This window comes from Rhamphochromis longiceps, linkage group LG7 (assembly GCF_057381845.1).
Source record: "Rhamphochromis longiceps isolate RC_006_pf linkage group LG7, R_longiceps_female_GT1.1, whole genome shotgun sequence".
Lineage (NCBI taxonomy): Eukaryota > Metazoa > Chordata > Actinopteri > Cichliformes > Cichlidae > Rhamphochromis > Rhamphochromis longiceps.
Window position 1 is genome coordinate 22,654,181 of NC_140563.1, and position 288,358 is coordinate 22,942,538.

The window sequence follows — 288,358 nt, forward strand, 5'->3', positions numbered from 1 at the left end:
TGTGTAAATGTGCAGAGAAAGACAAGTTTCTCTACATTCTGAAAAGAAAGTGTGGATATCAGCACCTCCAGCCTGACTCTGACCAAACAAACTGGTTTAACCTTTTGACCCCATCTGGACACACCCAAGTGTGGTCATCCAGGGTGTGAAATTTCCAACAAAGCATGTGCCTTTGTGGACTTCAACCACTGAAGAGATAAAGGTAAGTGCATTTCTGATAAGGTGATTTACAGGTCAAAAGGGTTGCTTGGTAACTGGAGGTCTGCAAGACAATTTTATTGTATACAAAGTGCTGACTTTGGCCTGCTCCCTATCTGAATATGAATATGAATATATATATATATATATATATATATATATATATTTTACTTCTCATGTGTTTTCCCTTACATGTTACCACACACATGCACACAGGAGCTAATAATTTCCCACTGGGACGTGAGTCTCCGTGCAGAGTGGCTGCCGTAAGGCTGTCGTAAGACGAGGGTTAAAAACACAAAGTATGATGAAATGACTTTCCTGAGGGATGAAATCAATTAGCAGGTCTCCCCACCCCGTCCCCTCCCACATGTGCACACACCATGGTGCAAAGGTGAGCAATCACTGACATTGTTGCTGTGTCAACGCAGCGGTAAGCCTACTGCTGATCTCCCACCACCTCCTCCCCTTGCAGCATGTTGTGTATGTTATTCACCATCTGCTTCAGTCTTGCGCCCACCCTTGAGTGGAGTTCATTATACTTTAATATCACTAACTTGGGTTATTTCATACATTTAACCGCACCAAAAATAGTTCAAGCCAGAACTTAATTTTAACTCAGTCTAAAAATCTGAAAAGAGTATGAAATCAATTTATCAGAAATTCAAACAACCCAGACAGACACACAGAGCTTTTATGGGAACAAGAACTCTGTACTGCTTGTGACGGCCTTTCATCTAAATATGATCTGCTATTAAATTTATTCTTTTAGCCCTAAAAACATGTGAAAGTCTTTCACACGATGTGCTCAGACCGTCCTTGCGTGTATGTTCTTTACAGACATCAAAACATGCTTGTTATTCAGAGTGCAAGGCTGTGGAATGAATTTTGTTAAGAGAGTACATTTTCTGGATGCTTTGCTTTTGTTCTCAGAGGCTGGCCTGATAACGTCGTCTGTAAGCTGGAAAACAAATTTTCACATCTATGGGGTTTTCTCTTTTTTTTTGGTGTTTGCATACAGGGTGGTGAAGGTGGGGGAGGTACATCTGTCCCTCTAATTTCCTTTAGCCTGCCTGTCTGATTTTACAGTCAGACATGACTTGACTGGCTTAACACTGAATAACCAACCAAGGATTCTATGTCCTGCTCAAGGGCACTACAAGAAGACAGACAGTGATGAGGGCCAAATGAAGCTCATCACTTCACCATTCCGGGAATATAGTAGCTTCTCCTTCGTTGATCCCTTCCTTCCTTCCCATTTTCTTCTTTAACCCACTCCCCTCTCTTTGTATCTCTGTCTCCATCTTTCTCCTCCTCATCTGCTCCCAGTACCATTAGCTCAGTGGCCTAGGCGACCCCGTCTCCAGGCAACCGGCAGGAGTGGCGAGGCGCTGAAAGGATTGCAGGTGATTGCAGCAGTGGTGGAAGCAGAAGCAACAGCAGAGGCAGTGGGCTTTCAGTCAAACACACACACACACACACACACACACACACACACACACACACACACACACACACACACAAACATTCGGTTGCCCCCTCTTACTCGCCTGCCAGAGAAGTGTATCTCCTGGGTCACAATTAGCTGATGATGCAACCTACCAGCAGCTATTGTGTCTGACACCACCTCATACAGACAGAGTGCATGAAATACAAAACGCAACAAGTCTGTTTGTCCTGCCCATTACATGGATTACGCGATCCAGGCTGTCTGTGTAATAAGATGAGGTGTTTGGTTCATCTATACTCTCTCTTTGAGACACATGTTCCCTTTTAAACTTGCTGTTTGTGATTCAAATTATTTCACAACCCTTTTGTTCAATATTGAAATTGAATGCGCCAGGGAGAATACTCTGTCTCACTCACCGATCAATAAAATCAACTAAAAGGTCCTTTCTGGGCCCTTCAACTGGCTCCAGAGAGAGCAACATAAGGAGTGGTTCACCACCAATTTAAGTGCATCGATGAAAACAGTAATAGAAGAAATGCTTACTGTTATTATCTTTCTCCCTATTATTTTCTCCCTAAGATCCACCTCCTTAAGTAAGTGTGAAGTATTGCATAGTCAGACATGAAGCTATGTGGTAAACAGTGATCCATGGCAGTATATAGCCCGTTTATGTGGATTAGTGCGTCTGAACAACACCCAGACGATACAGACAGATGGTTCAAGCTGGAGCTGAATTTAGATGTCGTGTTTAAATTTAACCACTAGGGGACATTGCCTTCTTCAACCGTCTTCTGGTACGTGACATAGCACACATAGACATCATGGTTACTAATTGATGACTGCAAGAAACGGCTACAAGATGTGCTGCAGACCCCTGTCACGTTTTTTAAGAGTCACGTGAATGCATCAGTTATTCATGTTATTCACATTCAAGGGTTCGCCGTTTAAAACCGACAACAGCATATTTATAACGTGACTTCTTGTTTTGTTTTTTTATTAGCTTCCAGCCTTCTCTGAAACATTAATCTGTAACTCAAAATAGTCTCTTTCCTGGAATGGCATGTATATTTGGTGCTTACTTCCGCAACTAGATGACCATATCTGGACATCCAGTATGGTCATTAGTCATCTCTTTGAGACACAAGGCTATGTGGACACAAAGAAATGATGTAGGTCTGCTGCCCTCATGTGGTGAAGCTGGTAACATCACGGCAAAAGGGTTTTCTTGTTGATGTTGTTGTTGTTGTTTTTTCTATGACTTGCTGTTGATTTAACTCAAAAGAGAACCCAGTTTTAGGCCAATGTTAGGCCTGAGTCTAAAATTAGATTAAGGTATCTGCAGAGTTTTAATTTGTTTGGACCTGCATACAAAAGGGAACAGCTGTTTGTGCAAGGCAAATAAACAGAAAGGCATGCACATTTCACAACTTTTAAGGAACTAGACTCTGGCTTAATTTTTAACAGGAAATGAATGGGGCGAGAGAGAGAGAGAGAGAGAGAGAGGGAGAGAGAGAGAGAGGTAATGAAATGCAACAAAATTCCCTGCTGGATACAAAACAAGGAAGTTCATTTTTTCGGTCAAATATTCAGTCCCCGTAGCACAAAATGACATTTACAATACTTTACTGCAATGTTTTAGGGTTATTTATTTATTTTAAATTTTTATTATTATTATTATCATGATTTTTCCAACTTGCAAAACCAACTAATCCACTGGTGTTTGAGAAGGTGATGGTTACAGTAGTGACAGTAGTGCTCAGCATGATTTTTAGGCACTAAGACTGCATTAGTCTCTCTTATGTGTTCGCCAGTTTTCAATGCTGTCAAAGGGAAAACAGAACAAATTACCCTTTAATCCAATCTAGTCTGGTTTTTGTGAGATCCTGCACTGACCCAGCTGATGGAAAGGCCTCTGATTGACCAGGATCACTAGAAGTGTTGTCTTATTAAAAAGGTGAGCTCTTGTCCATAAAGCCTCACATTTAAGTATGTGATGTCTGTGAAGGTTCTCAGTCATCCAGGTCATGGTAAACTAAGGAGCTTGGAGAGAAAAGTGACTGTAGTTCTTTAAGTTTCTTGAAGATATTTCACTTCTCATCCGAAAAGCTCCTTCAGATCTAAGGGCAAATGGTAGAGCGTGTCAGATTTTTAAGACCTATTGGGAGCATTCCTAAGAGGGTCGTGGACCCACTATTGATCATCTGCCTAATCACATGAGCCAAGGTGTGAAAACCAGTGTGGATCTCCATCAGCCAAGGTTTCAAGTGAGCCCATTGTGAGACCTTGCCCCACCCTATCATGTAACTTACTGATCCTTGAGGTGATTGCTGTTGTTATATTATGCAGTATAAATTACACTGAACTGAATTATTTTGATGTTTATCCTACAGCTAACTCAATCAATACAATTTTTTTTTCAGTAAAGGCCTTTAGAGATATATTAAAGTCATTGTTTTTTTTTACATTTACAGTATTCCAGGCTTTCCCAGTATCCTTTTATATCATGAAAATATGATTTTTTTTTATATCAGAAAAACTAGTTGCGTGGGAAAATATGTGCTTTTATAATAATAACCAACATTTGGGATTAGGTCACGCCTGACTGTTATTGAATGCCACAACTGGGGCAACCTTACTGGGATCGTGCCATTGAAATGGTCGTGGCAGGGCAGGCAACCAGGCATGTTGCCTGCCCTGCAACATGTAGAGTCGCTTGAGTGACAGAGCTTCTCCTCCACAGATTCAGCAGCAACTCCAGGCAGCAGTGATTGAAGAGTGGGAGCCACCCCACTGGATGACATCCGGAAGTTAAGCCTGTCCATGGGGCATATTAGTGCAATGATCAATGCAGATGAGGGGCACACTAATTAATGATTGTGTGTGTGTGTGTGTGTGTGTGTGTGTGTGTGTGTGTGTGTGTGTGTGTGTGTGTGTGTGTGTGTGTGTGTGTGTTTTACTGTAACCTGCAACATACAGTGCATATGTTAATTGGGATTTTTTTTTTTTTTTGGCTCTTTTTCCTTATAAAAAGATAATGATAGTCTCTCCTTGTCTTCTGCCAGAATGCCTGTATTTACTGCCTGTCTGTCATGTGTTGTGCTGCTCAGGAAGACTTTTTGACTCAGCTGTGCTGCCTTAAGATTCCTACATTTGAGCCCTGGATCTGACACACAAACACACATGCAGATGTAAAAGGAAGCTACAAGCCAATATTTTCATGTAAATTAACTTATTTGTTTGTAGAATTTATATGACAATTTTTACACATTTTTGCATATCCTTTTAAATTCGGACATATGCTACGGGGAAAATGGATACTAGATCAGCTAAAAAAGACAATTATGATAAGCTTAATATGCTTTCTGCTCTACAGCCAGCTTGAAGATGCCATCTGAACTCCACCAGAGGGAGACAGAGCAACGCTGAAAATGTCCCAGATGGTCCGGTAGGCATCAACAAGTCTTCTGAAGAAACTGACTGGATAATTTCTCATAACTCGAATGGAAATATGAGCAGCATAGTGGAGAGAATTCACACTTATAGTGAAATTGTTTCAGAAATATTGACCTTTTCACTTCAGGCAGATTTCTTTCTAAGGAGAAAACCTTTTTTGTCTTTTTTGACAGAGAAAGACAAATTTATAGGTTTTGACCACATTTAACAGCCTCAGTGAAGGGAACACATTTCATGAGTCATCGGGTGATGATCATGATTTGCAGAAAGGTTAAAAAAAACAAAACAAAAAAGTTAACTATGACTTATATAACACAGACAGCAAAGAAAGCACAATTAACTGTGATGATTGTATGACTTTTTTCATTAAACTGACTGTAAACTTTGCATTTACATGTTTTCACTAATACTGCCAGAACATCCACATTTTCAGCAGCTGAACGCTGGAAAGACTGAAATTAACAGAACAGTGACTTTACTTTTTTCTGTGTTGTTGGAGTCTAAAAGTGAAGCTCCAAATTTGGTTTTCCAGGTGATGTTTTTAACATTTAGGAAGTCCACACAGGATGGGTGAGGCTCTGCCAGGCCTGCGGGCTGTTCCACAAGTTACAAACCCTCGTATGGAGCAGAGCCATGCATTATTCAGCCCACATTTACATAAGACACAATAGTGAGAACGGTGCCAAAAAAAGTGTATGGCTGAACTGTGTGTTTGTGTGTGTTTATCTGGCGTATCAAGAGTGTTTCTGAACATTCCCGTGAATCTCTTTGCCACCTGAGGTTTTTGCTGTTCTGCCAACAATTGTTGACGCAATCTAGACGAGGGCACAGACCCCAAGGCTCATCCTCGAATCCATGAAAGCTTTGGTTACCCATTACAAGAAGAGAGAGCAAAGAAGGGAGCGGGCAGATAAAGGCTGATAGTTTCTGTGCACATTTATCTTTCTGTCTGAAAGCTCTGTTTACTGAGGACTTAAAGCCAAACCAGGTTCTCTGGCATTTTTGAAAAAACACAGGTTAGAGTGGCCATGACTTACTTCAGAATTCCTTCACGGTGACAAATGATGTAATATGATGCTCAAACAATCACAAAGTAATACTGTTATGTTCCTGTGATGGCATGCCTTTGTGTTGAGTCAGAAAGAAATCAGATAAGCGCTCAAGTGTTGATATTAGCGTTGCTATTTTGAACACATTAACCGAGTTTAGCAGTTTCACCAGAGTGAATGAGCAAGTTGAAGATTTAAAACAAAACTACAAAATAGTCCCAGAAGCACCAGAATAAGTGTCAGAGAAAGCTGGACAGGAAACAGATTCTCCACAAAACAATGCTCACTGTGAGACAAGGTGATCACTGGGCAAGCTATCTTTCAGGAGGGCCCTAGCAGCTTCAATATACCCTAAATATGTTTCCTCCTCCAGTCAAGGGTACTTTGCATCTGTTGTTACAACAATTTGAACTCTTGCGCTACCTTCAGGCAATTAGATACGGATAATTTTTAACCTCCATGGTGGAGGTTATGTTTTTCTGTTAGCATTTGCTGGCGTGCCTTCTGTCATTGCGTCTGTAAACACAACAGCACAAAAGGTTTTGAATGAATTTTGGTCCAACTTTGCAGGGGTTCAGAATGGGGTCATGTTAACAATCCATTCAAATTTGCCTCAGATCCACCAAGGTCTTCGAGGTCAACTTAATGATTTAGTAGTTGAAAATGAACAAAAAGCCTTAAAACTGAGCTGAGAAACTAGTATTCTTACAATTGTTAACATATAGAAAGTATCACATAAAGATTTAAAATATCATGTCACATTTGACTTCTGACCTCTCCTTCAAGGTCAATAGATAAGTCAAAGTGATAATAATGCTATATAGAGCTATTCAAAACTATGTTTCTTACTGCCATTGTTTGTATTGACTGCATATAGAGAATTACATACAGGTGTTCTAAATATCATTTTATTATGACTTTGTTATGTTCATTACAGTAAGAATGGTTAAAACTGTTTAAATACATTCAAACAGTTACAATACAAATATTTAAATACATGTACAATGTTCCTGACTATTTTTTATTTTGGAAAACATAAACCTTTGATCAAAAACGTTTTCCACTTAGCTTTCATGTAAACTTTTAAACAAAGTTTACCAAACAGTGAAATGAATGCTACACGTGTGTTATGTCCACATAAATCCACATGAAAAATAATTATAGTCAAAATTATGTCAGGTATATAAAAATGGGTTTCAACAGGGAAAACAACAACTGCTTGCACTTTTTTTACTGCACTAACATTTCTTAAATTATTTTTAAAAAGCTCAAAGAAAACAAAATGAATACAGAGAAAACACTGTGATATTTCCTTAAAGGTAAGTGAGCTGCCATGTCGGAGGTTTGTGCTCTCGGAGTGCTTCTTGATCATTTGTTATTCTAACTTTCCAAATGATCAAGAAGACATTCTTGACCCTCAAAAAATGTCCTGTTTTCCCCAAAAAATCTTGGGTTAAACTTAAAGTGACGACTCAGACCTCACAGATGAAACCTGAAATAAAGCCTCAAATACCAAAAGGTACAAAACTGTCAAATTCAATTAATTTTTGCATCTGTTTGGTTGTTCTTTCAACCTGGAGACTGGATCTGTTATTATTTATTTTGCATTATTAAAAGCACTGAAGTTGACATTAAACTAAGGCTTTTCAGGCAATTACCAAGATACATTCTTCTGGGGAAACAGCTACACTTCTACACTGAAAAATCATTTACTGGCCTCAGTGAATTGCAACTACTCATGTTTAGATTTCTGTTGTTCAGCCTTGTGATAAAAACAGCCAGCAGCCGTCTGTAGGTGGCACAGCTGTCAAAATCCTGCAGCTGTTGCCTTCCTTACCTGCAGATGGCACACATCAAGAGTCTTACATCTCTAATGTAAAACTGCTGCTGCAGTTTCTCTTCTGGATTGGAACAGCGAGTCCTTCATTGAAAGTCAGCAGAGTGGCGTTTACTTAGTGTGGTTCTTTGTTGTGTGTGTGTGTGTTTCGCTACTTTCACATCGATCTGTTTCTTGAGGCAGGTTTTATTGCTTGAGAATTTTGAAAACTATTCTTTACCCCACTGGCCTGCTATTTTCAGAGACAACTTTTTGACATGACAGATGCATCAAGAAAATAATTTCTAAAAAAGAGACTGTTTCTTTAAGTGAGGTGGATGATTTTAGAGGTTCAAAAATTAAATATGAGTCATTTTATTCAAGCATACTTCCCATTTAAAATCTCCACAGATGGTCACTCATTTCAGTCTTTGAATTTCATGTGTATAAAAATATACTTTTCTATGTGAGGTATCGTCACAATTGTCAAAATTTGGTCCACAACCGTTCCGCTTCTTTGACACACATCTGCATTTTTGTTGCCTCGCTGGCAGCTCTGTGTACACACAGATCCACAGTGTTCCCATCCTGCATCCAGATCCGGGTGTCTTGTTTCTCTGTGTTTGCTTTCTTTGTTTTCTCTTGTGTCTTTCAGTGCTTCACACACTACTGGCAATAATGGATGTCCTGGTGACTGCTGTTTTTGTGCAGTATAAATAAAAGAAGGGGAGCAACAGGCACAGGCTGATAAACACCTCAGCTGGCTGCTGTCTGCTTTGTAAAAAAAACCCAAAAAAACAACAACCCCACACTATTCTCTAGTCAAACTGCATAAGATGAGACCACTTTTTTCACATAGTAGATATTTTCCTCCAGATGATAGCATAGAGTTTGAATGGGCCAAAAACCAGTAGGAATTAAACTGCATTCTCTAGAATGCGTTGGAGTGGAGAAGCAACAAATTACAGTGAGTGAACACAAGATGACAAGGACAAGCACAGTAAAATAAAAATGTCAGCACAATGACAAAATGCTGCAATAAAATGCATGAAAGAAAAGTCAAAATAATTGAGTCTCCCTAATCCAGGAAATGGAGTCATCAGGGAAGTGAGTGTGGCAGTCGGTGAGCAGATGTATCTTTTTATGTGTGTGTCACTGTGTATTAGACATTGCATGCACTCATGTTAAAGAAGGATGCAGGAAGAGAAAGAAAGAGGAGGATTATGCAGGATCCAGGGCCTCCTTCTAGGTGGTTTATCAGTAAGGATATGCACAGATTCAACAGCAGTGTGCAAAATCATTGTACCGTGTAATCTGCATATTGACAGATGTTAAGCTGCAGTAATACACATTTTATATTTATAACTGAAAAACAAAATATTTCAAAGACCCAACAAAGAACTGGCATCTGATTCTATTTAGTGATGACAGTTAAGCACTGACTGGGTTTCCATGAAAAACATTGCACTGGGATAATTATGTTGCTTTGTGTCTGCAATATGTGTAAAACAGAGTAATCACTTACTAACAGGTTCAGCAACAACTGTCAAGTGATGATAGGCGACTGTTGTTTTTGCAGCTCGATGTACTACGCCACCCAAGAGGGAAAAAAAAGTTCATTATAACAACAACAGTTGCCTCAAGGCGCTTTATATTGTTAGGTAAAGATGCTACAATAATAAAGAACCCCCCCCCCAGCAAGCACTTGGTGACAGTGGGAAGGAAAAACTCCCTTTTAACACAAACAAACATCCAGCACAACAAGGCTTAAGGACGGGTCATCCATCTGTCATGACTGGTTGGGGGCCGGTACCATGTTGCTGCAGTCATGCTAAATGGAGTTACCATGCTTATCATGCTTGTTTGATTGCATGTAAGTAGCTTTGCATGATTGAAAAATTCAAAACGAATGATTATTTATATGCTTCTGTGTGCTCACCCAGAAACTCCACCCATGTGTACAATGAAGAATATCCACTCTTAATGACATCATAAGACCTTAAGGAGAGAAAAAACTGTATGAAACCAGGGTTTAGGGCATTTTGAGTACATATTCGAGTACATATGCAGACCTCAAAAGCCATTTAAGGTCTACTTTTAAGCGTTTTGGGGCCATGTATATTGCTTCTAATGCATTTTTGTAAATTCAATCATTCATTTTAATAAGTGAAAGCTGACAGCTAGTAACACACAAACATTATTCGTATATTTTTAAAAAAAGAAAGCCTTAAAGACAAAAAACTCTCAAATATTGAATTTTAGTGGGGCTGTGCCTTTTTTTAATGTTCTGGTATGCAAATCTGCAGTATGTGTATACTGTAAGTTCAGGGTTAGGTGGGCCAGCACCTCAACACATACATATAGTGCTGCAGAGCTGTTAGCGTCAATTTCCTGACGTGTGAGCCTGTGATATCATGACTTGGCTGGAAAAGTCTCTCATTGTTTTTTTCATATGCGAGCACTTTATCTTTCCACACAAATACACTCCAAATGGTAGAAAAATCCCCTGGGATTTCAGTGGCCGAGGCTGTGCGTGCCGACCTCTACCTGCCCTTCAGCTCACTCTGCCTTGTCAGGAGTTTCTGTTGTTGATTTGGCGGTGCCTCCACAAAGCAAGTGCTGGCAACTGAAACCAGACAGGGGAGAGGGTACCAAACACATGTACTCGAAAATCCCCAGATGTGAAAAATGTGCAAAATTAAACCAGCAGATTATTTGGCCATGCTTCCCTGCTGGAAACAAGTGTTGAAATTGGAAAATTGTTATAACTCGACAACAAAATCAAAATCAAAATGGAGTTTAACATGCTCTAGTGTTTGGAAATCAATGGAAAACATTTGTGTTTTTAGAATAGGCTCCAGGGAGTGGTAAATGAAGACCACTGTGACAAATATCAACAAAGGCTTTGTGTTCTTCACACTGCATTGTACCCTTTAGGAAATGACTGTTTTTGGTGAGAAGATTTCTCCTGACTGTGAACTTAACAACAGCTCACACGGAACGCTTTGTTTTGTTTTCTCCCAAATGTGGACTTCAAAATAACAGGTCTTCATGGAAGGTGTGTCAGAATGTTGTCATAAGCATGCCATCACATGTCTCATGGATGTGGAGTCACTTCGGAAAATGAAATTCCAGTGAGCTCAGAGTTCCTGATGAGTGACTCAGAACAACAGCGTCTGACAGCTGATGGAGGCTCGTATTTATCTTAATGAGCCACCGAGGAAAACCAACGATAACATGTTTGCTGCAAGTAAACATTACAGTCTCAAACTACAAGTCTAGACAGTCATCTTATTATGGGTGTAAGTGTATGAAACATATTTTGAATCTTTATATAGTACTTTCTCTATGTACAGTACACACCACACTTGAAAGAATCATAGTTTGTAAGTTATTCTAAATTTTATTTGCCAATTTTCAACCAATAAATCATTAAGTTAACCTTGAAATGCTCAGTGGATATAAGGCAAATTTACAAAAATTTAACATGACCCCACTCTACACCCCTACAAAGTTTGTTTAGAATCAATGTAAAACCTTTTCAAGCTTACAGACAGAAAGAGAAGAGAAGATAATAATAAATAAAAACTAAACCCATTTTGGGGGAGTTTAATTGGACATTTCTTTGGTAAATGGATGGTTCTTGGCAGCATTTTATACTTTATACAAGCGCTTTATACAGCATGTCTCATTCACTCTTTCATACAAGCTCTTGTTTTCTCTCTTCCCCCCCCTGGGAAAAAAAATCTAACATCTATCATGCAGGTGGCACAGTGATTAGTACTGTCACCTTGAAGAAAGAAGGTTCCAAGTTTGAATCCACTGGTTATTTTTGCGTGGAGTTTGTACTCCGATTATTCGGGCTTCCTCCTGCAGTCCATAGACATACATGTTAGGTTAACGGGTGTTTTGAAGTTGGTGGTAGGTGTGAATGTGAGCATAAATGATTGCGTAGGTCTCAGTGTTAGACTGGCAACCTTTACAGGATGTACTCTCTTGCCCTCTGAGAGCTGGAATAGAATGCAGCAACCCTGTGACCCCTGAACTGGAAGAAAAATGGATGGATGTATCTATCATGTTGTGTGTTCAGTCATTACATAGCTTCCCACTTACATTGTCAACTTCACATGCAAAAAAATTTAAGACATCTATTTTTAAGAAACTATTTTCTAAATTGTAGAACAATAACAAAGCACTAAAAACAATGAAACTGTATGGTAAGCTCAAAGAAACGTAAGCAAAGTTAAATATGTAAATGTAGATATAATAAGTCCCCCTCCCATGTTTCATGATAATACTAAACTTTATTTTTAAACCAAAATTACAACGGCGTTTCACCTTATGAAACTAATTTGCAAAAATAGCAGCATTAAGGCTTAACTACAATGAAACAGCCCTACTTAAAGACCCTGTAAAAAAGAAGTGGGCAACAAGTGTCTGACTTGGCTGGGAATCAAGCTGTGTGCAGCATTTATAAAATCAAATCAGACCTTTCCTAGTTAAATCACCTAAGTGGCAAATATTCAAAAGAGCCCACAATCAGCACATTTTTCATGCCCTCTGCCCATTACCTTCAGAAACAGCACTGGCAGAGCACCATTCTTGCTTTGCTGTTTTTTCACTGTGGGAGCCCGCTAGTGTGGTGCCTTTAAGTACTGGCTAAAATTTTGTAATCATGAAAACACTAGTAACACTGGTAACGGGTAACAGAAATGACCACAAATCTCTTCACCTTAATGACTTCTTGGGGTTTGTTATATCGTAATAGCGTTCACTGAGGTCAGTGTACCAACTGAAAATAATAGTTACATGAAGAAATTCTGTGGAATTCTGTGTTTACATTATATCCTAATTCTATGTGCTTTGTCAATATTCCTCCTACACGTACACTAGCAGAGTGTCAGGAGAAATCTGGGTTTCTGTATCGTCATAGAACCACCAAACCCATCATAGCTGGCCTCATATTTTTAAGGTTTGGGTGCAAACAGGAATACAGCAGTAAATCAGAATGAGATTGATTTGATTTCCAGTATCACCTTAATCATTCTCTCGCCTATTAAAAGCATTTCTGTGTGCATACAGAGATTAAGGACAGTAATGAAGTATTTGTACTTCGTTACTTCCCACCTCTGCCTAGTGGTGGCTCAGGTTCACAGTATCAGTTTCTCAATGGCAAGATCTCCACTCAGTTAAAAAAAACAACCCAAAACATCTGCACACTAGGGATGTTCCTGGTAATTAATTTCTTAGTCGACTAAACAAGGGGGGGAAAAGAAGACTAACCAGCTAGTCTAAAACTAAGAAACACTCAAATATTAAGTTAAATTTGATAATCGTTTAATGAAAAATGTCAAAAACTGATAAGAAAATAGTTTCAAACCATTTATGACATTCTTCAATAATGAATCATGCCACTTGACTGCAGCACCTTGCATTGTGTATTGTCAAGGTTACACGTCCAGACAGTGTAGAAGAAAAACACTTAAACTGAAGTTACATATGACACGAAAACATGTAACTATAACAGATGTTCACGTATTACTAAAACACGATTAATACGTTAACATCTGGAAAACAAATAAATTGCGACCCTAAGCTGTGGCGTGAATGACAACGGAACAATATTGGCTTTCGGTGAAGTAAGAAGCAACAACTTTTAGTCCATTATTCGCAGCATTCAATCGTTTGCCAGAGAAGCATTCTGAAACATTCGGATCCTTTTCAAAGTCACTGTATCCAGACTCCAGCATGTCTCAGAGAGAAGATCCAAAAAGACAAGCTTACCTCAGCTCTCTTCCCTGGGGTGAACAAGTAACGCTTGGAAGAAATGCAGAATGAAAATCTCATGAACAGAGAGAAGATTATGTTCCTCATGGAAGAAAATGAGAGAAAGAGCGCTGAATTAAAAAAACTGTCCGACCAACTTCAAGAAAAGGAAGGTATTATTGGCGAGAAACAATGAGATCTCCAAGACATAGACAAAAAGCTCCAGGAGCTCCAAGGAAAGCTTGATGAAGAAATCCTCCAAGAGAAGAAACAACAGAACATAAAACAGAGAGAGATGCAGTGTGAACTCCAAAACATGGAGAGAAAATACAGTGGGGTGCAGGTAAGCCTTGATAAAACCCTGCACAAAAATCAAGAGTTGCTTCAAGAGAAAACGCAACATAACATAAAACAGAAAGAAATGGACCGCAAGCTTGAAGACACGGAAGAGAAATACTCTAAATAACGCTTGATGAAACAAAATAAAGAGTTTCTTCAAGATAAAGAGCAATAGAATATAACACAGAAAGAAGAAAAACTTCCTCTTCTCCAGGACTTTGAGAGGAAAAATAAAAAAATACAAGAATTTTATAATAACATGAAGTACAAAGCAACTGAACTGGAAGAAGAAAAGGACAAACTGGAAAAACAATGCTCAGAGATGCAGAGTAAGATCATTGAAATGCTGAGAAAAAACAGACAACTTGAGGAACTTTCTAACAACTTGAAGTCCCAAAACACTGAAATACAGGCTCAAAAGCAACAAGAAGAAAAATCGCATGAAAACCTGCAGTGTATGTTTCAAGAAATCCAAAGAAGTCAGCAGTTAGAAGAAATGCACAACAGAGAAATACAGAAATGCACAAGGCAAAGCTAATACAAGAGGCAACATCTAAAGAACTAAAAGAAAAGCTTGATGAAAAAGAAGCAAAATTTGCAGAAGTGGAGAAAAGATGCAAGAAACTTGACACACAAAATGCAGAAACAATCGATGAGTTGAAAATCCTCATCCTAGAGAAAAAAAGTGCCGGATCAGTGCCTGAAAAAGAAGCAAAAACGCTTCCTCTTTTTCCAGAGGAGGGAGACTGCTGCTCCTCACCTGATATAGCCTCCTTTTTCTCCACCTCTGTTCCATCTTAATTTTCACCCCTTCTCCCCCCCCCCCTTGCTTCCCTCTTTCCCTTTTTCTCCTAAAACCTCTCCCCTCACCTTTTCATCCTTTTTCTTTTTCACCCTCACCCTCATGTTTCTCCCTGTTGAAAGGCAGTTTTTCCTCCCCACTGTCGCCTAGTGCTTTTTCCTCTTCTATCTTTCCTTTACTCTCTTCTTCACAAGCCCACCCCCATCCCCCCTCCATTTTCTCTGCCATCTCCCTACCACAGGGTAGGGGGATGGGGGGGACAATAAACACAATTGGCTACATTTTACTTGTGTCTACGGAAGAGGATTAGGGCCACTGGAAAAAAAAAAGTGGGCACGTCTTTTTTTTTCTTCTTTTCTTGAATTCTGAGAAAAAAGTCAGAATTCTGACTTTTTCATCAAAATTTTTTTTTTTCAGAATTCTGAGATTAAAGTCAGAATTCGGGGTGCGACCGTGGCTCAGGAGTTTGGGAAGCGTATCTGTAACCGGAAGGTTGCCGGTTCGATCCCTGGGCTCTCTGTCCTGGTCGTTGTGTCCTTGGGCAAGACACTTTACCCTACCGCCTACTGGTGTTGGCCAGAGGGGCCGATGGCGCGATATGGCAGCCTCGCTTCTGTCAGTCTGCCCCAGGGCAGCTGTGGCTACAACCGTAGCTTGCCTCCACCAGTGTGTGAATGCGCGAATGAATGAATAGTGGCATTGTAAAGCGCTTTGGGTGCCTTGAAAAGCGCTATATAAATCCAATCCATTATTATTAATTCTGACTTTTTTCTCAGAATTCTGAAAAAAAAAGAAATTTTGATGAAAAAGTCAGAATTGCATAGGCATGCTGGGTGGTAGGTGGAGAGCGGTTGATCTGATATCCTCGTGTTGGTGTTGTTCCCAGATCATCATACTAAATGTTGTTCCAGGATCAACATTGCAAGTGACCAATCAGAATGATGGTCTGGGAACAACACCAACACGAGGATATCAGATCATCCGGTGGAGAGCAGACCCAAAATGCAGGAACCCTCAGACAAAAGTAAACTCAAAGTGCAGCTTTATTAGGTAGAAACAGCAAGGCTAACAAAAACATTAGCTGAGCACACAACATGGAGGAGTACGGCAATGACATGATGAAGACAACAGGGAAACTGAGGACTTTAATGCACACATGAGGTAATTAGGAAGATGCAACACGGCTGGGCAAAACAAGACACAGGTGAACTAAGTCAGACAAAGCTGAACATAACACAAGCAGGACAAGAGACTATCAAAATAAAACAGGAAACTACCACTGAGAGTGCGACATACAGACATAACAAACACAAAGGGAGACAATAAACAGAGACATGACTGGGGAAACAGACAAAGAATACAAAGAAAACAAACACTCAAAACCACTATGAGAAAACTAGAAGACTTCAAACATATTGTGCTCATATTGTGTTGGGCTAGCTATATGCTGAAGTACTGCTACCACGACCTGCAGTCGTTCCGATGTTGTGCATAATAAATAAATAAATAAAAACACCGGCCCACTTTAACCCCTGACTATTCCACACCATTTTGGCTCTTTTATCTATTTTTATGTGACATTCCCTGGTGACTAATAGGTGAACAGGACTTCCTTTCCTGTGTTGCTGTTCAGACTCAGATCAGTTTGATGTTTAATGGCCTGCATTGACGAAATAATAACTTCCCTCAAATGACTTAAAGCAAAAGTAATGTTAAGGTTCAAAGATTGAGGAAGGAGAGTACAAACAACCAGGTCCAGAAGATCTTGGTCAAACAATTGATTTTAATGATTACACGCGTGGGAAGATCACCACAGACAGCAATTGATCTTCGACTTAATCAAAGCATACACAGATTTTTATAGCATCAGGGTTTGAATTAATGACGCCCCTTCATACGTCACAGACAGAATATATACATACGTCAAATCAAAACCACAATGACTTTTAACACGGTTTAAAAGAACGTTGTCTTCTATCTCGTCTGGAACACGAGCCCCACATCCTGCCAGACACTGTTCCTCTTTCCAGAGACAAACATGACCAACTTCACACCTATAAATGAGTCTAACTAATGTATGTGTGTGTGTATGTGTTGACCTTACATGCTCTCTCATCTCACCCGTTGCACTTCTGACCTTTTACCAGACCAGAGGCTCATCCTTATGTGTAATAACCTAACTGAAACTATATGTACTATGTTGAATAAATGTTTTAATCAAGAACCTCTACTAAAAGCTTAATAAAAGAATATAAAAGTATAACAGACAATTTGAATAACCTAGTAATTCAAATAGCCTCGTCTAGCCTGCTCCTCAGAATAACTTAGACTCTGCTTTCACTTCTGCAAACTCTCTGCAACTTCCCGTCAACTCCTGCAACTTAGTCTTTCTGAAAGACACACACTGTTTAAACCTCTGAATGCAATATCAATGCTGCAGATTATATTATTAATGCAATGGTAATGATGATGATTATTTAACAATAGCAGTAAAATAATTTCCCTGCTCCACAGTAACAAGTCCATTTTCAAAATGTAAGGAGTAAAAGTACACAGTTGTCTCAAGTACTACTGAAGTAAAGTACAGAGACCTGAACATTCTACTTAAAGCACAGCACTTGAATATATGGCTGTAGAAGGGCAACAAATCAGGCTTTTTTTCTTTATAAATGTTTCCTGTGGAAAATGTATATTTTATACAGATTTATGGGACCATTTAGTAAAAGACACAAAGATGTCATTGCAAAGATGACTGATGGTTTCTGACTGGACTAGAACTGGTGAAACTGTGAAAATAATAATCGCTTAAAAGTCACAATTTTGAGCTCAGGCTGATTGCTTCTCATACAAGCTTGCAGCACATAAACAGAGCCACAGCCAGGACTATAGACATTAAGTCCAGATTGCTTTGGCAGAGTCTCAACACTCAAAGAAATGGACAAGAATAAACTGGAAAATTCCTTTCACTGTAATGCTTTTTTTTTTTTTTTCAATTAAATTTAGCCTAAAATCTGTTTAAACACTGGGTGATATGTTTTGTGACTGTAAATCTAAATGTGTGTCTATGTGAATACACAGACTGAAGTTAACAGGTTTAGAGGTAATGTTTGAGCCTCTGGTCATAATAAATGAAAGGAATAAGCTATCAAATGACAGTTCAGGGTTTAAAGCTTTTCTATCTCTGAATTAATTGGAGCTATGAGTGTAAAAGGAGGCAAGACGGACTGCTGAGTCTGGAAAGCAAGCAAAGATATGATTAAGCTTTGAGCTGCCATTTAAATTTAAATTTGTATAATAGGGAATAAAGTAATTGGTTAGAAAGTAACAACCATGAGATAAGAGATAACGAGAAATAACTTGTGTCAGCATAATGTGAAGGTGAGAAAGATTAACAGGGAGTAAGACTTAAAAAATGTGTTAGAGGAGTCTTTATTGAGGTGACAAAAGAGTACAAGGGCAAATTAGTTATAAGAAAAAAGAAGGCAAGAAGCGAGGCGGGGAAACAGAAAAACAAAAAAACAACAACCCTGCAATCTTCACTATATATACACAAACTCAATACATATACATATAAGCCTGGATGCTATATAATACTTCAGCTTCTGTCCGTTTTATATTCAGTTATATTGCCTATATTGGTAATGTTCAAAACACCAATGCATAAAAAAAATCGTTAAACCTGCTTTCCAGAAATTTTGGAGTTAATCTTCATCTGTTTAAAGCCCTGTTCTGTAACTGCCTGATCATGTTGATGCTCGGATGTACGGGCTTCCGATGAGTCCCTGAAGGCAGCGCTGGCCCTAGCAGTGATTATTGAGCTCCCGGGAGACTTCATGGAGAGGGAATGAGATGAAATAGGACTTGAAGCCGGATCATGGCGGCGCCTCTCGGGCGGGACACCTTACCTGAACACTGGTCTTACGGTGTCTGCGGAGACGGCAGGGTCTTCTTCATCAAGTGAGTGGGATAACAAACGCTTTATCGCGCCGTCTCTCCCGGTTTAACGGGAGTTGGCGGGGTCTGCCCGGTGTTTTCTTCCCGGCGGTGTAACAGGTGTTTTTCCCTCCTCTCTCTGTCTGTGCTGCAGCGATGAGACACGGACCACTACCTGGCTCCATCCCCGCTCCGGTCAACCTGTAAACTCTGGACACATGATACGCTCAGGTAGCTAGCTAAGCTAGGTCTCCAGGGCAGTTTCACCTGTGCTTATTTCGCATATTTGCTTATTTAACGGTGTTTGTCGCTGCTAACTTCACTATACGGTCCGGGCCCGACAAAGTTTCAAGTGTTACGAACAAGTCTGTTGTCTGGTTTTATTTTAGACCTGCCTTGCGGATGGGAGGAAGGTTTTACGGACGAAGGGGCCAGTTACTTCATAAAGTAAGTTCCTTACAGACATATACTGCTGCCGTCTCCGTTACTGCTACCTGTGCGTTACTTGAAGTTGCCGTGCAGCTTAATATGGCTCCTGGCTCGAACTCCCTGCTACTAGCAGGAATAATGACCGCTGGGACAGTGCGGATTTAAATGGGGTGTGCCTGGGGCTAACCTGCTGAACCTCTAATGACCTCACTGCTTTCATTTGTGCTGTGCGTGAGAAGCGGCTATCAGGTGTTTGTCATGTTCTCGCGTTCTGCCTTTTGGTACAGACCCACACTCACGTGTGTTTGCGAGCTTTTACGAGAGTTAATTTGTTATACAGTGATAAGAGATGATCTCTGGTTAACTTCCTCATATCCCAGAAGTAGTTTGAATTTTTTTTTTTGCATATTTTAGCTCCTGGATAACCTACAGAGTTTATTGTGTACTACAGGGCAGCAGATAGTTGTTTAGGCTGATAACCATGTAATAAAGAAATCCTGATGGACATGTGACCTCTTTCAAGATTACCAGTAAGCAGACTTGCAGCTTCTTAATACTAACCCTCTATGATCAGGTTCTACTAACCATTGTATAGAACTGTATGGTTTGGTTGTTGGGCTCACAATATACTATAGATGTGTTATAGAAGGTTTTCCACCATATATCTTTAACTTGAGATTTAAATGTAAAGGCATTTAAAATTGGCAGGTTAATGACTCTGGTAATTAGGTCAGTGTTTAATTGACTTGTTAAAGCTATGGGCCAGTGATGGGCTCTGCCCAAGATAATTACTGTTGTTGTTTGAATGCATTGTTTTGTAAATGCATTCATATCATATTAAAGTTGTATTATAAGTTTAACATAGTCAAATAAAAAGACTCCTACAAACAGCTGTAGGAAAGAAACACAACTCTCATTGCGTACATAACAATTAAACCCTTCTGGCAGACTGACTCTTATGTAACACAAGCTGAAGACACACATGCATACCTACACCCATGACATAATCTGTATTATCAAGAATTTTACAGTGTAAATATTATATTATGGTTTGCAGGTAATCTTAGTAACCTGATTACTGACATTTGATCCTTAATCAGCGGTCTTTTAATAAGCTTTTCCGACCCTACAAATTAATTGTAGGGTCGGAAAAGCTTATTAAAACTCAGATTATGTGAGAGTCAGGCCCCCTGCTGAGACACAGTCTGTAGTCTTCTCTCGGTATCAGCTGTTCACTGCAGTGTGAGGTATGGTTTCTTTTCTTTTTTGGGGGGGGGGGGGATAACAGTGCATGGGGTTTTTTGGGCGTCAGTGACGGACTTATAAGATTAGGAGTAATGACAAACCTTTTTGTTTTTGTCTTTAGTGTCTCAGATGGATTATTCTATATATATATATATATATATATATATATATATATATATATATATATATATATATATATATATATATATATATATATATGTATATGTATGTATATATATATGTATATGTATGTATATATATATATATATATATATATATATATATATATATATATATATATATATATATATATATATATATATATATATTCAAAATTCCCAGGAATACTGATCTACTTGGTTACACTTTTGAGTTTTTGCTGAAACTGCTTGAATGAGATTAAAGTTTATTGTCATATGCTGATAAAATGCACAGTAATACTGAAAGGTGTTTCTAAATTGATAAACACCGTAAATATCAGCATGATCTTAATCAATAAATGTGTGAATTATGGTGGGAGTGTGGATATAAACTCAGTGCATTAGCTGCTAAACATTATTTCTTTACTGTCCTGCGTAATTGTATCCTTATAGAAAAGTGCCAAAAATTGACTGCAGTGAAAACAACAATGAAACTGTTTTACAAAACCTCACAAAAGATGCTCACTGGTTTTTTGTTTTGTTTTTTTAGTTGATATCTGATAAGTGAAAAAGATGAATGTCTTGGGGCTGTGTTGTGTTCTGCCTCGTTATCCCTGATGCAGGAGCTTATCTCTGCATCTTCAGTGATGTATGAAATGAAAGCAAAATTCTCACTAGAAAAAAAAAATGCTCTTTGACCCTCCTTTGTCCTCTCAGTGAGGTAAAACTTTAAGATGCAGTTATTTGGCGACTTTAAACTTTAAAAAGATCTTTTTATGAAAAAAGAGTCATAAAAAGAGTTTGGAAATTCAGACCATATCTTTGTTGTAAAGAGTCCAGATCGGTTGAGCAGAATAGTTTTGTGTGTTTGGCAGTGTAATCCAGCAGACAGAGAAGGAAAAACACTTGTTTAGTGCCTGAACAGAAAAGTTTGGGACTTTGGTGGTATTGACTCGGAATTTCACTCTGGGTTTCATTCAAAACGTGAGACTTCAGATTGCAAATGTGAAGACACGCTGAGACCTACAAGGACTGGACAAATCGTCATGTAAAGGCTTTTTTTTCCTACCAACTTTGAGAGGATTGAAAGTCAGGAGGGAATTCAATAAACAGCTGGAACTAGCTGGAATTTTAGCAGTAGACAGAGTTATTGTATGCACTGAGTTTGAGATTGCGTTATTTGAAGATAGTTAGAGAGGCAAGACAAAGATGGTTTGGACATGTGCAGAGGAGAGAGTGCAAATATTGGATATATGATGTGAAATATGGAGCTGTCATGCAGGAGGAAAAGAGGAAGACCACAGAGAAGATTCATGGATGGAGCAAAGGAGGACATGTAGAGGGTTGGTGCAAAAGCAAAACAATAAAAATGTTTTATTTATCCATCCAGCCATCCCTTTTCCTTCACTTATTCAATTCAGGGTCATGCGGGGTGGGAGCCTATCCCAGCTGCCATAAAGAGAGCAGGGGTAACCCTAAAGAGGTCTCCAGTCTGTTGAATGGCTAACCACCATTTATTACTGATTGTTTATATCTTTGGAAACCTAGTTTAGCATTCATGTTTTTTTCCTCTGTGTAGGTATTTACATAAGCTTCTGTAGGAAGGAAGGTTAACACCTGTTAGAGCGCTCATGGGCCACTCAGTTGTTCAGTAATCAGTGTTTTTAAGGTCCTGAAATGTCCTTAAAACGCCCTGTGGAATACACCAGGCACAGACACACGCACACACAGGTAGGTACAGCCAACTTCCACATTTATTCAAGTGTTGTTGTTTTGACAGCTGACTCAGTCACACAGTCTGACAGCTCACGAGCCCAGCTGATCTCTCCCCTGGCCGCTCCTCCTCGTCTCACTATAAACACAGCGGAGGGAGACCATCATCAGTCCATAAACAACATCAGCTGTTCTTACCGGCCTCGCAGCGCCGCCCTGATGAGCCTTCCGCTCCACTCCTCCCCTGCAGCTGCGCCCGGGGCCACGCCTCCGCCACACACCCCCACCGCCCGTTCGAGGCCGGGGAGCCGTCCGGCCGAGCCAACTCCCCCCCCCCCCGCGAGCGAGAGAGGAAATCGGCCACTGCCATCTGCGCCCCCGGCCTATGGATCACCTTGAACTTAAAGGGCTGCAACGCCAGATACCACCGGGTGATCCGGGCGTTGGCATCCTTCATGCGGTGGAGCCACTGCAGCGGGGCGTGGTCCGAACAGAGGGTGAATGAGCGTCCCAGGAGGTAATAGCGCAGGGAGCCGACCGCCCACCGGATGGCCAGGCACTCCTTCTCCACGGTGCTGTACCGGCGCTCGCGCTCTGCTAGCTTCCGGCTGATGTATAGGACAGGGCGGTCGGCCCCCCTTACCTGCTGGGACAAAACGGCTCCCAGCCCTCTGTCCGAGGCGTCAGTCTGCAGAACAAAAGGGAGGGAAAAGTTAGGAGTGTGAAGCAGCGGCTCCCCACAGAGAGCCTTTTTCACCTGCACAAACGCCGCCTGGCACGGCCCCGTCCACTGGACCAGATCCGGGGCACCCTTTCGAGTGAGATCGGTCAGGGGGCTGGTTAGCTGCGCAAACCCCGGCACAAAGCGACGATAGTAACCCGCCAACCCCAAGAACCGTCTCACCTCCTTTTTCGTCCTGGGGCGCGGGCAGGATGCGATAGCCGCCGTCTTCTCCACCTGTGGACGCACCTGCCCGCCCCCCAGGTGGTACCCCAGATACTGCACCTCCCTCCGTCCAACCGCGCACTTCTTCGGATTGGCCGTGAGCCCTGCCCCCCTCAGGGACTCCAGGACCGCGGCCACCCGCAGCACATGCTCCGCCCAGGTGTCGCTGTGGATGATCACGTCATCCAGGTAGGCGGCAGCATACACTGCGTGCGGACGCAGTACCCGGTCCATGAGACGCTGGAAAGTGGCCGGGGCCCCGAACAGGCCAAACGGAAGTGTCACGAACTGGTACAAACCGTACGGAGTGGAGAAGGCCGTTTTCTCCCTGGCCTCGGCAGACAAGGGAATCTGCCAATAGCCCTTGGTTAAGTCCAGTGTCGTGAAAAAGCGGGCCGTGCCTAACCGGTCCAGGAGCTCGTCGACCCGAGGCATGGGGTAGGCATCAAAGCGTGACACTTCGTTCACCCTGCGATAGTCGACACAGAACCGTATAGACCCATCCTTCTTCGCCACCAGAACGATGGGGCTACACCAGGCGCTTTGCGACTCTTCTATTACTCCCATCCTCAGCATTTCCGCCAATTCCCTCTGCACGATTTTTCGCTTGTGCTCCGGGAGCCTGTAGGGCCGTGAACGCACCGTCACGCCAGGCTGCGTCACGAAATGGTGCTCGATGAGGGACGTCCGGCCGGGCAGGGGGGAGAACACGTCCGCAAAACGCTGTTGCAACGCGACAACATCCGCTCTCTGGGCCTGTGTGAGATGGTCATCACAAGGGAGGGAGGCGGGAATGATAGAATTTGGCACCTCAGGCCCCAACTCATCTCTCTCCTTCACCAAGCTCACCAGAGAAGCGGTTTCAACCTCTCGCCACAGTTTGAGGAGATTGAGGTGATAAATCTGCGTGGCTCCTCCCCTGTCCGACCGAGCGACCTCATAGTCCACGTCCCCGACTCGCCGTGTGACCACAAAGGGTCCTTGCCACTTGGCGAGCAACTTCGAGCTGGAAGTAGGGAGTAACACAAGCACTTTATCTCCCGGTGAAAATTGCCTGAGCCTAGCCCCTCTGTCATACAGGCGTTGCTGACGCTGCTGAGCCTGGAGCAAATTCTCCCGTGACAACCTCCCCAAAGTGTGGAGTTTTGCTCTCAGGTCCAACACGTACTGAATCTCATTTTTGGCGGGGCTCGGACCGTCCTCCCAGCTTTCTTTAATCAGGTCGAGCACCCCACGTGGCCTCCTGCCGAACAGCAGTTCAAAGGGAGAAAATCCCGTGGAGGCCTGGGGCACCTCCCGCACTGCGAATAACAGAGGGTCTAGCCAGTGATCCCAATTGCGTTCATCCTCATTAATGAACTTCCGAATCATGGACTTTAAAGTCTTATTCAGCCGCTCCACCAGCCCGTCAGTCTGAGGGTGGTAGACGCTGGTCCGAATAGATTTAATGCCCAGTAATTCGTACAGTTCCCGCAGTGTACGAGACATAAACGACGTGCCCTGGTCAGTCAGTATCTCTTTCGGGATTCCGACTCGGGAGATGACCTGAAACAGTGCCTGCGCCACACTCTTTGCAGAGATGGTGCGCAGCGGAACTGCTTCCGGGTACCGCGTTGCGTAATCCACCAGGACTAACACAAAGCGGTAGCCGCGTGCACTCCGGTGAAACAGCCCGATGAGGTCCATGCCGATGCGCTCAAACGGGACCTCAATGAGGGGGAGAGGGCGCAGCGGCGCCTTCGGTATGGCCGGCTGGTTAACAAGTTGGCAGTCCGGGCAGGACGCGCACCAGCGGCGCACATCCGCTCGGATGCCCGGCCAATAAAATCGGGCCGTTATTCGCTCCAGAGTTTTCTCATAGCCCATATGCCCTGCCATGGGGTTATAGTGGGCCGCCTGGAAAAGCGTTTCCCGGCGGCCCTGCGGCACCAACAACTGGGTGTGTGTTTCCTCTGTCTGAGTGTCACGACTCACTCGATATAATCGGTCGTTTAATAAGACGAAACGCGGGTAGGTCTGCGCGGCCTCAGGGCGCACCACGTGACCATCAATAGCCATCACTTGGTCAAAGGCTGAGCGTAGGGTGCCGTCACGAGACTGCTCCAGTGGGAAATCACCCATGGGGGACACTTCCGGGGCCGGCGGGACGTCCCGTGAGGGACCCGCCGGCTCCTCCCCCCCGGAGTCAGTGTCGGACGACCCCGCGTCACCGCTGAACGCCGCGCACACGCTACACCCCGCTTCCGGTCGTGATCGCACCCCCGCGTACTGTCCCAGTAGCTGATGAAACCCCGGCCAATTGGTACCCAGAATCAGGGGGTGCGACAGGCGCGGGCTAACCGCCGCCGTTACTCTATGCGTTTTGCCCTTATACTTTAATAACAGCGGCACTATGGGATACCTGTGAACGTCACCATGCACACACCTCACCTCCACCCATTCTGCCTCCAGCAATGCCCCGGGGCGAACCAAGCTTTGGTGTACGAGGGTCTGCGTGCAGCCCGTGTCCACCAACGCCTGGCGTATACCCCCTCGAGTCCTTACCGGAATACTGTATGTCCCTCCTGGACCGGGGGAGGGTGCTGGGGCGCCAGCAACACGAAACACCTGCCCCACTTCCATAAGCGGACAATCCCTCCTCAGGTGCCCCGGCTGCCCGCACTTCCAACACTCCGGCCCCGGCGTCTGTGCTGCTCTCCGTGGCTCGGGGGCGGCTCCACTTGGCTCGGCTGCCCTGGACGGCACCAACGCCGCGAAAGGGTTAGTGGGGCTCAGCGCCGGCAGCCGCTCTGCCTGCCCTGGTGCCGGCACACGGCGCCTCGGGGCCGGCACCGGGGCCTGTTTGTTCGGCCTCCGTCCGGCGTCCCCGGGTTCCCCTGCTCCAGCGGCAAGGTGGTCCTCCGCCAGCGTCACCGCTACCTCCAAGCTTGCGGGCCGGTGGCACCGGACCCATCTCGCCGTCTCCGCTGGCAATCCCTCTGTGAACTGCTCCAGCACCACCTTGTCCACCAGCTTCGTCTCCCCCTCCGATGTTCCCGGTTGCAGCCAGCGTACCGCCGCGTCGCGCAGCTGCCGGGCCCAGGCGAATGGTCGGTCCGTTGTAGCCAGCCGACAGGCCCGGAACCGCCGGCGGTGGTCTTCGGCGGTGAGCCCTAGCCTGTCCACCACCGCCCGGCTCACGTCCGCGAAGCTGCTCCTCGACGCCGGAGGCAGACTCAGGGCCGCTGTTTGTGCCTCCCCGGACAGCAGGGGGAGCAGCCGCGGAGCCCACTCCTCCCGCGGCCATTGGCAAGCCTCCGCCGTGGCACGGAAGGTCTCCAAAAAAACCTGTGGGTCGTCCCCGTCCCCCATCCGGGGCACCGCCACCGACAGTGGCGAGGGCTTCGGCGTGGCAGCGGCCCCGACCAGCCGCTCCAGAACTTGCGTCTGCCGGTCCGTCTGCTCCCGCAGCGCGGCCAGGTGGGCACGCTGGTCGGCCGCCTGATCCCGGCTCATCGTCGCCATCTCCGCCAGCATCTGCGCCAAGAATTGCAGAGGCTGGGCGGGCGGCGCGGCCTGTGGGTCGGACATTTCCCCACCGGCACTTTCCTGGGTTTCGGCACCACTTGTGGAATACACCAGGCACAGACACACGCACACACAGGTAGGTACAGCCAACTTCCACATTTATTCAAGTGTTGTTGTTTTGACAGCTGACTCAGTCACACAGTCTGACAGCTCACGAGCCCAGCTGATCTCTCCCCTGGCCGCTCCTCCTCGTCTCACTATAAACACAGCGGAGGGAGACCATCATCAGTCCATAAACAACATCAGCTGTTCTTACCGGCCTCGCAGCGCCGCCCTGATGAGCCTTCCGCTCCACTCCTCCCCTGCAGCTGCGCCCGGGGCCACGCCTCCGCCACACGCCCTCAGGCAGATTTAGTGCTTTACATTTTCTCTGTGCTGAGAGAATTAAGTGGCATTGCAGATAACGGAGAGAAACGATTGGTTATGTTGCACTTTATGGTTTTCTTTGTGTGGAAGCTCTTTTTTTTTTTTCTTTTTTTTTTTTGGCTTATGTTTAAATACTGTCTGCTTCATTGCAGATCACTATTTGTGGGGTAATTAAAAATCTTGTAAGCCGTGACTGGGGATATACATTTTGGTTGGGATTGTCTAAAAATAATCCTGAATGGGGATATTGAAAATACATAAAATCTGCAGTTACTGTCTTTTTAAAAATATCTAGTCTAGTGTATGTTTTTTTTTTTTTTTAAATAAAACCTTTTATTTTTGCAACACTTTGATTTAGCTTGGCATAGCGCTCAATCTGTGATGTAATTGGCCATCAAGCTGTTGGCAGGCAGTTTCTTTGTTTGAGATGCATATGGCTTCAAAGTATGTGGTGCAACCACCACCACCACCACAGCCTTGATGCTTTGCGTCGTCTTGATTGTGATGCACCCTCGCATTGCGCCACATATTCTTGAGGAGCCATTTCTGTCTCAACAGTTCGTTTCATACTAGACGTCCTTGTAGCAAAGCTCTCTGCGAGCCTGATGAAGATGCCACGTATAACTCACACTTGGGACGTGGGACTCATGTGGTCGCATGCTCTCCTGTGCACATATACATGTTCACACTCGCATCTCTGAACTCTCTGAAATGAATGTGGGGAGTGGCTTCACTGGTCCGTCATCACAAAACAAAACACAAAAAATAGGAGGGTGTCTCTGGGCTTAGTGCGACTGTGCGTTTGTAGAAATGCTAGTTCATTTTTCTGTTGTAGTGGGGATTTGACCTGTTTGATGGTTAAAGAGTGCATGATCTTTAGTGTCATTATACAGAGCACAATGCAATTGGGCTTGGATCAGAGATGATAAAAAAAAAAAAAAAAAAACAATCCCCAAACTAAACAGCAACCTAAAAGACAAAAATAGACTTAGCCAGTGTAAAGTGTCAAAGCTTGCAATATCTTAAGGAGTACACATCCCTCTGACGTTTGATTCATTCAGACTGATGGCAACCTGTTGGCAGTCTATCTGTATTTATCTATTAAACAGCAATTATTTGCAAACCTTTGACAAGTCGAACTCCAGCTATTTAGTTTCTGGACAGGTTCCAGAACGTTCTCCAGTCCAGCTTGGAATTGGATATAAATATATAAATTGTAGTACATACAGTCCTATGAAAAAGTATTTGTTACATTGTTTCAGTTAAAACAAATTTTCTTTAGATAAAGATAACTCATAAAAATGAAAGAAAATACAATTTTAAACATACCTGGAAAAATATGCAAATACAAATGTGGATTAAAAAAACAACAACCAGATTTTAACTCTTGAAAACAAGAAGCCTCCTGCTTTGCTGAAAACTATGTGAACATGTATCTGTAATGTATTTTTTTAAACTCATTATACCTCGATTGGGATTCAAAGTAGATACGATGCTTTCAGCTCTTTAGGTTAACCGCAGTAGAAATAGTAATTTATAGCATTACATGCACATCATTCTTCAGTGACGCTCAAGCATTCAAGTGAAATAACAATAAGCACATTCCTGAGTCTTTGGGGGGGTCAAGCTTCAGGTATTTCAGGTATTCTTAAGATGATAGAGATACGTCTGGAACAGGAACAAACATTTTAGTTTGTCCTTGTTTTAATTGGCTTATGGCTGATATTTTTTTGAACAGAAAAAAACCCATGGTGAATTAATAACACTCTTGACATCTAATATCCTTTCCACGTCAAAGCCATACTATTTATCTAGAGGCCGAATTTATGTAACAGCCCCCCAGGACTCCATTGTTGGAGCCTCATCTATCTGGAAAAATGCTTTTCATGTTTTTATTACTCGCAAAAAGGACGATGCAGCTCCCTCTGTGTATCTGTGCGGATTTTGTTTGGCCACTCCGTGACACTGCTAACAGCGTGTTTTTTAGAAAAACAGCTCAATTTTATTCCTTTCCCCATTACAGCACCTATTATTGATGTCCTGTTTTAAGGTGGACTGGATGTAACGACCAGTTGATTGTATCACATGTAATCTCAAGTCTGCTTGCAGATTTGTGGAGGTGAGGAAACGGGCAGGGTTTGAACATCTTTTTCCAGCTCTGTTCCTGCATTATTTAGATATTTCTGACAGTTTTAACCAAATGCAGTGCTATGAATTCTCTCTTTGGAGAGACTGCGTGAAAGTGTACTCTGTAACCTCTTATAAACCAGTTCTTTTTCATTCATTGTTGTCTATGTGCATAACCTGTGTCTAGCTTGGTGACTGGAGTCACAGTGTGAGCATAGTCACAGGTGAAAATGTTTAATTTTTTTGTCACAGCGACACAAGAACGTGATTGTCTTCAACATATCTGTGCGGCTCCCAGAACTGTTGATGAGCTCACTGTAGACAACAATCAAGAGCCAGATCGTTTGTCTGCCCCTGGCTGTTTGCTTGGTTACTTCATTTCCGTCTGTCCCCAAACTCGGATACAGTTGTTCTTTGCCTGGACTTGCTTTAATAATCCTCTCTTATACTCTCCCCTGGACAAGGGGGATGTAAGTATGACTTGGGTTTGTTTGACGAGTTCCTCTGCTGCAGACAAGACCCTCTCACGTAACCTCTCTTCAGAAGTTGTCCCGAGGCTGTTTGTTTAAGCATGTTTGAAATAGTTCCCTGGTTGTACCCGTTTTGTGATTTTTTTTTTTTTTTTTCGCCCTCGTAGCTATGTGCATGCACACAGACATGATGTCTGATTCTGTCTTCCCCCGAAGGGCCTACAAACAGATTTTCTTCCCCCTTATTCTGCAGCTACATCCAGCAGGGGGCTCCTGGTACAGGGAGGTGGGGAGCATTGCCAGTCTGGCCCAAGAAGGGATAAAATTCTTGCAGGAAAGGCTGCATGACTATAGCTTCACTGGAGGGGATTGAAAGAAGGCAGGGGGCAGTGAGGAAAACTGAAACCAATGCCATACACACACAGTGAAACAAAGAAGTAAGTGAGCAGATCTGAGAGATGTCAGATTCCTGTTGGGTAGATCAGCTAGCCCAGTCCTGCAGGCTTCAGTCTTGTCTTTTGCCATTATCCTGGATATTACTTTATCTGGAAGTAGCTTTTTTCCAACTTGTTAATGTTTTATGTGTTTTTTTTTTCTCTATCAAACAAAAATACCAAATGTTTTAGGATTCTTAGATGTAAAGTTTGCAGTCATGGTTTTAAAAAAAAAAGTTTTACCCATCAGTGCTTCATAATAAATCATGTGGTCCTTAGGAGCTCCTTAAATGACTTGAATATAACTTCAGACAGAACAAAACACAACAGGTTTTACCATTTCTTTATTTATCTAGGAAGTACAAAGCTAAAATGCTGAAACAGTATGCGAAGAAACTAAGTATACCCCATGATACCGTAGCTTGTAGACCCATCTTCAGAAGCAATAATTTGAATGATTCTGTATAACTTTTAGTCTCGCACATCATTTTGGAGGAACTGTGGCCCACTCTACAGAGTTGCTTCAGTTCATTCAGGTTTGCAAAATCAGATTCTGGGGTAAATTTTCTTGGAAATCCACCTTGGGAAGACTGGCAGCTGTGTTAAATGTTTCCTTGTTTGTGAATAATCTGACCATAGATTGATATTGTTTGGAAGTGGGCTTATAACACTTCTTACATTGATAGGAACCAACAATTCCTTCTCTAAGATCAATGATTACCTCCTGGATACCTGATTGTTTCCTGATTGCTGCCAACACCTCTGCTTTTATAGGGGTAGGTACACTTTGTCAGTTATCGAGTACATTTGTATTAGCAGCACCTGGCTCCCACTTTCTCTCTTAATTCTCATGGAAGCAGTAAATGTGGACTTAGTTTTTCACATACTGCTTCTGCATCTTTGCTCAGTTTCGAAATGATGACCTGGTATAATATGTCATCTTGTTGTTGTTCATCTGAGATTGTATTTACTTAATTTCTAGACCTGCTAAGGACCAGACGATTTATTATCGTTATTTAGATATAACGATATTTTGATATGTAAAATCTGTAAAATCTGCTACAAATATAAACACTCGAGCTTTGCCTGAACGACCGTGACACTGACACTGAAAAACTAAGGATGCAGGTTGTGATGAGATGATGATCTTCAAAATTGTGTTTGGTTTAGGGCTGCCATGATTTGTCGACTAGTCACGATTACGTCGACTATCAAAATCGTCGACGACTGATTTAATAGTCGACGCGTCGTTTGAAGCTTTGTAAGATCACAAAAGACGCAGGAATGAGTAGTAGGATTTAAGAGTGTAATAACGGACTGAAACAGAAGATGGCAGCACTGCATATACAAGGATTCCAGCTGCCGTTAAACCCCGAAGAAGAAGAAGAAGAAGAAGCAGCTGTGTCCCAGAATTCATAGCGCGGCCCAGCTTAGTTTCCAACAATGGAGGCAGCTAGTTAGTTTTAATATTACTCTTATTATTCTTTCTGGGTCACAAAATAAACGTTTAACATATTTTCAGCCGAGAATGTAGCTGTGTAAACCTCAAATATCAGCTCAGTTTATCAGGACACCACATATTTTCAAAAGCGCTCCGACATTTTCGGAGACGTCTGTCACCCACTAGCTCGATAGCTAGCCGGGGGCTAGGTCACTAGCGCGGTGAGAACACCGGACTCCCGGCAAATTGTTTTCAAACCCACCGCCGTCTTTCGCTACTCAGGTTAAATATATATGAGTCACTTAGATAAATTAAAAATGTTGTTGTTTGGCTTTTTTTTTTTTTTTTTTAGTATTTTATTTGTTCCTGAGTAAATCGGTTTGTCTGAGATTAAAGTTATAGTTTTTACACAGCTGAATAAACGTCAAGCAGACAGCTGATTATCAGAAGTGTGAGATGCTGGAGAATATACTCCGTTGTCCTGTTATATTTTAGATAGCAAGGAGTTTATTAAACTTCACCGAAACAATCTGCAAATTTCATTAAAATTGAATAAACTATCATCTTGTCTTTATTTTTAGTTAGCACCTTAAAAGCTTAAAGCTGTAAGCTAATGATAGTTATATAAGAGCAGATGCTGCTGGTGCAATAAGCTAGTTTTACGTCCAGTGGATGATGATGATCTGATTAGTCGACTAATCGCATAAATAATCGGTGACTAATCGACTATCAAAATAATCGTTTGTGGCAGCCCTAGTTTGGTTCCTCTGTCATTTGAATTCGGCGTGATTGGCGGGGTAAGCACAATGATAGTATCACGAAGCCGTGACAAAGAGGCTTCTCTCAAAGCAGCTTACAATAATGTCGGGAGTATGGATGGCCTTTCAAGACTTAAACACTTTAAGGCTCCGAGTTACATTGGCTGTAGATAGCATCGGCACTGCTGCTGAGTAGTTTTTGTCCTGTAATGTTGACTTTGTTAAACCTTCAAACGGTTTGCTGAACAGGTATGCTTTTTTTTTTTTTGTCAGCAGTGTGTGGGTTCCAGTTTTTATCAGTGTCACACATTCAGACCTTCAACCCACCCAGCATGACTGTAGTCTTGATGGAAAAAGGGAAAAAGAGCATTTCCATTAAGAGAATACAGTGCTCCTACTCTCTCTCTGCATTGTAAAATAGCCTTGAATTATTATCAAGCAAACAATGAACAGGACGCAATGACAAGATTAGTAATGAGTCACAGCAAAAAAGGTATTTTTGCCTGGAAAGATGGTGTATTATGGATGTAAGCTGGGTGATGTATTAACAAGTGTTTTTCATTTCTCAGACCCTGGGTTTCTGATGAGTGCTTGCACCCTAGGTGAACACGAAGCTGAATGGACCTAAATATAGGTGTTATGTACAGAGAAGGCTTTGCTGTATTAAATCTGAATCCGCATGAAAGACCGTTTTGATGTGACTTGAAACGGGTAGTAATACACAGGAAAAGCATGTTTTTCCTCATTTTGATGGAAAATCTTTTTCGAGTTTTTAATAAAACTGAAGAACATAGGGCTGGTTTGTGCTCGCCATCTAGAGCCCTTTGTTCTTAAGTGAAAAAGAGGCTTTGTTTTCCTGTGGAGCCCTGGCTAAACCAAAGAATCAACAGTTCTCTGGCAGACAAATAAAGCCTGGAAGAGAAAGCTTTGACAACAGCAGATTTTGTTTTTAATTTTATTGTTTTCATTGGTTGAGAGTGCTGAGCGATTTCTGCTTTTCTTCCTAGAACAGCAGGAAAGTTAAAGATTATTTCATGCAAATGTCAGCCCAAGGACAACATTTATATCTAATGTGGTCTTCACTGGCTTTTTTTTCTGTTCTTAATAGCATTCCCTATAGATATTTACTTCTAACACCTGCTTCTCTACAAAGGACTATTTCTTAACATGTGCCAGGATTATATTGGTTTTCTGACATGCCTTTGCCTCTCAGACTGTCATCTAACACACCTAATATAGACTTAATGTAAATTAGTAACTTCCCAAGGTGTCGAAAGGTAAATAATTCTCTCACCTGCTCTGGGCTTTAACTTATTTGATTCTAAATAGCTAAAAGCTGTAGAGGTCACAGTGTTTTTTCTTTGGTATTTGACTAGAACAATGCCAGTTTTATGTATATGACAGTTTTAAGCAGCACCTAGTTCATTTTGACCATGCTCTTTTTTTATGCATTAAAAAATCCCAAATCTCCCTGTGCAAGAATGTTGGCTCTGGAGTGGAGCAAATATTTGATGTTTGCTCGCCTCATAAGGTGGGAGAGATTTTTATAGGATGAGGATGTTTGTAGTGAATGACTTTGGAAACAAGATGAGTGCATTTTCATCAGAATTTAGAAGCCTTCCCATGAGATGGCATCTGCTCAGGCTGCTCCTATTACCTTTTCCTTTTCTTTCACGGTTTCCCCCAGGCTTTTCACATACACGGTATGTGAAAAGCAGTAGCTTAGTAGATGTTTCAGTAGCTGATTTTGGTCAGTGTCTTACCTATTCTCTGTTTCTCTTACCTTCAGTTGCTCACCACTCTTTGTTATCAATGTGAGAATTGTGAAGAGTTATTTCAGTCCTGAAAGCCTTGCCAAGGGATCTAATACACTGCTTTTTGTCATGACTATAGTATAAAAAAGTAAATGTTCTGATAAGCAAGTCTTCACAGAAGTCCACCTAATGAAAATACTTTTCTGGTATTGTTGTACGAATTCTATATAAATTGGATGAGTCAAGCATCCAGTCATCACTTATTCAGTATTGCTAATATTGCACCAGGTTTTGACAATTAGGCCTCATTTCATTTTGGACATTTTTAGCTAATGCGCCCAAAAAAAACGATGAGCCATTCCCTTAAATTCTTCCTTCAACCAAGGTTTTAGGGACTGTGGGTGGAAAAATGCACCCGTCTAAATAATGTTTCTCAAATGATTCCAATTTAGTTATTTGAAGTAATTTGGTAATGAAAGCTTAAGTTAAAATAAAGACGTTTCTGATCAAAAAAAGTAAGATCAAAAAATGAGATTTAAAACTTTGAACTGCAGATGGAGGTATCAATGAAAAGACACAAGATGAGTCAGTGTTTATATCTGACTCACTTTATTCATCCTGAAAACCCACAGAGATTCAGACAGCATCTCCACTGGCTAATGATTTGAAAAAAAGCTCTCTGTGTGTTTGTGTGCTTAATCACATTCTTTCACTGGTTCGTAATACTGGAGAAACTCTTAACTCTGACCAACTTGAAAGACTTCTTTGATCCTTTTAGACTCATTTTATACTTATTGCAACCTGCACTTTGATAAAAGTGTTTATGTCTTTGCACTCACAAAGCACTGTTTTCAAATGTCGGTGTTACAGGATGTTAAGTGTACATGACCTGCAAAGATGAGATTGACATATTACTTTGTGCAACACTGAATAAAGACAATAGCACATCAAAATTTAACAGATATTTGTGACCTTTAATTTGCATGGTACACTTGTTTCTCTGCAGTTTCTTCTGGAATTACATTTTCACATTATGAATAAATTCCTTTGTATCAAACCATACCTAAAACTTATTTTAAATACCTTTGTAAAAGGTTGTTATCTTATGTGTATGGATGAACATATATGAAAACTGATTTATTTCCTTTGTATCTAATGAGCTTTAAATCATGAGAATAGTACAGCATCTACAGAAAAGAGACATGTATGTGCTGCTTTATATAGATTATAGAGATTAGAGGGATAACTGCCCAGCTCACTGTTTTTTACCCACTGGTTTTTAGTGTGGATTAAACAAGTGAAACCCAATATGTAAATTACTGGGCTTTAAATGTGGCAGTGATAGGCCCTCATCAAACTCACAGCATTTCAGGTTTTTGCTCTTAACTATAATTTATGCGTTTCCTCAACTCATTGTTGTGTCAAACAGACTCCACAATCCACATACTGGCACTTTCTTCAAGGAGTAGTTTTCCTGACAGTGCACCTTCAGTATTCTTAAGGGACTCTTCTCTTCTTTTCCTCTTCTTTTGTCTTTCTCTTTGGGAAAGACCTTAGTCTTTAGGGTCGTGTGTGTGTGTGTGTGTGTGTGTGTGTGTGTGTGTGTGTGTGTGTGTGTGTGTGTGTGTGTGTGTGTGTGTGTGTGTGTGTGTTTAACACCATCTTTGGAGTTGGTCTGAAAATGGATCTCTTGAATATTTAACCTTGCCCTGAGGCTGTGGTATTAATCCACAGACTCTTACAGAGAATCTGAGTACAGCACTGATCTGGCAGGCTGATATGTGCTTTATTGTGACATTTAATGGGAATATGATGGATAAGATGTAAAAACAAAGCAGGATGACAATTTGCACATAAAATTTCTGTGCAGCTTTTTGTGTGCTTTTCAATTCATACATATGCTGACAAACAGAGAAAGGGGTCTGGTATTGGATAAATAGCCACAGGCACCCAAAAAAGTTATTAAAATGATTAAGAGGCTTACAGCCGTAAAATGATTATGTGCATGTGAACAATTTTAAAATGACTGCTCCAAATGGTCCTCCATTTTAAAAGGGATTGCGATCCAAAACATGACTACACATTATAATACTTTTGGTAATTGCAGATCTTTTCTGAACTCTTAATGACAAAGTGTCCTGTTGTGATCATTTACAAAGTCCAGAATGTTCTGAACACACTTGACTTTTGACTGGTGCCTTTTTCATTTGTCTTAATCAGTGTGTAGGGGTACAAAGTTCAAAATGAGTTTGTTTTTTTTTCTATTATGAAAAGGAAATACAAAAAAAGAACCATTTAAACATTCATAAACTCACATACCATCTATTGAAATGTCAGCCACATCTGATTTCCTGCATGTTGAAAGATGAGAGTGCAGTTATGTCTGTCATGTCCCACTGTACTCAACAGCTATTTTTCATATCAGAGAACATTAACCTCTTGCTGCTTCCCCTTTTGCACAGTCAATCTAAATTTTTATTTGAGCTTGGAAAATAAACTTTAACACTGTTAACAGTAGGGATGGGACTCCAGAACCGGTTCTTGTAGAAAACTGGTGTCTGGTAGTCTAGTTTGTTTGAATTGTTAGTCTGCCTGCGCATCGATCCAGCTTCTTGCGTTTGCGCTGCAGTCAGCTAATTTCAGTTGACGTGTCAGAGGAGGGAAATGGCGACGGAGTCTGTGGCATGGATATGGACGTTTATTTTTATTGCATAAAAGGATGAGATAAATGGTAAAGTGCAAATTGCATCCAGAAAACAAACGACTGCATTATTCTGGTAACACAGCTTCGGTTCTTTGCAAGCATCTGTACAGGCAGCATGCTAACGCTAAGCTAGCCAAGAACCCTTTTTCCTTTACATTACTTCATTTCGAGTAATGAAGTAATGTACTGCATTACTTTTAAGAAAGGTGTTCTGTGTAATATCTGTAATAATGATGTTTTAAAGTAACAACTCCAACAGTGATCACAACAAAGAGGGGAAATACCACAACAAACATGCCATCATGATCTTGGTTCGAGGGGTGGCTCAGTCTATGAAATCAACCATTCAATACCAATACCCTTAAACATACTATGCTTTGTCTAAATGAGACTGTAATTTATAGAATGAACAACAAGTTATGCTAAAGTCAGTATTTTAGCAGTCAGTATAAAACTATAAATTGAGGTCATATGCTAGTTTGTGTATTGATAATTTTCTATACACAATCTTTTTGCTGTTATACTTTGCAGACTCTAAGAAGAATGCAGCATCAGGGCATAATTTTTCATGTCTGGAGGCTACACCCATCTTCTATACAAAGTATATGGTTTGCTTTGTATCAGGTTGCGTTATTTTAAAAAGCAACTTAAAAAGACAGGGTCTTTGATTTGGTTACTTTCCTTTGGCTGTGTAGTACATCAGCCTTGGCTTTTTCTGTTACAGAGCTGCTTTGCCAATAGTAGACTTCATGAAATAAATCCTTTGATTTTACACTACCTGAATTTTAAGATGTGCTAATTATTGTTTACATCAGTGAAGTGTTCTTGGGTCTGTGGCCTTGAATGATTGTTGGAACCTCTCCTAATCCCAGGATCTTCATAAATTGAAGTCACCTTGGCTTTGCGTAACATTGATTTTTCCCTTCTTTTCCCTTGTATTTTTTTCTGCATCCTTTGATTTTTTTTTTTACCCCCCCATTAAATTTTTCTGTTTTGCCTGCTCCTGAAAATAGCAGGTGTGGAACACTAGCAAGCCACACTATGACGAACGATAGATAACGCAGTCATGGCAGTGAACAACAAGTCAACATGATCTCTCTTAGGCAGGTGATTCTAGGTGAGGAAACCAAAAAGCAACAATAATTTTTATGTCTTGACTGTATTTGCTTCTCTTACACATGCGAGTAACTTCCCTTATTTACTCGCATGTGTATTGATTTGCACGGCAGTGATCCAAGTAAAAGGCATTGTTGCTGTATTTGATAGAAATATTTTATTTATTTTTTTGTCATAATTTAATAAACAATAATGTCCATTATCTTTGAGTAAATAAACCCAGTTAACTAGGAAAGGTATTTTTTGTTACAACACTAAAAAGGATGTTGTTGGGGTGTTTGTAGGAGGGAGGATGAGTTTGAAGGACAGACATGTATTTTAAGAAGTTGTGGAAGAGAGGGGAATTGACTGCACAAAGAGTATTTTGTGGTTGTTTAACAGCTGTTTGATGAATTGCTACAAATATGTAGCAATATATATAAATACATTGTGAGCTAAAATTTTGGCACTCAATGGCATAGCAAAGCAGATCTATTGTCCATAAAAAGAAACGGCAAAAGATCCTCAGCTTTTAGAGTCTGAAAGTGGCCAATAAAGGACAAGAAAGATGTGTTGTTGTTTTTAAAAAAAAGGCAGAATTCTAATACCTTGTACTCAACACAGACTAGAAAGAGTCTGTTTTTATTTTCTCTAAAGGTCTACAGAAGATTGTGCTATAATAAACTTCAGACATGGGAAAAAAATGCATGAAATGTAGAGCCTACAAATGGAAACATGGAGCCAAATCTTATTGCAACTGTTGAATTTCTCCGCATGAGAAGCCCACACATCGCTGCAGCGTAGGACTGACTTGTCTCACTCTTTTCTACATGACTGTTGTCTATGAAGAAAAAGCAAAGCTCGGGACTGGAAAGTGTGGGGCGCCCATCTGTGTTCCTCACTGAGCAAACGAGGACAGACACAAAGGAGGGATTGAAGGCCTCAGATGGAAACAGTGAGAGAGAGTAACAACAAGATGCTTGATACAATGTTGTGGCCCTTAAAGTCTGGCTAGCTGTGGGAGACAGTAACACTTCTGTCAGAATAAGGAGGAGGGCAAAGTTGCCTGGGGCAGGCCACCAAAACATTTGTAATGTAGCCTGGAGAGAGAGAAATCATCTGACGCGTACTAGGGTGGTCAGAAATGGGGAGTGGACAGAGAGAGGACTGGTGACACTGGACAGGACAATAGGAGTAAGATGCTTACAGCTGGCATGGTGGGAAGCAAATCAGGAACCCGTAGGAGATACCAGTAAGAGTTGAACCACCTAGTCATTAAACAAAGAAGTGTTTTGCTGTCGAAGGATGGGTGCCTGCTGCAGTCGTGACCCCACACGGGAGATCGGTCAAGAGCTGGTTCCTATCAAACGTCACGCCGTCTGGCCAAGGGCAGCCAAGGTAGTCACTAACCTCGATGACCATGAATTCTCCACGTGGGATCTCACGTGTCACACAAGGTAAGCCTTCGTACATTATTGTTTCTCAACACACCAGAGTGAGGCACTGACCTCTGCAGAGGTGCTGTTACTGGGGTCCCATATTAAAGTTCTTTCTTGTGCCAGTTTTTTTTTTTTTTTTTTTGCTATTCCTCAGGAACATGAAGTGCATTATAGCTCATTAACGTCTTTGTTTCTGGAAAACAACAGTTCCCTTCGGTACAGTATATTGCCCTGCTGGCACATAATGAAACACGTTGAGTGTGGTGGTGGTTGTCAGTTTTATGGGATTGTAATGTTATACAAGAGGCATAAAAGAAGGCACAGACGCACTGAACAAGTTGTGGGTGTGTCTACTGGCAAGCTTTAATGTGGCTTCAAACTGACAAACAGCTGAAGATGCACACAATGCTGCATGAGTGTAGTCATAACGCAAAAGTTGTTGCTGTGTCTGGCGTGACAGTGTTTTACTGTATGCACACAAACAGACAGATCGTCAGCTGAATGTTAACATAAGATTAATTCAGCTTAAGGTGTGTGAGAGCTTTAGTGGGATACTCAGCACTTTCCTTACTCTCAGTCAGCTGGTAGATCATAAAGAGGCCTTGGCACAAGGACAAGGCTGAGGAAACAAGGATGACATGGGAGGGTGATTTGTCCTAGAGATCATTGACTGTATCTTTATTAATCTCCCATTGTCTTTCACATACCTAAATCAAGACAGAACCTGTCACCAGTTTGGCAAAAAACCAAGGAGGGTGTTGGCTAAATCTGCTTTTCAATGGGAAAGAAATGCCTTCAGTTAAAAATGGAGTTGTGCTTTACAGCGTAGCAGCTAGAAAAGAAGATATGAAAAGTAGAATTTAAACATGCTACGATGTATTCACTAGTCAAAATACAGATTTCTGGATTCAAGTCAAGTCAGCAGTAAATTGAGTAAATAATGTCCAGTGTAAACACTGGAGTGCCTATAGACACGCAAAAGAAAAATGAATGAATAAAATGAAACTGGGGTTTTAATTTAAAACTTTGAGGTTAGTGGAGAAGACATCACCCTATCTTTAAAGCTGGAATAAAATTCAACATTATAAGGTTCATCAAGTTATAGTTTAAGCCATCTGTGAAGTTTTCAAGCTGTTTTTTACATTTTAAATCCAGCTTGCAATACCATGAAACACAGAAACAAACATCTTGTGTAGAAGAGGGAGAAAGTTGCCTCATTTTATCCTGGAGGCATTCAGAAGATGAACCTACCCACAGAAACCCAGAGCATAACCAACAAGAAGTGCACAAGACCAAATACTTGTATATGAAGGATTCATATAAGCTCTAGAAATGCTGTAAACCTTCCACCCTAACCATATGGTAATGGGGGCAACTCTTAAAATTGCCAAAAACAGATACATAAATACACGTGTAGACATTTGAGAAAGTGGCCATAGTGATCACTTGATTTATGTTTGTTGTCTTAGTTGCTAGATTCAGGTCCTAATCAGTATAGCATGATGATAATTTATGGTCCAGTTTCAAGTAAACAGACAAAGCAGTGTATGGTTTAGAGGGTTATTACACTGCGACTGACAAATGTCCACAATGGAACCAGTGTATGACATTGTCCATATTTTATAGAAAAAATATAGAAATATTTAGGGAAAACTCTTTATAGAACTACAAAAGTGCTTTACATCAGCTATCTGCCAGGCGCTGTTCTTTAATTCTCTGATTTCGTAGTTAAAATGTACAAATATGAAATATCCGTGCATATATGGAAATCAGCAGCACTCAGTGTATTATCAGTCAGCCACAGCTGACAGCACAGAACATGAGTGTTTCGTGTTTGACATTGGAAACACTTTGTTCTCTGTGTGTTTCTCCCTGCACTGGTAGTGGGAGTAGCTCTCTGGAGGCATCTAATGCTTTTAGCTTTAATGTCTGTTATGGGTGGAGAGCTGTTGCTTTTGTATCTGGAGATGTAGTCAATTATTCAGGAGGAGGATTTAGTTACTAAATGCTCTCTTAAGGTGACACATTTAATTATCACTAAAAACAACTAATAATGGGAAGGACTTGCTTTACTATTTCTCCCATTCTCCACACCTTTAAAAAAGGTCTCTGACTCACTCGCTGTATTAATATTGATCCAATCATGAGAGTAATGGCAAGCGGCTGCCACCAAGTTTCCCTGAAGAGTTTAGCCTGGTTAGATGTCAGATTTGTTTGTGTACCCACTCCAAGGACTGAACAAAGTCCCTTCTGTAGTTTGTTTCAAGGATGGTGGTGGTGAGATCCTTTGGTAGATAAAGACTGAAGAGATTAAAGAGTAATAAAAAGATGACTCAACAGTTTAAAAAAAAGAAAAGAAAAGACGGTTCAGAGTTTGTGGAATAATGGATGTGTTTCAGACTTACTTAAAAATTAGTAGAGTACATATATATTTTTATCCCGCTTTAAAAGGTTATCAATTTATCTTTTAGATATTTGTACCAGCTCTGTCTCGCTGTGGCTTTTTCAGTTATGATAGAAAGAAAAGTGCTGATGGTTTTGTTATTGCTAATGCTTGATGCTGAAATATCTTAACAGCTGTCAGATGAATTGCCTTGAAATTTTATACAGGCATCAGATGTCTGAATGACATTCCCATTAGCCCCAATGTTTTCTTTTTTCTGCTTTTTTCTACAAATGCTAGCAAGCTAAAATACATCAATATGAAACCATTTTATATCTATATTTTTATGCCTCTGAGCCAGCAACAGCTGTATATAGAGGAAATATATTAGGTTGTCCTTCCATTTCTCATTAACATGATATCCAGGTTGCACACTGTAAATTTTATTTTTGAGTGTATATACACGTTTAACTTTCAACATTTTAATAGTAATCAGTAATAAATGCATAGGAAATATCAGAAAACTTTACATTAGCTGACTCGCAATCAACCATATAAGCCTGATAACTCTAGAACTGTATACCTCTTCTTTGTTAACTCTCCACGAAATCCAGTTCCCAAAGGCACCCCTGAAAATGTATTGAATTTATTCCTCCTATGTCAAAAAAATCTAAGTTCCTGTTTAGTAGTCACTCATCATTAATAACTTGAGTTAGAGTAAACGTTATGATGTAACAAACTATGACAATTGGAAACCAACTTAATTAATATTAAAACAAGTTTCAAGACACAGTCTTCAGATCCCCGTATTCATCCATTATTAGCTTCCTTGTGAAAGGGTAGCAGTCTCATGAATGCAGGCTTTTGCTTCTTTTGGTATACCAAAAATCTGTGCTCTGTCTTTGTGGGTCTTTAGTAGTGTAGTAGGGATGAGAATGCTGCATGACATTGAGCTTCCATCTGAGATTTGTGCTTTTTGTGCACTCCTGCCACCATGATGAGGTAGAAATATGCTGGTTGACCCCTGCAGAGAATTTGTTTTTCCAGCTCTGGCTGCTCTTAACACAGCCACATTGTCTTTGTTTTTCAAAATCTCAATCCTTGTCCATGGGGCTGCATTGGGCTCTTGTTTCTGTCCAAACAACTGGCTATTCATATTATAAAGTTATATTTTGTAAGACTCAGCAACTTCGAAGTCCTTTTTTTAAAGAAGCTGAAATCTCAATTTTCTTACTCTGGTATGTTAACCAGCCTCTAGCACTTAGTTCTAATATTTCTATATATATATTTATATTTCTATATATATGATTGCTTTTGATTGCAGACTCTTTATGCAAACTTTTGGACAATAAAAAGTCCTCATGGCTTGTGTGTCACAATCAGTAGAGGTGCTCTTACTATGGGCCACTTTATTCTCAGGCAGTATTTCTGCTCTGCATCTACTTTGACCCTGTACCTGAAAATATTTTGCAACTTTATAGATGAACTTTATGGTTTGAAAACCTCTATAATTAGCAACATTGAAGTATCTGTCTGCTTCTCTATGCTCTAAACTATTGACCTTCACAGTATGACTCTGTGACATTTCCAAACAATGGGAAGGCAATGGCAGAAAGTTTAGCAAGTTGACAATTTACCCATTTCTTTTCTTTTTCTTTTTTAAGGCTTAGTTTAGCCTTTGTTCATGCATAACTTTCCACACTCTGTCTTACAAAATTGCATTTTGAATGCCTCATTTAAACCACCACCATATATTACACAGGTTCATTATAGCGAACACTGAGTGGTGGTTAAAAGAGAACACCTTATGCTAGCTGTATTTTAATGAACAGAGAATAAAACAATTGTTTTAGATACCTTTGATTTGCCAACATATGGTTATACATTTTTTTATATAATATATAAAAAGTCCCCATCTAACCCCTGTGGGTGGTCTTTATCCTTCAAGCTTGGGTAGTCTACCAGAGGCCTGGGAGCTTGAGGGTTCTGTGCAGAACGACTGCGCTCATTTGGACAAAGATCTTGGATGTTGATCCTGTGATCTACTGGAACCACTGTTCTAGCTTGGGGGTCACTGAGTGCTCCGAACACCACTGGGACAACTGTTGCCTTCATCCTCCACATCTTCTCCTCTCTCAGGCTTTGGTACTTCTCTTGCTTCCTGATGTTGATATCACTCGGTGTAGCTACATCTATCACTGCGCTGTCTTCCTCTGCTTGTCCATCACTACTATCTCCAGTTTTTCTTTATCTGAAAGTCGCACAGGATCTTAGCTCAACCACCCACCCATTTTGACCTCGGGACTTCTAGGGCATACTCGGCACACATGTTCCTGTATATTATGCCGGCCACTTGGTTATGGCGTTTTTGCACCTGGCTGTCATGTGCTGAATTGTCTCAGGAGCATCTTTCTGCAGCCTGCACCTGGGGTCTTGCCTCGAGTGTAGACTCCTGCCTCTATGAATCTTGTACTTACGGCTTGTTCCTGCCATGATTAGTGCTGACTTTCAGTCCAGCTTTGTCTGGTCAGTGGTAGGATTTCTGGATGTCAGTCACTTCTTCTGTCTGCTGGTGGTACATACCACACATGGGCCTGGGTCCATGATGGTTCCTTCTTAATTCAGGTGATGTCCAAGCCAGTATGGCTTAAGCTATCTCTCTCTTGCTCATATCTAAGGTAGGCTTGGTTAACATGGGGAGGTCTATCTTAGAGACTCTTACTAGATACAGATACAGACAAGTTTAGAAGTTCCAAAGTTGTGTAGTAAACTGAACTTCAAGGGATGACCTTGAATATCCCTTTGTGTCACCATTGTTAGTAATTTTTAAAAACATTTTTTTTTATAATTATTAGTCCTTTATTTCTCCGGGTTAAAAAAAAAAAAAAAAATCATTGAGATTAAAAATCTCATTTCCAAGAGAGACCTGGCATCATGGCAGCAAAAGTCATGCCAGGTCTCTGTGATTGTCAGACAGTGAGCTTTTCTTCTACTCTTGGCACTAACTGGCTTTTACTTACAAGACTCTTTGAAGGCTAACTGAACTGAGTCATGTTTGGGTGAGGAGACTCAGTGAGGGACTGGTCATTACCATTTCAGTCAGAAGTCAAAGTGATTGAGTCCAGATCAAAAATTAGGATAAAAGACAATAAAGTACATGCAATATGATATCTTCTGTGTTCGGAGGCAAAGTTAATAGGCTGCAATTTATATCAATTTGAAATGCGCCTATCTTAAGCAGATCCAATGCACTGTAGGGCATGATTTCCAGTTAGCACTGCAGAGTCAATATGCATTGTGAGAACTAATGAATCTTTATTTTTTATTTGTCTCTATTGCCCTACAGAAAAAAATATTCAGCATGCAATCACTGAGAAGCAGCTGGAGGGATCCTAATTTAGAAAGCTTGATTTAAATGTCTATTTCTTGTTGTTGTTGTTGTTGTTGTTGTTGTGTTTTTTTTTTTTTTTTTTTTTTTTCAGAAATAAAAGCAAGCATTACATAAAATTTATAAATTGATTTGTATGTCAGTAAATGTAAAGTATTTGAGCCGCATGCAAAGCATGACTTGGTATTTGGAGACTTTATTACTTTCTTCAGTGGAGAAACCCTTTTTGGGAAGTACGGCAGTAAGATGTTTCTTGTAGTTTGCAGGAGAGTGTGAGGGAGGGATTTTGGCCGACTCATCTTTACAGAATTTTGTCCCTGAGGTCCTTTGACAGCTCTTTGGTCTTGCCCACGGTGGTGGAGAGGTTGGAATGGAAGAAATGGACTTTGTGGACAGGTGCGCTTTATACACATTTCAAGTTGAAATTAGGAGTCTCTGTGATTGATTGGTTTGTTGGTTGTGTCAAATTCCAATCTGTGGGAGCAGGGATTCTGGCGGGGTTGTAGGGGACAAGATTTTTATTTCATTAACGACATGCAAATCAATTCATAACTTTTATATAATATGTTTTTTGTTTTTTTTGTTTTTCCTGGATTTTTGGTTGTTGTTCTGTCTCTCTCCATTAAAATGAGACTACCATAAAAAATAAAGACTGTTCATTTCTTTGTGAGCAAACATATACATTCAGCAGTGGATCTAATATAATTATTTCCCCACAGAAGTTCAATGGAGTAAGATTAATTTCTGTTTATGTAATATCACTAGAATTACAAGCTAAATTGCCTTGCCAGTATGACTGTAATCATTATGCAAGTCAAATGTTGGCAAAACAAAGTTTAGAAATATGTTCTGTGATGTAGTAGGTAGTGATAGTTATTTTTTCTCCAAGATGAACTAATACTAGAGATGACAGAGGAGGGAAATAGGGGAAATTAAATTATTTAGGAAGCACAGGATGATGTGCTATAAGAGGTGATTGAAGATTCGTCCCTTGTTGTCACCTAAGGCATATAAATCTCTAGTTTCATTAGCTTCACTGTCACATTACAGCAAGCATAGTAAAGCTAGCAGAGGTGGGACATAACGAAGTACAGCTACTTTGTTATTGTACATATCTGTACAATAACAAAGTAGCTGTACTGGATCTTTTTTTTTTTTTTTTTTTTTTTTTTTTAACACAGGTATCTGTACTTCTACTTCAGTAAAGAATGTCTGTACTCCCCCCCCCCCCCCCCCTCTGAAAACAATTAAAACTGATAATAAAGCTTGAATTTGATTGATTGAACCAGGATCAGATGGATAAGCTCCATAACCCCCACTACTAGGGATGGGTATCGTTTAGGTTTTATCCGATACCGGTGCCAAACCGGTACTTTTGAAACGGTGCCTGTGCTTAAACGGTGCTCAAACCGGTGCTCAAACCGGTGCTTAAAGAATAGGGAACACAAGATTGGTCCAAAAACCTCTCATGTTCAGCTGTTTTTTTTGTAAAAAGATAACAATGTTAGCCTTTTCTGCAGCTTTGGAGCATATATGGTATCATTCTTGGCTGGAAGCAGTGCTTAAACAATGGAAAAAAACACAAACTTTGTCCAAAAACCTCTCATGTTGAACTGTTTTCCACTTTTTCTTTGGTCATTTTAGCCTTTTTGGCCAGGGTGAAGGGAGTATCTGCCATCAAACAAGAAGACAGCCGCATGTAGCTATGATGATGTCTGCTAGTTCACCTTACATGCATTTAATGTAATAACGTGGTTAGCCTACTCAACGTAAATTACACACGAACAACATTAAGCTACTGACCCAGAGAAGAACGGCTGCTGCTGCCATCATCATCTGTCATCATTTCTGCTACACTGGCAGGGCTAGGGGCCAGGACTCTAATCTTCGGGTTTTTGGGGGATGTTGCTAACTCCAGGTCCGATAGCAGACAACCCACCCGCAGTAGATGTGCACGGTGTGAGGTCTCACAGCAAGCTATCAAATACGGCGCATTTCTCGGCTTGTGCGCTGCTTTTCGGTCTGGTTACTACCGTTTATGATACCGGTACCCATCCCTACCCACTACCCTAAACTGGATAGGCGATTAAGAAAATGGATGGCTTTTTTTCATAAACTTGGTGCCCAGTTTTAACATAATGTGATCGAAACAGTACCACATTCTTTATGTGTGTTCAAAGGTGGTATGATCAGGTTTTTTTATGTCATCCATTGCATGCTAAATGTTATTATCAGCACCATACAATCTTTGAAATTTTCATATGAGGATCATTTTAGTGTTGTTATACTGAACTGATGGTGGATGTAGTCTGATGATAGTGATCTTATGATTAGCATTATATGCTGCCCAGTTAGTGGTCAGCACACAGATTATTTTCAGAGGAGAGAAAGAGGATCAAGACCTTTTTAAAGTTTTTGTACTGTGTTACTCAAGTGTATGTTTTGAAAAGCCTAAAAGAAAAGTGTTTTTTGGAATTGCAAGAAGGAATTGTACCAGCTTCTCTGTATAGCTGCAAAAACTGCTTGACATGGATATCTTTGAAGACTGAGAATGAGCTTATGTGCTTTGATCTACAAGGAGGGCAGTCATGCTGCTTCTTTCCTTTGTGTATTAAATTCTCACTGAATAAAGAGAAGGGTGTGGGGTTTTTTTTGTGTTTGAATCATGTACTTTATGTTGAAGTGGATAAGTATGACGCACATGAGACTGCTGTTGTGCCGGAGGCTTGCTGATGTCCATATTTAATAACCTTTACCTTTTCACACACATTCTGTTTTTACATTTGCAAGAACATTAATACAAGCATTCTGTAAATGTTATTACTAATATGATGCTTTCTGTATTGTCTTTCTCCGCATTACTGTATCAGAATCCCATTATTGTCAACATAATGTTACAATTTGTTTGTCATGCATGACATGCATATTTCTAGGCTTTTATATTGTGAGAATTTTAGAAGGTTTTAGTTCTGGCATTCAGAAATAACCCAGTAACACTGGATTATTAGGCTAATGGAATCAGACAAGCTTTAAAAATAGCTAAATAGTTCCTGCAGTAGACAGAAATGTGGAAGAGTCAAAAAGAAGCCAGTATTTGAAATTGGAGCCTCCCCTACAGCTGTCCCCTCGTTTTCTGTGCTTATCCCTTAAACCCATTTTACATCGTGGGCTAGATACAGCCCAGTTTGATCTGAAGACCAGTGAAACTCCATGCATAAAATGACAAGAAGTCATGATGGTTTATTGTTTATTAATATAAGCAGACTATCCTGTAACTATAATATATATATATATTTTTAAATTGACACTATTAGTAAGTCCAGAGTTAGTCTCTCATGAAAACACAGTTAAAGGTTCTAAATCTATACATTTCTTCACATTTTCTTAAGCTGTCCAGTGGGCTGGATTTGAGTCTTCACAGGGCAGATTCTGGCTGCTGGGCCTTACATTTGAGACTCCTCCCCCAAACTAAAGATCCATCATGTTTTTTTGAGGGTTTTTTTTTCCCCAAATGTCCCACACAAACATTGAGCTGTCATGCAAGGCTTTAAGAAGCGTGCAAAACAAAATTTGATTTTTTCTTTCTTTGTTGCCTCCCACATACTGCCAGTAGTAGTTGTACTTAACTTAACAGGTCATTATACAATTTATTTATTACATTTTGTTGACTTTGTTTTTCCTTTCCTGTCCAAATTCAACACTAGTTGAATATACTAGTTCACTAGTATAATCCACGTTATTTTAGATTTTTTTTTTCTCGATTTATTAAACTATGTTGATGAATTTCGACACATCGACACTACATGAATTTAGACTAAACCAGAGCACCATTTAACTTTGAATCTCTTCCTGGTTTAACACCAAGTAGGGCTGGGCTATGTCATACCATTCACAGTAATACCAGTGTAATTTTGGGCAACGATAGGAAAATGAAATATTGCGATAGAATATGGGTAAAACGCGCATGAGCAGTGCCTATGTTTACTAGGGGTGCAATGATACACAAAATTCACGGTTCGGTTCGATACTTTGGTGTCACGGTTCGATATTTTTTCGATACAAAAAAAATGTTCATGCCTTTTTAATTTGTCATTTATTAAAATTATAAATATATATTTTAACTCAAAAGTACAGTTTTTAAATTTAATGTTGCTGAAACAAAAGTAATTTAAAAAATAAATATATCTCAGGGCTCTCAAAATTTCAAAATCCCTGGTAGCCCTTCGGGCAGGGACTCTTCAGTTTTTGGTAGCCCAAAGTAAATGTAAGTAGCCCGAATAAAAAAGAGAGCAATTTTTTGATTGATGTTTTGTTTCCTGTTTTGTTTCCTTTACAATATTATACATTAAAGTATAATATTGTAAAGGAAACAAAACATTAATCAAAAAATTGTTGAAAAACAAATTACAACATTGTATAAAAATTACAATCATCAACTCAAATACTTGGTTCTAATTGAACAGAAATTTCTATGAACTTGTAAGAACTGTGTAGGACATGAATCCGTCTGTGTCAGATCCTGAATTTGAAATTTCCGCTGAAGTCACAGGTAAGAGGCAAGTGGAACCAAGATCTAGGCCATTTGCTTTTTGAAGTTTGCAAAGACTGCTAAATTTTGCCAATGGTGGTTCACTCTTTGCAACATAGTACGCTGTTCTAAACAGATTTTTCAGGTTTATTTTTCGTATGTTATTTGCAATTGGTGTTTGTTCTGGGAAAGATATTGCAGACTGAGCAATAATGCATTTCTTGCATTTCTCATGGGTTCTAATGGGGGCCTTTCTTAAAATGACTGGTCCCAGTAACAAAGGCGCTTGTCGACTCAGAAATCGAGAGAAAACCAACAACACACCCGGCAGAACATTATGTTATTTACACGGGTGCACATAAGTGGTCCGCATGTGCGCATTCGCTGTCAAAATAAAAGACGCGCACCAGATAAGAAGTTGCAACGCGCGTTTGCGTCCATATAAAAAGCACTGTTTTTGTCCGCTAGAGTGGGATTTTCACGGCACATTCCACACCACATCTCTGTGCGTTCATCATTTGTTTGAAGCCAGCTCACCTCCTGCAACCACTTTTCCGAGAATACGTGCTTCTTTTGTGGTTCGGACTCCTTCTGACATTTCTTTGGAGGTAGAGGAACACCAAAGTAATTGCTTAAAGGAGCTTCTTCGACATCTTTAAGAGTTTTAAACAAATGTCTGTCCTCCTCCAGAAAATCTTATGTATGCAAACACGCGTTGCAACTTCATATCTTGTGCGCGTTTTTGTTTTTGACAGCGAATGCGCACATGCGGACCACTTATGTGCACCCGTGTAAATAACATGTTCTGCCGGGTGTTCTGCTAGCGGAGTTGACCTGTATAGTAAGCTGTTGCCGGCTACGAGTCAGTTACGGAACCTTCAAGTAACTACCAGAGGTTTCCTTACTACGGTTCGGGGCCGCGGATCTGGCGCGGTAACACCTGTATCTGATTGAGGAATCGCTCATCTTTGGAAAAGAGTTTATTACAGAGAAATGGCTCTTTCCAAAACAAAAGCTATACTATACGCTTCTTCTGGGCTATATTCTCAGCAGCATATTGTAGCGGGTCAGGGCTGTTCGGGGTTCTGTTTGTACAGTTATGTTTTGTTTATGTTGCCATAGTGACGGGTGACGCCCTCTCGCTGCGACGGTGTGTCCTTCCGGGGTCAGAGGGCGCCCTGTGTGTTGTTGTTGTTGTGCGGTTGCCGCGCTGAGCAGTTAATAATAATAATAATAATGGATTGGATTTATATAGCGCTTTTCTAGGCACCCAAAGCGCTTTACAATACCACTATTCATTCACTCTCACATTCATACACTGGTGGAGGCAAGCTACAGTTGTAGCCACAGCTGACCTGGGGCAGACTGACAGAAGCCAGGCTGCCATATCGCGCCATCGGCCCCTCTGGCCAACACCAGTAGGCAAGTAGGGTAAAGTGTCTTGCCCAAGGACACAACGACCAGGACAGAGAGCCCAGGGATCGAACCGGCGACCTTCCGGTTACAGATACGCTTCCCAACACTGCCGCTAGCTAACCCTGAGCCACGGGTTGACCGTGGCTCAGGGTTAGCTAGCGGCAGTGTTCTTCTGCAGATGTCAATAAACGGCTGTGCTCCCTGGCTAGCTCACGGGAAGCAAGACCAAACGACACCTCCGTCTCCTCGTTGTCTGAGCTCGCCACATTGGTGTCAGAAGTGGGATGATGGTGGCACCCCATGTTCTGACCCGAGTGACTTTTCCCCCGCCGGTCGTGACCGGCCGGTGCGCCAAAAGAAGGCACCTGGACATTTGCAAAGTGAAAGCAAAAAACAAGCGCAAATTCAAACGCGATTTGAATATGTCACATATTGACAGTGGCTCACCGATGCCAATGACATAATTACCCAGCTACATTTCCGAAAGAATGCAAAAGCATTGACATATATTTTTCCTTCCTATGATAGCCCGACGGGCAGGGCAGAGATAGATTTTGGTAACCCGACTGGAAAAATCGCTAGCCCCGGGACGTCGGGCTAGCGATTTTGCAAGCCCTGTGTTACAGGCATGGCCCTTTAAGGATGAAGCCTGATGGGAAATGTATTCGGGATGTGTGTAGCGGGACTGCCTGGTGTGTGTGTGAAGAGAGAGAGCGGAGAAGGGGAAAAAGTAACGGTTAGCTACAGAAGAGACGAAAAGAAAATAAATAAAAGGAATATAATAACTCCCTCGACAGCCAGAGTTGTGTCGGCGATGCTCGCTGTGAGTAAACTGTTTCAGCCCACTGTATGCGGTGTTCGTGCCTTAGAGAAGAAATAAAGTTCGGTGAAGCAGTTTCCTACGCCTCCTTCGATCTTTTTGCTAGCGGAGTTGACCTGTATAGTAAGCTGTTGCCGGCTACGAGTCAGTTACGGAACCTTCAAGTAACTGCCAGAGGTTTCCTTACTACGGTCGGGGCCGCGGATCTGGCGCGGTAACACCTGTATCTGATTGAGGAATCGCTCATCTTTGGAAAAGAGAGTTTATTACAGAGAAATGGCTCTTTCCAAAATAAAAGCTATACTATACGCTTCTTCTGGGCTATATTCTCAGCAGCATATTGTAGCACTGTTCGGGGTTCTGTTTGTACAGTTATGTTTTGTTTATGTTTCCATAGTGACGGGTGACGCCCTCTCGCTGCGACGGTGTGTCCTTCCGGGGTCAGAGGGCGCCCTGTGTGTTGTTGTTGTTGTTGTGCGGTTGCGCGCTGAGCAGTTAGCTAGCGGCAGTGTTCTTCTGCAGATGTCAATAAACGGCTGTGCTCCCTGGCTAGCTCATGGGAAGCAAGACCAAACGACACATCCGTCTCCTCGTTGTCTGAGCTCGCCACATTAGCGTCAGAAGTGGGATGATGGTGGCACCCCATGTTCTGACCCGAGTAACTTTTCCCCCGCCGGTCATGATCGGCCGGTGCGCCAAAAGAAGGCACCTGGACATTTGCAGGACTTTGTGTGGGGCAATGGGGTCGTCGGGGACGACTGACCCCTTAGGTGGGGGCTATGTAGCGGGTCAGGGCTGTTCGGGGTTCTGTTTGTACAGTTATGTTTTGTTTATGTTGCCATAGTGACGGGTGACGCCCTCTCGCTGCGACGGTGTGTCCTTCCGGGGTCAGAGGGCGCTCTGTGTGTTGTTGTTGTTGCTGTGCGGTTGCCGCGCTGAGCAGTTAGCTAGCGGCAGTGTTCTTCTGCAGATGTCAATAAACGGCTGTGCTCCCTGGCTAGCTCACGGAAGCAAGACCAAACGATACCTCCGTCTCCTCATTGTCTGAGCTCGCCACAATATTAAACATATCAGGTCCCCATAAGGAGAATCATGTGCTAACGGCTGTCTAAATGACTCGGGTAAAGTTTGTAGCATGCATGCTTGTTGTTTTTGTCTGCTTCCACTTGTCTTTGCACTAGGATGATGTCGGCGTAAATGTGCAGTCATATTCGTTGTGTTCCCACTAGTGCTGTCAGCGTTAATCTCGTTGAAATGACGTTAACGCCACAACACGGCAAATCTCCGTTAACGAGCTACCCCTACGTGGGGCTAGACGGCCAACACGTTAACGAGCTAACTGCGCTAACACACTAGTTCCCACCCATGTAATTGAGCATTGCGTGGCACATCCAACATACTGTTTTACTTTAGTCCATGACGCGCTTACCTTCAGGGTCATACGTCACATGAAAACCAAAATAATTCCAAACGCCAGATCTGAATGAGGGTGGGGGAGATTCAATTTGCCATGTTGCAAGGAGAGCTTAACTTCTGTCTCGCTAGCTTGCCCTGCGCTCTTCCTTCTGACGATGCTGTCTGTGTTGAACGCTCAGTGGATCTGCGCTCGACAGTGCAGCCTAGGCGGAGTAGTCGAACGCAGATTCACTGAGCGCTCAACACAGACAGCATCATCAGAAAGAAAGTTGATAAAATAAATTACAAATTTTGTATTGTTCGATACATATGCGTACCGAACCGAAAGCACTGTATCGAACGGTTCAATATCGATACGAGTATCGTTGCACCCCTAATGTTTACATATGCACATGGCGGCGACGCAGAATAAGAAGGACGAAAGCGGTTCGTTGAATGTAACGGATGAACCAGAACTGGTTTGTAAAAATGGTTCAACTTCAGTGGTGTGGCACTGGTTTAGCTTTCGTCCGTCAGATACACAACAAAGCACTACTTATGGTAGAGCATGCTAGCGGGCCGTCGTTATTACCGTGTTGTTTGGAAAATACGGCACACTTAAAATCAATCCTTTTGATTTTTCTGAAAATCGACGGTGCCCCTTATAATCCCGTGTGCTTTATGTATGAGTTCTGGTTGTGTTTACTGACCTCAAAACGATGTTATGTGGTACACGGCACTCGAAAATCTGTCAAATGTTTCAGTATGACTTTGCTAAGCTACGAAGCCGCACCGCTTGATGGATTGTCGCAGCATTACGGCTATCGTAGGCAGGCGCCTCGCGGAGTGATACGTACTGTGCTTCAACATAGGGCTGGGCGATATGACCCAAAATTCATATCTCGATATTTTTTAGCTGGATGGCGATATAAGATATATATCTCGATTTTTTTTTTTTTTTTAAAGCCATAAGTTAAGAACAAAAAGAGAGTTCTTAGTCACACTGTGTCCCAGATGTCACACGGGCACTTTTATTTACATACAGCGTAGATGTACATGAAGAAATTACTCAAAAATAAATTATCAGCATTTATTAAATAATCATGGTCCATAAATAAAAGAAAATGTTGTTTTTGTGCATAACAAAAAGCTCACAATTGTGCAGTCAAAATGTAAACTAATAGACGCTGAGCATAATAACAAAGAGACAGATTTCACAGCTGCACCACGTCTCTGAACAGGTGCCATTTGTGGTCCTTATACACACACAGTACGTATCACTCCGCGAGGCTCCTCCCCGGTAGCCATAATCCTCCGACATCAAGCCGTGCAGCTCCGTAGCTTAGCAAAGTCATATTAAAAATTTTTTGACAGATTGCTGAGCGCTGTGTACCACATAACATCGGTTCGTGGTCAGTAAGCACAACCAGAATTCATACATAAGGCGCACTGTCGAGTTTTGAGAAAATGAAAGGATTTTAGGCCGTGCAGCCCCTCCGGGCTGCATGTCGTTAGCGCGGTTAGCTCGTTAGCGCGGTTAGCTCGCTAACACGTTGACACCGTCCAGCCCCACGCACGGGGCCATCCGCGGTAATTCGCTAACGGAGATTTTCCGCTTTCATCTTGTCATTGCCTTGTCATTGTCAGGTGAAGCTATGGGGGAGGCGGAGTTGTGTTCAGTGAAGGAGAGGCGAGGCAGAGTAACGTTGCGTAGAGACAAAAGTGGACGAAAGAGAGGCAAACCTGCGGCTCCACAAGTATAATTATAACGTAACATAGACTATATCGATATAAACGATATTGTCACATCTTATATCTCGTATGAAAATATATCGATATTTTTAAAAAACTCGATATATCGCCCAGCCCTACTTCAACATAATATTACCGTATTGTGTGTGTATAACCTCTTTTTAAGTTTTGTGGATATTATACATGGTTATGCTGAGGATATGTCGGCCAATTTCCACTGGAAATGCCTTTTGGTTAAACTGTCAGCAAGGAATTTGCACTGTTACAAATTTTATATAACTTTAATGCACTTGAAAACAGCTGCTTGTTTAAGTGAAAATACATTGATGGGGTTTTTTGCACTAATAAAATTGTGGAGTTGTAAAGTATTTTGTCTAGTGTCAATTACATCGTTATCGCAAATTTTCAGATGTATATCGTGATAAATATTTTTGGTCATATCGCCCTGCTGTAACACCAAGTCTACCGATAAAGGCAAATCAATCACAAAGACATTTCAGATGATAAATCAAAAAAGAGGTAAATAAAGAGTGATCCTATGTGACTAGTGTGACATTGTATTAAATTGCTAAATATGTGACCACATGAGTTTCTGTTAATAGTACCGGCCAATGGACTGTGGTCTGCTGCAACTTTCTTCTTTTCAAACCAAGCATTTTAAGATTGACTCTTTAGAACAGCCAATAACAGTTGGTGTGTGTATGTCTGTCTGTCTGTCTGTCTCATACAATTGTTACTGGCAAATATTCCAACTACTTGTTAATATTCTTCCACTGTAGGTAAAGCCAAGAGATGTGCTTTATACTGTGTAAACCTCTTGTTGTTCAGCACCAAAGCATGCTGTACTAATCAGGTACACAGAGATCATTATGTCCAGTATATTCAAACATTTTGAAGAAATGTCTTTGCTTAGTCCTTGCTTATTTTAACTCTGGATCAGAACCGCAATTTCTTCTAATTGTAGTGTCAGATTACAGCTTGTGAGATCAAGAGATGCGAGGCTTCAAGGCATGATGAAAGTAAGGAATTTGGGGGAGGTGTATTAATAGTATGACTGTGTCTTCTGAGTGTGTATGTGACTAAAGATTGAAGAATCTGGATCAAAAGATCCCTTGGGGTATTGATACACTCACAGACACAGCAAAGTTATTGCATCATTCGAGCTCACAAAGCTTCTCCCAAGACAGTTGAGCACATCATTCAGGTATATATGAACCAGATAACAGTATACCCACTTGCAATTTATCCAGTTTTTATCGTTCCTAACAAGTCGATCCAACCCTTGCATACACAACTGGGCATTAATAATCTTCTGTTTGTATGGAGAGAGTTTTTGCAATCTGCCTGTATTTCATCCAGACACGTGGAGCTGAGTCCCCATGAGTACTGGCCAGCGGTATGATTGATCTAGTCCCCCTGAGAAAGGTAATAGTCCCACCGGGCAGTATCTGAACACAGGTGAGGTGGAAAAAATGTAGAAGCGAAGAGAGATTGTGTCGTATTTCAGAATGAGAGCAAGCATTTGCGTGGGAGAAAGTGCCGGAAAAAGGCCAAAATTAAACTTGCATTTGTTAACATTTTAAGACGGCAGTGGGAGTAATGGTTTAAATTTTGCAGGAGCTGCTGGTGAGGGGACAGTAGTGCAGGGATTATGAGTGCATATCTTGTTAGATGGACTATTTACTACAATTTTCTTTTTATATTTGCTATTTCATGGGAATAGATTAGATTTTTCTATTTTTTTTTTCTGTGTGTGTGTGTGTGTGTGTGTGTGTGTGTGTGTGTGTGTGTGTGTGTAAAAATAAAGCATCATTTCTGAGGTGGAAATGTGCAGCGGTGTTGCATTTTAAAGTTAGAAAACTGAATCAAGGGTATTGACCACCAACTAAGTTTATTATGTTTGTACTCCTGGGCAGTTTGCACTTAGAAAAAGATGAAAAGTGTGTAGCTGAGTGTTGTTTTTAAGAATTTTTCAGGAATATGGGCTCAGCTGTGACCTTGACAAGAGGCATAAGAAGGCGGAGGTGTTTTGGGAGATTGTGTGTGTGTGTGTGTGTGTGTGTGCATGTGCGCGCGTGTGTGTATATGTGTTTTAAAGTAATAGAGGGGTTTTGGCTGTGAAAGCCAGATAAGCCAAACCACAGGCACAATCACGCTCCTGCCATCTCACCCACTGACATAATGATTCAACACAGCTGTCAAATGTCTGCCAGACAGCATCCTCTGTATGTGTGCTGTATGTGCATGCACTGCATTTCCTATAGACTTCTCTATTTGTCTATTTTTGTGAGGCATCGGTGTGTATTTATCCACACACGCGTATATGCACAAATGTGTACCGTAATGTCTTTTTTTTTTTTTTTTAAGTTTATCGTACATCTGTGCCGAAGATGTGCACCACCTTTCATGGTTGTCTGCGTTCGTGTGTGGGAGGATAGACTAACAAAACCAGTCCACCTGCACCTTCAAACAAGAGGAAAAAACAGAGACGGAGGAGGACAGAGAAAAGGAAGGATCAGGGTCCCCTGTGTTTCCCTAGCTTGATTAGATTCTGCCAGAATTAAATTTTATGCTAAAAACAAACAGCAGGAGACAGCCTGGCCCACCCCCTCTGTTGTTTTCACTCTTCACAGTCCCTCCCTGCCCAGATCTTTTCTTCCCTCCCTCCCTCACTTCCGCCACTTTACCTCCTTCCAAAGCTTTGTTGCTTCTTCCTATCTGCATTCTCACTTCAGCAAAGAGACATGACATAACCAGCAAATTACTCCACAGATTACGTTGCTCCTTCAGGCTGTGTGAATAAATTTAAGGCTAAATGATGTCAGAGGTCACCATGCAGCAAATACTGTGTAACCTGTCACATTACTTGGTAAAATGTGCCAGATTTAGAGCAGTTTCCAGGCGTTAACACTGTTACTGAAGTTAAATGTCATCATATGAATTGCTTAGACATTGACCAGCATGAGTTTCAGTATCTACAAAAGCTGAATAGGTTTGTTTTTATTGATTTAAATTAATAAAATTATTCTTGGACATATTAAATCATGCATTTTGATAGCACACTAAAGTTGCTTTGTTTGTGATAAATTTTTATAACACAGGTGACTGAAAAACTTGTGGGTTTTTCCCTGTAATTGGAAACTATTTCCTGCAACGTGAATCCCAAAAGTTTGTAAAACAACTCATTATGCTGATGGATTGCTACAAAGGATAGTGACGCAACATGATAGTAAGATTCTTAAGGCAGGGTGTGAGATTCCATAAATGAATGACTATGGATGTGAAAACATGAATTTCATTACATAACAAACAGATTTCAGGTGTTATTATCTGTTTATTATTAAGAGTTCATGTCATGCTTTTGCACCAGTTAACAACTTATGTCATCAAATTATCAGGGCTTGAACAAATATTCACAAGGGTATCCTGTTGCTACGGTGTTTAGCTTTTAAAATCCACTACCTCACTTTGCAAACTCTCTTTTCATATCAGATTACATGTCTGGACTTTGACCTGCAGTGAATGAAACTGCCTTTTTGCCAGCTACGCGCCTGTGCCACCAGCTTTTCCCCCCGGTGCAGCCGAGTTGTCCTTGCACGAGGGTCATGGCAGTGCTCTGCTTAGTAGGGCACTGGAGTAGTCCACCTCTCCGGGGAGACAGCACATCCCTGTTTAGCTCCACAGGGGTGACCTCTCACCCTCAGGCTTCATTTTCTGATTGGGTTGTTTGAGTCAGGTTGCGAGCTGCTGTGAATAACCTGCTGTGGACTAAAACAGACCTCTGTGTCCACTTTTAACTCGTATATTTGTCTGGCTTCTCCTCCAGTTTGTACTCTCTGTATAATCTCACACCTTTTTTGGTGCCTCAGTAGATTTTTTTTATTTATTTTTTTTTATTTTAGATGGGATACATATAAATGCAACATTAATATCATGGCATTATAACAAGTAGTTTGTGGATCTATATATCAATATATTAAAATGTGTAAAAATAACCATAGTTTTTTTAAATAGTGCCTGCTTTCTGATAGAATATGTTCATTGTCAGCAGTACCAGAAGAAACACAGAAGTTGTACACATTTTTGTTGCCTCCTACCAAGTAGGAGAAAGTACTGTTTAAAAATTTGACCTCTGACCTAACCTTCAAAATCAATAAATTCATCTGAAGGTCAAAGTGATATTAATGCTATATAAGGCTGTTTAAAGCTATGTTTCTTACTGCCATTGCATGTATTTACAACATATAGGAATATAGGAAATCATATTTGGGGATTCTAAATATCACATTACAGTTTGCATCCAAAGATCATGCCACATTTGCCTTCTGACCTCACTTTTACATTTCACATCTGCCATTCTTTCAACCAAAGAAACACGAAAGTTGGCCCCAGAAGGTGTTTTATCTTTACAGGATTTGTTGTTAGGAGAACGAGCTGTATATTATATAAGCTCAAGCTATTCATGTCCAGTTATCTAAAAGAAGAAGAAGAAGGAAGAAGGTGTACTTTATTGATCCCCATGGGGAAATTCCTCTCTGCATTTAACCCATTCACTCAGTGAAGCAGTGGGCAGCCATTGGGCACCCGGGGAGCAGTGGTTAGGGACGGTACCTTGCTCAGGGGTAACTCAGGGTAGCTGTTCGGGGGAATCGAACCCCCGACCTTCCGATCATGGGGCCACCACTCTACCTACTGAGCTATCCCTACCCCAAAAATCAGTACATATTATCCCTTACCTACTCTTACATAATGTTTGTATAATCAAATGAAACAGCTGTCATGCTACCCTTATGTGGTTTTTATCGCACTACAAACCTTTTAAAGTATGTTTAAAAAGAAAAGCAGAGAAAATGAATATATGCAAAATACAATATTATTTCCTTAAAAGTAAATCCTGCACATAGAGTCAGCTGCCTTGTCAGAAGTGCTTCTTTTGGCCTGAGTTTTCAAATCCAGTGTACAGTACTTTATTGTAAGTATGCACATTGAAATTGACCATAATCACAATTCCCTGGCAAAGGCAGGGCGATAGGTGAAAGGTGTTTACATTTCACATTCAGGCTTTCACATATTTATTTATTTATTTATTTATTTTTTTTGCTTGTTTGTATGTGTACAGTGTCACGATCTCTCATTCTTCCCTCCCTTTAACATTTCCTCTCGTCCTTTCTTTCACACAGATTCTTTGGTTTCCTTTCTGTTCCTCGGCAGTGTGTATCCTGCCAGATGAACATGAGGCGGGAAAAGGAATGCAGCTCCGCTCTGTTTACCTCTTCCTCGTTCTCTCGCTCTCTCACTCATTATAGATTCACACACTCTCACTACGACATCTCCTCCTCTCTCTCTCTCTCTCTCTCTCTCCCTGTCTCTCTCTCTCTCCTTTTCTCTGTGAGTATGCTCAGTCATTCAGCTCTGTGCACTGCTGTTGTTTCGTGAGGCTGGAGAGCCGGTGGGAAGCCTGTGATTGGGGAAATAAGCACTTGTGTCTACGCCAGCTGCCTCCGAGACAAACTAGATACCGAGAAGGGACGCTGGTGCTGCGGATTTTAAGCCGCTCATATCAAGAAGAAATGGATTTGTGGCACGTGTGAACTTTGGAGAGGCATGTGTAAACGACATGAACTGCTCCCATTTGGCATCAGCGTCTGCTGGAAGAAGAGATGTCTTTGAAATCTGCTGCTTACCTTAACTGTCTCATGTCGATCTGCGCCCGAGAGGTCGAAAACTCTGGCGGTACGTTACTAATCATTGAGATGTAAGGTGGTGACACATGGTTTATCGCATGATTTAACAGGATACAACTCAGAAAGGTTAACCTCACAGACATCTGTTATACCTGATTACACCTGAGACGAGAGGGAAAATGACTGGCTAGAGGCAGGATTAAAGGAGTAACCTGTGATGTCAGACTCCACCTGGGGCAGTCGTTGTACATTCTGCTGAGTAGTTACAGCTTTGTCAAGGGAGGTTGGGGGCAGCAGGCGCAGACTTCATTTCCAGGTGTGTAAACCACACAGACCTGACTCACCTGACATCATCACATCCCTGTCTGGGGTCCCTTCTTTTACTGATTTTCTTCACCTCATCTTCTCAGTATTCTCAGCTATCAGACCTGCCAGCACCTCTCCTTCTCTCCCCATGGAGCCACTAAAATGACAAGAGAACTGACACTAATTAATGTGACTCCCAGCAGCCTAAGTCTGATTCCACAGCACTAAAGTAGAAGGGGGAAAGAAAAAGCTTTGTGAACACTTGTGAACTGTCATCACGTGGAACAAGAGAAGCACCATGTGGAATCAGTCGGGATACTGCAATCACATACCTCATCCTGGATATCCTTTTTACCATGCACCATGCAGGTATGGTATCACCACCCTAATGTGTATGTTGGGTTGGCTTTTGCTATCTTTTGCTCTAAAATGGCAGTTTTATTGATTTGAACTTACATCTTAAGTTTTCATTGTTTCTCATGTTTGGTGACCCCCAGGGTTCAGTGCTAGGCCCACTGTTTTAATACAGGGACTGGCTTTGGTCCAGTATGTTTAATGGTTTTGTGGTTTAATCCATCCTTGTGCAATGTTGATTAAGTCAAGCTGTAAGTGGGTTTATGATTTTGTAAAGCAGTTTGTAGCCAAACTGGTTTGTCTGGAATGTTGTTTTAAAAGAACAAAGAAACTGGTTCTGCCTGTGTGGACTAATAGAGGTTTGTTAGGCTTGTTGGTCAGTGTGACAGAAGCTGGAGTAGTATTTTCAAGCACTGAGCTATTCAAGGTTCCCAAGATCACTCTTAAAGTAAGGTTAATATTAGAAGCACTGGTGTATTTAAACAATCAGTTTTGTGTGCCTCAAATTCACACAATGGTTATGTAAGATTGTGCTGTGTCTCTTTCCACGCTTCCTGGAGCAGGAATGAGTTCATTACATTTATCACCAGGTTTCAGACGTGACCGACTCTCAAATGAACACCATCAGTCCCAATTCCCCGAGGGCAGAACAGATCCCCTACACCTCTTTTTCTGTCAGATACTGTAATACTGTCTAACATCTGAAGGCTGCTGGAGCTCAACTACCAAAATACTGATTCTCCATGAGTCTGTAAGAATCTCTGTGATTGAACAGGATGAGAACATATTTTAAATATTAAATAAAATGATTAACATTGAATGTATGACATGTTCTTAGTTCTAGGTTAGTGTGTATCTGAGCAAGTGTACATGCACTATAAAAAGTTTGTGCTTGTGTAATTCTTACATCTTTATCTCTATTTATAATATACACATAGTGGATGTAAAATTGCCAGTGTTGGTTCACAAGCAGCAGGCAAGGTCTGCGTTGGGGATTTAGCTGATGAGTGACTCATACCTCAGACCACTGGGCAGGTCAATGACCTGTCAGATCATCCAGCTCATGGCAAAGAGAGAAAGAGAAAGGGAGAGAGTACACGGGAATTCAGGAAATAGCCATGAGCTCCAAAAACAAACTAACCATCGCTATTCACTCCCACTCTGGTCTCTTATGGTAAAGTACTCTGAGTCACTCTCTGAGTATTGCACCTGTAGCCTAATCACCTCATGTATTCAAGTTAAATTTGACATTTTTCTGCATAAATGCATTCCAGCATGCCTATAATGCCATACAAACAAGCTGGATAGCTGCAGGAAATAAACTATTTACAGTTTTATTTCTCCCTCTTTTACACTGATTACAAATCTATGTCCGCCATCTTGGGTCATGTTTTCTATCTTCCCATTTACATTTAAGTTCTTCCTTTAGATTTCTAGTCCTCTGAGGGTTTATTTTGTACAGCTGAAAATGCCTGAAAACTGACCACTGAGTAAAATGATGAAATTCCTCTCAAAAGGAGATAAAAGGAGAAAATGCTTTTAAATTTAAAGTTAAGTTGTAAAGGGGGATTTTTTACAGGTTAGGAGGAAGAGCACTGAATACAGGCTTGTTCTCCACAGAGGAAAAAGTGATACGGAGTGAATCATGCGTTTTCACTCCCGTAAAATTACACAGCACAAACACGTATTTTTATGAGCTCCTCTACAATTGTCAAATGTTTGCTTTAGCAATTCAGAGTGCTTAAATGACATCTGCTAAACATAAGATAATACTAATGTATGAGTGAAATAGAAGAATTTATAATAATATTTTTAAAGATGCTTCAGTGAAAGTTTACTGTGCCCTTGCTTACACTGCTCTAGTTAATGATTCTCTCACCTGCCAACAGGCGGGCCATTGACTCTGTCAGACTACACCCCTTTCTGTTGCCTGATCCGGTGTGTTTACATTCAAATGACAAGGTGTTCATTTGGTGTTTGAAGAAGTCCTTAACTACACTCTGTTGTTTGGTCCGCTAATCCAGCATAAGCTAGCAACTTCAGTCAGCCATGGAGGCTTGAGGTGAGCGTGAAAGCTTATGACGACCTGTCTGTGTTTGCCTCAGAGTATTGATGTGTGTTTGTGCATTTCTCTGTGTGTGTGTGTGTGTGTGTGTGTGTGTGTGTGTGTGTGTGTGTGTGTGTGTGTGTGTGTGTGTTTTCTGCGGGTATATCATCTATGGGGGTAAAGTTCGATGCGTTAACCAGTTGGCATTTAAGTAACATCACATTTTGCAGCATTTACAGAAAGGGTTCTTTGGATGGAAGCAAAAACCAACAGAGAAGCAAAAACCAACAGAGAAGCAAAAAACAGTAGAGAAACAGTGCTGACGTGACAAAGGTCATGACACAGATTGTCGGTCACAAGTCTGTATGTGCTGAATTACCCAGACACAAGACTATATGCAGCCGTGGCCACTTAACCTGCATAGGAGGATTTTGTGTATACTTGTGTGCACGGGTCTATGTCTACAGCTCTGTAAGTCTCACAACGGCTCAGGGATATAAATGGATTTGGGCTGGTAGCCCAGCAGGGGGTGAATGGAGCAGATCGTCTGAAAGCCTTTTCCTCAGTGCTACACACACACGTAGACAAAGTGCTCTACCACACTTGCACTTACACGTGTATATACATACAGAGTCATTTCATAAAACAACTTCCAACAGCCCATAATTGACTTTGGTTTCATTCGAGAGTGACCCTCTAACCTCTCTCAAGTATTTAGAGAGCAAAGTCTGTGCGATTGTCTTTTAATCTCGAAACGTGGAATGAATATTGCGTATCATAAATGAATCTCAGCAAAAAGGCAATCTATTAAGGTGGTGCTAACCCCATCACCTTTAGTTTAGCTCATAAAAACATTGGCATGAAAGGATTCCTCGCTGGTAAAGGAATAAAAGCTTTACCAGCTTTTAGTGTTAAACTTTATCTGAAGTCAAAGCAGCAATAACTGTAGGGAGAGTTTGATGGGTAAAAGAAGGATCACATATAGCAGATATAACCACTGATAATATCACAGAGACTTGCTGGTTTCCTTACTGCTGTCTTAGGAGGAGTGGCCTGCTCTTGCAAGAAACCCAAGAGCATACAAATAAATAAACAAAAATAATATCCATCCATCATTATTTCCATTTATGTGTTTCATTTCAGCGCTAATGCATTCTGTAGTCTCTGTGTTTATTTCATAACCTAGGGGACTTTGGGTGACACAGATGACACTTTATAGACACTTTCTAGACTAATTGAAATATTGAATGAAAGTCCCTGATGATGCAGTGCTGCTAATATATGTAATAGTTTGGATTTCTGCCTCTTCACACTCACAGAAGATATAGAACTGCTCTATTCAACAGACGATTGTAGCGACACAGTATGACAAATAAAGTTGTCCTTTCTTAACTGGGCAAGAAAGGTGGCTCAATTGTCACTCAAACTTTTGAGCACATAAAAGACATTTCAGATGAGATGAACCTGAAAGCAGATTAAATGTGTACAAAAGTTGATTTATCATCCAGGCACACACACAAAGAGACACACACACTTTTCTATAGTACAGTATAGTACCATACTGACTGAGCCCCCCCACCCCCATCTGAGGATTCTCCAGGAGAATGTGTCATCCGTGTCTCTAGCTGTCCTCTCCTCCTGAGTCCTGACATACTGCTGTGGCTGGATGTTTGACGCGAATGACACTTTGACAAAATGAATTTCCCACAAGCCTCTCTCAGGGAGGATGCCCTTATGTCACAAAGTGTCGGGCTGTCACAACAGCAGACTGGGGTGGGACTGCACCAAAGAGGGAGAGAGAACTGTCATTGCTGTGGTTTCTTTGACACTGTGGTTTGATGATGATGATGTAGTAAAGGATCATGTGTTAACTGTTGATGCCAGCAATTTCTCACAACAAAGGCCAAAAACCACAGGAAAGTAATAATCCTGATTTCAAATGTACATAGGAAAACAAAAGTGACAGTCTGTCACCACCAGAATTCACCAAGATCTTACATGCCCTGCAGACAAGACGAAGATATCACTGTTTTGTTTTTTTTGTTTTTTCTTTTGTATTGAAAAGAGCAAATAAGTTCTGTTTGTCTTTTATTTGACTCTCATCACAGGAACATCAGGATTATTTGAATCCACTCTGTTTGTTGTTTACAGATGCAGGGAGAACATGCATGGCATGGCTTCCTCCTATGTGCTTTGGGTTAATTGGTGATTTGAATTTGACTGTAGGTGTGAGTGTTAGCACGAATTATTGTTTGACTGTTGGCCCGTTCACAGACTGGCAGCCTGTCTAGAGTGACCCCTGCCTTTTTCCCCATGACAGCTAGCACAGTGTCTAGCCATCCAGCCAGTAAAAAAGAAGCAATATCACTTTTTTATTTTAATTTTTCTTCACTGCATATCACATTCTTGTTGGTAGGTAAAAAGCGTGCTTCTCCTATTAACATATTAGCAATAGCCATGTTGGTTTAACCCTTAACACACAGGCTTAATGCAAAACTCAGAAGTAAAAAGACATCACCATCACTTTTATCATGATAGTAATGTTTCTGAGCTAATTGACCAAATTAACTCCGTTTACTTGCAGTATATTCTAGAATTCAACTAGAATTCAACTTTATTGTCATTGCACATGCACAGGTACAGGGCAACGAAATGCAGTATTCTGCTTTAGTCTGGATCAAAATTGTGCATAATATTAAAACTGGCAGGGTAATTTCACATTCTTAGATTGAAACCTGTGTCCAAATGTCAAGCTGCTTATAATTCCTAATTTCTTCTTGTTTCAGCCTGCTTAATTCATGACAGGCGGGAGTAAATGAGGGGACAAAAATAGACAATCTAAGTCTTATTATGTAGCAGGGACACAGAGAGTCCACTCAAGGTTTGATGGCTGAACCTGTTTGAGAAAGCGGCGGATGGTGGGCTTTTGTACACTGCATTCATTCAGGTGTAGCTTGTGCTGTGAAAGGATCAGGTGTGAAGAGTATAGACAGTAGAGTTACAGTGAGATGGGTTTTGTGCAGCATCCTTTAAAATTTCTCCTAACATCTTAGTGGATATGGGTTTATTAGAGTCAGATGGTAACATACAGAGGGATGGACTCCAGCCTAAAGCACCTCTCAAAGGCCACTGACTTCAAAGGCTTCTTCTTTGTTGATTTTTCACTGGAGAAGAGCAAAGATGTTGACCACTTGATAGCGAAGAATGGGTTTAGCCCTGGCCTCCGAAGGTAGGAGACAATAGGAATCACTTGTATGACTGAGCAACCTACGACCATCAGGGGTTCTTTTGTAAAGATGCATGGTAAATTAATCACACAGTTGCAAAGGGAATACTGGTAAGATAATATTGCCTATGGAAAAACTGGCAAATATTTATTAGTGGCACAAAGACGTATAAGAAGTAGACAGTTATAATAAATTATGAGATGCCTAATATGCCTAATGTGGGCTTTGAATGTAATAAAAAGGCAGGTGCATTTCGCTTCAGACATTTTTGAATTATTTGATCCATTTAGCTGCTGCAGCTATTCTGTTGGATGTAATAGAAGTACAATAAAACATAAATATTTCATGAAGGAAAACTAACATCTTTGACAAATGCCATCTAAACTTTATTGCTCTGACTTTTTGTCTTTACAGTGTGGACACAATAACAGCGCTGCTGTTGCTGTTGACTTCATGTCTGAGCATAATCTGAAACTTTTAGTAAAGCCATTAAATTGATGCGGAACATGCATTGAGTTAATGTTCTCCACTATTAGAATACTGTTCGTGGATTCACATTTTTCTGTTTGTTGTTCTCAAGTGCAGAAGGCTAAGAATTAGTTGCACAGGACAGAGTGTATAATCTCTTTAGGTTTCAAACAGCAGTTTGAGGCCACACTTCCATTCCAGAGCTGATATGTAGGTTTTCACTACTAGCCTGCTCTCCATTCTCCATCTGTGTGTCACTGAAACCCTTTGAGCATGCCAGTCTCTCAGGTCTCACATGACACCCCAGCTGGCTCAGTCCATGTGAGCAGCGTGGCTGTAATCCCACCTAATCTGAGACAGCTTTGTGTGTAATGAAAGAATCCACTGTAAATCCATGACGAGGTTGATTTGTGTGGGAAACATGCTAAAAGGTTACAGTTTATGTTTCATTTCGGACAGATTTAAAAGCAAATTGTTTACTCAGATATGATTAATCTTTATATTTCTATATGATTTTAGCATCATGTTTGTGGTTGTATGGTAAGATCATTGGGCTCTCCATGAACTATGCTGGTTGTGGATATACCACAGTTTTCACTTTTCTATTATATCCACCACTATAAGAGTTGGCTTTGAAGGAACAGATTATTATCAATCTAATGTATCTGTATCAAGCAGAGAGTTAGAGTCATGAGTGCATTTCATTAACCCAAAAACACCCAGTGAGGTGCATATGTCTTGCAAAATAATTACTTTCAGTGGCACTTTGTGTGACAGTTTGAAGCCAAATATAGTGTGGCATAAACGGCAGTGCAAGGCACTGAGTACAGTCTGTGGTGGAAGAAAACAGTTAAATAGGACAAATGGGAGAACCACAACACATTTCCTTTTCACGTTTTTTACTTCCCACATTGGCAAATCCAAACAAGAAGAAACTCTGTCTCACTACAGTCTCAGTGGACTCAGCAAGGGAAGCGTAGGCTGGAGCAGAAGTGGAGTGATTCTGCTTAGTGGCAGTGGGTAGACTAGCTTTCTCTCTCCACCTAGTGATGAGACATAAAGTGCCATTGTATACCTGCGTTTTGCCAAGAGGCCCATGCTCTCAGTATGTCATCAGCAGTTGCTCTTAAAATTAGATTCGGGCTATAGTGTATGCAGTAAATTAATATGGCCACATGTGAAACTTGAGATTCAAAACCAGGGTCGGCATTATTTTTAGGGCCTGAATTTCTCTGCTGTGCTGTGAAAGTTTTTTTTTTTTTTTTTTTTTTTTTTTTTTTTTAAGCTCACAGTTGTTCCATTAATATAGCTGTAATATAGCTGCAGAGCAGTGTACCTCTTGTGGAGGAAGATGTGTACTTAATGTGTTTTTAGATCTGGTCTTGTGTGAATAATCTGATTTGGATTGTAGAATGTAATCTACTGATTACAGTGTTAGTGGGTCTTGTTTTTTTTGTTTTTTTTTAAAGACCATTTTTAACTTCTTTCGTTTTCATTGACTCAAGATAACTGAACAATATTTTAAAAATTCAGGCCCGTTGTTCAATAACATGTTGGCGATAATTTATTCTTTTGGGGTGCATGCTAAAAAATAGCTGAAGTAGCAGAAATTTAGCTGGATTCTCTGCTAAGACAGGGCTTGATTTAGCCTTTGCCTGCTAATGCATCATTGTCATTGCTAACCTAAGCACCACCTGCAGGCTCTGATAGTGTTGAGTGGCTTGGGATTATTATCATTATACAGAGTTAACTTTGTGCTGCTGAAAGTGGCTAGGCCAGAGCTGCTGCCCCACATGTTAACTCTATACTCTAAGACTGTGTCGACATGTATTCGTTCTTGCTCAGAGATGCGGTTCTACCACTTTAAATAGCCTGGATTAACACAATATAGTACCTAAATTAAACGTGGGAGACCATGGCTTTTATTTAGTCCTGTTAAATGTCAGAGGGTCCTGTGATGTCAGATCTGGGAGCAATTTGGTATTACTGTGTGGCATTTCGAGGCATTATTCCAAGTGAATTAATCAAATGCACCTCAGTCGGCCTCAAGCCTACAACATTTGTGTGGGTGTGGTTTTGTCTGTCTCTGTGTGAGTGTGCAGTTTCTCTTTTATACCTTTTATGCCCCTCTACCACATTGTGTATCTTAAACTGTGAAATCTATGCATCTCTCCCCTTAATGATTTATAGGTTACCCGGGGAAACATGAACACTTTCAAAACCTCCCTCTTTCTTAAATAGATGTGAACGAGAAGCTCGCTGTGTGTCTCCTGCTGTAAAATCTTAGAACTGGTCAGAAGCGTTATTTGTTCAATATGTTGCGGACATCACTTGCAGGGGTTAAAGTGGGATTTGACAGGTGGGTGTTGCATTGCGGTGGGGGGGGGGGATGGCTTGCCTCAGAATAACACCAAAATTGATTTGTTCTGTGAGCTCCTATGGACTTGTTTTCTCTGCGGCTGGGCAAAGTAACCAGCTTGACCTATGCTGCTACCATGGCTCATTGTGGATTTGGTCAGCAGCAGTCTGCAGTATGTTAGCAGATGTTACATGGATTGTCACGCTGTCATAGTTGCTTTCCAACCTCTACCTTTAGTAGTCTTGCAAGCTTAAATGAATCTCATCATTTAAGTTATTGGTAAATGAACTGGTTCTTATGCTTTTCTGTTCTGAATGTGCATTCAAAGTGCTTTATACAACATACCCCATTCATACATTCATAGAAGCACTTTTTTTCTGCATCTAAGTGCTTTCTAGCATTTGATGAATTCATCAGGAGCAACTCCGGATTCAGTATATTACCTAAGGATACTTTGGCATGCAGACTTGAACTACCAACCTTCCCAATTGGTTAGATGACCTGGTCTATCACTGAGCCACAGTCACCTCCACCTCCTTTTGTCAAAGATTTTACAAACCAGAGAGCTTCTACTGCACTGCAGGTACAGATCGACTGTTGCTTTCAAAAAAAATAAAATCTATAATTAATGATTTTATTTATGGAAATGTCATTTGCAGAGCAGGCCTTACTCATCATCATCTCTCATCTTTGTCATTTTTCTTCCATCTTTCATCTCCAAAAGTCATCTCACATTAACGTCAATAATGTACTTTCTTAGAAGAGTGAGTAGTTAACATGGTAAATAACCATGGGATGACATTAAATATATGGAGTAAGAGTGAGTGAAAAGTAGAGCTGGGCGATATGAGATTTTTTTCATATCACGATATGTTTTTTTCATTTCAGGCGATAACGATATCTATCACGATATAAGCCAAATAACTATATTTGTAAGATTTAAATGTGCCGTTGCTCACAAGTAAAATGTGAAATAAAAAAATAAAGGCAAATATTGCAAACTACACAAAAGGCAGCCGCTAAAGCGTTTAAGTTTCAAAATAGAACAAACGAAACAGACTAAATTGTCAATTCCACTTAGAAACAAAATATTAATTGTAAAAATAAATCTTAGTTTGTGTTACAGAAGAACAGACAAAACTGACTAACTTTTGTCAATATCAAATAAACTGAGAACTAAAAGGAAATACTCAATCTCTCCTTGTTGTATAGCTTAGCTTTTCAAACAGCTTTAACAGTTACTTTAGTCTGACAAAAGCCGAATGACGAATTAGCGCTTCCAGTCAGAGACTGAGGCTACGTCCACACGTACACGGGTATTTTTGAAAACGGAGATTTTCCGTTTTCGTTTTAAAAAATAATCCCGTCCACACATAAAGGCAGAAATGAAGGAAAACGCTGTTATGAACATGCCAAAGCAGCAGGTGGCGCTAGATTCCTAACCGTACCGAAATGTTGGCCAATCAGAAGTCTAGAAGCCTCGGTGGGAAAAAGTAAACAAAGCTGGGGCATAGAAGCAGAACAGAGTCGTATGTGTGGACGGACAGTAACTGTGTGTATGTAAGCATTTAAACACTGCAGAGAGTAGAATTAACAGTAACAGTATTGTAGAAATTCATTTCACCGAAACAATAACGTGGCGCACAGTGTGACGCATGCACCAGTTTATTGTATTTCCAGACTTGCTTTCGGCACAATTTACAGTGCACGCTACTCTGTTTTTTGTCAGACTTGAAATAGCCGAAATACCTTCACACTACGGAACTTCTATGGCTCTTCCGTTCGACAATCTCTCCGGCATTGGAACCATCGTCTGTTTTCTCTTCGGTCACGCTCGGTTGATTTTTCTAGTCGGCACACTCATTTCCTCCATTACCCGCTGGCTGCTTCCCAAACAAACACACGTGCGGCTTGGCACTTGTGCTGTACGTAACAAGTCACGCGACGTGACGCTGCGGCTGTGATTGGTTCGGCTCTGCGCTACTTAGTTTGGATTGGCTAAACTTTTATTTTTTTTATTTTTTTTTATTTTAAGAGGACAAGAGCGGCGAGGTCTATCGCGATAGCTTAATTTCTCTATCGAGTAAAAGTTATATCGCGATACATATCGTTATCGTTCTATCGCCCAGCTCTAGTGAAAAGGTACGCCAGGCTACCGCATGCCAAATGTGAACTCATTTAATGTTGTTATGTATAATGTGCCTATGAGATTTATTTACTTGCAGCAGGATCGTTCCAGCATGCTTTAACCCTGGCTGTTTGGTGCAGCCACTTGGTACTTGACTCTACTAGATGAGGGTTGTTAAATGTACTAGATACTAAGCCTCTGCAGCTGAGGCCAGCTCATGGGGCAAGGGGTGGAATTTAATGTTGCACTCGATTAATATCGTAATGTTTACCTGATTTCGTTAATTGTGTGCCGCAGATGTGAAGGGAAAGCTGCACACACACAGTGGATTTTATTTCCCAGACCCTGAATGAAGACAATGATGAGAGGGAAAGAGGGTGATGAATGATTTAGTCGACTGTGATCCATAATTCTTGGACATAAGTGGAAGCGTCAGCTGTCATAACATTTGCCTGGTTCTTTATTCCTTTTTTGACATTTTTATGCTTTTTCTGTGCAATTTTATTTGTGAAAGGGGCTGATGGAAAGACAAGGGTAATAAGATAGATCAGCTAACCGGTTTGTTATAAGTGAAAGCTGGCAGTTACCCAAATAGTGTTTTAGTGCCATGCTTTACATCAGACACAATTTTGGAAAAACCTAAACTTAACTTGTTTATTTTTGTTGTTGTTTTTCTTAATCTCAAAAAAATGCATGAAATTATTATTTTGGAAAGCTGTATTTAATAAAATCACAATGTAGCAGTGCAACACGTAAGTTATATGTTTTATAACTGAGATTACCAGAGTAATCTCAGTTGAAAAATAAAGGATGTTTGCCATATCTCAGTGCTCAAGAACACCAACAGTTAGCTGCATTTTGCATGAGTCTTTACAGCGGTGTATTTCAATGGAAAATCCCCATTTTCTGTCTTCTCTCAGTGCAGCTGCAACTCCTTCTTGAAAATTACAGATATTTTATTTAGTTTTGGGCTAGTTAATTATTTAAACACTTGGCTGTTTTCTTTTGTTCTTACTTGGCCGTTTTGATTAAATTGAAACTTTCGCACACACTCACATTTTCACACACATCCAAAATCCCTTCGCCTCCTGTAGACAGACCCGTCAGGACCCTGTGAAGTGTTTTGAATGTGAATGCAGTGCAGAAATTCTGTCCATTAGCATGCCAGGCTGTCAGTCTCCACGTCGACTATCTTGCTGTCCGGCTAAAAGCTGCTCTCCACTTTCAGAATTGGTGTTTTCTTGCAGTAAACACAAATCTCCTCTTTTTTCAAAATCCCACTGCTATATAGCAGTATTTATGCAATGCATCACAGTGGGGCCTTATTTGAAGCTAACGATGGCCTCATCTCAATGTTGCCATAGCAACAAAATGTCCTGAAGCAGTCACTTAAGGGCTGGGGAGGGGTGGGGCTGGCCCTTCCTTGTGGGATTACCAGCAGCAAAAGAGTTGGACGCCACTCTGTCTGCTGTCTGTGATTGGTTGTGATGGACATCTCTATTAAAGCACAATTCACTCCCCACCATCACTACACCCTTCCAAATACAGCCACAATCAAGATAGAATGGCTCATCAGGGCTGAAGAATCTCAATCCTGCTACTTGATGGAGCTGCAATTAAGTGTCAGGGCCACTTTTATAACCTCTGTGGCCCTCTGGGGAGGCAGATGGTTGTGAAGTGAAGCAAAATGAAATTTGTACTATTCATGTCTTGTAAAAGCTGGATGTTAAAAAGTATATCAATCAATCAGAGCTGTGAGGGAGACTTAATAGACTTGATTGTGTATGACATGATTGGCACTAATTAAAAAAAAAATGGCTGAAGAGCAGAAATAAAATTGTGTTTTTAAAATACAGTTGACCAGATTGATGACGGAGAACGTAAAAGGGCATGAGGTACGTCATGGTTGTGAAGTTGTGCATAGCTTTTCCTGCCAAGGCAACCAGGTACTCTATAAATAAACCTGTGCATGTGCTTTTGAGGGGCAAGGGGGTTGATTTCCACTGAATCAATGAAAATATGATCAAGTGAAAGTGAAGAGCCTTTCCTGGCTGACCCAGTGTAAGAGGTGGTGCTAAAACAGAGAGACAGACAGGCAAGCATTCACACTCAAATTTACACAAATTTAGAAATACCAGATAACCTAATGAGCATGTGTTTGGGTCAGAGCACCCGCAGGCACAGCAAGAACGTACAAATTCCACAGAAAGGCCAAGCAAATTTAAACCCTGAACCTTCTTGTTGTTTGGAATATATACTATCCACCGCACCACCATAGCACCAAAATAATAACTTCATTATAAATTGAAATATCAAAACATGAATACATGCACACAATGCCTTAGTGTGTACAAACAAAACCCCCCAAACTGTGTTGGAATAGCTTTACAATGAAGATGCAGTTAGCCAGTGATTCCAGGCTTTCTTTGAGCTGCTGTCATGTTAACCACAAAGTTGATCTTGCCCTTAATATTAAAACATGTAAAGTGTCCAAATCTGTTAGTTGTAAGTGCCCAGTTCTAAAAGTATTCCTTAGACACTTCTTAACAAATATTAATATTTAGTTTACATTTGTGTCTCTGTGGCAGTTTTCATTTTTCTTCTTTATGCTATTATAAATATTATATTCTCCATGTAAAATTGTTGATTTATTCAGTGTGTAATTTTAGTTTGTAAAAGTTAATGACACTAGCTTTTTGTGATGATCATCGGTGTGATGTTGTTCAGTTATTCATGCCGTCTTCTCTACAGTTGTTGTTGTTGTTGTTGTCATTGGCATATTTGTATTCACCGGCTGAACCAGTCCTGCTGTGTTTAGTCACAGCCCTCATATTTGTTTGAACAGGGGAAGTCTCCCATGTCCACATGATGTCAGGACAGACAGGATAAGAGATGGTGGAATCAGATACTACAAACAAAACCAAAGCAAATGTTACCCATCACTCTGCTGTTACATTGTCAAGGAGACTGACAATGTAACATCACAAACTCACCCTGGAGTGTAGGACTAGTACTGGTCCATCATTAGAAGTTATAAAATCATTTGTTTTGAGATAATCTATCACCTTTTATGAATTTGCTTTTATATTAGGATTAACATGAACATTATTTTGGACAAAGAATTTTACCTATAACTTGTTCAAATGAAAACTTGTTCATCTTACACACAAGTTTGAGCTTAATTAAATTTTTGGATGCATTAAACTCTTCAACAAACCACTGAATCCCAAACCCACTGCAGCAGAGCCGATGTGTAGGAGTCCAAACAAAAGTAGAATTTGCCAACTGGGCTTAATAAAGTATTGCATTATATTATTAACCTTGTGTACTGCAGGCAGTTTTTTCTGGTGCTTTGAGGGTTGGAATAACTGCTTGCGTTATGGATTCGGCACCAGTGACACATTTTCCTTCCACTTTACCTCTTGATTTTGACCTTCGCCCACGTAGCACAGCTACAGCTGAAGAGCACCTAGTAGATGGGCCTTGTTTCCATGCTGATTATGTTCACTTGGCACTTGATGTGTGTCCTACGTTTGTTTCCTCTTACTGTGTGAGAACGAGAATTATAAAGTAAGTTGTGGCTTTATTGTCTATAAAACACAAAACGAGCTTAGAGAATGCTTTACTCATGCAGCAGTCCATGTTTATTATATAATCCATGTAAGTCTTTTTGGGGGGGGTTTGCAACATATTTTTGCCCCCTAAATAGCCTCCTAAAATCCTCCCTTTCTCAAGCAGCTTTTCAATTAGCTTACAGTGAATCTTATTTGCTGTGATGGCACAAACTGGGGTATTGAGGCAAATTCTTAGTCGGTGCAGGCGCTTTTACAATGAGCATGAGCATTGTTCACTTTTCCACTAGCTCTTAGCAGTGACAGGGCTCAATTCCAGTGCCATTCCTGTTTATGCTAATGCATAATATTTTCATTATCTCTACAATAAGACATTTAATAGGCACTCTGCTCCTCAGCTTGGTGAAAAGTGGCTATAATTAGTGAGTCAGGAGCAGAGGCAGGGGGCCAAAACGTCATAGCTGATTTGAAAGTGGACAAGTGTCAAACAAGAAGTGATCTGTTTTGTGCAGTGCTGTCAGGAAATGTTCCTGCAGATGACCCAGATAATAACAGTGGCTTCATTCTCAAAGTATAATGAATGTTGAATTGATATACATGTACTAACAGCAGATGTCGTGACAGGATGCCCGCTGCACTTTTCTAGTCATTGTAGATGTCAACATGCTGTCATTTATCCCCCTGAAGTTTTTCATCCACATTTTTGAATATGAAATGAGTGCGTTTTAATGTAATACCTGAGAACGAGAGGCCTTGCAGTGGCCTTAGTCCTTTTCACTGGCAGCTGAAATATCTGGACCAGCGTGTTGATGCCATTCCTGGATATCCTGAATACAGTCAGCTCCAGAAATGATCAAATATCTGTTTTTGATGTTTCTTACTATGAACACCAGCTGCATGTCATGTGTTTTTCTACTAGAATAAAAAAACAACAACTTACGTTTTAAGTAGGAATGTTCCTGGCGACTCATTTATCAGTCGACTAAATGAAGAGAAAATTAGCCTAACTGACTGTCTTGATGCATGTTCAGGTTCTGCTCATCTGGACGTACCGTTTTCAGTGGGAGAAACATTTCGTCACTCACCCATGTTACTTCTTCAGTCTCAGCTGAAGAAGTTGGCTCGATGGATGTGGACATCTCCACTGGTGGCGTTCTTTTGGCTCTTTGGCTTACTTCTAATGTACAGTGCATACAGTTTCATAACATTATAGCTTCATTAATAGCTCAGTCCATAGAAAGATCAAGAATTTCTGCTCATCCCACAATCCTCACTGAACAAATGTCATATTTATTCCCAGTCCAGATAAAATAAGCTAAGAAACTGTTAAAATTCCACATACCTACATCTTCACTACTATAAGAAGGATTAATTGGCTCTTAAGTAGACAGTGTCTGCTTAATCATCAGAGGTTTAGAATTCTCCCAACAATTTCTCTTCCTTATTCTTTTAGTGTCATCTCTCCTCTTATGTTTCTGGTATCTCAGCTGGCTTCTATGTCTGTGTGATAAACCCATATAATTTATGGATGTGCTAAGTGTTAGGATTAGCTGATAACTTAAAATTAGCACTCTCTACACTTGTCCAAATGTGGTCCTGGGAAAAACAAACATGCATGGTGGCTTTGACGCTTCAAAACAAGAAAATGAGACTTCATAAACCAGTGGATGACGTCGCAGTAGCTTTGCCAGTCTTTGATATACTGGGCCAGCACTGCGAGATTGTGTGCAGTCACGGTAGTTCTCTAGCTGCATGTTACAAAGCTAACAATGACTGTACTAACTAGGTGATGATAGGCAGAATCCAATGGGGAGTGCTAAAAACACCCAATTACCCAATTTTAATACGTGAAAAGTCAGATTATTCAGTAAAGTTGTCAGTCAACAAAATTTCTGCAGCAACAGATTTCATGGCAGTCCATCCATGTTGGTGTTTCTGACATTTCTTTGCAAACTGTAAATGTCAATATGCTGGTTTTGCTGCAGGAAAATGTCTGCACTAAATGTCAATCCATGCAGCAGCTGTTGAGATATTTTAGTCTGGACTAAAGCGGTGGATCAGCTGACAAGATTTAAGCAACAATGAATTTCACTACAACGTCAACAGATTTCTGGAACAAAACACCCGAGCACTCCAGTGAATACACAAAATAACAACCAGTGAAACAGCTTTGACTGCACTGATATTTTACATCGTAGGCATATATTTCTGCAGTAGCCATCTGCAGCCATGTGGGAAGAATTCAACTGAATTATTACTTTTCATTGAAAGTAATGAAGGCTACTTGCGCTAACCTTGTTCGCTGCAGATTGATAGGTTTTTAAAAATAAATGCAGATCATTTTCGAGGCTGCTAGAGGGAAAATGGAAATATTTTCTGCATGTATTTATCAAAGCATTCAAGCTATCATTAAGTGTTATTTCTCTGCTAAGACTCTGCTAATGTTTTTAACTTCTCTAAAATATTCAACAGAGTGAGTTTAAATTTAATAAAAATATTTTGGAGGCACTTAAAACAAATGCCAATTTAATTTAGGCACCAAAATAATGTTCACATAGCAGCACTACAAACACACCTGTCTCGCATCTAATGGCTCCAGGAGTCATTTTGTCAGCCTACGTTGTGTTAGAGTTGCATGTGTGGAGTAGCTGAAAGTTTTGCTGAGGTTCTTTTTCAGCAGCATTGTGAAATATTTACCTTGTGGGTAGAAAATGATGCATTGGTGAAGTGTTTATGTTGTGAGACAAGTGGTACAGGTACAGCTGTGAGAGTGGTTCAGTGGAGCCTGAGTGTTTTTCTGCCACTTTGACTGTGGCGATTGTCAAGTTTAGAGATTTTAGGGAGGGATAATATTTTCTGACAGTGTTATTGGTAGTGAAGATGTTTGCTTCTGTGTTATAGATGTTCAATTTTAGGTCTGAGGTTTTATGGGATATTTTATTTTGTGAATAAACATTATGTTGAACTAACCAACATAATTGTTTATGACAAATTTCTTTTGAAGCTTAATAAGTTAAAAAACAAAACAAAATAACAGGTCTAATTCCATTAATTATTACTTCAAATGTGATGTTTTGCTTGTTAGTTGTGTAAATACAGTCATGTTTTCTGACCATTTTACAAGCATTTTCCCCCCCAACAACTTTGGGAGAACTACTATGTTCCAAAGTACCGCCGATGGCGGAATCAAGTAACAGTCAGACACTTTCAGAGCTTAAGCGTAAGATGACGATTTTGCTCATTTGTTTAGGCTTTTAGCTTTATGAAAGAGAAGTGAAATCATAAATCAAAATGTTTACTTCACACTTGGTCCGGACATACCCTTGAATCCACATTGCATGCTATATAAGTAAAATTAACAAAAATATTGTGGAATAGGGTTGCAGCTGTCAATTATTCAATTGATTAATCAATTAATTAAATAAAAAAAGATACTTCTGTTTTTTTTAATAATAAATATTCTAAATGGAAAAACAGAGGTCTGTTTAAATGAACTGCTTGTTTGTTTTTAAAAAAAATTGAAATGTTTTTTGTAGTTTAACTGTGTTCAGTATCTAAAAAGAAAAACTTATGTTATTTACATGCCATATTAAATCACATTCTTTTAGAAAAGGAAAACATGCAAAATTAAAAAAATAATCACAAAAACAGTAATATCAAATACATTAAGGTATACAACCTAAACTAATGCATAACATGAACTACTGTTTACTCTGTCTTCTTGGAAGGCTTGCTTACATTAGTAGGAGGCAAAAATAGACTTTTGGTAGTGTTGGGTAAGTTACTTTAAATTAGTAACTTAGTTACATTACTAGTTACTTTTGATAGAAGTAACTAGTAATGTAACTAACTCAGTTACTTCAAGTTACTCGTTACTTTCAGAGTAACTAGTTACTAGGGAAAGTAACTTTGGTTTTACTCAGAATTCTCTTGTTAATGTGTTGCTTCCGTAACTGGATACCCAGCAAGATTGCCAGTCTTCTAGCTTGCTTACTTGCCACAAGTGCACTGTGCCACCTACCAATAGAAAGGAAAAAATAATGTGCACATTTCCACAAGAGAAATCCCACGCCTGATTCTATCCTAGCCTGCTTTTTACATCCAACACAAAAACTGCAGTCGTGGTGCTTTCGATTGTACTCACAACTCGGAAATTCTGCCTTCTGAATAGGAAGATGTAGGTAACACCAGACTGCAGATGAGCTGCATACAGGGCTGGACTGGGACAAAAAAATCGTCCCGGGGAATATGACTAGAGACTGGCCCACCATTATAGGAAAAATCATAAAGCCTTTGAATGAAAATAAACACTGTTGTGACAGTGATGTACACTGTTCTGATGGTATATATGTATCAATCTATCAATTGTTTGTTGCAAGACTCAGATAATTATTTTTTTAAAAGTGAGACATTTTAAATGAGAATAAGAAAGTATTTCTTTGTGCCCCCTTTTCCCTGTTAATGCCCTACATGGACCCCTGGCAACACTTTGCTAGACCCGTCCCTGCACAGTTACCAGCTGTCAGCTACTTAGAAAAGGATCCTGTTGTTATTTGTCTCTCAGAAACAGTTCATAACTTCCCTTCAACTCATTCATGTCACCTAAAAGGTAAACCTGTTTCTCCATCACAGCTCTGATGATTCAGTAAGGACATGTCCTGGTTTCATCTTCATGTTTCCCTCTCATCACATAACCAAACCTTTATGACCAGCAGGTTTACAGCTGTGGCTCCAGCAAACTTCAGCTGATACTAGAAATTAATATTAAATAAATTCTAACAACAGCTGATCAAGCTTAAAAGTGCTGCTGTTGTTTAGCGCGACATCCGCTGGTTTCCTCTTTCTGGCACAAAGTGGGCGATAAATAAACAAGAGAGAAAAGCCGATCAGCTTCTTAACTCATAACTTCTTACCTGAAGTTCAGTTCACCTGACACTCTCGGACCAGCGGCTGCTTCGGGTCTCTCCTCCTGCCTCCCTTTTCCTTCATCCACCTGCTGGCTTCCACCACTTGCTAATGTTATTGAATCTGTGGAAGCTCTGCGATAGCCACCACACGAAGTAACGAATAACGAGCCTATCTAAATCCCAGTAACGAGTAACGCGTTCCCGGTTTTGGCATAATAACTAGTTACCGTGCTCGTTACCACAATAATAACGTAGTTACTGTAACGCGTTACTTAATAACGCGTTAGTCCCAACACTGGTAGTAATGAGGGGGATTTGGTGTCGGTTTATGTGTGTTTTTGTGCATGTATGTGTATTATATTTTATATTAACTGAATATGCAAAATAATGTTACAAAAACCTTTAAATAACTATGGTCTTGTACACCCCATGCCCCTCTTTAGACTCAGTCCTGCTTGCTGTGGGTACTACTCTGATAAAAAGTTGGCCTTATGTAAAACTAAGTTAACAGTTCATCTGCATACATATGATTTAATCTAAATTGTATATCTTTACTGTTGTAAAGATATATATACTATTGTTACTCTTTACTGTTGTACTTTTGCTGTGTAAATAAACAGCTGTGAATGGAAGCAGCTATAAAGTTTGGCTTTCTTTACGTTACAGATTGCTGAACAGGTGGTTTGATGAAGGACTCCTGCTAACTTTTTCTATGGCTTTTATGGCAATTATAATAACAAGTGCTGCTGTTTTGGACACTAGAAAAATGTTTCTCTACCTGAGCTCGCCGTCTTAGTAACATCTCCGTGTGTTTACTCTTCACTGTTTGTGTATAGACAGACTCCGGACCCATATTAAAATACTACAGTTGTGGATTAAACTAAGCATTGAAGCAAAAACATTTGCATCAAGGATTTTTTTTAAATAATCGAGTTGTTCAAGTTACTTCATGAATCATTGAAGCTCTACTGCCAAATACCGAATACCTCTAAAGACATGAGCCAACTACCCTCCAGCTTAAAGCTTGCTTATTAAAGACTGGATTTAAAATTGTCAAGTTCCAACAACAGCACTGTTTAGGCTCAACAACAGATTTCATGTGGCTGTAAAACCAATTCAGATACTTTCTGTGTAGCTGTTTTGTAGTCAGGACTGTAAACGAAGTGCTGGGCATATTTACATTTGGGTCTCGGCAGCAGGTTGTTCATGCCAGTAATGTCAGTGATGCTCGCGTCTTCCTCACTTATTTTTTGGCACCATGTTGTCTTCAGTCTGCCAGCACTGCTGAGCAACTGTGTTGGCTCTGCCAGTTTCACCTTATCCCTCTGTGGTGCTGGAGAAGTTCTTTATTTTACTGGGTCACACTGAAACCAAAGACAGGAAAGCTGCCTGGCAACATAAAAAAGCTATGATATAATAAACAAAATGATGCTTTGTGCATCAGCTGAGGGAGTCTTGAGGTTATACACCAGGCTCTGCATATTTGTCCTGTCTGAAACTAAACAATGAGTGTGACAAAGATGGCTAGATGGATGAGACAAGAGGCAGGAAGTTAAAGCGTTAATGAGATAAAGGATTAGCTAGATTATGAAAGGTGCATCTCTAAATAATAATCTCCGAATTTAAAGACTGAATAATGTAACAAATTATTCATTCAAAAATGAAAGAAAATCAGCATGGTACATCATAACCCCTGATATAGCAGCAATTTCATATAACTCAAAAGCTCACCAATGTAAATTATGCGTCCAACACATTTAAAAGATTAGCATTACAACTACTGAAACACTTCTTGCTCGTCAGCCACATAGTCTGTCATGTGAAATAAGAGATGTGTAATAACCCCCATTAGAGTGATTTTCATGCCAGTGTGCACTCTGGTAACATTCAGCTCAGACTTGTGGATCAAGGATACGTCTGTGTTCACCAAACACACCGACGTAGACTTTAAAGTACCTTCATTTAATCAAACAAGAAGGCAATTCTGAATGCTTTTCAGCCTGCGTGGGAGTGAGAAATGGAGCAAAGGGGAAAGCGGGAGAGAGATGGACTGTGAGGAAATCAAATGAAAGAGGGTGTTTGTGATGTGTGCTGGATGTGTGGGTGGGTAGGTGGTAGTGGATGGCTGTGAAACCTGAACAAGAGAGGGTGGCAGCAGCATGAAGCTGAACCAAATGTGTCACTGCGTCATGCTCACCCGGCCAAGGAAGGAATTTACTGGTAGCACAGTGGCCTGCTAGGAATTCACCAGGGTGAGCCTGTGTGTGTGTGTGTGTGCATGCGCATGTGAGCAGTGATTTTGTGTGTTTGTAGTGGATTGTGTTCCAGCTCTTTACCCCTTGACCATTTATAAGACCATGCTGGCACTCCCACCTCCTTCTGTCATGCAGGAAGAGTGTGCAGCACATGCAGCATTCGCTCACATTCACATACTTGGATGGAACAAAATTAATGAAGCCAAACCTCGTCCACAGGTAAATAAGTAAAATCAAGGTTTAAAAAAAAAAAAAAAAGCAGTGTTAGATTTAGCATTTGCTGCTTTTCATAATATTTTTGCTGCTGTGGAAATTTCTTCTTTTCATAGTTTTATTTTTGCTGTGCCAGTGGGAGAACAAGGTGGAAGTGTGGTCTAATGTTACAGCAGCAGCGCAGAGCTGCTGGCAGAGCTGCTTGTTTCTACTGCCAGTCATCAGCAGAGCAGCACAAGGTGTCTCGTGGATGTTACTTGAACTGCTTCAACCAGAAGCTCTGATGATATAAGTTTATATCTCAGACTGTGGATCATTTGCTGATGAAGAGGGTAGTGGGCTCGTCACTTATGTCACAGTATGTTTGAAACAATGTTGCGTTCAAGTGAAAACTATTGAAGTCATTCCAGTCATTTCAAAATATTACTTTCTATAGCTTAATTTTTTTTTCATCGTTTATGATAGGTACAGTAGTTATCACATTACTTTCCCATAAAATTTGTATTTAAAACAGCTGTAACTCATAGTATTAGTTTGGATGAAATGTTTCAGTGTGGTATAGTACTACATAAAAACGTTAACTCATTAGCCAATTTGTGCTGATTAAGTCAAGCTGATGGAGATCGAGAGCTTTCGGTCATTAAGGTCAGTCTAGAGGATTTAACATTTGCATTTTCCTGTCAGTGAGACTGTGGAAGAATTATTAATAGCTGCCTTCTTCTCTGGATCACAAAGGGTCTCACCTGATTTGGTTTCTGTAGCATGAAGCATTGTCAGCTTTGTCTGTCTACTGATCACCCTCACTGCTCTGAGTTTATGTAATTCCTCTGCCACCTGTATTCTCTTGGCCCTGTCTGCGCTTGCAGACATCGCTCGGCACAGACAGGCTGACAGGGGCCTGGGAATTGTTCGTGTAAGATGGGATTGCATGTAAAAAGCACCCCCAGTATGGGATTGTCACCCTGCTGGACAACGCTGTCTCCCCTGGCTGTCTTTCTTTTCGTTTGTTCATTTATTTCATTTGAATTAAACTTAAAGTTCAAGAATATCCCCTGTAGAAGGACACGATTTTACATTTGGGAATAGCATGAAATATTTCTGTTAATAATCTATTGACCAAAATGTTTTTTGTAGGGGGGGGGTCTCTACTGGAGCAGATTTCGTTTCAAAGCAGGCAAATATTTGCCGGAATCTTGCAGCAATCTCGCTTTTTATCTGCATTTGTAACGGCAACCAACAGACAGAAATGGTGGTCGCTGGATGCCCTCCAAAACACCTATTTAGTCAAGGCAGCATTGCTTTTGGGGCTCACAGACTGTACATTGCCCAACTTATGTGCACAATATTGATAAGGTCTAGAATGAATTTGATAAAAGAAAACGTATATGGGGTCTTAAATTTGATACATGACTTCAATTATTCTTTGACGGCCAAAATTGTGATTTATTCCCTTCTTTGATTTAAACAAACCAGTCAATAAATGCCAGTTTGCTTGTTTTTGAAAAATATTCCCATGTGACTGAGACTGGAAGGACATCGTTATCACAGACCTCTTTGGACTTGGATGTTTTGTGACCTACTTTTTTGCACTGGCCAAACCAGGACCCATTTTGCAGCTGTGGTATTATGCAACTCAATTACGTTATGTTTAATTAAAGATCAGGCGGTGCACGAATGTGGCGTTCAGTTTTTGGCAAAAGTGTGTTCATGCACGTTCCAATGTGTAAATGCATTTTTAAATATGTGAAATGAGTGTTGTTGGCTAATTTGTGTCCTCGATATGTTCAAAACCTTTTTTGTGTGCGTTTGTATATAATATTACTTGTAGCTATCGGCAGATCATACTTACAAAAATTACAGTAATCGCAATCAGCCAAGAAAATTGGTGAATTCTTATAACACACACACACACACACACACACACACACACACACACACACACACACACACACACACACACACACACAAATAGGTGTGCGTGTTTAACATACACATTGTGCACTGAATGGGGAATGACCTTGCTGTGTTTCCCCATATTGCACTGGCAACACTCCGACTAGCTCTCTCTTGCGGCACTTCAAACACATTTCATCTGGTAATCCCTTTAAATAGATATGACCTTTGACTGAGAGAACACCTACTCGTGTACTCATCATTTTCAGAACACTCAGTCTGCTACATGTCTGTTAAAACACAGGCACGGTGTACAGCGGCAAATGATATGTAAAAAATTGCTGCTGTTCATGAGACATAATAGTCAACAGTCAATGCCAACAGCTTTGCTTTTTCAAACATCAATCAAGTCAAATGGAGGCGTGGCTTATTGATGATACTGACAAATTTGATTACAGTTTCGTCAACAAAAAGAAATGCTGAAGCGCGTTAGGGTTTGAACTTTAGCACAGCTCTTGAGACTCTTGAAGCTTTTTTCACATGGTTGCATCTTTCATAAGCAATAGTTATGTTTTACAGACTGGTTTTGAATTAATAATGTGTCTTTTGACTGGTAATTGTGGCCAGATTCAAAATAGTCACACACCTAAGAGCTGAGAACTGAGAGCATGACTCCCCCAGCTCAGGGGAGATGCTCGCAGATAAGAATTCTCTACGCACCATCCCCATTACCAGTATCACTGGAATCAATAACCAGCTGTGTCTACACACACATGCTTGCACACACTTCACTGTCCTCAGAAGAATATACTGACGTAAACAACAAATAATTATTGTGCCCATTAAATGTGCACGTACAGAGAACTCAAATAACAAAAGAGAAATATTAGAGGCACCACAGAAATCGGATAGTTTAATGATAATAAAATATCACTCCAGGTAATGTTGCTTTGGTCTGTCACCACTTAAAACCTTGTATTGTTCAATTAGTAATCATTTATCAATATTCAGTAACTAATATAATTTTTCAGCCAGTCTTGGCCTAATGTCCAAATAAGAGGAGTAAATGTCAAGAAAAAAATGATTTGACTACAAAGACATCGACACAGTTTCACAGTTTAGCTCAGAGAGTATCACTTAGATACGTTTGGCAGGAAGACACAGAGGAATGAGTCAATATAAACTTTGATTTAACTTAAAGCTGTGAGAAAATATAATTTGTGATTATTACACCTGATTTGTGGAATGTTTTTCCTCTAACTATAAAATCTATAAAAGCTCAAATAGCTGTTTGTGTCTGTTACATTTATAAAGAATCCTTCTTACTTCAGCAGTAGTAATGTGAGTTTTTTATGATACATTCTCCATAAACTACTAAAATAATAATTTGTCGTATGTTTTTATAATTAACTGCTTAATTTCAGGACTACTTGTTATCCGTGCTGGAGAAAGAGCAGCGGAAAAGTGGTTGGAAATCCTGTGACACCCAAGTCATATGATATAGCAGGTGCGAAGTGTGCAGTCTCTCACTGAGGGGCATCATGTTTGGCATGTGTAATGGTGTGTTTGCATGAGAACTGTATTGTGCAAGTGCTGTAATGGACAGTCGAGTGTTTATGTAACCCTGGAGGTTTACCACCCGTCCTTCATAAATGCCATGTGGTCAGCGACTGGGGCAGAAAAGTCAAACACAGAGGCACTGAGTGTGTCAGCTGACAGCAGCTCAATGGGCAAGAATGTCTCATAAAAAAAAAGGTTGTTTAATTCCCTAAAGCCTCACTTGGCTTGAACTGAGAAGCAAAATGTGCTTGAGCTGCAGTGGAGCTGCTCTGATAAATGAAAATCAATAAAGGCATAAATAGATAAATAAATCACAAAATTAAGGAAAAGAAAAGTGGTCTTTGAATTTGTGCCTTTTCTCTGATGACAAAGAAAAGAGCCATTTTCTCTGAACAGCTTCTTTGGGTTTCTGTGTTTGGTCAAAAATTACATTGCACAGACCCATTAGTGGGTTTTTTTTTTTTTATGTTGCTTTAGATGTGTCAGCCTCATGTCACAAAACCCCAAATTAATGTCTGACAGTGATGACTGTAGTGTAGGGAGATATTTCAGCAGTTATTGGACACTTTGTCTCAATTATGACTGTAATACGATGAGCTGCTTTTTAAAGGCATAACTCTAGCTCTGTTTTGTCAACAGAAATTATGGTCTGACTTTAAAATGTGCATCTCAGAAGGTACAAAAGAGTAATGAAGTTAATGGTTTGACTGAGACATATAATCCCTCCAATGCTCAAAAGTTTCCCCAAACAAAAACTGTCTCAAAATGTACAGTATTTCTTTTTTTTTTTTTTGTACATCTAAGTCTAATGGTGAGAGAAAGACCTTGTATTTATAGAGTATATGTCATCCTGTTGCAGATAGTCTGAGGAAGTCATTTAACACTATCATAGTTAAATGTATCAAATCTGACATCTTGCAGGTGAATGGCACACCTTATATGGAAAGTTACAGGGACACTGTGAGCATTAATCGAGCTATTTTCATCTGTGGGTGTTGAGCTTTTTTAAGAGGTAGCTCTTTAATGATATGGTTGTTACATAAGACACTCATGGCTGGAGAGCTGCTATAGCAGGAGAAGGTGAGATTGTGCGCCCTTAGTTTGTTAATGTAGATAAAAGTTTATGGGACAACAGAAAATGTCTGTGTGCTTTTATCAGTTGAATATTATTAGTAAAGTATGCTTTTATTGGATGCCCAGTTTTAAAGGAAAATAATGGGAGACCTAACAAAAATGAAGAACTCGGTGAAAATCTTAGTAGTGACTCGAGATGGCACGATACCACTTTTTTTATGTCCGATACCGATATCATAAATTTGGATATCTGCCGATACCAATATGAATCCGATATAGTGTTTTTTAATCAATAAAACTGTTTTTTTAATATCTTGCTGCATTTTGTATAAGTTCATATTCAAGTTTAAATAAACAACAACACTAAAGCTATTCTGTTATACCTGTATGTAAAAAATACACTGCACCCAAAATATTTCATAGTTCAGCAACACTGATCAATCTAATAAACTTAAACCTGCACCATCCTTCCTATTCTGGTATTTTAAAGAGTACTTAGCAGAAATATTAAGCAACCTAACTAATAGGGTTGCAAACTCCCAGCAAAAAAAAAAAAAAGGGAACCACCCCCCACCCTCCACCTCATGATGCTTAATCGACGTAATCAACTTTAATTTGATGCAGTGTGGAAAAAAAAATGCACAGAAATAAATTATTTTTCAAGAATAATTAAATAGATTCAACATCTTTCTTCAACAGAATTGCAGACTGCACAGATGGTATCTTCCCAAAGGAAAAAGTAGTATAGCTTACTAGGGTATATTAGACTTAACAGTTACTATACTATATACATAGATAATCTTGTTTTTGAAAAATTGTATGTGACTGTATTTAGACAAAAGAGCAGAGTGAGGGGGTTGTTATCACTTAATGCCAGTGCTGGCTGTTTAGCTTTGTTAGCAGTATGCATCCATATTAGGTATGATGGATAGATGGTGTTAAACTGAGCTATGCATAACTTTTAAACAGCGAATTATATAAATAGTAACCCTAGCTCCCCCTGTTGAGAATAAGGAAACTGGTTCTAGAGACCCAAAATGTTATTCCTATCTGTTTTGTATTACTTCTGCCAGAAATAAAGTTCTGGCAGTAATAAAGAGATCTTGCTTATATAAGGAACTGAAGTTTGAAGCACCTCCCTGCTAGCTTTATTTTTTGAGTTCTGGAGGCTATTGCTTAGCATTGGTGAGTCACAGATGCTAGCTAACAGAGATGGGCAGTAACGCGTTACTGTAATCTGATTACTTTTTTCAAGTAACGAGTAAAGTAAGGGATTGCTATTGCAAAAACGGTAATTAGATTACCGCTACTTTCTCGTAGGAACGCTGCGTTACTGCGTTACTAAAACCGTGATTTTTTTAAAATTAATTAATTAATTAATTAATTAATTATTTTCTGCGAGAATGTCTCATGACAGTGACATAGGCGAGTGCGATGTTCGTGACAACAGCTGTGTGCAGATCAACAATGGATCATATATCGAGTACGGGAGAGAGTATGAGCGTGCAGCGTTTAAAGCGTGGAAGTACTGACCTTACTTTGAGTTTGATTCCATAAAAAGTGACAAAAACATTAGCGTCCATTGTGCGTGGGAAGAAAACTTCTTTTTACAGCGAAAAAAACCCTAAACAAGCACCGAGTGCGCAACGACGTAATGGGAAATTCACAGAGAAACTCGCGGATTCTTCAACTGACCGCTGCGGCACACCTGCACCAGGGCAAACCTCCGCCTGCTTTACAGGTGAAAATAGAGCAACAGGACCACTAGTCTTTGATTTTATTTATTATCTGCTGTATTTTACTTGCATCTATTTGAAAGACTGAGTGTAAACACAAAAAATATTTTATTTTATGTGCTGGAATGTGCAGAAAATAGGTTTCAGAATCAGAATCAGAATCAGAATACTTTATTGATCCCTGGGGGAAATTATTTTTTGTTACAGTGCTCCATTTTAAACCAACATTAAGACAAGACAGACAATACACTAACTAAGAATAGTACAATATATACATATATATACATACATACATACATAAGTCACTTATAAATAAATATTTGGAAAAGAAACATGTGTAGTTGTAGCAGCAAACAGTGTGTTAAGTGGATGCGTTGTACAGGGAGATGGCCACAGGCAGGAATGATTTCCTGTGTCGTTCAGTGGTGCTTTTCGGTAATCTCAGTCTCTCACTGAACGAGCTCCTGTGACTGACCAACATGTCATGGAGTGGGTGGGAGGTGTTATCCAACATTGTCTTTATCTTGGACAGCATCCGCCTCTCCGACACCACCTTGAGGGAGTCCAGCTCCATCCCCACAACATTGCTGGCCTTACGGATCAGTTTATTAAGTCTGTTGGCATCTGCGACCCTCAGCCTGCTCCCCCAGCATGCAACTATGGAACGCCAGGACTGCCATAATGAATTAATTAAATACACCATTAAATAATTAATTAAATGTGGCAATAATTAATTAAAATTGGAATTAATTAATTAAATAAATAGTTATGACACATGTAATTAATTAATTATTGACACATTTAATTAATTATTTATGTATTTCACATTTTAATTAATTATTGACACATTTAATTAATTAATTATTGACACATTTAATTAATTATTTATGTATTTCACATTTTAATTAATTATTGACACATTTCATTAATTATTGACACATTTAATTAATTATTTAATGATATATTTATTTATTTCATTTTGGCAGTCCTGACGCCTGGCTCTCGTCATGAAATAATTTTATCTGTCAGCCTCACCCATCAAACTCAGGGGGCGGGGTTAACGCTGATCGAGTCAAAACCATTGCTTTGGCCTGGTGGCCATTGTTTCTAGCACACAACAACCGGCATGTGGAAGCTAACAGAACTGAGCTTTGAAAAACCCTGTTTGTGTGTTACCAAATACCGTTTTAATATTTTTTTAGCCGAGAATGTAGTGGTTTAATCTTCATGTGTCTGGTCGGTTTGTCAAGATACAGCCTCTTTGCAAAAGTGTTTCGATGATTTCGGAGATGTCTGCCCAGTCTCACGGCAAAGCGTGGGATAGACCCGCTCGCCTCGCAAGCAATCCCACCGACAAAGCGCAGGCCCCGGTACACAGCTGTAGTAACCCCCGCTGACTTCTTTTACTGAGGTTATATTTATCGATGTTTTATTTCCTGATGTTCTTATGTGTCCTACGTGTTTCAGTCGCCAATTCTGAATTATAACTAACATTAAAAACATGTTTAAGGAGGAGAGAGAGCAAATAAATCTGTTTAACATCTGATCTTTGGGTTTTTGTTCAGTAATCAGTGTGACCTGTGTATAAACACATAAAAGAGATAACGTTGGTGTTTCCGTCATGTAGTAACTGCTGGCTTTAACTGTACAAAGGTTGTTCGACACTATGAAACACATACAGACTTCATGATGTTCGGCTAATATTTTTATTGTGAATATTAATCATGCTGACCTCGCTCTGTACACCACGCAGCGAGGTCAGCATATCCACGATATCCTCAGCTCCATGAGTTAACACAAAGTTTCCCAGCTGACTATCTAACTGCCAACTATTCCAGAGACGTGAAAATATACAGCATAAAGAAAAGTGTAAGAGACTCAGCAGCAGATTAGAATAACAGTTATACATTTAATAAATCACCAAATGAATCCAAGAAACGAGCAAACCTGTTCCGACAATTTGAATTTGTATTCCCTCAGCTGCAGACTCGCTGCTGTTTAAATGTTTGAAAAGGAAGATTAGATATAAAAAACGTCAAACATAGACTCAGTCTGCCTTCACATTTGATATGAGGCCAGCACGTATAGTGGCCTCAGCAGGCTATTACTGAAATACACGTGCTATATCATAAACTATGATATAAACAGGGAGGTCCTATTAACATGTTTAGTTTTAAAGGACACCTTCCTGCCTTTAGTCTCATTCATGAGCAGTATTAGTTTTCTTCTAACATCCAGAAGTCTGCACAATGTGTTTCATAGTTTGTAACAAGCCTTTGACAGGTAAACATAACATGACCGAAAAAGCAAAAAAAAAGAAAAAAAAAAGAGAGAGAGTGTTGACATAAGAAGAGAAAATTCTCTCAATTATGGAGACAGACAAATGGTTCATTTATGTTTGATGTGTGTTTATTCCTCCCTAAATATCGTCGGTGAAGTTCGCCATGCATGTCAGATTTTCCTGCGCATTTTTATACCTCTGCCAACAGAGAGAGAAAAAAAATCACATTCTAACAGACAGCTGGTGCTTAGAATACAGTTGAATAACTATTAAAAAACAGATGATATTTAGATGATAGTTCAGTCTAACACATGTGCCAGTGAACCATTAAACGTCTGTGAAACTATGCAGTTATGAAACGTAACTTTAACCTCAGCCAAACCGATTTGCTCAGTTGTAAATAAAACAGCGAAGTAAACGTGACCCGACAGACAGAACCTGGGTGAATGAAGTCCAGCGTTTAACCACTGAGAGCTAAAACTCAGCTGAGGTTTGAAAGCTGTGTGCTGGTGATTGGACATCAGCCGCTGATAAAGCTGTTCGCCTATAAAGTGCTCTGTAAGGAAACGAGCTCCAGCAGCTCTGCGCTCGGGGAAAACACTATATTTACTTATCTTGTGCAGAAAAATGCGCTGACATTGCGTTATATCGAGCACCGGCTGCCCAGTTAAACTGTGACTATCACCAGGTAACTAGGCGTGTTTCTTGAATTAGCAGCAGGTGTTAAACAGCTGACAGATGAGGAGGAGGATGCATGCAGGTAAACTGAGGGTCTGCTGAGCTGATCGCTGGTTTCGTGAGAAAAATGTCAGCTCGTTCTTTATGTTACAGAAGCACAGAGACACAAGACCAGGCGGAAAGAGACGATCGTTCGGTGAAAATGAGAATCTGCGAATGCAACATGTGGAACACGGAGAGTGGAATATGTAAACAAACCGGTTAACGTAACCCCCTCGGTGCGCTCTGCATGCTAACTGTTAGCAGAGCTAGTGAAATCTCTGAAAACATCTGAGCACTTTTGCAAACATGTTCTATGTTGACAACCTGACCAGACATACGTCGCGACATTCGCGGCTAAAACACTGTTAAAAGTGTAGCTGGTGACAGAAAAACGGGGTATTTTAAAACTACACCACCACCATTGCTGCTTGTGATTTGATCTGCATTCTGGGATAACTGGCTGCCCCAAGTCTACACAAGCAATCGATTTTCTAGGATCGACCTGTTTTGACTTACTTTGCACGGCAACCAATCAAATGTTAGAGAAGCTGCATGGGCAGCGTTAACCCCGCCCCCTGAGTTTGATGGGTGAGGCTGACAGATAAAATTATTTCATGACGAGAGCCAGGCGCCAGGACTGCCAAAATGAAATAAATAAATATATCATTAAATAATTAATTAAATGTGTCAATAATTAATTAAATGTGTCAATAATTAATTAAAATGTGAAATACATAAATAATTAATTAAATGTGTCAATAATTAATTAATTACATGTGTCAATAATTAATTAAAATGTGAAATACATAAATAATTAATTAAATGTGTCAATAATTAATTAATTACATGTGTCATAACTATTTATTTAATTAATTAATTCCAATTTTAATTAATTATTGCCACATTTAATTAATTATTTAATGGTGTATTTAATTAATTCATTATGGCAGTCCTGGCGTTCCATATGCAACAGCATGCAGGTTTAAATGTTAAACTAATTTCTTCAAGTCAGACAATGGTGCATATAATTTAATTTTTGCTTGATGCATAAAATTAAAAGATTAAAACTGATAAAACAAGTTTAAAAAAAAAAGAGACTTTTTCATTTGATTACATTTTGTATGATGGATTATGCAGAAAAAGTAGAATTGGGCTGAAAGATCTATCGCTTTATTACCTATTCAGGTTGTAAATCGTGTTTTTAAAAAGTAACTAAGTAATTAATTACTTTTGAAAATAAGTAATCAGTAAAGTAACAGGAGTACTTTTTTGGGGTAGTAATCAGTAATTAGTTACTGATTACTTTTTTCAAGTAACTTGACCAACACTGCTAGCTAATGATGGCTAATGTAGTAAATAAAACTGTAAAGTTAGCTGTCACTTAGGATTAGGATTTAACAAAATTGACCATTTACTACTAGATACTTATCTATAGCAAACAACTATAACACTAAGTATGAAGCATTATTTTTAATCTGTGAGGGTCACTAAACATTAAAAAAATAGACTTATAGGCCTCAGTTCGCATTAATTTCTCACGGATTTCCTGTTGACCATTGCTCCCACCGACACCCATACGAGAAGCTTCTCCTGAAGGGAAAACTGAAGCAGCTGCACGGACAAAAGAAACTACACCTCTTAGGGGCTGCCTCAGAAATCTCATCTGTAGCTCCCATTAGATCTCCAATAGATCTAATCATCTTTTCTGAAGTGAGTGCTATGCGTTTTTAGTGACAGAAGCAACAGAATACTACAAATACCTTTCACCTGCAGATATCACCCAGGCATAAAAATTAGCTTTGTACTTGTCAATAAATCTGCTGCACTTGGTGTCCTGTAAGCTTCGATTGTTGATGCTCAAAAGGCATATTTCTGAATTGTAGCCTTTATGTTTAAAAACTCAGGTCTCTGCCAGGTCTCTCTTGGAAATTAGATTTTTAATCTCAATGACATTTTTTTACCTGGAAAAATAAAGAACTAATAATAAACGGCTGTGTTAAGATTTCAAATTTTTAACGTCAAATTGGTGTCTGTAAGGCAACCACAACTCTATGATATTATCTATTTTGCATTTCATGTCATTTTTTGTGATATTTTGTTATTTAGGTCTACTAAAGCTCCCCATGACAGACATTGCAATGAGTGAAAGAGGAAAGGAAATACACAAAATACACTTAGCAGCAAAAGAACCCAGAGATGTCAGGTGCATTGCGAAAATGTCTTTCATTTTCAGTGTGAAAGGACATTATTAAAAGCTTGCTATATAAAGCTGTTAGCACTGGATTCAACATTTTTCGTTTACAGCTCAGGTCCTCATTGCCTACGTTTTTCTGAAGTGACACTATCACACCTATTATATCTTGTACTATTTTGAACCTCGCTGCTGAATGAAATCACCGCCGCTGATAAACAGCCTCCAGGACACTTACACGCTGTTCTTCTTCATATTCTGTGAATAGTCCGATATGGCTTTATCAGTTTCCCCTGGAGAAGTGCTCCGAATCAGCTCGACCAAATCAGCTCCGAAGTAAACAAGCCTTTGTTTGTATGTGTGCAATCAATATATAATCAAATTTACTTATCCATCCACTGAAAGGATTTGAGGTGACTGTGACCTCAGCATTCAAAAATACCTCTTGACCATTTAATGGTGAGCTAAAACGAGAGTGTTAATAGATTTAGCACGCTGCATTTAATTTCATAAGATTGCTTTGAATTCTGCATGTACCTATTAGGTTTTGCACTTTTGTGTTAATGACATATAGTCCTACACCTCTCATCACTGCAAATAAAATCATTTTGTAAATCATGCATTTATAGTTTGCCAAATGTAAATTGCTGAAATACACTGCTTTTACATAATGCTTTAAACCATTAATGATGTTAATGGTATATTTATCCCGTTAGCCCCGTTAAGCTTGCAGCCATTATACTACAGATTTTTGTGAAATCCCTTTACACGATTTGTCACAGCTCATGCATTTTCATACCTTTTCAGAAATTACCACCATGACCAAATCATGTTGACAGTTTTGTTTCATTATGATTTCTGAAAACAAAAAAAAAACGGATCTACTTCCTGCAGCCTGCAAAACATTGTCACTTGTCTCCCTCGGTAAACTCGGATGACACTCTGTTGTCGAATTTGTTGCCTAGAGAGAGTTTCAGGCATAACTTTCACACTCACAGGCCTGTCAGAACAGTCTGTTTCTCTATTCTCACCACAGCTGATTGATTAGCATTCCTTGCTGATCAGACAATTATTAATTCAGAGCTTCTCCCTGCAACACAGTAGACAAAAAAAGGGATCCTAGTTATAGTAAAACTATGGTCATAGTTCCCTGTCTCTGTTATCTAGAGCACTGTCCCATCTTTTTGTCCCGTTGATGCATTTGTGTGGCACGATGACTAACCCCATCTTTGGATTAGGAGTAAAAGGTCTTTATGTTTTTAGCACATTAGTATGGATTTACTCTGTAGGTATTTTTTGTGGCCATGTGCATGTGTAAATGTTAGCAGGTCCTCTGTAGGCCACTGTAGAATGTAATTAATTGTGTTGAGGTGCTGTTCTCATTGCACTACATGCTATTGTTTTACACACACAAGGCCAAATTCCACGGCACTATAGCAGACACAAAACTTAATCTTGCCAGTTATGACTAGGTAGTGTGTTTAATTCATTTGATTAGTGAAAGTATTTTTCAAACAGTACCTGTGCGTGGTGAAAAATGACTGCATAAGACACAGAGGAATGAGTCAAGCATAAGCTGTTACCTTACTTTTGGGAAACTTGGATCATTCTGCTAGTCTGAGTTTGAATAACTTTTCCTATTTTTTTTAATGTCTTTTCAATTTTTCATTTCTGCAGAAAAACAACAACAACGACATCATGGCCACATTTTTAATCAGTGTGAGTGAGAGCTGGCTTTAAAAAAACTAAATCAAAAAAAAAAAAAACAACACCTTGGATGTGTTTCTTTTTTTAGCAATAGTAGATGCAGTGGTGGAAGTAATTCACATGACATAAAGGGAAACTGTAACAGCAGTCAATAGCCAAGGTGAGCTGAAGAGAAGCTGCTGCATTCAGATGTGAGAACTTTCTTTGTGTTAGTCTTGTAAGTGTTGTTCTGTGAGTCGATAATGACATTGTAGGTCCCTGTTACGGAGCATGCTGCTGCCGTGTCATCTACTCCCGTAGGATTTGATCTTCCGCTATATCAAGCAGGATTCTTTACAGCATGAGTTACTGGAGCTGCTGTGGAATGGAAAACTGTGCCATGACCCACTGATTGTATTTGGAGAAGACTTTTGTACTTTACCCTGTCAGCTCCTTCATTGTTGTTTGATTTTGAAAATTGGACTTTTGATTACAACACTGCAACTTTTAACTTCTCTCACTGAGCTGTTCCTTTTTTTCTTGTTTTATTTTTAATAAATGTCATTTTATTAGCAGCATGGTGGTTAGCACTTTTGCCTCACAGCAAGAAGGTCCTGAGTTCAACTCCACCATCTGTGTAGGGTTTGCATGTTCTCCCTAGGTACTCCGACTTCCTCCCACAGTCTAAAGACATGCAGTTAGTGGAGTTATGTTAATTGGTAAATCGAAATTGCCCATAGGTGTAAATGTGAGTGTGGTTGTCTATCTCTCTGTGTTAGCCCTGTGACAGACTGGTGACCTGTACAGGGTGTACCCCGACTTTCGCCCTATGGTAGCTGGAATAGGCTCAAGCCCCTGTTCCTGTGATTTATTTTCTGTCAGCTTACAAATTGATTAGTCATTGTGGGTCTGAATATATGTAGAGTAAGGCTTTCTGTCAGTGTTTTCTCAATGCAAAAAAACATTCTGAAAAAGTGCCATCACACACATGTACGCACACAAACTCGCACAGGCTTTGATCGTCATGCCATCCTGTGTTGTTTACATAGTCGAATGCTTTTACCCTCTAGCTGAGGGTTAGAAAGACTGAGTCTATAACTGATGGAGGCCCATGCCTGCCTGTACTGTTTGACATTTGTGCTGAGCCCAACACTTTACTCCACACAGGCTGTACAGGATGGTTGGGTGGGGTGAGTGGGTGTGGATGGGTCCTGCATTCACCCGTCACATTCTACACTGAGCTGGGAAAGTCAGAGACGAACGCCTGTCAGGGTGGAGATGTTGGACAGAGCTGTTAAGTGTACTCCTCCGAGGAATTTTCGGCTTGTGTGGAAATTGTAAACAAAGTAGGGTGAAAATCCAGGATAATGCACTAACACTGTTTGTATTGCAGCCAAAGTTGCTAATTTTGTCTCCTCTCTCGTTTTCTCTCTTGTCCTTCTGTCACTTCAGTCACAACCAGAGGACCACCACATTTCGACATCCTGTGACTGGACAGATTTCCCCAGAGAACATGGATTTTATCCTGCAGTGAGTAACTAATGCGTGTGTGCGCGCGCACACACACACACACACACACACACACACACACACACACACACACACACACACACACACACACACACACACACACACACACACACACGTAAAATAAATAAGTAATAATGGTTTAACTTATACTTCACGCTACATTTACTTGACCATTTACTTAGGTCCATAAACATTTGGAGAGAGACTTTTTTTCTTCTTCTAATTTTGGTTGTGTACATCACCATAATGAATTGTAAATGAAACAACTCGGATGCCGTCGAAGTGCAGACTTTTAGTTTTAATTCAGTGAGCTGAACAAAAAGATTGCCTAAAAATGTGAGGAACTAAAGCATTTTTTTACACAATCCCTTCATTTCAGGCGCTCAAAGGTAATTGGACAAATTAAGTATCTGAAAATAAACTGTTAATTTCTAATACTTGGTTGTAAACCCTTTGCTGGCAATGACAGCCTGAAGTCTTGCCCTCAACAGCTTTCAGTTGCTGTCTGTTTGTGGGCGTTTCTGTCCAAAGTTAAGGCTTCGACAAGTGAAATTCATGCTCAATTGGGTTAAAATCAGGTGACTGACTTGGCCATTCAAGAGTATTCCACTTCTTTGCTTTAGTAAACTCCCGGGTTCCTTTGGCTATATGTTTTGGGTCATTGCCCAGCTGTATTATGAAACGCCACGCAATCAGTTTGACTGCATTTAGCTGAATTTGAGCAGACAGTATGTCTCCGTACACCTCAGAATTCTTTCAGCTGCTTTCGTCCACTTGTTGTGGAGGGGTTTCTCTTCACCATGGAAATAATTCTGTGATCATCCACCACTGTGGTCTTTGGTGGACGTGGACGAGTTCATCAGTGCTTTCTTTCTTTCTTTCTTTCTTTCTCTGGATGTACCAAACTGTAACTTTAGTTTCTTCCTGACAGTGACTTTGGAAGCATCTTGGAAACCTGAATTGTATAAAAGTTGAGTTGGATATGCTTTCTTCTGAAGTGGGTAGATGACAAGCTCTTAGAAATCTACTGCTATGAACTTCTTTTATACAAAGGAATGAAAGTGTTAGTGGACTTGCCAAGGACAAGCAATTTTACTGAAGTGTTCCCACTATCTGTACAATAGCAAGAATGAGTAAAATATTTCTCTCTTCCTGTGTGAAATATTCTTTTAGCTCCAACTGTTTTCCTTGCTGAAAGTTAGATGAGCCTTTGAATATTAACTCAACCAGCACAAAAACTGTAGGCAGGGAGAGATGGATAACCCCGGTGAACCCAAAGATTAAAAAAAAATTGACTTGACAGATGCTGATCTGGAGCGAGTTGTATTGATCTTATTGATCTCTTTACTAAAAGTCAATAAGCATATTTCTTAAAATACTAAATATAAATTTGTATACAAACTCAACGGTGTTTCTATTTGAAGTTTCCTGGATTCTACAGTTCAACCCACGTGCGTGATATAAAAGGGAAAATACAGTTTGTATTTTTTATTCAGAATATCTTTCACAGTTCTGATACCACAGGTAGCAATTTTACATGTTTTTATATTGAAGTTTCAAATTTAATACACAGATATCACAGTATACATGATCAATTATCTGCTTTTAGGAAATTAATGTATGTCACTGGTGAACTGTCAGGGGCTGTTGATTACCATCAGTTCTCTAGATATCTAAACAGTGCTATTTGTAACCATGTTTCATAACATCATGAGCATTTCCCACAAATGGCAGAGAAAAAGGTCAGCAAGTACAAGTAATATAGTCCCCAGCATTCCCGCAACCATCAAAACGTAAGAGAAGACACTTATTTTGTAAAATCGATGATAAAACTGATTTAAAATGATATACTGCATAGATAAAGCTAGACTATTATGCACAAAATAGAAATAAGATTTGGTGGAACTTGGAATTTGAAATGCCAAATATGTGCAAATATGTGTGCAATGAGGAGGGAGAGCCCAGTTTGATAGTCTTGTTCGCTGGGCTTTTTTTATCCTCTCGAGCCTGTTGCACTGCTCTGGCTGCCCTGTTGAACGTTATGCTTTTGGGTCAGTGCTGAGCGAGATGGATCATGTCATGTACAAACCTGAGATGAGCACAGCTACGATAGCAGTACCCTGATTTTAATTTCAGGTTAAATATCCAAATATTAGATTATTACATACCTGAATGCTTTCAGACTTTAAAAGCTCTGATTTGTGTGGGTCTCCCTGAAATAAAGAAGTTGCAGTGCCTACTCAAAACTGTTAAGGAGACATTTTGCATTGCACTCTAATGGCTTTTGTTTGGGGGAAGGACTCCCTGCCAATGAATGAACCTGACACCAGACTTTCACCACAGAGCAGGGAAACTCTATGGTCTCTGTTACAAGAGACTAGATTTTCTTTTCCACAGCACAATTTGTACTGTATAGCTCAACAGGATAAGTGAACTTAGGACCACATCGTGGATTTATCTGTAAATAATCTGTAAATAAATATCGCTGGAATTTAATTATATTCTGCAGCCTATAGATAGTTTGTATTTATTTTTTTAAAGATTTAATTATTTTTGCAGTAAAATAAACATTTTCAAGCCCCAAAACATTAATAACAATATAACGCCACATCATTGATCCATCATACGAATCAAGGTGTTATTTGTGCATTTTAGGTGCTCTATAAGTGAAACGCCATAAACCTCCGTCGAGGGTATGGACACAGACAGTAACAGTATGTAAGGATGTGTCCCAAAAGTGTGTTTAAGAGCGTGAAAATGGTTTATAGGAGTGTGGGGCGGGTTTTTATAGCTTAAAATATATAAACACAGTTTTTCAAATTTTTGCTATGTAACTTTGCACTGTCCACTTTCTGCTGTAATAAAACAAATTTCCCACGTGTGGGACTAATAAAAGTTATCGTATCTTATCTTAACATAATAAAATAAACATATGGTTTCTACTTAGCGGATTTTCACCTCTCGGGAATATGTCTGAAGGTTTTCGGTCATCCAAGTCATCGTAGTCTAACGAGCTTGGAAAGAAAAGCATCTGGACTTCTTTAAGTTGCCTGAAAACGTTTCACCTCTCATCCGAGAAGCTTCTTCAGTTCTAGTTCTGAACTGAAGAAGCTTCTCGGATGAGAGGTGAAAGTCCAGATGCTTTTCTTTCCAAGCTCCTTAGACCACCTCTAAGGAACATATAACCCCCGTGATAATCAAGGAAATACAGTGTATGTGTTTTTGTTTTTTTTCCCTTCCCTCTGTGAAAAATAATTCCATATCTTGATTGTGGCACTTTTCTATAAACCAGTTTGGTTTGGGTGGGATATAAATCAAAATGTAGCCACAATGTCTGACAGTTTCCTGTGTTTTCGGTTATTTATTTTATCATTGTTTTATTGAATGGTGTGGCCGGTTCTGTGTCTTCCTATCTTTCCTCTGTCCACCTGCGCACACCCTCAGGAGATAAAGTTAAAGTTGAACATCAGCTTACAGAGCACATCGGGTGAAATTGAAAAAAAGCCCCATCAATACTAATAGATTTTATGTCGGTTGAACTTTGATTTTCATAGGACTAGGAGGATAGGTGGGGTCAGAACAAGAGGGAATGACTCATGTCCAAAGGTCTTCATACCAATCTCAGCAGACATTGTCAGACTATTGGCTTTATTACTTGGTCACACCACCCATCCATTTGTTTATTTACTTACTTAACCTTTTAAAACTAACCCCTTTCTGAAAAGTCAACCCGTTTCTGATGGGTTTTATATGAAGCCCCTAAAGAGGCAGCCACACAGGAAGTGACTAGCACTGAAATGGCAAATAGAGAATGCAGAAAGTTACTGACATTTAACAATTTCAAGTGATGATGGGAGAAAATAATCACTGTGAAGTGTGTGTGTGTGTGTGTGAGTTTAACTTTTCTCAGCTTCTAGGCAAGTAGTTAAAGAAACTACCAATGAGAGTGAAGGATATTGTTGATTTACATATGACGGGGTGGTAACCACATTATTAGCAACATTCTAATAATCAGTCCTTTTTAATCCATCGTGTAAGTCAGGGATTTTAAAGTTAGCTTTGTTGTGACCATTGAGTAACTTAAATGAAACAAATTCCAGAAAGTTAAAGGATTGAGTACATTTATATAGTTTATCCTACATATATTCATTCCCTCGGCGTACGGAATCTAATTAATATAACAGTGTTAAAAATATTGATGCGTTTTCTGATAGTGAGTGTAATGGAGACCAGGGGTTCCATTACCTTGTTGGCACTGTTAGTGATTAATTGATGGATTGGGAATTTAAAATAGTATAATAAAGAAAAACACATTAGTTCTTATGAATTCTTTATTAGGTTTATTTGACATATGATTAAAATGACAGCTTGTAAAGGTGAAGAGACAGGGGGACTGGCCATCCTACCTGTGTCAGAGAAGAGCCAAAGTTAGAGCTGCTTGTGAAATGAGAACTTATAAAGGTACTCACCTGTCCTGGTTGCTTCTTGCAGGATGTGGAGCAAAAGAGTGAAAGCGGCTCGATCACCTGCTTAAGAGCTCCTGGAGCAGACCAGTGTGCCAGGTTAAGGAGTATGGTTAAAGAGGGTTTTAATTTAGATAGAAATGAGTGAAGCTTATGTTATTGGTTTTTTTTATAGTACGTGTTGGAAATATGTATATGTTTGTGATGTGCTTTAATGTTATTGTATGTTTGTTTGTGTGGAGGGCTATGTTTTCATGTTGATTAGTTAACCCCCATACTTGGGCTATTCCAGATGCTCACCTGAAAAGGTAGAGTATAAAAGGAAGCCATTGTGTTTAGTTGGAGTGAGTGTTTTTGTGCTGTTAACATGTGCCTTCTTTAATAAAGTGCCAATCCATGGATGTATTCTACTCCAGTCTCGCGTCATATTATTGGACAGAACCTATGACCGCCGGCCAAAACTGACAGCGAGTAACATCTCAGTCAAAACTTTAAAATTCACATACACTGTATCCTCACAGCAGTGTCATTTACTGCGGTGCAGTTTTGCTTCCTGGTATTTAAGCGATATCTGTAATCCTTTAATTAGTATCTCTGGGTATGTGGTGAATGCATTTGTGTGGCTCACCTATCTTGCTGTAGTGTTTTGTATATGTAATTTGCTCTCGGGCACTATGGATATTAATGCAGCTTAGACTGAATATGCATGTTTTTGCTGATTAGTATGTGTGGGCATGTACACACATCATGACAACTTATGAGTTATGGGTATTGTTGTTGGTGAACATCAAAGCTGAAATCTGGTTCGTCAACAAAATCTCTGTAATTATGAAGTGCCTTTAAATACCAGATGGCATATCCAAGACAAAATGGCTCTTAAGAATAAAGCTGGAAGAGAATTTTGTGTGATTTTAAGTTAAAAACTCACAGCACAAGAGGGGGGATCATGAACCTCAGGCTTTCTTTGGGTGGGGGGTGTAAGGGACCTGAGATCAGTGCTTTGTATACTTTGGGCTTTTTTATCAAAAGCTGAATTCTTTACACAGTCTGGAACTTCAGCTGACAGACAGTAATATTTCTAACGCGACTAAATTAAACCCCGCTACAAATCTCTTCACAAAACATCCATCATCATTTAGACAAGTGCAGTCAGTGTTTTTCAAATTTCATACACTGGTTAACAGATTACCACCACTATTTGGCATTTTTTTTTGTGAATTCTTTTTGCATAGGCGGATTTATTATTATTTTTTTGTAACATTAATATGTCAATAATACTAAAATAGTGTTCATTCTAAAACCAAGATGTTAAGTTGAATTAGTTAAACATCGTCTCATGAAATACTTTATCTTTTTCTGCACACAAAAACTCTATTAAGGTACCTTCGCTACTGTTTGATTGGATTAATAGAAAAATCTACCTCATGTGCTTGGTTATTGGTTGCATTTTCGTTGAATCTTTTATTAGGTTTAATTCTTCCTAAATGCATCAGAGCCAAATCCAGTCACTGATTTGGTGAAGAACAATTAATAGAGATTTTGTGGCAGCTAATCTAATGAGAGAACACATTAAAATGTAATCAAGTTTCAGGGCACAAGCACAATTTCTATCAGCCTGTTTTCTTTCCATTTTTTCCCTTTCTGCCATCATCTCATTGGTTTCAATTTCCTGTTTCCTCTATTTCTGTGTCCCACCCAATCAATGTTTCTGTTATTTCACTTTCCGTTGTTGCCCATACATCCTGTCGTAGCTTTTTGCTGAGAACTCTAGCTTCCCACCTGTTGGAGAGTCTGATTTACCTGGCTGCTAGAGAAGCAATATTAGTATGAGCAGTACTTCCTTTTTGCACTGAAAGTGAAGTGAAGATTGCTTTTTGTTTTGCATGGGCAAGAAGTGCTTTTCTGCCCGCCTGACTTGTCTGGCATGGACCACACTGCAAAGCACACTATAGCTCCATTCACCGGTCCTTCCACTTGCCACTGTGGCTCCCTTCGCCATGTGATTTTCTTTCTCTTTGCACCACTTGCCCCATCTGTCTTGCTCACTTGTCTTTTCCTGTCCCTCCCATGCTACCCAACCCATTCCTATGCATCATCTCTCTCTCCTCTTCTCTTTCCTCCATACGTCCCAAATGATGAAGGACCTGGTTCCATATTTCCTCACCATGTTCTGGTGGATCTGTCTTATTAGCAGCTGTGTAGGCGTGAAGCAGGTCTGCACAAACCACTATGATAATGTGTCAGTCCAACCCACACACATTTTACCAATATGTGTGTGTATATGTGTCACTATGAAAACAGTAATTTTTCTTTAAGGTTTTAAAGAGGGAGGCAGTAGAAATTAAATCGGTTTAGCTGCTAAACAGGAAATGCTTCATAGTTCGGTGTAATGAGTGTATTAAAACAACGAAGGAGGTCATTTGCTGTGCTTATTTAGGGCACAGCTGAGCAGCATCGATTGCCATCTTCATAATGGCTGTAAAGAAGAACCTTGAGGGTAATGTATTGAAGCATTCAAAGACCAATTAAACCTTAGTTGACTGAAGTCTTGTGCTTGTTTGTCTGCAGCAGTGCTCTGTGAAGTCAATTGTTTGTGTTGATAGTGTTGCAAAGGAGTATCCGATCCAATAGTACTTTTTAGTCAATTAGAATCTGTAGCATTAGTGTCTTTTGGCACCCCTAATTAGCTTCGTACTTGACAGTTAGGGCTTTTTAAAGGTTCATTTTTGAACACACTTCATACGTATATTGATATAATTAAGATAATTACTGATGTATTGAGTTTAATATTAAGACATCTGTAGTTTTTTATGATCCAAACCACAGCTTTGCACTGAAAGACATTTATGAATGCAAAAAAAACAAAAAAAAAAACAAAAAAACATACATAAATGAAAAGTATCCAAGATATCAGTAGTGACTGAATACTGGCCAATCTGCTATTAAGCATGTTCAGTATCACAAACACGGTCATTTCTTAACTCTCATATGAAATTATAATTTGAGCCATTTCCCTTTGTGCCTTTCAGAATATTTGCAGTGCTGTTGTAGGACACACACACACACACACACACACACACACACACACACACACACACACACACACACACACACACACACACACACTAATATTTTTATTTTTTACCATTAATAAGTTAGGCACTCAGATGGAGCAGAGGTAACCTTTAGGTTACAGCCACCATGTCGCTGCCTCAAGCTAGCACACTGCCTGTGGAATACACTGGAGCTCATATTACTGTGTATATCTGTCATCATCAGCTGCAGCTCCACCCGCACCAGCCAGGCTTCTTTTTTTGGTTTGATGTCAACATGATCTGTGATGGCGGCATCAGCTCAGAGACCATCAAAGCAGAGTCAAAGCTCAACCTGAGAGTGATATTAGCAGCAGGGTGTGGTGCGTGCGTGTGTGTGTGTACAGAGGCTGGCGTCAGCGGGCCTGCTCACTAGGGGTTATCGTGGATTAAAGGGCTAAAGTGTCAGGACTTTACAGGTTCTAGGAGTACCTTATCAGCTCTTATTTTGGCAGCAGGAGAGACAAAATAACTTCCCATGGCTGCTGCTGTCGAGGTCTCAGTATCTGAAGTGTGTCTAAGTCTATTTGCACCACATCTATCTGTCTGTCTTCTTGTCACTGGGTGTAAGGTCTTGGAATGCACTGAAATTTCTATCTCGGAAGCTAGTAGAACATTCAAGCTGTTTGCAGATAGACTGAAGAACTGTCAGTTTCAGTTTTCCTAACTTTGTTTTGTATTATTCTGGGATGCATGGTTAATCCCAAGACTTGCACAGCTTGTTGCATGGAATAAAATAAATCTCCTAACTCCTGTTTGTCATGCACAAGCATCAGTTGTAAGACCAGTTTTGGTCCCAAAAAATATTTTCTCACGAATTTTTATATTTCTTAATATATGCACGGTAGTGTTGTTGTTTTCTTCTGCGTAAATGTTATGAAATTTTGAACGCTCTTGATTTGTTAAAATGTGGGGAACCAAACATTTAAATGTAATTATCAAGCAGATTCTGAAAAAACAAGCTTGTTTTTACTAAAATAGAGCATGTACGCCAGATGAAAAAATGTCCCTCTACAAATGGAGATAAAAAAGAACTCCTGCTGTCTCTTGGCATGTCTTTCTCATTGTCACACTTGCTTTTCTAAAACCTTTCTCCATGCCATGTAATTTCCCTCTGTCCCTCTCAGTGAATGTTTCCTGTTCTCGCTCTACTTAGACACATATTTTTGTGTCTTTGACCCATCCTCTGTGTATTGATCTTGGATTTGGTGATTAAAGTGAAGCTATGCCAGTAATGTGATGAGTGCTCACATGGTGCTTCGCTGAGGGCACAGCAACGTTTTGGTTGAGTGTTGCCATAGCAGCTTTGTGGAGCTGAAGCGGAAGGGAGCAGGGAGGCGGGCGGGCGGGGGCATTGTAGATGAAATGTGTTGTTGGGCAAATCTCAGACCTGCATCAGTATTCAAAACATAATTGGTACATTTAAGCTTGATTAATTAAGCTGATTGCTTTTGTGAAAACCTTATAGACGATTCAAGGTTTCCTAAAATGACACAATAAATTGACGTTCTTTCAGAAAAAAGATGCTCTTTTAATTAGTTTTTGAAATTGTGATGAGAATATTAATTTCATCTTTGAGCATAGTGAATGCTTTGTGTGACCACTTGGTGCTTCTAAGGCTCAAAATGTTCAAAACCTACTGGTTTAGAGATGCAGAGTTTCAAAATAGCCTTCATATTATCTGACATGCTGTCAGTTCCTCTGATTATTATATATCATAAGAATGAGCCCTGTTATTTTATGGATTTTTTGTAACAGTGCCTCTTCCTATACCTTGCTTTCGTCACCTTATTAGACATCTTCACACAAACCACAAATCGTCTTGCTGACTACAGTTAAGATCCAGCACATTTTTTTTCTTTTGGTTCCCAAGTGCCACTTTAGCTCACTTTCAACCATGTTAGCACCAGGAAGCTTCTCCCCGACAGATGACTGAGGCCAGCTGAAGCTATGGTGCAAGACAGCTTTCACGATACTGTGTTCAGAAGGTTTTTTCCCCTTTTCTCTACATGGTAGGTTGCACTGGTGTTTAATTGCAGTTTGCTCCACACAGGAAAACGGTTCATTTCTTCCATCCCAGATTTTGTTTTTCTCTTTGCTGTCAGTCAGGGGCTTTGGATTTGTCATGCTCTCATAATTTCCAGAGTTTGGCAACTGTGGAAATGCACTTAGGTTCTCTTTAGCAGAACTTTTTAAGGACTTTTTAGGGTACATAATTATTAGTTGCCTGACAACACAGTGTTAGGGAGCCACTTATCGAGCTCAAGATAGTATCCTTCTATTCACAGTTATGATGTTTAACTAAATGAAGCATTTTGTGACTCCACCTCCATATTTTATCCCTATTTTAGGGTGAAAAATATATATTACCTAGTGTGAAGTGTTAGCTTTTCCATGAGTAAGTACAGCAAACTTTGAACCTCAAACAGATTTTCCATTTCAAGCCAGTATTTAATAATATGAGAAAAAAAGGAGTGTCTAGTGTAAGGCAATTTAGTGCCATGAACATCAAAAAAGAACATCACATCGGACAATTTGTTAAGACTGAAGTGCCAAGGAAACAAAATTCAAAGTAAAAAATGAATGTGCAGTGGAGACACGGGCTGTCCTTTCCAGCATCGTCAGAAGAAAGCTTTTTGTCCTTACTGTTTATCCAGATGTGGGTTTTTTTTATTTTTTTTATTTTATAGGGATAGTTTGGTCTAACAATGTGGACATACAAAAAACAAACCAGAGAAAGACAGTGACTGAGTTTAATTGGGTAATTGATTGGGTATTTCTGACTGCCTTGGTCTTCAGGATGCAAACTGAAGCATGAATGTATGATTGTGTTTAAATGTCAGCCGTCTCTGTGTGGGATGCCATTGCTTTTCATTTTCCCCATATTTCATTTCCTGTTCTTTGCATCTTATGTGTGAATGTGGGAGTTTGCAGTATCTTGCAGTAAAAATGACTTTTTTTCCTGTTTTCTCATGAGTGGTACAATTAAATTATAAAAAGTCATATGGTCAAATGTCAGTCTTCATGACAATTACCGTTCCTGTGTGATTAAATCTCCATTGTGACCTCTCTATCGGGCTCTCAACAAGTGGAGGGAAGGCGCTTCTCTCGGCAGACAAATGTTCTCCAACACATATTTTAGTTTCAATGTCAACTCATGGCCTGTATTGCACAGTGAGATTAGTATGTGCTATTTCTAAGGTTGTGATTCATGTGCTGTCATGCTTTGACCATACAGTTTGCTCTTTAATACTAACTTTTAATAGGTACATCTGTTCAACTGCTCGTTAATGCGGATATCTATTTGGGCAATTACATGGCAGCAGCTCACTTCATTTTGGTATGTTGACAATGTAATGGCAACCTGCTGATGTTCAACCTAGCTTCAGAAGTGGGGGAACGAAGGTACCCCTGATGCCAGAGGTGAGAGAACAATGGCCAGGCTGCTTCAATCTGCTAAGAAGACAACCAAGCTATGCAGAAGACGACAACCTGTCAGCTAAGAACATGAAACTGATGCTAAAGTTTCCATGGACGCACCAAAATTGGACAATTAAAGATTGGAGAATTGTTGTGTATCTGAGTCTCGATTTCTGTTGCGGCATTCACATGGTAAGGTGAGAAACTGGTGTAAACTACATGAAAGCATGGATCCATCCTACCTTTTATCAACTGTTCAGGCTGCTCCTTGTGATGTGATTGTTTCGGGGATATTTCCTTGGCACACTTTGGGGCCAGTTGTGTACCAGCTGAGTATTGGTGAACCATCACAGCCTACTTCAAAATTGTTGGTGACCATGTCCATCCCTTTAAGACCACATTATCTTCTGATGGCTGCTTCCATTATTATAATGGGCCATGTCACAAAGCTCAAATCATCTTAAACTGGTTGAGGAATAAGTTTATTATACTGGCCTGCACAGTCACCAGATCTTAAGCCAATAGAGCACATGTGGAATGTGGTGAAACTGGCAACAGGGTGATGCTATCATGTTAATATAGATCTCTGGGGATGCATTTCCAGCATCATGTTGACTCTATGCCATAAGGAATTAAGGGAGTTCTGAAGGCAACATGGGATCCCACCATCTACTAGCAAAGTTCAGAAAGTAACCAGTGAGTCTGCCTTTTCTTCTTTTTCTTCTGTAGAATAATTTGTTCACATCAGAGAGAAATCGTCCTTTCTCTGTTGAAGTCTCCTTTAAGTCGTCGTTAGTGATAGCTAGTCCCTTATTTCCATGTTTGTTTTTTATTATTTTAATTACGAGCTGTGATTATGAGGTTTATCCTTTGTTTCTAAACCTTCAGCTTTTGAAGTCACTTCAAAGAATCGTCTTGTGTAGATGAGTTGATTTCTCTGAAGGTATCACCCCATTAGGTTGCATCCCTTCACCACATCATTTTGGTTGTCAAACTTATTTGTCAGAAATTCTCTTGAGATTTAGTCTTCCATTACAATCAATTTGTAGAATTACAGGACATGGGATTTGTCAAATTTGAAACCGAATGTGCTGTTTCCTTTGTCTCCAGTATGGTTCCAGTTTGAGAATATGGTATGCAAGCAAAAGAGAACCCATTTGCACTTTTTATTATGACCCCTTCAAACCCCTTGTGATGAGCAAACTAACTTCAAGTGTGAAATCACTGCCGTGCCTTTTACATTTTAAAAAGGCAACAAGTAATTTGAGATCAGGTAACAGGAATATGAAGCAAAAGCAATGCTGTATATTTGATTTGCAGTTTTTCTTCCTGCACTCATCAGTCATGAATCAGAGCTCGAATACTTCAGTGATGCTTTCTTCACAAATCACATTTTCTCCATGTTGTGCAGTCTAAACAACTTGATCCTCTAGTTGTACTCTTGACCTGATGCACTACCTTCTAAAACTGATGCTTGGTCTCGGGTCATTGCCCGAGATTCGGCACTTATCGCTAGAGATGATCCTCAACATTAAAGTTAAGTAAATTTGATGCCGAGGTTGACTGTTATTCTCTGCAGCAGTTGGAGGTCCATGGAGACAGGTCATAGTCATCATCTTACATCTTTGCAGACACACTAAGCAGATTTTGATGTATCAGAAGACTGTTTTAGCACTAGTCTGTGAAAGCAGATAACAGTAGTAAGCTAAGGCACTTATTGTTTCTCATAGCCACCTCTAATAGCCACATTACAGTAAAATTGTAATGATTATAGTATGCAACTTTCATTACAGAGAAATATATAGTGTTGAAGTGCTTTAGCTTAACTTCATAAAAATGCAGTAAAAATAGTCGCCTAAAACTAAGATTTGGGTATTTGATTTACCACGTTATCACGATACCAAACCTTCTGCTCCTCCAGTAAATAAAATTATGAATGAATCTAAGTGATTGTTGATATGCTAATAACATCATTGTTGTGATGTGATTTTATGTCCTTGATAATCATGCAGTGAACATATACTTTTGTGACAACTGAAGACTTATTTCAATAATCAAGTGGGGATGTTTAGTAATCTAACATAACCTTGAAGTCTTTACCCTGTGGTACAAGTGTTGTGCCAGAAAGAACACAAAGAAACATGTATTATTCTACATGAACAGAAATGTCCAGTGACAGATATTAATCTCGTGTCATAGAATAAAGTCACATTTAATAAGTCAGATACCAAAGGAAAATATTCATTTTCTTTCAATTCAGTTTCATTCATATAGTGCCAAATCACACCAACAGGTGCCTCAAGGCGCTTCATATTGTAAGGTAGAGACTCAACAATAATAAAGAGAGAACTCAAACAATCAAGCCACCACGTATGAGCAAGGATTTGGCAATAGTGGGAAAGAAAAACTCCCTTTTAACAGGAAGAAACCTGCAGGGGAACCAGGCTCAGGGAGGAGCAGCCATATGATGCGACAGGCTGGGGTGATGGAAGGAAAACAGGACAAAAGACACACTGTGGAAGAGCAACTGAGATTAATATCTAATAATTAAACACAGAGTGATGTGTAAGCACATAGTAAGTGAAAAGGGTGAGTGAACACAAAACACTCATGGGAAGCAGCCTAAAAATATAAAATCATTACCAAAAATTAATAGTTCATGGTAAAACTGCTCCATGAACTACATTGATACTATACAATATCAGTATTGTACTGCACAGCACACTACGGCAGTGTGCCTTTTCATCTTGTTTACTCAAACTTTTTCCTCTTCTCTCTTTTTTTCTTAATAATTTCAGCTAGATTATTTTGGTTGCCTGAACCAATCAGTTAAACAGAAATGATCATACAATAGAATACAGTAAAATAGAATAGAATGTATTGCACTGCACCTCTACGAGCTGTGTTACATGTATAATAGGACGGAAAAGCCAGAGAGATTGTACTTCTGAGTTTCAGGTGCTCATTTCTGATCTTTGTGGGGTTTTTTTTCTATCTTCAGAGTAGTTAGCTATCGTGTTACTGTCTGTTGAGATGCCATGCTCCACGTTACTTCCTTCTTGAACCGTTGCGTTTGACAGATAATTAATAAGTCATAATAACAGCTTGAATAAAAGCTACATGGTATTCAGTAGGCTGGAAAACCTATATCTTTCTTTATGACATCATTGTGGAAGCTGGTAATAATAATCTTAAATTACATGGTAGTCAATGTAAAAGATCTTTGTGTTTTTTTTTTCTATCTTCAGAGTAGTACAGGTCACAGATGCTAAAATCTGTTCTTTATGACACAGAAAGGAAGTAAATTTGTGCTCTAATTAGTCTGGTCTTTTATTTCATCTTACCATCTGGCTTTGCGTGTTTTCCAATCCTCTGCTGAGCTTCCTTCTGTTTCAGAAAAACAGAATTAAATCTGACAAAATTTGACAATATCACTCTGAAGTATTATGTGTGATTTCAAAATACACACAGACACACACACACACACACGTTGTGAGCCTGCAAGTATAAATAAACAAGAAAACTCTTGTTTAGATGCAAATATGATGGTTTAATTTTACTGCACAAAAACGAGTTCGTGCTTTTATCACGGGAGCTTTTCAATTCTGCCCTGTATTAGCTTTTAATTAAAGAACAGTGACTTCCCCAGATGTTTTATAACTTCAGTTGCTTACAATTACTCCACTGAATACTTTTTGTTTCTCACTTGAATTCAGATGAAAATGCAACTCATTTTTATTTTAGGGTTCCTGACCTTTAAAAAGTTTCCATGAAATTCTCTTGACAGGGGAATAAAAACAGATTCTGCGAACCCACTGACACAACATTCAAAGCCATTATGCATATGTGGGAAAGAAATTTAGTGATGTTCAGAAACTGTTGGCTGTGTTGGTGCGTTACAGCTCAGCCTGTAACGTGGAGAGCAGAGCTGGGAGCAAGATCAGTGTTTTTATTGGGGGGAAAAAAAGAAAAGTGAAATACAGAGAAGATGAGCACAACAGATAAAATATACTTTAGATAAACAACAAAAATAACGTAGTATCAAAACCAATATTTGTTTCATTCTGGAAATATTTTCAAATCAGACATAATCAAAGCATTTTTCCTTTAATAAGTCTTTTACCAAGAGGGACGCATCCAAGACACGAAAATGTGCTCAGAGGAATAAAACTATGGATTTATTTGAGAAAGATGGAGTCGGAAAGAAATGTAACACTTAGTAATTTTCTTGGATGAAAGAATGTATTATATTACCATTGTTCTCTCTTTTGAAACTAATCAGACAGATACAGACACTTACTGTGCCTGGTGTTATTCCACTGAATATAAAAAATACAGCACAGAAAGTCTCATCTGTCTCGCCACAAAAAGACAGCAGCAATAGCGATTGTGCCATCATGCAAATAGATATTCGGTGAAGACCACATGCAGGGAGGCTCATTTTGTTTCCTCAGTTGTTTGTGTGTACTTTGGTTTTAAAAGTATACACACACAAATGTTGGTAGCCTACAAGGTTACATGTGGAATATGTAAAATCGTAGACAAACAGCTGCGACCGAGGACAGCAGAAGGTCTGTAGGCAGGAAAAAGTGTCTGTAGCCGATCATTTAGAGGATAAATCTTTAAGAGGACTGCAGTGACTCTTGAGTGACTGTAAAAGTGATTTTAGGATGTGTATTGAGCGCCATTTGGCTTCCCCAAAAATGTGAGGGAAGAGAGGGAATCTTTCTACAGGCAGGCACATAATTAGCACTGTGGGACAATCACTGGTCTTCATAAATCACTTTAAAATCAGGAACATCTAAATATCAGAAGCAGTCACAACTCCAATTTGCTGGACATTTAGCCTGATAACATATTTGAGGCTCATATAAACAAATGTGGACGATAGGCACTCACAACATTTGTAATTCATCAGTGCCTCAGGCTTCTAACAGGAACACAGTGAAGGTGATATGTCTAAAACTGCCAAAACGTTCTTAGATTCAGTCATTTTAATGCGTCCAAGGTTGCTTTAAAAATAGTTCAAGTACAAGTGTAAAGTACAAGTGAAATGAGATGGCCAAAAAACACACAAACAAACAAACAAATAAATAAATAAAATGTATACATCAGGCTGCTTATCTAAAAAACAAATAAGAACACGACTCCAGTAATTCCTGCTCTGGCTCTTCCTGAAGGTTCAGAAAAAAGTAGCACGAAAAAAGACTGCAGACAAAGAGACGTTTTAAAATGCTATTATTGCAGGTTATTACATCTGTTTGCGATGGAGTCGGGTGGATATCACTGTGAGCTGTGTGAATAAATCAATCTACAACTCTTAAAAGCAGAAGCTTGTGAAATAAGGTTTGAAAACCTGAACTCATAGCGGTTTCTGAACCATTTTTGCAGAGTTTTTCAAAGTCTGTAGATTGCCATGTTTTGTTTTGTTTTCCTGTTCTTCAAGGTAGAGTGTGCTTCCTGAAACCAAAGTGCTGTAATGTGAAAAAGACTTTACCAAACCCTGAGTACTTTGTTGTGTGTACTTTGAGTCTCATTCACAGCTGCCAAAGGATTATCCAGTTCTTGGCTGTCCGTTAGCTATCGTGTTACTGTCTGTTGAGATGCCATGCTCCACGTTACTTCCTTCTTGAACCGTTGCGTTTGACAGATAATTAATAAGTCATAATAACAGCTTGAATAAAAGCTACATGGTATTCAGTAGGCTGGAAAACCTATATCTTTCTTTATGACATCATTATGGAAGCTGGTAATAATCTTAAATTACATGGTAGTCAATGTAAAAGAAACATGCTTTTTAAATGTGTGTTTATGAAAAAAAGAACTGAAAAAAAATATAAAATACTCAAGATGTATTAATAATTCAAATTCCAGCAGAAATAGATCTTGAAATGGTGACAGCATGTCAGAGAGGCTGTTCAGGTGGACATTTAACAGTGGTTAGAGCGAATTTTCTTTCACTAACTTCCCTCGCATATTTTATAAATAGAAAAAGCTTAATGTCATTAAATTAATATTGTGTCATCCACAAATATCTGAAAATGTCAAAACAGTTTCAAAAACATAAAAGATTCTGAACTGAAAAATTGTTCTTGGATATAAAACATCAGAACAATGAAAAAAAGTTTGCTATTTTTGTTTGATGGTGACGTAATAGTCCTCAGTCTCAAATTTGGGACTGCTGTGTCTGACATCCTTTTGGAATAAGGCGTAATGGTGCTAATTTACATTCAGTAAACAGTTACACAACCCAGTGCTTTGTGCACACTCTTCTGTTCTGTCTGCATTGCTAGTTTGGTAACCGCTTTCTCTTCTGAAAAGGTCATGTAAGGAAATAGGTCTTGGCTGACCTGAAGGTACAAAAGGAAAATGGATCTTGTGTGAACACGCACACACTGTGGAAGGAGTTTTATTCATTTCCCTCCAAGGTGTGTACGGTGAGAATAATGAAAAATTTAGGACAGTCTGTCTTCAGGTCATTGAGCTGCCTTCGTCAGATGTTTGGTGTTTTCTTTACACACATGCATGCTCTCAATCTGTCACTGGCCTGTATGACAACCTGAAACAGTCCCCAAGCACACTTTTCCAGTTCACAGAATCCACCCTTGCCTCCTTATCGCGTTATGTGTTTTACATATTTGCATACTTGAGTCTTTCCGAAGCAGCTCTGATAGACTCCAAATCACACACTGGGAAAATCGGAACGTCAAGAATAGCAGGATGCCTTAAGGCGTAAGACATCAGATTTAATTATTTTCCTCAACAAAAACCCTGCAGGTGCTCTTGAAACACAAAGTGAACCTAATTTAGAGTCCCATATAAACACATTAATAACAATTATGTATTATATGCTCCATATTTTTTATCCAGATCTTCTCTCTGCTCTTTGCAAATAGAATGTTTGAACCACAAGTGTGGGGTGCTTCCACTAATGATATCCCTCAAAATCTAAGAGTCGAAAAAACAACTGGAAAACAGGCACTTTGGGCAGTCTCAATCCTGAGTTTAGGTGAACGAAACTCCAGCAGCACTTTTAGTATACATACAATGTTTATTTGCTCCCTAACAGTCTGCCTTATATGCCAGCCCATAATAGAAAAATGTGAGACAATGTACAGATGTCAGTGCTGCAGTAACAACTTGGGAAATGTGTAACGGCTAAATCAGAGGTGTGGTTACACTTCACTACTTCTTCGAGTCCTCCCGGTTATGTATAGTGACGTTTTCTGTATGTGTGTGCGTGCAGGCCGCAGGGTACTCGAATGATGTCAAAACCTGCGGGTGAGCAGCTCTCCAGTACCACCGTCAGCGAAGCCTCTACTGCCATCACCTCTTCCACTGTGGACACGTCAGCCTCCAAGGTTAGTCTGTGGTTTCAGTCTTTACCTGTATATATGTGTGTTTGTGTGTTAGTTCCACATTTGTCGCTTTCAAACAATGTCCTTTCTTGATTCGTTGTGGACTGGTTTTATGCTATAAAAGGGTGACCATCCAGGCTTTTTGGTCTTTGAGTTTTGTCTCCTACATTTTTGTGCGGTAGTTAGAATATTTTCAAGCAGCAACAGAGGGGATTGCCTTGTGAAATTTTTAGCAATTATGAGGCTTCATGTCTTTGTCCTGTTTTGTGAGAGTTAAAGCATATGAATCAAGTAGTAGTAGGGGTTGCATTGGCAGTACTGGAGTCTTCAGTTAGTTAAGGTTGCCGGTTCGAGCCCCGGCTTGGACAGTCTCGGTCGTTGTGTCCTTGGGCAAGACGCTTCACCCGTTGCCTACTGGTGGTGGTCAGAGGGCCCGGTGGCGCCAGTGTCCGGCAGCCTCGCCTCTGTCAGTGCGCCCCAGGGTGGCTGTGGCTACAATGTAGCTTGCCATCACCAGTGTGTGAATGTGTGTGTGACTGAATGTGTAAAGCGCTTTGGGGTCCTTAGGGACGAGTAAAGCGCTTTACAAATACAGGCCATTTACCATTTTAACATCCACAATCAGTTTTGTGTTAAATGCACTGCACTGAAAAGCCAAGTAGTACGTGAGCCATCAATAAAGGTCTGTTAGCTCTGTAATAAACCTACGATGTTCTCTGCAGCTTGTTAATGAAGAAAATCACTCCATTAATTCACCAGTGCAAAGGCTTAAAATGATCATTAAACAAGAAAAGAAAACGATGCTAATATCTGAATATACCAACAAACACAGGTACAACCACTGAACACAGTGAGGCATGACAAACAGACAGAGATGTCTTTTTAGTCTGTGGTACAGGAGAAATCCATTCTTTAGAATCAGTCAAGAGATGAGCGCTGGTTATCCATGGCTAGCCCCGAGAATGATCACAGCAGCCTGGGCTAGTGGGGGGAAAACATTATTTGTGGCCAGTGACTGACCTGATTAGCAGCAATTTTCAGCTGATTCACAGCAAAACGGAATGATGGATGAGGATGAGAAAATGGAAATTAAAAGCTTTTTGCAGCTGATCTAACTCTATTATGGCCATGCAGGGATTTAGACCTGAGGTGTAGTTTGAAATGGAGGTAGAGGTTGTAGGTTTGCACCATGATTAAGTGCAAAGTTGTCTGCTGGTTAGCAAGATTAGGTATGTTTCTATGTAACATAGAAGTTGAATGCTAGAATTACACTTAATAAAACTGGATGCAAGGTGCAAAGATGCAAATGTGTTTTGTTCTTCTGTAAATGTGCATATTTAAACATTGAAGTCTATGGAGATGTAATATCAGCCTTCACAACCTTATTTTTATGCTAAAAATTGACTGTGTAGATTCAGACATTTGATTTAGTGAACTCAGTATTACAGCAGGCTTCATTGTGATTAGGATTACTCCTTTTGTAAGTTATTTATGGTATATAGTTGATTCCACATTCCTTCCAGTATATTGTATTACCACTATACTACATCAATGAAAAATAGATTTGGTCTGTTTTCATATCCCCCCTCTTCCCCCTTTTTCTTCTATTGGAGCTTATTTGTTTTTTTTGTTTTGTTTTTTGTTTTGTTTTTTTTTGGCAACATTTAAACTCCAGGTCTTCAGGTTTAATTTCTAGAATGCACACTAGTATTATTGCACAGTGATCGTATCTATGAAACAAAACTGAATTATGTTTGTAGTGGAGAAAGCACTTTTCTTTTGACTGTTTAACCTTGTTTTTGGTCGTCCTTGGCTCGGGCAATTTGCTTGCAAAATTACAAAATACTTGAAGCAAATCAGCACAGACAGTGCTAATGAATTCCAATTTGATCTTCCAAATGCAGATCTCATGCAGGATACATCCCTTGTCATCTGGTTTAGTACACCATAAAGATGTCCATGCCACTTTTTTCAGTATAAATCTTACACTTGGTTTATACTCACACATGTATGCAGCTCCACGGTGGCGTGAAATCTCATCCTGCCCTATCAACAGGTGCCTCGGGACCAAGATTGAACATGTGTCATCGTGTACGGTACAGAGATGACAGGATATCCATCACAAAGCCCCATCACCATTCCCACACCCAGTGTTTTTCTGGTCTGCAGCTCTCCCAGGTGCTCTGGCTCATCACCCCTGCCACTAAGCAGCCGGGAAATGGCACAGGAGCCTTATTCTTAAAAGAAAAACTCTTAACAAAATAATCTTTTTCTCAGAGGAAGAATGAGTCATTCCTACCCCCCTTGCTTTGCGCACAATCTTAAAATGAATCCGTATTTTGAGTAAGTCACATCTCTTCCGCCTCTGACAAAACATCAGAGAAGCAGTGAGACGTCCCACTTTCCCCATGAGCTGTGTCTCGCCGTTCTCCTGTAAGCACTTGTGTTTACTGGCTGCATATTTAGTGATATTGTGTTCACAACTAACTTCTTTGGGATTTATCAAAGTCCGTGTCATTTAGACATTTCTGTTGGCTCCCAGTATCCTCTTATGAATTGTTTTGCCTTTATATGCCTCATTAATTCGCTGCCTCACTTTTGAAAGTAACTCTGCTCTTCAGGTGCTTCTTTGAGCATTAAAACCAACACATAATAGAACAGAGAACGCTGCAGAGTAAAGAGCTGTTCTGTTACGGACTAAACACATATTTGAGTTCCTGCATTAAGGGGGAAACAACAAGAAAAAAGGAAAAAGTCAAAGTAATTGGTGGCATGACTGTAGTGTTAGCAACACTGATTGTCCTGATTGTAAAATAGATGTAAATTACTTTAGGTAATCTTTAGGTCTTTAGGTTTGACAGGAGAGTTTGGCAGTCACAGATCTGCTTCGACCAAAATGGCTGACTAATGTAGGATAGTTTAGAGGGCTATCACCTGGGAGACATTGTTCAAATTCCATGTGAAGCTAAAAGTCAAGATGATTTATTTTTAGATGAATAGGCGTATGACAGCACTCATTGTGTGGAAGGGTCTTAGAACAGAGAGCTGCATTTTCCAGATTGAAGCTTAGTGCAATTTTAAGAGTATATTTTTAATTTGGGTATAAAGAAAATTCTTGAAATTAGAAAAAATCATTTTATATCTTACTGTGATGGAAGTGCAGCTAACAGACCTGATGATTACATTGAGATGCAGGAAACGCATTATGTCCTCTGAAGCTGAACTATATAGCGTTTGTCAAGCTAATATGTGACTCAAAGGTAAAATTTGTATTTTCATTATGTTTTAATTGCTGCCTAATTTATAAACACAGAGAGATTGGCAACAGATTGCAGGCAGTTTAAGTCAGTCTGTGCCGATGGCTCACAACTTCTCTGCAACGTGTCTCTTTTCAGTAGGGAACTCAACTCAGCTGCTGAAGTGCGTGCGTGCGTGCGTGTGTGTCAAAGGTGTCTCAGTAGCAAGAATCAAAACAAAATTGGACTTCATTTTGGTTCTTGCTTAAGTAATTTATGCAGCTACACTGCAGCCATGGTTAGAAGTATGAGCAGTCATTTTGGAGGCTCTTGAAATGATTGTGCACTATGAGTGTGAAGATGGTGCCTCATCCTCCTCAGAGGACTTGGAGGCTGACATGGAGAAGGCCTCAGACCAGCTCTGACTCATCTGAAGGTGAGAGTGGAGAGGAGATGGTTGAAGCAGTGACAGGATGAACTTCTCCATCTCCATATTTTGGTCTCCCACAAACGGAGCCACCAGCTATGCACTGCTGCTGATGGATGAAATCCTCCAGCAAATTGTGGCCATGACAGACATGCATGGGAAACACTCGGTGGCTTATGTGGACACAGAGGAACTGCAGGCTTATATAGAGATGCTTATTTTGGACAGTGTTTACAGGTCATAAAATTAATTAATTTTTTAAAGGTCATCTAAGGGTTAAGTTAGCTCGGCTTGACTCTTGTTTGTTATTCTTTACCACTGATTTGATTCATCGTACTGGTATTGCTCAGGCATCTTTCTAAAGGGAGAAGGAATCACAACCCATGTTTAATTACCTTACCCTCCCAGATATTTCTCATCTGGCTAGGGAATGGAGCCGGTAGTCCTCGGGTCTCAGAGGGACGTCTCTTGGCATTTTGGTTGTCTGATTGTGTACCATTAAAATAGCAAATAGCTGGTTTGACTCTCAGTCACACACCTACAAGACAGAGTGCTACTGTGCAGCAGGGACCACAGTCTGTTCCACAAAATTACATTCGGCCTAAAAATAGACCACTGCATCGTACACACACACACACACACACACACACACACACACACACACACACACACACACACACACACACACACACACACGTGTAACAGAGAAAGAAATATCTCTGAAATACACACATAGTATATTTACAGATATGGGACTAGTGTGAGAGGACTGCGTCATCCTCTGTCAACCAATCCTCTCACTAATTACTGAGTGCATTTGTTTTTGTTTTCCAGCTACTGATGCCTCCCAGTGCTGCTACCAGTCCATTCACACGCTTATGCAGCCGTCATGCCAAATCTTTTATTATGCCAGCAGGGGAGGTGACAGGGTGTACATGTCTTACTTTATGTGTATGTGTATATGTGGTGCCGGGGGAACAGGCCTTCTTCTGAGGATTTGAGAGTAGAGGATGGTCTAATGAGATTTCTTGAATATTTGCACAGTGCACAAGTATGTTATCCAGCAGGCCGGCACAAACAAGAATGTAAGAAAGGTTTGTTTAGCCAAAGAAACTCCAGCACCCAGTATTACTGTATTACTTATTATACTTATTATAGGTCAGGGGGCTGAAATGGCACTGAATACTAACAAAATGTTAAATATGTCTAAGAACTGGCCTGTCAGGTAGGGCTGGGCCATATTATACCGTTCACGGTAATACGATAGGAAAATGAAATATCGCGATAGAATGGGAGTAAAACGCGCATGCGCAGTGCCTTTGTTTTCATACGCACATGGCTGATTGTTGAGTGAAACAGATGAAACAGAATTGGTTTGTAAAAATGGTGCAACTTCAGTGATGTGGAACTGGTTTGGTGTTTGTCCGTCAGATACACAACAAAGCACATTTTTTTGCAGAACATGCAAGCGGCCGTTGTTATTGTCGTATTTGTCGGACTAAGATGCTCTTAAATCTGGGAGTAATCTGGGTCCTAAACTCCGTATTCTTCAGGTCAAACAACACTGCAGCATCACTGAGAGTTAAAAACTGTCTAAATTCTTTCATCTTTAATAAAACCATCAGCATTGCTGCTTTACCAGGTGTAACTATAAAGTTTAACTTCCAGGCATCCATGAAAACAAAAGTTATTACATTTAACGGAGTTAGAAGTTAGCAGGAAGCTAGCGGAAGTTAGCTCGCTAGTTTCGCTAGTTACCTAAGCATGATATAAGATAAGATAAGATAAGATAACCTTTATTAGTCCCACACGTGGGAAATTTGTTTTGTCACAGCAGGAAGTGGACAGTGCAAAAGTTATGAGGCAAAAATTAGAATACAATAAGAATAAATACAGTACACAGCTGTACAGAATAGAATAAAATAAAATAAAATACTATATACAGTAGAATAAAATAAAATAAATATACAATAAGATAAAAATAGAATACAAATACAAATACTATATACAACTGAGTAAAAATACAACGATGACAGAAAGGATTATTGCACTTAGTATTATTGCATATGTATGGATGTGTGTGCTTGATCAGTTAAAGTCTTTATTATGGAGTCTGACAGCAGTGGGGAGGAAAGACCTGCGAAATCTCTCCGTCCCACACCGTGGGTGCCGCAGTCTCCCACTGAAGGAGCTGCTCAGTGCTGTCACAGTCTGCTGCATGGGGTGGGAGATGTTGTCCATCAGGGATGACAGCTTAGCCGCCGTTCTCCTGTCACTCACCACCTCCACTGGGTCCAGAGGGCATCCTAGAACAGAGCTGGCATGTTCTGACTGAGAGATTTCTGAAAAAATTCAAACGTACAGCTCTGCTATCACGTCCAACATAAATGAAGACGGGAAACTAAACAGCAGTGACGTTTGTAGGGTTACTGAAGTTGGGCTAGCTGGTATATAATGATGTGCTACGTGATCGCTAGCGACACAGCTATGTTACCATAACATAAACTGAAGCTGGAGGATGAACGCTAACTTTTTTCCACTCAATAAAAGTTAACGTGAGGGTTCCCGATGGTTAGGGACAAATGCAATCGCATGGCAGGATCCTGTAAATGGACCAAACTTCAGTCAGGAGAACAACTGAGATAATCCATCCACAATACAAGGTTAGTCATTAATATACTGCAACAACATGGGAATAGAGCAGCTGCCAGAGAATTCAACATTAATGAATCAATGGTACAGAAGTGGAGGAAGCAAGAAGAATGAGTTTAATAAAGTTTGATTTATCTGACTGCTTTGTTTCGCTTAATGTGCCTTATAATCCCGTGCACCTTATGGTCCGAAAAATACGTACTGCACACTGCAGTTTAATGTTGCAAAGCACCTCTTTTTAACTTCAGTGGATATTATACATGGTTATGCTCAGGATATGTCAGCCCATTTCTACTGGAAATGCCTTTTGGTTAAACTTTCAGCAAGGAATTAGCATTTGCACTGTTACATTTTTATAAAGCTTTAATGTACATAAAAACCAGCTTCTTGTTTAAGTGAAAATAAATGGAAGGTTGTCTTTTTGCGCTAGTAATGTTGTGGAGTTGTATTTTGTCTCGCATCAATTATATTGTCGGTTATATCGTTATCGCAAATTTTCAAATATATATCGTGATAAATATTTTTGGTAATATCGCCCTGCTCTACTGTCAGAGTATTCCTTACATTAAAATTTACCTGCTTTCAAGGCATTTTTCTTGCCGTTATCTGACATAATGATCTTCTGTCTTCTGTCAAAGTCCTTTCCTGTTTTAACAGTGTTCCCCTCACTTTTAAATACTGCACTACCTTCCAGCACCCCAAATCATCATGGGGTGTATCTGGGATGATCAGGAAGAGGAGTACAGAAGTCTGGTGAGGAACTTTGTCGCATGGAGTCACACAAACCACCTGCAACTCAACACCTCAAAGACTAAGGAACTGGTTGTGGACTTCGGGAGGTCCAGAGAAGGTCCACTGCCGGTTCAGATAGAGGGGGAGGAGGTGGAGGTGGTCAACAAGTACAAGTACCTCGGGCTGTGGGTGGACAATAAACTGGACTGGTCATGCAACACAGAGCACCTGTATAAAAAAGCCCAAAGCCGACTGTACTTCCTCAGGAGGCTGAGGTCTTTTAACATCTGCAGGAAGCTCCTGAGGATGTTTTACCAGTCAGTGGTTGCTGGAGTACTTTTCTATGCTGTGGTGTGCTGGGGGAGCAGCACAGCAAAGAGGGACTCATCCAGGCTGGAGAAACTGATCAGGAAGGCTAGCTCTGTGGTCGGCATGAAGCTGGACACTCTGGTGACAGTGGCAGAGAAAAGGACATTAAAGAAACTGATGGACATTATGAACAATGCTGGGCATCCTCTGCACACGGCCATAAACAATCAGAAGAGTCTGTTCAGTGACAGGTTGCTTCTCCCCAAGACAAGAACTAACAGACTTAAAAACTCCTTTGTCCCACACGCCATCAAACTGTTTAACTCCTCTCTGGAGGGGAGAGGGAGGGGAAACAGGAGGACAAAGGAGGGGGGAACAACTAAGCTGTAGTGCCTCTTCACCTCACTGTACAATACCTTGTGCAATACTTTTTGTAAATAGTCAACAGTGCAATAGACTCAATACTTGAAATGTGCAATTCACTTGTATTTTTATTTTTTATTCCTATTTATTCTATTTATCCCCTTTGTATATTTTATTTATATTTGTCTCTGTATTTATATGTGTGTGTGTGTGTGTGTGTGTGTGTGTGTGTGTGTGTATATATATATATATATAACAATTCTGTAACTGTAACTTCGGTCGTTGCTGTGCTTTTTTTGGAAGTCGAATTTCCCAGAGGAACCCACCCGAGGGATTAATAGAGTTCTATCTTATCTTATCTCTCTTATCTTAAATCTGCAGAATTTAATGTGCTAGTGTCCTGTAATTACTACCTGCACTGCAGCAGCTGAGCCAAAGTTAAAATGTCTTAAGTCAGCACCTCTATTATTATATATCCAAAATATTATTTCAGTTTATTTCATGTATGCTTGATGTTTTCCAGTTAGTAAAACTTTACTAAATATATGTAAATAAAAAAAACAAAAATCAAGAAAAAAACAAAATCACACAGTGGAAACATGGAGGTCACCTGGGTCCAAAAGTTTTGCCCATGGCCACCTAAATCTTATTAATCTGCCCCTGGTTTCACCCAGTGGAAGCTGGTATAAAATCTCCTTGGCTCTGAATGAGAATGACAGTTAATAGTAATATATTTACATAAATTAATTAAAAAGAATTTATGCAATAACCTTAGTTTAAAAAAACTTTAATATTGCACCTTCCAGTATTATAACCCAAAATGCAATATTACAGCTGCATAAGTTAGTTATGATATTCAAGGTCATCTTAACCTCCTAGGACCTGGCGTCCACATATGTGAACATCACATTTTGGGTTATTTAGTCCAAAATACTCAATTTTGCTCTACAAGGGCCTGATATCCACTTACGAGGACATTATGCTGCTACTGTTCTATCAAAATGTTAAATGAATATCCTCATATGTGGTTCTGATTTGTCTTAGAAACAAAAATAAGGAAAAAAAAAAATCTGGTAATTCTTTGTTTTTACATTCATCGGGTCCCAATCAGCCCAAATATCAAAGAGAAATTAAAAATGCATGCCATGGAAGAGTTCAGGTCTTAGGAGGTTAAAGTAAATGAGGATACAGAGGTTTTACCTTGTTTTAAGGAACTTTAATTTACTCTGGTCATTTTGAAAAAGAATCTTTGGATTTTCTTCCTAAGCCTTACAAAGATAATGCACATCAACACAGTCTTTTAATACTCCCAGTGTTCTTGCAGTCATTCCCTCACTTTTTTTGATGGTAGTCAGTCAGATTCAAAGGTCAGACTTTCCTGTGTCTGGCAGTTGAAATATTGACCTGCAGGTTACAAGCCCACATGCCTAACCTTCTGCCTGCCAGTCTAAAGAGGCTTTGTCAATGTCAGACAAATGTCATAGCAAGAGTGACTGTCACAGAGATCTGGTGGAAAAATTGTCTGTGCTCATATAATGGCTGTAATTATATCACAACTAGGGCAGAAAAAGAAGGGTAGCCGAAAAGAGAAAATCATAGTGTGGGTGAAAGTTTGTTCAGTGATATAAGTAAGATTGAATGGTCTGATGAGACACAGACAGCCTATTTCCAAATATAACCTACTGTAACACAGTAAACTGTCCTGCTTTTTCTTGCTGCCTTTTTGACCACAGTTGTGTTAAGGAGAAGAAATATGCCAAGGTGCCTTTAGTGCAGTCATATAGGTAATTAACCAAGCTAATTTAGCACAGTAGATGAATGGTACCGATGAGCTGCAGCAGCTAAGATACAGCCACTTAAAATGGCCACCTCATCAGCAACAGGGCCATGATGGATCCCTGGTTGAATCCTGACCGACTGCCGAATGATGGGTGATCGTATTGGTATCCCCCGTCTAGGACGCCTGGATGATGCAAGCATGAGTAGTAACGCCCCTAAGCGGCATTTAGGAAAACCAGTAGTAATGGTAAAGCAGCGTGGAGATGCATTCATTTACAGGCTTGCTACACTATATATATATGAGTTTGCATCAAATAAGGCACCGGTTGTGCACACCAAAAAAGCCAGACAGAAATTGATGCTTGCATTCTTGCTGACTTCAAAGCATAAAAACATGATTTCATTGCACTGCTAATGTTCTTATATAAAATGCAAAATTTAAATTTAAATGCGCCCTAATTGGGGATGTGGCACTTTGTTGTGAATATTTCTGATGATTAATAAGGTCAGTGAAATGCTGCTGTAGGAGTGAACTCCATAGCTCAGGCACTGTGCTTAAAACTATTGGTAATTCTCGCCATTTACGTTTTCCCAATAAATTAATGGCTAATGATCACATTCAAGCTTGCTTACTCAAGTTGTCTGCCGCTAAACTTAGTCTGTGTCCAAAGAGCAGCTTTGAAACGCCTTCATAAAACCAGAGAGCACTTAAAAAAAAAAAACAAGCTAGGTGAAAGTCTGGGCGCTATTATGTAAAATCTAGAGAAATTATGGATCGCGCAAGACTTTTGCACAATATAAGATTTTAACGTAATCTAAAGAATAAATCAAAATATTAAGTTGCAATTTAAAAGAAAAATTGAAGGACATGCTAATGATTAAACAGAGGTCTGAAGAAAAACGACCCAGCAAGCAATAGGCTAAATGAAAAATTAAGTTCTATCAGTCTCAAAAATAACTTCCACATCTGGTTTGGGATCTACGAGGAAGCTTGTGTGCAAAAAAATGATTTCTTTATTTCTTTACGAAAGCTGTCAAAAGAATTTGAAGTTCAATTCATTTTTTTCATAGCGCCAAATCAAAACGGTGCCTTCAATGAGTTTTATATTATAAGGCAAAGACCCTACAATAATACAGAGAAAATCATCTATAGCTAACTATACAAGTCAAAGTTTTTTTGAAGAAAGCACCATCTCATGGTGACACTGTGCATTTGGGTGAAAGGGGCGTGTTTATAGTGAAAAGTAGATACGTCCCAAGGGAAAGAGGGGGGACACTTAGCGGCTGACATTCAACTGAGGGCTGGCTATCAGTGGCTACCAGATCTCTGACTGAAAGCAGCAATTTTGAGTCCTTTGATGGGAGACTGATGGCGGTCCATAACCATTGTGTCTCTAGGTTTGAGGTCAGCATGCACTATTCCCAGAGAGCTTAGGTGGAACAGTGCGTTTGCTAGTTGATGTAAAATTGGCCTCATTTCTCTTATGTAGAGAAGCTGGTTATTTTCCGATCCTTAATGTAGTCAGACAGGCTCTAATCAAGCTGTTCAGAATTTAAGTAGATACGCTTCCCTGTTGTTTATTCCATCATATAATCGAGTCAAAAAATACTTTTGTCTTATTAATGAGAAATAATACATATTCCAAAGAGAAAAAAACACAGGTCTTTCACAATGAACGGCTCATTGGTTTCCATTTCAGAAATTGGAGTGTTTTAAGGTTTAACTGCATACAACATCTGCCAAAAAAAAATGCCAACTAAACCCTTTTATGTACGTGTCATATTGAAATAAATTATTTAAGTACAGTCAAAGATCAAAGTAAAAAAAAAAAGTTTGCTCTGTCATCTTGGAGGCTTTCTGAGATTAATAGGAAGCAAGTTTTTCTGCTGCTGAAAACAGATGTTGTTATGTTGCAAACATTGATTAATATTAATAATAATTCAGTATCCAGAATAACAACCCTCAGGTCAGTGGCTCAGAGTTTAATGGCCAGTGAACATTTTTATTGGCTTATGAAAAAAGCTTTTATTCTTATATTTTTAAATGTTAATTTAATTAACACAATATTGTATTTTTTTTCACATTTACTCTGAAAAAATATTACAAAAGCCTTGACATTAATGTGGTCATGGCCCCCTTCAGACTCACCCCTGTTTGCTGCAGTTATCGCTTCCTGTAAAATAGGCTGTCAGCCTTCAGCAAGTGGTTTTACACAGAGAAAAATCTGCAGTAAGGCTCCAGAAGTTGTATTAAAATATACAGATGAACTGTTAACTTAACGCATGTCACATAAAATCTCTCTATATTCTTTCTGTCTTTTACAGGGCTCCCGGTCCAGTGGCAAGGTGCACAGCTTTGGGAAGAGAGAGCAGTCCATCAAGAGGAATCCCAACGTCCCTGTGGTGGTCCGCGGATGGCTGTACAAACAGGTTGGGACACTCGAACGGAAACACCAATTGTAACTTGCATACAGTCACATCAAGACTAATGTTGATAAAGTTTGAACTGGGTTTGCTTGATTTGCTTTTTTTACGCCTGAATAGGACAACTTTGTGATAGTTTAAGATTTAAAAATGAAAATAAATGTGAAAAGTGTACATAATAGTGTAAAAATGTGTTTAGCACATTAGATAATACTTTTGTTCACTTATTTGGCAATTATTATTTTAAAGTAACCAAATACGTTTTATATAAAATGTCTTTCTTTTTTCTTTGAAATCTAAATTCAGCTATAGATATATAGCTTTTAACTTCTATGTCTATAAATATATGAAACATATAGCTTTAAACAGCCTGCAGACATTTAATGAAATACTGTCATGCTGAAAAAAGTTGCAATTAGCCTGATAATAGTAGTTATGGAGCAAATAATTGTCGTATACTTTTAAAGTATTTATGAGACTACTGGTACTGTGCTTTCTTTTAGTCAGCAATCCCTTAATCCAGCATGATTCTCTAACATTTCCTTCAGTAACCCAGTTTGATATTTTTCTTGATTTATTTCCTTTGCTTTGGCAATACTGAACACCTGCTGTTAATCACAGACAGCCTGTTACTAGAGACTACTTGTTTATTTGAAGTTATACTTAAAATATCTGTTGTTGGCATCATCCCACTGGGAGATTCTTGGCCTCCGTACAAGACAAACAGTGAGTGATGTTACTATGAAGCAATATTTTAATGACCACACAAAGAGGCATGCCCACACAGTCACACAGACAGTAGCACACTCGCAACTGTGCACACGATCTATTTACTGCAATTACATTATATTTTAATTAGAAAGAAACCCTTTAAAATGCTCTGGGGTGCATGAATGCACACAATTTGAATCCTATTTTGGTGCACATAAATATAAGCACATTGCTATAAATAATTATACACACTGATGCACAGATGTCCACTATCATGGCCAGACTGACATAATGCAGTTTATGCCTTTCATCCACTCACATGCTTGTATTATATGGTCGTAGCATCATACATCTTCAGCCACTGCTGTATCTGCTCAGCTCTTCAAATTGACCTATTTTCAGCCAAAGGACATAAAAGACAAAATGGGCAGTAAAGCACTCATGGCAGACTCAGTGAGCCAGCGAATGAGGACAAATGATCACTCCCTTCCCCCTCTGTCTTTTCTCTTTTCCTTTGCATGTACCCACCTTACTACTGTCCCTCACTTCCCCTTTCTGCATCCTTATTTCTCAGGCTCTTCCTTCCTTTCTCATTACCTCCTCTCTCTTCTTATTTAAGAGCTCTCTAGTCTTGCTTGTTATCTTCTCCAGTTAGTGGTACTTCTCGTCTTATTATTTATGCATTCTTCACTTAAACTCTTTACCTCTCTTTCTTTTTCAGGACAGCTCTGGGATGCGTCTTTGGAAGAGGAAATGGTTTGTCTTGGCTGATTTCTGTCTGTTTTACTACAAAGGTAAGTCTTTGTGGAATGTTAAGTGAAAGTAGTGTGGGATCTGAATGCCCTGTTGTGCCAATAATATTTGATTTGCCAAGAGAGCTCTATAAACTACAGGTTCGTCTTGCTAGTCAATTTCTTTTTGTTTTATATTTGTTTTTTTAATTATTATTCACATTAATATTAGGGGTGCAACGATACACAAAATTCACGGTTCGGTTCGGTTCGATACTTTGGTGTCACGGTTCGATATTTTTTCGATACAAAAAAATGTTCATGCATTTTTAATTTGTCATTTATTAAAATTATAAATATATATTTTAACTCAAAAGTACAGTTTTTAAATTTAACCCTAACCCTTGTGCGTGTTTTTTATTTTGACAGCGAATGCGCACCTGCGGACCACTTATGTGCAGCCCTGGTTATATAGTTCGTCATATTGCAGCCACAGAAATTCTTTTGTCCATGAAACCATAAAGCTGCACTTTCTTTTTGCCTTATAGTCTGATTTGTCATAACTTCTCCGTTTTGTGGTAAGCTTTTCTTTGGCTGTCACTTCTTCACCCTGACCTGTCTTATTTGGCTCAGCAGAACTGAAATGTTTTTACACACTCACTCACATAAGCTCAGCGATTCTCTGCGCGATCAACCTCTCACATGTTTAAGCTTGCTGCGGGAGATTTCACTTGTCATGTTTGCATAGTAAGCTAACAATTAATAAGACGATGTCAGAGGAATTGGTGCACAAATTATCATCACTCACAGATCAGTGCTGTCGCTCTCTATACACAGTTCGCACGATTGCAAAGTGAAAGCAAAAAAACAAGCGCAAATTCAAACGCGACTTCAATATGTCACATTGACAGTGGCTCACCGATGCCAATGACATAATTACCCAGCTACATTTCTGAAAGAATGCAAAAGCATTGACATATATTTTTCCTACAATAGCCCGACGGGCAGGGAAGAGATAGATTTTGGTAGCCCGACTGAAAAAAATCGCTAGCTCCGGGACGTCGGGCTAGCGATATTGCAAGCCCTGTATCTGATTGAGGAATCACTCATCTTTGGAAAAGAGAGTTTATTACAGAGAAATGTCTCTTTCCAAAATAAAAGCTATACTATCCGCTTCTTCTGGGCTATATTCTCAGCAGCATAAGGAGAATCATGTGCTAACAGCTGTCTAAATGACTCGGCTAAAGTTAGTAGCATGCTTGCTTTTTTTTGTCTGCTTCCACTTGTCTTTGCACTAGGATGATGTCGGCGTAAATGTGCAGTCATATTCGTTGTGTTCCCACTAGTGCTTTCAGGTTAATCTCGTTGAAATGACCTTAACGCCACAACACGGCAAATCTCCGTTAACGAGCTACCGCCGATCGCTCCGTGCATGGGGCTAGACGGCCAACACGTTAACGAGCTAACTGCGCTAGCACACTAGTTCACACCAATGTAATTGAGCATTGCATGGCACATCCAACATACTGTTTTACTTTAGTCCATGACTTGCTTACCTTCAGGGTCATACGTCACATGAAAACCAAAATAATTCCAAACGCCAGATCTGAATGAGGGTGGGGGAGGTGCCCTGCGCTCTTCCTTCTGACTATGCTGTCTGTGTTGAGCGCTCAGTGGATCTGCGCTCGACAGTGCAGCCTAGGCGGAGTAGTCGAACACAGATTCACTGAGCGCTCAACACAGACAGCATCGTCAGAAGGAAAATTGATAAAATAAATTACAAATGTTGTATTGTTCGATACATATGCGTACCGAACCGAAAGCACTGTATCGAACGGTTCAATATCGATACGAATATCGTTGCACCCCTAATTAATATGTGTTTTGCATAATAATGCCAGAACTGACATTTATGAAGAATGGAGAAGAGCAAGCCCAAAAATTCCATCCTATCCCAACCCGATGTACTTTGACACTGGGACACAGCCAGCCCAAGCAGGGTGTAAGAAGAAGCAGTTTAAATGAAAAGTTATAATCTGTTAATCCTCAAAAGTTCCTTTTAAGACAAAATAATTGAAACATCATTAAAGGAAATCACACATCATAACTGGCATGCCTCTGCAGCCTTCATGAAGTAGCTTATCTTTGATTCAGTAGCTCGCAGTGTCTCATCCAAACTTTGTAGAACTTGATGCAGACGAGAAAATGGCCATTGCATTAGGCTGTATTATACTCTGCATGTTTCTCTATGGTATTGTTTGAAAAATTAAATGCATAAAATGATACACTTCCGGTGAGGAGAGTTTATTATGAGAGGATGGAAAGATCCACAATCAATGCAAAAGGTTAAAGGACAAAGATCAAAGTAGACTATGACAGTTTTCGGTAAACTGCAGCTGTCAAAGCAGCCAGAAATTCACTTTAGGTGAGCAGTAATCTCTATATCTGTTATGTGGTTCCAACCATTGAACATGTACACACTGCTTACACCGATGCTCTACATCACACACACCATCACAATTGGTCTACCATTCCCTGCTTGTCGCTATCTATCTCTCCACACCATTTTTATCTCCATGGTTATAGCCAAACATTTGGGACACGCTCCTCTGCCTGCTCACCTCGACAGGAGGGTGAAATCAATTCTGTTGTTTTTGTTTTTTCCCTTTTTTCTGTCTTCTCACTCAGTTCAAAGGTTTCTCCTCCCAACATGAGCACACTTGATCTCTCTCTTCAACACGACTTATCTCCTCCCTTTCCTACCCAAACAGTCAAATACGGCTTTGCTATCTTTGTTTTTTATTAGGACTTTTCTTGTTTTGATGATAAATGTCAGAGCTTTTACAGTAAGTTTTTTTTAATACCAACATTATATTTGCATGAAAATACTGACTCCTTAAAACAACATTACGCAATTAAATGCATATATAAAAATGAATTAGCAGTTGCTGAAAATGATTCTCACATCTTTTCTTTGTCATTTTCTTTCTGGGTTTTGATCCGATGGTTATGGGAAAACAAGAATTTGAAAATGCCAAACTGAGTTCTAGAAATTCAGATTATAATTAGAATAAAATAAAATATTAAAACTTCTCAGTATTTTTAACCCTTACCCATCTATGGAAGCCGACTTTACTTTAATAGACTTGTTGCTGCTTACATGAAAAGAAAAGAAAATAGTGGTATTTGTGGGAACAACCTATGAACAACTCTTACTAGACTGAAATGCACAATTTTATTCAGACCCATCTGAGAGTGCAGAAAATCCAGAATCAGTAAGTCTTACGTTTGCACCTGCATGGCCTTTGTCCTTCTTTAATATTGGAGTAAGCTGATGGCACTTGGGATGAAAGACTGGCTGCAGCAAACTGAATCTAGTGATTGCACATCAGTCTCTGGAGGGCTTTGCTGTCACTAAAAATGTGCTCTCCAATAAAGTTCTCAGATTAGAGATGATTATTTAGTTGGTATTGTGCTTTTGCGTTTCCAGCAGTTTTATTGTGTGAGCTGCGTTTGCATTTTGTAAGTAGTCCTTCATGGGAGCAATCTACACACGCATGGTGCTGAGAGCTTCGAAATTTATGCACACTCACACACAAGATAATATTTGTACGCGCTGTTTTCACAAATGACTGTGACTGTGTGCAGGGATCATTGATGAACGAGGCCCCTTTGTTTCTTCCTCTTTTTTCCCCTCATATGTCTTCTGTGGTCTGTTTTCAGTCAAGTCAGTTTTATTTTTAAAGCCCAATATCGCAACTCAAATTTGACTCAAGGGGCTGTACACTGTATGTCATACCCCGCAAAGTGTGTGAGACAGACGTGGCAGAGCAGATAAAAAAGACCCCACTATCTTGCCCACCATTTAGGGAATGTCCCCTTCAAAGGTCCTTGAATTATTTTTAACCAATTACTCCTTTAGCTACAGCGCCGTCTTATCACCTCTCAGCCAAACCGCCCACATACGCAGGTGCTGCATGCACACGCACACATTTTCATGCTATTGCTAAATTTTACGATGTGGTAATCGTCGCACATGGAGACACTGTCCTTACCATACACATTCTAGCATGCTATTACAATATTCAGTGGAAAACAAATATGTGATGAATTTTTGTTTATAAAACACTGCGAAGTGTTTTTGGAGACTTTTTTTTTCTTTGAAGGGTAAAAGTTGAAGACCGTATTGCATCAGTGATGGTTCTTACAAAGGACAGATCTGTGTGTGTGTGTGCATGTGCATGTGCTGACTGTGATCTCAACGTGTAAACTGGACGGGGCAGAGGCTGAGGACAGGCGGCCGGCTGCCAGCTGGAGCAGAGGAGCTTTAACTCTGTGACACTGGCATGCCAGAGTGGTCATTTACTGTTTGGCATACACTGTGGTATGAGTGATGTCATACGAGTTCGTGTTTGTCAGTGTTGTGATACTGGTGGCTGGCAGTGAGGAAATTAGTGGGCTGATGAGTGATATTTATTCTGTCGCTCCTTCCTGTCCTCTATATCTCTTGCCTGTCTTTTTTCCCCCTCCACCTTACCCCGCTGACCTCCCCTCTCTCGTTCTTCTCTCTCTCTTTCTCGCTCTATCTCCAGACAGCAGAGAGGAGTCAGTCCTGGGCAGTATTCCTCTGCCCAGCTATGTCATTTCACCAGTGGGACTTGAGGATCACATCAACCGCAAGTATGCCTTTAAGGTACGCCTCTTTTTGTTATACAGAGTTTTTATCCGATTTTGATTGATGTTTATCTTTTTTCTGTCTTATAGTTGCACTTTTTCTTGGTTCTTGGTTAAAAACAAAACTTGGAATGATTCCCTCTGGGTGTTTCTCATATACTGATGTCCTGTTAGCCAATTAAACCACCAGAACCATCTGAACATTAAAATTTAAGGTGTGTCGGGAAGATAAATTTATTAGACTGTAATATTTTTTCAGCTCTGCCGTGACAGTGTTAAACATGGCCACAAATTGAAAGAGGCATCATGTATAAGGTATTCCAGCTTTAGAAGACATAGATAATGGGTTTTATTCCCACAGGAGCCACTTGAGATAAAACAACCCCTGCTATTTAAAGCACTTTCCAAGAAGTGGTCTATATCATCACCGAGAGCAGTTTGAAATAACAACACAAAAACTGCTTTACTGCAGAAGGCCTGTGTAACACCTGCTGTATGAAAACATACAACATAACTTTATAAACATATTTATTCATATGTTTGTGATCTATGTGTGCAGACACTGTTTTTTTTGTCTGATTGTAAACTTCATAGCAGTAACACGTCTTTGGGTTGAAAACAGAAAGTCAGAGTTTAAATTTGTGTACAGTTAAAATGTTTATTAGATTTTAAATCATGACCTTCTCAAATTGAAATGAAATGAAAATGAAATACAATTCTGTCTCTTTCACAGACTGTTATCTTCCTACAGTAATAACCTGCTAGTGAAGCCACCACTCAGCTTCATTGTGCAGCACTTGCCAGCTGTTGTAGTAATGTCTATTACCACTGATTGTCTGTCTTTATTGAGACAGACAAGCATGTCTGGAATGGCATGAAGCTTTTCTGTTCCCCAAGGCACAAGTTTCTGAGTTAAACCCAACATGTGTAAAATTAAGAGGCTGGATTACTGTACAGCACGCACTGTCCTATACTGCAGGAGGGATTTCCGCACATTTGCAAGAAGATACAGTATATGCACAGGGTTTTTATTTGCTTTTTGTGAACATGGTTAATTGAACTTTTGGTTTATTCTGGGAAGGAACATGTTTTCTTGTCTGTTAAAGACACATTCCTGTGACCAGAGATTAGCAAAAGATCCATAAATTGTTCTTTAGCGAGATATATTTTTAGTCTTTATGCATTGAAATATAATCATTGAGGTGGCTAATGGTCCATTTTATAATGTGTAAACTGGACTGAAGTTAAGCACCTTCTAGTTGAATTGACAGCTGGATTGAATCCTACTGAATGTAATTTACCCCCCCCCCCCCCCCCCCCCCCCAAAAAAAAAAAATAAATAAATTAATAAATTAATAAATAATAAATAAAATTAAATAAATCATGCATGATTTAAATTTGGCAGATTTCGTCTTTCCTCTTTGAGTAAATCTGCATCTCTTCCGGTTTGGCTGCAGTATGAAGATGCTCTGAAGGTTTTTTTGTTTTATTTTGGCTTTTTTTACACGATGATCTTGAACTTGTGTGGAGATCAAACATAATTTTCTCTGTCAAATGAATGAAACAGATGCAGCTCAAATGAAGGACCATTGCAGTTGAAAAGAGTTGGAGACCAAACAGGAGGTTTTCTCTGGAAAGCACCACAGTGTCCAAGCCCAGAGGCTGTGTATAAGCGCAGACGTTTTGCTTTCTCGCACATTCAAGAGGTTGCGCACCATGAATTTATCCCCTAGGGTCAGACTGTCAGTGCCGAGCTCTGCAAAGACCGAGGGAGGATGTTTGCTGCTGAAATGATGCCACACACTGTTGTGCGCTGTTTCACAGCAGTGCCTAAAACCATGTGAGTTTTTTGGCTTTTTCAACACAGTCTTTGCTGACCACCTGCATCGTTTGCTAGATTTGGCTCCCTGCACCTGTGCCCTCTTTCTCCAAATAAAGTTGAAGTTAAATTTCATTCTGACAAAGTAGAGGAGCCTACATTGCAGATTTTCAAGCTCAGATGTTCAGAGCAGGACATCCCAGGAACAATCTAAAAATGGCATTTCTGGAAGCAACGTTAGGCGCACATGGAGATGAACTCGGAAACAAGACTGCAAAGTTTGAATCAACATTTTTGTTTTATTTTTTATTTAACGAATAGATTCATAAAACGTATGATTGCATTGCACATGCTAAAGCTCTGACAGACTAGATGAATAAAGATGTTTACGATACTTTATCCCAAAAGTTTACTGTACTGGAATTTACTATAGCACTGCAGCTTAAAAACATTAAAAACAACATAGCCTGATAAAAATAAATACAATATCACAAAACAAAATAGTCCCAAAATGTAAAAGGTTACACAAAAAGAAATCAATAAAAACAGAAAATGGAAACAAGAGAAGAGTTCAGTAGATCCAAACCTAAATATAATACACTGAGGGAAGATTTTCTGCATTTGTCCTTGTGATAGAAGAGCCCAAACAGATGTAAGACAAAGTGCTCCACTGCCCGTCCAGTAGGCAGTGGGCAGAACAAGTCACCTGTTATTTATCCGAAGGCATTCACTGTAGTCAGTCGTTTTGGAGGAATCCAAACATACCCTGTCTCACCTTAACCAACAGGTGGTGTAGTGGGGGGATAAACCCAGTAAAACCACATTTTACTGTAACTTTTTCTCCATCTTTACAATATTTTCTTGACAAACTGAATCAGTGCATAAGTTAGATGTTAAAAATACATATCAGGAGCCATTTAGTCATTTTGTTTCTCTGCAATTTAAATTTTTTAGACATGCCATAAGGTGTGAAAAAACAGTTTCTCAGGGACACTTGCTAATTGTAATGCACCGTTGCTCATTCTGACGTTATTATCAGAATTTAGGATTCTGTAGAACATATAATTTGCTTCCCCGTGACAGTTATTTCAGCAAACCTAGATTTTAGATGCCAAAGTGAATATTTTTAATAAAACAGGCTCTTGTGTCTGTCTGTTGACATCAGTGATACCGTAACCATTTCACACTTTGCCTCTCAAACAGTGAAAGGTACAGAGTAATAATTATATAGTTAAATAATAATCAATAATAATATATTTAAAACCAAGAAGTCAGTAGTGAGCAAAAACAAAAAGCATATAAAGTACATTGCAGGGTTCTTAATCACCAGAAACGATTAAGATAGGTAGCTAATATGGATTTACATGAAAATGTGTTAAGTTTGTGGTTCGATGCTTTCTCGGGATTATTTTCTGGTTGCCTTGAAATAAAATATTACTTGATACTACTTACTTACAACCTACTGTCTAAAATGAACAAATATATATGTCGTCCTTTTAAACACCAAATATCTGTCCTGATATTGGTCTTAAAACTCCCTTATCAGTTTGGCTCACAGATGAAATATTTTTACCGTGATCTGGAAACCCTAAAGGAAGCCGTGAAGTTCTCCTGCTTTTTTATTTATTCATGATGTTTTCAGCAACCTTAAATCGGCTTATAATATTCTAGTGATGATTTCCAATAGTTCCTTGATGCAGTGATGTGGAAGTGCACCCCAGGTACAGTGTGACGTCACTCTGGCGTATATACAGTTATTCACCCTTTTGAAAACATTGAACTATGCACATAACTTGTTCTGGATGCTGATGAGGTTAAACCGAAGCACTGATACTCAACCTGGTAATAAGTTGGTCTTTAGCACCACTGTTAGTATGTGCGGTCATATGCAGAGTGCCCCACTTCATTAAACACTGCATGCATCACAACATCAAAACAACAACTTTAAAGCAAAAAGAAGACCGCTACCTTCCTGTGCTAGATAATGGTGGGTATTTGATTTGGACTACAGTTTTTGAACTACTACGGTGCTGACTACTAAATCAACGTATACCCATTGGGACTGCACAAATTGTGCCTTCGGGTTCCCACGACAAGTTCCCACCCTACTTTACCCTCCTTCCCCTATTCACTGAATGCTCTTCCCTCTCTTGTTCCCATTGGCTGGCTGCCTGACTGGGACTTCCCTCCCGCCCTGAGAGTGTCGCACCATCCAGTGACAGTCCTCCCATAAATAGGTACTCTATGCTCTCATGTTCTCTCACTTTGCCAGATGTAAGCCTTATATATCCATGTTGTCTGCCTTTGGTGTGGCCTTTTGATTCAGACTGGACAGAATATACAGCAACCTTGTATATTCTTTTGATTTCTGATGCATGTCTTGGTAGTAACATCTTCTTTTGGCTGAAGTTGTTGTTGTCTTTTTCATTTTTTTTCCATCAGTGTTCTCTTATTTAAATTCCCCTCTGTTGTTTTTCCTGTTTCACTTTCGCCTACTTCTTATCGCAGTGTGAATCTTTGTATTTGCCTTATCTGGTTTTGAGCTTATCATTCATCTTTGCGCCCTTCTTGCTTTCTGCCCCATCTGTTACATCGACTGTACCAGCATGCAATCTTTTTTGATAGCAAGGAGAAAAGCTTTATTTGGAAGTCATGTCACCTCAAGTTGTTGTTCCAGTGAGAAAGCGTGGAAAAAGTCATTTTAAAAAGCTGCAAGAAATCTCTTGCTTTAGATGCAGTTTATGTAACCCCTCAGTCACCTAAACGTTACATTTTTTTCTCTCTTCTCTTTAAAACAGCTGCTGTTTAGGGAATCTTTAAAGTAAAGAATAATGTAATAATTTGGCATGCTGCTTGCAGAAACAGTGACATTTCTGAGCCACCACAAGTTCTTGTTTTTTCATTTGGATTTTTTTTTTTGTGTAGATTCAATTTCTGCTGTAGCAAGTTTTGCAGAATGTGCCTTATCAGGAGCTTTGTGGTGCTCTGGCTGATGCTGAGGCTTATCTTTATGAGCACAATGACTCTCTAAATAGTGCCAGAGAGAGACAAAGAGAGGGTGCATGTGTGCGTGCTTTTGGGGTTTGTTTGTTTTTGTTTTTTTGTGAGGGCTGTCCACAGGAATGGGGCAGGCACTATTGTAAGCTTATGTTAGTGCAAGTGGTAAGTGATATTTTCAAGCTGAAGGAGAGAGAAAACAGGAAGGGATAGGAAATGTTTCAAACTGGAAACTATAATAAAGAGAGGAAAGGAATGGATAAGATATGGAGAGGAAGGAAGTGATAGCAGCTATTGGTGGCTGTGAATTGGAAGCAGAAACAAGTAGTGAGAAAATGGTGCTTTATTTATTTAATTTTTAAAAAAATTAATAAAGCACAATTGAACAACATAGTGAAGGAAACAAATTGCCAGAAACACCCTAAACTGAAACCAACTCTCACACAGACACAAACAACAGAGAGGAAAAAGAGGCTGAGCTGTGTATGAACTCGGTGTGTAGGCGTATCGGTCATGCTCTCAGTGCTGAATGACCCACTCAGCATTCCCGTTAAAGCCAGAGACTCCCAGTGTTAATTTAGACTGCTGGGGATGTGTGTTGCATTGTGTCATTATTTGTCATCAGTACTGATGTATCAATAAATGAGGAAAAATTTGAGGCTGGCGATTTGAGACGGGAGTTCTCTCTCCTTTTAAATGTGTACGGTCAGGTAGAAGTTGTGCGCAGAGGATCCACAAAATTAAACCTTTTTAGTTTCTATCATTTATGTTAGAGTCTGAATTTGCTTTCTCCAACATAGTGCCATACAAATGTGTGCCTAAACCTCTGGTCTGCATCTGTGCTCTCTGCATTCCTGCACGTGGCTAAATATCTGACTAGTAGCACAGCCCCCTCTCTCTCATCAAGCAGCCTGTCCCATTGTAGCTGTAAGAGGCCATCTGTCAGAGTGCTGACGGTGAGTGAACAGGCGTGTTTTGACAGCTGCTTCCTGAGGATGCTGTGTTGCTTTCATCAAGATATTTAGCATGTTCTTTGGACATATCTAGAGTTCACATTTATGATGAGTAGTTGTTAAGTAGTTTCCCTGACTGTTTCCTGGCCCCTGAAATGCCTTAACACATCTCCAGTCCTGACAGTGAAAGGCCAGCTGAGCCCTTCACAGTTTACATCTGTGGTTTTCTTCTGGGTAACATCATGGCAAACCTACATATTTTTTTAACCAAACACCGCAGCAAACAAGTGCAAAGGCATCTTTAAAACAAGCAAACCTAATTTGAAATGTTATAAAAAGCTTGATAAAAGCAAAAACATTGCTTGATTAAAATTTGTCTGGGCCACTTCCAGGACTCCTGCTAAGTTTGGATCACTTTGTTAAAGTGTTGTTTAAACCACTTGCAGATACACATTTTCAGTTTCACTTTGGACATGAACCTTATGCAGAGAGAAAACATTGACTTCTGTGTTAAAGGGACTTTTACTTTTATGCCAAGAATATCAAATGTAGTCGGACCTGAGGCCCTGCTAAGGTAAGATCCAGAGGCCAGGGTAGAAATGTGAACAGAAGCATGCTCTTTTTTTTTTTTCTCCCACCTTCCACCACTTCTTTGTTGAGTCGTGTGTAGTTACTGTAATGCCCTGAGGAATATGAAGGTTCATCAAACCAAGTGTCCCGTCATACTGAAAAGGCAAAATCCTTTTGGCTGAACCAATACACTATATAGTTACTCTCCATAGTTGGCACCATGAGCCTCTCCACCCCTTTTGTTGAATAGAGGAAATCTAGCAGCCATTTCGGATTCATGAGTTCAAGTGGTCACAGCCACACTTCCAAGGAGCAATCTAAAAATAGTTGGAGCACTAGAAGCTGTGAAGAGACACACAATGACCTTAAAAGAAAAATATTTTCAATCTGGTGTGCTTTTTATTTTTTAATGAGTAGAGACATGAAAAATTTTGATGGCACATTTTAAATGAATGATGTGACCTGTGGTGAAAGGGTGGCAGGATTCTTTTTGTAGTCTGCATCTTTTAATTGTTTCTTTACATATAGATCAGCTGTACTGAATGCAAATGCTTGGATATAGCACATTTATATTGTTTTATACAGTTTACTGTTTTACACTATGGTCTGAGATGTTTGTACTAGTTACAAGGAGATTACTAAAGATGAGCTAGGGTTTCTTTATTGGTAAATCTGATTATTTTTCCATTCGTTGATATAGTATTTGATCTCAGAAATGTCAGTGACATACAAAAACATTACCATTCAAAGAGTAATGGATAATATTATTTTTTATTTTAGCTTTTTGAGACTTTTGAGTCTTGTTATGATAGGACACGATAGCTGTCCTAGATGATCCAGTCTGGGGAAATCATAGTATTTTTTGGACCATAAGGCGCACCATATTATAAGGTGCACTGCTGATGAACGGGTCTGTTTTCATACATAAGGCGCACCAGATTATAAGGCGCATTAAGCGAAACAAAACAGTCAGATAAGTCAAACGTTACTCAACTCATTCTTCTTGCTTCCTCCACTTCCGTACCATTGATTCATTAATGTTGAATTCTCTTGCAGCTGCTCTATTCCAATGTTGTTGCAGTACTTTAATTAATAACCTCGTATCGTGGATGGATTATCTCAGTTGTTCTCCTGACTGAAGTTTGGTCCATTTACAGCATCCTGCCATGCGATTGCATTTGTCCCTAACCATCGGGAACCCTCACGTTAACTTTTATTGAGTGGATAAAAGTTAGCGTTCATCCTCCAGCTTCAGTTTATGTTATGCTAACATAGCTGTGTCGCTAGTGATCACGTATCACATCATTATGTACCAGCTAGCCCAACTTCAATAACCCTACAAACATCACTGCTGTTTAGTTTCCCGTCTTCATTTATGTTGGAAGTGACAGCAGAGCTGTACGTTTTAATCTTTTCAGAAATCTCTCAGTCAGAACATGCTATATCATGTTTAGGTGGAAACTAGTGCGCTAACTTCCTGCTAACTTCTAACTTGGTTAAATTTAATAAGTCCTGTTTTCATGGATACCTGGATGTTAAACTTAATTGTTACACCTGGTAAAGCAGCAACACTGATCATTTTATTAAAGATGAAAGAATTTAGACAGTTTTTAACTCTCAGTGACGCCGCAGTGTTCGTTTGACTTAGGGACCTGAAACAGAATTTGAAACCGGATTATTCCGCGAGGCTCCTGACTACGGTAGCCTTACTGCTCCGACAATCCATCAAGCAGTGCGGCTTCATAGCTTGCCAAAGTCATACTAAAGCATTTTTGACAGACTTTTGAGTGCCGTGTACAACATAAAATCCGTTCGAGGTCAGTAAGCACAACCAGAATTCATACATAAGGCGCACCGAATTATAACGTGCACGGTCGATTTTTAAAGGATTAATTAAAGGATTTTAAGTGCGCCTTATAGTGCGGAAAATAGTACTTTTTTTTTTTTAGTCCTTGTCACAATGAGAAAAAGTCACCCACAAAATCATCTATCACATGTTTTACTTAATTGATCATCCCATATGTCAAAGGATAATATGTATTAGCTCAGCAACCATAATCTGTAACCTTCATGATGAGGGCATTATCAGCCTCTCACCTCCATACAGTCCAAATAAGGTTTCCTCAATGCGTAGCCCATCCATACCCCTCCCTTGTTTCCATTTGCCTAAAGCTCATGAAAGTGTTTGCTTAGCTGCCAGGTTATTGATTCCTGTGTGCATCAGGTGTGGAATGCGGTTACCTCCCCGATCTTCAAATATGTAGCAGCATCAGGGTCAAGCCCACACTTTAGCATAGTGACTAGAATTATATTCCAAGTTATTTTTGTCGTGCTTCGCTGCAGCTGCCGAAATGAGCTTGTTTAAGCTGGAGTGCAGAGGGGAGGTGAGTTCACATGTTGTGCGTCTGTTTGTGTGCGTCTGTTTGCCAGGGTTTATTTAGAGTTTATATTAACAGGGATATAACAGCAGGACTGACAGTCTGTTTTATTCATGAGCGTGTTAAGTGTGTACATTAAACAGCCAGCATGGGAGCGATGCTTTGTGTGTTCCCGACTGTCACGCTGTAATACAAGAATGCAAGGATTACATTCATTTTATCACATTATAAACAGAGTAAGAAAATCTCTGAGAAATTCTGTGGATCCCACACACTGCTCTATCCTGCCTTCATTATTCAGACAGTGGATTGGGACAGGGAGGACTGGCTAATTACTTTAAATTAAAATGCATCTGTTGTTGAGTGGGTGCTCTCATTTGTCTTCCAGTCCCAACTACTGAAACACTGCAGGAAGGAAAGGGAAAAGTAGGACATTTATAGAGCTGTGCTCAATGGAGTGCAGCTCACTTAAAAGGAGCTCTAATAACCCCACATTTACACAGAGATCTTTATTGAGCATACTAAACACTTAGACTTCTTTAATTAAAAACTGCCTTACTGATACACTGTTCATTGAATTTAAGGCCGGTCTGCTTCTTTGATGCTATATTATCCCATTGCTGACGATTGCTGGCAAATTACAGTATCAGTGACATAATGTTTAGTTATTTAGCAAAAATATCCTGTGAGTGTGTATTATAGATGAATTATCAAACAGTACTTGGCTTAAGCATTTCTAGTCTTTCCTTGGGTTTCATAGTTCAGCAAAACTTTGGGATTTGGCAGGAGAGGCAGAGATGCTAACTTCCATTCTGATGGTATTCTCAGTAGACCTCAGTGCAGTGCAGCCAAGAACATGTTGATTTTTGAGTAAAGAAAAAAAAATCATTTTTACTTTGACTAAAAAAGAAAATCCTCCCTTTTATGCACTTACTGTGGTAGTGCTGGTATTACTGCTGTCTCCTCCTACACAAACAGATAGACCTGCTGAACATAACTATTCTGCATGTGTTTTCTAGGGCGCAGTAAAGGGGAAATGTAGGCGATATCTGCAGACAAATTATTTAGAGATGCATTAAATGATTTTAGGGCTATTTGGGGAAGTGGAGCAAGCTGAGATATCACCAAGTTTGGAGTTACTATAGTGTAGGTTGAGGCACGGAGCAGCACTCATGCTTACAGCTGTGCTTTTAGCTGCTTTTTTTTTTTTAACGAGTCCAATTATTCATTCACCTTTGGTTCTATTTCTTTCCTGTGTAATTTTTGAGAGAAATATCAAACTCTCTAGCTGTTAAATGCTCACCTACATTTGAACAGCTGCAGACTTCACTGTTTGGTCTTTAGACTGAAGCTACATTAATCTAATCTAATAATTAAGTGAATGTGAACTAATATCCTTTTAAATTTTAAAGGTATATAAAGATATATTCATTTTAAATTTGTCAGTGCTAAATATAATAACTCAGTAGACAACTGCTTTTTCTTTGCAGAACACTGTGATTTATGGACCTGTCTTGTCAAGCACCTTATAAAAGCTGTTGTATTTTTACTGTTGTGGAAAAGGAAATAGGAAGAAAAAAAAGGTTCAAATGGGGACAGGTTCATGAAGAAAATTTGGGGTTAGGGATCTTTGCCCTGACACTAACTTTTTGTTTTTTTTGTGTTCCATCATAGCACAGTATCTTTCCTCTCATTGCTTGAAGGTTGTGCCTTTGTGGGTTGTAACTGGCTGGCGTTATTGTCTCTGTATTTCTGCTGTGTGATTTCCTTCATTCGCTCTTTCTGTACTGGTCAGTGCTTATGTTGCCCTTGATGTTGTTTCTCTTGTTGGACAGCATGATATCCCCCTGTCTCTCGGACTTGAAACCCATCTGGCGCTCTGTCTCTCAAGTAATGTCTGTGCCCCTCTGACCACTACTTGACCCAGCCTCCTTTCTCTTCCTACAGGCTAGCCACACTGGTATGCGCTCGTACATTTACAAGCAGACCTCTGTGATTGGCTCGCAGGCGGAGCACACTGGGATGCGAACCTATTACTTCAGTGCCGACACCCAAGAAGACATGAACACCTGGCTTAGGGCCATGAACCAGGCCACGCTGATGCAGAACCACAGCGATGCAATGATCAGGTCATTATTAACATTATTCATCTCATTTTTTTTCTTTTCCCAGATGAATACAGTCCTATAGTTTAAATAGGAATGTTGTCATTCGCAATTTGAGACATGCTGTTTTTGCACTGTGTTGTCTTTTATCATACTTAAAGATTCACAGAATAATTTAAAAAATGTCCTGCTCCACTCCTGCTTCTCCAAAATATGATGAATTTGTTTGTAATATTAGTATCATTCAAAAAATACATTCTGATTGCTGATGTGGGTGCTTTTTTTTTTTTTTTAACAAACAGCAGCTTCCTTCATGAATTATTAATATGTTTACGAAGGGCAGAGATCAAATAAGTCCATCATTCACAAGCAACCTCAGATACCCGCTGCTGGCACCTCTTTATTTTCATTATCTTGTATTTTACTTTGGGGGCAGTCCCACAAGACTACACTAGTTGTTTGTGAATAACAGAAGGGAAACGTAGCTGAAGACAGCTTCCAGATGGGAATTTCTTTAACCTCTTTTTCACCCATTTCCAGTGTTTTTAGAAGCTAAACTAAAAGTACTGTGACTGCATGCTTAAAGTACTTTTTAAAGGCTTTCATCTGCAGTATGCAAAAAAATTATTTTCATTGCAAATGGATGGAATGCACAGCTAGCAACACTATATTTAGCACAGTCCACAGTAATGAGGAGAAACAACTCACTGTAGTGCTACTGTAATTCATTCTGATATGTTTAGATGTGAGCCATTGACGGGGACAGTATCACCTGGGCTTGTCTGAACACCTCTTTAAAACTAAACTAACTATGACTTGGTGTGCCGGAGACTGGCCTATTTCTTCTGGCTGAGTGCTTTGTTTACATGGGATTTCATTAATGTGGTTGAAATAGAGATATGGTTACCAGGCTTTGAGTGTCATCTGTTTGCTTTGTGACTTCTTTGGTCTTTGCCTGCTCATAAAGCTAAGGATTCTGAGGAAAAGTTTCCCTTTCATGTGGTAGTCACCATCTAGTACAAATTGAGTTCACTACAACAGAAAAGAAGATTAAAATGCTAGAACTCTGGCTTATAACGTGTACGGGGTATCCGTGAAATGAAACGAAACAGACTTGGTTGTTATTGAGGAGGAGCCACTGCAGTCCTTCAAAAAGCCTGAGGAACAAAACTGCTATCCGAATTACAGATATTGTTAATTACATTGTTAAGGGTATAAGAGTGTAAAATGACAGCATTCATTGATTTTTGCCATCTCCACTCTCCACAGACCAGCTGATAAGTTGTCGCAGCAGGCTGTCCCACAGACAAACCATGTAAGCCACCACAAGACCAAGACTTTCGATTCTGAGACAACAAGACAGATGATTCATGAGGTTCTCCTGGAGCCCATACACCGTGACGCAGAGGAGCGTTGCAGCTTTCACAAAGACTCTCCTGCCACCATCATGTTGGATCCCCCCATAGGAAGCACTGGCCTAGAAATGGACACGCACACTTCCCTCCCATCTAATCCCGCACCCTCTGCCGTACCACAGCCAGATCACATTTCGGCTTCAGCGCCTGTGTCCAGGGTGCCGTCCCGTGCTCCGTCACGAGCCGCTTCGACTTTGCCCTCCAGCATTTGCACAAGAAATGGCCTGGTCTCCACACCCAGCCCCATACTGGAACCCAACGGCATCGCAGCAGGGACGTATCAAAGGGCCCCAGAGCCACCTGCTAATAACACACAAAAGCACGCTCAGAGGAGAAGTACCCTTGAGCAGGTGGAGCAGTGGGTCAAAGTACAGAAGGCTGAGTACAAAGGGTAGGTCATTGCAATATACAAAAATGGTTTTTTTTCTTTCCAAACAAAGTTACAGAGTGCTTCACAGAACAAGATGGGAAACAAACAACAAATAAAAAATTTAAGAACAGATAAAAGTGAAACTTTATAAGGTATCAGAATGCTGGCAGCACAAGGAGATGAAAGTGAGAGATAAAGCCAATTTAAAAAACAAACAAAAAAAACAGGTGAATTAGCAACAGATATGAAAAATTAAAGTACATTAAAAATTATCACTAGGAGAATAATAATAATAATAATAATAATAATAATGGATACTTTATTGATCCCCATGGGGAAATTACTTGTTTTTCTCTGCATTTGACCCATTCACTCAGTGAAGCAGTGGGCAGCCCACTAAGCAGGCGCCCGGGGAGCAGTGTGTAGGGACGGTACCTTGCTCAGGGGTACCTCAGGGTAGCCGTTAAGTGGATTCGAACCGCCGACCTTCCGATCATGGGGCGACCACTTTACCTACTGAGAAGATGATAAAACAGCTATGAAGGTGAAAGTGGAGGCACAGAAAAAGCCTGCTTATGAAGAATATGTCTTTAAGAGGGATTTAAAAGATGATAGTGAGCTCCCCTTGAAACCGTCTCCTCAGATTGTTCCAAAGAGTGGGTGTCCTGATCGAAAAAGTCTGATTACCCTTGGTGCTCAGCCAAGGTTGTGTGATGGGCAGCAGAGCTTTAGGTAAGGGCTTAAGGCTATGACCAGGAGCGTATGGTGTCGGAAGATCTGAAATGTACTTTGGTGTGAGCCCAGAGCGAACCGTAAAAATCAACACTAAATTCTCATAATTAAAACCTTAATTCTAAAATTAATGGGTAACCAATGAAGAGAAACTAAAACTGGAGTGACATGTTCTCTTTTTTTGGTTTAGTAAGAAGTCTGGCTGCATTTTGGAACAGCTATAAGTTGGTGTAGTCTTTGTAGCTTAAACATGTAGAATAAATTGCAATAATCTAACAAAGAGGAGATAGAACCATGTATGACCATCTTTACAATTGTTTTAGATGAAATCGAGCTGATCTTACGTCTCCTAATCTGCATAAAATAAGACTGGACAACTAAAACAACAAGCTTGTTTGACCTGAAGTGGTTGTTAAAAGTCACCCCAAGGTTTTTACAGTATTGGCCAAACTTTACAGATATACAGCTCAGGTGTAAGGAGGCAGTGTGCCAGTAACATTTACTTCTGTATGTATAGTTGTCTGGCATCTGCATAGGAGATAAAACTCACACTGTGCCTTCAAATGACGAACCTCAGGAGTAACGAATAAAGTATAAGTTTATATCAAATTAAGTGCTAATGATGTGTCAATGTTGCCTTTTTGCCCTTAGAAGTAGCCTAATGTTTTCTTGCTGTTTCTACTTAACAGTGCCCCATCCAGAGAGAACACCCTCCCTCGTCGCACACCACCAACGCAACACAAGTACACCTCCATCGACGCCTACCAAACCCTGCCAAAAACTCCTCGCCAAAGTCCCCCACCTGGCCGACTCGGCGAGTACAAGTATGCCCAGGACCGCCTGAGTCACTTTCGCCTGACCCCAGATCAGGGGGGCCCGGCGTCCAACACTGTCTGGCAACTGTATGAGTGGCAGCAGCGCCACCAGTACCGTCACGGCAGCCCTACCGCACCGCTTTACACCCCGGCCCCAGAGTATCCATTTGGCCCCCGCCCACCATCTACTGTGCCTCCCTCCTCTTCAGCACCTAGGTCAGAGGGCTCTCCTCGCTGTGTCTCAGTACCACCATCATCAGCAGACATACCTCCACCAGGCCCTCCTCCTGGTATCAGCCGAACCCTGTCCCCCGCACGGAGGCCACACACGCCGGCTGAGCGGGTGACAGTCAAGCCTGTGAGTGATATATCCGTGTTGAACATCCCCTTCACTGTTTCCCCTCGCAGGACCAAATCACAGCTGTTTAAGGTAAGATAACCCAGCTGCCATACTGTTTGTTATAGTGCTTCAATGTTGTTATAGTTTTTAGGTTTCAGCTTTCATGTTTACAGTGCAGATTGTCCAGATTGTCATGCCTTATTCCAAAAATGAATTAAATTATTTTCTACATACAATACCCTAAAGTTTGCTTGATATTCTTGTAAAAAAAAATTTGCCATGACACTCAAACATAAGCTCAGGTGCATTTTGTTTCGACTGATCATCAGTCAGATGTTTCTACAACTTGACTGGAGTCCACCTGTGATAAATTCAGTTGATTGGACATGATTAGGAAAACAATATAAGGTGCAATACTTAACAGTTAATGTCAGACCACAAACCAGCCCATGGAGTCCAAAGAATTGTCTGTAGACATCTGAGACAGGATTGTATTGAAGCACAGATCTGGGGAACATTACTAAAACATTTCTGCAGCATTGAAGGCTCAATGAGCACAGAGGCCTCCATCGTCTGTAATTGGAAGATGTCTGGAACTACCAGTATTGTACTACCAGCATGGCCAGTCTGAACGATCAAGGCAGAAAAGCTTAGACAGTGAAATAAAGAAGAACCTGATGGTCACTCTGCAAAGCTCCAGTGTTGCTCTGTGGAGAAGAGAACCTTCCAGAACGGCAGCCATTTTTGCAGGACTCCGCAATCAGGCTTTTATGGCAGTGTGGCCAGACTGTAGCCACTCCTTAGTAAAAGCCACCTAACAGACTCTCAGACAATGAGAAACAAAATTTCTGGTGTGATGAAACAGACTGAACTCTATATCCTCAATACCAAGTATCGCATTGGGAGGAAATCGGGCGCAGCTTATCATAATAATCATCCCTAGAGTGAAGCATGGTGGTGGCAGCGTCATGATGTGAGGATGTTTTGATGTGGGAGACTAGTCAGGATGAAATGCAGATAAATGATGAATGCAGCATTTCATAGAGGCGTCCTTGATGATGACCTGCTCCAGAGTGTGCTGGATCTGACTGGGTTGAAGGTTCATTTTCCAGCAGGACAATGAACCAAGATAGCCAAGCCGAGATAACAAAGGAGTGTCTTAGAGAGCAGTCTGTGAATGTCCTTGAGTGGCCTAGCCAGAGCCCAGCCCTGGAGATATGTGAAAATGGCTGTGCACTTGACAAGAGAAACTGCCCAAAAATAGGTGTGTCAACTTTGTAGCATCACACTCAAAAAGACTTTAGGCTGTAATTGTGGCTGTAGTTTCCAGATACAGTATAATTAATGCATGAAAGAGAAAGGATAACATTAATAATGTCCAGGTTCCTTTAGGCAAAGTGGTGATACTGTGCACAGAGAAGTGTCCACACACACTGTGAAAATTACAGGCAGTTCTTAATCAATGGAATGAGATTAAAACTTTACATAACGGGGAAGAAGCACTGTTTTTTGGCGTCATAATTACATTTTAGGCAGTTAGCTTACACTCTCTGAATCATCTTATGATACCCAAATCCCCAGATGCACAAGATTTAATCACATAATAATACAAGAAAAAGGGAAAAAAAGAGAAGTATTCCAAAGCAATGTTGTGATGTACGAGGGTTATGTTCTGTAATGATAGCTTGTGTAGATGTTCTTGATTAGGATGACAGTACACAAACTACTGTTACAGCTTCTGTTGCATATATTGATAAATGTATTTCATCTAATTCTTACTTCCAAGATTGCACCATTGTCTGATTTTCCCCCCTGTTAAATGCAATATCAGTTAGTTTTGTATTCAGAAAAGTGTTAGTCATTCTGAACATCGTAGGCACATGTTGGAACTGTGCCTCATTGTATCCTCACTCACTCAAAAGCAGACTTGAAACGTATACATTATACATTGTTGACAACACATTTTCTCACTTATTCAAAGCATGTAAATGAACATCTGCCCATTTGTGTGTGAATACACCACTTTTAATATAGAGTGAATAATGATGGATAATTACATCCACACACATTTTGCCCTGAGATTTAAAAAAATTACAGCATTTCGATGTTGAGATCCAATCAAACATTGCATCTTCTAAAACAAGACTTGTGGCATTCTGCATTCACTCTTGTTCTAGAAAATAGCGTCTAGAGTAAGACTGCATTGAATCTGTAATAAATATTTAATATGAATGAAGTCTTATATGAAATTTTAATCTTACTTCTTCAAACAGTCTACATGAATGCGTTGTCTGTGTGTTATAGGCTGCTACTGTTGAGAGACGATCAATGCCTCCGTCCGGCTACATCACTCACACAGTCAGTGCACCCAGCCTTCATGGCAAAACGGTAAGTTTCTCAAATAAACATATGAAATGTGAATGTGAATTTTAAAGGTTGTATAAACTTGTTGTTTATACATAGCTTTTCCATCTCAATAAGTCAGTGACTCGGGGAATATTTCTCTGCTATGAGTGAATTTTGATTGCTATAAACCAGTCATTAATAAGTCTTTTTTTGTTGTTGTTCTTGACCAGTTGGCAGTAGCCTATGTTGTTGTCCTCCTGCCTTTTGTTTCAGCACCATTCATCCTCCTTATTTTAGCTGCAAATTAGCCATCGACTAAACAATTTGCCAATTAGTTGTGTGAAGTGACCTATAGTATTTAAAGAAGAGCAGTCTGAACGAAGCTTTTGTGCTTAGTATTAAGATTTGCTAGATTGAATCTCTTGTGATGCATGTGACAGCCCGAGGAGCTCACTCTGCTCCTTATTCAGCTGCGTCGCCATCAGGCCAAGATGGCTTCCGCACGTCAGCAAACGTTAGCCCAGCTCCAGCGGCTCAATGGTCCCAAAGATCCTTTCCAACACAACCACCTCTTCAGTGCTACCACCACTAGCACCAGTCCCCTCCTCAGCGCCGGCCCCTCTCCCGTGTCCCATGTTGGACACATGGGCCTCTCGGCATCACTTGGCCCTTGCAACACCCAGGTGGGGGCTAATGCGGCACGCCTGCCTGTCTGCCCCTCATTTTACCAGGGACTCATAGAGGTTGCCACTAAAAATTGTGCAGGGCTGCATTAGTCTTAAATCATGAATACCATTTCAGTTTTATAGCTTATTTTATACACATAACTCTTTAATTTGTTCCTAATGTAATGCATTATTAGCATTTTCTGGCTCAATATTTATGCGCATTATTTATACCACTGTGCAAGGTAGGGTCAGTCAGTTTGTCTGTGGGAGGAAGCTGAGGTATCCAGAGAGAACCTGCACAGGTACAAAAAGGTTCTGGGTTTAAAATTCAAATCCAGAACTGCTTTTTTGTGTGTGCTAGGAATCAGACCACAGTGTTGCCCTGTAGAAAACAATCCTAATTAAGATAAGTGGTCACAGTACTGGTTTACAAAAAAAAGTAATGCATTGGTGGTGATTTCTTTGGTCACTGTAAAGTCTCTTTTAGAGTGTTGAAAACCTTTGATCTTTAACAAGATTTTGTGAAAATAACCTTTTGATTTTGCATTCAAATTTCTGTAAGTAATCTTAGTCACCAGTTCATCCTGGCATTTTCTCTTGAGACACCACAAGGTCAGGTGGTAATTTTCAGAAAATCTATTTTTAAAGTGCCTATGAGTTTCTATTTTATAACTTCAAGTGAAGTTCTCTACAGTGAAAGCAGCTGCATTTCTCCAATCCTAAGTAATTTTTGTAACCCTCCTCGTCCTGCGATCACGCAACACCAAGTCTGGATGCTGAGTGATTGTGCTTTTCACACTTGAAACCCAAAAACATTAATACACAGGTTATACAGTATCGCATCAGCTTATAGTCTCAAACACACCATCTTCTCAAGGGTATTATACTGCCTAAAAATACTTTCATTGAACTGAGGCTTTCAGTGTTCACCGATACTCATATCTCTTACTTCCATTCACATCTAAACAGTCTTTATACTGTATTGAAAAGTTACCAACTGTAAAAACATATAAAATCTGAAATGGTGATCAAGAAAACTCAGATGATGAATGAAGCCCAACCAAAAGACTCAATAAGATCCTAGTATCCTTATATTAGTGGCAACTTCTACTTTAAAGTTCCTTTGCTTAGCATCGAGAACCATCTGCCTCTTGTCCATGTGCTGTTCTTGGCTGGTCAGTTTCCATGTCGTGCTTCTACTGATACTGTTCATGGCATGTTGTGTTGCTCTCTTTTCGACGTCCACAAAGCCATCCCATGCTTTAGCAAACTGGCAACCTGTGGATGTGTTGTTCAGCTTGGTCCTCTGATGCGTGAGTCTTATTTTCGGCTGTATAGAAGTTTGCTTCTTCTACTTCTTGCTTCTATTTTACTTTTGAGTGGCACGTACGGGCTGAATTCAAAGCTGAATTCAACAATATCTCAAGATCTTCTACTTCTTCTAAGAGATCTGGTTTCTGCTCGTCCTGTGATGATTGCAACTTCTCTGATCATGAAATAAATGAACACATTTTTACTGTGTGTCTCAGTGTATTGTGGTGCATGTGTGCGTAGACATATAACAGCAAGTCACACACATCATATTTGATACCAAAATCTCCCGGGATGCAAAATTAATAGTTTCTGTTGCTTCTATAGATTGATGTTTCAGTGGATTGTTTAGTGCCTGTTGGCACACATCAGTAATCCAAGCTTGCATATTTGTCATCTTCTAGGCTGATGACACCTATATGCAGCTGAAGAAGGACTTGGAGTATCTGGACCTAAAGGTGAGAAAGATAATGATGGACAAAGTTGATCACCTGATTCCCGTTAGCTATTTTAATGAATCTTTTCCTTTACTTTAAGTGTTTTTTTCCCTTCAGCTGCGCCTTTCTGATTTGAAATGTCTCTAGTGTAATCTAACACGCGTGGTGATTCTTACTGACAGCCACTTCCTTCACCCTTGTTGATCTGTTGAGCGGAGACAGCTACAAATGTTGTAGCTACAAAAGGAGATGTTCAAGCATCTGTGTGGGACCAAACATCCCTAAATCCTTGCAGTGATCTTCTAACTCTTTGAGTGGTTTTAGAAGCATCTCACAAAAGCAGCCGCCATTTTGTGATTGCGGCTCTGTGTCTTTGTGATTTTTGACTCCCAGATCAGAGCTCTAGAGCCCCTGATCCTCGCAGTTCACAGTTTACTACTGCACTGCACTGCTGGGCCTCTCAGGCCTCTAATGAACGTAAGCTCTGTGTATGCGCGCATGTATGTCCAGTATGTGCACTATATTAAAAGATGTAGAGCTGTGTGTAGTATGGCTGTGTTTGTGGGTGTGATTCCTGCTCGTGCATGTTTGCTTAGTGTTCAGAGGGACACAAGCTCAATAGTCTGTGTGTATGGGGTGTGTGTATGTTTAGACGTTTAGAGAGTGTGTGTTCTAGAAAGACCATCCCATTGCCTACAGCACTGCATCTACAGCTTGAACTGAATATGATGTTTTCTGTCCATGTTCACACAACCCCCTCCCACCATGTGGCGATGTTGATGGCGCTGTTAAATAATGGGCATGGGATGGCTCGGCAGTGCATGTGTTGTGGCTGTGGCCCGGTGGTTGAAAAGCCAGCTGCTTCTACCATCGTCTCTGAAACGCTGCACCTCCTTGACAATGATGCAAGGCTCTACTGTGTCTTGTTTATTTATTTGTTTGTTTTATTTAAAAAAAGGGAACACACTCCTAAAATAAAATGAGCAAAACAGAAAAACGTCTAAACATGAATAAAAAAAGAGCTGTCACCAGTGAGTTTTAGTGTTAAACATGGTGCACATGTGCTATATTCTGAGATTTGTAAAGCTAGCGAGCGTAACGCCAGTAAACCTCACAGTGGGCACCTGAAATTCGCTCCACTGCGCATTCTTCAAAGATCTGTTTTTTCACAAAAAAAAAAAAAACAGCAAGTGGAAACCGATAAGTCATTTTGTGCAGAGCTTCAAAGTCTCCATAGCCATTGTGTTGTTCATGGCAAGAGCTGATTTTGTGTGGCAGAAGTCTCATACTGTTATGTACACAAGGCTTAGGGAATGTGTCATAGATAGCCTGTCGCAGCCCATAATAGTTTGTAGCCGGTCTCTGTGTTTTGCATTTCCCTTACTTCAGCACAGATGTACCATGGAGTCGTACACTTTTTTGTTTGTTTTTTACCACAACACTAATATCTTAAAATATTAATTTTGGAATTTCCAGGTACTGAAGGAGTCAGGAAAACCTGTCAAGGTTGCAGAAAGTGATGTGGATGTAAGTACGAGCTTGTTGACTGCACTAGAAAAAAAACATAAACAAAAATACACTTTAGACTCTGTGATGAGGTTGTGTTTGATAATTTTCAGTTGTTACTTTGATGTCTCGAGAACTTTTTAACCAATCGGTGAAAAGCGTGTTGGTTGGACATTTCAGGATGCTGTAGGTTTTTTTTGTTATATGTTTCTATTACAAACTGCATTTACCTGAATGAACAAAGATATACATATATTCAAGGACCTTTCTATTTGATGCATATTCAGAATATTCATAAACAGGTTTAATGTTTTTATGTAATAGATGAAACAGTCAAACACTCATTCGCTGCCTTTCAGCCAAGGGAACACTTAATTCTAGTTTCTTCTGACTGTTGTGGTTCAGTTGGGAGAAAAGTAAGGGCAATTTAGGCAAAACAAAACATGGATCCTGTGAAAAAAGTGTGGGTGGACACTTAGATTTCAGGAGAAAAAATCTTGCGGAGAATTTTAATAGTCAAAAGCTTTGAGTCTTTCAGTCTGATAATTCCCTGCAGCTTTTCAAACCGTCTTCGTTTTCTCTTATGAAAGTATTTCTCACGATTTACTTCTCACACACAGTTTATTTAAAATTTATGAGCATGTTGTCTGCAATGAATATTTGAGGAGCTCCAACAACAACATCGCCATGGAGACAACTTGTAGATTAATAATTTATTCAGTGGAATATAAAAACCAATGTAGAGTGTAAAAGAAAAAACAATATATACAGAGAGGTACTTTGTTCACATTAAGATTTTCACTTTGAACCTTTTTACATGCATGAAGTGATCCCACCTTTGCTTTCAGTTCAATCAGAGATTAATTAACAAGGCTCTGAGAGTCTGACACTGTAATTAAACATGTCAGGTGGGTTGCACTCACTTTGTTTAATTGCTTCACTCACAGTAATTCTAAGTACACCAAAACGAGACAGCGGAGTTGTAGGGCTGCAAATCTCAAGTGTGCTAAACCCATATGCATTAATATGGACGTATACACAAGTATGTGTGCCCTCATGTTACTATAATGCTCACACATGCTTACGCTCAGAGACGTTTTCATTCACTGCACCTACACAAACAAGAGGAAGTTGTAAATTAAGCAAATGGGCCTCTTAATTACCAGAGGTCAAGACGCACATACACGCACACACTTTGGTGAGCACTTGAGGCATTTTATCTGTGAGTGTACAAAGGACCCCCCTTCCATTCCTTTCCCTGCCCACTCGACTCTTTGTCTCCATCTGCAGGTGAAGTTGAGTCAGTTATGTGAACAGGACAACATACTAAAGGATCTGGAGGCGAGGATCAGCTCCCTGAAGGACGACAAGGTACACAGTAATAGTTAGAAAGACTTTAAGCCAGCCATGCCAGGACATTCTACCCGCTGTAGTCAGTCAGATGAGTCAGCCTGATTCTGGCTTATCAGTCTGAATGGAAAGTGTTACAAAATTCTAGGAAATACTACATAAAGTGCCCCATACTGTAATTAGTTGAAATATATTTGAGTTTAATAGCTTAAAGCAGCTGTCAAAGTATGTGGCAGCACACATCAGAGTCAAAACAAGTTTCCTGCTAAATGTAACCTTCACTGTCATAATTAGGAAAGTCGACTGAAGTAGAGACAGACGCTTTATTTACCTCAGCTTTTACTGTTACAACCCCACATGAAAGTACACATTCCTCATCAGATTCTGAATACAACAAGGTGTTATTTGCAAAATAATGTAGGGCGTGCAGTTAAAGTCTGACCATATACAGCTCAGGATCTACTTTAATGAAAGTCAGTCGGTATCTCATGGCAGCGCAGCTCTGTGGAAACATGCTGCCCCCTGGAGGTATTTTAAAATAGTCATCTGCTGAATAGTAAGTGTCCATTTATAGAACAGCATTCTACAAACAAGCCAGGGGTCGGTTGCTCTCTGTTCATCTCATGCTGATCTTAACCTTGTCTCTTCAGGACAAGCTGGAGAGTGTATTAGATTTGTCCCATCAGCAGATGGAGCAGTACCAGGAACAACCAGCTCATGCCCACAAAATCGCCTACCAGCAGAGGCTGCTGCAGGAAGATCTGGTGACGATCAGGGCGCAAATATCCCGCGTTTCCACGGTATCTATGACTGAGTGTTATTGTATAAACACTCATTTCACAGTCCACACATAATTCTACAAATGCATTTGTTTCAATGCTTGCAGCTGCTTGTTATTATGTGCCATATGTTTAACAGTGTGCCTCTAATACACTTTGTGTGTGTATACAAAGTGTGTATACAACTTAACAGGAAAAAGCTCATGGCCTTTATATCTTATATGATACCGTGTAGATTAATTATTTATTTATTCATCACGTTATAATGTGCTCCATTATTGACTTATGGGTTTTTGGTTTGTATTGTTTTTTTTATGCGGGGAGGCTAAAATGGGCATGTGGGGATGGATGACTGCAGATCAAACCTCCCTACAGGCACAAATAAGAGAACCTGAACCCGTTTACCGTGGGACTATGTATTAAGTCTTTCTGCATGTGTGTGTTTGTTTAATGCAGGAGATGGCACATGCCTGGGAGGAGTACAGCAGGCTTGAGAATTCAGTAGATCAGTTGAGGCTAGCACTGCAGGCACAAATGAACCACAGCTCCACCTCTCAGGTAAAACGTGTTACTGCATGTTAGAGCGGAGCCAATCTAGTTCTGGATTTTCAGTTAAAACAGGCATTTACTCATAGCCTGGATTTTATATGGCGCTTCTTTGTTTTTGAAGACTATTTTTATTTTTATTTATTTATTTTTTTGTATTTTGTCATCACTATATTGCTCGAGTGCAGACTCTCACCCTCGGAATAAAATAGAAACATTGCATCAGCAATTTTAGAATTGCAACAATTTTTACATAGTGTGTGTCCCTCTGTGTAAAAACAGTTTAATAATATGCTCAAACATAAGTGAACAACTGAAGAGCAAGCAGTTTCATGGCCGGGTGTGGCCTGTTTAATAGTCTTTCTTTTTAGTATTAATCAATAGGTCAGTTGTGGTCTAGAGAATTCTTGATGCAAGTAGAAGAGGGCATCATTCGCCTGAAAAATCACGAGTTGGTAAATTCTTAGAACGGAATGCACAGACAACACAACACCACCAAAAGACCTGCAAAATCAAATCGAGAGCTAAAGTGGAAGACAGTAGAACATTTTCCTTGGTAATAAAAGAAATAAGCCCTTTACTAGATGTAGCCAAGTAAGAAAAGCCCTTGAGGAGATGCATATATGTACTAGAGATGGACCGATCCGATATTACGTATCGGTATCGGTCCAATACTGACCTAAGTTACTGGATTGGATATCAGAGAGAAATAAAAAATGTAATCCCATCCACTAAATATCAAAAAAGCTCCTCACAAAACTTGCGACATGGCATAACTCGGCTCATAACCGTAGCACGTCAGAGCAGTATGCATCACGTGATAGAGCGGCTGTGTGTATTTGTAGCCTCGCTACCAAACCGGCATTTCATCTCCAAGAAAGTTATCCCAGAGAGAAGTAAAGCAAGTGTGTAAGTTCATCTCTGAATGTTTGTAAAGCATTCCAAAATGAAATCACATCAAATATGAGGTGAACTGAGTCGGATTCCTTCTGCTGATTTTGTCTTTATGTTGTTATACAGCAAGAGAAAGCTGAGATGAAGCGCGAGCTGTGGAGGATTGAAGATGTGATGGCCGGACTGAGTGCCAGCAAAGCCAACTACAAGATTACCATCGACTCTGTCCAGAACCCAGGTAGAGAGCCCAAAACCAGAGGACTCAGTGCAGGGACTGGTAATGAAACCAGATAGGAAGAGAGTCATTAAGATCCAATAAAGGCCTTGATCTCAACACACCTTGTAGGTGTATAGCTAAAAATGGCCACATGGTCTGATATTTAGTATTTTATATTCTGTGCATATTGTGCTGTAATTACTATTACAGTGAGTCTGACTATGTCACTGACTTTCACTCCCTGTTCTTCTGCTTTCCAGTCAAACTTGGATTGAAACTGTATTTCTCTTACTCCTTCTCTCAGTGTAAATGAATAAGAAATTCTTCCCGTGCCTGGGTGTAAACCTCAGTGTAAAACGTCTTATATTTAAAATCTAAATTCTGATTTCTCTGCATTCACACATCCCACCAGAGAGGAAATTAGTGCCTTCAGTGTCAGAACCAGCAGTGCCTTCTCCCAGTGCAGAGATTCAGCCTCCTCCTCGCAGCTCCATCCCAAACATCCACTCTTATACTTTGCCTCACAGCACTGTGCCAAAGTGGGTGAGTGCCACAGCTCTGCTGGTAAAAACGTCAGAGTCAGCTGAAAGTTAACTTTCACGAAGTTGCTGGATTTAGTCTAAATGAAATGTTATCAGCAAAATAACGATGCTTTCTTGTCCTCGTTGCTGCACAGGCAGAGGACAGTGCCCCACCCAGGCCACCACTGCCTCGCCAGTACGACTATGAGGATATACCTCCTGTGGTTCCGCCCCTCCCCAAAGAGGCCTCAGTTATCCGCCACACATCGGTGCGTGGGCTGAAGCGCCAGTCAGATGAGAGGAAGAGGGACAGAGAAAGTGGGCAATATGTTGTCAATGGAGACTATAAGGTACGCCGCCATTTACTCCCTGTTGTTGTGTTAATTCTGTGTGTATTTTCTCTACAGGTTAGATCAGTTAAATATCTCATTTTATATTGTTCGCTGCAGCCAAAGAAGTCTATCCAGTCCAACTTCCTGTTTAATCTTTTCTGGTTTCAGGCTGACTTGCGTTCATACCTGAGTGAACCAGAGCTGCCAGGAGTAAACCACCACAACATTGGGTCTGACACTGACTATCAGTATTTCTCAAGTAAAGGTATCTGAAAAGTAATGTGTAAATGATATATGGTATCTGACTGGAAAAGGTTTCCTGTTGAACTTGATTACACAATTTTAAAGCAGCCAGTGATTTCCCATCAGCATTGTGTAGTCTAGTTACAGTATATTTTAAATACCATGAAAAGTCCTGGCTACATACATATTTAAAAATACAGAATAGAGTTGTGTTATGATGGGATGGAGATGTAAAAGATGGAGGTGTAATCATAAAAAGATTCAAAGAGGAAGTGTGTAGTGGAAAATACTTATTTTAATAAGAAACTAAGATGAAGTCTCTTTAGACTTGAGTATTCATCAGTTAAAATTTGAAACATGCTCTTATTAAATGGTACATGGACTGGTACTTACACAGGGCTTTTCTACTCTGACTACTCAAAGCTGCTTATCTCGCTAATAAGCCTTCCTTTAGTTATAGAATTGTCATCATTTGGAGGCTGATGTTTGACAGTGGATGATTATCTGGAATTTAATTAACATTTTTAAAATCTAAAATGTAACATTTTTTAAAATAAAGAATCTGATTTTGTAAACAGTTTTTACGTTTGCCAATTACATGAAGGCATCTTTTAATGTTGATTCTTTTTATAACACCTGACCCCTCAGACAGCACAACATTTGTATATTAATTCAAGTCCATATTCCTAGTAGATATTCCATAAGAGATTTCAGTGTTTTCATTAAATTAATTTACTGCTCTTGTTATTTTCTTGGTCTGTCAGGCTCCTCCTCTCGACAGAACCAGTCCAACTCATCTCATCTCATCTCATCCTACGTCACCCTAAGGAGAGGACTTGGGAGCTCTGCAGCAAAGGTGAGTAAAGACAATAAACTGGACAAACTCAGGGTTTGTCTGTTTTTAAAAGCCTGTTGTTGTTTTTTGTGAGTCCTGTTTTAATCTTATGTTCAATTACGTGTTTGTTTTTGTTTTTAATATGATATGTTTGCAAACTGACACCACTGGAAAAATCTCTCACTACAACTTTCTCCCAGTTTTGTCACTCGGTTTGTGGACCATCTGTGTGAGCAGTAGAAACAGATTTTTTGCATCTGTATCCAGGCAAATTGATTTTTCTTTTGCATTTACTACTTCTGCTATTTTACTGTTTGGTTTTGTGTCCATTTTGTTTTCTGCCACTTTTGATCTGTCTTATTGGTCCAGACCCAGATCTTCGAATGTGTCCAGTCTAACTGATATATTTGGCAGTGTGGATGAAAAAAAGCTTTCTTGATTAGGTCCAGTTAGCACCGTGTGAGGACGAATGATTAGTCAGTCAATGATTCTGGTGGGATAGAAACCACTGTAAAGCTGTAAGATGGATATTTTAAAGAGCCAGTGTTTGCTTTCTTTCAGCAGCTGTCAGCCATGGCTACAGTTTTAACTTTGCTCTACTTCACTCTTACAATCTCAATAAAAAGCAGCATGTTGGCATGGCTATGCATCTAATTGGCTTCATAGTAAGGTGGATAGTTGATCTCTAATGATTGGTTAGGGTGGACTGTATCCTCTCCCAAATGGAAACTGTTAGAGTGGATATGTGGTCTGAGTGAAGATAGAAACTGGGATTTAAGGGTGGGAATTCAGACTTCTTCTCTTATAGCACTAACCAAACATCCCCATGTCATACCAAAGCTTTCCTTGTTCTGTTTTTTCCTGCCTTTACTCACTAGGAAAGACCTAAGAGTGCCTTGGAGTGTCTGTCATCAACTTCCGAAGTCCTGCAGCCCTCGAGCAGCCAGGCCAGAGGCCGAATGACTGCGGAGGAGCAGCTGGAACGAATGAAGCGCCACCAGAAAGCGTTAATTCGGGAGCGCAAGAGGAACCTCAGCCAGGGCGAGCGTTCCAGCACGGGCCTGTCTGCCTCCAGCGTCACCGCCCAACGCTCGTCGTCCTCCTCAAGGCTGCCCTCGAGCACGTCCGACCCTCCAGCCTCCGTACGTTACTCCCAACCCCACCGCAGCAGCAGCAGGCACAGGGAGCACCACCTCCACCACCAGAGCTGATATGCCACGCTCCCACCCCCAGCCACATAATATACTAGTGGAAATGCTAACACACTAGCACTGCCTGCCTTGTGTAACCACTAGCCACTGATGGTAGCCAAAAGCACTAACAAGCTAAAGGGCGGGACTGACTACAGCTGGCTAGCTAGCGTGGATAATACTATAAGAAGAGTTGGAGAGAAAAGGAGCACAGGGGATTGTGGGTAATGCTTGGCTAGTTTCAGACCAGAAAAAAAGATGCCCTGTCTATTTTATTTTATTATTTAAAGGTTCAGGTGAAAGTGAACTTTATTTCCACTGCTCCCTGGTGGGACCTCACTGACACAGTTCTGAATGTAAATCCATTGAGAAGAGGAGTGAGCTGAAGGCATCAATCTGCCTTCCTGTCTCAGTTTTAGTCACCACAAAGTAGAGAAAAGAATCCATTTATGTACATCTACATACTGTGTACTTGTACACTTTTATTTATTTACTGAGTGATATTTTCAGTATACAGCTGTACAGTTATATTTTGTAGAGATTTGGTATTTAGAGCATATAAAAGAGTGAGGGAAAATGTCAGAAAAAGAAAATATACATTTTCAAGTTGATGAAATGAAGACAGATGCAATGTTACAAAAAAAAATCATGATCCCGCCTCCCTGCTTTCTTTTCTTCACTCAAAATCCAAGTGCCTTGTTATGTTGACGATCTTTTTTGCCTTTGTCCTAAATGTACCTCCTTAATCAGCATTTTAGCTAATCATGGTGTGTTTACAGCATGCGTCCCCACTTCAGAATCATAGATTATGTGCAATAGCAGAGTTTAGTCAGGAAGTTGTGGGGACAGTGCTGGTTTTTATCCCTAAAGGAAAACTTTGACATTTGACACTTAGAGTAAATCTAGCTTACAGCTAGCTGTGCCCCTTGGTCTCAGTGAAGAATACCGTAGATGCTAATGTGCTTGGATGGAAAAAAAATATTGAAGCTTAAAATGTCAAAGTCTTCCTGTAAGGTTACATGACACACGATAACTGCCGTACTGGTGTTATGATAGCAGACTAACCAAATGTTTAACCACACAGCTGTGAGAGCTGCCTGTAAATCAACTACATTTCCCATAAACCCTTGAAATCAAATTTTCCTATAACAGTAAGCAATACATAGCTTGTCACCTTCTGCTAATCATTTTCACCCTTTTCAGTGCACATGATGATAATAATGATATCGATAACAATAATGATAATGCCAGAGTATATTTTATTTTTATGTACTTCACCAGCATTAGACATGTTTATTTATACATCATTTTTTAAACTACATAATTACTTTTTAGCTTTTGACTGTGTTTCATAATTACACTGACATTTTTAATGTTGGAAAAGAAAGATGGCCTGTTTTGTTTTTTTATAGAGCATAATAATACATGACTGGATAAAGCAACTGGGCTGAAATGCAATAAAAAAATATGTGTGTGTGAACAAAAAGTGGACAACTTTGTCACAGGAGATCTGTGGGAAAATTAAACAACTTTTAGTGATCTGAGGCATTAATGTCCTTAAGAGAGGAAAAAAAAGAAATTTGTCTTTATCAGATTTACAAAGATGCATTAAAGAGATTTTTTGCTTATTTTTACTCCGTGTATTGTTGACACATTTCCTGCTAACATTTGAAACAAATAACCCCTGTTACTGTTGTTCTAGTTATGTTCCTTCAAATGGCACAGCTGTCCACTCCTTGTTTTCAGTCAGATATTCACCCCAAAAGCTCTTCTGCCATATTGTCTTTATCTTTTCACACCTACATAAAGCCTATCAGATCAAAGTGTGGAGTAGTAACACGAGGATGCTCAGTTGGAGAGTAGAAATATAGTAAAGAACTTAAAGAAGTGAATTGCTAATCGCCACCTAATTCTGTGTAATCGAGAAGCAATGCACAACTCTTTCCCCTTTTCTTTTCTATCATGTAGAGATTTGCACTTGACAATAAAGAGTTTCTTGCTTCTGAATCTGTTCTTTGCTGTGTTCTTCCTAATCCGGTGGGGGTTTGAGGAATCTGTGCCTGCATGGTCTTCTCTTTTTATCTCTGTCCTTCTGTGTGCGATTGATTCTCCTGAGCACAGCAAGGCATGGGATGCAGTGTTTCTCAGAGCATGTGAAAGCACCAGCAGCTCAGACCCTGCTGCAGGCTACTGGAGTGGGAAGGATGCATGCATGGCTTTGATGCTCCTTGGATGATTACTCTCAAGTACCTCTCACCCCACACACACACACACACACACACACACACACACACACACACACACACACACACACACACACACACACACACACACACACACACACACACACACACACACACACACACACAAACAAAGAAGAAAGGGCAGATCCAGAAACACATACGAATCATTTGGCTGTCTTGTAGTTGCTTGTGGTTACAATGCTAAGAACAGTCTTTTCAAATTCTTGGGTGAACTTGCTGTAATTACTCCTGGTTACACGAGTGATGTGATTATGTTTGCCTCTCTCTGTCTGAACCACAGCTTAATGCAGTAACATTACACATGCACGCAGGTAGAGTTTCTTTGTGTAGTCAGTCTTATCCTGCACAACATTTTTATTTTTATTTTTTTGTGGAACCAGTACTTTTAGCAGTGTTGATTAAAAACATGTTTCAGTGACCCAGATATTTAATTTATTATTAATTAATTTATACATTTTTGTAATTTTAAAAATTTTAATCTGTCAAGTTACTTTTTTACTAATGCCTTCATCTCTGAAAAAAACCATTACAGCCTAAAAGAACTTCTAATATGTACAGCAGCTGATGCTTTAACTTTAATCTTGCAGTTACTGCAGGAAATCTGACCTGGAATCATTATTTATAAACACTGTGTACATCAGATTTGGCTAATCTGTCATTCTGATAATAATGGTATTAATATTTAACACACAAGACTGTTCCTTAACTAAATGATTCAAGATTCTATTAATGATAAGAATAGGGTTTTCCCCCCCCCACAGTGTGGTAAGCTTTTAATTCTGACTCGTCCCCCTTGCAGGTGTTTGACTGGCAGGAGGAGCGACCTGTGGCAGAAGGTCAAAGCGATGAAGGGTGGAATCCAGTCAAAGAGAGGGGCAGGATCCAGTCAGATGAGTGGGTGACAGTAACAGCTACACGCATAAGAGAGGTGGATGTGGAACCTATGAACTATGACCTGGATATCAGCCGAGAGGTACACACACACATGTGACTTCAGTTAGAAGCAGCTCAGTGAGAAAGTCGCAGCATCACTAATACAGAGGTTTCTTCCTGTCAAAGAGTTTGAGGCTTGGTCCTGAAAGTTCCCTGACATGATTTTTGCTGTGATCTGGTGTTTAATGAAAAGAAAAATTCATTTGAAATAAAAATCTCTACCTTTCAAACCACAGACCAATGTGTGTGACTAACTGTTTGGCCAACATGCAGCTGTCCAAACCAGAAAAAGTTCTCATCCCTGAGCGCTACATTGAGTCTGACACCGATGAGCCTCTTAGTCCAGAGGAGCTGGAGGAACGTGCCCGTCGGGCTGAGCGAATCAAGACCCTGCTGGCCAAATCCAGGTAGATGGTGCTCATACCGAAGTTATACCAGTTGAAGGAATTTAGGGGTAAAGATGTCGTTTTTTTTGCACTTGGATATATACCAGGTGGGAGGTAAGGCCTTAGTGGTAATACATCAGATACATTAACACTTGTTTGTGTGTGTGCATGTCATTCTGTCTGTAAATATGGTAGAAGGAAAGGTTCAGTGTAGTTAGCGGAGCAGAGTGGGGTCAACAATCCACTGAAATTATCCTTAGGTCTTCAAAGTCAACTTAATGTTTTATTGGTTGACAAAAAGCTTTTTAACTTAGAAACTATGATTCTGTGCTGTGTATTATCAACACATAGAAAGTACTGTATAAAGATTTTAAATACATCATATTTTATATCTCACCTCTCCTTCAAGGTCAAATAAGGTCAAACTTTCATAAAATGTCTTTTATCTTAAAAACTATGATTAAAATTCTGCTGCCTTTGTTTGTGTTTGCAACATGTAGGAAATGATACTGGTTTATGGGGACTCTAAATATCACATTAGAGTTTGCATCCAAATATCATATCACATTTGACCTCTAACCTCACTTTTACGTTTCATGTCTGCCTTTCTTTTAACTGGACCCCAAAATGCGTAACATCTTTTAAGAAAGTACTGTCAAAGGAAAGAGAATGAATCCAATAAAAAATAATAAGGTTTGTGCTCTCTGAGTGCTTGTTATTAATAATCCCACAATCATTATACGTATTCAAAAGGGAAATTAAGTACTGTAAATGTACCAAACATCTCCTGTGTGCTTTCTGAATAATTTCCATAACTGTTTTCATGGTCGATAGGTCCATAAAGCTTCTTAGTTCAAGTGTGCTGTTCAAATCAACACTATATAGTCAGTCTCATTTGTGTCCTTTTATGCAGTGTCCAGAACATACAGCCATCTGCACCGCTGGACTTCACTGAGCTGGATTCAGCTCTGCAGCAGCAGGAAAGGATCATGAATGTGTCCCAGATGCTGGCTTCAGAGGCCTCGCGCAAGAGCAAGCTTGTTGCAGGTTAGTTAGACAAACATCCACAGCAAAGTTTTTCTCGACTGCACTTCTGAGCCTTCATGAACACATTTTAAATACCTTAACTTTTACTAGAAGCGCAAGTCATGCCTAAAATGAGACCACTGCAAAGTAAAGGCCAACCAGAAGGTCCTTGCTTTGCCGAACTATCCAATAAACCTCAGTTATCAAATGTGAACCTGATAACAATTCTCACAGAAAGTACAAAACAAAATCCTTTTTCTCGAGTCTCTCATCTGTTTTCGTTTGTGGCTGCCACTGTAGTTGCCTATGGTTACAATCAATTCTTGTTTTACTCATGGTTTAGTGGTAGTGGTAGACTTTTAGCAGGAAAAATCTTAGATCGACATCTCAGTCTGGCAAAGTGTGATTTTTTTCATTGTCCCTGGTGTGTAGGGACTGAAAGACTGGAGAGCTGGTGAGCATATCTGGTCCAGGTACACCTGCCCTGACCTCCAGTTCATGTTGTGTGAATTTATTGTGTCTGTTGTGTGTATGTCTAAGTATATGTTGTTTTGTCAGGGTAAGGAATGTGCACAGATTGGTGACAAAAGTTCTTGGGTTTTTTTAAAATCTTTATCTCTCCATTTAATACTTTTTCCCTAGAACATCTGTGGACAGTCCTGGTTTCTTTATTTCTGGGTGATATTCTATCCAAAGAGCCCCAGGGAGCAGGTTTCACATTGATATATTTGACTTCTATAATAAAATGTGTCTGCTAACCAAAATAAAATGACCCATTTTGAGCCTAAAAAAAGCCACTGTAGCCCAATGAACTCAAAGCTTGGATTTCCCTTTAACACAGTGAGAGCTCAGTGACAGCTGCTGACAAAACATGGCTCATAATTTATAAGTTATTCATAATTTATTGTAAATTTCTTGGCTGAATCCTCCTTTTAACTTTGAACTCTGCTGGAGTGAAGGGAAGCAAGCAGTTCATTAGAAATTCAAGGGAAATTGTTCCAGAAGACCAATTCGTTGATCAGTTGGAGCTCATCTCTAGTCAAAATCCGACTTTGTGAAACCTGCCAGATATTCCCCATCAGGAATCATTTCGAATGAAGTGGAGATGCTGCTTTGGTGAAACCATTGTGGCCTTTCTGATTCCAGTGGTGTTTTGGTACAGGTGGGCTGTTGATCTTTAAAAGCAGTTGATTGAACTGTTTGACCTGCATCAAACAGTTCAATCAAATGATGTCTTTTGTTTGGTTTTATGTTCAAAGTAATGTTGATAGGCACCTGATTCAGGGCTCCTCCACGTATGCATAAACTGTTTACAAGGGACATATTTTTTGAGGGGAAAATAATCCTACATCTTGTTTGCTGGAAATATGTTTGTATTCTGCACAGAATAATCTGCTGTGTAGACCTCAGGGTGGTCCTGTGGCCTATTGCACTGGGACATTGGAGACTTTGAGTCGTGAGGGTTGCTGGGTGGGTCCTCTGTGGATTGAGCATATTCAGGTGCCTCCCACTGACACTCAGATTGGGATTTAGGAAGTGTTGATGTTGGATCAGCGCCTTTGTTTGTTTTGTGTAATCTTTGAAATGTTCCTGAACAGTTTTGTGGATTTATCACTGTTAAAATCTGTCAGTGTTTTTATATATATGTGTATGTGTGTGTTTTGGTAATAAAATATGAGTGCAGTAAAATCTACTGATGAAACAACTTTTCTTTTTCTTTCCTCCAGCAAGAGCTACTGCAGACCACTGATCCACAGGAACGACCGGTGCAACAAAACAGAGTCTTTGTGAAAGGAGCTTGAACTGGAAGGATCTAATCATTGGAAGTGGACTGATTTACATATAACAAATGCCTTTTTTTAATGATTGAGGACTAAACACATTTTTTCAAGAGTTTTTCATTCATATTTCTGAAGTGGTATCAGGTTTTCTTGCTTCTGCAATTACACTGCACATTTAAGTAATTATTTTTAACACAAGTTAGTTGCTTTTTTAAACTCTACATTTACTTTACCTGTACTGTTGACATGAAAGTTTTAGCTGGATTTCATTTCAGCTGGATTTCAGTTTTAAATTGCAGCGAGATCACTTTGACCATTATTTATTGCAGTGTTTAGCTTCATGGGCTTCATATACTTTCCCAGCACTGTCACTTGATGATCCAGAACCCGTCAGTCATCACAAAAGCATTAAAAAATAATACAGTTTAACACATTAAAAGAAGTTATTACAAAAATAAATATTAAGATTGAAAATGTTTACTTGTCTTTTTTTTTCATTTTTAAAAAATATTATTTTCTGGATATATATTCATCAACTTAAGTTGAATAAAGCATATTAGAGAATACATATAAACATAATCTACACTCAACAAAAATATAAACGCAACACCTTTGTTACTGCTCCCATTCCCCATGGGATGGACGTAGAGACCTAAAATTCATTCCAGATACACAATATAACCATCCCTCCCAAACAGTGGTCACAAATCAGTCCAAATGTGTGGTAGTGGGCACATCTGCCATATTGCGATAATCCATCCCACCTCACAGGTGTGCCACATCAGGATGCTGATCTGACATCATGAGTAGTGCACAGGTGTACCTCAGACTGCCCACAACAAAAGGCCACCCTGGAATGTGCAGTTTTGTCTCACAGCAAAATGCCACAGATGCCACAAGCAATGAGGGAGCGTGCAATTGGCATGCTGACAGCAGGAATGTCAACCAGATCTGTCGCCCGTGCATTGAATGTTCATTTCTCAACCATAAGCCGTCTCCACAGGCGTTTCAGAGAATATGGCAGCACATCCAACCGGCCTCACAACCGCAGACCTCGTGTAACCACACCAGCCCAGGACCGCCACATCCAGCAGGTTCACCTCCAAGATCGTCTGAGACCAGCCACCCAGACAGCTGCTGGAACAATTGGTTTGCACAACCAAACAATTTCTGCACAAACTGTCAGAAACCGTCTCAGGGACGCTCAACTGCATGCCCGTCGTCCTCATCGGGGTCTTGACCTGACTCCAGCTCGTCGCCGTAACAGACTTGTGTGGGCAAATGCTCACATTCGATGGCGTCTGGCACGTTGGAGAGGTGTGCGCTTCACGGATGAATCATGGTTCACATTGTTCAGGGCAGATGGCAGCTGAGAATGTCCCAGTTCTTGCATGGCCAGCATACTCACCGGACATGTCACCCATTGAGCATGTTCGGGATGTGCTTGACCGGCGTATACGACAGCGTGTACTAGTTCCCACGAATATCCAACAACCTCGCACAGCCATTGAAGTGGAGTGGACCAACATTCCACAGGCCACAATTGACAATCTGATAGACTCCATGCGACGATGTGTTGCACTGCATGAGGCAAATGGTGGTCACACCAGATACTGACCGGTTCTGGGTCCCCAGACCCCCAATAGCGCAAAAAACTGCACATTCCAGGGTGGCCTTTTGTTGTGGGCAGTCTGAGGTACACCTGTGCACTACTGGTGGTGGTCAGAGGGCCTGGTGGCGCCAGTGTTTGGCAGCCTCGCCTCTGTCAGTGCGCCCCAGGGTGGCTGTGGCTACACTGTAGCTTGCCATCACCAGTGTGTGAATGTGTGTGTGAATGGGTGGATGACTGGATATGTAAAGCGCTTTGGGGTCCTTAGGGACTAGTAAAGCGCTATATAAATACAGGCCATTTACCATTTACTCATGATGTCAGATCAGCATCCTGATGTGGCACACCTGTGAAGTGGGATGGATTATCTCAATATAGCAGATGTGCCCACTACCACACATTTGGACTGATTTGTGACCACTGTTTGGGAGGGATGGTTATATTGTGTATCTGGAATGAATTTTAGGTCTCTACGTCCATCCCATGGGGAATGGGAGCAGTAACAAAGGTGTTGCGTTTATATTTTTGTTGAGTGTAATTTATTTTCCAACAATATTAAGCCTTCGTGGCAGATGGGCGCCCCTCGCTGAGCCTGGTTCTGCTGGAGGTTTCTTCCTGTTAATAGGGAGTTTTTCCTTCCCACTGTTGCCAAATGCTTGCTCACAGGGTGTCATATGATTGTTGTGGTTTTCTCTGTATTACTGTAGCGTCTTTACCTTACAAACTTAAGGCTTTGGCGTGTAGTTCTGATTTTACACTATATAAATAAAATTGAATTGCTTGGTGAATAGTGCAGTAGACCAGGACTCTAAGACCAGACGAGCCAACCTGAGCACTGCCTGGATTGACTAAAAGAAAGCTTACGACTCACTATCCCACAGATGGATCCTGGAGTGCTTGGCACTGTAAAAGGCTAATAGTATGCCGATAACATTCATCAGGAAATTGCTGGGACTGTGAGAGACCAACTCCAAGGCAATCACAGAAGTTACTATGAAGTGCAGAATACACCAAGGTGATGCACTGTCCCTACTGTTCTGCACAGGCCTCAACCCCTGAAGCTAGCTCGTCACTAAAAGTGGATATGGATATAGATTCAGAAGTGGAAGGACCATCAGACACTTTCTGTACATGGATGACATCGAGCTGCATTCCAGGGAGACATAAACGCACTGATCTATATCACCAGCTTCTACAGTGAGGACATCAGAATCTAATTTGGACTGAATAAGTGTAGACAAATTGTTGCAAAGGGAGGGAAGATAATGCGGAATGAATGCATGCTAGAAGGGAGTATACCAGATATACAGGACAGCTACAAGTACCTGAGTGTCCCACAGGCCAACAGGAATTCTAATGAAGATGCATGAAGGTCAGCCACAGCCACATATCTCCAGAAGGTAAGTCAGTTGCTGGGAATCCAGCTCAATGGCAGGAACAAGATCCAAACCATCTGTGCAGCTCTACCAGTCATCAGATACTAGCTGGAATAATAAGCTGGCCACATGACGAGATGGATGCCACTGATGCCAAGATATGAAAACTCCCGACAATGCACAGAACTCCAGCACCCTGAGGCTCTAAGAGCAACAGAAGGAGGGAATATGTGGGGAGTGTCAGAGTCACAATACAAGATGAAACGGAGCATCTACGAGTACATCAGAAAGATGAGCTGCAGACAGATGGTGATAAGGAACAAGAGGAGGAACTCTTGTGGAAGCCTATCCCTGCATGTAATGTACCATCGACAGACAGAGGAAGTGGGTGACATCAAGAAATGCTACCGGTGGCTAATATTTTTTATATATGTAAATAAACTTAGCACAAAAGTAAGGGGGGTTGCGCCCATGAAAAATGTCCCAAATCTTCTCAGCCAAACCAATTATTCTGCTATTGACTCTTTTGGTGTTTATTAGATTGGATGACTAAAGTCTGAAGCAACAAAACACATTTGTTTGTGGTTGACTGAATATGCAAAATGACTCTACTGGTAATCTTTTAATCTGAAATGTATTTATTTTTTTCCTGAAGTAGTCTTCCCTCTGTGGATCCTTAAATCCTGGTACCTCAAACAACATAGTCACCTAGAATGCAATTTGCAGTTGTGGGACTGGTGGTAATCCAGATGTGCACAGAGCAACAGGTTCCCCTCCAACAGATTTGTCAGAAGAACATCCACCAAAACTTGCTCTGAAATACAAGACAAGACAGCCCCCACTCATCCAGGCCATCAAATATCAGCACAAGTTTATTTGCCAAAATCTCAAATTCTTGTTTGTTTTGAGGAAGCTATAAGGAGTTGGATATCCTGGTTAACCCGCCCCTCCACCCATGCAAGAGCAAACTTTTACACAGAGAGTTTTTGCAATGCCTGCAAGTAAATATGTTTTCACCATCACATTTGTTCATCTTGTGTCATCACTCTCCTTGATGCAGCCTCAATATGTCCGTCCTCGTGTTCACCGTTAACCGTTTCACCAACTGCATGTGTGATGTACAGCTTGGTATACACTTTGTTAGAAATAGAGACCAGCTTTAACCTGATAGTCTTTGCTGTTTGGAGCCTACTTTAGCTGAGACTGGGTGAGAGGCACAGTACATTCTAGATAAATTTCCAGTTATGAGTCATCAATGAGTGGAAATTTTGACCTCTTGGTGGCAAAACTGCAAGAATCTCCTGTATCACCAGTGTATTTCCCTTGGGACTAACATTTTCCACCATCCAATTGGTTATTATCTATAACTGAATAATTACCATGGCATGAATTGAAGAAACACCCCGGTTAAGGTTTCATTAAAGGGGATTTACAGTTATAGGACTGTGCCTGAAAATCACAGAAACCATGAAGATTTATTCATACAGAACACTGAGAAGGTATCTATATCAACTGACATGTTTCTCTATTTCATTTGGAAGAAACCATCACAAGATGGGTACACTGGTCCCTTTATGAAGAATGTGATTAGCAAGGATACTCAGGCAGCCTGTGCTGTTTTAAAGATGCTCAGTTGGTGCCAAGGAGCCCCGGAGTGCCAAGTCAATATTTCCAACACCATCACCCTGAACCACTGACACAAGGCAAGATGGATCCACACATCCATGCAGTGTGTGCCGAATTCTGACTATACCATCCAGATCGCGCAACAGAAAGCAAGATTCATCCAGAAATCCTCCTTCTGTCATCCAACTTTGGTGAGCCTGTGCTAGAATGTAGTATGTGTTTCCTGTTCTTAGCTGACAGGAGTGCCACACAGTGTGATCTGCTGCTGCTGTAGCCCATCTGCTTCAAGGGAGGGTTTGACGTGTACCTCCGGAGATGCTCTACTGCATCCAGCACAAAACGTTATCGTAATAACTCTGCATTAGGACACAGGCCTGCATGTGGGCCTGAAAATCACAACCAGTATTTTCTACACCATTCTCTTCACTGATTTTATGGACTTCTTTGCGATCCACTCTGACACCAGATTTCTTCACTTTTTAGTCACATTGTGACTTTTCATTATTCCATAATAGATCAACCAAATCTGAAAAGAATGAAAATTTAAATCTTTACCCAAAATGGAAATTTTAAAGTTTTCTCAAATGAATTATTGGAAAACAAATGTGGTGCAGTTTTGCTGCTCAAGCTTTAATACTGATGCCCAAAACTGTGGATAGAAAAAAAAAAATCGTGCTGAAGAGAGACAATATTTTGGTTTTACATTGAGACACTTAAAATGAGTGTAAAATTGACTTGGCTGCAGTTTTGAACAGAATGTTCAAAATGTATTTTTCAGTCCTATAAATCTCATATTCCACCACGGTTTTAACTGAAAATGATTTTTATTGGTTTTCAAGAAAACACAAAATTCTCCATTTGTATACCAATCAAAACTAATGCCAGGGAATCCTGTTTCATTCAGCACAATTCATGGCAAATGCAGTGACTGTTAAAATGTCCAAACGAAATAAGAACTTGATCATGTGGTACTGCCACTCAGCCTGCAGACTTCATTCTTTGACGACATGCACACCAGAGTGTAGTCTAACGATTGGCTCTATGATGGATGACGGCCTACCGTTCAACATTTAACACCAAAACTTACAAACATAATATTACAAAAACTAATTCCTCCCTGCCGGTCTCATCAGCATTACGAGGATTTCACAAAAGCTGCTTTGTAGTCGTGTTTCAGTTCCTCGTTCCTACTGTCCGGGCTGGTTTCAGACTCCTCTGAAGTTTTTTCTTCCGGCTCAGGATCGCTGCCTTTGTCCTGAGCTTCTGTGGGCTCTTTCTCACTGGTGGACTTCTCTGGCTCAGCTTCTTTTGTCTGTCCATCCACTGGTGGTGAAGGGATCAACTCTGGCTGGGTTTCAGACTGAGGATAAGAGAGCCAAAAGATGATTTACTTATAATTAGTATTAGTATGATATTACCAGTGTTGGGGAGTAACGGAATACATGTACTGCCGTTACGTATTTAAAATACAAAATATGAGTAACTGTATTCTGTTACAGTTACCGTTTAAAAGGGTGGTATTTAGAATACAGTTACTTTGTTGAAATAAATGGATTACACTGCGGTACTTTCCTGTTTCATATTGTGGCGGGTCAGGACTGTTTGGGTTTTGTTTGCTACGTTCTGTTGTTCCAGGTGGCAGCGTTACGGTTGCCATGGTTACAGGGTGACGCTCTCTCTCTGCGTGTTTCCTGGGTGATAGAGGCCTTTTTGTTGTTGTTGTGCTAAGCTAATAGGCAGAATGCTACCGGTATAGCTCTAAAGAATGTAGCATCATTGGCAGTGTAGTCCGTGTTGCAGGGAGAATGGACTGCCATACGCGTTATGTGTCTGTGAGCGAGGGAGGGAGAAAAAGGGGAGTGGAAAGGTACGAGTTGTCATCGAGGAAAAACGGCAGCTGGAAGCATGTAAATATAATAATAACCACTTCAGCCAAGAAGAGTGCCTGACGAGCCCAGTTGTAAGTAAGCTATTAAGACTCGACTGTACGCCGTGTTCGTGTTTTCCTCCAAAAACAATAAGTTCCGTTGGAGCAGTCTTTCAACGTCTCTCTCTGTCTCTCGCAAGCAAAGTTGACCACAACAAAGTAAAGCTATTTTTCGGCTACGAGCCGACAGGGACCCCACCGTATTAGTCAGAGGTCCCTTTACTACAGTTCGGAGTCGCGGACCTTCAGTAATAGTAATAAATCACACAGCAATAGTACATTCATGTAGTTGTAAACAGCATGATAATATATTAAGTAATCCAAAGTATTCAGAATACGTTACTCTCATTGAGTAACGTAACGGAATACGTTACAGAATACATTTTGGGGCATGTATTCTGTATTCTGTAATGGAATATATTTTAAAAGTAACCTTCCCAACACTGGATATTACTTCTGTTCACATGGAAGCAGGTTGCCTGGTAACAGAATATCCCAAAAGTCCAGAGTGTAAACAGATGTGCCTGCAATTTGGCAGATATTTCTGCCAAATTGTTTTGTCACAAATTATTATCAGCAATGCAATATGCAAAATATGGTTTCCCAATTAAAATGGAGAGTTGTAGTTCAAAAACTTGAAATACAATTTAGGAATGTAAACATTTACATGAAAAGAAATATAGAGTTACCTCCAAATCTGTCAAATCTTAAAGTCTAAAGCATAGGTGTGAAACTGGCCCGCAGCCTACTTACATTTGGCCCGCGAAGCCATACCAAATTACTATCAGAGCTGGCCTACTGGTATTATACAGCTAATATATATATCGTTTAGTATTAAGCTTTGCTTGTTCCATATTAAGTTTTTCAGCAAAACGTGTTTGAGTCCATAAGAAAAGATTCATTCTTATATCTGGAGGAATAAATATATTTCAATAAATATTAACGTTATCCTGCGACTTTGTTCCAGTTTTGAATTTTGGCCCACTGTGTATTTGAGTTTGACACCCCTGCTCTAAAGTATTTAAAGTATTACAATTTGGATGCTCGGTATCTTCATCAAGCTGCAGTTTTAAAACAAACATGAATAACAAATCATTTAATTTCATGTCACTTAAAAATGATTTGAGTCATCCAAAGCATTGCCTGTTTTGTCATCTGAGATTCAGAAGAATAGCAAACTAACCAGTTAGAAAACTGAAACAAGATGCTTCTGATATGCAGCTGTATTGTATCTTAACACAGCTTACTACACCAGTCATCTACAACATCATAATAACCACTGACTACTGACGTGAATAACACTGAGCATCTCCTTCGAGTGCAAATTAGGGCTGGGACTCATTGGGTATTGGCACTGAAGTAATAACAGCAACATACTAACTGCATCCCTCTGTGGCTCTAAGGTTGGTTTCAATACGTTTTTATGCTTAGACAGTGAAAAAAAGATATGTAGATTTTACAGGATGCGCACATAATAAATTAAAGGATTTAGCATAACATCCAGTTATAATTAAAAGTAAGTGTTTCTGGATCTACTACACCTTTGTTTTCTGCCTTTTTTCTATATAGTCTAGCATGTATGACCCCTCACCTCACTGAAACCCAGACCACAATGTCTCCGGTTGCGTCCTGACAACTTCCCATCCATTCCCTGCTGGTACTGCAGCTCCAGCTGCTCATTGATCTTCTGATCTTCCTGACCTGCAGAGGAGACACCAGTCACAGCAGGCACAACCAGCCAGTACAGCTCTATCCAAGAATGGATAGACCTGTGCGGCGGATGTGTGGTAGCAAAGCCGATTTAATTGTTTTGGGCGTAAGGATGACACAGCATGTGTGAGAGGTGCAGGATGACAGTTTGCGAAAGCAGAGCTAATACCACATTTTCCAAAAACTAAATAACAAGCTTACCGCTGCGGAAGTGAGATGTTGACTTGTGGTCACCAATGACAAGACGCCCAGTGTGTTCTTTCTGTAAAACAGCAACAGTCCCACTTTACCTTAACTGTCACAACTTCAGGCAGTGAAGCATGAAGTAACAGGGCCTATTTTTATTTTGCTTTGGTCTGTGAGTCTCCAGTAAAATGAATCAAAACACAAACAAACCTTGCCCGCGCCCATCAGCCGTAAAAACTTTTGTTTTCTCTCATCGCTTCCCAAATCAGCAGAGGCCCACTGTGTACCCCCATCCTGCAAAGGCAAACATTCTCATCATGTGGATGTTCAAACAAGAGCATCAAGAGCCAGACTGAATCAAAAACATGATTCTGATATCATTACCTTTAAAAAAAAGAAAGATTATTTTGAAACAGTCATAAATGTTTCTGATCAGCAGGGCTAGACGTCCCTTTTTCTGACCACACCTCAACTCACCTGTTTTTTTTGTTGTTCATTAATTATGAATTAAGTTGTGCATTATCTGCAATCCTGCTTTCAGTCCTGTTTTCATTAGTTTAGTTTATTAGCATGACGCCTGAAGCATTTTCCTGTTTGTTGCAATTTAAGCCACTTTTCAAGAAAAGATGCAAAGCATTTGATGGCTGAAGGTTGTTACTCATAGACAATAAACATGGCCTTATATCACTACAGCGTCATTATTTTGGGATTTTGCAGCTTTTTTTTATAATATGCTCTTGCTGCACCACTGAGGTTTCTGTGAACCTAAACTCATCTCTGTTCACTCAGACATTTCTGTAACACGCTTTGTACCAGTGAAAGGGGAAATTCTAATGTTTTTCATTCTTTTAATTTTATATTCGATTATCGTCTCGTCTTTTGCATGTTTCATTTTTAAAAATTTATTTTTTGTAAGGGATTTATTCTGTAAAACAGTGCAATATGAAACAAACAATGCATGTGTTATTTATCAATAATAGTAATTAAAATCAGGTTCAAATAGTGGTGACTTACACGTATCTCCATCGACAGCAATAAATGTGTCATAACTTCTTTTTTTTATATACACAAAATGATAATTACCCAACAATGACACCACAGTGACTTTAATATCTAAATAAAATACATAAGTAAATATTATCTGCTTACATTCGGGCCAAAACAAAGAGAAAACATAGTAAATATTATATCGTAGTTCATGTAATATAGTTTTGAGTCATCCTAAAAAGGGGAATGAGTTCAATAAACTTTCCTATTCTAACAATCACGCTTTGAATCCCAGCGTTAGCAAACCTGCTACAGCGACGCTAGCTGTTCCCTGGTGGTTCGTAGCTCTCGCCCAGGGCTAGTTTCGTTTTTAAGCGTTTTACTCACTTGACTGGGAGACGCCGATCGTTTTGTTCCATGCCTGTCCTCTGGAGAGCTCATTGTGAACGAAAACTTTAGAAAAATATCGACAAAATATCATGCCACCTAGCAAAAGCTAGCAGGCTATGTCAACAATCCTGCTATCCCCACTTCCTGTGCAGTCTTCTTCGTTTGTGTTGCTGCTGGTTGTGTCGACTCTGTGCCGCCACACTGCGGAGAGTTCTCCTCACAACAAAAACTCGTCATCAAATCTACTTAGCGGTTATTTCCTGGTCTCTCTCTCTCTCTCTCTCTCTCTCTCTCTCTCTCTCTCTCTCTCTCTCTCTCTCTCTCTCTCTCTCTCTCTGTGTTTAGATAGAAACTTAGCACAAAAAGTGAGGCATTGTTGTAACAATGCTTCTTGACAATAAATCTTATACTCCTGGAAAGCCTGTTTACCCCCCACCCCCCCTAAATGGTGTTATCACCTCTGTCAATTGTCATACACATTTACAACAGTCAGCCACTTCCTCCTCATGTTGGTCACCAGCTTGGTCACACTGCTGTGGTGTGGCATCCCATTCTTCAACTAGCATTTGTCACAAGTCAGCCAATGTGCTTGGTCACTCTGGAATAAACAGCACACCCAAACTGCTCCCACGAATGTTCAGTAGGGTTGAGGTCAGGACTGTAGGCAGGTCATTCCATCTTCTTCACTCCCAAACTCTGGAGGCAGCCTCTGGTAAACCCCGCTCTGTGGGGACAAGTGTTGTCATCCTGGAGGATAGCATTTGGCCCAATACTGCAGAGACCATATCTCTGCAATATTGGGCCAAATGATTGCCTCTGGTTGCAGAATCTAATCTCAATATCTCTGCATTGAGATTGCCTCCTGTGATGACAAGCTTAGTTTTTCAAGTGAGGGAGATGACGCCCTACACCATCACACTGCCTCCATCAAAAGTTGTTATGAGCCTTGACCTGTAGAAGACTTCCTGCGGTTCCTAAGTGCTCACAGATTGAGGGAACAGTCTTTTTGTCATGTCATTTTCTTGGGATGCCCACTTGATGGCCTGTTTCTGTCATCCCTCCTTGGAACTTGTTCTTTAATCTGGATATGGTCGCCCCCCCCGTCCTCCCCCCGGAAGTTGGCCTATGGCAAGGTTTTCAGGGACACAACCCAGCTACTCAACTCTGCTGCTCAACCCACAAATGCAGTGGAAATAAACAGGCTTTCCAACTGTATTTGATTATTTAATGCCAAGGAGCATTGAAATAATAATAATACCAATAATAATAATAGTAATAATAGTAATAATAATAATAATAATAATAATAATAATAATAGTAGTAATAATAATAATGATTAAAAAAAATCCGCTCAACATAAAGTTTTTGTTGTATTATAATTGTATTTTATAATTAAATTTGGACAAGCTGGAGTCAGATGAAGTCAGAAATTAAATAAACATTCAAAAACTGGAACATTTTTTTCTATTCATCAATGAAAGTAAATACCTGTATTTTGCGATCTTAACAATAAATAAAAACCCCAAAGTGTTTTGCTATTTTTCTGCTTTTTGAAATTTCAAACTTTGAAATTTCATGGACTACAACAGCAATAGTTATTTTAACATTAAACATATCGTTTTGATTAAAGGGCATACTATTGGATTAACTATCCACTAACATAAAAAAAACAAACTATTTTGGTAATTACCAATGCTGTTAATTTTAGGCCAGATATAAAATAAAGCTCACACTGAGTGGTTTCTAACATATTTATGTTTTTTATCTGATTAGTCATTTCCCTTGGAATCTCTTTAAACTAAAGCTTGAAAGATATTTTTCTACCGTCACATATTTATATGTAGCTGTTTTCAAAGCCGCCTTTGTGGGGGCACGTTTGGTTTAAAATTACGTTTAGGATGATCGACCTTCACTAAACCCGCCAAAAGGTGGCGCGAGAGTAAATATTATGAAGACCCAGCCCAGAGGCGCTCACACCTCTGACAGGACCTCACACTTCATTTTTGCGAAGGACAATCAACGAAGTATTAAACGGGAAACTCGTTCATGTAAATGGGCTTAAAACGCTGCATCCACCAATCTCATCCCCCTCATGTATTAATTTACATCAAATATTTTTTTTCTTTAGGAAAATAAAGAATAGGCCGGATCCTGATTTACAGATCTCTTTTATTATTTAAAAACAAACAAACAAAACAACTAAACAAAAAACAAACACACAAGAGAGAAATATTAATATGCACAATTTGATGTTCAAATTGATTTTATATATAGTATATAAAATAATGTATACATTGATTTAAAAAAAATATTATATATACATATATATGTTCGTGTTATTGCAAAACAGAGTAAAAAACTTTCATTGGTATTTATTTACTAAAATGTCCCCCATCCCATTTTTTGATCAATATATTTTTTAATCCATATAAAACAAGCAGCTTAGCCTAATCACTGCGTGAGTTTTAGTTCTGGGTGATTTCTGATACAAAAAAAGAAAAAAGTTTGCAAGGGGAATAAAATCACGGAGGAATCAAAGAAATCAAATCGCAATTTTATTCCTTTTTTAATCGCGCGGGTGATCGTGAGTTGTTGACCGGCAGCCTGGTGCGAGCATGCACGCACGTGCGCTCAAAGGCTGCACACACACACTGAAAGGAAAGGCTGGGACACGGGTGACAAGAAAAGTCAGGGGTAAAAGGTACCTGTACAGGAGTGAACAAGAAAAATATAGAATGGTTTACGTTTCATCAAACATAAACAAAGAAAGTGACACAGGCGGACAGAGACGGATAAATAGCCGAGGGAGAGAGAGGGAAGGAGAGAGAGAGCCAGAGGGAGAGAGAGGAGGGGTTATCCAGCCTCTGCCTCTTCACCCGACAGTGCCCCGCACTCTCACTTAAGCCGCCACACAGCGCCGGCCGGGAAATAACCTGAAATACTTTTGATTAAAAAGAATCCTCCGGGTGACCTCCGGTGTGACTCAGCGCAACTTCTGACGACGACGCCGAAGTGTCCCGGTGTACTTTCTGATCCTCGGCGGAGCGCAAACACGGAGTTACCAAAGTCCGCGACAGGCTCCAGCGATGGTGACTTTACGCACGGGATTTGGAAGCTGTTTGCACTGACTCCTGTTCTCGCCGCCGAAAACTCTGTCAGCGTCGCTCCCCCCAAAGAGTCGTCAAGTTTGCAAGAAGCACACAGCGCATGACGAACGACTGAATCCAGGTAAGACCCGTCCTGCTGCATCTGCGTGGAGGCGCCGGGACGGTCAGCCCGCGCCACCACCGGGGCTGCTCGTTTTGAAAAGTCCGTGCGCACTCCGCTTATCTCTTCTCCACAACAAACCGCGATGACAGCCGCAGACTCGGGCTGCAGGACTGTGCTTAAACCCCACAGCAGGGCTGTGATTGGACCGCATCACCTGAAAAAGTAACTCCGGGCTTTTAGAAAAGTTTGGTGCTGTAGAGCTTATAGGGAAAAAGTTCCGTAGTCATTTTTATTTGTCATAAATGACTCAGATTTGGATCCAGTCACAGAATTAGATTGCAATAGGTTTGTAATTAAGTGATAGTAAGCTTTGTCAGGAGCTCGCCGTCTGTTACAGTTGTTTTCACACTGTTTGTATTATGATAATACTGCAAATCGTTTTCACCTGTAATTATATTTATAACAGCCACTGTAAAACCGCGTGCTTGTGAGGAGAGCCTAAACGGAACATACATATTTAGATATTATATAAAATTAACAATAAAGAAAAAAATTCTTTAAAAAATGCCAAAACACACATTTTCCAATATTTTTCAGCGCATTTCCACCTTCTTCCTTTAGTTTGTGTAATCCAGATTCAAGGTTATTTCCAGACATAAAGGATGAAATCGTGCAAGAAAAGCAGGCTAAACTTCACCCACCACTACATCCCTGTCACGCACCATTAACAGAAATGGATTAGCGGTTCTGTAGCACCAGAAAATTGTTCTATAGGCTTAGAGCTCATTAAAAGACATTTAGAAAGAGGTCGAGAGTTCAAAAACTTTGCATAAGAAGTTTTTGAGCTCATTATCTTGAGTGATAATTCTCAAGAGCCCAAAACGTGAACTTGAAAGCAGCATTTCCAGAACACTTCACAGAAATAAAGCCGCTCTTAAAGTCAGCCCATCGCTCAGGTCGGCTGGAGGATGCGGGCTGCTGCAGTTTCAGCATTTTCCTCTCCGGCCACAGCGGTGGCCCTCTCGTCTGTCAACGCGAACGCGTCGGGTACTACTGCCGGACCTCTGTGGTCCTCGTGCGCGTTCACGGGCTCGCCGCACATCCACAGTGTACTGTTCCGTCCGTGGCCGAGACTGTGGTGGTGCCCCTGCGTTTCCCCACTCGCTCTGGAATACAACCGATAGAAAAACAGACCACCGAGGCGAGAAACCCCGTCCTCAGGGCCTGAGCTGTTCCGGGGTCACGCAGACTGATCCTAGAAAAACCCGTGAGCCATAAATGAAAATAGACCCGCAGCACCAACACACAGATCCACCGAGACAATACAACCGGACAGGACAGCGTCCCGGGACGGCCCACGAGATAAGAAGTTAGTCCGTAAGTCTCCTTCCACCCCCTTCATCTTTTTCTTTACGTGGCTTTTTGCGTTTTTTCTTTTTGTACAGTGCATCTGAACTTTCTGGGAAAACACAAGTTTCAGTTTCACCTGACACTCGGACAGAGTGACGGCGCCGGTTATGTGTGAAGTTAATTGCGTGGGTGCATGAACTTGAGCCACACGGAGAGGGGGCAAGTTTCTTATTCAGAGCGGGGAGAGAGACCCGCTTCTCGGGCAGATCAGCGTGGGACCTTGTGTACCGTGTGAAAGCTTTTGGCCTCGAGTTCACGGTGGGGATGTGACAGAGGGTACAGGAGGACAAGGCACACGACAACGGCGGGCACCGACTGATAAAGTCACTTCAGGGTGTTCCCCGTATTTAGAGACACGCTACACCTCCGAGATAAGCCTCTGCTGGCCGGCAGATAAGGAGCTTTCAGAGAGAGAGAGAGAGAGAGAGAGAGAGAGAGAGAGAGAGAGAGAGAGAGAGAGAGAGAGAGAGAGAGAGAGAGATCACACGCGTGACAGAACGAGTTTAAAAACCACTGGAGAAGGAAGCCGAGTGTCCTGCTAACGGTTTACTCATTCCTAAATAGCTGAAACCACATTTTCATCGCTTGTTGTTACGGGAGTTGTAGTAATAACGCGGAATTTCCCACTGTCTGCTGTAATTGTTAATTGTTTCACTCCTTCTTCCTTCCTTCTTTTTGTTTTTGTTTGCTCATCAAATCACTCCTCTATTCACGCTTAGAATCGCCCCAGCTTGACAGATCCTCAGGTTGCCAGTTTGGACCTGCCCACGCGCAATAATGACAATTTCCAACAGGTTGTTTAATTGTTTGGACTCTGGCAGAACTATTTATAACCCCCCCCCCCCCCCCCCCCCCCCCCAACCCACGCACGCACACACACACACACACACACACACACACACACACACACACACACACACACACCGCCACCAGCCCTCCTCCTTAACTCTCTTGTAAGTGAGAGTGTCTGTCTGAAAAACAATCCGAGGAAGGGGGGGTCCGCTGGAGTCGATCTCCTGTGGTATTTTGTTTTGAGCAGGTGGTGCGAGTTGAAGTTCCCTCATAAGGTAAAGTGGCATTAGAGGGTCCAAATGGCAGACTTATATATAGGCTGCCAATTCAGCACATTGTTCAGGACTGCATGGCTGCGCTTTCTCCGCTGTCTGACGGAAGACCTGCGGCTTTTTTTTCTCCTCCCCCTCTTCCTCTGTGGGAATCAGCCTTGACAACAGGCGGACAAGCGTGAACACAGCGGCTGAACAATGTGAAATGTCCATCGGATCTCGAGCACGTGGGAAATAATCGTCACCCGCCTTATAAAATATATATAAAAAACAATTTGATTTAGTCTGTATAATATTTTTACAGATTTAAAATACAAAACAAATGTTTTAATTCCGTCCTTGTTTTTTCACAGCTATTTTTTTTTAAAATTTAGTTCTATTTTAATTAGCTACATCACACCATCATTTGATGTGGACAGTCACATTTTCTAATTACATCTTCCTCTGTTCACTTCATCGGCATGCTCCTTGTTTTAGCTGTGATTCAAGAATCATCACATGACATTTATTTCCAACTGAATCCTGAAATGTTTGAAAATTTCAGGTTTCACTTCTTTTTATTTGTCTCACTGTGAAGCGTTGAAAAATGGGCTTACTTAGAAATCCAGCATTAATTTGATGTGCCACATATACGTCTTCTTCTTCTTTTTTTTAAGGATGCTGGGAGGCCTTTTTCCTGTGGTGTGATTCAGAGAGACTCTTTAGTGGCAGACAGAGGGCACAGTCGGAGGGGCAAAAGATTAAGAGATCTTACAGCTGTTAGAAAAAAGGGGGACAGAATAGAGTCAGAATTTCGGCACCAATCAGACACTTGCTGCAGAAGAGACCCAATTTTGATTTTTAGAATTTACTATAAGTTATATAAGTATATATATAATATATAAGTTAACTCTCTTTGGCATTACTGTTGTTTTAGTTGCATATTGAGCTTAACATCTATCTAACATCTGACCGCACTGTAGCAGATCCGAACGTTTCCATATGTTGTTTTTTTGGAGGATGTCAGTCACCTTCATTGGAGACCCATCTCTTCACAATTTTAAGCCTGTGGCCAATCTGGAGAGTCCTAATTATTTGTTTTCAGGCTCTTTGAAAAAGACACCAGCCCCCAAATTGGACATGTGTTGTACAAACACAAATTAAACATTTAGCCGTAAGTATTTCTCCCTGAGTCCTAAGTGCATATTAGTCAGCCTATACTTATCTCTGGCCCAACGGCACACCCAAATTGCAGTGTTGCTGCTGAAAAAGAAAGGTTGGGGCCCCAGAGAATGAGCACTTGAAACATGCTGGCAGATGCCCATAAGTTTCCCAACCAAAGTGGAAGCTTAGGTGTGTTTGTGCGCACAGTGCATGTATGTGTATGCTTGTTTAGTGCACTTTCACATCTTTTGTGTTTTTTGCGCTTGTCCAGAAAGAAATCAGACAAATGTGTGACTAATTGTTCTCACGCGTATTTTCACTGATTACATTGTGTTTTTGCACATGAGCGTGCACCACGGCAGTGTGTGTGTTCTTGTAGCACAGTTAGGTGTGTATCCTATAAAAGGATTTTCAGTGTGTTGTATGGTGCGTCCTTGTCATGAATTTCTATATTTATAACAAGACTTTCTGCCCGCACGCATGTATGTGCCTTCATTGCGAGTGTGTGAATGTGGGCCTGACTGGATGGACATCCTGCTCTATGGATTCGTCCCCATGTTTCCACCATGATATAACCCTGGAAACAGCTTCTTAATTTTTCCCCTGAGCAGAGAATAACGGGGTGCCATTTTCATTCTTCTCTCTCCTCTCTTTCGGTGGTCTCGAGGTAACCTTTTCTTTCTGCCGGTGAATCTCCAGCACCTGCTCCCAGCCTTCCAATTTTAAAAGCTCAAAATAAGAGCTTACCTGACACATGCACTTCTTAATGACAATCTCCTCCATGCAAGCACACAAGACACACACTCTCTCGTCCATGTCACATTTTTGCATACAGTATGTAGTCTTTGCTCGGCATTATGGCATCTTCTCAGATTCACTGCGTTTCTTATTTTGGGGTTTCTTGATGCACAGAGGAGCTCAAACTTTCTCCATCTTCATCAGCTGTTTTCTGCCTGTTCTTTCTTTATGCATCGTGTGGCCAACCTTTGATGTCTGCAACATTAACATTAGCTCTTATATACATGCAAATGGATAGAGTAAGATTTCTAAATATGTGGTTTACACGAGCGCTTTGACAAATGGTTGTTGTACTGTTAACACGGACACAGACTAGGCCTTCTGCCTGAAGAGGAAAACTTCTAAAAGGTGGCTTCAATCCACCTTAAACCTCTTACTGCTTTTTTTTTTAAACAAAAGCTCTTTTTAATCATATGATATGAATTCGTAAAACAAAAAACATTTGTAATTTTTTTGGTTCATTTTGAGATTTGAATGACTTGGCAGTGGACATGGCAGCATCGTTCTTGCTGCTCTCTTGCTTTTTCTCGTGTGGAAAAACTTACCATCACCGCTGACACGAAACAGAGAGCTGCCTTTTCTCCACGCTGCAAAAAGTTATTTTTGGAAATGTAAGAACTAAATTATTGAGGCAACATAAATCACCAAGCAAATCCAGCCTATGGTTTATACACATAAGAAGCAGTGCAGGATGGTATTTTACGTTAATGCTGAGACACTTTGTGCCCAGTTAAGGTATGTTTATGCATCCTTAAATGAAGCAGCTGTCATTCTGATTCCCCTGTGGAGACATATGTGTGAAAGAAAAAGTGGGATTTTATTTACTTTGCATTGTAGTCATGTTGCAATTTACAAATTAAATTGTGGCATCTGAAACAACCAGCTAACATTTTTACATTTACGTGATGACTACGATGTTAGGTAGTGAAAAGTGACTTGATGATGTTTTCATTAGGACAAAAAAGGGAAGAAAATCACATGAACTTAAATTTGTTTCTCAGAATTATGTTATTTATTTTGTGAAAAAAAAATCAACACAATTACATTACAAATCAGTAAATGCAAAAAACCCAAAGAAGCAGAAAAAAACAAAAAAACAATTAAAAAAACAGGAAGATATAGCATTTGATTTCTTTTATATACTGTAATGTTGCAGCAGAAGAGATTCGTCTCAGTAGTTTTTCAGTGTTGCTTATGTAAAACCCATCACTGTAACTTTATTGTTTCTTAAAACAGGCTGACTCATTGTGAAAAAGACATGGCTGTTTTTTTTTTTTCCTGAAGTTCACCAACCCCCTAAACTTCAGCACACGCCAGAAGTAAATGTCAAAAACAAAGAGTACATCGGGATAAGTTAGATGATTGTGGTTAGCCTTTATTTTTGGTCAGGCCTATCTGATCGCTGGCTTTTTGAATTTCTAATAAGGCTAGAGGGCTACCAGGTGACTGACACAAGTGCTCTAGTGGCTCCTTATCTGTCAGTCAGCAGTCGTGGCCTTGGACTGTAGCAGCAGAGGCAGCAGATGCTTTGGCAATTACACTCCTGATGAATTTACAGAAGAAGGAAATCACACAGAGAAGCACGTTTTTCAATTCCAGGAGGTTTTTAAGTCCTTCCTGGTCCATCGGCTTTGCTTTTGCATTCCCACTTTCTCTTTCAGCCTTTCAGTCTTCCTCTTTCTCTCCTTTCCTTTCCTTTTGGGTTACATTGAACACTCCAAACTAAAGGTATATGAAGTGGCTGGCAGTAAAGATGATCAGCCATGACCCAGAGATTGGAACTTTTGTGTTAAAAATGTAAAGAAAAAGAACTTACTTTCTTCTTTCTGTAAACCAAAAACACTGTCATACAAAAAAAACCCTGTGGCACTCTACTTTGTCATGACATGAGTCGTATGATTGGTGGGAGTCTTTGCTATTGTCTACACTAGGGCCATGGTAATTGTGTTGGTGTTTGTTATACTTGTTGTGATGGTGATATAAAAGTTCTGCAGATTGAAGTTGTGCAGTGCACAACTGATACTCTTATGTTTGTCCTGTTATTTTTTGTGTTTGCAAGGATTAAATGCCCTGTGTGGGAGATACAAACCCTCAGATGTTAATTTATCTGTGGTTCATTTTTATAATTTAATAGTAAAGCTGATCAAGAAAGATTTCAACGTTAATGATTAGTACTGGCTCACATCTTAAAAAAAGCAATGAGTCTTGGGTGGATTGTACTGTTGTAGGACTGAATAAAGGCGAGTGTCATTGGTAAACATCTCCTGTGTAGTTTATGCTGCTTCAAAATCAGAAGGGTGGGGTTCCATATCTAATTACTAATTATATCTAATAACAATTGCTGGAAAGTTTTATCAAGCCAATGAAAGTGTTTGAATATCTGTTTACACTTACACTTTTGTGTAATTAACAGCAAAGCTTGCTGTTTGTGGATTGTCATGCAACATAGGCCCCACCCCTCTGGCACACCCAACAGGTTAAAACAAACAAAAGAATTTATTTGCACTACCCTTTGATGAAACTCTGCTGTTGATGTTGCACAAATCGTTCCCAGGTGCTCTGTATTTATTTGCTTTCTTTCTTTCTTTCTTTCTTTCTTTCTTTCTTTCTTTCTTTCTTTCTTTCTTTCTTTCTTTCTTTCTTTCTTTCTTTCTTTCTTTCTTTCTTTCTTTCTTTCTTTCTTTCTTTCTTTTTTTTTTAAAAATCTGCTGATTTTTAATACAGATTGCTTCCAGGGCCACTTTAGTACAACACGGCAAGTTTCATATTGAACTTGCTTTGCAAGTCTGTCTGTCCAAGGATGGGGGAAAAAAAGAAATGTGTTGAAGTGTTTGTGGCAAGAGGAAAGTCCTCTTGTGCTGTCCATGAACCTTTCTGAGAGCATTTTGATGAACAGCTGAAAGTGGCAAATGATGCTCATACTGACAAAATAGAACCACACGCTACTGTGCATGTGTACTTTGGCTATAGGACAGTGCCCCACACACATTCATACTCAGACGCACATATGCATCCTTGGGCATACAACGCGTTTATCAAAACATACAGGGAGTGCTGTCACAACTTCACTGCTTTATTTGGCTCAAGCAAAGAATTTACTTTAGTTCAATACTTTGAAATTGAATTTACTTTAGTGTAAAAAACTAATTACAAACTATAATAATAAAACAAATAAACTGGAAACAAATTTACATAGTAATTAGGTCTATTTTGAAGAAATAGAGACATGGATAGAAAAAAGGTCTGTAGGATAGACAGTGTAAAATATGGATGTAGCCACTGTGACACAAAAGTTTGAGATGAATATTTTTTTTGTCTTTTGGTGTTTTGAAACCAGTTGTGACAAGCAGGGGGGTGGGACAGTTGAAATCCATGCTCATTGGCTAACGTTCAGTGAACTGGATAATCCTCGTTTCTGACACTTAGAATGACCAGAATTAAAGTTTTATCCATATGACCCAAAGCTTTATCCATCTTTTTATCATCTATGGTTTGTAGCCTGTTTTGTAAACACGTATCATGATCTGATTGGATAAAGGAATGGACAAGAAAAACAAACAAGCAAGAAAAACTTGCACAAGTTCTTTTTAAAATAACTGGGTTATTTCCATAATGGAGAAAGTGTAAAAACTGTCCAAACTGAAGCAACAGAAACTCAGATGTGTTGAGCTTAAGTTGATGATTTGGGTCAAGTTTGAAAAATAAGGGAAACTATGTTTCCCACAGAAGTGTATCCTTATTAAACCCTTTTTGACTTTCACGACAACTGATGTAAAGATCGCACAGTGCCCCTTTAAATGTTCACTTATATTTGAGGTCATTTTGCTCTTGTATTCTGACCATAGTTATAGTTTATGTTGCACATTAGTTTTTTGTTTCTTATTTTGTTAAAATAAGATAATTTACGGCACAACACAGTAGATTCCACTGAGATGTCATTTCCGTGCATACGTGGTCATGAGTTATTAAATGTGAAATCTGAATCTACATTTTTGGTGACTCCGGGTCTGATCTGTTCCACTCTGCTCGTAATTTGCCCTCGGTGCTGTTCACGCTGATTAAGAACAGAATTCCTTTTTGAAAATTACTGTCAGTTATAGTTTCACTCTTAACAGCATATATCACAGTTTCCTTGGAAGCCAATCGGGACGTGCCTTTTCAGGAATCTGTAGTTTTTTGCCGCATAGCCAGTGTCACTCTATTTTCCCTCTCCTGGCCGCACAACCTGAGAGAGATTAATAACCTCTTTAAAGTTAAAGAACAAAAAAAAAGAAGAAGAAGAAGAAAGAAACAGCTGCAAACAAACCCAGGGAGGCTGGATTCTGGGTTCATGTTTACATTGCTTTTATGATTTGGTCCTTTCCTGCTCCTCCCATCTGCAGAAGCGTCACGCTGTTCTAAATGCAGGCTGGGTAACCTCCACTTTTACCACTAGTAGTGGTTTGGAGTAATGGGGCGTGGAAGCAGGGTTCGGGGTGCGAGGCCTCTGAAATGATCCTGTGGTAAAGTAGTGAGGGCCAGGATGACATGGTCCCACCCGCTGAGCCCAGGACCGAATCCAATTGGTCATCAGCCAGCTTGTCTACACAGGGCGTTGCCATGGTTTCTGAGCCATAAAGAAGTCTTTAATCGAGCCGTTGTCATCATAGGATGGTGGTGACCACTTGGGCTCAAAGTGGAGAGATATAGGCAGCAGTACAGAAAAAAAGAGAGAAAACAAGATATCAGCTGTGAGGCTCAGAATAGAAAAGGCAGAGCCCTGTCTTCATAACATACACACATAAGGATCATCCCCCTTTTTTAATGTGTGTATTTATTAACGACATGCTCTTGACAAGCTCTGCTGGCTCATGCCTGTTTGTATATGGCATGCTATGTTCTGTACATACTGTTGGATTAGCAGAAATGGGGTGTGTGGTGTTCAGCGATGACGAGATGCAGAGGAGTGGCGCTGGCTCGGGTATCGAGCTGACCGAGCTCAGACATCAGGTTTCCTCCACTCGGGCCAACGCATTTTAGATGGCTGGGTGGACAGCAGTATCACCTGCTGACATTTACGCTGGACGGTTTCACACACAAGAATACACACGATATGGTGACTGGTGTTAGCAGCACTGTGTGTGTTTACTCTGCTGTGAGCCATCAGGGTCTTCAGGAGCCCCACCTGTTGATGGTATCTAACATGAACGGCACATTTTGAGAGGAACTTAAATGAAATGATTAAACACGGCAAAGAAGCGCTCAGGGCAGTCGCACTGGCTCTGTGTGACAAAATGAAATGGCCTTTTGCCTCAGTCCTTCAAGTTGATGGTGCCTGCCACTGCAAGAGGGAAACATGCTGCCTCAGCAAGCTGTTCAGTATCATTCTGGAGGAGCTAACGCTGTTTCTCCCCGTTAAATATGGGAAACATACATAGACGGGCCTGTGATGTCACTTGTTATTGCTGGAGGCCCGCTGTAGGAAAAATCTAATTTGCCTTTGTTGAGCGCTGTAGTGAAAAGGAGCTTATGTTGTAAAGATGTTACTGTAGCTGCTGCGCCGCCTGCCACGTCTCTGTGTGTGTGTGTGCGCATGCCTGTGTCTTTAGCTGTCTCTGCACTACATTGTGCATCTAATGTTTGTTTTTCCTCACATTTGTGCAACTTTGACCAGACAATGGTTCCTGTACCTGTTTGTTTATGGCCCAAACAAAAGAAGTTAAGAGGCGGCCCTTTGTGCAGGAGATTTATGCATGACAGCGGCTATTGTAATTTTCATACATGTTTCCTCTGCCTGCCTCCTCTTTGATTTTTCATGTGCTTTGTGGACATGCTTCACCACCCTTTGTGCCAGAGAATAAGATCTAACTTAGGGACGGTGACGATGGAGTGAGTCATGCCGCGGAGAGAATGAAATATTCAGCAAAATCTTATGGAACATAACGGTTACATGTTGGGATAATGATTTGTCAGAGGTCGCATCAAGTTGCTAAAGTTCCACCTCTAAAGTTCGTTGTGACGCCCACAAGATGTTCCTGGGATGGTGCAACCCAAATGCAAACGTGTGCACGTGTGTTAACCCGTGATTATTTTTTTTAGGCTGAAAAGGAAATTTTAAGTCTAAGAGAGGTAAACTGAAAGGTCAAAAAAATTTACAGAACTGTGGAGAAATAAAGTAATAAATGTTGACATCATGGTTTAGAATTCTATAAAATAAAATGTGTGCATGAAAAAAGAAAAAAGAAAGAAACATTTTACCACAAAGTAGCACTCAGGAGCAGTGTGAGATGGTGTTTTTCTTTTTGTTCTGGTGATGAGATAAACCGTATCTTTGAAGCGGACGTATGGAGAAAAGACAACTGGAATAAAGCGGTTGATATTTATTGCCACCGCAGTTATTCCCGTTGTTTTTTCTACCAATCCTGACGACCACCTCCTCCATCTCAACAAGTCTCCCCTCACATTCAGCTTCTTCGTGTTTTACGGAGCAGCAGATTTGTGTGCTGTCCTCTAAATCATTTCCCTCTCTAGCAGATTGCTCCCCACTGGAATATTGGCCTGACAGCCCTTTCCCCCCCCCCTCCTTCTACTTCCCCAGTGGACTCATTTACATTTATGCACGCAGCAATTAATTACAGACTGGCGCTGGCCTTGTAAATTAGAGGGAGCTGAGGTCGCCCTCATTAATTGCCCCTGACAGTTAAAGCCTTGTTTGGGTCGTGACAAGGTTGACTTTAGGCCGGGACACTGGAAGCTTTGCAAAGACTGGCGTGTCTTCATGCATCTGATATCATTTTGGGGTAAATTAACATGTTTCTTGATGACTATGTTATTGTGTGCTAGTTTTTTTTCTCTTCTCTTGGACACAGAAGCATTTTGCAGTCTCTGTGTTCTTGGCACCCAGAGGTCACCATTCCATTCTTTGTGTTTTGTCTTCAGAGTAATGTCTTGTGTATTCTGGGGGTCTTTCATCCAAATGCTTGCGTATGGGAGTTTTCAATAGGCCCAGGAGTCAAGCAGGCAACTTCTCACGGTTTTGGCCTTTTCATGCGAAGACGCTCCAACTTCTTCCAGCTCCTTCCTTCACAAGGCCCTCCTTTCTTCTCTGTCACGCAGCGATGTGTTTGTGCATACCTCACCAGCTCGACAAAAGAAGGGAGAGATCCTATTCACTTTTGCCTTTGACATTCACCTCTTGTTTTTACAATCTTTCCAAGGCGCGCTGTTTGCACAGTGGAACAGGCTTTGTCTTGAAGAAGCGGGACAATGGTGAGCACCATAATGTAATCTCCTAAGGGTGGTGAGCAGAGGGGTGAGGTTTAGACATATGTGCTGGCGCTTGCCCCTACCGTCCTCTGTCTCCCTCCCACCTTTAACTTTAGCAATATTTCATGTTAACAGCGACTTGGGAGAGAAATGCGTGTTGTCACTTAAGCTTCTGTAATGTTCGCCCAGGTATTCCGTGAAGGGAACACAAAGGCTTTTCACTCATGCAAACATCCCCTTCCCTTGTTGCACCTTTAAAAAAAAATGTAAAAAAAATTCTGTAGCAGTTTGGCCACCCACGTGCAAGACTTCAATCCTTTCTTCTCCTGCTGACATAATAAGGAAACATTATCCATTCCTCGACTTAACTAAATGTTTTAGCAGTCTAAAACTATCTATCTATCTATCTATCTATCTATCTATCTATCTATCTATCTATCTATCTATCTATCTATCTATCTATCTATCTATCTATCTATCTATCTATCTATCCATCCATCCATCCATCCATCCATCCATCCATCCATCCATCCATCCATCCATCCATCCATCCATCCATCCATCCATCCATCCATCCATCCATCCATCCATCCATCCATATTCCCTTTATTGCTTGAATATCTAGGTGTGTATAGTTTAGCGAAAGGCAGGAATAGCAGCACATTGTTTTGCTTTAGGGCTTGTTGTACAAGCTACGTTGTTTCATTTAGGATGTCACGCTTCAAGGACAGAGTAAAGAAAGCAGCAGTATTCTTAAAAATTGAAATTCATAGAACAAATAATTTGTGCAAAAGTTTTTTTTGTCAAACTAATATTTGTAAACTGTGATGAATGAATCATACAACCTCAGAAGCACTGTCTATATGTCTGTCACAGTTTCATAGTGCACAGATTTAAGAGTTCAGTGCTAATAGTTGCACACAGCAGGTTTCCCTTCTTACGGGCCCAGAGTGAAAATACTAAAAAAAAAAAAATCTCTGAAACATTACAAGGCCTGGATGACATGGCCAGTGGCCCTCAGAGAGGCAGTGTGCGCTATAAGTGCATCATTTATGGGTCAAGTGAACCTCATTTTGGTTTAATTGCCCATATGATTAGCTGGAACCATGCACTGTTTCCTACGGTGCAGACATGGAAGTGGCAGCACAGAGCCTCATGCAGCGCCACGCTCATTGAGAGCGCTTCCGCCTAATAGAGTTCCATTGTTCTTTCTCCAGTGTGTCCACGATTGCACAAGTGGCATTGACAGCTGCAACAAGACAACATTTGGGACTGCGCATATTTTATTGCGTGAATGCGTGCATTCATTGTGCAGGTGCTGGCCTCGCTGTGAACATAACACAGGGTATCTTCGTGCACGGTATTGCTCACCTCTTTTTCTTAAAAAAAAGTTCCCTAATGCAATGATGTCACAGCTTTGGTTTTTGTCTTTTGTCTCAGACCTTTTGTTTTGCTGCTTTCAGTATCTATTGCAAATATCAGACACTTTCCCCCCTGCAGCTGGCTCAACTGTAGGGTGACATGTGCCATTTTACAGCTGTTGGACAGTGGGCCAAAAAGGTAGCTGTTACTTCCTGCAGTTGTCAGGAGAAGCCTGGAATGGCTCTATAGCCTGGATCTCCTATGTCAGGTCCTCCCTGAGATGAGGATCTGACAAAGTGGTGAAGAGCAGCAACTGAGCATGAGTGTGCAAGCACAACGTATTAAAGGAAAAAATAAAAACAGCCAGTGTGTGTCACCTGGTCTATAAACGTCCATTTGAGTGCTCACTGCTTCCAGCGAAGAACTGGGTAAATAATTCCTGCATTAATTTACTTCAGATGACTAGCTCTCTTTTTGTTCTTTTATATTTCAGGCTCTACAGTACACACATTTATAGCAGATCCGTTGGGTATAAGCACTGTTTACACATTGCATATGCACATGTGGACATGTGCAGAAATCCTGCAGAAAACACGCACACCAGCATAAGCCAGTGGGTCCTTACACACAGGATTTTTGCTGAGTCTGTGCATTTTTTGCGGCAGTGCTCCTCTACTGGACAGCCAGCTGTCTCTCCGATTACCCAGCATCCTCCAGGTGTCAGATCTGCCATCTGCAGATGAGTGGCAGGGTGTGTGGACGGAGGAATGACGGGGGAAAAGAGGGAGAGAGAGAGGGGGGGGGGGGGGGGTTAAAAAGAAAGAGAGGAAACAGAATAACTGGTTCTGCAGACATCTGGAACGTGTTCAGACGGGTCAGCGAGAGCTGCGGAGTGTGAACGCTGCTCAGGGGAATCCAACTCGCAGTCACTTGATTGAGAAAGTGGCTTTTTGAGTCAGTGGCTGCTCAAGGCAAAGACAGAGAGACACACAAAGAGAGTTGCATCTTACAGAAATGTTTGCAGGGATGTTTCACCAAAATGTGTTTTTACCCATTATTTGTTATCAGTTTTATTATCAGAACTTCTTTGATTTTCTCCGTTCAGAATAAGATTCCGATTTAATTGTGCCCTGAGAGAAAAATGCTTCTACGAGAGAATGATTTGGCTGATTAAAGACATGAATAAAAGATCATATAAGCCCAGTGTTTGCTTTTTTCTTCGTTGTTCTCAATTAGGCTCAAATGGTAGAATCAAAGGGGTGTTTGTATGGCCCCCTTTGTAGCACTTAGATGCTGTGTTTGGGTGACTTGATGATGAGCGGCATCAGAAAAATGCTGCTTTGGTGTGTTTAATTGCTTTGTCTGTCGTTGTCTGCACAGACTCTGTCTTTAAGAGCCTCCTTATCCTGGTCAGTTCTTTCTTTCATAAATTAATGACCTTCCTTTCTTAATTATGACTATCTCTCTCTCATCCTGGGGCTCCCTCAGAGTGATGACTCACTCCATCCTGATCATGGTACCTTCAAAGTGTTGTCATTATTTGTTATTATCCGGTTTAGCAAATGACTGCTTGTGGTTTGCACTTGTGTGTGTGTGTGTGAGTGAGGCTATAATGAGGCTGACCCCCGGTTAGCTTCGGGAGTGAGAGTGGGTTATTTTAGGAATGGTGAGCTGTCCACCTGATGAGAGATTTCTTTTCCGTGCTCTCGCTGGAATCAGCTTTTAAAAGAAAATATCAGACATCGCTAACCACATTAAGACAGATTTCAGCCAATTTCTTCTTCTTTTTTTTAAACTTCAAAGTCGCGTACAAGAATCACGTTGTTTGTCATTTGTTGGGCTTTGCATGGCTCAGTGTGCGCCGCTGTTTGTGCAGGGGAAAGTGCTGCGAAAGAAATACACTGATCCTCTGTTGGGTCTGCCGCGGACTTGATACAGGAGCTCTGTTCTGTCATGAACATCCGCTACAGAGAGCTCCCAGGTGGGGTGAGAGTGTTCACTGTGCTCCAAGAACAGATCCCAATTCAAATTTTCATAGTTTGTCAAACCATTGCTGGCGTGATGCAAAAAATGTAGCACTGAAAAATATTTCCTGATTTGCATGGCAAGGCTGTCGCCCTGGAGGGTCACATAAAATGTCAGTTTTCATCTCATCATAGATGTTATCTGACAAAATATTCCTTGTTTTTGTCTGTTTTGCTCTATTCTAGGTGATGTTCATGAATTTTAAAGTGCATCCTTAAGTGTGAAGAGGGTGTTGGAGCTGAAGCCTCTTATTTCTGTAAGTTTTCCTCATCCACTGACATGACAAGTACTTTCTTGCACTGTATCACGCCAGCTTCTTTGTGATTTTGTGCCACTGCTTGGCACCTCGGATAACAGCTTCAGTAACAAGGCAGATGATAAGCTGTTGCAGAGAAAACACTATTGTTTTGGCAGAGCAGCACAGAGCGGCTCTCGCTGGTGTTTGAACATGCCAGGTTTTGCACCAGTGGTTGTGTTACCTGAGTTGCGTGTGTGTGTGTGTGTGTGTGAATGCTAGCCCATGTTAACAAAACTGTATCCAGCTATTTGCTTGTCAGCCACCTCTCACTCCTCCGTTGCTACAGACAGACTGCTTTTGATTTTGTTTCGCAGCAAATGTAGACCTCCACTCCTGGTAGTGTTCTGTCCTGTGTGCCCTCAATTGCCGCTTTCACTTGGGTGAAGAAAGGGGTCTTTTAAAGGCTCCCACAGGCATCACTCCAGGAACCTCTCACTGCTGGGACCTACAGTGTGCCTTTTAATGGACTTTCTCTCTGTGAGCAATAAAGATTATATCTGGAGTCAAATAGTGCTGCAGGTAACACTAGCCTAAATTAATCGGGTGAAGTCGCTGGGGCTGATCTCAGTGGTTTCAGCAGAGACATATGAAATGTACAGATGGCAGAGGTTGAAGAAAAGAGTGATCTGACCATCTGGCTAATCCTCCTGTTTAAGAATACCTATTAAGGCCCTGTCTAGTGCCCCTTGTGTCACTGGTAGGTCAGATCATCTTTTATCACAAACTAGAACTGCAGTTTGCTACCTGGGTATGGGACCAGTGCAAGAGGTCACAAGATAAATAAGCCAGGTTACGGATGGAAAGAAAGATAAAGAGAGAAGAAAGTGGTTAAGAAGATGGATGGATTGATTACTGAGTGTACTTACCCCTTCATCCCTCTGAAGTATGAGTAAAAATCAAAGAAAGCACCACTTTGGTTAAACTAAAAAGAATGATCAACTAGAGCAATTTAGGGAGCAATATTGTGGCTCTGTGGAATCCTTTCACAGATTTTGTTTTGTCATAGATAAAAGCGCTGAAGTAAGGAACTGTATAAAGATTGGGGGAAAACACCCAGGTGACTTAGGCTCGCTTATAATTCTATCAAACATCCTTAATTTCATCAGCTGATTTGCAAACTCAAAATCAAATTATTCTGTCTTTTAACATGCAATTGCTTTTCAAATCCAATAACATAACGGTAAGATGACAAGTGGACCCTCGTAACAAAATCACAGTCTTTATTGGGTACCAATCCTGTCGTGACAGCGATGATTTATGGCATCTTTGTTTCACAGGACTTTGGAAGGAAGAGGATGTTGTGTGCTTGAGTTACAAAAATTGAAGCCTTAACTTGCTATAAATATCCAGCGAATGATCAGAAGAGCAGTTATGTGTCTGTGGCGTCACTGGGCAGTGCTCCAAATGTGAAACAGGATAATGTCGATTATTGCGTGTTCACATTTAGTGTGTGGAAAACTAAATTTTTCTTCTTCCTTTTTCGGTGAATCCAAAATGTTTTAATGCTCCATAAGGGAATTAGGATCAGAGCTTATATACCCATAAACTGACACACCATGTCCACGGCACGGGATTTCAAGCTGTAGGCGATATTAGTGTGGTCTTCTGAAAATCTCAATCAGAGCCGTAATGAGCAGTAAGGAAGACCACTTTATGCAGAATGATAGCCCTGTGTTCAGAGCTCTGTTACACATAGCTGCTGTAATAGAAGTCATTTGCAAAGAGTTAGACAAGTTACCAGACAGCAAGCAGCTGTTGGGATGATTCGTAGTAAACAAATGAGCTAATAAGCTAATGAACCCACTGAGGTTACCTGTTTGGCCTCCCCCAGGAAAATGTCCTTATCTGCTCCACAACATTTGACTTTAGCTTTGTGTGAGAACTCAGCTGCATTACTGCTAATGGGCAGCATCTAACAACATTTAGTGTTGCTTAGTTAACATTACGCAGTTAACCTCATGTTAATCTTATGTTAGCAGAACTCTGTTGTGTCCTCTTCAAGTTGTACAATTAGTTTACTGTTCTGATTCATCCACACATATGACTTTTCTGTGGTGGACAGGATACCTTAAAAGGACATTTTCAGGGATGGGAAAAGAGAAGTGAACTGCTAGAGTACATATGCGTGAGTGTTATGTATGTTGTTGTTTCCTATATGTGTTTGTGCTTGTATGTGCGTTGGTGTTTTGCACACTCATGCCTCATCAACATCCCATCAGAGACCCATCTGGTTTTCTTTGAAGAGGCTCGTGGAGCTGCAGCAGCCCTGGCTTTAAGGCAGGGCCAAGCCAGCAGCAGTTCCTCCCCACTTACACATAAGTCCATGGTGCAAGGCCCTCTGCCAGTAACATTATAGACCGACCCTTGTGGCTACTTCCCAAACCACCCAAGCTCATACCCCACTTTCTCTCTTCTATTGCCCTTGAAATGGGGCCTGCTCTAAATATTATCTCCCCCTGTGCTTTATCCCTCCGTTTATCCCTAAGTCTGCAGAGAGAAGAAAGGAGCCGTGGGGCTTAGTCACTTTTTCCCTTCTCTTCTCCTCTCTCCAAAACCACAGGCAGCGGCAGCGGCTTCCTGGAGATGAGCGCTTTTGTCTGTTGTGTGACCGCTGTGGCTTTAGGCAGATCCTCCTCTGATGAGGTAATGCGCAAGCTGGATGATCAGGCAGAGGGAGAAAGTAGGGAGGTGTAGGAGAGGGACCTCAGTTTGGATCTATATTTTAACCTTTGATTTATCGAGCTGGTTCTTACATCCACATCCTGCTTCACATGGAAGGCTGTTGACTTTAATCCCTGGATCAGAGACACAGTTGGCAAAGTTGAACTGCAGACTACTGATGAGTGGCGAGTGTCTGTGAAAAAAGGTTTAGCACACGGGAATATTTCTTGCATTTCCTCTGCTATTGGCTCCATTAGTAATCAGTAACTCTTTATCATTTTGGGAGTTTGTTTCCGCAGTTGCAGCAAAAAATATTCATAAATATTTGTTGCTGCAAAAGTTACAAAATCATTTTGCATCAATATACAGAAACATTTCAGTATTTGCAGATATCCAGATCTTGTCTTGAACTGGTGTGAAATGAAGCAACACTTTCATTATTCCCATTATTCACTTTGTGTTTCAGCTGCTACTTAAGAATTTCTTCATAGATTAAAAAAGGTGTCAAAGGTTTTGTGTGATTTTTATGTGCAAATTTCCACTCAAAAAAAAAAAAAAAAATACTGGAAAGGAACCTGCTCATGGTTATTTGCATATGTGTCTGGACTGTAAGTGTTTCCAATGCGTGTTTGCCCATTTTATCTTTTTTTTTTTTGGTAACTGCTGCTACACTCAGACCTCGGGCCTCCTGTTAAGGAGTGCCAGCAAACTCACTGACATTAAGAATGATTGGTTTCTGTTTTACCTGCCATGGGTCATGGAGGTCTGAGGCCAGGGTCAGCCTCTCTGTTGTGGTTTGTGCTACAGGAGATGTCACCGGGTCCTTAGATCACAGTGATCCAGCGTATTATTCTCTCCAGACAATATGCTTCTATACCTCTTTGCATTCTTGAACATGCCGTAGCTGGAATGAGGTGTTTTTTTTCAGCTGTTTGGTTTCCTTCAACACTTCATTAAAAACAGTGGGTTTTAAATACCTTGTGTTTGAATGTTGTGTTGACTGTGTAAGTGGAAAGAAGGAAGGTCAAAAAGCAAACAGCACATCTGCAACAATGGCTCTCCTGCAGTGCAAGCACTTGCTGTTAAGAGACTTGTCTCAGCTTTATATTTACGATCAAAATTTAAGCAACCCTGAATACAGTTCACTGCAGCATCACACAACAGCATAGCAGCCTCATAATTACAGTATTCTCATTAAAGTAAAATCCTGCATCTCATTTGAAAGCTGCCATCAGCAAAAATTAACTTGCCCTAATGGCCGCTGATTGCATTCCTGCAGTGGCCAACCCCCTCCTCCAAATTTAGTGATCTGATCATTTAAGTACATGCTAGCATAATTGAGGTCTCTCCCTTGATTAGATTTGCGCCAGCTTTTAACAAAGCCTGCTCGAACTTAATCCAATGACCCCCATTGTAGCAGGAGAGGATGGATGACATCGCTCCTGGTTAGCGTCAACATCAACCGTGCCGTCGAGCAATTAGAGGCCACGCTGATAAAGTAGCTGGACAACTATAGCTAATGATACAAATGTTCTCAAAGCTCGTGAGACAACAAGCTGAAAACTGAGCCACGTTTCATAATCCATTCATCTGACTTTATACACAGAAAGTTTTCAGAAAGGACTTTGAAATGAGAATTTAAGTTCAAGGAATCACTTCGGTTTTACAAATAACAAGCTTGTTATTCATATTATATTAGGCATGCAGTAGTAAGACAGCGCCTTTCACTGTAATAAAAGAGTCCTTGGAGTAAATTTGAATGTTTATTTAGTACCAAACAAAGGCTTACACCGACTGGAGCTGTCAGATTCAAGCAGTGTCAGTGGTTTAAGTAATGTCTCTGAGTTTTACCCAGCTACACAACATTCTTGTGTCGCAGGCCTGACCCACTGGGACTGAAACAAGCAGTTCAGCAGGGCATAGATGCGCTGTCTTTGGCTACTTCTTCTGATGACACCTGCTTGCCCATAATCACAGTTAGAGACTAAACCTCCTGCTGACCTGTGGCTGTGTGTCGCACGTTAAATCCTCTAATCTTCTCCTTTGTTCTCTGTCACCCTCGATTAGTTATGTAGCAAGAGTCAGCGAGAAGAAAGTATGTGCTGAGTTTCCAAGTACATGCCTGTGCTCAGATTAGTAACCTTTAAATGCTCCATGCATTTATGAGTCTTAGGAGCTTAACGTTGGTGTTGAAAAACAATTTTTTTAAAACCAAAGGGGCTCAATATACACAGGTTCCATCTAACGTTGTAAACTTGATGGTGAGAAATTATGACTGGCTGATGTTACAGTTTTTTTTAATATTTTGAAAACAACAATAATAATTAGCATTTTAATCATGAAAAAAGTTAGAAACTGACACAACCAAAATGTTACAAATGCTACATAAAATTAAAGCCTTCATGAGTGACTCCATCACACACATTCACCTGACACAGAATCGTAGCTGATGTTTAGCTTCATTTTATCCTGCAGGCGACTATATGCAGTTAGGCTATGTCCGACTGATCTTATGATATAAGCGTCTTTTTAAGTACTGTGAGGGTTTTGAGGGAATCAAGACTTTGTTTATTGCTTCTTCCCATCTATTCTGTGTCTGTAAACCCTCTTCTATTCTTAACAATAGGATTTCACTATAAGTAGGTCTGGACAAGTTGAAGCTCACCTGTTCAAGCTGTAACTAATCATAGGACTAGCTTGGCCTATAAGGTGACACGGGATGAGCAGGCATGCTGGTATGTAAGGAGGAACAAGAAATAACACAAGCAATTTTTGGATAGCAGCCCAAGTTTGTGAAAGGCTGTTTTCGAAATCAAAAGTTGCTTGATTAGCAGTTTCAGGATGTTTTTGCAATGCTTTTCTGATGTACTTTACTAAGTTTAGGCATTCAGTACAGGCAGACGAAGCATAGCAGGCCGGAACATTTAAATTGAAATAACTCAGAGTATGTACACCACCTTATCGAGGTTTGTGTTTTCAGGCAATTGACAAAAGCTGACACACAATGCGATAATTTACGGGGGTAACAATGCTGTATTATGTATACCAGAGACACTTAAGACTGAAGTAACTGGGAAATGAATGCAGGCCAAATTTATGTGCTTGTGTTTAAGAGGGCGAGCAGCTCTAGAGCATGTTTGTCAAAGCCTTTGGATAAGGCTCCAAAATACTTGGCTCCTTTTCAAATGCCGGTTTGCTTGCTGATAATAGAGACAGATTTTGATGCTGCTGCCAGTTTGTTGTTATATAAAAAAGATACACGCTCAGATATGCAGAAAAAAAGCGTGCCACACAGGCGTCACTGAAGAAAAATACACAAATCCAAATGATTTATCGCCTGGATGCTATTAATTTAACCTATGGAGTCTTACTCAATAATTAATGTCTATTGGCATATGACCCTATATGCCATACAGTAAACAGCATGTCTCATAACTATGTATGAGATCTTTAGTTAGCTAATATATGGCTGAAAGGCTCAGAGACAAGCCCTGGGTCTTAATAAATCAGCCATATCTAATGAACCCCCTAATTGTGATTTACAGCCTGCATGCCCAGTGCTGTGATGGAGAGTAAAACAGCTGTACAGAGAGAGAGAGAGCGAGCGTACAGAGGACGAGAATCATCCAGTGGCACCAGGCAGAAAAGAAACTCTGCTGTATTAAAAACATTGCTCCCTTCCAGCAACTGTGAAATTCTTGTGTGGGTCCCGTGAGACCTTTGTCCAGATATGTTACTTAATGCGATAAAAATCAAGCAGCTGGACGAGTAACCGTCACATTCAAGTCCAACCACGAACTGAGAGCAAGCAGAGAGGGATATTTACACACTCGCATAAAGCGCTCCACCCAATCCAAGTTCTTTTTGTAAATTATTTTGATTCATTGCCCAGTGGTTATTTTGCTTTCCAGTGGAAGACGTGCTATAGCTCCTTCTTCTTCTTTGTGTCTTACTGCTATACTTGCCTTTTCCTGTCCATTGCAAACTAACTGAAAACATGCCTCGTGTTGCTTGTGTGCCAGAATGTTCATATCATCCACTAGTCAGATAAACAAATGTAAGATGGATTTCATTATATTATGCACAATCGATAGACTGTCCACAGCTGACATCAGTCTTTCTGGAACGATCAACTCCACCTTAGTATTAAATATTTGCCCTGTTTCAAGGACTTAAGTCATTGTGAACATCGACTGCTGTGATTGGCTAGATTAACAACCTAGTTTGAAGTTAGGCCTTGTGCACCATGAACAATGTATATTCTCTGCAAGGTAGGACAATGGATACTTTGTGTGGTTTAAAGAGGCTCTGATCTTGGAGCACGCACGCACACTTCTCGACACCCAAGGCTGTGGCTGTGTATAGTTTTATATGTGTTTTTACATTCTTCATATTCCAGACAAAAAAATGCACTGTGACCTATTCTGTTTTTATTGCCTGTTTTCTTCTAAACCAGCTACAGGGCTGTCTCTTCAGTATTTCATTTCTCTCTGCTACAGTATACAAGTGTTTATTGACTCATCCAAGGTATCAAATATTAACTATCACTTCATGCATAACTGTCATTTAAATAATTTCACACACACAATACACACATTGAAATATATATATATTTATATATATGTATCACCAATAATTTGCCTTCTTGACCTCTACAGTTACTGTTAAGTTTTTAATGTTCAATTTAACCATGAGGTTTTGCATATGTAGACAAAGTAGCCTTTCTTATGAAAAAACAGATGGCAAGCAAGTTTGAAAATGAATTTAGTAATTAAAAAAGTACATTTGAAAAATTTCCTTTTTTAAAATTTCCATTTTAATTTAAAAAGTGTTAATGTAAATAACTGAGGAAATGTTTTGTTGTTATTGCTGCTTTTTATTGTAAAACGAGCCACATTGTAAAATCAGTGTAAAAATGACACAATTGGACAAAGAAAAAAAAGGAATGAAACATTTAAAATATTCAAAAAGCAGCACTGAAACCTTCCCTGCTGGTACCTTCAGGGTTAATGTGAGGGAACACAAATGCACATAGAACAGACATCTGCAACAATGTTGCTGTAAAGCATGAGGAAGACACACAATGTATGCTTTAATCGGAAAGATAATTTCATAATATTAACTCCACTTTAGGAAAATGTAAAGATTTTATATTCTTGGATTTGCAGTTTCGGCTACATGCATCTATAAGCATCTGATACATTAAAAATGCAATCACGTTCCCACCATCTTTACTCCTTGCATGTTGCGTACATGTTAGCCACTATCAAAATGAAGTGAAGAAAAGCCCCATGTTCTTAGCAAAGATGACTTGGTAGGGCCATCTGTACACATTATGCATTTAAAATGGTTAATAATTGAATAAAACTATGTTTTTATTGACTGACTGAAAGTAGCATGCGCCTGAATAATGCATTCATTTCATGCTAACAAATCGTCAAAGCTCTTTCTCAGATAGGGAACAACGCTTATTGTCAGCGGATAGAGCAGCAACTGGGATTACAATGGGGACATGCAGTGAAACGACTTGTCAGTCCTAATCTAGGATTAGCAGGCTTTCGCGCCTCCCGGGTGCTCTAAAAGCCACCTGTTTGGACGCTCCTGCAGATGATGTGACACACTAGAGCTGCTTGTTTGATTCTAATTCTTTTGTTTGCATCAAAGTTTTAAAGGATTTTGGTTTTCCATTACAATGGCACGATCTAAGCATTTAAAGCATTGGACGCATTTAAAAAAATACTATTGCGGAAAATCTGCTCAAACGGAATTTGTCACTAATTGAGATCGTCCGGTCCTTTTTCAGAGCACTGTATCTGGGTATTAGCACTGATTATGTCTTTTCACCCTTGTGTTCAAAGATGCTATAAACATTTACTGTTTTTTAGGATTGCTGTGCTTTTTTTCCTAACGAAGAGCATTTTTCAGGATGTTTTTTCGGCACGTCATATCAGTGATGCGTTTCTGAGACCTGAATTCTTCTGGACCATTATATCCTCTTAAGTCAACAATTTATGAATTATAACTTTGAACAGGGTAAGCCAATGCAGTAAATTAGGACTGAAGAACACTGAACATGTCTGAGCGTGTCTGATGATTGTTCTCAAACTTAGCGAGACCCTCGAGTCCTAAAATTACTTATTAAAGCTTTTTTCTGCTGCTTGCCTCTGGGCTAATGTGATCACTCATGTGTGAGGGCAGCTGTTGTATTGCCACAAGCTTCTGTGATAACTTTGTACTGCCGCTGTCACCCTGAAATATACTTTTGAAACTTAATCCTCTGGAAAATGAACCCAATTTGATTGTTAATCTCCTTGATGTATTTGATTTAGTAAATATATTTGCATTCTTCTGAGATATTTTAACCGCACCCAGTTGCACCTGTGCAGAGTGAAACACTTTAATATTGACTCAGTTCTTAAGGATGAGTTCAAGTACAGTTAATGTCTTTCTCCCTGAAAAAGAAGGACTTTATGGTTTTGTCTTTATTCTTAAGATAATTGGATTCACCCTTCTTTACAGCTTCTCAGTGACTATATCGGAGGTCAAAGCACAGCAAGGCTTAAAACTTGTGCAACAAGCTTATTTGTGCATCACAGTGGAGTTATGTTCATTCCCAAAGGGGTCAAAGGTTTCTGGTGCCTTCCAGAGGTCAAAGGTAATTGCTTCAATTAGTGCCATCAGCTCACGCAGATATATACTGTAGCATAATACCTCACATAAGGTGTTTGTCATATGGCAAGCTGTGTGTGCTTTAAGCTGATACAAATCAAAGGTGTAAAGAGGTCAGCAGAAAGCGAGATCATAGACGAGCGCATGCTGGTGTAGACATTTAAACGAACGAGCAGAACAGAAACAAATGTGTGTTGGTTTTCAAGGGTCCTCAAGTAATTGCCATCATAATGTAAGCCTTGTTTCCACCCGACTATAAAATATGCTCGTTTATGAATGTTCAGTTTTATTAAAAGTTACATAATACTCAGACTCATAGTTTTGATTCAACTTTTGGATGTGGCCTTATATTTATTATGCATATGCATGCATATATTCACAAGAAATTACACCTTTGAGCACGATTAGCAATTAAAAACATACTTTACTTTGTATTCCTCACATTGTGCTTCATTAAACAGTCTGTTTCTTAATAGTTTTTGGAAGCTTCCAACTTATACAGATACCTTGTACTTCTATAATCCTTCAGTATTTGTTACTATAAATTTTTAGGTATAATTACGTCCGCTGTTTGACTTTGTTAATGCGACATATTATGAGGCATGCCTTAGAACAGAAAATATTCACACTGACCAGGGCTTCTAACTACTGTGAGCGAGGGGCTGCAGACAAACAGTCCCTTTGAGCCACTGAGTGTTGACTTTGGTTTTCAATGGTCTCTTCATTGGTTTACGCTGTATCGTTGCCATGAAGTAGATAAATGTATATGTGTACTGTATTTGTGTTACCTAGGGGTGTGTTCACATGCCAGGAAAAATAAAAAGCACAAGGGAGAGTGTTGGTCACTAAGGCCACTTCTGGATTTCTGGGGGTCTGCGGTTTTAGTCCGGCATCATCGAGGTACAGAGGCCGAACACACAGGCCCAGAGCATAATGAAGTGTGTTTACGCCCACTTGACAAACGATGCATTCATAATTTGGTAACCGTTCCACCGTTGGCTTTGATTAAGATTTTTACATCAGCAGGACTAATGGAGACATCAAACCCTGTGTTTGCTCCAGGTGTCCGTATGATGACAGATAAAATCCTTAAACTGCATTTTTTTCATGCTGGGGAGTATAAAAATATTTTCTTTCCACATTCTCATAAAGTAGGAAGGATTTCTTGTTTTGCTTTTTGTTTTGTAAATTGATACTTGGAAAAAAACAACAACAATTTTTTCCAAGTAAAATTTTATATCATTAACATGATTTTAAAATATATTGTATATAAACATATTGCACCTGATATGGTATGTTAATGCTAATTAAATGACAGAAATCCACCAAATCTTCTTTTTCTGTCTTTGTTTTTGTTTTACTGATTTTCAGTGGCTCATCTGACAGACTGAACATTTTATAGTTCTGATCTCACTGTGTGGAACCAGTTTAACATCGCCACCATATTACTGAAGGTACAAACTACACCTTATAACCAATCAGCAGTTAATAAGGCCGTCTCTCATGTAGAGAAATATGTTTGTTTGGTCTATTTCCAGACGTGATAGAAATAAAATGTTTTCTATGTAAGTTAGTTGGGCAGCATTATCCCCTGTGCCTGTGTGGGATTTCCCTGTGTTCTTTGTGTTCATTTGTGAAAGTGTGGAAATTCTGTGTTGGCACTGTTAAAAAAAACATTTATAACATTGCCTCCAAACTATTTCATATCTGGTATGTAAACTGTATACCAACATCTTCACCACTTGTGTTACACCAAGTTGTTAAACCAATTATATGAATAAACCTTCAACATGTTGTGTCTGTTGCAGACAAAAATTGACGTCATCTGCCCTCACAGAGGCAAATGACATTGTTTAAATAAAGTTAGAAATTTAAAAAAGCTTTCTTTCAACTATTAGATTATATTCTTACAGTTTAGAATCACACCAGTCTGTTAAATAAGAGCTAAACTTGTACTTTGTACCTTGCCTAAATGCTTCTTCTACCCTTCCCCTCTGAGTGCCTTGTGGTTGTAAATATTTTCTGACAGAGCCGCTCAGTGTAACATACTCGCACAATAAGTTCTATTTACCTGAGATTTGTGGAAGGATTTGGCTGTGATGGCTGATTGATGCAGACACTGCTGGGACCCAACAGTCATGCACAGCATCCGCCCACTGTATACCTTCTTTCATTGTTTCACCTAAGTCATGAAAAGGTCAGAGAATACCTGCCTTTGCGTGTGATACGAAACTACAGCAGTGAAATAGAACAGCTACTTGTTGGTTGCACAGCTACAGAGCTGCCTCTGTAAGTGAAATCCAATGAGCTGGAGTTTCAGAAAACAAAACTGCTTTTCTTGCTATTAAGCCAGTGATGAAATTGGCTGGTTTGGGGGGGTAACTGCTGCTGCTATTGAACTTTTCTATTTTGGGCAAAAGACCCATGATGAGAAATCTCTGGGAGAAAACAGGGCAGCAAGTGTGTGTTCACATTCCACATGTCTGACCTATGACAGTGCCCTCTGTTTGCAGCGCTCTGCGATGATCTAATGAGAGTCCAGACAGACATAAGATTTAGGAGTTGGGGGAGCTGCTCTCATCAAGTCCAGTTCTCCCTCTTTTTCTTTATTTATCCATTGAAAGAAACCACATCACCCATTCACACCTGTGAATTCTCAATGAACTTCATTGATGGTCACTAAACAATTCCTTACGTTTTCAGCAAAGCGAACGAACAAAATCAAGTATGTTTGGATATTGTTTGTTGTTCATGAATTTTAAGAAATTTTTCTGGTTCATATCAGCTCATTTTATATTACATCTACTTTTAATTTCATTATGAGAATGTTCTATTGGAAAGCCAATGCAGAATTTCATGTTGACGTATGCCAGATCAAAGAAACTGGAACTTAAGAAAACATCGGAAAATAGGAAAAAACGCTGCACAAGTGCACAAACACCTCACGAAATACGACCCAAGTGTTTCTGGAGAGACATAAATGTGACGAAAAAGTTGCAGAAATGACAAACTAACAGTAAACGGGTGATAAAAAACATGTATCTACAGTCTTATACGAAACACACATTACTGATATACTTTAGTTTCTGTCCCATTAACGTCTCCTCCAAAACACTTCTGCTGGGCTTTGTTGTGTTCTTGTATTTATTGTTGTAAACACCAGTCATAATGTACAACTTTTGAGAAACTTGAAATGCATGGCTTCTACAGTTTTCCATGCGTAATGGAGAACTTTTAATGACAGTGGCAGTGTGGTTTAATGCTCCAATAAAATGCTAAACATCATGGCTAAACTAGCCCACTGCTCTGCTCTTAGCATCAAGCACTTTTTTCTGCAAACGTCTCCCTGCGTTACTTTGTTGAGTTTAAAAGTGGCATATAATGTGTAGACATGCAAAATGGTATTGTGCGAATGCCATTGATAATGTCATCTTTCTTGCAGAGAAAGACTTGGAGATGGGCCTCAGTGTTCCATTTAAAATCTTCGGTTTGGTCTCTTTCACCTTATTTTCTTGTTGGGCCTGTCCAAAAGACTAACAATTCCAAGAAAAGTCCTTATTTTCTTTCTCCTGATTTTTTCTCCCTTTCTTCTTATTCTCTGTCTCTTTGGTATTTCCCACTTCCTTAGTTCTGTAAAGCTGGGACGGCTGGAGATTTTACACCCAATTGGTTGAGTTGGGGGCCTTTGTCGGAGCCCTTCTCCAGCTCCACAAGTGGCAGAAGGGACCTGGGTTCTGAATGGCGCTTTGTGTACTGTTTTTCTAAGAGGGGGCCCTCTCTCTCCCGCTCTCATCTGTCACAGGTCCCTCTCCGTCCACGCTCCACAATGCCTGATTGTTTCTGCCAAGTCGCCAGGTTCCAGGCCAGATCTGAACAACGCTTTCTTGCCAAATACCGACCCTGGTTTTCGTTTTTCTTCCACACACAAAGGGATTCTAAGTTACTGTCCACGTTTTAGAAGGAGACTTAGATAGCTGTCCACCACCAGCACTTTATTTGCCGAGTGCATTTGAGAGCTAAAGGTTGTAAAAATTTCCATCGACAGCAAAGGAAAGAAAGGACCATAAACCAAAAAGGAAAAATTGCTGGGCATACATTTATTGTGATTATTAAAGACAGTAGGTGAAAAACGTGCATATTACAAAGATTTAATAATGATGCTATTAACAGCTTGTTGGATTCCTGGAGTCACATTAAAAAACAAAAACAACAACAACCAAAGCAAACACGGAAAACAAAGCAGAAAAACTATAAATGCACGGGGATGAACAATTAAGACTTCTCATTCAACAGTGCATGCTCTGTTCAGTTATCAAACAGGCAATCTAACCAGTATCACTTTCCAAGAAACATCTTAGGCAGGAGAACCGTTTCCAGGGGAAAGTCTTGATGTTTTTCTAGATATCTGACAATATGAAAAGGCTTTGGGAGAGCCTCGGAGTGATGCCTGTGAAAATGAATTTGTTTTTCAGGTACTGGTGTAACATTACCATCACATTAGTGTTTCCTGAGAGGGCCTCGGCATAGGAAGACTTTCTTTTTTGTCCGTCTCACTGGGGGAAGGTTGTTTCTTTTCAGTCATAATAACTCAGTTTCTGCCTACGTGTCAGGCGACATTTTGTTAATGAGTCGTGTCGAGACCAAAAAAAAAAGCTTCTTCTTTAAATTAGGACACATAAATGTGCAGACGACTATGACCATACAGCTCAAAGACAACAAGGATTAGTTATTAGTTATAGAGCATAATTGATTTTTAACATATACTGTCATGTCCAGCTGTCTAACATGCCTAAAAAAATACACCTAACTCTCTAAGTCTCTTATTGTCTTTAGAAAACAGTGACACAAAGAAAAATGATCACATGTTTTTCTTTCATTCTGGCTTCATTATTCAACACTTTTCTTTCACTGTGATGGTTTTATTGCAAATATAAAAATGTGTTCATAGTTTCATAGTGTAGCTTTAGAAGGTAATGTGAAAAATGTAAAAAATCAGCCACATTTCTGTCATGCACTAAAAGAATCTTTTTTTTTTTTTTTTTGGTATAGCATGCTACTCCGAAATACACCGTTTTCTAATCACAAAAGACCTGCTTGCCATGCTTACCAATAAACCCTTGTACTGTTGCATGGAGAAACCCAATCACTGGCAGTTAAGAGTCTGGGCATTCCTGGCCATATGAGACACCAGTTCCAAGAAACTAAGTCTTAAGCTCCCTCATAAACACAGCACCAGCAATATTGTCAGCTAAATATAGGCTGTCTTCTGTATTCTCCTTCCCCAGTTGCCCATCGCTGTCTCATCGCTCCAGTTTGGATAACCTGAGTTGATCGTGGATTATGGTTTGCTGTTTGTTGGTTGTCTGGGCTCTTACACTCATATCGCTGTGTAATACAACGAAGGCCTGAGAAATTCAAACCCCGCACTCTTCTACTAAATTTAAATCTGGCTGTGAATGGATGGCACTGCTGGCCAGTTGTAAAAACGAATAAAAACCTGTACTTTGAAACTTGGATGACTTGTAAAGAAGGCTCGTTAGACTTACTTAAAATTGGGTTTGAAAGCTTGAAAAAAAAAATCACCTGGATTAACCTACATGCATCAAATAAACTGCATTTCATTACTGCAGTAAAAACTGCAATAATAAGGTTCAGTAAAGTAAAAAGTAACAAGAAAAAAGCAACATAAATGAGAACAGGTATAGAATTTCTCAGTAAAATTGGTTACATTGTATTTCTGATGGGTTTCAGTCTATAGGACTATCATGGACTATTAATGGTTATTAACATTTTCAGGTCTCACTTTTCACAGCATGCCACTATCCACCCTCCTCTAATTTTTCCTGCATCGCAGAGTCGGTGGAAGCTGCGTTCCACCAGAGGTAGTAAGAGACAACATGCACTGAACATTACGACCCTCGCATTCACTGAGCAAATCACTCAGCTATACTGTACACACAAATGGACACACAGCAGTTCTCAAATAATCAGTCTGGACCTGCGCTGGAACTGAGCTTCCCATTCCTGTCCTCTCTATCCTTTTTCCGGTCTTTGCATTTTTATTTTTTATTTTTTTGCTCCCTCGATTCATTTCACTCTTTATTAACTGCTTCTATCTATTAAATACTTTTTCATCTTCTTCTCCCTCCTCGTGCATTCAGACTGCACCCCCGCTCCGCCCTTTCAGACATTTGACTGAGGGTCAGATATAACACTTAAGAGCACCCAGGAGGCTGCGTATATCAGAGAGACAGCCTGCTCTGACTTACTGAGCAGCCGATGCTGAAGTAGTAATCAGTTTTTCACTGAAGCTGTGTGTATGCATTTGCGTGCATGTGTGTGGAAGGGTGGGTGGCACCGGCTATAGTAATCACAGCAAAAGCAGCTCAGAGCAGGCTGATCCATCAGTTGTCACCTAACAGTTTAGCTTAGATTTGTGTTTATTAATGTAGAATTGTTTATGTATTTAGTGTATTTGCGCTTGTGTGTACTCGTATATATGTTGAGGACAAGTGAGCCCGTGTTTAGATTAGACCTCCTTTCGTCTAAGCCCGTAGGAAGGCAGGGTTTAGCTGTGGTCAGCAAATGTCCTCACAAGTAAAGTCAAATGAAAGGAAATCATTACAGAAAATGATGCATTAGCCTGGCGACTCAGTCTGAGACTAATATTAGAAAAAAGTGAGATTTTTCCACTTAAACTCGGCAGCCTATAGCGTCTGCTTTTGTAACAGCTCCGAGGTGATGAGAGGCCTTGATGCTGCATAATAGATTAATAGATTATCCCCACGAGAGTGGATTTGTGTGTGTTTGCACGCTTGATGTACATTCAGGATGAAAATATGTGAGTCGCGCTGCATGAGTGCCTGAGTAAAAACCAAAAATATGATATGTACTTTAAATTGTTTGTGTGTGACTAAACCATAATTACATGTTTCACATTCATGTCTCTGCATTTAAATAAAGTTGTGGCTTTGAATTATCGATTCAAATGCATGGTTGTGAAATCATCCAACAGTGTTTTGTGGCTTTTTTTGTGCAGTCAGTGGTGGAAAAAAATAAAATCTAAAATTATTTAACACACTAAAAGTAGAAAACTGCATTTTTGGCACAGTTTGATACTGATGATACTGCTAATTTACACGAACTAACCTCCAGCACTTAAGAAGAGTCCAATCGTGATAATATTGTTATGAAAAGAATGTCTGTCAAAACAAAATGTAACAAAACACTTTGTGTCTTTTGTTTTGGAGCATTGCTCTATTTTCCCGTGCTGGTGTGTCATTGTTTGCAGTTTTCCACAGAAAATGCATCACGGTTTCCAGGAAGGTTTTGGCTTTAGTCTGGCTGGTGACAAATATCTTTTAGTCTTTATCATTGTGAGAACAGCAGCACTAGTCGGCAGCTGTTCATGTGTCACTTCAGTGAGCATCCATCCTGGTAGACATAACTGTAGTTCATAAACCAAAGTTAAACCCTTAATTTTTTTTCCTTCCCAGAATGATGTCTTCCATGCGAGCAACGCCTCCCTTTCATCCACCGCCCGAGGAAGCAGAAGTGATTGGTCAGGACAGTGCAGGCTGGGTTGGTGATGAGCACGACGGCCCAAAGGAGACGGTGTCGCCTTCTTTGCATGACCAGTCCCACCCAGATGAACTGCAGCCAATCAGAGAGAAACCAACAGACGCTGAGTGGGAGAGTGTCAGTCCTGCTGTGATGGTGAGAAGTGAATTAGGCTAAGAGCTTAGAAACTGACCATAATACTATAACTCAGATTCACACAAATGTGGGTGTGTGCACAGAGTACACACTCGGGGCTCACAAATCATAAAACACCTGTGAGATGCAGGAATACATAGGGTGTGCAAATTCTCATGCCTAATGATATCTTTGCACTATTGAGTGAGCACAAGGTGTAGTGGACACACACACAGACACACACGCATGCACCGGTAGTTCTTTCTGACCTGTGTGCTACAGGCAGTGCTGCAGGCAGCCCAGTGAGGGATCTCGTTTAGAGAGTTATACCCCTGGCCTCCTCTCATCTCCACAGCCTGCTTTGGTGTGTGTGTTTGTATGTGTGTTTGAGTGTGTCTGTTAAGGTGTTAGTTACTTGGCTTCAGGTTCTGTGGGTCCCTAATGGACAAAATGTGTTTGGCTTCACCCTCTGAGGAAAGGGGAAAGTTTCCTCTGGTATCATTGTTGTGGTAGAGTTGAATATTTTGGTGAAAAATGTCCCATTTTTTAAAATTACTTGCGTTACTGAATCATGATTATGGCTCTTTAGATATTTTGAAATTGTTACTCAGTTATACTGACCCATGCCCAGTGCACAATAAGAGCTGTAAATGCAGTAATTCATTAACAACAATATTCAAAAACCTGACTTAACATCGGTATCAGACTTCAAAGTTGCCTGAAGGCAAAACTTTTCATGAATATTTGAATTTTCACTCTATATTTTTTCCTTTTTTCTCTCTATTATTTATCTCCAACTTACACACTCACATGTGTAACCATTGTCCCTCATGGACCAGCACAGGACACTGGTGAAAACCTATAACGAAATAATCTTTTCAAGTGTTCAGAAAGAGGACAGGTGGTGCTGGGCCAGAAAGTAACAAAGTGCAATGTTTCAAACTGTAAAAAGTCATAAGGTAAAGCTGCAACACTGCCCAAAGCAGCCACTGACCAGTGAAACATGGGAGGTCCTTGTGCTGTGGACAGAGAAGGGTAAACGACCCTTCTTAACTTCATTGCCTCACCAGCCTCCAACAGTGAGGGTCAACTTAAAACAAAACTTTGTGATTCAAGTTTCTGATCTGAGAATCAAACATTACAGCTTGCACCACCCTGCTTGTATAACTCTTGAGCAGACCTGGAAAAAAAAGCCAACACACCTGAACAATCTGTGAGTGACACACTATCTCGTAATCCTCATTACAGAGGCATCTTCCGCTTAAAGACAAAGTGCACAACAGAGCCTCCTGGAGCCATTTCAAGGGCATCTTAAGATCCCGCTGTTAGCCAAAGCCCCTTGTCTTTGAAACATAAGCCTCCTAAAGTTCTTGGAGATCCCCCCACTCTGTAAGGGGAGGAGAAAGTATCCAGAAATAACCCCAGTGTTAGAGCACCTGTGCTAAAGTGTCGGATGTTGTGTGGGACAATGTGGTCATCCTGAAGGGCTTATCTTTAGATAATTATAGACTCCTTGTGCCTCTTGCTTAACTCATAACCCTGCAGAGCAGACAACAGTGGGACACACACGCTGGGGTCATCCACCATAAACAACAAAAACCCATCAGATATAACGTTAGCTCAGCACTCAGTCACCTCCGACCCAGAGGGTGTCCATATTGTTGCTGGGGACTTCAATAAGGCATGTTTGAAATCTGTGCTCTCCAAATTCCACCAAAATGTTAAGTGTCCTACCAGGGGGGACAGTACACTGGACCATGTGTACAGTAATATCAAGCATGGCTACAGAGTGACAGCCTAGGACAGTCTGACCACCTCTCTCTGCTCCGCACCCCTGCCTACATCCCCCTCAGGAAACAAACTCCTCCAAGCACCCAGGTCATTAAAACATTGCCAGATGATGCTCTTCTCCAGCTACGGGACTGTTTTGATCTGGTCCATGGTCAATCTTAGACCAGCAGGACCTAGAGACCTTCACTCAGTCTGTCCCTTTCTACATTAAGTGCTATGTAGAGAATGTGACACTGGACAGGAGGGACATCAAACAGGTCAAGAAGGCCTACAGGAGGAGGATAGAGGGCTTCCTCCAAGTGTGGAGAGCCATCCATGCCCTCACCAACTACAAAGGCCAGAGCCCCCAACCCCCTGACAGCAGCCTCAAATTTGCAAAGGAGCTCAACACCTTTGCTCAGTTTGAGGCCACCCCTTCCTCGCACCCCCTGTGCTCCACGAAGGATGCCATCACCATCACCCTTCACAGAGCACTGAGCTGTCTGGAGAACAGGAAGAGCTTGATGAGGATGCTCTTTGTGGACTACAGTTATGTGTTCAACACCATAATACCAGACATCCTCACTACCAAACTGGACCACCTAAAGGTCCCCCCTGCATACATATGACTGTACACCAACCTACCCAATCAGCGTCAAGTATGTCGATGACACCACAGTGGTAAAGTAGGCCCAACAGTGGCTGCGCTTCCTCTGTGTCCTGAAGAAGAATAACCTGGACCAGAAGCTGCTGCTGGCCTTCTACCCCTCTTCAGTGGAGTGTGTGCTCTCCTACTGGTGCTGGGTATGCAGGGGCCACTACTAAGAACAGGAAGCCTTCTCAGAGGGTAATCAACACCACCCAAAAAAATAATTGGCTGTCCTCTGCCACCCCTGGAGGCCATCGCCAGCTCCTCCTGTCTCAGGAAAACCAGGGCCCTATTCTATTCTATTCTATTCTATTCTATTCTATTCTATTCTATTCATTATCAAAAGGTCTGATTTTTGTCACCTTGACCAAAACAGGAATTAATTCTTATTCTAAAGAGAGGTATAAAACAATCATATGCATCACCCGAGATGTCTGTGTGTGACTGTAGGGTTAAACCTCGATGTGTAATTAATGAATATATTATGAATCTATTAAAGACACAAATCAAGGTTTTTCTCAGACTACTATAACACTTTACTGGCTTTAAATTATTCCACAAATCCACTTCCACCAGCACCAGATTGCATGTCTCTGTGGTCATGCTGCTCCTTACGTGTAAGCACCCTCAACTGAAAAAACACTTGCCAGGCTTGGCCTTCTCACAGTGTGTCTCAGTGGATTATACACACGTGACCCTGGCAGTATAAAGATATGTAATGGAGTATCACCATGTTGTTTTTGATGACAGATAGATCAAGTACTGTGCTCGTCATGTTCTGTCAGTTGCAAAATGCAATCCTAAGTCTGATATTTGGCATGTAGCACCAGCTGACCCATGCCCAGGCAAAGCGCAGTAGAGCAAATAAAGTACAGGCTCACTCCCAAATAGTACTACAGGGATACATTAAAGAGCTTTGGGATGCATTTGTCTGAGCTGTGTTAAAAATAAACTGTTGCATGAATTGAAATGCTCTCTCACAGATATGCAGTACTTAATTACTTTCTATGGCTCGTGGGTTTGAACTCTCATTTTCTATTTCTTCCAAGGACAATGAAAGCAGTAAAGGTGGCTCAGTCTACTCTTACCGGACTACCTCTACCTCTCCAACCAAGCCAGAGGAGTGTCCAAGGGATCGCGGGGAGCCTGTGATTGGCCTCGCCTTTGGGACGCCAGAGCGCCGCAAAGGGAGCCTGGCAGACGTGGTGGACACACTGAAACAGAAGAAGCTCGTGGAGCTGACCAAGACAGAGCAAGACGGTAAGAAAAAGGTCTTCAGTGTACATGTGTGTTTATGTGTGTGTGTATGTTTTATCACCAGTGGACCTGAATCTTTACATTTCAGGCTAGCCTTTTATTCGAAGCTGCAGGCTGTGGAGTAACACTGCTCTTCCACTTATAAACATTCAGTTTAGCTAACTTGAAGATAACTTTATACATCTAAGAAACAGCGCTGCTTTGGGTGGGTTTTTTGGTTTCACCTGAAGGGCTTTGGGGGAATTTTAGTAGCTTAAATGAGTTAGAGAAATGGTCTAAACACATAGTGGAACATTTTTTTTATTTATTTCAAACAAATTTTCCATATTGTCCATTTTCTAGTCCTACAATTGGTGAACTGTTTGTCTTCCATTAAAATAGATTTTAAAACTTTAGCAAAGGTCCTCATTTGTTGCAGGGTTAAGAGCTATCTAGATGAGTGAATATATCACAGTGATACATTAACACACTGCAGGACTGCATCTTCATTCTAGCTTTTCACAGAAGTGATGCAGTTTTTACTCAGTTTCCCTTCCACATAAAGCAACAACAACCTTTGCTCACCATTTTGTTCTCTTTTTTTCTGAAAACTTCCTCTCCAGAAGATCTTTGAACGTCTAAAATTACAACTGACAGATCCCTCACTCGTTAGATCACAGTATCAATCAGTGAAAACACAGGTTTCCCTTTCTCCGCTGCTCCTCTGATCTACACCTCCAACACGGGAAAGGGTTGGAGTCTCCCAGCGTGCCTCAGCTTGCCCTTTTCCTCCCCAAAGCAAACCAGATCTAAAACCATCTAACACCCCTCTTTACTATTATGTGCACATAGTAATCGCGATAATATCAGAGGAGTGCTTGATCTCTCTCATTTAGAGGTTTCACTTTGTTATTGATACAGTAAAATGGGCCAGATTGGATGGCCTGAGGCGTTATACAGTCCACGGTGTCTTAAGCTCCAAGACAGGAAGCTTTGCCTCTCATATTCTGCTCTCATATTCAGCAGCAGAAAACACACACTCACATCTGTGAGTGTGTGTTTTCAAAAGTGTTGTGACACCTTCCTTTCAAATCAAAGAGGACACAAGTGGATAAAAATGCTAGGTGCCCACCTTTAAATGTGGCTCTTTTTGATTTCAGAACCACATGTATACTTCTGATCAACAATACCCAACCTTGCTTACTGTACAATGACGTTGGCCATTTTTAATTCGTTTTGAAGTTTTCTAAACTTAAATTCCTGTTTACTGCGTGTAGTGATTGTGCAGCAACACAACAGACTTTCAGTAAACATAGGTCTTCATTGAGTTTGCTTAGGTTCCCCTTTTTTCCTCTTAATTACTTTTCATATCCCTTGTATGAGAGGAATATGAGCATGGTGTGCTGCATTCTGAAGCCGATATTCTTGATGTTGTGATCAAGTGGCTCTTGGCCCCTCTTGAAGTGTTTTTGTATGTTTAATTGCAACCACTTCCACCCCTTTTCAGCTTAGAGAAATATAACAATATTAAAAAAGTAAAGTCTGTTTGATCTTATATTAGTAGTATACAAAGAGACCTTTTACTACAGATGAGTGATTCAGGGCGACAGCTAATAATAGCATGATTAAATGATAAATAATTTACATGTTTTTTAGTTAGCAATAAATGAAATGGTGATTAATTGACAATAACTGGTTTGGAAACTATCTTGTAAAGGTGAGACTGATGCTTTTTAAACTTTATACATGGTTGTTTACTACTGTGCAGATCATCTGTAAAAACATTGGGATGACTAGTACCATGATGAAAGGCACGTCTAAAATGATGTTTAAAGTATGCAGTTGGTGTGATGAAACTTACAAGACGGATCCTGGAGCTCACAGTCCACTTCCTGTTCATGAACTGTGTAGCTTTGTTACTCGTTTGCTTTCTCTCAGTGTTTGGGTTGGTTTAAACACCAGGACTGCTGACGTACATTTACAAGATCAGGATCTGAGTTAGTCTTGCTTTCACAACAATAGTCTTGCATGTTGAAAAATGAAACTCCCAGTGTGTTAAAATGTGAAAAACAAAATGGGTCCTGGCCAAGTGTCCATATGTGATGAGATGATGTAATAGGTGATAAGAGCACCATTGTGTGTATCTCTGATAGACCAGGCACTTCAACAAAACAGCAGTATGGACTTTTTGATGTTGCGACTGAGGACAAGTTTACTGATTGGTAAAAAAACCCCAAAACTTGATCACAAAACAAAAATAACATTTCCTCATCATTAAGAAATACACATTGCGGTTTAGTGTAATTATTTCTACCTCTATGATGCAATTCCATCCATTCGTCCATCATTTTCCTAACTACTTATTCAGTTCAGGGTTGTGGGGCAGCTGGATCTCTCATATGGCGAGGAACAGGATACATCCTGGGCAGGTCAGCAGCATCATCACAGGGTCATGATGCGATGCATAATATACTGTTGATAAATTCAATACTTTATGCTCCATGAAATATGACAAGGAAATGTAATTATTTATGATTATTAAACATTGCTAATAATTATATCATTGTTTGTAACATAAAAAGGCTAGTTTAATTAACATCATCAACAATGATGGTTAACTATGGAAGCAATGCTTATGCTAAAAGATACAGTAATACTAGTAACAGTAAGAATAGCAGTGATGTTTCAAAATCACTTTGATATTAAGCATCTCGTTCTTTGCTAATTATCCGCAGTACTAGCACTGATCATGCTGCACACACTTACACAAAAACAAACAAGGTAAACGTGTGCAGTATAACCAGGCACACTGAATCATACAGGGCTTGCTTGAATAGTAATTGTGTTTCAGGGCCTTGTAATCATTCATGCGAATTGCTGTGATCCTTGTAGAAGCATTGTAAAAATGTCTTTCATCCAGCGCTTTGGTAATGCTTAGCTGCGGAGACTGACGGGTACTTCTGCTTTTTTTTTTCTTAATGAATTTAGTCAAAAATGAGGTGATTGATAGAGGCTGAATGCTTCATCGAGTGAGCTTTCAAACCCGATGAGCAATAACGCTCCACATCCTTTTTCTTTTTTCCCCCTCATTTGTTAATTTGCTTGAATACTGCCTCCTATTTTAATTGCCTCTTTCTCTTCTCTAGTTGATTATTGTCTTTTTCCATTTATCTTTTCAGTTCATCTTCTTTCTATCCTTCAACTCCTGGAGCATTTCAAATCACTTCTAGCACATTTTTTAAAAATACTTTTGCAAGAGGCAACCTTGCTCACATCCTAAAATAAATCTTCGTTTGTGTCACTGGTGAGGACGAGGGATTCCAAATGCATAAGCTGTCTGATTTGTTTGTTTTGTTAAAAGAATGTAAAGCAGAAAGGAGTGCAAGGCCATTGTGGTGAATAGACCTATATACTGAGGTCTTGTGTGGAGTAGATCAGAGATAATTTTTTGCGTTATTGTATAATTCAAATATTCAGGAATTCTGCATTTGAGCCAAGTCTTTTTTTTCCCCTGGCTCTTTAGTCGCGTGTGTTAACTTTGACTCACACTTAAAATGGAGTTTGTTCAGAATGCTCTTACGGCACCAGCAGATTTGATCATCGCCACTCAAATGGGAAGCACATTAAGCTCTGAACAATACTGCCCCTCACCTTGTCCTCTGCCTCCTGCTGCTAAGGGCTCAGTCAGCTGAGCTCTCCCAAGTTAGATTGGCTGTGTGATCAAATGGAACAGACCCTATCCAACCACCGAGCACTCACTTAGCCTAACGTGGCTGACCCCTATGCACTGTGGCCCGGAGCTAAAGTGTGGATGATGTCGCTGTTAGCCCTCGTGCTGCGCTTACCCCCTGTCGGCACGCTGTTAGCAGTCTGCTTCTCAGAGGTGCCCTAAGTGCCTGTGACAGCTCTACTGAATAGACATGGCCTCGCTTTGCTATGCGTGACTTTATTTATTTATTTATTTATATCTTCACACAAAGACAGCCTCAGCTTTTAAAAGCTTTATCAAGAAGCCTTTAAGACTGTGTCAGGTAGCAGTATTTCCACACAGCTAAGCTGCTGAAAATGCATCATTTTCAACTAGACTCTCACAACATGGGAGCCAAGAGGGTGAAGGTCTGGTGTTTTCTGGAGAATTTTGTATTTATGCTGAATTGTGCCTGTCTTATGTGAAGATTTAGCTACAAAAGCTTTCTGCATACAAAAGGGTTTCTCTATACCGTTAGAGCACTTATTAGACTAGTAGGCTGGTTGCTGAATAAAATGTTCACGGCCAGGGTGACGGAAGATCAGAATTAAACAAACAAACAGAAAAAAGCAGGTCCTAGATTTGTTGTTGAATGGAAATACTCCATCCTCAGTCGCTTTGCAGCTAAAAATAAGAGATGGAGAGGTTGGGAAATAAAAGCTTGGAATAAACAATTACGGTAATGACCCAGACAATTCTCTGTCTCTGAACACTGATACATCCTTTCTCTTAGCCATTATTAATCTGAATTCACCTCATCTCCTTGAGGCCTCTTTACAAAAAGGGAAACAACACTCAGAAGTGGACACATTTAACTGAATGCCAAACCCAGCCATTCTGGGCTACTGCCTGGCAGACATTAAACCCATTCAAGTGTGCAATGAAGTTCCCTTCGTTTTGATGAGTGAATTATGATTATCTGTATTGTCATGCCTCCCGGGGGCAGTGTTGGAGTCTGGCATGGGGAAAGTGCCCTGGTGCCAACTTAGTCAGGCATCTAAATGTGCCTACTGCAGCTTTGGTGCCTGGCAAACACTTAACATCACTCTAATCCCTGCTTACACTTGAGCCTGTATGAATTACTGTACAATCCATGTCTTTCATTTGCAAATGAGATCAGGTCCAATTACGGCAACACTGCACTACTCCGGAGCGGTTACAAAACAGACACCTGTGTGACTAATTTATTACCCGACCCGAACTGGAGTTGAATTTAGCAACAAAAGATTCAATTCAATTCAGTTGTATTTATATAGTGCCAAATGACAACAGCAGTTGCCTCAAGGTGCTTTGTATCGTAAGGTAAAGACCCTATAATAATACAGAGACAAGTCCAACAATCAAATGACCCCCGATGAGCAAGAACGTGGCAACGGTGGGAAGGAAAAACTCCCTTTTAACAGGAAGAAATCTCTGGCAGAACCAGGTTCAGGGAGGGGCGGGGCCATCTGCTGTGAAAATGCATTTAACATGCTCCATTAGGGCAGCATGTCCATACTATATTTGCATCCATGCAGTTTAACAAAGAAAAACACCAGATGTAGCCAATACCTCAAGGTACACATTTAGCTTTCATGTAAACTCTGAGCCTGTTTGGTACTGACTGGTGGTGCAGTTTCAGATTTGCCACTAACTGCCCCTCACATCATATGGAAATGGGCAAAAGCATAACATCCAAACTAACATTAGTGGTAAGATGATGATGCATTTCTACGATCCAACAAATCTGTCTTTCTTTTTGTGAGTCACTGTGTCTGCCTCCATTGATTTATTTCTGTGGAGCCGGAACTTCCTCGAGTCTTTTTTTCTGGTTCGTTGTCCTGTTTCGGCTTTGAATGCGTTATATCATCGGTCCCCAACCTTTTTTACACCACGGACCGGTTTATGCCCGACATTATTTTCATGGACCGGCCTTTAAGATGTCGCGGATAAATACAACAAAATAAAACTAGTACCGGTACCAAAAAAAGAAGATTTATTCATAACACACGTGAAAAGACCCAGGAAAACCGAGTTAACGATAAAAACGACAACAAAATAACGCTGAAAACCCATAAAAACCCTGAAAACTATACATTTCACATCTGAGCCTCAACTCTCGCGGCCCGGTACCAAACGACTCACGGACCGGTACCGGTCCGAGGCCCGGGTGTTGGGGACCGCTGTGTTATATGACTTGCTTCATCAGAGAGTTCTACATTTGTGCATGCACTCGTCTCTCTCCGGTTTGAAATGACAGCAGCGTAATGGGAAAAATGTGATGTCACAGAGTGCACCAATCAAAGCTTTGCACTATCAGTCAAATTATGAATAAACCGCAACCACACATTCCTGATAAAGCAGGACAGCTGTGGTTTTTAAGTGTTAAACTTCTAAAATTGACAGCGAATTGGATAAAGAACTCAGTGTGGCTAATTTCATGTGAAAAACTGGTTTAAACCCAAGTTTACAGAAGGGCTTAAAACCTTTTACACAAAAATAAATAGTCAAAGCCACTGTATGTTAATTAGACATAGTAAAAACAGCAAACTCTGACCTACATGCAAAGTGTAATCAGTACACAAAAAAACATTACTTTATCTTCCACGCATACACAGTGACATCAACATTTGCAGCTCTTTTGAAGCTGCACTTTTAGTAGCCTTGTTCTGTGTGCTTAAGCCTATGTTGTCCACTTTGGAGGTGTCTGCACTATGTCTTGTGCTGAGGCCAGACCAGAGCTGGACACTCAATCACCAATATAATGGCATCCCCAGCTGGAAGAGGAGGTCAGAGCAAGGTCAAACCTTCACTTAACCCCGTTTTTCTGTGACAATAGAAACATTCTGCCTTGGTTCTTTCTGACTGCTGAAAGATGTTTCAACATCTCTGTTGTTACAGCCACTCGAACTGTGCAGCACGCACTCCTCCACCCGAGGGAGAGTGTGCGCTCTGACTATTGGGCATTTTGGGAGTGCTATAATGTTCAATAAAACATTCCCTCTGAGATTTCACTTGTAACTATAATGAATGAATCTTTGATCTTATTAGCAGTTTAGGTGCTACCCTTGCTCGTCAGCAATACTGTGTGAAGGTTAAATACTCTGTATGTTCCGTCAGCTAAGCTGCAGAAGAAGCAATGGTGACTGAACTTTGAGCGTGAGCCCTGTGAGCCAGTGCCCCATGTGCCTCATCTGTGTGTGTGTGTGTGTGTGTGTGTGTGTGTGTGTGTGTGTGTGTTTGTGTGTGTGTGTGAAGGCTTATGGATTCATACACTCAGGTGGAAGTAGTGATGACAGCTTAACAAGCAAGCTGGGCTGGCCCTGAGAGTTAAGCTTATTAGCTAATTAACAAAGCCTTGGCTCTGGCACCATGTTTGCCTTCCTCTATGGGATTGGCAGCTTGAGATGTGATTGTGTGCAGGTAGAGGCTTTGTTTGTGCATATGTGCATGTAGCTCAGCTTTCCACACCAATAAACATCTCATCTGAACTCGCCATATTATAGCCAATGGCCAGCATTTGTGAAAAGGCTAGATTTTTATTGAAAATTCAGTAAACGTCATTCTTTAATCTTGAACTTGATCTCCTTTTACATATCGCTGTGTTTCCTGGTCAGTACGTCCTTGTTTCTGGCAACAGGCTGACTCCCCCTGGACTTCTTGTGGTTGGGTTAAATCTATTCGTCTGTAATTGATAGGGATCTCTTTACTAATGATCAGGCACAGCCTGTGAGTCTTGAGTGCAAATACAGTCAGTGGGATATGCCCAGTAGCCCTCTCCTGCTCACTTTGGCTGTAGGCCAGCCAACATATGGTATGAACGCATGCAATGTGGTTTGTCGGAACAGTTTTGAACGTTGTCCAAAAGAATCAGGTTAAATTGCAATTTTCCCAAGTCCTCCTTTTTTACTAGGATTTCAGCAAAGTGCCAATTTGATCCTGATAATTTGGTGAAGGCCAGCATGATATAACCGTAATGGAAAAAAATACCGACTGTGTCACAGCCAAGATAAATTGAGGCCTGTGGAGCATGTTTGACGTGGCTTCTCAAAGATGTGGACTGTGCACTGCGTTACAAACTGCGATGGAAATTGTTTGTCTCGACTAAACCGTCACACACACATTAATATGCGGGATACTGCGTTTCCAGTCTGATTTGTATTTGAATGCTATTTTCTTCTTAAACAAAAATGATCTAATCTATTAATTTTGCTTGTTTATAACACAGTTTTTGTGTAAAATCAGACTGACTTTAAAAAAAAATTTCATTTCAATTTCTGTCATTTTCCTTAGAATGAATTCATATTCTGAACTCTGTGCTCTGCTTTAAACCACAGACATATTAGACATTTTCCAAAGAACATTTATGGAAAAAAATTCAAATAAGGCTGACTATGAAATTAAATGTTTTTAATTATTTTAATGCAGAGGGATTCATCACTCTTAGAAACCAGCCACTATTTTCACAGCAAAATTTTTATGGCAGTGTTAACCCTGAATGTGTGTTAAAACTGCGTGCTGATAGTACCTCTTAAGAGGTATGTCTGATCATTTCTCCTGTCATTGATGTTTTGAGGAGCAGCTGCATTACATGCATATGCAGTCCTTTCCCCCCTTTTTTATTGTTTTTGTGATGCGACAGTATCTGCTTGGGGCAGGTGGGTATGGTTTGGAGTTCTGACGGCTCTGTTGGATTCACTTGCCTTTTCTTCTCTTTGGTTTGCTGTGAAATAAATGAGGACGTAGCCCAGACTCAATGTCAGCTCCCGGAGCCCCCTCTCTCTCCACCAAAACCACAGGCCCCACCCAAACCAGCTCCCGTGGGGGCCCGACCCAAAACAGCACTTCTATTGTGCCTGAACAACACATCTTTCTGTGTGTATACATTTGTTCATGTCTGTGTGTGTGTGTGCTAGCAGGGATAAGATTTCATATATTAAATCTAAAGTGGAGCCAGAAGCTTGGGCCTTCAGTGGGAGACTGTGGCACCCACGGTGTGGGACGGAGAGATTTCGCAGGTCTTTCCTCCCCACTGCTGTCAGACTCCACAACAAAGACTTTAACTGAACAAACACACACATCCACACATGTGCAATAACACTAAGTGCAATAATCTTTTCTGGCATCGTTGTATTTTTACTCAGTTGTATATAGCATTCGTATTCTATTTTTATCTTATTGTATATTTTTATTCTATTTTATTCTACTGTATATAGTATATTATTTTATTCTATTCTGTACAGCTGTGTACTGTATTTATTCTTGTTGTATTCTAATTTTTGCCTCATAACTTTTGCACTGTCCACTTCCTGCTGTGACAAAACAAATTTCTCACGTGTGGGACTAATAAAGGTTATCTTATCTTATCTTATCTTATCTTGAACTGATCTTTTGGGACTGTGTGTTTGACAAAGAAGCAATTTTGTTGCCTGGATATAAGTGCCCTCATTTTCAAATTTCTTTTGTTTATTTAAAAAAATACAGATCTAAATTTCTTGTTAACCAAAGTCCTATTAAGTGTGGTCAAGCCCAGCTATTTTGTTTATAACTCGTTCTTTTTCTTTCTTTTATCCGCAGAACTTGATGTTACAAACTTTTCAGTCAATGCAGTTTAAATTAAAGCAGGTCACAGATTTATTTAAATGTACAAAATTGTGTAGTTAAATCCAAAGCTCTGGCGTATGTGGTGGTTTTTAAACACTTGCCCACGAGACCTGCTTAATTATTCTCCATCACTCAGATAAAGAGTGGAGATAAATAAATAAAGTGTATTTTATTACTTTTTAAAATAACTGAAAGTTAAATAATAAAATCATCCGCAAGTAAGATGTGACATCTGTCCAAGTCTTTTCCAAAAGTGGCTAAGCTCTACCACCTTCACTTTTATCTTCAAATCCTACTGTCACATCAGTGTGCAGCAGGCTGTAGAAAGCAGTACCTTTTCTTCGAGGACAAATTTTCACCTTGTTGTTTCCTCACGTTCAGGCGGCAGCGGCGGCTGTTGATATCAGTGTAGTAATTCAGAGCAGGCCTGACCTCTCTGACTGCACCGCCGGGATCAACAGCTGGGTTTTTCTAGTATTAAAGTCACACCTTCAGTAGAAACACTATACTTTATCTAATTCAGTGCCCGGTTTCAGCCCACAGTCTTCAGCAGTACGCCCCTCTTATATCATATAAAGTGCTTTACACTGCTGGGGGGAGTAGTTCATGAGTATTTTTAGCATGTGACTCAAAGCCCCACCCAAGCGATGTTGGAAGCTGACGTTGTCTAAGTTGCAGGTAAAGTAAATGAATAAAAACTTTGTTGTTAACTGTCAAAGGACAAATTTCATGCCAATTAAATGCCAAGTAGATTTACGACACATTACTAAAGTGGTGTCTTCAGGTGGCCTCTTAAATTTTGCGTTGCAATCGATGTTTTATTTAGACTGCAGTTTAGTCAGCTGATTTGTTCATACAAGATCTGCTTCATACCATATGAATTTGTAGACATAAAGGGGTTTAGGTAATCTACAGGCTCCTGCAACATCACAGGTTTACACCAGACAGGGAGCAAAATGCATTTCTTGATGATGACGTAGGATAATAAAAATTCTTTAGCATGAGTTTTGACACTCGCTGGATGTGGAGTGTCAAATACATTTTTCAATATTTGTTTCTATGGTTGTTTCTAAATACCGAATTTAGGTCTCTCAATTGTGAATTTTCATTTTCACAGTGTTCTGACATTTGATAGACGAGCTGGTAAAAGCAATAAGTAAGGAATTTCTTGTCTTTTCTTTTTCTCCTGCAACAAAAAAAATAAAGTTCATATATGTATATATGACTTCATAAGTCCTGTTGTCCTGTTGTGTAGCATTAGTTGTAATGTGATTATGATTATAAATGTAACAGATTTAAATGATATCTGCAATATATGCGGTTCCTCCTACAAGTGGCCCTCTGCAAGCATATTGCTGGACGGCAAAAGAATGTGTGTGTGTGTCTGTTTTTCTTACAAGGAGGGTGATGTATGTGAAGAGGGTTGCACAGGGCTACTTGCAGACCCCCCCCCCCCCGGTCAGGATCAATGGCTGCTTTCTCAGGCCATGTTCTTTGACAAGAGAGTCCGGGTGTCATCTGACAGATGAAAATAGTTTGTGTGAAATGGACACCGTGCTAGCACGCAGCCAGGCTAACCATGCTGCAGTTTAATGGTTTTACAACACTGAGCAAGAAGTGCTAGGTCATTGAACATATGTGTGTGTGTGTGTGTGTGTGTGTGTGTGTGTGTGTGTGTGTGTGTGTGTGTGTGTGTGTGTGTGTGTGTGTACATGCGTCTGTTATCTACGCGCCCCCCTCTGTGCAATTAAATGTCTCAGCAGTGTACTGACATTCTTTAATCAGTGTGTGAGGTGTGGATGTATGTTTGAGCGCTTCGGAGTGCTTCAGTGTTCTCATATCAGTGTGTGTATGCTTGCGTTTGTGTGTTTTTGCGTATATGTGGGTGTGTGTGTGTCTCTTTCCTCCTCCTGGCTAGCCCGTCTCCTCGTGTTTGGACATATGTTGAGTTTTATTTCACTCAGACATCAATCCTGCTGGCCAGCTGTTAGGACAGCTGCTCTCTCTGTGCCTCTCCTGCTCTGTTTCTCTCTTTTACTCTATCATTCGTGCCGTCTTGCGCTCGCGCTCTCTGTTTCTCTTGGTCTGCCTCTCACTCTGGTTTTTTCTTCAACATTAATGTTTCTTTAACATCAAAATGTTATGCTTTGTTTCTCTTTGCTTCTTCTAAACAGTATTTTTTAAATTTTGTGTCTCTTCAAATTCTTTCTTTCTTTCTTTCTTTCTTGTCCTCTCTCTCTGATCCTGTGGGGTCTGCAGTTGAAGTCATAGCACTGGCATAAATTTGGAAGTGCAAAGTGTAGCTGTCAGCTTCCATTTACACACATTCAGTAGTGAAGTGAAGACACAAAATGTTTTTTTTTTCTTTTTTTAACTGTGGGTGTGTTACACAAACACCAGGCACCGGTTAGAACACTGGATTTTGTTATTTTTTACATTAAGTAATTTTTCAGATTAATGCTTTTTTTTCTCTTTACATTGGCCTTAGACTGCACACTCCAGGGCTCCGAGTTCCCGAGCTCTCTCACTAAGCATAATGTGTTTGTTTGAGAGACTGAAAGAGACGATGTATGTGGATAATTTAAAGGAACTTTTTTTAAGCTTTCACACTAAAATCTGCTCAGCGTGAGTGAACTAAACTTTCAAAATATATGTGTTTCCTAAACATTTTTGTTAGAAAACAAACTTCATTGGAATATGTTGCACACCTGTTGTAAGCATGTTTAAGATAAATATTGCACTAATGAAGGATTTGGCAGGATAGATTATTCCACGGCTTCACACTGAGCTCTCTTGTTAGAAAGTGGTGGTTTTTCCGACACAGCCATTCTTCTAGGCTGAGAGAAATAGCTCTCTACTCCTATTCATACGTATCTGTTACTTACCAACATTTTGCTGAAAAGTTCATTTCATGAGCAACTTTTAAAAACAAGTAGGCTAAAAGAAAGAGTGAGAAGAGAGTGACACAGTCATATAGTAGAAGCCTGTGGCACACTGTGTATTTCTTGGCAGTTGCTCTTTTGGACTGTTGATGCTTGCCTGCCACATACCCACACATACACTAAGTAAAACACACACAGCAAAGCACACAGTAAGTTGCCTGTGGCTCATGTAAAACACCCAAAACATTGTCTCTTGGCAGGTTGGCGTGGGGACAGGTGATAAAAGTGTGTTTACCCTAAACACTCGCCAGCTTGCTAGCTGCCTCAGCGCTGATTTACTACGACTCCGTCTCTTCAGCCGCTTCTTCTCCTCATCGCCTTCCTTCTGGCTCGCTTTCACTTGATCTTATCGCTCATTCACCCTACCTGTCTGTCTCTTCTCCATACTTGTTCCTGCTTGTGACAAAGTCTTTTTTGAAAATATTTTTTATTTTACAACAAATAAAAAGGGAATTTCCAGATGTGGAATGTCTAAAGTGTTTTGATTTGGGAGAGTAAGTTTTTATTACTTCCAGCATGGAGGTTATGTTTTTGGTAGTGTTTGTGTGTCGTTCTGTCTGTAAACACAGTAGCTCAAAAAGTTTTGAATGAATTCTGGTTAAACTGTGTAGGGGTGTCGAGCGGGCTCATGTTAACGGTCCATTAAAATGTGACTAACATATATTGAGGTCTTCAAGTTCAACTCAAGAAGGATTTATTGGTCAAAAATTGAAAAAAAGAAGTATAACTTGTGCTTGTGCTTACAAGTGTTTTTTGACCTTTGACCTCTCTGTCATGGACAATAGACTAACCTGAAGGTGAAAGGGATAATGTTGGGATGGGATACTTTTTGAGTATAGCTGATTAACAGTATAATGTAATGTTATGTACATTACACTAACAGTTTATAACAACTTAAATGCGTTTTATTTTTGGGGTGTCGGTTAATAGAAACTTGTGCTCTTTTTTCACTCTATATTTATTACTAAACATTTAAAGCAGTTTTGCTAACAGTGACATACATGGTGCACATGTACTATATCCACATAAATAATAATAATAACAAATATTTGTACTTAAAATTAGAAGCCTGCACGCTGCACTTTTACTGTACAACAGACGTCTTAAAGTATGTTTGTTTAAAGAACAAAGAAAATAAAAGAATGTATGCAAAATCCAATACTGTTAAACCCTTAAAAGTAAATACCTCCCAGAGAGTGAGCTGACTTGCTGGAGGTATGCGCTCTCGGAGTGCTTCTAGCATCAAGAACACATCAGCAACTATTTGATATTGTTTACAAAGTTTTTCCTTATTCTTACTTTTTCTATGTCATCCTTCCCATTTGTTTTTACCCACTTCAGTTTGTCTTTATAATTCTTCCAAATTGCTGAAACAGTCATCTTCATCATTCCCTCTTCAACATTGTCTCCGCCTGCCCTGCTTTCCACCTTTCCCCTTTGTTCTTTTAATGTAACCTTACTTCCCTCACCAGCCAAAACATCCACCCGCTCCCTCGTCTTTTTAACCCATCCAATTTCCGTATTATCCTTCGTTTGATAAAGAGGCCTGTTTCTGGACAGCAAGGAATTTTTATCCACCCACCAATCTAAACACCACTTGAACCCTGACTCAGTTGCGGTGACGGATAAAGAGCCATCTAGGGTAAAACATCTCCCTCCATCCTCTCTCATCCCTCTCTTCTTGTCCTCTTCCTCGTCCCCTCTTTCTTCGTACCACACCGCTCTCATCCCCCCACAGTCTCCTCATCTGATCTGTTTATCAGTACGAGGAGTGTAAATTGTGCAATAGAGTACACATACAGTTGACTTATGCAGATGTGTCTTGGAGTTATAGGTTGTATTTTCTTCACTAAGTGCTCTCATAAATTGGGTTCCTTGATATTGTTTGATACAAGGCGCACTGCACAAGTGCACATTGGCGTCTTCAGGTCTTGTGATTAGAAGAAAAGCCCCTCATCCTGCCTCTGTCCCACAGCCTTCCTCCTTTACCAGCCATAAATATCACCCCTTGAACCAAATGTACACACATACTTATCCTGTGGAGCCACTTGTACAGTAAATCTGCAAAAAAAAAAAAAAAATCAGGTGGATTCCATTGTCCGGAGGGGGTGGAAGCTATGTTCATTACATTACTTTACTTCAATGTGGTCCGCCTGCCTGGAAATACCCGCTGTTTATTGCCTAATTTGGGAAATCACCACAAAAAATTTCTGTCATTTTTAAATTGTTTCTTTGTTCTGTATATATCTGCCACCCTACGTCGGTGCCATTGCCCCCCGCCCCCCTCTTTGTTTACATTGAACCCATGTGACGAGGACGGCTGCATCAGCTTATTTACAACAATCATAATCCGACTGTAAACATGCAAGGTTTTAATGGACCTAATAAGGAAGCTGTGCTCGGCTGGTGGACGGCATCTCATGACCACACAATGGGCCCATACGCACAAACTAAACATTAAGCCATTCACAATAGACCATGTGCCCTTATGAATGCCTATCGCGTCTTTTGTCAGGATAAAGGCACCACAAATAAGCTATTGTCTGACTTAACCATTCTAAATCAGGCAATCCCTTAGGGGCATGTTTTCCACACTGCACCCAAGAATGTCTCCTTTTTTTGTACGAGTGTGTGTGTGTGCGCTTTTTGATGTCCTTGGTGACTGAGGCCTCCTCATGGGTCCGTGCATGACCATGACACCATCTATGACACACCTGCCGGCAGAAAAACAAGAGTGTATACACAAATGAAGGACCTTAAAGATTTGTGTCGTAACGTGTGCAGAAATTGGACATACAGAGTGAGTAATGCAGGTGCTGTATTTCTGAATGTAGTGCTTATGCTTAAAGATTTCAGGCTTTTCTGGTGTCACCTTTGGTTTGTGGTGGTGACTGAAGCAGAAGAACAGCTCGTATTTATGTGTTTCTAGCACACGCTGGAAAAATTTGTTACACTGAGGGCTGAGAGCTGTCAGCAGTGTTTTCTGACAAAGTCAACTTCTGAATATTACAAAAGTTGTGTTTGCACTGGGTTTCATGTTCTCCCATCCTCATAGGTACCCTTTAAAATGAGGATGATATAGCAACTATATTTTTGCCTCCATTTGGAAACAAATACTGTTAAATTTAAAGGGTTTATAGTGGAGACCGATTACAACACAAAATATACCTCAAGACTTAACAGGTTATACTTGCTTACATTTATTTGCTGATGCCTGACAATGTGCACACTTTACTGTTTCTTCATTCGCAGGTCGCACACACAGACAGAGGCACACAAACAATCCCGCTTGCACATGTGCAGATATCTGTCTCTACCAAGTTTGTCTCTCTACTGTTTGCCTGGTGAAGAATTGAAAAGTTCCCATTGTTGAAGTAAAGTTCACAGCAGGACTCCAGTTGAATAAATGGGACCTTATGAATCTTATGAGACCACGTGTCTCTGATGTCTATTATCCTGAGGCCATGAGACACATTGTGAGAAAAAAAAGACAACCATCTCTAAACAATGCAGACATTCTCATTTGGCCAGCTGCTGCATTTTTTATTTTTTATTTTTTTTAGATAAAGTAGGAGGAAATTTTTTCTTCTCCTTTATGGGAAATGTACTCATTCTTAGGTTTTTTTTTCTTGTGTCTTCTCCATACTTTTTATTATCATCACCCAATTTTCTCCTCTTTCTACTACTTCCCCAGTTTTATGTTTATGGGCGACAGTCAGGCCTCCTGTGAGACCTCAGCATTAGTATCTGAACAGGTGGACTGTTGTAAAATGCATATTTCATTTTAAATATGATGCTATTGTCTGAAAGTTACAAATTGAAACAGACTTGATAAAAAGAAACTAATTGTTTTGTTTGTTTGTTTGTTTTTGTAGAACCCTCTTGCATGGAAAGACTCCTCTCTAAAGACTGGAAGGAGCGCGTGGATTGCTTGAACGCCACTGAATTCTTGGGGGAGGTTAAAGGTAAGAGTGAGAAAGATAGCAGCTACTACTATATCTACATTCTCTTTCAGGGAGATGCTAAGTGTATGCTGATAAATACTGTTCCTGCTTTAACTGTGCCCTTTGCCACAGTTGGCAAAACAAAAGAAAGACAGCAAGCGTGTTTTTCCCCCCACAATAAGTAGTGCCTTTTTCAAAACCTGCAGCATCTGTGGAATCTCTCATTTTTCTTTTTGGTTCACCCAAATATGAAGAGTGTTATAAATAAAAGCTAATGGTACGTGCGCAGAAAAGACACTGTTGTGCAACGCTAAATTCAAGGGTAAGAAACGGTTAGATACGCTGCAATTCTCTGCTCTGTGTGTATACTTGCTGCATGTTTCTGCATATGAAAGCAGCACAGTAAATGGTAGCCAGGCTTACCTGTCGAGCAGTGAGGGTGGCACTAAGTACTCCAAATTGTACCTTTGATTAAAGGGTGTGTATGAGAGGAGAGGTTGCACATGGTCCTATATTTTTGTAGTCCACATCAGCAAATAGCATTTACAAAGGCATAAATAACCAAGACCAATGAATTCTCGACCTGCTCTGGTGTTCAGAAGTGAAAATAGCAGCATATATATATATATATATATATATATATATATATATATATATATATATATATATATATATATATATATATGCACATCTTATCATTTTGCTTTAGAACTGCAATATAATATGCAATTTAGAATTAATAAAGCTATAAGATCATGTATAGGTGATCGGTGTGAATAGCTATTCTTTACACATTAAATACTATAAGTAAAATATGAAATTACAAGTATTACCTCTCTTGACATCACTGTATATCACACACTGCTGACACAGGATTTTGGCGGCCGACACCTAAACAGGTTTTTAGGGAGTAAAAACAGAAAGGTTACATGTTGGCTAAAAATCAATGAAGAAACCACCCTCTGCCCGTCTGTGGTGCTGCTCTACCACTTGTGACGCAGACAGCGCTTATTAAAAGGAATGAAGTCAAAGCCACTTAGAAAAATAGTGCTTGTTCTCAACGCGGAAATGCAGATCCGATATTATTGATGGTTTTCTACTTTTACAATTATCTTCCCCGGCGTGTTTTACATCTCCTGACTTTGTAAAGTTCATGCATATTTTGAGCTGTCGTAAGAAGGAGGCCTGTAATATATTAGAGCCGTGTGGAGCCTCGATTGCAGGCAGTGAGGCTGACTGGTTAGTACAACAAGTAATAGAACAATAAAAAACAATGAGAGTCTTTACTCTGAATTTACAGAACTGTATAGTTTGTGTGTGTGTGTGTGTGTGTGTGTGTGTGTGTGTGTGTGTGTGTGTGTGTGTGTGTGTGTGTGTTTCTGTGTGTGTGTGTGTGTGTGTGTGTGTGTGTGTGTGTGTGTGTGTGTGTGTGTGTGTGTGTGTGTGTGACCGCGTCTGACTAAACTACTCACACATAAGAAGAAAAATTGCTTTCTTAAATTTCTAAAATGTGCTTATGGTAGTTAAATAATAAAAATAGAATGAGGTAGAAAAACAAATGACTTTTAAAAACTGATATATTAAGACAGGGAAATGCTTTCTGTCTCGAGGGCTACAGCATTTTCTGTTTGTGTGCCGTAACGCAAGTTGTTAACGGCAGAGCAGTCGAGCTGCCTTCAGTGAGAGGAACCGTTTGTGATCGTCTCCGGCTGAAATGGCAAGTATTTCCTCTGTGGAAAGTGGGAAAAGGGGACTACAGAGAACCTTCTTCAGCAGAACAGACATTGACTTTTATTGTAGGACACATATCAGACGCTTTTTCTCTGTCGTCATACCGACTACCTCCATCTACACAAGCACCCTTCTTATTCAGATAAAATAAACACCCTTAATCACCCTTTGCATAGTAATAATTTAGCATAGGTTACACAACTCATTGAGAGTGCTCTTGTGTCAGATAAGTGCAGGGATACAGTAAAGTTATTCAAACTAGAAGAAGCAAGTAAGATGAAATTCAAGTAAGAGTGAAGTGAAGGTAATTTCCATCAGTAGAAATGATCTTTATCTTTGGATTCTTTCTGTTTTCACTGTGAAATATTAAAATGAGACATTCAATTCAATCACAGTGTAGTTGCTATAGTGTGGCACATTTTGTACATGAAGACAAAAACAGCTGTCCTCTTTGATTGCTTAAAATGAGAAATTATAAGAAGAAGCCAAAAGTCGTGCTCTGCTTCCCTCAAATGCTTTTATCTTTCTTATATAAAAAGGTTGTTAATTGAAAGTTACATACGCACTCTTGTCTGCACAGATTTTCCAATTTTTTTAATCTCAAACCAAAGTCCAAGTCCAAGGCCAATCAGCATTTAGCGATTCTTTTCACCTTTCTTAATCAACCTTTTTATGAATATTTGTTACTTACTTTTTTATTGGTATTACTATCAGTCCCATTGTTGCCATATCAAATAGGTTCAGGTCATTGTGTGAGGAGACACACAGGATAGAAAACTTAAATTAGGAATAAAAAATGAATAAATCAGTTCATTTTAATTAAATTTAAACATTTTTGACAGCTACAAAAGGTACAAAAAAGTATTTTCAAGGGCACGTTCCTGCTCAGATTTAAGCCTCTCATGCTCCACTTGTTTTGATGTGCTTTGCAGATTTAGTGCCTGTCACATGTGTCTTAATCTATTAAACGTACCACTTTTCTGGTAAAGGATATGCAGAAGCATCTCGGCCTCTTTGAAAGTGACTATATTTCTGCATGAAAAGCAGCATTCAGATGGAATTTTTTTATGACACAGAGGAGGAAATATTATTATTAAGATAAAGATGTATGCAAATATTCTAATTGTCTAATACTGCATGAACTAGCAGAACGTTAGCTGACATATTTTTTTTTCATTTGCTTTAAATAAGTATATATCTGATATCCACCTGGAGTCATGACAGCATTATTACACTTTTGATGATTAGGAAAAGTTTCTTGTAACTTGAAGAATAACAGTTAAATAGCATTTAACTGATCATTCAGTAGCCTCAATTAAAGTGCTTGTGTGTTCCTCAATAAATTTACTCTTTTTTAAAAGCATAGTGCTTTATATCACTACTTTACACCTATTTGATAGATTTGGATTAAACTTTTTTCTTTTTTTAGTTTGTTTGTTGGAGCGGACACAACATACAAATACGTTTTCCTGGGGAAGAAAGACACTAGTGTGCAATCTATTGTCATGATACTGATGGCCAACAGTAATCCCACCCAATAAAGGTTAACAATTTACAAGATGCTCTATGTTTGAAAAATACAAGTTAATCTTATAATGACAAATAAAAGCTTTATGGATCTGTGTTTCATGCAATTCAGTTTTGGTGACTTTTAAAAGTTATTTCGGTCATTTCTGTGATAGAAACCCTCCTTTACCATCTCTTTAAATATTTGATAGCACTTCAGTGGAGACAAGACAAGAGTATGCTTGTCTAATCCACAAAGTTGGACTCAATTCTTATGTGTTAGTTGAAGACACCAATAAATATAGCATGTGCCAGCACGCACGCACACAAATGATCACACAAACACGGCACACAGATGTCTCTGTTCATCCAGCTGTGTCCTCACTAAAGAAAATACTCTCGCTGAATTCAAGCGTTTTATTTCTCGATGGTTGAAAAGAAGCCTGGTCTGGCTGACCTAAATACGCAAACACAACTGTTGCTCTGTGTCTCCTCACACAGCGACCTGGACCTATTTGTTCAGTCACAGTTATTTTTAGGGTAAAAAAAAGCCCATTGACCTCCTTTTATTTACTGGAATGTTCATTACCGGTCAGGTATGGCTTCAGTTTGCCTGTGTACAATATATTTATGTTTATGTGTGAGTAAATACTTTTTAGCTACACTACACCATGACTCACAGCAAAACAACTGGGAATGTGCCCAGGATTAATATATAAACACTATGAAGCTCTAGAAGGAGGTGCGTGACATTTCGTCTAATTATTTGCTCTTAGTTGCTCTTCATTACCGTGTCCTGATATCCTCCTTAATAATATTCTAGCACTAAGCTTTAAATACAACTCTTCTCCAATTTCTTATTCTTCTTCCTATCACAAAAAAATGTTGTTTTAGTCACAGAGGGCAGCAGTTCACTGGTATTTTTCCCCATTTACAACCTATAGCTTTGCTTTTAATTCGTTTTTAATAGAAAAAGAGACAAAAGATGAACGGATCAAGCAGAGCTGTGCAATTCTTTTAGATGATGCTAGCGAATCTTGTGCAACTCTGAAAAATTATAAAACTGTAACGATTTATTTTGAAGGATTTTTAAAAAAAAGATTTTCTCCTGTAATTGTCGTTGCCTTGAATACAGCAGTTATGATTTACACTATTATCAAAACATGATCAATTAAAATGAGAAGAAGGATTTTATTTCTTTTATATATTCTTAACCTTCATGAGACTACACTACAACAAATTAAGAAGATGCTGGCTAGAAAATAACTGCAATGGAAAAAGCAGTGTCACCAAAGTTTCAGATGATGAATTAGCTGTTTGCAATGGGGATATGTATGTGGACATTTTCATCTTTTTTTCTTTTCCAGCTTTACCTCGTCTCTATTTTTTGACATTTGGGTATTCTTAGGATTCCTGGTTTTGACATTTCCATGTTTTTTTTTCCTGCAAAGTCAGAGAGCTCATATTAACAGATGGATGGAAAGTGTCTGATTCTACTGTCAGATGCATGAGCAGGCACATCTGGCAGCAATAATCACACTCAAATTCAGCAGTCAGTTAAATAAGGCATCTTTCTCACATTGCAATTTCATTCTTTTTTTTCTTTATTTCATATGCAACCGTCTGTCTGGAAAAGCGAGCTGTTTGTCTACAATAAACCTTGAAATTTGGCAGACTGGATGTGCGATCTTTACACGCCGCTGGCTTGCAGAGAGCACGAGCACGTCTCTGGACAACATGGAGTGACTGTGTTTGTCTTGGGGTCAAGAGTCAGAGTGTTTGTTGTGGTGTAAGTTTGAGGAGACTGTTTAGTCTTGTAGAGAGCAACGTTGGGAGTCTGGCACATAGATCCCGTGGTAAAACATGATGGTTTGGCAGAAGCTCAGCACAGTCAGAGACATCAATATGTTAGTCAGAAGTGTGAGCCTGTGAGTGGGTGATGGTTTGTGTGTATTTTTATGTGTGGCTTTTGTGTTCAAATGTGTTTGTTGGTGCATTTGTGTGTTTAAAAAAGTGGCCTGAGACATAACTGTGTCATATGGTTTGGGGATTCACAGACAGCCGTTATATTACTGAATATATAATAATAAAAGAAAGAATTTTATTCAGCTGAATAGTTATTTGCGCATGTTCTGATGTAGCAGTGCCTTCATATTTATTGTGATGTAATGAAACATCATATGATAATCAGATGAAATCTTGAAGCTTGGGATGCGATTCCAGTGAATGAAAACATCACGTAAGCGATTAACAGACACCTCATACAGAAGTAAGAGAGTTCTGGTTCATCAACACATCATCCCAATCATCTAAACATAGTGAGAAAACAGTTAATGGCTTTCTGTTTTGGCTGGACCCCTCGGCAGGTGTCAGGAATAATCCTGATGGATGGAAAACGGAAACATCTGAGATGATTATCGGTGCCAGAAGTGTTGGAGGAACGCAAGGCGTTGCGTGTGGAATGCACAACCCATAATCCACATGAATCATGGAGCTGTAATCGCAGTTGTTGCTGTTACACAATAAGCTGTACTTGACTGTAAAGAATGCCAGGGAATAGGAAGGAATCTGTGTTAAGCGTGTAAGTTTGAAGACATGACAAGATTATAAAGTACCTATCAGTGTTGCCAGACTGAATCGCCAGAGATTCTTGGTGAAGGGTGAAAAGGGAAAAATAAACTTTAAAGAAAGGTGGAGAAAAGTGGTGATAACAACAGAAATGCTGTGAGAAATGAGATAAAGAGAGGAAAAAAAGTCAGGGATCTGATGAGAAAAGAGGGGAGGAGAATAAGAATTAGGAAGCTGGCGAGAAAGGAGCAGGATGCAACAAGAGAGTTGGAAAAAGAGAAGAGGGGATAAAAGGAGGGTGGAGCTGATGATAGGAGGAGGTGTGATAAAGTAAGAGAAGAAGACTGAAAAAAAAAGGTGGGAAAAGAAAACAATGAAAAGAAACAAGAGGAAAATGATGAGTGGCGAGAATACACCATAGGGAGGATCAGGCCTTGGAAGCGGAGTAACTGATGGGAAGGTCTTTTGGGGGAAACCCGAAAAAATAGAAAAAATGGACAGAATGAAAGCATGAAGAAAAGAGACAAGAAGAGGAGAATGTTGCCTTTGATACAGGGGTGCTGAGGGGTAATTTCTGTGTGTGTGTGTGTGTGTGTTGGGGGGCAGTCTGTGGTACAATAGGGGCCTGACAGGACTACAATGAGGACTCTGTTAGTATGCAGGTAGTGTTGGGGCCACCCTGCAATATCCCTACATGGCCCCAGGGCAAGACCTTACACACACACACACACACACACACACACACACACACACACACACACACACACACACACACACACACACACACACACACACACACACACACACACACACACACACAAGAGCAAGAACTTCTAAACAAGATATAAACAAGATATACTTCAGTGTGGTTGTGCTTTAGTTTACGCTTCACTCTAGTTACTTCCTGTTACTTCCTAGAGTGAAGTCAAATTTGCCTGTTTTTCCCTAATTAAATCTTCAAGAAGTCTGTCTCTCCCATAGAACAAATTCTTGGAGATGGTTTAAACACTCTTTGTGCTTGTGGCAACTCCCTACAAATAGAGCCCAACCAACTAAAGACAAATTGTATGTACCCATCCTTTTTTCTATTAATGTCACCCCAAAGATGTTATTAATGGGATTTCTGAGAGGGATTGTTTTGTGTTGCTCCTTGAGAAACTCTTGCTAGTTTTTGAGGTACTGTGAAAGACTGGGAACCGCATGAGAGCTTGGTGTCATGAGCAGTAGGTTAAAAGTAGAGTTGAAAGTCAGACAAACTTTGAAGTGGAGGACAGGGTGTTCCAAAGTTTGGAATAAGGTTTAAAATATGCCAGCAGTTATAAAGAAACTTATACTTATGTAAAAAAAAGAAAAAGAAGAAGAAGCAGTTATAGCATCCAATAAACTGGTTAACAGACAGTAGGTCAGTTGATCAATGTGATTTTTTTTTACATAACTTATCAGGATTTTGAAAATAAAGCACATGAGGAAATGCCAGTGAAAAATTAAAAGTGGATTTTGTTTGCTTCATTCATGTGGTTCTAAGATAAAAGTTCAAATCATCAGTTTCTTTTGTTTAAAAAAAGATCTGAGGAATGTGGAACACAAAAAGCATTCTCATTGGAGTATGCCCAAAAAACCTCCCATGAGTATCAAACTCATAAACCCGACAAAGGGCTGTAACAGCTACTTATTTTAAAAAGGTTAAGTCAAAGTAATTTAATTGTTCTCAGGAGCAGATGCTAAGTGGTGGCATGCAGTGACAAGATAGAAGATAATAAGTAGTAAGATATAACTGCAAGCCTGCTAATTTGCAGGAGTTTTAGGAATGAGAGTTTGTAAAGGGCTTGTGTTAGCCAAACAACGGCTGAGTGATTGAGGGTAGGCTATGCTTAGGTTTGGACATTTTGTATAAATGAAAAATGTTCAAGGTGCTTTCAGCCAGAGAAGAAAACTTATTTTCAGTCATGGCTCTTTGGTTAGAACTACATGAAACATTGTCATGACCTTCATGAGTTGTTTTGTACTCGTTAAATTTCCTCCCAGTCTTTTTTATATTAACTGATCACTTGAGATTTTGTATAAATTTTTCTGCCTCAGCTGAGCAGGATCTGAACACCTCTTATGAACATCCAGCCAGTTTGCAGTGTTATCAACTTTGAATTGCTACTCTTGCTAATTTCATGCCCAGGTACACCAGAGTCGCTGGAAGAGAAGGAGCGCCAGCTTTCCACCATGATCGGTCAGTTGATCAGCCTGAGGGAGCAGCTTCTTGCCGCCCATGATGAGCAAAAAAAGATGGCCGCCTCGCAGCTGGAGAAGCAGAGACAACAGATGGAGCTGGCCAGGCAGCAGCAGGAGCAGGTAGGAAGGGTCCGTGGATGTGTTTGGGGCTGTACAATGAGAGTTGGGTAAAAAGAAAGAAGAAAAAGACATTAATATTAATAGTGTACATGTGTTGGTCTATGTGCAGGATAATGAATAGGGTTTGGTGATATGAATCGCACATAGTTCATTCCTGTGTGTTTATGCAGGGGTGCATCTAGAAGGGGGGTGGGGGTGGAGTTTCACCAGGGCCCCAGAACACTTACTCAAGTATTCTAATGTACTTAAGTATTTCCACATACTTAATGCACTTTGTAGTAAGCAATATATAATTAATTAAAATGATCCACAGCTGGAACATTAAAGAGATGTGTCTCTTTAATGTCCCCCCCCCACCCCATTTTTAAAAAAAAGAAATTGGATACAGCCCTGGTTGTGCATACATCATATTTAGAAGCAAACTAATGACTAAATGAAAAATATCAATCAATAAATAAAGACATACATAAATAAATACAAAATTGAGTATATGATTGGCAGGGCTTTAAACTGTCAACAGTTCATTTTTAATATTCTGTAATTCCTTTTTGTTGATTCCTTTCAGGTATTATATTATTTTGTTCATTCAACTAAATACTGAAATTTGAGGTTATCATTATTAAAAATAACAGAAAATTAGTCCAACAGGGCGAACAGCACATATAACTAAATCCAAATGTTAAACATTACCAGGTTACATTAACCTATAGCAACTATTGGATACACTTCAAATTACAGAGGTTAGAAAGCCAACAGGACTTAACACAAAGCATTGTCTTCTTGTGAATGCCTTCCTCTTAAACTGTTTGATCTATTGAATGTGAAGGTCCTAAACCTATGAAAGTGTACAATATCCGACACAAAACCCCCTGATATTTAATAATTTTCCAGTAACAAGTTAGTAATTTTTTGCTGTAATTCCTCGAATTCCAAAGCTTTTCTTTTTTCCAAAGTCGCATTGTAAAAATGTTATCATAACTGACATAATGGCCACAAAGGAGACCCAACTTGTAAAGGAAAAACAAAATGTCCCTAACAAAACGCGTGTAGGTGTATCTGTATGTCTTTTGACTGCACCTTCAAAAGTTGTAACAAAAGCGTCTCTTAGGGTGCCAGACGGCAATTTAAAAAAAAAAAACGAAAACATTGTGTGACAGAGAAAGAAAGCGAGAGCCTACGAAGAGAAGTGTTTAGGTGAGCTGCTCTTTGTTTTTACTGTTTGCCGACACGTTACTGTAGGTTGGCATATGACAGGCTCTGTTTGGACAAGTCCACACCTCCCATCACAGCACATTCCACCTTTCACAGCTTTACAAAGGAAACAGGCAAAGTGGAGAGTGCGAAGAGAAAGACAGATTCCAATATCAGCCAGTCATTTGGCTGTTGAGACTTGATAGGATAATGCCCTACAGACAAACCCGAGAAATCTGCCTTTAATGAAATATGACATGTGTGCAAATGGGGCGCCGCCTCCCATTCAGCAGCCTGTAATTACATTTCGGAATAAATATACTAAACGACTTCTCAAGGAAAAAAAAAAGAGGGGCAGCTGTTTTACTTTTCTGGTTCAGAATGGGCGGGATCACGTCGAGGACGTACTGTCCCTTTTAGGACTTTAACCTCTCACGAGTGGCCGCTCCCAGATGTCAATCACTAGATGATGCTTGGCCTTTTAACATCTGACATTGAATGTTTTTCATTAGAGAATTTTACATCAAAACAACAACAGAGAAAATTATCACCCCTCCTGTTTATGTGTGTGTGTGTGTGGGAGGGGGGAGGCTTCCACAGGCACATTGGGTGTTGTTGGCTGATGTAGTAAACATGCCAATCTCACAGATTCAGTGTCAGTTAAGAGAATTGTTCATAAACCTTCTGCACTGCTAATTGCTTGGATTGGATGCACCATCCATCACACCAGCCGAGGCTTTTTAGAGATAATAATCTGAGGTCAAACTGACACATAACTCAGAGTCTCTCTACCTGTTTTTGATTTACTGTACTGCATTTGAGACATGATTGACCTCACTGAGAGTTTTCAAGAGCAAATCACTTTGTCTGCCACCTGTCGAGGACAGATACATCCTCATCATCATCTTGAGTACCAGATGACAATTTTGCCTTTTAGTATTGTAAGGCACTTACCTTAAAATGTAAAATGGCACGAGAAGACGGTGTAAATCAACATGATATAACATAAAAGGGAAGAGATTTGGATTCATTTTTCATCATCATCATCTTGAACCCTTGTATTTTTTATTTTTTACTTCCATGACTTCTAAGAGCAACATACCATTTCTGACAAGCCATTTATGGACATTTTCCTGTATTGCTTTTCTTTCATTTCCAATTAAAACACACACACACACACACACACACACACACACACACACACACACACACACACACACACACACACACACACACACACACACACACACACACACACTGTATGCATACTGTTTGTTCTTTAATATTTTAGAAACATGAACACGGTACAGAAATACAGATTATCCTTCTTCTCTTATCATCATTTTCACTCTTCCGCTCTGTGTGTGTGTGTGTGTGTGTGTGTGTGTGTGTGTGTGTGTGTGTGTGTGTGTGTGTGTGTGTGTGTGTGCAGATTGCCAGACAGCAGCAGCAGCTGTTGCAGCAGCAGCACAAGATAAACATTCTTCAGCAACAGATCCAGGTTAGTAGCCAAACACACTTTAAACATCTACGTATATACAACCAGACACACACACTTCCTTTTTTCAGTCTTGACCTTTCTTTGCATTTACTCCTCCTGCCCTCTGCAGACTCCTCTTGTTTTGTTTCTTGTCCATCTCTGTGAGGATGCCAAGAACTTCTTATCTTTTGTCCTTTGTGCAGATGATCTAATTATTGTCTATCCAAGCAGTTCCGTGATCATCTTATCATGTGGAATTGGAAAGCGGAAATAATACAAGAGGTCATGGCCTTTACTTTTGTGCTCTGCCTGCTGTTAAGAAAGCAGCACCAAAAGCCTTCAGACACACACATAAAACACACAGTGGTGACTCAGTGATTGCCCTGGTTATAGCTGGATCATTCACTGTTGCATTGATTACTCAGCAATTGATACCCAAAGGTGCTCAAGGCTTATCCTCTTCCTCTTTTCTCTTTCTCTGCAGCATTTCCTGATAACTGTAACGTTTTTTAACCATTAAGCACATAAATGGATAAACATCTGTGGAGCGTGTACAGAAACCTGCAGGGAGATGTGTGAACTCACTTTTCTGGCTTCTGCTTCTTGTTCAGTTTTTCAGTGTTCTCCTTCTCCTCTTATTCCTACATCTGTTTCAGTGAGCCATCTGATGCACTGAGATTTGTGAAGTGTTCACTGTTTACCTACATACCCACCAAGAAATTACCACCAGCTGTGCACCAAATGCTGATCAATTTGCTCAGCATGGCTGACTGTCACATGGGAATTTAACAGGTTTATTTTTTTTAAGTGGTTGGCTCACAATCTGAATCCTCTGCCATCCGTCCATCCCGTGCTACTTTTGACCCCCTGTTGGTCCCAAGCTTTGGATCTCCCTACTCTCCTGAGGTGTGATATAGTTAATGAGGGTTTACTTTCCCCCCTGGTCGTCTTCCTCTTCATCTTTTTATTATGAGGCCTCACCCTTGGATCTTAATAAAGCTCGGATTGGACTTCATTAGCCTTCTTAGCCCCAAGGGAGAGTGAGACCATAAAAAACAGCTCCTACTCTGATCCTGTTCCACACTGTGAAGCATGGATACTGTGTCATGTTTTTTTTTTTTTTTAGAATGAAGAGATATGCAGAAGATGGCTCTTGAGAGCAGAGTGTTATCATGTGGAGCTTTGCAACCATCTGTTGTAAAGGGCATAATGTGTATTTCACTTTTATTTTCTTTGTTGAATTGAATTTGAAAAGGCCAGAATTACTGCAATCTGCTTTTTCATAAATATACAAAAATGAATGCAACAAAAAAAACATTTGTTTTCACTGAAAAAATTGTGCTGCATCTTATTGTTATTTAAGTTATTTTTAAGGCAATAGCATTTGTCAGCAAACAAACCAAGCGCAGAAAGCAGCACATGGTGCATCTACTGTACAGAGAGTTAGAATTATTATGGCTAAGCTCCAGGGTTTAGTCACTGGGGTACGGGCTGTTTACGCTGTGTCGGATGTGTGTTGGCCTTAAACACACAGGCGGCGGTGCACTGGTCTGTTTCCACTTATCAAATCCAGACCTGAGCTCCTCTCAGGCCAATACTCTGAGGAGCTGACCAAATGCTACTGTTTCAGCTGAAAGAATAGGGCTCAGTGTGGTAAAACCACTTTTTAGAAGTGCCAGTTGTTGTTCATATCTTAATTTGAAACACTAGATGCCGTCCAGATGGAAAAAATAAGGAACCTAAACAAAGTTTCTGCTAGAAAAGTGCAAAAGTTGAAACTGCATGGGGTTTACTTTCAAACAGCTCATGCTATCTATTGCTTCATCCAACCAACCATCAGTCATTAATTAGCATTTATTTTTTGGACGCCTAATAGATTCTGAAAGTTTTATAGATCAGCGCTGACTTGTGAAAAACTGTGACTTATGTGTATCTGGTTTCTGAATGGAAGACAATGAAAAGTCAGTGGGAGCTGTTTTCCACTGCTTTTTTTCCCTCTTCCATTTCTGCAACTTGTTGTTGCTTCTCTGGATTCTGTTTCAGGATGGTGTCAGTGTGTTTGTCAGCTAGTGTGGTGGGGGAGCATAGTTCAAAGTGACCCAGGTTTCCTGTCATGTGGTTTTAAATGGTGTGGAGGGCCAGCGGGGGATGTCCACGGGTTAAAGAAACGTTTCCGAAGGCCCCATTCTGATATGGTTGCACACGCCGAGTCATATACACAAGTATGAAGAAATATGTTACACAGCAGATGTTATTAGATCAAATGCCTGCACGTGCATAACAACTCACACATGGTACTTATGCAATAACAATATTATAGCCATTTGATATCAAATTATCTACATTAGGACATACACAGTCAAACATACATACATGTGCACATACACACATGTGCAAAAACTCACACACGCACACACACTCACATGTGCGCGTGCTCACACCAACACACAAACACAGACACACAAACAGTGGTGGCGGGCTCTTTGTGTGCCGTGGGCAGAGTGGCCCAGCCCAGCCTGGTGGCTGACAGGCATGTGTCTTTGTTAAGTCGGTTCCTATAATGGCTCTCATATGTGGCCCATTTCCTTCAGGCCCACAAAGGCACAGGCCCTAACCGCACCGCCTGGGCCCTAGCTAACGGGCTAATTAATGACTGCAAAGCCGCACTCCTCCTCCTCCTCCCTCTCTCTCTGTTCTTCATTTATAACTCTTGTCTCCTCCTTCGCCTCCCCTCCTCCTCCTTTTCTTTCTTTGAGATCTTGCCTCCGAGTGTTGCTTTCTTATTGTTTTTGCTTCATATTTTCAACTCTGTTCTATCCTGTGCCGTGATTTCTGTGTGCTGCCCTCTGCTGAAATGTGGCTTCTATTTACACAGTGATGAACTACAAGCTACGATATGGTTTTGATCGCCGTTCATAATTTAGGATTTTGACACAGTACTGGCAGTCTGTGACAGCTAAATAAGTTTCAGATGTAATTATTTATGCATCACAATAGATTTTATCTTCCCCTCTCTACATTCATCACTGCTGCTCTTAATCACCTAAAGCTTTTCCCTTGTCGATAAAGTGCTGATGTAAGGTGAGATCGCAAATAGCCGGGGTGTTAAACCTGCCTTAACACAAACAGGCACAAACACAATAATCCACACACTCACACACATGCATAAGAACTAATGGAGCAAGGAAATGGCTTAGATAGACAGGCAGCTCCTACATCAGCAAATACAGCTTCAGACACAATGACTCGGAAAGCCATGGAAAGCCCATAACGTCGATTGGACTCATCAGCTATGGAAAATGCCTAATTCCCGATTTTACAGTGGCCCTCCCTCCAATCTATTAACCTGTGTGTTCGCCTAAATAAAAATCCTATAAGCAGCATACAGTAATTCTGTGTCCTTTAATTATAGTGTGTTTTCATTATGCTCACGTGGGTGTAACAAGATAGTGAAAGAAAAAAAAATCTGCTCTCGTGGTGATTTTGGCTTGGAGGCCAAACTGTGTTAGCCCCACTTCTGCATTTATCACGTGATACACCCTGTCTCAAAAAGGCAGTTTATGGACAGCTTTAAAACTGTTGTGTATACCCTAACCTTTTTTAAGCATGCACAACAACCAGGTGGTAATGAAAAGACCTTGGAAAACTCTATCATGCGGTGGCCCTGAGAGGCCAAACGGACTGCAACTTAAGAAAACACCAGCAATAAGAAAAAGGCTGCAAAAGCACACAAAACACAATGGAAATAGGAAAAAACAGAAATAGAAAAATGAAAACAGAAATAGGAAAAAACAGATTTCCATAAGCACAAGGGAAGTGTTTCTGGGGAGACAATAACCCGACGGACCAGTTGCAGGAACCCAAAACATGGTAGGTGTGTTTTATCATGATTCATATGATACTGATGTCGGATTTTTAGGCTAATAGCTAGGTTAACATACTTACCGCTCATCTGTTCTTTCCTCACAAAACCGATAGATCCTCCACTTCTTTTAAGTGTCTCCCAGCGCAATTCTTAGCATGATTCCTGCAACTGGTCCGTCGGGTTATTGTCTCCCCAGAAACACTTCCCTTGTGCTTTTGGAAATCTGTTTTTTCCTATTTCTGTTCTCGTTTTTTCCTATTTGGGTTGTGTTTTGTGTGCTTTTGCAGCGTTTTTCTTATTGCTGGTGTTTTCTTAAATTGCAGTCCGTTTGGCCTCTCAGGGCCACCTTAGCTACTGATCAGCTTTCGTTTTAAGGAGTGATGCACCACGTTGTGATCTGATATTTGGTCCTTTGTAATGCACCATTAGCTCCTCAAGTATCTATAGCTAACAAATCATCAACAAAATTGCTACTTTTCGTAATATATAAATCATAATGTATAATCTTAACTTGAGTTTGTATATCAGCTGGATAATCCAAATGAAGCACAACATTGTCCAAAACCAGCTATAGCCACTGATGAGCTTCACACTTGGTTAGCTCTCAGTTATGTTAGTGAAACTTTTGTTACACTAAATCATTTGATTAAAACTGCATTCAGTATAAATCGGGATTTTTAAAGTCCAGCCTTTACCCCCACAGTTATCTGTCCTATACCGACACAGAAGTGAATTAGCCAGAACCACAGTGTGACACTGTTAGTTGGCTGAAAACGGAGCTATTAGAAATATTCGACATAGTCACTAACTACTTGCTTTCATAGTAAATATACCTATAACCTATTCAGCTGGTGCAACACGTTCAGATGTTACAGGAAAATTAGGTTAGGAGCTTGTCCATGAGAATATATAGTAGTGCCCAGAATTAGACCCAAGTCTGGTTAGGGTGCTTTCACTTTACTGTGGTCCTGGTCTCTGAAGGGAGCTGTGTGCTGATTTGAGGTCCATCACAACTGTTTCCACATTCTAAATCAAACTCAAAAACGTTCCTATTCTTCGAGGCCTATGGTTAATTACTGTGTGCGTGTGTGTTTGTGTGTGTGTGTACATGTGCTGTAGCACTTGCTTCTTGTAGAGTTTGTTATATGTGTGGTTATGTGTTTCAGCGAGTATTTTCCCCCCAGTTTTTTTTATAGTTTTATTCTCTGTGTAAGCTATTTTGCATCTCTGAAGCCATATTTGCTGGCTGTAACTAAGTGTTGTCTTTCTTTAAGCATGCCTTTTTGATAAGTCGATCCTCTTTTAATTTAATTTGTAGGCAGTTGTTGGCAGTCCTGGAATAGCAGCTTTTGTTGCAGGAAATTTTCCCAAATGATGCCAGAAATTACAGTAATTGCAGTAACCTGCAGTTATTGTATTATGCAGTAACATCAGTGTGCAATTTTCTACACATTAAGCCTGTTTTGGGGATGCACTGGACAGTGGTGGAAATATTTTTGCAATATTTATAAGGTAAGATTAAATATTGACAGAACGGTAGTGAGATGATGTGCAGTATGTTAAACCTAAGTTTAAAAATAACAATAAAAACATATTGATTTGGCTCTTCCTTGTTCATTTTAAAGTTGACTCAAAGAGCAACATCACCAAAATCTTCAGGACTTAATGTTTTTCAGTTGGTTACATACTTTACATGCATACTTTGCAGCGGTGGATGATGCTGTGAATGTCAAGTTTAGTGTTGCACTGGTTCAAATCCACTTGTGCATACCTGCTGCAATCAGGCAACTATGTTTCTTTGTCTTCTCTGTTTCTCAAACAGATCAGTGTACAGACAGACCACATACATACTCATTGCCCCCTAACCTTGCTGCCCTTACACAAGAGGACCATTAATTCTGTGTGTGTCTGCGTGTGTACACATGTTCCTTGTTGCCTAGGTGTGTATGTCGATGTGTCTGGTGGGCAGTTAGAGGAAGGGGACCTCGTGTTTTCTTAGTGGCTGAGCAGAGGGGGGCCCCTGCAGCACCACCTTCCCCAGTCCATTCATCCAACCTCCCCCCCCCCCCCCCCCCCCCCCCTTGGTAAAAGGAGATCTTTGTGTGTTTGCGCTAGTGAAGCAGCCCCAGTCAGTCCCAGTGTTCCCAGAGGAATACAATGAATGGGGGCATTTTGTCCCACTCTATAACCTACACCCCCCAACTTCACTCTTTTCCTTCTTTTTTTAGCCATTCGGACACACAGACTTGTTTTTCTTCTCTCTTCATTCTCTTTTGTCTGTGTCACAAGACGTCGGCCCTCTTGTCTGCCTGCATGTGTTTATAGGAATGCCTCAAAAGTACACTGACCTACAAGTGTGTTTGCTTGTGTGTGTGATGACTGCCTCCTGAGATATCAGGCTTTTTATCTGTGTGACCTATCAGTGCTGTCAGAGGAGCTGCTCAGGTGGCACTTGTAGCTCCACACATACCAGACCAAGCATGCAAGTTGGTGGCTCATGCTCTGTTTTGGCAGGGCTATGTGTGGAGACACACACATTTGAGCATTTTTATCTTCATTATACAGTGTAGTGGTGAAGATAGACAGGACAGTGATGAGAGAAGGGGAAGACACACAGAAAAGGGCCACGGGTCAGACTTGAACCAGGGCTGCTGCACTACGGCTCTGTTCCATGTAGTTGTCTGAAGTGGTGCGCAGAAGCCTGCTCTTAAACCAATTATATACTTTTAAACCAACTGGTGATTTTAAATTGACCGTAGGTGAAAATGTGAGTGCAAATTGTTGCCTGTCTGTCTGTCTGTGTTAGTCCTGCGACAGACTGGTGACTGGTCCGAAGTCTAGCTTGCATCTTTTCCTGTGGCACTTGAGATAGGCTCCAGTCACCCATGTGACTCTGAATTGGATAAGGGGAAGAGGATGGATGGAATGGACAAAGCAGTGTATTTCTATTTGGTTTACTCAATAGCCCAAAGCCAGTTGATATCCAATTAACAATGATAAAAAAGAGTTTTGAACTCTTCTCAGAAAATTCTCATGAATTCTGAGAGCATTTCTGAGGAGCAAAATGCTCTTCAGCATTAATCAGGTATATATAAAAAAAAATCTGTCCATGTACTTCCTGTTGATCAATTAATCGCCTGAGCAAACACAGTAAGTTCAGAAATAATTCTTTCCTTCTCTATGGAACTTTGAACCTTTCTACCTCAAGCCTTTCAATCCATCCACACACTAACCACGAACAGCGCATAAGACGGTCATCTTATTCAACTAATTCAGCAAGGCAATCCCACTGCACATATGCACAGTAATCATGCGACATGCTGCTTGTGTATGCTTGAGCTCCAGCGATGAACCTTCCCTGGGAGGTCAGTGGGAGGGGAGAGGGCAGCGTTGTCAATGAATTGGTAGTAAAGGAGACAAATGGAGGTAGAGGGCATTGAAGTGAGGAGGGAAATGGAAGGAGGAGGGAAGTGTCTAAAAACATTTATCTGAAAGTGTAACATAGTCACAAAAGAAAAGTTGAAAACAGGATAAAGCCAGAATAATGAAGAGCAGACATGAAATGACAAGAAACTTTGAGATTTTTTTCCCTCACAAGTTGATTAATTGAGGAATCAATCACAGAGAAGAAAATATAGTAATATTAATAGTAAAGTTAGTTATTATCAGACATTTATTTGATTGACTTTGATTTTTGACCTCCCTAATATGGACTTTTTGGCTTTTTGACATTGCCTTCTTTTCTTCCTTTCTCCTTTTCAAGGGTTTTTGTTTTTATTTTTATTTTTAAACTTGAAACATTAGTTATCCAGTAACTTCTAGAGCTCTATTAATGATATAAAGAGGGAAATTATATTTCTTAATAAGCCATTTGAACAAACAATCCTTGGGGGCATTTTTTTTAAGAAAAAGAAGAGGCAACCAGAGGAAAAAAATGCAAAAAGAGAAAAGACTGCGATAAAGGGAAGAGATAGAAGGAAAGAAAGTGGGGTCGTCCGGTGGTTTAACGCAGTCAGCCCTAATAGATTCCCGCAGGCTCATCTTTGATTTGTTTCTTTTCAGTTCAAGCCCTCGGCGTCTTGACTTAGTCAAACCCACAGATTTTAAGAGCCTTTCAAGCTGACATGAAAGGCAGCTGTTAACCTCTCTCTTGTTTTAAAGGCCTTTTCTTGGCATCTTTACACTTGTCTCTTAAGAGTATACGTCTTAATTTGTTGTTTGGCTTCTGTTCTTCAACTCGATGCACCAGTTGATCATGTCATTGCCTGCATTGTTTTTTCCCTTCTCCCTGTCTTCCCCTTCCTTTCATCCTGATCTTTATCGTTCCTCACTATAACCTTCCTTTGTGATTTCTCATTTTAAATCATTCTTTCTTTCTCTCTGCTGACTTTCTGTTTTATTTTATTGCTTTTGTTTCTACCTCTTTACCTTGTTTATTTGCGATTTTCTCGTTTCTCATCTGCCTTTTCTATCATTGCTCATGATTTTTATTCTTCTTTACAAATCTTTGAGTTTTTTGGTAAATCTTGGAGCTTTTTTTTTGCTGTTGTTGTCTGTGAATCTGTGTCTGTGTGTCAGTATTATTTAATGGATACAGCAGTTGGCAGATATCTCTCATCTCTTGTCTCTCTCTCCCAGGTCCAGGGTCATATGCCTCCTCTGATGATACCAGTGTTTCCTCACGACCAGCGGTCTCTGGCTGCAGCTGCCGCAGCACAGCAAGGCTTCCTTTTCCCACCAGGCATGTCCTATAAGCCAGGTATAACCCCACCCCACCCCCACCACAAACACACACACACACGCAGTGGAATCCCAGTCTATGTTAATGAAATGTGTCAGGTGAGGAATGTTCTGAAAATTAGCGCAGAGATCCAATGTATTGCAACATGGAATTTCACGCTTTCCCTCTCTGTCTCTTTCTCCCAAGAGTTTTCACCTTTTGCACACCAACCCAACAATATAGACATAAGGGCGACGCACTCAGAAAAATCACGTACGTTGCACTTAAATAAGGGCATGCATACTGCATGTTTCGGCAGACCGTAAGGATTTTGCACAAACAGGCTCAAGAAAAAACACTTAAAGTCGCCCACAGAAAGAAATGCACCGCACTTCATTGGATTGTCTGCACCACCTGCTTTCATCAAGTTTTTTTGCACATTCCTTTCTTGCAAACATCCCTCCAGGTGCTTGCCTGACACAGTACAGCACTGACCCGTCATACGAATATTACTCCTACTGCATGAGCATTCACTCCCGTGAGGCCGCAAAGAGAGGCAGAAATGAAGAAAGGGATTAAAAAGCTATTATTGTATACTCTCCTTTGACATTGGTCTGTTTTCAACAAAGGCTTGGACATGGAAAGCCTTTTAAGGACAAACAGTAGGGGTTATACACATACTCATATATGAATTTATGAGTGCATCACAATGAGGAAGCTCTGGACTTGAACTCTGCTCGCTCTGGTCTCAAGCACTCGAGTGTGCCGACAGCAAGCGTTAATAACCTTTGAATAAAATTTCTGTGACCCTTCATGGTTCATTTGGCATGAATAAAAACATGAGAAGAGTAAGGAAGGAGACAAAGAGCGAGACAGAGCGAAAGAGACAGAGAGGCCTGACTGAAGGTAAAGAGCAGGTTAGTTCTTGTGCAGTACACCCCCCACGACCTCGCTCTACAATATGTGTTGTTTTGGTTATTCAACAGGTGAGAATTACCCAATGCAGTTCATTCCATCTGCAATGGCAGCTGCAGCAGCGACTGGACTCAGCCCGTTACAACTACAGGTAAGACACAAACTAATTTATCAAAACAAACAAGCAAAAATGTGTGTGTGTGATTTAATACTACTTGGAATATAGAGAGATATTTTTCCTCTAAATTAAAACTGTGTAAAACACGTGAGTAATGGCTTACCAGAACAAAATGATCACATACTTGAAACAAGACCAGAAACAGGCTGTCTGACAATGAAGTGATGAAAAGTGAGGGTGTGGAAGTTGGTGGGTGTGACTGTTTTTCTGTAAGATATGCTTCATTTTCACCTGGATTCAGTTAATAATAGTATTATTATGTGAAACCTCCCGCACACTTGGCGATGACTCAAACATCTTATTGCCTTTGTTGTCAAAGGTCTGACTTTACTTGACATGACATGATTAAAATGTTTTTGTCCAACTTGTGCTGTATACTTTTTCAGAGTGCCACTAATAATTCTTTTAATTCAGTCACTGAACAGAGTCTGTGTCTAGTCTTTAAGTGAATGCATTAAAAATCAGTTAAACAACTGCAGCAGAAGTATGACGTCTGGAAAAAAAGACAAAGAAAAAAAGGGTGACTGTTTGTTCGCCATTTAGGGGAACATACCAGAGTGCTGACTGACAGGTACATAAAAGCAGCAGGTGAGATGAGAGCAAAAATTGAACTAGCTGAGTAGTTTAGATGAATCTATTTGCTGTTATTTAGGATGGGTTAGAAATGGGGCTGGTGGTATTCAGATGGGTTTTGAGTGAAATATGTAAATCATTTATGCACTTGTGATGTGTATTGAATGACACACCTCTGCCTTGTTTGTGTGTTTCCTCTTTTAACCCAGGAGAGGGTCTAGTGAGAAGGAATAAAGAACAGAAAGAAAAACACCAAAAGATAAATTTAAAAAAGACTCCAAATGAGAAAAAAATATAACATGACATGTTGATTAAAATAAAAAAATTTAATACTTCCCATCAATTGCGGTCTTAGAGAACACAGCAGTCTATTAATCTATATCTAGCTTGAAATCTTTTCTGTTTTGAACGTCATGAGTAAGAAGCCAAGGCTATTGTGCAACTTGTTGAGTGTCTGGTAGACCTAACCTTGGAAGAGCCTCTGGCAAAAGCTACAATATAGAAAAGAACTAGATGCTTTGCATGTGAAGTGATAACTTCACGTACAATGGCTGCATAGTTAAATAAGCAGACAGAAGGTCTACTGTTATCAAAAGAACTGGGAGAAAGAGAGAAATGCCACACTTGGAGGTGTCCTCTGTGCAGCTTGTAGGTCCTGACCTTAAAAAAAATGAAGCAAACGAATTACCTGCAACCACAGTAATTTGTCTGCTGCCATTATTTGTTTTCTGATTTTGCTTTTTCATAAACCTAACCATAATTCCCACCTTTTTTATTCTCTAAAAAATTCGCAACTACCTCCAAAAAAATTCCATACAAGCTCAAATCATTATTCTAAAAGAACTTGAAATACAAACAGAAGCTGGAACAGGAGCTTTCTTCATACTTTTAATAGAGTTCCTGTACATTTGATTTCTTTTTTTCAATAAAGCAACGTGACACATTGGTTGAAGATGATGCTCCATAGGTTGCCAAAATGCTAGCCCTCTTATCCGCTGTTTGTCAGCTGTGGCAGACAAAAGCTGTTATGATGAATCACAGAGGAATTCCCAACCCAACAGCACAACACCTGGCCCACACAATTCATCAAATATTTTATTGCTTGACACATGTGCTTTGAGAATAGCACTTATCCATAATGGTTATCACAGAGCACATTTCCAGGGGAGCGGGCAAATCAGTGAAATAAAAACGAAGAAAACCTCGACTCCCTAAAGATGCTTTGGAATTTCACAACATAACATCACACATCATTAACACTTCCTGCTTTACCTACCGTCAGCTGAAAAAACAAAAGCCCTCACGAGCTTTTTCACTGGCAAACAATACTGCTTCATCATGTCAGTTGTTACCATAGCGTGCCTTTTGGATATAACAAGAATCCTTATCCCAGTTTATTCAATTTGTATTGTGGTTTTCGCTTATCGAGGCCCTCATTAGCCGCTATTGACTTAGCAAAGCGCCGTGCTGCGCTGAGGGGATCGGAGCCGGGAGGCTCCACTCCTGGCTCCACTCCTGGCTTTGAAATTATCAAAAGAGCTGTACGGTGAGTGAGAGGTAAGAGGATGAGTGATGTCAGAGACGCAAACTCATTCACGTTTAGACACTGCCTGAGACACAGAGAATAAGAGGCAGAGAGAGCAATCTGAATGAAAGAGGAAGTTTCTCATCAAGGCATCGGTTGAAAACAAGTCAGAGACTGCCAAGAAAAAAAGAAAAAAAGCAGCGAGACTGAGGAAGTATTTAGGCTGGGAAAAAAACAATTATTTGAGGAATTTTTTAGGAGATGGAGTGCTGGTTTCCAGCATATTTGAATATTGTTTTGACAATAATGTCAAAAGAAATCCTGATGATGAGATTTAATAATGGTACTTGTCTTGTTAGTTAGTCCATTTGCATCAATAAAATGTTTAAGGTGCACCGTTTGGGGCAGTAACGTGGGCTGCAGAATGTACAAAAAGACCTGCGTAGTGTTATGATATCAGTTAGTATTTTTACAAGACCTGGGTGTATTTGCAGTATTCGCGTTCAGTATATAAGCTGCAGCTTTCTGATGCTCTTCCCAACATTGCAGCATATTGCTTTCAATATTTCAATATGCAGTGAACATATGATCATCCAGCAGTGACAGCTGACACATTTTGTTGCTCATCTGTCCTGTTGTGATCGATCCATATTTGCATTTGAGCAGCTGTTACTGCTACCATCACCTATGATGATGATGATGCATACATTAAAAATCTGTATGGATATAAAATATGAATCTATCTTTGGTTACAGTAGTTACTTTTACTCTTTCACATCAAATCAATTTTACATTTACTGTAAAATTGATGTGATGTCTGACAGGCCACAAACTGAGGCCTTACCTATTCTATTAATTTTAGATAGTCTCAGTAAATTTGCAGGAGTGACGTAGCAACCAGAGACTATATAAACCGAACGGCACTTCTCTACAATGGCTACAGATAACTACTGGCACAGCGAAGTGAGCGGGACCGTAGATAAACTTGCAGGCAAGCGACTGAAGCGACCACCACTGAAAACGCAGGATGCCACTAATTAACATGTGACCTTGTAGTAAATACATTAGAGGGTTACCTGGGTAGCCAGATACCAGCTGTCAGGTTTAAAGTACTGCACGACAGGCAAATCAGTTCTAGTCTGGATGCAGCTTTAACTGTGAAAAAGGGAAACTGTGCATTATCGTGTTAGCACCATAAACAGACAATGATATTGTATTTGTTCTGTGTTATCAACCTCCTCTGCTACATACTGTAGTCAAAACACACCAGCTGGCATCAAACATTTGTAATGCCAAATCGATGCTCAGTTCAGGATAGACAGATGTTGTAGTCAGACTGCTCCAGATGTTTCAAAGTTGAACCCTGTAGCCCTCATTCAAACAGCTGGCTGGCACTGAAGGTCAGAAAGAATAATTTCACACAGGAAAAGTCACCATCAGAAAGTGCCGTCTGAAAAGTTTTATATTGTATATCTATATCTATACACCTTTATAAATCATCTAAATCTGCATTACTAAGCTGTCTGGTAAAGGCTGTTAAGCAAGCCTTGACCCATCATGAACTGACCTACCAATTCTATTGGCGTGGGAACTTGATCCATCCAATTGTTTCCAGAGCATTGCAATAGACCCTTCACAACAGTAGATTTCTGCTGAAGAAAGGCCCTCTTTGTGTGCCGCTAATGCGAGGGACATACAGTTGCTTAGCAGACATTCTTGCTGAAATCATAAGCATCTCTAGCTTTGTGTCTCCATGCTTAGTGAGTGTTAGGCACGGACACAAAGGTGAGGAAACTTATGTGGCCCCTGGTAATGATTTCTGCCCGACTGCCAACACACTGTACATAAAGCGTGAATGACCTTCTCTGTCATACACGAGAAACATGTTTGATACAGACTGATAAAAGCGAGAACCAGAGGTCTTTATGCAGCCCGTCTCTCTTTCTATCTGTTTTACCATCTTTTTTAACACAAAAGTGCAATATTTAGAGTCTGCCCTCTGTCCGGGCCGACTCAGTGATAGTCAGTGCAGTTCATGCCCCCCCCCCCCCCCCCCCCCCCCCCCACACACACACACACACACACACACACACACAAACGAACCTGCTGAAAAAAAGACAAAACCTCATTTGTTTTTTGCACTCCTGAGATCAATAGCAGCTGGACACTAAAAGAGGCCAGCTGAAGGGAGTCTCCACTCAGCCCTAATGGGACAGAGCAGTCTGAGCATGGAGGAGGCTGCTGGTGGACTACGATCTGATAGTCCAAACAGAGGTGCAGACACCCAAAACATCATCACCTTCTCTTTGTTTTCTAAAGAATTACAGTGATGTAGCCCCCCTCCAAAAAAAGAGAAAGCAAAAATGCTAATAATCACGTGTGTGAAGAGTGACAGACTAATGATTTGGATTTTAGTCAAATGGGCACTGATATCCAAAGAGTCAAATAGTCTGGACAGCTGAGACACACTTCGAGGCCCTCTTTGTCAATTTGCAATTTAGGAAATTGCAGCATTGTCTTCCCTCGGGAGTTGGCTGAATCTCAGGAACTCTGGTTGGTGTTGTTTACGCTGCAGATTGGTTTCCCCAGTACACAATCAATCTCTGAGTGTCTTGAAGAAGCAGAGAAAAAAAATTAGGTAAAAGCTCTTATTGTCAGTCTGTTGTTTGTTCAACAGTTCCCTCCTCATATTTGTAACCGTTGACAGAATCGCTGCTCGCAGCACAAAAGCTGTGGGTGTGTTTGTGGGGGAAAAAAGCACTGCGTGTGTGTGTGTTTGTGCAGACATGGGTGTGAGATCCTAACTGTGTGTTTTACCTCAAGGACTCATGTGTCTGCCCCAGCCCCTGCTCCCCTTAGAGCTGTAAGAATATCAGGCATCACCAGAAGTAACTCTGTGGTCGGCTTGATTGACGCGAGAGGCCTCACCACCAGTCATTCAAGGCACATTCTTACAGGGATCTCATATCGCCAGGGGTTGGACCGAGCACTCCCGGTACCTTCCAAGGAAAATAAGCGGCGTGACATCAGGGCTTTGTTTCAGCGGCGAGGCCCCTTCTGTTTGTGTTTAATATCGCTCTGAGAGAAGTGGAGAGAGGGCCAGCCAATTTCTCTGGCCCCAACTGCTGAGCCTGGCGCTTTGGCGGTGAAGCGACGGTGGTCTCGTGTGTCTGCGTTGCAAAACTCTGTCCTTCTCTCTCTTTCTCCATTGTGCTTTCTTTACTTTGGATCTCTGGTCCCGGGAGGCTTTGCAGTTTTGACTGAAGGGAAATCAGATCTCACAACACTGGGGGTCATTTAGGCTGAAGGGGCAGAAGGTAAAAACAGAGAAAGAAAGGGGAAAAAAAACAGAGCTGGAGATGGGGTGGAAAGATATGAGAAATGATTTCTGGACCTAAACTAAGAGTCAGAAGACAAGTGAAGAGAGTCAAAGGGAGATCAAAAGAAAGCGGGACAAAATAAAGACAGAACTGTAGAAGGAGGGAGGAGTACAGATGAGGTGAGAGTAATGAAAAATGAGAGGAAAGCAAAAAAGAGAAAAAAAAGTCAGAAAGAAAAGAGGGAATCTACTGAAGGCCAGCCACGTCTGGGTGGTTTTCCTGAGGACAGGCTCTTTGATACTCCAGCACTCACACTCCAATGCATTTAGACAGGGGCTGACAGTGGTTTCAGGCAGTGGTTTGTCTGGCCAGTTAGCTTTGATTTAGAAGACCCTGGACTGTGGGCCGAGTATTTGACTCTTTGATTTTTGCTAAGTACCTTGGATGAAAAGTCAGTTCTCCTTTTTTCCCCTTTGTCATTTAATGTTTTCATCCAACACTAAAGGCTTTTACTTTGAGGGTTTTCTTTTTTATTTCTCTGCTATGTTCAAGGATTTTTTCAATTGAAACACTGGTCCAAGGTGTAAACTATGAACACCTGCTTAAATCTGATTAGCCACTGTCGTCTTGCTTTGGATTAAAGTAAGTAAAGAAATTGCCTGAAGCATTAATGCAAGAACAAACCAGAGGTGACAAGATTAGTTAGAGACCCATGAAGCAGTTCCTCATATAATATTCCTAATCTCATTTTACATTATTTGACTTGTTATTCCTCTGCTAAGAAAGCCAAGACTAAACATTGAAACATCAGGACAATACCAACCTTTTATTACAAGTAAAACTGAAGCAAGGCTATTAAACCTAACTTCAGAATAGGTACCATTTGTTTCCTATTTAAAAGCTGAAAGATGCTGCTCTATGTGCAAGCTGCTCCAAGCATCTGTTGAAAAAATAACTGTTAGAAAAGTTCTGCAGATAATGTAGCATAAAAAAATAATTTGCTGGAATCCCTCCTTGATAAATAATACCTCAAACAAATCTTACATCTGTGTGGGATGCTCTTGTCAACTTCAGATGTAGATGTGTGTGTGTGTGTGTGTGTGTGTGTGTGTGTGTGTGTGTGTGTGTGTGTGTGTGTGTGTGTGTGTGTGTGTGCGTGCGTGTGTGTGTGTGTGTGTGCGTGCGTGCCTGTTTCCATCTAACTACAGTGTGTCTTTGGCTCAAAGGATGCAGCCAGTACCAGGGAAAGGATAAACCAAAATAAATAAATAAATGAAATTGACAGGATCAAAGGTGTGTGTGTGTGTGTGTGCGCGTGCGTGCGTGTGCGCGCGTGCGTGTGTATGAAAAAGAAAAGAGGAGAGAGAATGAAAGAGGAAAGCCACTGACTAGCTGCTGGCGCGCGATGTTAATAGCCTGTCGGTTTTGCTGGTTTCTTCCCTTTTTTTGCAGCAGCTGTATGCCGCCCAGCTGGCAAGCATGCAGATCTCACCAGCAGCCAAGATGGCTCCCCTCCCACAAGCTCCCAACTCCTCCAGTCCTCTTTCTCCCTCCACCCTCAAGAGCGAGAAGCGAGCATCCAGCCCTGTCTCTCAGATTAAGGTAGGTACTTTGTTCAAATGTTGTTAAATGAGTGCGCGCTGCCAAGAGAATAGAGCCGGTCTAGATGTACCGAGAGCTTCTTGTGTGTTCTCTTGATGATGTTATATTTAAATATGTGTAAATGGCTTTGCTGACTTTTGCTACAATAGTGAATTAGACTTTTCATGTTATGGGTATGTGCAGGGAAATATGGTGATAAATTCGGAGACAACATAATAGAAGAAGTAAAAAGTGGGCTCCGAATGTTGTAATAATAATGTTGATGGTCACTGAAAGTAAAAGTGAAAGCTGGAAATATGGAATTTGTTGAAACAATGAGCTGTGCATTGGCCCCTGTGTTCTTCACTGTCAATTAGAAACAGCTTATTTAAATGTCACAGGCTGATGCACACACAAACACATGTGCACTCACAAGCTGACACTGGCGCTGGCTGCTGTTTGGCAGCGTACGCCTGATCTTTACTCGGTGACGAGGCAGTAATGGAAGCCATGTGTGTGTGTGGGGCACAGCTGCAACCGGCGTCACAATAGACCGGCGTCGGAGCTCACCGCACTCAAACAGTAGTGCCGTGCCCTCCAAACTCCTCATCCTCCATAGCAAACCCCACGCATACTCATCCCACCCTCAGCACGCCACCCGCATCTCAACTTACCCCCTTTCCCCACGCGAAAGCTCGTTCTGTGCTCCTTCCCTTCTCAAAACTTCCTCAGCTGCGGCTCAACTCCAAATTAGAGCCACGTTCATTAAGTGTTTTCTGCCAACAAAACAGCCGCAGTCAGACTGTGCTGGCGTGCTGAAGTTTACTTTATGCTACTATTTTTCCTTTTCCAAGAATTCTTTATGTGGATTAGTGTGGTCATGAAGATCTGATCAGAAATAAGAAATCACACAAACAAATGTACCATTGTTTATATGCAGTAAGGAGGCTTAAAGAGCTGATCGGTCGAATTCATTTATTAAAGGCCAAAAACTTAAGGATCACCAAAGGCTCTTCAAGTAACACTGCAGAACATCAGCAGGTTTGCTCAGCTTTATATCAGTTTCTAACGCTTACTTTACAGCCTTTTTATTAACCCTAATTTAGTAATTTAGCTCCTGTTGAAAGGACTTTGTATAAATGGATGCTGCACCTGTTTCATTAACAGGAGGAAGGATCCACACAGCCACTGAACCTCTCAGCTAGACCCAAGACAGCTGAACCTCTTCGCTCCCCGACATCCCCAACACAGAGTCTGTTCTCTGGAAACAAGACCAGCCCCACAGGCATGGGCAAAGGCCGCATCCCCAGCCCAATTCCCAGCATGGGCCGGAACACCTCCCTGGGTAGGTAACAACACCACGGGCTAGCTGGGGTGGGCCACCCAGTCTACTAGCACTGCTACATTTCATTAACATTCAATAACACTATCCTTACACTCATCTACAATTACAATGACACAGAGTAAATGCTGCAAAGAAAAAACACTGAGGCGAAACACTGATGTACTTTTGCTCATGGATTCTCTTTCACACACAAACCAACACTAATATGCATTTGTGCACGAATGTATCGCTCACATCTGCAGTGTACATCCGCCCAAAGCAAACACGTCGAGCAAAAAAAAAAACCTTGCCTTCAACTTAGCCGGAAAAACAAAAACATCACCCACCCAAACACCTCCCACTCCCACAGCCACCCACAGACAAACCAAGAAGCGTCGCATGTGCCTGATAGGCTGCAGACACCTAAACCCCATGAGGAGACCTGTGTATGTGTGTGTTTTGTGTGTGTGTTTGTATTTTACAGGAGTCCAAAGCCCTGTATTTAGCCCCAATGAAAACCCTGGCAGCGGAAGCAGTGAAACCCAGCACACGTTATTTGGTTTTTAAGAGCTTCCTCACATCATTGTCTGCCCGCACTAGACCTTTTATGCCCCTACCTCTGCTATCTGTTATTAAGGCCAATCTAAAGCCTCTCATTATATCCCCCCAGAAAACAATTTCACCAGCTTGTCTGGAGTGGCTTTGAGGACGCGACGCTTGTGTTCCTGCAAAGTTATTTTTTGCCCATTTTAACGGCCACCCAAGCATACAGTGCTTCCTACTTGTCTGCTAATTAAATGAGGAGGGCGACGGAAACTTTGCATCCTTTTATTTATTTATTTCCTCTTATTCTTCAAATGTGCATCGGCTTCAAAAGTGTGAAGCGTGGTGCTTAAACAAGGGGGAGGAGGCTCAGTCATGTTTTGACACAAATGGCCTGGAACAAAACTTGAACAACATTTGGAGCTGATATAAGATTGGAAATCTCATGTTTATACAGTTGAAATGTTATTTAATGGGAATTTGTATTCAGCCTTTCTGAACGTTTGACTATAAGGACTTACACTTTCTATTCTAGTATCAGTAGAATCTTACGAAGTAAAGTAAAAGCACTAAACTGAGTTCTAAAAAGTTTGGAGTCTGGTTTGTTCAAATAGAAATTTGTAGCACTGGGTAATAGCACGGATCAAATATGAGCGCACTATATGGACAAAAGTCTTGGGTCACACCTCTTAATCTTTGAATTCAGGTCTTTTCAGTCCTATTTCCACAGGTTTATAAAGTCAAGCTCCTAGCCACATGTGGTAATGTGTGTAAGATGCCACCATTGCAACAAGCCAGTTTGGGAATTTTTCTAAGTCCTAGATACTCGACGATCAACTATAAGTGGTATGATTGCAAAGTGCTAGTGTTTAGGAACCACAGTAACTCAGCCACGAAGTGGCAGACCACGTAAAATTACAGATCTGGGTTTTTGGGTCCCTGTTCAATAACTGCAGAGCTCCAAACCTCCTCTGACATTAACGTCAGCACAAAATCTGTGAGCTGGGAACTTCACGGCATGGATTTCCATGACTGAGCAGCTCTTGTTGGCAATTTGTAGGTAGGCCAGTACATTTGTACATATGGTATATTCATAAAAGTTATCTGTTTATTTATGTATGCTTGATTGGAAATCCCTTTCCCTACACAAAGTGTCAAAAAAGGGCATAACCTTTTCTTTTCAGTGGTTATTCACATCAGAGCCAGAAGAGTATTAAATGTGTGCAATTCATTTTTATGCTACCCGAACATGTCCCCGATGCTGTATTGCCAGTCTAAGTGACATACGACTGTCTCTCGTCTGTTCTCCACCTGCAGACATATTGTCCAGTCTCAACTCCACAGCACTGTTTGGGGACCAGGATGCAGTGATGAAGGCCATCCAAGAGGCCAGGAGTATGAGGGAGCAGATCCAGAGGGAGCAGCTCCACCAACAGCAGCAGCAGCCAGGACACCAGAGTCTGGAAGCAAAGCTATCTGCCCTCAGCAGCATGAACCTCAACAACGGCAACAAGGTTAGAAGGACATGCAGGTCACATCTGGATGCATAATAGGATGCACACACACGTTTTACTGATAAGGTCTGAAAGAGTTACATGAACTGAATGCAGTTTCATAGCAATTACTTTTCTTCTAAAAAAGAAATTTTGGCTCTGTCAAATAAATAACATAAAGATTTGCTAAATAACTAAATAAACTTTTCAGTTCTTTTTAAATACTCAATACTTTTGGCTACAATTCCAGTCATACCTTTTCAGATTTTGAGGTTATAAAATCAGCACTGTTAATTCAACACAAATATATATAAAAAAACAAAACAAAAAAAAACAACAAAAAAAAACAAAGCGGTCTTTGGCTAATGCAATAAATGAAATAAACAAAATAGGAATCCAGAGTACAAACAAACTGGAAACAAGGACCGTACACAAACCACAAGCAGCATAACTACAAGCATCAACAAATGATTTAGCAGGGACAAAGAGGAAGATGGGACTCCATCTCTCTGACATCCTCTTCTGTCACACCAACTCTCATAACCTCCTTCATGAATTCATGAATCTTCTCTGTGGTCTTCCTCTTTCCTCCTGTATGACCGCTCCATATTCAACATCCTTTGTCCAGCACGATCCCTCGTCTACACATGTTGAAACAATCTCAGCCTTGCCTTTCTAACTTTCTTCCGACCTGAGTTGTCCCTCTGATTTACTCATTTCTAAATCCTTTTCATCCTGTTCAGTCCCAGTGAAATTCTTAGGATCTTAAGCCTCCTGCTCGGCCTCGTGGCTTTTTGTCAGTGCCACTGTCTCCAAATCGTACATCATAGCAGGCCTCACTACCATCTTTAAATCTTACTTGTCACTCTTGCTACTATCCTTCTTTCACAAATCACCCCTGACAGTCGTCTCCGCCCACTCCACCCTGCCTGGGTGGTTGACCTCAGGTATCAGGTATCTGCACTCCTTGCATAATCACCTTATTACTTTGTGTTTCTCCATTTCATTCATTAATTATATTCTGTTTCGCTTCTAATGACTTTCAGTCCTCTCCTCTTCTAAGGCTCTTCCACCTGCTCCCTACTCTCACTATCATCTGCAAACATCATATTCCACCCTTCCACCCCTTCCATCATCTGTCAAGTACACTTCTTCTCTATTTCCAAGGCATCTTCTGACTCTTCAAGATTGTGTTAAGCTGGTTCCAAATAAGTATATTTAAAAGATTGTGTTGAGCAGTCTGGTTAAAAATTCCTTCCATTTCTTGATTTCCAAAGTAATCCTGCAAACTACCATCCAAATGTGTCTAGCTACATTCTACCCTGCCAACACATTGCATTCTGCTATCTCTTGCATCTCTTCTGCATAGCATGTTGTCCCACCTGTGTGCACATTCCTCCACTCTTGTAATGCTCTGCCCTCTTCTCGATATACATGTTCACCAGAGCCACTTCCATTCCATTGGTTAAATCCACTGCCAGCTATCCTTACACCTCCTGCTTTTCCTTGTCTCTCACTGCCTTCCCCCTTTCCTCTTTCTTTGTCTTGGGCCAGCAGTAGCAGTTTCCTCTGGCACCGTGTTGGCGACCAGCACTTCAGGCGCTTGTTGTTAACCAGGCCCTGACTGATCCAGTATGGAAATCTCATTCTTAATCATCTGCATGTTTGATTTGGCAAAGATTTTACGCCGGATCTCCTGCCTGACACAACCCTCACCATGTATCCGGGCTTAGGACCAGCCCTAGGAATACATTGGCGTAGAATTAAAATAGGACTCAAAAACTCTACAACATCATAAACTAAAATTTAAAAATGATTAGAAAAAGGCAATTTGTGAGTTAATTTATGTTCAAATAGAATTAAAGCTCAGTAGTCTTGTTAAATCATATTGGAAGAATCTAGGAGTTATTTTCCTAGAACATTGACTCTGAGGTCAAATACTGTTTGCTAACTATGCAGAACACGTGAACAACATACTGATACCTTGCCACCAATTGAGATTACTAACAATGCACATAACATCACTCATGGTGCAACACTAACAGACAAACTTTTAAATTTGTTGTATTTTTTCATTCACTAAAAGATGTGAACCTGTCTTCATAAACTGCCAGCAACAGCCTGAAGGACAAGGTGGTAAGGAGAGAGGGAACTGGACAATAATTTTTTTATTGCTCCCTACTAGCTATTAGGATCCATTAAGTATTCTCTTCTGCTCCTTAACACAAACTTGAAAACAGAGACTCACACCTCTGTGGGTCTACAAACTCTTTGCTCCTGTGTCACATTTTCTCTACTATTTCATTGGCTCAGAGTTCAAGGTTTCTTCTCAGCTCGTACATGAGTCTGAAGAATATTCATGGATGATATTTGGTGTCATTTGGCTCGGGCTGCAGCTCTTGAGAACTTCTTTTCTCTCCTCTCATCTCCACGGCCACCCAGAAGCCAACAGCTTTGAAGAGGGAGCAGCTGGGCCAGTGACAAGTGATGGTTTTGGCGTGTTAGTGTGCCTGCCTTGACTGAGTGGGTGTTTTTTTTAAGAGAAGAGGTGATTAGTGTGTATGTGTAAGTGTGTGCGTTCATGCGTGCGTGTATATGTGTGTTTAATGGAGTTCAGCTCTCCACTTGCCCTGGAGGGGCGATCCCGGCCTCAGGGTTTTAGCCCAATTAAAGGCCCTTTCTCAGGGAATTCCCCTGTCCACACTCACCTCTTGCCCAGCTCATCTCTTTCCCTTGGGCGAAAGGAGACAGGGCCTTTGTACCAAGATCCAGGGGGAAATTCATATTCCAAAACATCTTCAATCGGTCTGATCAACCAATCATAAATTCTGAGGATCAAACATTAAGTAAAATACGGAACATGATTAGACCAATTCTGCTGTGCAATTGATCCCATGTTGCTTACAAGGAGAACGAGGAGGAGCAGAACTCATTAATATTTTAGGGGGGGGGGAGACTTTGAACCCACCAACCCCAAGTAGGTCATGATTGGTGCACTCCAAGGATAGGTTGTTTTGATTCTTTTTTTTCTTTTTGGACTTGTTTGCCTTGCATCTTCAGGAAGAAAACATTCAAAATCTGGCAAAATATATCTCTGCTTTACTTATCCTCAGTCCCAAGTTGTTTTTTTTATAAGTCATTATACTAGTAAACACTGAGAAACTCATAAATATAAATTAGACAACAGCCTATACTGATAAATTGTTTATTAAGATTTAATATGAGTTGCCTGCTGCAGGTCCAGTGAAATAAACCACCAGTGTTCTGAAATAAGTTTATGCTTTTAACTTTTTTGTTTTTGCACAAATTTCACTTTGAAACGCTCAACAGATTGAAGTGAGTGCGCTGCAAGGAGAACCCTCCGTGTTTCTAAAGCTCTATATTTTCCAACTTTAGAAGAACAAAACCAAAGCAATGCAGTAATTTGGTTTATAGCTGCATGCCTCCTAATAAAAAGCTCACTTGGAAACTCTCAAAGTAATTGTTTCCGGTTCGAGGACGACAGCAAGCCTCGCTGTTTGTTGTCAGTTTGTTATTCGTTACCTAACAACAGGAGCTCAAAGACTCTTTCTCTTTGCTTTGAATGCATCATTTTTTTCATTGGGACGTAACATTTTTTTCGTCTGTGTGTGTGCTTTTTTTTCTCCTGAAGTGCTCAAAAGCTTTGCTCTGTCTTAAACAATTCATGGATGGAACTTGCTGGATACTGAAAGTGTGACTCAACCGTTCCACCTCAGGAGGCAGCGAGACCAGCTCTTTTTCTTTACCTTGGATTTGTTGGTAGTTTTTAGTTCAATGGATAAATTTGTTACTCAAATCCTCCCCTTCGAAACTTTGAAGCGCTTCCCAAATCTTTTTTGTTTTATGACACTGTACTAACACAACATATTCAGCTTCCTTGGAGGGAATGAGGCATGTGCTGTGAATGGTATCTCAGTGTAATGTTGAATGTTGAGCTATTTATTACCCGCACTGATTCCACTCAAAAGGGAGTCGCGGTGACGTCTAAGTGTGTGTGTTGTGTCTGTATTTCACTTTTTGTTTGTGTATTTTTGTCCCACAGTATTCGTTTCAAACATAAGCGACACAGACATTTCGCTATGAGCTGAAAGTGATCCTAGACTCCTTTTTGTGTGTGTGTGTGTGTGTGCGTGCGTGCATGCGTGTCCTGGCTCTGCACTGGCCTTGGCCATGTTAATGTCATTATAGCTGGTGTACAGACGAGAGGCCTGGCCAGTTAGTGGCATTGTTGAGTATCACCTTACGCTTACGTTGCTTCCAGCTGGCCTGCGGCTGCCAGAGCTCACTGAAATAGCCACTGTGTATAACCATGTGTGTGTGTGCGTGTGTTTGTGTGTGTGTGTGTGAGAGAGACGCTTAAGACTTATATATATATATATATATATATATATATATATATATGTATATATATGTTTTTTCTTTTCATCAGAGTAGGCACAAAACATGCCATTAAGAAAAACAGTAATTATTATTACTATAATTACTATACTATAATTATTTAGCCTACATATTACATGATGAACCCCCAAATCATGTATCTGTCTCTTTGCAATATGTAGGAAAACATGTATAAGCTCTACACAGTTACATTAGTTACAGTATTGCTCAGTTGGCTTAAAAAAAACCCAGAGTAACGTTCACAAGATACAAAGTACAAAAAACACACTGAATTCTGAGCAGATACTTTTCTAAGTTTCCAATGGAGGTGAAGGAAATGGTAAATGTACAGGTCACATTAGAAGAAGCACAAATAGCCTTTTTGCTCTGTTTGGATGATGCTGTGGAGAGATAATGATGTAAATAATGTGGACACATGAACTCTTCTAGTGTCTCTGGTGCTAGTATAATTTAACTGCTACATTGGCTGATGGGCTAAGGGGCATCAGTCTGTGCTGTACTCCAACAGAGTCATATGCTGTAAGATGATCTTTGAGCAGTTATGCAAAGGTGGGCTTGGAGACTGGACAATCTAGAATATCCAGTACTCAAAAATAAATATACACACATTTCAGTGAACAAAAACAACATCAGTCAAACTGAGTTTCATTCATTTCTAGCATGCTAATTTGAAAATACTTTATATCAATCATACACTCTTTATGCATATTTTTCTACAAATGGTTCAGAACCCTTTAACTTATTGCACACATTCCTCGTAGGTTTGGACACTTTCACATAGCATTTATACAGCTTTGAAATGGACCAGAAATCTAAATTTTGGAGACTATAATTTAACAGTATCCCATTATAGAAGAACACCCTTTGTCTACACAAAGTTAAAGTTGGTCAGCATGCTTTCTGTCATTGAATAAGTCTGGAAGAAAGAGAAAGAGAGGAGAGAAATGGTTGTATAGAAGTTTATATTGGCTCCGCTGTTGGTTAGTTTGGTCTTTGAAGGAAGTGAGCCTGTGAAACCAGAAGCTTAGATGGTTCCAAGTTTTGATTAAACGTCGACATAATCTTGGTGCAATTATAGTCTGAGTGATATACATTATAATAAATACTATAAAGCTGAGTGTCTACTTCTTTTGGGGGTTGAAGGCTCAAGTTGTAGAGGTCTGGCGGAGGGGTGTTAAGGGCTATGAATAGGAGGCATGGTTGAAAAAAACAGAACAGGGGGCTGACTGACAGCTCTATCGGCATGGAGAAGGAAAGAGAGGAAGAAAGATGAAGAAAATTGGAGTAGAGAGGAAACCCCAGGAGGGGGGTTGGTGGGCAGTGGGGAGGGTTACTGAGGAGTTTGCCAAACTTGATTGGTCCGGGAGGAGACAGTAAACGGTTGCGGGTCAGCTGGAGGCAGGCCATCCTGGCAGCAGGCGAGTTGTAACTGTGGTAATGAGCTCAATACGGTATGGATTAAAAAATAAAATGTTTGGAGTGTTACCTTAGCAACAGTGAAGGGACGCGAGGAGTTGGATGCCAAGAAGAGAACAGACCAAGCAGAACAAAAAGAGTCGGGTGTCTCTTAAATTTAGAAGCATACATCCAGCAGCAACACTTTGAGAGACCAGCAAAAGCAAACGTGTGTTAAAAGTACTGTGGCAGCACTAATGTGATTTGTTTTTAGGGTAGTTGTTTGCACAGCTTTAATGTTTAAAAGTGATTGTTGCCTATTTTCTGCTATTTTTTTTCCAGTTTAATTCTACAAAGTACAAATGGAGTCCAATTAAAGAGAGGGGGAAAGAAAGTCTGTAATATTGCTCCAAAAGGCAGCAGTCCAGTTTGAAACCAGCAGGCACACAGGCCAAACCTATTTCAATCTTGACTAAACAAAGGAAAGACAGCTCCTTATTGCATTTGCCACAAGAACTTTTAAGAAGACCAAAAGTAGACCAACCACAGGGAATATTTGCAAATTGTGACCCAGATCTGCTGTTAATCTGTAGTTTGGATCATTCTGCCTCTATTGATGCTGTCCCACTCCATTTTCCAAATCCCCAACTCTATTCTGCATTACTTTTCCATTTGGTCTCATCTAATCACCGGGAACATTTCAAACATCTTCACTTCGATTGCAGAGGAATTATGTACTGTAGGACATTGGCCTTCAAATAACAGAAAGTCAAACTGTGACTCATTTTGACTTTTGGGCTCACAGGATGGCTCTCAGGGGACTTGAGATCTTATTCTTGTCTCTACACTCGTTTTCCATCTCCTCCTTTCTATTTTTCTCTGACTCTCTCTCTATCTCCGTCCTTCCCTCCTTCTTTCTTTTCTTTAGTCCTTTGTTAGGCGGTTGCTTCCTGCGGTGAGCATGGCACTGCCCAGGCACATGTTCTGTGGTAGGCCTGATTACAGCCCTGCTGTAGTGCTGACATTGGCCCGCACTGACTCTTGTCTATAAACACACACACACATGCACACGCACACATACACGCGGCCCCTAAGTTCCACCACTGCTGCCAGCAGCTACCGCGGCATGACTTCACCCAGCAACCATTCCTTGCGTCAAACAAAATGCCTCTGTCACCAGAAAAAGGAGGAGAACTGAGAGGGAGGAAGGGAGGGAGGGAAGGAGGAGAAGAGGAGGAGTGTGGATGTATGGTAGCTATGCGGAGCGTACCATGTTTTCCACTGCAGTTTGAGAGCGTGGTGGGGTAATTTTAGCTGTAAGACTCCAAGGCAAGCTGCTTGTAGGAGTTTTTTGTCTTAGAGGTGGTGACAGATGAGGAGCGTATGATAACGGAAGGTGGGCAAGTCACTGAGGATAAGTGCAGCCTTCGAGGTGTTCTGCCTTGCCTATTAGTTTATTACATGAATTAAAACTCATCATCACTTATTTTTGTTCAGGTTCCATTAAAAAAAGTAAAGCTAAAAGTGCTGGACGTTTCCTTTATGCTAGCTGAACCCAGCAATTAATTTTACTGTCATTACCATCAAAGTCATCGATGGCTGCCCAATTCAAAAGATGGCAGGAAACTTGATCTAGTGGTTAAATCAGGGGTCGGCAACCTTTCTGATGACAAGTGCCATCTAAAATTTCCTCAGAAGTCAGTGTGCCATATGACTGCATTAGCAATAAATTTAATAACGCTCTATATTAACGGTTACACACTATATAGCAGAGGTGGGACCAAGTCATTGTTTTGCAAGTCTCAAGTAAGTCTCAAGTCTTTATCCTCAAGTCTCAAGTCAAGTCTCAAGTAATGTCAGGCAAGTCAGAGTCGAGTCTCAAGTCACTGGTGTAAAAGTCCGAGTCAAGTCACAAGTCTGAAACTTTGAATTTCAAGTCCTTTCGAGTCTTTAAAAAAAAAATGAAAAAAGCATGTTGCAGTTATATGCTAAATGTAAATATTAGACCATGTAATTTTAAAATCTGTGTTTTTCTCAACACATGACAAAATAGTGAACTTAGAAAATATACACAAATTGTGAAATTGCACCTCTTTAAAATGCAGCTCAATTAAACCTAGCTCCAAGAATAATTTTCACCGACAGTTCTGAGATAAGCTGCATGTTATTCTTGGATGCGGTTGTAGGACCGGCTTTAAAATCGCATGACAAAAATATCATACATATTAAAAAAAACTGCATCACCAACGTAGCCTGGAAAACATTTGCTAGTTAGATGAAGTCAGCTATCTCATTGTAGCATATTTATATGCATATTTATAATCATACGGTTCTTGGAGTGAGTGCATACACTCATGAAGTTTAGTAACTTCCGGTCACTGCAACAAGCCCAGGTACAGTTTACCGCCGGATGGGTACAGGACCTTGAAATGCACCGTGTAGAACGAAAGACCATCGTACGTATCATAAGTTTACCAGTCTCACAAATCGTCTTCATAAATACACATTCCTTAACCGTTTATTAATAGGACCTTTGAGCTCAACGGTAATTAATTAGTAGTGGAAATAATTTCTGGTAGCATCACAGAAATGTAGCAGTGACAACAATATTGTATGCTGTAATCGTACTGGGCAATTAGTGATACAAAAAACAACTGTTTTATCCTGTGAATAAAAGTATATGTTTTTGTCAATGTGCCATAATAACAGAAGCGAAACACAATATTGTGTCAGGACAATTTACTATTTATGCACAATAAATAAAGGAGCATAGCGCGACAATTTCTGTTCAGCGCCAGACTTGCTTGTAACCTATATCACCAATTATGTTAAGAAAAACGACGTATTAACTACTAAACACTGACCTTTGTGGGAATGCTTGGAGCAGACTAACCTGTGAGCTGGAGTGTTCTGGGACGTTATATTTGATCTTTGAATGGCTGCAATCCAGGCCATCTGTCGCGTCTTTGTTACTTCGGAAACATGGCTCGAACAATTTCTCTTCAACGACGTAATCCGATAACAACCGATCTCTTTACCCGTCGGCTTCCCGTGGCTGTCATGCGACCGGCTATTGCAGTTAATAATACAACGGCTTCTTGACATTTTTGTGTTTCTTTTTATCGCTGTGTAACTGATTTCAATTGAAAGCCTGCGTGCGCTAGTACCTCTTGCCACGAGTTCCCAGAATCCTTTGCGGTTTACCCCTGAATGACGTCACATTTTCAATCTCTATGTAATATGCATGTTAAATTTTATATTTGGGGTGAAATATCAAGTCTTTTCAAGTAAATCGGTTCAAGTCCAATTCAAGTCCCAAGTCATTGGTGTAAAAGTCCAAGTCAAGTCACAAGTCTTAGAACATTTTTTCAAGTCAAGTCTAAAGTCATAAAATTAATGACTCGAGTCTGACTCGAGTCCAAGTCATGTGACTCGAGTCCACACCTCTGCTATATAGAACCACTTTATAGAATTATATTTGTTCACAGATGTTGGCAGCTATCAGCGAATAGTTATCAGCTGTTTTGAAACAAAGAAAAAAAAGACACTTTTTATCCATAACAAGAACTCCATAACAGCAAATGAACTGTACAACAGAAAATGCAAATGCTATTTATGGTGTCCTCACAACAATGATAAGAAAAATAAACTGGGCCAATATGGCATGTTTGATAATACACATGTTAATCTGATCTCTGGTCTCCCACTCAGAGACACAGGTCTCAGAGTGTCCAGCATTCAGACGGCTACCTGTGGACACTCATGTGAGAGAAAATCTGCTCACACAGATATGTAGAGCCAAATACTGTCAATAAGGCCTCTGCAATGTTCTGAAGACAGTTAAACTTGTCAGGTAGTGATGTCCAGCAGGTGAAAATGCAGCTCCATGAACATGCACAGCTGTGGATTCCAGCTGCTTCAATGTTGCATTAACTGGCATTAACTCAGCCAGTTAATGCGAGACAAATCTAGCTGTTCATTAAAGCTTTCTGGTTTGATCAGAAAAGAAACATTGGTCCATACACCTGAAAGTCCTGAAAACGCATTGTGAATTCTGTCCCGAGTCTACAGATATATATCTGTATTTCCGTGGTGCTGATGCTGTGCTGAGCGGAAAGCTCCTGAAGCTTCTGAAGTGTTGGAATGTGGAAAGCTAACAACGTCCTTCTCACCGATAGGCGAAGTGATTTTTAGCCAATTACAAGTTGAATCTGGTACTCTGGGTTGTTAGCTAAGATACCATCATTAAGAAGCGGCACAACTAATGTGTCTATGTGAACTAATTTGCAATGTGCACTGCTGGCGCGGCCATGTATTTTTTAATGCACCTTCTCAGATTGTCGTGCCCAGGGCTGGACTGGGACAAAAAATCGGCCCGGGCATTTTGACTAGAGACCGGCCCACCAGGTATTAAAGCCATAAAGCCTTTGAATGAAAACAAACGCTGTTGTGACAGTGATGTACAGTCTTGTCGGTATATGTATGATTTTTATACATTTTACGTCAGATAAAAACTTTGATTGTAAGCTTCAGATAATTATTTAATAAAAACCAGACATTTTAAATGAGAATAAGAAAGTATTTCTTTGTGCCCCCCTTTCCCTGTTAATGCCCTACATGGACCCCTGGCAACATCTTGCTAGACCCGCCCCTGCACAGTTACCAGCTGTCAGCTAATTAGAAAAGGATCCTGGTGTTATTTGTCTCTCAGAAACAGTTCACAACTTCCCTTCAACTCATTCATGTCACTTAAAAGGTAAACCTGTTTCTCCATCACCTGTTCAGCTCTGATGATTCAGTAAGGACATCTCCTGGTTTCATCTTCATGTTTCCCTCTCACCAGATATACAAACCTCATGACCAGCAGCTTTTACAGCTGTGGCTCCAGCAAACATCAGCTGATACTAGAAAGTAATATTAAATAAATTCTAACAACAGCTGATCAAGCTTAAACGTGCTGCTGTTGTTTAGCGCGACATCTGCTGGTTTCCTCTTTCTGGCGCAAAGTGGACGATAAACAAACAAGAGAGAAAAGCCGATCAGCTGATCATTGATCAGTTTCATGATTGAAGTAGCAACAGGAGAGGGAGAGAGAGAGAATGAGAGAAGAAGAGGCAGCTGTGCAGCATAACGACAGAATAACTCCAGCTTTGTGTCTCTCCATTCTAGCTGAAGTCCGGGACAAACTGTGTTTCTTTTCACCTCAACACGAAACGCGTAAAATTTTCTCTGAATACGAGACGATTCCTTCTTTTTAGGGGACGGTTGGCAACTCTACTAACTAACCTTATGAATAAAATAAAGTTCACTATCAATAACATCAAAGCACCCACCCAGCTGTATATAAACTCTGTCATGCTAGCTAGTAGGCAGTATGAGTTATTGTAACTGACGGTAAAAAGTCAGCACAACGAAAATAAACTCCACCTAAACTTAGTTTATATCTGACCCAGACAGACTGCAGGTCATAACTTCTTACCTGAAGTTCAGTTCACCTGACACTCGGCGGCTGCCTCGGGGCTCTCCTCCTGCCTCCCCTTTCTCTCATCCACCTGCTGGCCTCCACCACTTGCTAATGTTACTGAATCTGTGGAAGCTCCGCCACAGCCACCACCAAATAACTGAGTTATTTTTACACACCGACCAGCATTTGGCCAATCCACCACCTCTCATTGTTTATACCTTTACGAAAAAACAACAACAACAAAAAATCATCGGCCCATAAAAACGAAAAATCACCACCAGCCCACCGATCAAATGCTCAGTATGCCCGATGGCCAGTCCAGCTATGGTCGTGCGTCGTGCCATCAGTTAACCCTGGCATGCGTGCCTAGGGTTGCCGACCCCTGGGTTAAATAATAATAACTGAATGCAGAGTAAAGAATTGCAGCTTTTAAAGTATTCCTCAGACTTCACCACTCCTTTTTTTCTTTTCTACTGTAGGAGCGGCTGCACTATGAGACACTGAGCCAGCACCTGGGGAAGCTCGGAGAGGATGCTGGGAAGATGGTTCATCGAGTCATTGACCTGACAAGACCAGAAGATTTAGATGGTATGTTCCTCTGTCTCTTACCCCGTTGCTACTCTTTTACCTACATTTCTGACTACTGGCATGCAAAATGGCATGTTTTTTTTTGTTGTTTTTTTTTCAGAAATAGAGTGCGAGTCACATCCTGTTCAGATAAAACTGATACCAGTGACAGTAACTCACATGGTTAAATGTAGAAGAGGCCTCTGTGGGCCTTCCTACTAAGACTAATACTCAATAAGTCATCTACCAGAAAGCTCACAAATGCAGGTATTCAGAAAATACAAATATTTATCTTGGACGTCAGGACACTACGGTGAACATTCTGCTCACTTGAAAATGTCAAATGTCAATATTACTGCAAGTGTAGGAAAAGAGGATGAATTGTCTTCATGTTTTTCACTAGTTTTTGTGACCCAGTCCTAGTATGCAAACCAAAAATGGGCAGTAAGTTTTCTGTAGCGAATGGTCACAGAGATAATTATGAATCGGTCACAAGAGCTGATTTTTACGTACTATGAATTAAATGTAGTCATTAAACGCGCTCTTTTAAAGTACTTCCTTGTAATGTTGTCTTTCTGATTTTTTTCAAGCACACCTGTTTGTCATAAAGCAATTCTGTTTACAGGCACCAAGGAGTGCTCATCGTGGTTTAGTTTAGAGTCAGAGGAGTAAACACAGGAGCTTAAGCACTGAGATAATATCACGAGGAAGCAAACTAAGCATAATGTGCAAAGTTCACGTGTGTTTGTGTGTAGGAATGATATGAAGGACACTATGCCCGCAATACTCCACCAAACCTTTGCTACGCTTTCCAAGAAGACAGAAAAGTGCCTCAGTCAAAGAAGCAGGCACCTTGTTATACACTGCATTTGAAGTGTGAAAGTATGAACAGCTAACTCGTTAATGGTGAACATACAGCAAAAGTGATCTCTTTTTTTTTAGGGAGTAACATCGCAGAGGCACGGGTGTTCAGAGAGGCACGAGGCAGGAACAACAGCGAGCCCCACATTAAGAGGCCCATGAACGCTTTCATGGTGTGGGCCAAAGATGAGAGGAGGAAGATCCTGCAGACTTTCCCCGACATGCACAACTCCAACATCAGCAAGATCCTTGGTGAGATTTTGCGGGTTTATGTTTGATGAGTGAGAAAGCTAAACCTCAGTGTTGTGGCGATATGTTGTTCTGGTGTTGTAAGGGCGAAGTACTTTTGCTTTCCTTTAAATTTTGTACAAAAGAATACGCCAGTGTTTGCTTTAATTTTTTATTTTCTTTTTCTAAGTGACTGTAAAGTGACACGGCAGATTTGTTTAAGGTCAGCTTGTCTGCTCATTAGGTTACCCTACCGCTATATGCAGTTCACAGGGTTTCTTACCGTCAAGTGGGTACTGTAAGAATGACTAGTGTGTTTTTCAGCCTGGAACACTCCACACACAGAGCTCCACTGTGTCAGCCTGACTAGTGTGATGGATGCATTCAGTTAAAATACCTCCTCAACACAGATATCCATTCACATGATGCTGAGCATAACGGTTGTTCCTGAAATGTTCTTAAGACTTCTACCGTACAATGCAGAGTTCAAGTGAGCTTGAGGCTTGCTGAATGCCGTAAATGCTACTTCTGAGAATTGTGAATGAATTGCTTTTTCTAAGGTGGATCTGTGTTATTGACTCAGGTCTCTGAAAGGGGTCCTATAAATGGATGTTTTGTGCTCTTAACATGCATCCTGAATTTAGACGATTAATCTTTGTGCTTTCAAAAGTGCTTTTTTTTTCTTTGTTTTTGTTATTACAGTGGAAACATATTACAGGGGAAAATCATTTGATTAAGTACATTGCCTAATCGCGCGCTCCTGCTGGATTTTTATTAGGGTTCAGTGACAAGACGAGAAGGAAAAGTGGAATTATGAGTGTGTATATGACTGTATGTATACAATGCATCCATCTCTAAAATAATAACACAGCTGGACTTAAGGGAGTAGGTGGGTGGCAAGTTTAAAAAAAAGAAAGAAAAACGTTTCTGTGTTTCCTGTGTCACAAAAGTACAAGAAGAGTTTGTGATAAACCTCGATAAACAGAAGAGCAAGGAAGAGTGTGTATAATCAGCTGTCAAAGTGCTTCACAGATGTGCTGCGTTCCCGCAGTAATGGCCCTGTTCACTTGCTCAGAAGGTCCTCTTACCGAGGAAAACAAGCCATACACAATGTATCATTCTTCCTGAGCGAAGCAGAGTGTAATCCACTCCTGGTTTTAAACAGCCTTCTAGGCTAAACACTCAATGGAGCCTGCTCACAGGAAGGCATCCAACCTCGGGAAGAAACCAGAATTGTCAAAGCGGTGCTTCTTTTGTGTGACTGAATAATGTAGCTGTGACAGTATGTTTGCTTTGCAGGAATTTTATGAAAAGCTTTGATTCACCACACACTGAAACTATTTTGAAAAAACTCACTGAAACCATGTTAGTCACTCACTAAAATTTGGTAGTGTGCAGATATTTAAATTCAGTCACCCTCTTAACTAGTAACACTAAAATATTTAAATATAACCTAAGTTAAAGTGTCAATTGCTTTTTAAATTTTTTTTTTGCTCTAGGCTCTCGCTGGAAAGCCATGACAAACCAGGAAAAGCAGCCATATTACGAGGAGCAGGCCCGCTTAAGCAAGATCCACTTGGAGAAATATCCCAACTACAAGTACAAGCCACGGCCCAAGAGAACCTGCATCATTGATGGCAAGAAGCTACGCATCGGGGAGTACAAGCAGATGATGCGTTCACGACGTCAGGAAATGAGGCAGTTCTTTGTGGGGTGAGTACAAAGCTGAAAAAGTGAGTAATCGCACGAGTTTGAAGGAAAGCTGTAGCGTGTCGGCGAGTTACGTGGTTTTAGAACTGAATTTCGAATTAGTTTTTTTTTTTTCATGGAAGGACCTTCAGATGGCAGTACTGTGTAATTGTGATTTAAATTCCTGAAATACTTAAACATGTCAAAAGTGAACCTTCTCTCACTGAAGAGATTTTCTTCTTTCTGAGTGACATGAATCGAGGTGGTGAAAAGGTTCTGGCATTGTTGGCACCCTCAGGGTCATGCAGCATTCAGTGCTGCTCAGAGGAGAGCTGTGTGGGTCACACTTTATTTTATGGAGCACTAGTAAGATGTAACAAACCATATTTTGAGAGACATTTAATAAAACAGCACACAAATGCACTCGTACTCTAATTAAACGATGTGTGAATTATGGCTTGACTAGGAAATGCAATTAGTGTCATTTGATCCAAAATATATTAGACAGCATTATACCAAATTATGTTGAACTTAGATTTTATAACAGTGATAGTATAATTTGACATAACTTTTCTTTATAACAGTGTGATTTGATGCTTATTTGAAGAAAATTGCCCTGTAAACTGAAGTTAAACCACATAATTTAACATGGTGGTGTTTCTCATAGACTGATCGTTGTTTGAAGCCCTGTGGACTTTGTCGGTGGTACTTCTTCAGTCCTATAATCCCAAATAGGTTAAGCCATGTCATGTCACTATTTAGCTTGACCTCGTGACCTAATACTGGGCCATTATTTGGACAGGAATGCTGGCATGGTTGCAGGGTTATTTCACACTGTTACATCTTCATTAGAGTGTATATTATGACTGATTAAAACTGAGAGATTAAAACTTTAAAGAGGTCCATTTGCATCAAGAACCACAAGCCATTGACGATATTAAGCCTTGGATAACAGACAGTCTTTGTGTCTAACTCTAGATGGATTTGAGTCATTTACAATGGACCTGTGGCCTTCGATAAAGTCGTCTCTCAATCCAGCAGACATCTCTCCCCAAATATGTCCAAGTAAAAAGGAAAAAAAAGACAATTTATCATTTTGTAATTTTATCTATCTTCTTTGAGTTTATTTGATTGTATAGAAATATATTAAAACCAACTTTGCATTTCACGAGAGGTCTTTTTCCCCTCCTTAATATGTCTCAGTTTGAATAGAAAAGAATTCTTAGCCGCGTCCATTTGTTTAACGTTAGTGGAGTGATCATCAAGGTTTATGGGCCCTTTATGAAAGGTTGGGAACCTCTTGTGGTTCTATCTGCTAAAGCTCTTAAACATTTGCTGAAGAGCTTGATATATTTTTTTTCAACTGCAGTCGGTGCAGCAAGGGGAAAAACAGTGGCATTGTCTTAATGGGAACCAGTCATGGATGTGTTTAAAGCCATCACAGTGGCCTATGAGTGAGATGGATTTACCAGAGGCCACAGCTTTGAATAGGAGCGGTTTTTAATAGCTTGTCATTTATTAAATTAGGACAATGCTGGGCGCTTGTGGGCAGTGAAATTGGACACAGACAGACACAGTGGAATATGAAATGTAAGCACATGCTCGAGAGGGAATGAGCGCAAGGCACACGTCACAGGATGAATGCCACATTTACTGTGTGTGGTCAAGTACGCTAAGCAGGAAAGCTTAGATTCTCCAGGCCTGGGTTTTCAATTGTTGCTAAATCAAACATCTACAGGAGCCAGTACACAACTAGTTTCTGGCACATTCCAGATTGCTAAACCAGTGTTATTTTAAAATGCTTAATGTGAAAATGAGTCTGTCAGAGCACACGGCAGTAATTGTTTCAGGAGACAGAGGAGAGAAAACTGTTAGGTGAAAAAGGTGACAGTAATTTTCCCACTTTATGCGGTTCATTTGAGGAGCCTGAGGGGCCTGTTTGAATGATGTGCATTTACCCCCATTCCATCTACAATGCTAATGCTGCTGTGATATGGCAGGTAGAGCTCTATGTTAGGACATGCTCAGCCAGATGAAAAGCGTTGTGGTTGAACTTAAATGGCTTAAGAATAAATGTTTTGTTCACAGATGTTGTTCAAAGGCTAACGAATCAGTGTCTGATCTGTCTAGCTTGTACCAAAACACAACTGTGCAAAGGTCTTGAGCCATTCCGTTTCTTTATACTTTGCAGGGAAAATGGAGAAATAGGTTCAGAAAAATATTCGTATGAGCAAACATGCATGCATACAGATGAGCCTTTGTCTAAAATGCTTAACAGATACATCTCCCAAGTTCTGTGTCAGGTCTTTGGCTGATTTTTTTCCCCATTTCTTAAATCTTTCAGACTTGCAGATACTGCCCATCTGCTGCCTGTTTTTGTTCTCCACTTGTCCATTTTATTTTTAAAGAGCACACAGCATACTGTGGAGTATATCGTTACTTTGGGAATCACCTTATTAGTACAAAAATACTATTTTATGCCAGTCTAACAAATTGTGTGTTTTTAAAAGCTGGTTCTTTCCTAAGTTTTTGTTCTGAACACTGAGTTAGGTCAGTTTTTATTGGTTTAAGGATTCATTGCCATATTTGACCTCCCAGAAGAATACAAATGGATCTCTATCAGTCAGCTAGAAGTTTACAAGTAGTCCTTCTTGTGATGTTCAGCGGCTCGGGGACGTAGTGTCTTTTCTTTAACTTCAAAGGACCAATCATTCATTATGAAGTGACAATCATTTCTAACATTCTTCAACGTTGTAATTTTTGGATCATGCTTGCTGAGACTTAAATGAATAAATACATTTTTTTTAATTGAACTAATCTCCCCTTCAAGGTCATCTCCTTGTGCACCTTTCGACTGCTTCCAGCATTGCTGCTAGACTTAAATCACACTGTAAAAGTTACAAAGCTTTTCGATCATTTTATGTTGTGTAAATAATATAATTCTTCCTTATCTTCTTTCCTTCATACTCAGGCCTCAGCCACCCATTTCTCTGGGCAACAGTCCTGGAAGTGTAGGAGTTTACCCGGGTGCCATAAGTATGGCAACAGCAGCTACACCATCCCCACATCTGACCTCAGACTGCTCCAGCAACTCGGCCAGTCCTGATCCTGCCATCCCCGTCATTCAGAGCACGTACGGTGTAAAGTCTGAGCCTGGCAGTGGAGGAGGCAGCAATGGCAGTGTGATCGGAGCCTTGGATCTGCCCAGCGACCCCAATAATGGAGACAATGACATGGACATGTATGAGGACTTTGAGGATGAGCCCAAGTCAGACTATAGCAGCGACCACGAGACACATGAGGCTGTCAGTGCCAACTGAGTAAGCTCAGGGTGTCAGATGTAAAAAAAAGAGAACAACTCCCATTATAGTCAGAGACATTTCTTAAAAAGACATTTTATTACTGAGACCTTCAGTTTAACTTTTCAGGACATGTTGCGTCATGCACCGAGCATGCCCCAACAGGATTTCAAATCAGCTCAGACATGCTCAGAAAGTTCTGGGATAGTATCTTTGATGGACGCCCATTTGAAGAAATGGAAAAACGAAGGAATAGGAAAAACGTGACCCAAGAACACAGTCTGATCAATCTTCAGATGTCCAGCTGACAGTGAACTTCACTTTCCTCTACTTTGACAATCTTAACAGGAGCGAGAGAAAAAAAAGAGTTAGACAACAGAGGATGAGAGAGAATGGGACAAAGAACAAACGAGCGACGAACACATTGCTGTGTAGTTTGTGAAAGGGCATGCATGGATGTCGAAGAATTAGGAATCGGTCTTCAACAGCTATTTGGTCTTAAATGTTTAAGGAGTGATTTAGTTTTCATTGTTATGTATTTACTTTTTGTCTTTTTTTTCCTTTTTGCTTTTTTGTTCTATAGACTTCTTTTCTGACAGGTCACTGCCTGTACAAACTCTAGACTGTCGGAACTTGAAATTTGGAAAGTTTTTAATATAAATCCTAGCTCTTGTAACCTTATAGTCTTACTTTTGTTTCTTACGATTTCTTTGCTACACACTTTTTTTTCTGACAAACTGCTTACCTTACATTACTGTTTCTTTTTTTAAAATATCCCAGCTCAGGTATGATGTGCCAGCTTGTGAATGTGTTATTTGTTTTGTTTGTTTTCATACAAAAAGACTGTCAATGAAATAAAGGGAGCAAATTCCCTTACATTATTATTATTATTATTATTATTATTATTATTATTATTATTATTAAATAAGTAAGTAAGTACCCATAAATTGTACAGATTTTCTTCAAATGTGCCAAACATTCACATTCACTCGGGATGTTGTAGTCTTAATTTCCAATGCTGCAAAAGTCTTATACAATCAATTTTTTCTATTTGATGAAGTGGGTTCCTACTCATCAACTGCTGGCTCCCCTCCTGGCCCAAACACAAACAGTGCTCAGGGAGGTTATTTTTTCATCACACTTGCTTAATCACACACACACACACAGAATGTCGTTCTCTGGCAGACCCTATGGCTCTGAGACGTAGTTAGAAGAGCAGCATCGAAGGCGCCTATTCCTTTATTCCACTGCACTAGTGCTTCCATAAACCACACTGCCCAATGTTCTTTGAGGCCAAATGCATTAAGTGCAGTGCAGTATTAGAAATGTTTCTGTCCCTTTAAATCAGGCTAAAGGTAAAGGTAGCCTTTATCTTAATATCACTTTAGGAATCCCCCTAGTCTTAAAAGTGAACCTTTGAATCTGTTCATTCAGTTGGAATAGGAAGATGAAGGTGCACCCCTGGATGACCCTACTGTAGGATAAGAAATTGTAATATCATAAATCCCTTCACTGTATTGTGTTTAGCATTGGTACAAAAATGTAACAAATATTACTTCTTTTATTAGCTTGTTAATTTTTAAATGTCTTCTTAGCATTATGTTGGAAATATATGCCAAACTTGTGTTTTAAAAAATTATTTATATAGAAAATGGGTTTAATAGGTCCGCTGTTTCAAAAGGGTACCTTTTTTTCTACACTGCATTTGTATTTTGAACATGAGCAAATTATTAAGAGAACATTAGCGAAGGGGAAAGGTGCTTAACCAGTCTGCCTCTCAGTAACCACCGCCCCAGTCAGAGCACACAAGTTTTTCCACTCATCTGAAGATGAGTCTCTGTTTTACTCAAATGTCTCTGCAGACGAATCTTAGTTTTACTCTTTTCAAAGCATTCTCTGAAATTTTTAATGTTTCCATTCTTAAAACGTGTGACCTCGGGTGGTTTCTGGGTGCTCTGTTCAGCTGCTTCGGTCATCTTGATCCCAAATTTCTCTTCACGACCATATCTGGCGGTTTTTACTTGGAAAATGCTTCACAAGCTGGGACTGAACACTGATTTTGCTTGTGTTACATAAAAAAAAGCCTCGTGCATAGACATTTCTGTTAGTCTCATACACATCCTAAGCACTGGATATGAATCTGTTTTTTTGTTTGTTTTTGTTTTTTAGTATTGACTAATGTGAAGTTGTTGTTTGATTTTTAAACATGATATATTAGTCAGTTAAAAGTCACATTTTTGAAGCCTGGTACATGCGAGGCACCAGTAAATTGCCATTTCTTTGGAAGCATTTCATTTATTTAAGCAGATCTTGTTGCCGCAGCTCTAGTATCACCTGAAGGGGTCTCATCGCCTCTGATCTCTTTGGAAAGGTAACCTCATGCTCTCGTCAGTTGTGACCCGCAGAGGAAGAACATAGCATTTCCTGGTCACACACATTTTTTTTTTGTGATGAGTATTGTATTTGAAATCCAATTGTGCATTTTAACATTTCATTGTATTTATTAGCCAGCTTTGGCTCTAAAAAGTGTCAGTACAACTTGGTGAGAAAGACAATCAAAAAATATATATAAATAAAAAAAAGTAAAGACTTGAGATTTTTGCTTTTATTTTTTTCATGTATTTAATTTTGGGTGGGAAAAATATTTTTGAATGCTTTGTAAAATTGTTCATTTGCAGAAAACCCCCCACCAACATATTGTGTTCTGTGTATGAAAGCGATGCGCACAACTTTACAGGTAGTGCTGCATGAATTTTTATTTCCATTGCTCTAAATAGTACCCTTACTTTCCAGGGATCTAATAATTTCCAACACAAGGCTGTCTGTTTCCAAAGTTGAGCTATTCCACTCGCTCTTTATATTTTGGTGGCCCATTACGGTAAATGTGGCCTATTGTTCCATTGTGCGTGCGTGCGTGTGTGAGGTAACGCCACACATTCTGACTGTGCTGTGGTGTATACGGCACGGCGCCGGTGCTCGCTGCAGCCAATCCCAGCATTTCAGAGAGAGAAACAGAGAGCTTAGCCATATGCAGCCACATCATAAATCTAATTGTAATTCCCAAATCAACTGTAGCGTCACCCAGCAAGGGGCGCCGGCAAGTTTGTCACACACTCCTTTGTGAGCATGTGTGTGTGTGCTATGCTATAGCGTTTAGTTGGGAGGGGTGTTTGAAATCATACTTGCACTGTTGCCATGCTAAGCTTTTTAAACGAGTCATCATAACTTACATTTCCTTTTTCCTTTCTTCAAGATGAACATTTAGTTGTTTTCAAGTTGACAGGGTTTTTTTTTGGGCGTATGTGCACAGTTGGTGTGAGCATAAGCGAAGCTTTCAGCACCTCAACAAAGGTTAGTGTAGCTTGTTACAGCACAGTTATAATTTCAAGTACATTCCTGCAGTAATGTATACAAACTTATTTATCCCTTAACATTTCATCCCTGAAGGAAAATGATGTAATCCTCTGTTTCCATTAACTTTTCCCAGTTGTTGTAGCTACTGGTAGCTAAATGCACAACTAGCAACAGTGGGTTGCAGTGATATATTTTATGGTCATTTGCACAAACTGTGTCCTCCATAACAGGATCAGTTGTACTATATCAATCAAAGAACTTCATGGACATAACTAAAATGACTTGACAGCCACACACCAAAAGAAAACTAAATGTTTTGCAGTAAAGCTCTACACCTTGGCTAATAACGTTGGCAACCGTTTCTTTCATATAAGGCAGAAATGTACTTATTAGTAAACTTAAAGTGTGTGATTATAGACTTTGAATTTACCTTTCTTTTCTCATAGGTTTCGTGTGTGGGGGATGATGAGACATATTGAGATGCTTTCTTCATGGAAACCTGGTCTTGGTTGGGCCCTCTAGGCAAATTCACTTTTTGATTTTTAAAAACCGTCTTGAAGACTAGAAAGAACCACATCCTTTCTTTTTCCCCTCTCCCCACCAATTGGGCATTTAGATCAAGAGAATTATAAATTGTTATTACAAAGGAGGAGCCCCCTTCAGACGTGTTGGAGAGGCTCTTTCAATGAGGCATCAAAGCCAGCCCGTTTATGATCATTGAGGCTCCACTACTCATTAAAGCACACAGAATGGTCACGGTGCTGCAGCACACTACATCCTCTTTGAGCTCATGATGCTTAATCATTGAAATGCTTTTGATTTAAAGGAGACTAATTGACCCTTTCACTCCTGTCGAGTTGATCATGTTTCACAACGAGTGCCACTTGTGTGATGTATCAGGTAAAAAGTCGTCTAGAAGTCTACGTATGATTTAGAGGTTGTTTTTTCCTAACTGTTCTTTTAACTACATTGTGAAATTAGGCAGCAGCGTTTTCCCTGCAAAAACTTTCCTCATGGACTACAAGTATTTGTAGCAACTCGGTATATTTCCACTGCACTTTTTGGCAAAAAGAGGACGCCCCCCCAAGAAAAATTCCTTGTCAGGGGGAAAGTTGTTTTCTCTGAAAGTTCAGGTGCACTTGGGTTTGGTTTGCAGCCATGAACATTTCCGAGTCGAGTATTTTATCTCTGTCATGTTATTTCTCTGCTGTAGCTTGTAAAATTCTGTTGAAGTGTTTAGATTTAAGAAGCTTTAAATAACTCAAGAATAGCATAAAAAAAATTACAATCAACAAGAGCACAGCTTGAATCTTCTCCATGCTCACTGTTTTTGTGATATTGCCTGGCTTTTGATCTCTTGCATTTCCGCCACCTAATGCAGCGCAGTGGTGTAGTTAGTTGTATGGTCACGTGAATATGATATCTAAAACAAGCCTTTGCTTTTACATACACCAGAGGTTTTATTTTCCCAACTGAAAAACAATACAAAACAAAAACAGTTTAAAATATATTTTTTTAAATCTCTTAATAAAGTTTAATATTTCTGGGTATTTGGGGCAGAAACACGGCTTCCTCCCCTAAATTTGACACAAATGAAAGTTTATAGTCTATATATGCTTGCACTTTACTGTTACATTTAAATTATTTCCACATGCACAAAACACACAAATTCCACACTTTTTCAGACGTCTGCTGTCTTGTAGGTCTTGATGGAAAATCACAGACTGTATAAAGAAGATGGTCATACCCTTCATGAGATTATCTCTTTTTGAAGCTTATCATGGTCAGCTATGGTTCTTCACTGAGAAACTGAGGTAGTTACTCATCAAACCCAATGCCCTGTGTTATACTTCTTTTGGATCCTAATTGGGGCCCTAATATACAAATGGACATAAGGCGGTATTTAACAACACTTCAAATGAGCAACTGAGCTGATAAACTAACTGGGAAAGTGGAAGTCATAGATGAAGGAGCAATAAGATTTTTATACTTTTCTCACATTACTCTTTAAAATATAACTTTTTGTGAACAAGGGAGCTGCAACCTAATTGATTAAATAATGAGGGTTTCTAAACGCTAAGAGACAGCTTTTCGAGTTAGCCTGTTAGCACACAGTTTGCAAACTGGTAGAAAAAATGAACAGCTGGGGTTGATGGAAATGCCTTTAGTTTTGAACTTGCTATACTGAATAGTTGGTGACGTGGCTCATGTGTTTTGAAAAAAAAACAGGAGAAGGTTTGACTTTGTGAATTTAGAAATGGAACTGAGAAAGTAACAGCACTCTATATAATATAGGAACAAAAAGCATGCGTTGTGCATTGTATGTAACATGTATAACAAGTGAATTTATAGTAAAACCTTCCCTTGAGTATATTGTTGCTAATGTAAGTTGATTACAATTGCAAACTGGGTACTTATTAGAATTCCAAGGGTCAACAGCCTTGTCAGTCCTTTAACAATAACCAAAAATCTAAATGCAATGTCTGAATAAAAAAGAATCATACAAAAAAGCCCTTTGAAAGGAATTGCTTTCACGGGTTTTTTTTTCCTGGTTTCTATGTCTTTGAAACATTGCATAAAGGCATATACTTCTTTTTTTAATGCAATTAAAAGTGAAAGAAAAAATCTACAGCACTTTTTCAGGAAAATAGGCAATGGACAAAAGGCCAATTTTTTTCTTTTTGATCCAAAGTCCTTGGGTCTTTTTAAGTGCATTAGTCCGCTAATTAAATATTATATGTTTACCGAAAAATGCCAGCATGAAAGCAGCTGGATTGTTTGACTCAAAGACACGGCTGCAGCCTTGATGAGTGGAACTGTGCGCGACCATGAGGTAAAGAACGCCATTGTAGCTAGTCCTCCCCTCATTTGACCCGCCATAATCCTTTCTACTGATTTTACAATCACATTCCCTTTTGTGCTCCCTTCACAGATAAAGACAGTAGAAGCAGTTATAGAGTGGAAGGACTCATTGACATTTCTGAGCATGTCACATGTACTTTGTAAAGACCGATGTGTTTGATTGTGAGTACACACAAACATATCATTTACCAATCAAAACTGTTTGAAGGACAAGTTACCAACCATTTATCCTACAAGGAACCAACATTGGAAAAGAAAAGTCTTATGGATAAAATCTCTCACTTAACATAACATTTCCAGTTATTATAGTCATATTTTAATCTCTTCCATTGTAGATTCCATATTTGCCTCCTGCTTTTGATTT

At 40.2% G+C, this 288,358-nt stretch overlaps 5 protein-coding genes across 14 annotated transcripts in view; 2 read left to right on the top strand and 3 right to left on the bottom strand.

Moving 5' to 3' along the window:
• Window positions 1-18,717: 18,717 nt before the first annotated feature.
• LOC146665302 (pleckstrin homology domain-containing family A member 7-like) lies at window positions 18,718-168,233 on the top strand. Of its 4 annotated transcripts, XM_085412920.1 has the most exons (30): window positions 18,718-18,830; window positions 18,961-19,037; window positions 19,196-19,253; window positions 97,230-97,307; window positions 115,529-115,643; window positions 127,464-127,568; window positions 128,995-129,067; window positions 133,597-133,697; window positions 144,343-144,524; window positions 145,770-146,306; window positions 147,707-148,262; window positions 150,477-150,560; window positions 150,959-151,201; window positions 152,902-152,955; window positions 153,328-153,426; window positions 154,411-154,461; window positions 155,731-155,811; window positions 156,441-156,590; window positions 157,026-157,127; window positions 158,136-158,247; window positions 158,639-158,769; window positions 158,903-159,097; window positions 159,248-159,344; window positions 160,087-160,178; window positions 161,036-161,299; window positions 164,411-164,584; window positions 164,818-164,951; window positions 165,844-165,977; window positions 166,389-166,429; window positions 167,684-168,233. In XM_085412920.1, the coding sequence occupies exons 1-29, from the start codon at window positions 18,748-18,750 to the stop codon at window positions 166,412-166,414; spliced, it is 4,188 nt and encodes a 1,395-aa protein (XP_085269046.1). In that variant the 5' UTR covers window positions 18,718-18,747; the 3' UTR covers window positions 166,415-166,429; window positions 167,684-168,233. The 4 variants fall into 4 exon arrangements, with proteins under 4 accessions (XP_085269046.1, XP_085269043.1, XP_085269042.1 ...); XM_085412917.1 differs by lacking the exons at window positions 150,959-151,201; window positions 153,328-153,426 and having other exon boundaries at window positions 167,684-168,230; XM_085412916.1 differs by lacking the exons at window positions 150,959-151,201; window positions 153,328-153,426 and having other exon boundaries at window positions 166,389-166,410; window positions 167,684-168,230.
• LOC146665303 (uncharacterized) lies at window positions 22,310-27,178 on the bottom strand. The gene is made up of 2 exons (XM_085412923.1): window positions 25,824-27,178; window positions 22,310-23,021 (listed from the first exon to the last, which is right to left on the bottom strand). Exons 1-2 carry the CDS (start codon window positions 26,943-26,945, stop codon window positions 22,518-22,520), a joined length of 1,626 nt encoding a protein of 541 aa, XP_085269049.1. The 5' UTR covers window positions 26,946-27,178; the 3' UTR covers window positions 22,310-22,517.
• A 4,920-nt stretch (window positions 168,234-173,153) lies between the features above and the next one.
• lg7h11orf58 (linkage group 7 C11orf58 homolog) lies at window positions 173,154-177,731 on the bottom strand. The gene is made up of 5 exons (XM_085412898.1): window positions 177,546-177,731; window positions 176,382-176,465; window positions 176,187-176,247; window positions 175,867-175,976; window positions 173,154-173,708 (listed from the first exon to the last, which is right to left on the bottom strand). Exons 1-5 carry the CDS (start codon window positions 177,597-177,599, stop codon window positions 173,484-173,486), a joined length of 534 nt encoding a protein of 177 aa, XP_085269024.1. The 5' UTR covers window positions 177,600-177,731; the 3' UTR covers window positions 173,154-173,483.
• A 2,133-nt stretch (window positions 177,732-179,864) lies between these two features.
• LOC146665305 (transcription factor SOX-6-like) lies at window positions 179,865-284,376 on the top strand. 7 transcript variants are annotated; one of them, XM_085412903.1, is made up of 17 exons: window positions 179,865-180,776; window positions 195,991-196,061; window positions 212,930-213,149; window positions 216,597-216,807; window positions 232,932-233,021; window positions 240,976-241,148; window positions 243,772-243,840; window positions 252,323-252,443; window positions 252,612-252,677; window positions 253,391-253,470; window positions 260,371-260,517; window positions 261,664-261,841; window positions 263,681-263,877; window positions 275,614-275,722; window positions 276,644-276,814; window positions 278,290-278,503; window positions 281,451-284,376. In XM_085412903.1, the coding sequence occupies exons 3-17, from the start codon at window positions 212,931-212,933 to the stop codon at window positions 281,797-281,799; spliced, it is 2,394 nt and encodes a 797-aa protein (XP_085269029.1). In that variant the 5' UTR covers window positions 179,865-180,776; window positions 195,991-196,061; window position 212,930; the 3' UTR covers window positions 281,800-284,376. The 7 variants fall into 7 exon arrangements, with proteins under 7 accessions (XP_085269029.1, XP_085269025.1, XP_085269026.1 ...); XM_085412899.1 differs by having other exon boundaries at window positions 179,866-180,776; window positions 260,368-260,517; window positions 281,451-284,375; XM_085412901.1 differs by lacking the exon at window positions 179,865-180,776 and adding an exon at window positions 181,700-182,135 and having other exon boundaries at window positions 260,368-260,517; window positions 281,451-284,375.
• Window positions 284,377-287,683: 3,307 nt separating this feature from the next.
• The window catches only part of LOC146665306 (ethanolamine kinase 1), a 27,361-nt gene continuing 26,686 nt past the window's right edge, over window positions 287,684-288,358 (bottom strand). The window contains exon 8 of the mRNA XM_085412906.1: window positions 287,684-288,358. This exon is cut by the window's right edge and continues 2,938 nt beyond it. The gene's annotated coding sequence lies outside the window, so the exon portion shown is untranslated.

Bases quoted from the DNA above. Each gene is read 5' to 3' on its own strand.
- LOC146665302 (XM_085412920.1), top strand. From the start codon at position 18,748: ATGGCGGCGCCTCTCGGGCGGGACACCTTACCTGAACACTGGTCTTAC. The intron at 152,956-153,327 runs GTGAGAAAGATA...TTTGACTCCCAG, and splicing joins TGGAGTATCTGGACCTAAAG to ATCAGAGCTCTAGAGCCCCT. The intron at 161,300-164,410 runs GTACGTTACTCC...TCCCCCTTGCAG, and splicing joins CGTCCGACCCTCCAGCCTCC to GTGTTTGACTGGCAGGAGGA.
- LOC146665303 (XM_085412923.1), bottom strand. From the start codon at position 26,945: ATGTGGAAGTTGGCTGTACCTACCTGTGTGTGCGTGTGTCTGTGCCTG. The intron at 23,022-25,823 runs GTAAGGACTCGA...TTTGTTCTGCAG, and splicing joins GAGGGACATACAGTATTCCG to ACTGACGCCTCGGACAGAGG.
- lg7h11orf58 (XM_085412898.1), bottom strand. From the start codon at position 177,599: ATGAGCTCTCCAGAGGACAGGCATGGAACAAAACGATCGGCGTCTCCC. The intron at 176,466-177,545 runs GTGAGTAAAACG...TTGCCTTTGCAG, and splicing joins GATCGGCGTCTCCCAGTCAA to GATGGGGGTACACAGTGGGC. The intron at 176,248-176,381 runs GTTTGTTTGTGT...GCTGTTTTACAG, and splicing joins GGCTGATGGGCGCGGGCAAG to AAAGAACACACTGGGCGTCT.
- LOC146665305 (XM_085412899.1), top strand. From the start codon at position 212,931: ATGATGTCTTCCATGCGAGCAACGCCTCCCTTTCATCCACCGCCCGAG. The intron at 233,022-240,975 runs GTAAGAGTGAGA...TTTCATGCCCAG, and splicing joins ATTCTTGGGGGAGGTTAAAG to GTACACCAGAGTCGCTGGAA. The intron at 275,723-276,643 runs GTATGTTCCTCT...CTTTTTTTTTAG, and splicing joins AAGACCAGAAGATTTAGATG to GGAGTAACATCGCAGAGGCA.